We start from the raw sequence: 288,358 nt of genomic DNA, 5'->3' as shown, positions 1-288,358 counted from the left end.
TCGGCCATCACCGTTCCATGGCTCTTGTTCGGTCAGATCTCACAGTATAAGACTCAAAACACTTTGTAAAGGCTGGTGACATCTAGTGGAAGCAATAGGAAGTGCCAAAACATTCCTCAGCCCCTTTGTTTTTCAATGGCATAGGCTTAAAGTCAATTCAACACATCAGGTATCCACTTCCTGTCAGAATCTGTCTCAGGGTTTTGCCTGCCAAATGAGTTCTGTTATACTCACAGACACCATTCAAACAGTTTTAGAAACTTTAGGGTGTTTTCTATCCATATATAATAAGTATATGCATATTCTAGTTACTGGGTAGGATTAGTAACCAGATTAAATCGGGTACATTTTTTTATCCAGCCGTGAAAATACTGCCCCCTATACCCTAACAGGTTAACTTCTTGTTAATCCAACCGAGTTGTCAGATTTCAAAAAGGCTTTACAGAGAAAGTACCATGCGATTATCTGAGGACAGCGCCCCACATCAAAATACTTTTACAACCAGCACAGGCATCACAAAAATCTGAAATAGCGATAAAATAAATCACTTACCTTTGAAGATCTTCCTCTGTTTGCAATCTCAAGGGTCCCAGCTACACAATGAATGGTCCTTTTTTTAAAAAGTCCTTCTTTATATAAAAAAAAGTCAGTTTATTTGGCGCCATTGATTTCACTAATCCACTCATTCAACATGCATACAAACAAATCCAAAAATGTATCGGTAAAGTTTGTCCAAACAAGTCAAACGATGTTTCTAACGAATCCTCAGGTACTCTAATATCTAAATAAACAATAATATTTATAGTATGTTCAATAGGGAAGATAACGAAGAGCGCACACCTCATTCACAGGCGCAACAAGACTACTTTTCTAGTGAGGTACACCTTGGAAAAACTACAACTACTTGTTCATTTTTTTTTAAAACAAGCCTGAAACCTTTTACAAAGACTGCTGACATCCAGTGGAAGCCATAGATACTGCAATCTGGGTCTTTTTTTGGTTGGAAATTCAATAGGCCAACATAGGAATGGCCTGGGAACTCAAAAACAAAAATTCCTGATGGATTGTCCTCATTTTTTTGCCTGCCATATCAGTTCTGTTATAATCACAGACATTATTTTAGCAGTATTAGGAACTTCAGAGTGTTTTCTATCCAATGCTACCAAATATATGTGTATCCTAGCTTCTGGGCCTGAGTAACAGGCAGTTTACTTTGGGCATGTCAGTAATCCGAATTTCCGAACACTGCCCCCGGCCCTCATTACTCACCCTACCAGAGCTGGTTAGGCTGTTATGTTATCCAGAGCATTGTTATCTGCTGTCAGATTGTCCGTTCGTAAATTCAGAGTATTTCGCGTTCAGAGCACACACTGGATGCTCTGCCCAATAAGTAGGGTTGTTCCGAAAGCGCTGACCTCACAACGACAGTCAAGCACCCAAGCTAACATTGGGTAGGTCCTTCCAGACACATAATGAGAGGACACCCCACTCCGTCTGACCATTTTACTCCCCCTAGCAGAGCTGGTTAGGCAGTTGTCATGTTATCCAGAGCATTGCTGACTGTAACTGTGCTGCTGGCAAGAATTGACTTACACTTTGTTTCCGAAGTTTACTGACACCGGACTTATTCAAAGGGTGTTGCGCTTTCAAAAATGCATCAGTTATTCTGCACTCTGGCACACTAAGACAAGAGTTTTTTGTTAAGAAATGAAGCTGGATAGCTAGATACGTAAACAATTAATCCCAACACTATGACATAACGTTAGTTAGCGAGCCAGCCAGCGAACTTTAGCTAGTTAGCTAACAGTACACTTTAACTTGAAATGAAAATACTTTGCCAAATTAGAGTCGAGTCTTTTCTTAAACCTCTTACATCTACACGTTCCGCTAGCGGAACGTCTGCTCCAATATCCAATGATGGGCGGGGCGCGAAATTCAAACTCCTCTAAATCCGAAAACTTACACTTTTCAAACATATGACTATGTTACAGCTATTTAAAGACAAGACTCTCCTTTATCTAACCAAACTGTCCGATTTCAAAAAGGCTTTACAGCGAAAGCAAAACATTAGATTATGTCAGCAGAGTACCCAGCCAGGAATAATCACACAGCCATTTTTCAAGCTAGCATATCATGTCACATAAACCCAAACCATATCTAAATGCAGCACTAACCTTTGATGATCTTCATCAGATGACACACCTAGGACATTGTGTTATACAATACATGCATGTCTGTTCAATCAAGTTCATATTTATATCAAAAACCAGCTTTTTACATTAGCATGTGACGTTCAGAACTAGCATTCCCACCGAACACTTCCGGTGATTTTACTAAATTACTCACGATAAACGTTCACAAAAAGCATAACAATTATTTTAAGAATTATAGATACAGAACTCCTCTATGCACTCGATATGTCCGATTTTAAAATAGCTTTTCGGATGAAGCACATTTTGCAATAATGTAAGTACATAGCCCGGCGTTACAGGGCTAGCTATTTAGACACCCACCCAGTGTAGCCTTCACCAAAATCACATTTCCTATAAGAAAAATGTTCTTACCTTGCTTGTTCTTCATCAGAATACACTGCCAGGACTTCTACTTCAATAACAAATGTAGGTTTGGTCCCAAATAATCCATCGTTATATCCAAACAGCGACGTTTTGTTCGTGCGTTCTAGACACTATCCCAACGCTAAATCTCGGCCACGAGCATGACGCAAAATATGACAAAAAATTTCGAAATATTCCATTACCGTACTTCGAAGCATGTCAACCGCTGTTTAAAACCAATATTTATGCAATTTATCTCGTAGAGAAGCGATAATATTCCGACCGGGAATCTGCCTGTCTGTAAACTGAGGAAAAAACCGAAAGCCGGGGGCGGGGCGTGTCACGCGCCTAAGGCTTAGTCCATTGACTGACCACTCAGCATTTGCTCTCGTGTGCTTCAGCCAGGGCTTTGAATGACATCATTCCTGTTTTTCCCGGGCTGTGAGACTCCATTGTTGACGTGAGAAGTGTCACGTAAGAGCAGAGATCCTTTGTAAACGACAGAGATAATAAAGAAGGGCAAGAAATGTTCAGACAGGGTACTTCCTGAACAGAAGCATCTCAGGTTTTTGCCTGCCATAGGAGTTCTGTTATACTCACAGACACCATTCAAACAGTTTCAGAAACTTTGGAGTGTTTTCTCTCCAAAGCTAATAATTATATGCATATTCCAGTTTCTGGGCAGGACTAATAATCAGATTAAATCGGGTACGTTTTTTATCCAGCCGTGAAATTACTGCCCCCTAGATGTAACAGGTTAACTACCTTAGTCACTCTGTTTAGCACATGTGAATCCTTAAAGAGATGGGTGGGACTTAAGAGTGTGTGAACTATGCTGAATAGGTGTAAAAAAAAGAGGGTCTCTCCAGTAAGTTTGGGCTCCCGAGTGGCACAGCGGTCTAAGGCACTGCATCTCAGTGCTAGAGGCGTCACTATAGACCCTGGTTTGATTCCAGGCTGTATCATAACTGGCTGTGATAGGGAGTCCCATAGGGCGGCACACAATTGGCCCAGCGTCGTCCGGGTTAGGGTTTGGCAAGGGTAGGCTTTCATTGTAATAAGAATTTGTTCTTAACTGACTTGCCTAGTTAAATCAAATAAATAATCAAAGTTCATTTTCTCAAAAGTGGGGTAACAAGTTTATCAACTTACTTTCCCATTGTTCCTCAACTGCAGTGTATGATACAATTTTGTTGCTCTGAGTCTCTACTTTTATCAAATGTAAAATGACACCATTTCAAATTTTGCAACATACTGTAAGACCAAATTGACATGGTTGGTCACAAATGTGAAAAATGTGTGAATGTACCGTTTTGGAACGAAACTCTTCAATTCACTCCCTATAAAAAAAATCCTCCACCTCCAACTAGCTACAGTATAGGCTGTTACTGTAGCTAAATTCTACTTCAATGGCCGAGGTTCAGATGAAGCTATGTAGCTTTCAGGATACCAAAATTGTTTCTGTGAATGTTCCCAGAACATTCATTTGGTTGCAGCAAAAATTGTCCAGTTGTGCTGATGATTATACAATGTTTTTATGAAACATTCCCCTTATGTTGCAAGAACGTACCCAGAACTCTTTTTGTCTGTTTTCTTTAAAGGTTCCCAGAATGTTTCATTAGGTTTTGGGAACAGTCTGGTGGGAACACTGGGTCAAAACACAAACATTTTCGAACTGTGCGGATTATTTTACATTGTTTCTTTTACTGTGCAATAACATTCCCAGAACACATTTTTATGTTGTTTAAAAGTTCTTAACACATTTATTTAGGTTGTGGTAACATTGTGCGGACATGAAGAGATACAAATGTGATTCACATTTTCAAACAGTCCATTTAGATTTTCCAACGGGGCTATACATTTGGGTCATGTTTTTTTGTCACCTGAGTAGCCTCGTTTCACTGCCAAAAATAAAATTAAACCGTCTAGTGTTCAGCAAAATAACAACACAATGTTAAATACAGTCTAGTCAAATAATTAACATCCAATCACATTAACCATTACTCTCTCGTGGGAAACCTTCACTCTTGCGCAGACATTTAGAAACGAAACATGCCAATTTGAAAAATAAGCCACGGGAGTTTTTGAGCGAGAATTAAAAATACGTTTGAGTAGTAAAACATGTATAAAAGCTACATATACCATTAAAAAGAAGGGTTTAGAAGCATCTTATATGGTGAGCTACCAAGTGGCTAGGACAGGCAAGCCCCATACTATTGTGAAAGACTTCATTCTTCCTGCTGCAGTGGATATGGCTGGGACAATGCTGGGGAAAAGGCCAAAAAACTATACAGACAATGTCTTCATCAAACAACACTGTTTCACGACACACTTTCATGGCAGGAGATGTTATGAAACAATTACTGCTTCGCATACAAGCCAGAGAATTCTATGCGTTACAACTTGTTGACTTGTTTACGTACTGCTATGTGGTTTGTTGCTAACCTTACTTTGCTACCTGCCAACTTTACGATACATTTTTTCCCCTCGCTCTACTTTTTTCATTCAACTTTTTCACCACGGATGGTTTATCTGGACGTGGTTCGTCAGGACCTCCACCAGCCGAAGCTTAGTAGTAACATTAACAGTATGCCTTCTAATTGCAGTCACTGTACTCATAATATAAATGAGAACGATCGCCTTATGGCGAGGATAGATGTGCTGCAAGCCCAGCTTCAGACGCAATCGTTAGTCAAGGGTAATTTAAGTGTAGGAAAGGATGAAACCGTGTCTGTGCCACCAATAAGTACAGATAGTAGTATAAATCCCCCCGCACAGTCCCCGCAGCAGAACAATTTTCTCATGGCTTCTGGAAGGAAATGCTGTAGGAATACTCAACCGGTGTCACTCATTCAGCTGACAGAAACTTTCAACCGGTTCTTCCCATTAAGCAAAGGGTCGGAGTCAGAGACCGAGCCTTCTCTGGTCTATACTCCACCCTCTCTCCACTCCTCCCACAATTAGCTCTTACGAATTGAAAACCCTAGTCATTGGTGACTCCATTACCCACAGTATTAGACTTAAAAATGAATCTTTCAGTGATCATACACTGTTTACCAGGGGGCAGGGCTATTGACGTTAATGCTAATCTGAAGCTGGTGCTGGCTAAAGCTAAAACTGGCAAGTGTAGAGAGTATAGGGATATTGTTATCCACGTCGGCACCAACGATGTTAGGATGAAACAGTCAGAGGTCACCAAGCGCAACATAGCTTCAGCGTGTAAATCAGCTAGAAAGATGTGTCGGCATCGAGAAATTTTCTCTGGCCCCCTCCCAGTTAGGGGAAGTGATGAGCTCTACAGCGGAGTCTCACAACCGAATTGCTGGTTGAAAACTGTTTTCTGCCCCTCCCAAAAGATAGAATTTGTAGATAATTGGCCCTCTTTCTGGGACTCACCCACAAACAGGACCAAGCCTGGCCTGCTGAGGAGTGACGGACTCCATCCTAGTTGGAGGAGTGCTCTCGTCTTATCTACGAACATAGGGGAGTTAGAGCCCTATCTATCTCCACAATGAGATAGGGTGCAGGCCAGGCAGCAGGCTGTTAGCCAGCCTGCCAGCTTAGTGGAGTCTGCCACTAGCACAGTCAGTGTAGTCAGCTCAGCTATCCCCATTGAGACCATGTATGTGCCTCGATCTAGGTTCGGCAAAACTAAACATGGTGGTGTTCACCTTAGCAATCTCACTGGAGAAAAGACCTCCATTCCTGTCATTATTGAAAGAGATTGTGATATTGCACATTTCAAAAAAGGGCTATTTAATGTTAGATCCCTCACTTCCAAGGCAGTTATAGTCAATGAACTAATCACTGATCATAATATTGATGTGATTGGCCTGACTGAAACATGGCTTACGCCTGATGAATTTACTGTGTTAATTGAGGCCTCACCTCCTGGTTCCACTAATGACCATATCCCCCGTGCATCCTGCAAAGGCAGAGGTGTTGCTAACATTTACGATAGCAAATTTCAATTTACAAAAAAATGACTGCGTTTTCACTCAATCACTTTTTATAGCTACTGTTTACAGGCCTCCTGGGCCATATAGAGCGTTCCTCACTGAGTTCCCTGAATTGGATCTTGTAGTCATGGCAGATAATATTACACTTTTTGGTGACTTTAATATTCACATGGAAAAGTCCACAGACCCAGTCCAAAATGTTTCGGAGCCATCATCGGCTCAGTGGGTTTTGTCAAACATGTCTCCGGACCTTCTCACTGCCACAGTCATACTCTGGACCTAGTTTTGTCCCGTGGAATAAATGTTGTTGATCTTAATGTTTTTCTTTATAATCCTGTACAAAAAGATTGTGTTCATTAGAAAGCAAATTACGGACTCCTCTTTAAATCTGCATATTCCTCCAAAGCTCAGTTGTCCTGTGTCTGCACACCTCTGCCAGGACCTAGGATCAAGGGAGACACTCAAGTGTTTTAATACTACAGTGTATCTCTTGACACATTGATGAAAATAATCATGGCCTCTAAACCTTCAAGCTGCATACTGGACCCTACTCCAACTAAACTACTGAAAACGCTGCTTCCTGTGCTTGGCCCTCCTATGTTGAACATAATAAACATCTCTATATCCACTGGATATGTACCAAACTCACTAAAAGTGGCAGTAATAAAGCCTCTCTTGAAAAAGCCAAACCTTGACACAGAAAATCTAATCTCCCATTCCTCGCAATTGTTTTTGAAAAAGCTGCCTTCCTGAAGACAAACAATGTAAACAAAACGCTTCAGTCTGGATTTAGACCACATCATAGCACTGAGACTGCTCTTGTGAAGGTGGTAAATGACCTTTTAATGGCGTCAGACCAAGGCTCTGCATCTGTCCTCGTGCTCCTAGACCTTAGTTTTGCATTTGATAACATCAATCACCACATTATTTTGGAGAGATTGGAAACTCAAATTGGTCTACATGGACAAGTTCTGGCCTGGTTTAGATCTTATCTGTCGGAAAGATATCAGGTTGTCTCTGTAGATGGTTTGTCCTCAACTGTACATTTTGGTGTTCCTCAAGGCTATGTTTTAGGACCACTATTGTTTTCACTATATATTTTACTTCTTGTTGATGTCATTTGGAAACATAAAGTTAACTTTCACTGCTATGAGGATAACACACAGCTGTAAATTTCAATGAAACGTAGTGAAGCCCCAAAATTGCACACCCTGGAAGCCTGTGTTTCAGACATAAGGAAGTGGATTGCGGCAAGTGTTCTACTTTTAAAACCTGTTGGGGCTACCCCCCACTTCTCTTAATTTCCGCCTGAAGACATACCCAAATCTAACTGTCTGTAGCTCAGGCCCAGTAGCAAGGATATGCATTTTCTTGGTTTCATTTGAAAGGAAACACTCTGAAGTTTGTGGAAATGTGAATTGAATGTAGGAGAATATAACACAATAGATCTGGTAGAAGAAAATACAAGGAAACAAACATACCTTTTCTCTTTTTTTTATTGTTGCTGTATCATCTTTCAAATAAACAAAAACAGACAAACATACAGATGGGATGCTGGGGATGATTTGATTGAATAAAATAAGATGGCAACAATAGCTGAGCAAAGTTTCGGAAAATTAACTCCAAAAATGAGCGAGCCACATGCCATTCATCATGAAGTCACCCAGGTGTCCCACACCAATGTACCCAAATGTACCCAAGTGGCCAAATTGGTACAGTGATACATATTGAAAGAAACTATATACAAAATACAAATGTCATTCTAACACTCCCCCCCCCCCCCAAAAAAAGTAAAAAAATAACATTGGGAACTATTTACACATTTACAGTACAGAAGACCCTCAGTCCACAATATTGTGCTGATGGTGCCATGCCACATAGCAGTTTCTTTCTGCTGTAAAGCAGAGGCTTACTGCACAGGTGGTGCAGGTGATGGCACATTTTCTGTGACAAAGGGCACAGCGACGTCTCCCCACTGTGGCCTTTTTGCCCTGAGGCACATCCATGCCTTCAGAGATGTATCTGGGTAGGTGAACACCACAGTTTGGAGCAGAAGGGACAGAGGTAGAGGGGACAGAAGGTGCTTCAGTGTAGGCAGCAAGCTCCTGGATGAGCAGCTCTCTGAATGCAAGCTGTGAGATGGGGGGCTGTCCACAGCTCTTGGCCATTTCCTTCTGTAGTATGAAAGAATTGACCACACCAATGTCAATAAAATTATAAAAAAATGTTTTGTACCATTTCATGGTCTTGTGTAGCACATTGTAGTATCCTATCAGTCCATCTGACAGGTCTACACCCCCCATGCCCTTGTTGTAGTCCTTCACAGCTGCTGGAATGGGGACATTTTTGGTGTTCCATGCCCCGCTACCGTCCTTCATACGCCTGATGACGTGATCTCCACTGAAGGCCTTGTGGATAGTGGAGCACATGACCACCTCCCTGGTATCCATCCACTTCACAAACAGCAGGCCATCTTCACGGATCCATCGCATGGTACCCCGCTCAGCCCGCTTAGGCATGTCGTTTTCCTTGGTTTTCGGAAAGCCTATCCTGTTGGTCCGAATGGTGCCACAAGCCCAGACATCACGCTGCCTCAGGTCTCTGAACAGGGTAGGGCTTGTGTAGAAGTTGTCTACAAACAGTTTGTAGCCCTTCCCCAGCAGTTGAAAATCCAATAATTCCATAACGGAATCATAACTCAGTCCATTACCGGTTGCAAAACTGCTCTTCCCCTCATAAACAAAAAAATTACAGGTGTAGGCACACACAGAATCAGCCAAAACAAACAGTTTGTATCCCCACTTGGTCGGTTTGTTTCTCATGTATTGTTTGAGGCTGATTCTGGCCTTTGAGGCTACCATCCTCTCATCAATGGACAGGTTCTGGGCAGGCTGAAAATAGGTCTTGCAAGCCTCAACGATGTTGGGGTAGAGAGGTTTGATCTTGCATAGCCTATCAAACCTTGGTGTGCCTCTCTGCTTGTCATTCTCCCCATCAACGTCTGGGTCACTGATGTGAAGTGCCCGTGAGATAGTCAGAAACCTTTTGCAAGACATCACAGTCATGGGGAAAGGCAGTTGGTAGAGAGCTGACGTCTTCCAGTAGTTCTTCAGAGTTTTCAACTTCACCAGCCCCATGTAAATGACCAGTGAAAGAAAGCAGAAAAGGTCTGAAATGGAAATGGGCTTCCATGCCTCTTTCTTTCCTGCCTGCTTCCTTGCGCCATACTTGTTGGTGTTAGACACCAGGGAATCAACAACTGACGAGGTGAAAAACAGTTGGAAAAGTTGCATGGGGCTGTACTTTGCAGTCATGTCAAGTTGTGGGCCTGGCTGCCTTTTGGGTCTGAAAACTGGTGGAGTTGGTTCCACATCATCTTCTGACACAGAGTGCCAACGACCCTCTGGCCCTTTGTCTGAAGGTTTCTCTCTGCCCCACCTCCTTTTCTTTGTTACTGACTTCACACCTCTAGATGGCCGGGTAGGTGTGGAGCCAGAGACAGCAGGGGTCCGTCTGGATGAACCAGCTTCAGAGGGGGATGGGCACCTAGCCACTGGTGGTTCATAGTCAGAATCACTGCCACTGTGAATGAAAGACAAAACTCAGTAAGAATACTTTCACATATGAGCCCTGTATCAACATGTAAAATAAACATATGTGTATTATATAAAGAATACTTTCATATATGAGCCCTGTATCAACATGTAAAATAAACATATGTGTATTATATAAAGAATACTTTCATATATGAGCCCTGTATCAACATGTAAAATAAACATATGTGTATTATATAAAGAATACTTTCATATATGAGCCCTGTATCAACATGTAAAATAAACATATGTGTATTATATAAAGAATACTTTCATATATGAGCCCTGTATCAACATGTAAAATAAACATATGTGTATTATATAGAGTACAGGGAACATTATGGTGAAATGCTGTTCCATTCCACGTTTATGTAAATTCAATTTAAAAAATATATATAAACACACAGTACAGCCAATGTGTACTTTTCACATGTACATTTTAGTAATTTAGCAGACACACTTATCCAGAGCAACTTACAGTAGTGAATGTATACATTTCATGCATTTTTTTTTGTATTGGTCACCCGTGGGATTCGACCCCGTAGCCCTGGCATTATACACACCATGTGCTACCAACTGAGCCACAGGGAAGACATTGTGTTACTGATGGAATTTTTATATGTTGCAAATAAAATAAGAAAATCTCAATAAAAAAAAAATGATATTTCATATTATTCATTTCAAACAATAACATTAGCACTTACTTATCAAGCACGGCGTCCTCCACATGAAGAAACATTTCTTCAACTAAAGAGTCAAAGCTAGCTTCACTAAAAGAGGATTCCTCCAACACTTCCGTTTCGCTTTCTCTATCAATTTCCTCTAAAATCTTTGTTAAATCTGTATACCTAGACTTTGTTTTAGACTTTCCTGATTTATTCGCCATAATTTCACTATATAAACTTGCTGAAAATGCTTTCGATTATTTACCGCTATGCGTAACACTCCTGGCTCCGTCAAGTAGAATTTGCAATGGCGAGGGAACCTCTTTTACGCCAGAGTTTATGGCAAAGGCTGGTCTTCAAACGTATAACCATCACACATCGTCATTTACCTTTGCTCATTGGCTATCTTCCAAGCTAGATTTCAAGGTGATCAGTGGTCATTGGGCCAAAATACAGTCAATCAACGATAGACCGGTCCTACCATTGGTGCGTAAAGAGGTCATTGATCGCTGTCTTCAAATCGGTTTCTTTCGGTCAATAGGTCCCAGGAAAAAAGACATCAGGGTAGATGTGTCACTAACAATCAGAGGATTGCAATGAAGCCGACCTTGACTAGATACACGTTTGGTTTGTGAGTGTAATTACCACGAATGTCACGTCCAAAGTTGAAGGAGACGGAAATCACGACGCAAGTGGTTTACAAATGTTTCGTGTTAGGCTATAAAAATGGATTTTATCAAACATAATGGATATTCACTAAGTAGTTAGGACACTTGGCATTGCCACCAGACGAAGATCTTCAAAGGTAATTGATTATTTTATTGCTATTTCTGACTTTAGTGACGCTAATGCTTGGTTGGAAAATGCCAGGAATGCTTGTGTTTGCGGGAGCTGTCCTCAGATTATTATAATGTATGCTTTCGCCGCAAAACATTTTTGATATCTGACACACTGGCTGGATTAACAAGATGTTAAGCTTTTAAAAACTGTAACCTACATGTATTTACATAAATGTTTTAATATAATGATAGTGTATTTAGAATTTTGAAGCTATGCATTTTCACCGGATGTTAGCTAAGTGGGACGAATTCATCCCACCTAGCCCATAGAGGTTAAAATGTGATTGGACGAACTGGCAGAGAGAATAAAGGAGACGGCATCAGTCAAAATCGTGATTTATGACCCTATGCGTCTGATTTATGACCCTATGTCCGGCTGTTTCGTACATGCCCAAATAAGGGCATCCGGTCTGGACATCCTGGCGGGGAGGTGTCACGTGGTTAGGGTCATATAGTTTTATCCTGTTCTGTCACGTGTTAGAGTGTGTGTTATATCTATATTGCATCTCTTTGAAGTTGTCATGATGATTGACGTGTAGGGCCCTCATTGAACTGGGGGGTTGTGTTTGAACATTTCAAAGAGGATGACCCCACACCCCCCTATTTTATTGCTCTTAGGGTTGTTGTCTATGAATTAGGAATGTCCGGGGGGTTATGTGTTGGAGGCAGACGTCTTATAAATACGCCCCAGACACACATGCGGCCCCAGAACACTAAACAAGATTTTTAAAATAAACATGGATTTTGGTAAAGCAGTGATGACCGTAACAACGGAAGCAGGACCTCGGTTGAAACATAGAGAAAAGACCCAGTATAAAGCAACAATATACGACGCGCCAAAAAAGCGGTTTATATGTGTGTGTAGAACCCAAATACCGCCCGCAAATGCACTGAAAGATCAAGTGATGATGTCTAATGGACAGCACTGGGGGTATCAGTTTGATTACCCGGCCCGTAGAGTGAAACTCTATACTGTAGCCGAAGGTGGAGAATATACAGACCAGACTTTAGGAGTGGACTATGGGGTTGAAGACTGGGCGGTTTTTCGCAAGGTTTTGTGTCCCGAACTGAGAGTTATCACCAAGGGGTATAGCTTGTTCACGGGCTACGAGACCCGTTGGGAAGGTACCCCAGACTCCTCAGGAAGAGTATTTCACAGGGTGAAAATACAGAGAAAGAATGGACTTCCATGTGGCTGCGTGGAGTTCTATATCAGCACCGAGGAAACCCGCAACCAAAACATTCGTGATGGTGGCCTGACTGGGGATTTCAGGTTGCGCATGCTTATTCCTTTTAAAAGTTGGGAGCTAATGGAATTGAGCATGTTAGAGTTGTTGGACGTTCTTTTTGTACAGAGCCAACAGTGGCAGAGCATTGTTCGGCTAAGGAAGTGCATAATATATACGAATCCTGAGGATTATGATTCAAAGCAATCCCAAGAAGGCTCATCCTCAGAAGGGTCAGCCCCCGAAGAAAACTAAGTACGCGGCTGCGTTAACCACGCCCTGACCCCACCCAAAGGCCTGGTTCTACAATAAAAGGAGGTCCCTTAAAGCCTCCACTTCTTCATTTCAGCATATACCATGGATATTCCTACAACATACCTGGACTCTGATACGTCATGGGGGCCAGACCCTAAGGACTGTATGCCTCGCAGCCAACCATTCTTCTCCCCGCAGCCAAGACCCTCGACACCCCCTACATGTCCACAGCCTGAGGATGTGTTTGATGGGGTGGTCAGTACTATTTTTGTGGACACCATCAAGGCCTCTGTAGCCACCTGGGCTAATGTAGAGCGTGTGCTAAAAATGGAGCAAATCGTGAATCATGTACGACATACGGGCGAGAGTATGCAATGGACACAACTGGTCTCACGTCTTGTGGATGATTCAGAAGAACTAGAAACAAACTTGTCTAAGATTTTACTTTATTTGTTTGAAACACCGTTTAATTGTAACATGTATCACATTTGTTGTTTATATACTTATATATCTGATGTGTGTGTTTTAAAAATTCAGCGACAAAAGCCTATAAATCTAAACCAAATATACAGGGTGTTGCATGCTGGGATCATTGAGAAAACGGGGACAAGTATCCTGCAACGAATCCTAAATTGTCTGTATATGTAATACATGATGTTTGCAAAAATAAAAATACAAAAAAAAATAAAAAAATGAAATGTTGTCGTTATTTGAAAGTGGCTCATTAACGTTATTGTACCTCAGAGAGGCAGGAAGGATGGCGGAGCAGATGTTGAAAAAGGTGTATTACACCCCCTCTAACCCTGGGTCTTATGGGGGTAAGGAGCGTTTACAGAGAGCTTTGGCCGAGGGAACAGGTAGCCGGTTAGGCGTTGCTCAAGTGGATGATTGGTTAGCCGCGCAGGATGCTTATACTCTGCATAAACCTGTACGAAAACAATTTCCAAGAAAAAGAGTTTTTGCGACTCATGCCCTGTCCCAGTTTCAGGCGGATCTATGTGACATGCAGGCCCATGCAGATAAAAATGATGGAAATCGATACATGCTAACGGTTATAGATATTTTCTCTAAAATGGCCTTTGTAAGGGTCTTAAGAAATAAGAGTGGGGCAGAGGTGACCAGGGCCTTTGAATCTATCTTGAAGGAAGGAGGAGTCCCCAAGAAAGTGCAGACTGATGGCGGAAAATAATTTTTTAATAATACTTTTCAGAAACTCATGAAGAAGCATAATATAGTACATTTTGCTACAGGCTCGGATTTGAAAGCTTCAGTTGTCGAACGCTTTAACCACACTCTGAAGGAGCGGATGTGGAGATATTTTACAGCTCACAACACGCATAGATATATCGACATAGTTCAAGATTTAGTAAAGAGTTACAACTACAGCTACCATAAGAGTATAAGGATGAAGTCCGCAGAGGTCTCTTCTGAAAACTCTTTTCAAGTCTTTAAAAATCTGTATGGTTTGTTCCCCCTTCGCCGTAAGAAAAAAATTGATTTTAAATTCATAGTGGGGGACATGGTACGTATATCAAAGTTGAGGGGTGTTTTCGACAAGAAATATGAGCAAGGTTATAGTGACGAAGTGTTCACCGTTACCGAATGTCTACCTCGCATACCCCTGTCTACAAATTAAAAGATTATGACGGGGAGCTTATAGAGGGATCGTTTTACGAGAAGGAGCTACAGAAGGTACAGGTGGTTAAAGACAAAGTATTTCACGTGGAGGAAATTCTAGATCATAAGAGAGAAAGGGACAAAAAATGGGTCTTGGTCCGTTGGAAAAACTGGCCCCAAAAGTTTAACAGTTGGGTTTTAGAGCAAGATGTGGTGGAGGCAACGGGGGTTAACTTAAACCCTCAGGCATGATAAATACATCGTCATTCGCGTGTACACGGGAGTGCATCATGGAACATAGCGGCTTCTACCTGACCCTCCCCAGTAATGCGTCTGCACACATATATAGTAAGAACCAAAGTTCTAATTATACAACCAACTTTCCAAAGCCTATAGAGTTATCCGAGGCCTGGGAAGTAGGTCTCAGCGAGATTACATACCCCCACAGCTGGTATAATATCAAAGAGAAGGACCGGGATTTTTATTGCAAAAGGATATCGGAACCTGCGAAACTTATAAAGATTAAAAAAGGGTTCTATAGAACCGTCGACAGGATCGTCTCAGAGTTGAATGAACTCCTAACCCAGAACAATACGGAAATACTCTTGAGCTACAACCCTATTCATAAACGTGTACAAATCTCAGGGACTGCGGATAGGGGTATAAAGACCACCGGTAATTTAGCCTACATGTTGGGGCTGGTTCCCAATAAATGGACGTATGTGAAAGATAAAATAACCCCATTCCCTGCGGATATACATGCAGGGTTTTACAACATATTTGTGTATACCGACATCATATCATATCAGAGGGTAGGAGACAGTTGTGTGCCCCTCCTGAGAACAGTTCATATAGAGGGAAAGGATGGAGGGATAGTCACAGTCATCTACGACAAGCCACACTACGTACCTGTAAGCAAGAAATATATTGAGAACATTCTGGTTGAGCTTAAAACGGATCAGAACGAAAACATCGAATTTACTTATGGTAAAACGATTGTAAAACTCCACTTTAGGCCCTCCAAAGCCTCTCTACATATATAATATCTTATTAGTATTATATATTATTATTTTATATAGTTTTTTTTTATAAACATAATACAAAAGAAATTAAAAAATGGTTATGGAACAAAACCACCATCTCGACCCTAACCGCTACGTCTCATACTATGTTGATCAAGTGGGTAATGGGTTACCCGGCTATCATGGATCCCCGACCATGTACGGTTCGGGGATAGGCGGTATATTTCGTAACCTCTTTAGGATGGTTTTACCGTTTATGAAGAGAGGCCTCAGCATAGCCAAACCGCATTTAAAATCAGCGGCTAAAAATATAGTAAGTGAGGTTGTAGCCAATGCTATGACCCGAAGGGCGTCACCAGATGCCGAGCATCAAGAAGGCTCGGGGCTTATGATGTTGTCTCGAAGACCAAAAAAGAGACCTCCAGGTATAAGGCTCAGGTCTGCCCCTAAAAAGCAGAGGTTAACCGTTAAAAGAAACTCAGTAAGTCAAAGACGTGGTAAAGTGAGGAGGTCTGGACCTAAAACGACAAAAAGAATACTCGGAAGTATTTTCTAAAAGAACCAAGAAACATGGCTCTTTTACACCGCATGTCCTCTGAAGCTATAAAGACAGAGCTCGATCTTTTCACGGCCCCCTTAACCCAACATTCAATAGACAGGTCCTGTTATGTGGAGATAGCGCCACTCTCGGCCATTACCGACAACGGTCCTATAGAATTTTTCATACCAGGCCACGGTGACAACTATCTGGACCTCAACAACACCTTGGTGCATTTACGTCTAAAAGTGACCAAAAGAGATGGTACTAATATTGCAAACGATGCCAAAATGAGTCTCATTAATTACCCCTTGGCCACCATCTTCTCCCAAGTGGATGTGACTTTGGGTGAACGTCTAATCAGTCAAAGCAGTGCCACATACCCCTATAGGGCCATCATGGAGTGTTTACTCAACTACTCCGAAGACACTCTCAAGACACAATTCAGCGCCGGGCTGTTTAGCAAGGATACTGCAGGAGTCTCTATGGAATCGATAGACCCTTCCACCGGTGCAAACAAAGGCCTGGAGGCACGCGCTCGCTACTGTGTCGAATCTCGAGAGTTTCATCTGCTAGGGCCTATACACTCTGACATTTTCTTTCAAGAGCGTTTACTCTTAAATTCGGTTGATTTAAGACTCAAATTAACCAGGGCCAAGGATGAGTTTTGTCTGATGTCTGCCCAAGACGGTGACTTTAGTTTAAAAGTGTTGGGGGCAACGCTTTTTATTAAAAAAGTGTCTGTATCTCCGGCAGTTCGTCTGGGTCACACACAGGCTTTGATGAAAGGAAATGCCCTTTACCCTCTCCAAAGAATTACCATGAAAACCTTTAGCATACCTGTGGGCAGTAGAATCTGCAGTCAGGAAAACCTTTTTCTAGGCCCTTTACCCCGCTATGTGGTTATAGGTTTGGTTGATCACGCCTCTAATACGGGCAGCTTACATAAAAACCCATTTATTTTTCAACACTCCAATGCAGAGTATGTAGCTCTCTGTCAGGACGGACGTCAGGTCCCTGCTAAGGCTTTCCAACCGCAATTTAATAACAACATATCTGTGCGAGAATTTTACAATCTATTCCTGGCTACCGGGAGGCATCTAAAAGATCTCTCTTTACCTATTGACAGAAATGATTTTGCAGAGGGTTACACATTGTATGCTTTCAATTTATCCCCCGATGATGACACCTCAGGAAATCTGTCTGTGGTGTCCCAAGGCAACCTCAGGCTGGAAATGCGTTTCCGTACACCTTTAGCCTGTACAGTTAGCATGATTGTTTATGCGTGCTCTGATTCAATCTTGGAAGTGAATGCCCGAAGACAGGTCTTAGTGGATTATTATTAAGGACTGTTGAGCAAAGACATGAATACCCAAGAGTTGGAAGGGCTCATGACCCGCTTGATTGGAAAACAATTTTATGGAGTGTGGGCTTGTGATGAATTACCTATTGAGAAATGGCCTGAGCGGCCGGCCATGTTTATTGTCAATACCCATCCTAAACACATGCCAGGTGAACACTGGCTAGCTGTGACACTAGAAGATGAAGGAGGAAGAAAAATCACAACTTTTTTTGATTCCTACGGCTTTCCCCCTGGTTTTTCACATTTTCACAAATCTATTAAAGATTTTTTGACCAAAAACGGATCAAAGATCTACTACAGCATCAAACAAGTGCAAGATAACCTTTCCACTAAATGTGGTCAACACTGTGTATTCTACCTGTGCCAAAGAGCCCGTGGAGTTTCTTTTGAAGATGTGATGTCTCTTTATAATGATGATTTAAGAAGTAATGATAGCGTGGTAGATTGTTTTGTTAGAAAATATCAAAAATGTTCAAATATGTGTCCTTTAAGACCGTGTAATCAAGGCGTATGCTCACGTCAAATGTTTCAAGAATGCCACAAATGTTAAATTGCTTAATTTTTCTGATAAACTTTATTGAATTTAATCATAGTCGTTCAAAATTCATTCAAAGTCATTCAAAATTCATTCAAAAGTCTAACCATCCCGAGAGATCGGGATTAGGAAAAGGTTCGGAGGCGTTCATGGGGCTAAATGAGTCATCATCATCCCCTTCATAGGGGGGAGGGTTTGTTGGGACATCTTTAGGGGTGCTGTAGCTCGGTGAAGGGTTTTGTTTTAAGGCTTGAATCTGTTGGCAAAGCTTATGGTTAGGTACCCCCGAGAGGGGAATGTTGAGGATTGCCAGGGCCTTAAGAAACTGAGGCCACCCTGGTGGTCTTCGGTCATCAGCAACCTTGTGGGCTGCCGTGGTACTTTTAAGCAAGTCAAACATATGTGAACCCTTGACAACAGCGCCCTGAAGGATAAACTCTCCTTTGTCATTCCAAGTAGCGGTCCCCTTTGAGTCTTTTAGCTTGTTCATAATGTATCTAGCATTTTTCCTGTTACGTGCCGGAACATGTGTCAACATGTCATGCATAACATTATCTTCAACAGGCATATGATCTTCAGCCGGTAAGATCGCAGGTACATGCATTACCGGGGGATGGCTCTCTCTAAGCGCGTCATCTTTTAAAGGTTCAGGTAGGGAAAGCGTTAAATGGTTGGTATCTCTCTCACCTTGTTTTACCAAGGTCAAATACCTTTGCAAGAGGTTTGTGTATTTTTTAACCTTATCATAGGGGTTCAATTCTTTTCGGTTCAAAACATCCTTCATGGCCGTATCCAAATCATTTTCCGCTGTTTGTCTGATATTTTCAGGACCCTGCATTTGTTTTTTAAGTCTATCCAACTCTTGTTGAGGCACCAAGTGCATTTTATTTGCCATCACACTCTGTGTTCAACCCCCACGCCTGGCAGCAATAAGGCTGGTGATGAAGGGTACTGCTATAGTTAGCAACGGCAGAAGAAAACCCCCAGACTGTTGTAGGCTATGTCTTTTCTTTCGAAGACTGGCTCTTTTATTGGCAAAGAGTTTGATCGCGGTTTTTTGTCTCTTTAATTTTTTTAATTGGGTCAGGGTGAGTGGAATGCGCCCTTTGAGAAGATTCAAAGCAATCTCACATAGGGATAATATGAGATCTGAAGAACAGTGATCCAAGATGGCCTTCCGTTCTTTAGCTGTAGCCCCAACTAGGCTTCTCAAGAGGGGCAGGTTTCTTTTTAAATGCAGAGACATAGCGGTTACTTTTTAGGAATGTACACCGCCGGCCACTCCCACGGGAACAGGCCTGTTCGGAGCCTCAGGTGTTCTGGAGTATTTGCTTTAAATCCACGATTAAATAAGAAAATGGCTCTTTGGTAGCGTCCTCATAGCTATCCATAAAGTAGGATTTCCTTCCCGGGTACATCTGCTGAGCTAGAGTGTTAATTTGTAGTTTGTCTCTAGGGTTTTTGAACAAAACCATGTAATTGGCGTTCAAACTGATGGTACGGCTGTTTTTACCTTGGTGAAACACATTTTGCACCAAGTAAAGCACAGACAGGTTTCTATGATGAGTATATTGGGTAAATGCTCGTGCAATTTCAGGATGTTCGCTACCTGCAAATAGCATATCGTCCAAAACCAGCAGATTGTTTTTATGTGGAGGTAAAAGTTCATCATCAGACAGGGATTCAGGTATTCCTTCAACAAACTTGATTTTTATTTTCTTCAACAATTCATCATACATAGGTTGATAACATGAATAACACCACACAATATTGTCAGGCTTCTGTTGGGGGCAACGCTTTTTATTAAAAAAGTGTCTGTATCTCCGGCAGTTCGTCTGGGTCACACACAGGCTTTGATGAAAGGAAATGCCCTTTACCCTCTCCAAAGAATTACCATGAAAACCTTTAGCATACCTGTGGGCAGTAGAATCTGCAGTCAGGAAAACCTTTTTCTAGGCCCTTTACCCCGCTATGTGGTTATAGGTTTGGTTGATCACGCCTCTAATACGGGCAGCTTACATAAAAACCCATTTAATTTTCAACACTTCAATGCAGAGTATGTAGCTCTCTGTCAGGACGGACGTCAGGTCCCTGCTAAGGCTTTCCAACCGCAATTTAATAACAACATATCTGTGCGAGAATTTTACAATCTATTCCTGGCTACCGGGAGGCATCTAAAAGATCTCTCTTTACCTATTGACAGAAATGATTTTGCAGAGGGTTACACATTGTATGCTTTCAATTTATCCCCCGATGATGACACCTCAGGAAATCTGTCTGTGGTGTCCCAAGGCAACCTCAGGCTGGAAATGCGTTTCCGTACACCTTTAGCCTGTACAGTTAGCATGATTGTTTATGTGTGCTCTGATTCAATCTTTGAAGTATGGAACTTTTCCAGGAAATCAGACACTCTTTTTAAAGAGTACATCAAGACCTTCTTGAGATGCAAGCAGATGGCTTCAGGCTATCCTTCATCGGTCACAGATCAAGAGAGCAAAGACAAGTACATTCGAGACTATCATGACAGAGAAGGCATTCTTCTTGACCCTGACAGAATAGAGGTCAACAAGACCAAACGAAATGTGTCGAAATTGTACTTAAACTCGCTTTGGGGGAAGCTTTCGCAGAGATGCAATATGCTAACAACGTCGATCATTAAAGACCCCGAAGAATTTTTGGAATTTGTTTTTTCGGACCAATACGAAATTTCACACTTTTCATTCTTGAGTCAAGACATTGCCCTGGTGCAATGGAGACGTAACACAAAGTGCGTTCTAACCCCAGGTAATGTAAATGTGTTTCTTGCAGCATTTACCACGGCCTATGGCCGACTTGAATTGTACGCCCTCATGGAGCAGCTTCAGAGGAGGGTTCTTTACCACGACACAGACTCTGTGGTCTATGTAAGCAAACAGGGTGACTGGAGCCCCCCGCTTAGCAACTATCTGGGTGGTTTAACGAGTGAACTCAAAGGTGGCGACCATATCACAGAATGGTCCTCCTGTGGGCCCAAAAGCTATGCTTTTAGGACTAAAGACAATCACGTGGTGTTGAAAGCCAAAGGCGTGACTCAAAACTACGAAAATGCCCCGCGTGTAAACTTGGAATCAATCACACGCTTGGTCGAGGGGTTCATAAACGATCGGAATAGTGACTTGGAGATTTTGAGCTCCTACAAAAAAATTGTTAGGGATAAAAAGGGCTTCCATCTCAGGAATGCCCCACTTACTAAAAGATTCAGGGTAGTCTATGACAAGAGAATGCTTTTACCTAACGGGACCACACTGCCCTTTGGCTACTGACTTATGCTACAAGCCCCAGTGTGTCTTAAAGCTTAAGATATAATGGCTGCTGTAGAAGGTTTTGACCCCGGTTGCAACTACCATTTTCGGCCTTAATCGCAGGCCCCTCCAACAGTGGTAAAACTTGTTTTGTAAAAAGTATTTTAGAGAATTCTGAACATGTGTTATCTCAGAAGCCTGACAATATTGTGTGGTGTTATTCATGTTATCAACCTATGTATGATGAATTGTTGAAGAAAATAAAAATCAAGTTTGTTGAAGGAATACCTGAATCCCTGTCTGATGATGAACTTTTACCTCCACATAAAAACAATCTGCTGGTTTTGGACGATATGCTATTTGCAGGTAGCGAACATCCTGAAATTGCACGAGCATTTACCCAATATACTCATCATAGAAACCTGTCTGTGCTTTACTTGGTGCAAAATGTGTTTCACCAAGGTAAAAACAGCCGTACCATCAGTTTGAACGCCAATTACATGGTTTTGTTCAAAAACCCTAGAGACAAACTACAAATTAACACTCTAGCTCAGCAGATGTACCCGGGAAGGAAATCCTACTTTATGGATAGCTATGAGGACGCTACCAAAGAGCCATTTTCTTATTTAATCGTGGATTTAAAGCAAATACTCCAGAACACCTGAGGCTCCGAACAGGCCTGTTCCCGTGGGAGTGGCCGGCGGTGTACATTCCTAAAAAGTAACCGCTATGTCTCTGCATTTAAAAAGAAACCTGCCCCTCTTGAGAAGCCTAGTTGGGGCTACAGCTAAAGAACGGAAGGCCATCTTGGATCACTGTTCTTCAGATCTCATATTATCCCTATGTGAGATTGCTTTGAATCTTCTCAAAGGGCGCATTCCACTCACCCTGACCCAATTAAAAAAATTAAAGAGACAAAAAACCGCGATCAAACTCTTTGCCAATAAAAGAGCCAGTCTTCGAAAGAAAAGACATAGCCTACAACAGTCTGGGGGTTTTCTTCTGCCGTTGCTAACTATAGCAGTACCCTTCATCACCAGCCTTATTGCTGCCAGGCGTGGGGGTTGAACACAGAGTGTGATGGCAAATAAAATGCCATCACTTGGTGCCTCAACAAGAGTTGGATAGACTTAAAAAACAAATGCAGGGTCCTGAAAATATCAGACAAACAGCGGAAAATGATTTGGATACGGCCATGAAGGATGTTTTGAACCGAAAAGAATTGAACCCCTATGATAAGGTTAAAAAATACACAAACCTCTTGCAAAGGTATTTGACCTTGGTAAAACAAGGTGAGAGAGATACCAACCATTTAACGCTTTCCCTACCTGAACCTTTAAAAGATGACGCGCTTAGAGAGAGCCATCCCCCGGTAATGCATGTACCTGCGATCTTACCGGCTGAAGATCATATGCCTGTTGAAGATAATGTTATGCATGACATGTTGACACATGTTCCGGCACGTAACAGGAAAAATGCTAGATACATTATGAACAAGCTAAAAGACTCAAAGGGGACCGCTACTTGGAATGACAAAGGAGAGTTTATCCTTCAGGGCGCTGTTGTCAAGGGTTCACATATGTTTGACTTGCTTAAAAGTACCACGGCAGCCCACAAGGTTGCTGATGACCGAAGACCACCAGGGTGGCCTCAGTTTCTTAAGGCCCTGGCAATCCTCAACATTCCCCTCTCGGGGGTACCTAACCATAAGCTTCGCCAACAGATTCAAGCCTTAAAACAAAACCCTTCACCGAGCTACAGCACCCCTAAAGATGTCCCAACAAACCCTCCCCCCTATGAAGGGGATGATGATGACTCATTTAGCCCCATGAACGCCTCCGAACCTTTTCCTAATCCCGATCTCTCGGGATGGTTAGACTTTTGAATGAATTTTGAATGACTTTGAATGAATTTTGAACGACTATGATTAAATTCAATAAAGTTTATCAGAAAAATTAAGCAATTTAACATTTGTGGCATTCTTGAAACATTTGACGTGAGCATACGCCTTGATTACACGGTCTTAAAGGACACATATTTGAACATTTTTGATATTTTCTAACAAAACAATCTACCACGCTATCATTACTTCTTAAATCATCATTATAAAGAGACATCACATCTTCAAAAGAAACTCCACGGGCTCTTTGGCACAGGTAGAATACACAGTGTTGACCACATTTAGTGGAAAGGTTATCTTGCACTTGTTTGATGCTGTAGTAGATCTTTGATCCGTTTTTGGTCAAAAAATCTTTAATAGATTTGTGAAAATGTGAAAAACCAGGGGGAAAGCCGTAGGAATCAAAAAAAGTTGTGATTTTTCTTCCTCCTTCATCTTCTAGTGTCACAGCTAGCCAGTGTTCACCTGGCATGTGTTTAGGATGGGTATTGACAATAAACATGGCCGGCCGCTCAGGCCATTTCTCAATAGGTAATTCATCACAAGCCCACACTCCATAAAATTGTTTTCCAATCAAGCGGGTCATGAGCCCTTCCAACTCTTGGGTATTCATGTCTTTGCTCAACAGTCCTTAATAATAATCCACTAAGACCTGTCTTCGGGCATTCACTTCCAAGATTGAATCAGAGCACGCATAAACAATCATGCTAACTGTACAGGCTAAAGGTGTACGGAAACGCATTTCCAGCCTGAGGTTGCCTTGGGACACCACAGACAGATTTCCTGAGGTGTCATCATCGGGGGATAAATTGAAAGCATACAATGTGTAACCCTCTGCAAAATCATTTCTGTCAATAGGTAAAGAGAGATCTTTTAGATGCCTCCCGGTAGCCAGGAATAGATTGTAAAATTCTCGCACAGATATGTTGTTATTAAATTGCGGTTGGAAAGCCTTAGCAGGGACCTGACGTCCGTCCTGACAGAGAGCTACATACTCTGCATTGGAGTGTTGAAAAATAAATGGGTTTTTATGTAAGCTGCCCGTATTAGAGGCGTGATCAACCAAACCTATAACCACATAGCGGGGTAAAGGGCCTAGAAAAAGGTTTTCCTGACTGCAGATTCTACTGCCCACAGGTATGCTAAAGGTTTTCATGGTAATTCTTTGGAGAGGGTAAAGGGCATTTCCTTTCATCAAAGCCTGTGTGTGACCCAGACGAACTGCCGGAGATACAGACACTTTTTTAATAAAAAGCGTTGCCCCCAACACTTTTAAACTAAAGTCACCGTCTTGGGCAGACATCAGACAAAACTCATCCTTGGCCCTGGTTAATTTGAGTCTTAAATCAACCGAATTTAAGAGTAAACGCTCTTGAAAGAAAATGTCAGAGTGTATAGGCCCTAGCAGATGAAACTCTCGAGATTCGACACAGTAGCGAGCGCGTGCCTCCAGGCCTTTGTTTGCACCGGTGGAAGGGTCTATCGATTCCATAGAGACTCCTGCAGTATCCTTGCTAAACAGCCCGGCGCTGAATTGTGTCTTGAGAGTGTCTTCGGAGTAGTTGAGTAAACACTCCATGATGGCCCTATAGGGGTATGTGGCACTGCTTTGACTGATTAGACGTTCACCCAAAGTCACATCCACTTGGGAGAAGATGGTGGCCAAGGGGTAATTAATGAGACTCATTTTGGCATCGTTTGCAATATTAGTACCATCTCTTTTGGTCACTTTTAGACGTAAATGCACCAAGGTGTTGTTGAGGTCCAGATAGTTGTCACCGTGGCCTGGTATGAAAAATTCTATAGGACCGTTGTCGGTAATGGCCGAGAGTGGCGCTATCTCCACATAACAGGACCTGTCTATTGAATGTTGGGTTAAGGGGGCCGTGAAAAGATCGAGCTCTGTCTTTATAGCTTCAGAGGACATGCGGTGTAAAAGAGCCATGTTTCTTGGTTCTTTTAGAAAATACTTCCGAGTATTCTTTTTGTCGTTTTAGGTCCAGACCTCCTCACTTTACCACGTCTTTGACTTACTGAGTTTCTTTTAACGGTTAACCTCTGCTTTTTAGGGGCAGACCTGAGCCTTATACCTGGAGGTCTCTTTTTTGGTCTTCGAGACAACATCATAAGCCCCGAGCCTTCTTGATGCTCGGCATCTGGTGACGCCCTTCGGGTCATAGCATTGGCTACAACCTCACTTACTATATTTTTAGCCGCTGATTTTAAATGCGGTTTGGCTATGCTGAGGCCTCTCTTCATAAACGGTAAAACCATCCTAAAGAGGTTACGAAATATACCGCCTATCCCCGAACCGTACATGGTCGGGGATCCATGATAGCCGGGTAACCCATTACCCACTTGATCAACATAGTATGAGACGTAGCGGTTAGGGTCGAGATGGTGGTTTTGTTCCATAACCATTTTTTAATTTCTTTTGTATTATGTTTATAAAAAAAAACTATATAAAATAATAATATATAATACTAATAAGATATTATATATGTAGAGAGGCTTTGGAGGGCCTAAAGTGGAGTTTTACAATCGTTTTACCATAAGTAAATTCGATGTTTTCGTTCTGATCCGTTTTAAGCTCAACCAGAATGTTCTCAATATATTTCTTGCTTACAGGTACGTAGTGTGGCTTGTCGTAGATGACTGTGACTATCCCTCCATCCTTTCCCTCTATATGAACTGTTCTCAGGAGGGGCACACAACTGTCTCCTACCCTCTGATATGATATGATGTCGGTATACACAAATATGTTGTAAAACCCTGCATGTATATCCGCAGGGAATGGGGTTATTTTATCTTTCACATACGTCCATTTATTGGGAACCAGCCCCAACATGTAGGCTAAATTACCGGTGGTCTTTATACCCCTATCCGCAGTCCCTGAGATTTGTACACGTTTATGAATAGGGTTGTAGCTCAAGAGTATTTCCGTATTGTTCTGGGTTAGGAGTTCATTCAACTCTGAGACGATCCTGTCGACGGTTCTATAGAACCCTTTTTTAATCTTTATAAGTTTCGCAGGTTCCGATATCCTTTTGCAATAAAAATCCCGGTCCTTCTCTTTGATATTATACCAGCTGTGGGGGTATGTAATCTCGCTGAGACCTACTTCCCAGGCCTCGGATAACTCTATAGGCTTTGGAAAGTTGGTTGTATAATTAGAACTTTGGTTCTTACTATATATGTGTGCAGACGCATTACTGGGGAGGGTCAGGTAGAAGCCGCTATGTTCCATGATGCACTCCCGTGTACACGCGAATGACGATGTATTTATCATGCCTGAGGGTTTAAGTTAACCCCCGTTGCCTCCACCACATCTTGCTCTAAAACCCAACTGTTAAACTTTTGGGGCCAGTTTTTCCAACGGACCAAGACCCATTTTTTGTCCCTTTCTCTCTTATGATCTAGAATTTCCTCCACGTGAAATACTTTGTCTTTAACCACCTGTACCTTCTGTAGCTCCTTCTCGTAAAACGATCCCTCTATAAGCTCCCCGTCATAATCTTTTAATTTGTAGACAGGGGGTATGCGAGGTAGACATTCGGTAACGGTGAACACTTCGTCACTATAACCTTGCTCATATTTCTTGTCGAAAACACCCCTCAACTTTGATATACGTACCATGTCCCCCACTATGAATTTAAAATCAATTTTTTTCTTACGGCGAAGGGGGAACAAACCATACAGATTTTTAAAGACTTGAAAAGAGTTTTCAGAAGAGACCTCTGCGGACTTCATCCTTATACTCTTATGGTAGCTGTAGTTGTAACTCTTTACTAAATCTTGAACTATGTCGATATATCTATGCATGTTGTGAGCTGTAAAATATCTCCACATCCGCTCCTTCAGAGTGTGGTTAAAGCGTTCGACAACTGAAGCTTTCAAATCCGAGCCTGTAGCAAAATGTACTATATTATGCTTCTTCATGAGTTTCTGAAAAGTATTATTAAAAAATTATTTTCCGCCATCAGTCTGCACTTTCTTGGGGACTCCTCCTTCCTTCAAGATAGATTCAAAGGCCCTGGTCACCTCTGCCCCACTCTTATTTCTTAAGACCCTTACAAAGGCCATTTTAGAGAAAATATCTATAACCGTTAGCATGTATCGATTTCCATCATTTTTATCTGCATGGGCCTGCATGTCACATAGATCCGCCTGAAACTGGGACAGGGCATGAGTCGCAAAAACTCTTTTTCTTGGAAATTGTTTTCGTACAGGTTTATGCAGAGTATAAGCATCCTGCGCGGCTAACCAATCATCCACTTGAGCAACGCCTAACCGGCTACCTGTTCCCTCGGCCAAAGCTCTCTGTAAACGCTCCTTACCCCCATAAGACCCAGGGTTAGAGGGGGTGTAATACACCTTTTTCAACATCTGCTCCGCCATCCTTCCTGCCTCTCTGAGGTACAATAACGTTAATGAGCCACTTTCAAATAACGACAACATTTCATTTTTTATTTTTTTTTGTATTTTTATTTTTGTAAACATCATGTATTACATATACAGACAATTTAGGATTCGTTGCAGGATACTTGTCCCCGTTTTCTCAATGATCCCAGCATGCAACACCCTGTATATTTGGTTTAGATTTACAGGCTTTTGTCGCTGAATTTTTAAAACACACACATCAGATATATAAGTATATAAACAACAAATGTGATACATGTTACAATTAAACGGTGTTTCAAACAAATAAAGTAAAATCTTAGACAAGTTTGTTTCTAGTTCTTCTGAATCATCCACAAGACGTGAGACCAGTTGTGTCCATTGCATACTCTCGCCCGTATGTCGTACATGATTCACGATTTGCTCCATTTTTAGCACACGCTCTACATTAGCCCAGGTGGCTACAGAGGCCTTGATGGTGTCCACAAAAATAGTACTGACCACCCCATCAAACACATCCTCAGGCTGTGAACATGTAGGGGGTGTCGAGGGTCTTGGCTGGGGGGAGAAGAATGGTTGGCTGCGAGGCATACAGTCCTTAGGGTCTGGCCCCCATGACGTATCAGAGTCCAGGTATGTTGTAGGAATATCCATGGTATATGCTGAAATGAAGAAGTGGAGGCTTTAAGGGACCTCCTTTTATTGTAGAACCAGGCCTTTGGGTGGGGTCAGGGCGTGGTTAACGCAGCCGCGTACTTAGTTTTCTTCGGGGGCTGACCCTTCTGAGGATGAGCCTTCTTGGGATTGCTTTGAATCATAATCCTCAGGATTCGTATATATTATGCACTTCCTTAGCCGAACAATGCTCTGCCACTGTTGGCTCTGTACAAAAAGAACGTCCAACAACTCTAACATGCTCAATTCCATTAGCTCCCAACTTTTAAAAGGAATAAGCATGCGCAACCTGAAATCCCCAGTCAGGCCACCATCACGAATGTTTTGGTTGCGGGTTTCCTCGGTGCTGATATAGAACTCCACGCAGCCACATGGAAGTCCATTCTTTCTCTGTATTTTCACCCTGTGAAATACTCTTCCTGAGGAGTCTGGGGTACCTTCCCAACGGGTCTCGTAGCCCGTGAACAAGCTATACCCCTTGGTGATAACTCTCAGTTCGGGACACAAAACCTTGCGAAAAACCGCCCAGTCTTCAACCCCATAGTCCACTCCTAAAGTCTGGTCTGTATATTCTCCACCTTCGGCTACAGTATAGAGTTTCACTCTACGGGCCGGGTAATCAAACTGATACCCCCAGTGCTGTCCATTAGACATCATCACTTGATCTTTCAGTGCAGTTGCGGGCGGTATTTGGGTTCTACACACACATATAAATCGCTTTTTTGGCGCGTCGTATATTGTTGCTTTATACTGGGTCTTTTCTCTATGTTTCAACCGAGGTCCTGCTTCCGTTGTTACGGTCATCACTGCTTTACCAAAATCCATGTTTATTTTAAAAATCTTGTTTAGTGTTCTGGGGCCGCATGTGTGTCTGGGGCATATTTATAAGACGTCTGCCTCCAACACATAACCCCCCGGACATTCCTAATTCATAGACAACAACCCTAAGAGCAATAAAATAGGGGGGTGTGGGGTCATCCTCTTTGAAATGTTCAAAGACAACCCCCCCAGTTCAATGAGGGCCCTACACATCAATCATCATGACAACTTCAAAGAGATGCAATATAGATATAACACACACTCTAACACGTGACAGAACAGGATAAAACTATATGACCCTAACCACGTGACACCTTCCCGCCAGGATGTCCAGACCGGATGCCCTTATTTGGGCATGTACGAAACAGCCGGACATAGGGTCATAAATCAGACGCATAGGGTCATAAATCACGATTTTGACCGATGCTGTCTCCTTTATTCTCTCTACTGGCCATGACTGACCCAGCAGACTTGGACCAGCTCCGCAATGCCATTTGTTAGTAGTGTCTACCAATAGACACTAGGAGTTGCTTCGCGGTCTGATGGAAGGGTTCCAGGCCGTGGCAAGAGCAAGTCCGTGGCTTGTCTACTAAGCAGCCTACAAAGATGGTAACCTCCGTCATCCTGGTTTTCCGGGAACCCCACTTACCTCCTCCTTCGATGGAGAGTAATGCACCTGTCGGGCGTTTCTCGCTCAGTGTTCCCTCGTCATGGAGCTGTAGCCTTCCTCCTTCCCCTCGGGCCGCTCTAAGATAGCATACCTCATCACGCTGATGTCCGGGAGGGCCTTCGCCTGGGCTATGGACATTTGGGAACAACAGTCAGCCATATGCTTCAGTCTGTAGGGATTCGGGGTGGAGGTGAAAAAAGTTTGAGGCTCCGGTGTCTGGGAGAGTGTTACTCCAGCTTCGGCAGGACTCCCTCAGTGTGGCAGACTATGCGGTGGATTTCCGCACACTAGCAGCAGAGGGTGCCTGGAACCAGGATGCACTGTTCGACACGTTCCTCCACGGAATATCGGAGGAATAAAAGGATAAGCTTGCAGCCCGGGAACTACTGACGGACCACAACACCCTCATCACTTTAACCATCTGGATCGATGGTCGGCTATGGGAACGTAGGAGGGAGAAGAGGTCTGACTGCGGTCCCAATCGCTCACTTAATGATCCCACCTGATGAACTCCGGAAGTCCCCGGCATCTATGTCCCCAAAAGGATCTAAGCATACCCTAGTTTCTCCAAGAGACTCCGAAGACAACCGATTCACCTCTTCCTGAGCCAATGCAGCTTTTGCAGGTCTAGGCTGTCTCCAGCTGAGTGTGTACACAGACTTGACACCCAGAGTTGTCTGTATTGTGATACTGCCGGTCATTATGTGTCTACCTGTCCCTTCAAGTGACGTAGCTCATTCGTTGGAGTGAGTACTCTGGTGGGTCTTAAAGACAATTTTTCTTCTCCCCTTACTCGCTCCCCTCTCCATGCCATCCTGCTGTGGGGTGACCAGTCCAAGTCTCTCCAGGTACTCATCGACTCGAGGGCTGATGTGAGTCTTTTGGACGTTACCCTGGCGTCTGAGTTGAGCAACCCCACTCAACCCCTCTCCATTCCCATGGATGTTAGAGTGCTGGACGGGCCCTCTATAGGCCGGGTCACCCACCATACCACCCCCATCAATCTACGAGTGTCAGGGAATCACAGCGAGATTATCTGATTCCTGCTAGTTTAGTCTCTGCAGGTTCCCGTGGTATTGGGATTATCTTGGCTCCAGCTACACAATCCCTCTATTGACTGGGCTACTGGTGCCATCGTGGGCTGGAGCCCATTCTGCCTGCCCTGGGACATCTTCCTGTGGGCTTTCAAATTGCCCCGGACTTCTCCGGCAGCCCCGCGGAGTACAAGGACCTCCGGGAGGGGTTCAGTAAGGCCCGGGCCACTTTGCTTCCGCAGCACCGACCAGTATCCAAGAAGGTCAAGCCAGATGCGCTGGCATGCCACTATTGCCCCGCGGCTACAACACCGGAAGCCGAAAACTTTCACCCGCTCCCAAATCATTAGCCCCTCTGCTGTTCGTCCTCTGTTGCCCCTTACCCTCCGTACACTTCCTACCTTTCCTGTGTCCAGAGTTAAGACCATGTCTCACAGCTCATGTCTCACACCCTCTCTGGATTATTGACTACTGCCTGCTTTGACCTGTCATTTGCCTGCCCCTGTTTAACTTCTCAGGGCTACGTGGGACACCACCCTCCCACCCACGGGTCACACTATTCAACAGCCAGTGAAATATCAGGGCAGCAAATTCAAAACAACAAAATGTCATAATTCAAATTTCTCAAACACAACTATTTTACACCATTTTAAAGATACACCTCTCCATAATCCAACCACATTGTCTGATTTCAAAAAGGCTTTATGGTGAAAGCATAAAGTTAGATTATGTTAGGACAGTGCCAACACAAGAAAAAACCCAAAGCCATTTTCTAAGCAGGAGAGAGTTCACAAAAACCAGGAATACAGCTAAAATTTACCTCTCTAGGGTATGTGGGACGAAATCGTCCCACCTACTCAACAGCCAGTGGAATCCCGTGGCGCGTTATTCAAATACCTTAGAAATGCTATTACTTCAATTTCTCAAACATATGACTATTTTACACCATTTTAAAGATGAGAGTCTCGTTAATCTAACCACTCTGTCCGATTTCAAAAAGGCTTTACAACGAAAGCAAAACTTTAGATTGTCAGCAGAGTACCCAGCCAGAAATAATCAGACACCCATTTTTCAAGCTAGCATATAATGTCACATAAACCCAAACCACAGCTAAATGCAGCACTAACCTTTGATGATCTTCATCAGATGACACTCCTAGGACATTATGTTATACAATACATGCATGTTTTGTTCAATCAAGTTCATATTTATATCAAAAAACAGCTTTTTACATTAGCATGTGACGTTCAGAAGTAGTATACTTCCGGTGAATTTACTAAATGACTCACAATAAAGGTTCACATAAAACATAACAATTATTTTAAGAATTATAGATACAGAACTCCTTTATGCAATCGCTATGTCCGATTTTGCAATATTCCGAGTAGATAGCCCAGCCATCACGGGCTAGCTATTTTGACACCCACCAAGTTTGGCCCTCACCAAACTCCGATTTACTATTAGAAAAATTGGATTACCTTTGCTGTTCTTCGTCAGAATGCACTCCCAGGACTTCTACTTCAATAACAAATGTTGGTTTGGTTCAAAATAATCCATAGTTATGTTCAAATATCCTCTGTTTTGTTCGTGTGTGATAGATGTGCAGATGATTATGTGCAAGTAGAGATACTGGGGTGCAAAAGAGAAAGAGGATAAATAACAATATGGGGATGAGGTAGTTGGGTGTGCTATTTACAGATTCACTGTACTTGTACACAGCCATCGGTAAGTTGCTCTGACAGCTGATGCTTAAAGTTAGAGAGGGAAATATAAGACTCCAGCTTCAGTGATTTTTGCAATTCGTTCCAGTCATTGGCAACAGAGAACTGGAAGGAAAGGTGGCCAATGTAAGTTTTGGCTTTGGGTATGGCCAGTGAAATATACCTGCTGGAGCGTGTGCTATGAATGGGTGTTGCTATGGTGACCGGTGAGCTGAGATAAGCCGGGGCTTTACCTAGCAAAGACTCATAGATGACCTGGAGCCAGTGGGTGTAGCGACGAATATGTAGTAAGGGCCAGCCAACGAGAGCATACAGGTCGCAGTGGTGGGTAGTATATGGGGCTTTGGTGATAAAACGGAAGGCACTGTGATAGAATACATCCAGTTTGCTGAGTAGAGTGTTGGAGGCTATTTTGTAAATGACATCGCCAAAGTCAAGGATCGGTAGGATAGTCAGTTTTACGAGGGTATGTTTGGCAGCATGAGTGAAGGAGGCTTTGTTGTGAAATAGGAAGCCGATTCTAGATTCAACTTTGGATTGCAGATTCTTAATGTGAGTCTGAAAGGAGAATTTACAGTCTAGCCAGACACCTAGGTATTTGTAGTTGTCCACATGTTCTAAGTCAGAACCGTCCAGAGTAGTGATGCTAGTCGGGCAGGTGGGTCCGGGCAACAATCGGTTGAAGCATTTAGTTTTACTAGCATTTAAAAGCAGTTGGAGGCCACGGAAGGAGTGTTGAATGGCATTAAAGCTTGTTTGGAGGTTTGTTAACAGTGTCAAAAGAAGGGCCAGATGTATACAGAATGGTGTCATCTGCGTAGAGGTGGATCAGAGAATCACCAGCAGCAAGAGCGACATCATTGATATATACAGAGAAAAGAGTCGGTCCGAGAACTGAACCCTGTGGCACCCCCATTGAGACTGTTAGAGGTCCGGACAACAGGCCCTCCAATTTGACACACTGAACTCTATCTGAGAAGTAGTTGGTGAACCAGGTGAGGCAGTCATATGAGAAACCAAGGCTGTTGAGTCTGCCGATAAGAATGCGGTGATTGACAAAGTCGAAAGCCTTGGCCAGGTAGATGAAGACGGCTACACAGTACTGTCTTTTATCGATGGCAGTTATGATATAATTTGCACCTTGAGCGTGGCTGAGGTGCACCCATGACCAGCTCGGAAACCAGATTGCATAGTGAAGAACGTACGGTGGGATACGAAATGGTCAGTGATCTGTTTGTTAACTTGGCTTTCGAAGATTTTAGAAAGGCAGGGCAGGATGGATATAGGTCTATCACAGTTTGGGTCTAGAGTGTCTCCCCCTTTGAAGAGATGGAAGACCGCGGCAGCTTTTCAATCTTTGGGGATCTCAGACGATACGAAAGAGAGGTTGAACATGCTAGTAATAGCGATTGCAACAATTTCGGCTAATCATTTTAGAAAGAGAGGGTCCAGATTGTCTAGCCCAGCTGATTTGTAGGGATCCAGATTTTGCAGCTGTCTGGATTTGGGTGAAGGAGAAGTGGGGGGGGGCTTGGGCAAGTTGTTGCAGGGGGTGCTGAGCTGTTGGCCGGGGTAGGGGTAGCCAGATGTGGAAAGCATGGCCAGCCGTAGAAAAAATGCTTATTGAAATGATCGATTATCGGACATTTATCGGTAGTGACAGTGTTTCCTAGCATCAGTGCAGTGGGCAGCTGGGAGGGGTTGCTCTTATTCTCTATGGACTTTACAGTGTCCCAAAACATTTTGGAATTAGTCCTTCAGGATGCAAATTTCTGTTTGACAAAGCTAGCCTTAGCTTTCCTAACTTAGCTTTCCTAACTGAGTAAATTGGTGTCCTGTGTGAATTTAAGCATGCTCCCTCTAATTCTCTCCCTCTCCCTCCCCTCCTGGAGGACCTGAGGCCTAGGATCATGCCTCAGGACTACCTGGCCTGATGACTCCTGTCTGTCCCCAGTTCACATGGTTGTGCTGCTGCTGCAGTTTCAACTGTTCTGCCTGCGGCTAGGGAACCCTGACCCGCCGGATGTGCTACCTTGTCCCGGACATGCTGTTTTCAAATCTCTCTCTCTCTCTCTCTCTCTCTCTCTACCACACATGCTGTCTCAACCTCTGAATGCTTGGCTAAGAAAAGCCAACTGACATTTACTCCTGAGGTACTCACCTGTTGCACCCTCTACAACCACTGTGATTATTATTTGACCCTGCTGGTCATCTAGGAACGTTTGAACATCTTGAAGAACAATCTGGCCTTAAATGGCCATGTACTCTTATAATCTCCACCCGACGTAGCCAGAAGAAGACTGGCCACCCCTAAAAGCCTGATTCCTCTCTAGGTTTCTTCCTAGGTTCCTACCTTTCAAGGGAGTTTTTTCTAGCCACCATGCTTCTACATCTGCATTGCTTGCTGTTTATGGTTTTAGGCTGGGTTTCTGTATAGCACTTTGTAACATCTGCTGATGTAAATAGGGCTTTATAAATAATTACTCCCAATCAGTATCAGTGTTAGATGGTGATGATACAGTACATTAAAACTGTAATTAATAGCCCTGGCGTTTATTTGCTTCAATCACTGAACACAACAGGCACGTATTAGAGACATGCTTCTATTTGAGCCAGGCACACAGCTTTTTGTCAATAAAATGTCTAAAAGACTACCACACTGGTTATTGTGACCAGTATAACCAGTATAAACATTATAATAACAAATCCATCGCAGATCAGACTTGCAAAGACTAGGCTGCCAGCATAAACCCCTGATTTCGCACTTAAGCACCCATCTCTTACTCATTGCACCTTGTATCCCTTGTAGTTGAGCTGACCATGTAAAAGCACACTGCTGCCTCATCCATGGCAATGATGTTGCTCTTGTTTATCTTCTTTTGCGCAATCTTTATGGTACTCACTGAAGTTCACTCATAAACAATTCATTTAGAGACCGGCGTTTACTTGAAACAGACGTTTATTTGCTGAAATGTGTGCTGATGCTCGGCTATTAAAAGGGTCAGGTAGCTACGGGACATCCATGGACTTCAGGGGGCAGATGTTAACAGAAGGGAGAGGTTTGGAAACTCCCACATACGTCATGACTCCTGGGTCCCAAATGGCAACCTATTCCCTATTACAGTACTACGTTCGGAATAGGGTGCCATTTGGTAAGAATGCTTGGACCTCTGTCGCACTGCTGGTCTTCAAAAACCTCTGTAATAAAGCTGAAACTGAACTAAAACTCAACTAAAACACCTCCTTATTCATTCAATGAATGCAAACCAGGCTTGGCATAATCCTTTAATTTCAAGAGCTAAATAAGTTTGAATAGGCCACATTGCGATCTGTAGTATTAAAATAAAAATCCACCTCTCATACCAGATGCAGCACAGAGCTGTTCAGTACATAGACCAACTGTATTACCCCAAGGAAGTCGATACTAGCCTGGGATTTTTCAATCGAGCAAAGCACTTGAGTTGCTGAAATGCAGCTGGGGGAGAAAACATTTGTGCATTTCAAACCACACACACACACGCACACGCGCACACACACACACACACACACACACACACACACACACACACACACACCAACCAGGGAGCCCTGATTAATAAATATAGTCTGGGTGTTTCTTAGTGCAACTGCCTTCTTCTGTACTAAGTGGTGTTATTGTATTCTAGGGACTGATGGATGTGGAGGACATGTTCAGGACAGAGCTATGGCAAAGCAGAGCACAGCAAGACAGGGACAGTGTTAACTGAACTGACTGTCATGCCTGAGTCTGTAACTTGATTAATTCCATTATTTGCTGAGTTTCCTTTCTGTGGGAGAAGTTGGGAGAAACTGGAAGAGAATTATCACACATTGGAGTCTCGTGAAGATGTGATCGAAAGACAATTCGGATCCTTGGCATTCTGCAAATTAACATCTCTTCGTTTTGCTTATATTGATATGAACAGTGATGAATCACGCCGAAACAGAGCTCTATCCAGACTCTTGGAATTCAGCAAATTAACATTTTGCATTTATTGATGTACACAACTCAAACATGTTTATGATTAAAGAGAAACTACCCCTAAAAACCACCTTCTCCTTTTGAAAACAGCTTATGTGGCATCGATATGAGTCAGAAACATTTATTCTAGTGTCAAAATTTACTACAAATTGTAAATAGGATAATTTTGTCATAAAGTCAATCTTGTTCAAAACTGTTTTGTGAGTTTGTCACGACTGACTGAAGGTTTGGTTATGGATTACTTACCTGCCCAGTTTTGCCATTGATGCTCAATTTCTCAGAGACAACACGTGCAAATTTGTTGTCAAGTCTGCAACATATGCACATTTCGCTCGACAAATAAACTTCCATAAAGTTGGTGCAAACTTCCAATGCATTTTAACAATATTGCCAGATGGCCAAGAATGGATTACATTCGACACGTTCACTTCTGCTGCCTGTCAACCGTCAAACCACTGGTGTTGGTGAGTACAGTACATTAGCTAAGTAGATAGCTGGTACTAGCTAGCTAGTAGCTACTTTTGATTATAGAACATTATTCTAAACTGAACAAAAATATAAACGTAACATGTAAAGTGTTGGTCTCATGTTTCATGAGCTGAAATCAAATTTTTTGCACAAAGTTGATAATCCATCCACCTGACAGGTGTTGCATATTAAGATGCTGATTAAACAGCATGATCATTACACAAGTGCACCTTGTACTGGGGACAATAAAAGGGCACTTTAAAATGTGCAGTTTTGTCACACAACACAATGCCACAGATGTCTCAAGTTTTGAGGGAGTGCGCAATTGGCATGCTGACTGCAGGAATGTTCATTTCTCTACCATAAGCCGCCTCAAACGTCGTTTTAGAGAATTTAGTTGTACGTCCAACTGGCCTCACAACCGCAGACCATGTGTATGGCATTGTGTGGGCGAGCGCTATGCGGATGTCAACGTTGTGAACAGATTGCCCCATGGTGGCGGTGGGGTTATGAAATGGGCAGGCATAAGCTATGGACAAGAAACACAATTACATTTTATTGATGGCAATTTGAATGCACAGAGATACCATGATGAGATCCTGAGGCCCATTGTCGTGCCATTCATCTGCCGCTATCACCACATATTTCAGTAAGATAACACATAGATTAGGACCTAATTAACTTATTTCAATTGATTGATTTCCTTATATGAACTATAACTCAGTAAAATCCTTGCATGTTGCGTTGATATTTTTGTTCAGTATATAAAGTTATAGACCCATGATGCCACAAATGAAAGGGGAATGATGTGATACTGTAGCTAGCTAAATACATCAAGCTAATGAGTAATGTGATATAGCATGTCAGAGGAAGACGTGCATAGCTCACGTTAGTTAGCTACCTTGCTAACAACATGTAATTGTTGCCCATTTGCATTTAGGTTCAATACAGGGCAGGCACTTGGTTACTAGCTTGCTAACTGATCATAGGATGTAGCCAGCTTGCTTTCAATAATGTTTCAACCTGAACTGGCTAGCTAACGTTAGCTAGCTAGCCAACTCATTTAAATTCTGACAAAGATATTGATAACTAACCCGGATTTGCAAGTTATACAGAGCCTTCATCTGCTAACGCAAAACAAAATGCCTGTTCAAAATGCCTGTGTATTTTCTTGGGCAAAAATAAATGGAGGATGGTACTTGTCTACAAATATAGCTATGGCTCTAACAGCAAATAGCAAAACGTGTCAGTAAGCATTCAGCAATGTACACAGCTGGTTGCATAGTAACGGCATCAGTGTCACCGGCCTGAATCTATTCTGGAGTTACAGTCATTCTATTTAAATATACATTCCTTCCAAACTAGAAAACTTTATTTTATTGAGTGATAATATTTCATTGGATTTGTTGTTCAGCAGCATCGTGGGAATCCCCCTACCATATCAAGAGCTGTTACAGAAGGCTGAGGCAGTGGCCAGACACCATTCCCGCTTCACATTAATGGAGGACACTTGAATCAGGTTGGTCACATTTGATCTGGTCAATGGTCAAAATACTAACTGTCCTGGAATTCACTGTAATACTGTAGTCAGTGATGTGTGTATATGTGTGTCTTGTATGTTGTAAGGACGTGCCCTCTTCATCTGTGCCAATGGACTACTCTTTGGCCAAATTGAGTAATGCCAACCAGTAAGTGCCATGCTGGCATGTGTCCCTTGTGAATTAGCTTTGAATGAGGATATTTTAACCATGTATTTAGTGTTGGCTTTAATGACTGTATGATGACAGTGGTTCTCTCTCTCCCTCCTATGATATTGGAGCTGGGTCGGATATAAAATCAAATCAAAACATTTAATTCTGACAAAGATATTGATTATATTTGTCTTGCTCCTTCATGACAAATATCTGTGACGAGAGGGGCCTGGAGCTGATCTACGCTGCCACGCCCATCAGGTGTTGGCAAACACATGAGAAGGGACAAAAGGTGATTACTAAAAGACCGTCAGACCCGGCGCAAGTATAAAGTGAAATCTGTGAAGGGGCACAATATTGGGGGTTCCTGCATTGGAATTATATTGAATTATGCTTATATCACGCTATACCACAATAAACATACATTTAAAATGTCGAGACTCCAAGACCATCGATTGAGTGTTTTTTAAGTGACAGGTTGGTGAAAAATCTTTAGCATATCTCTGCTGCACTGTATCCCCACAATGGACAGGCCCAACACACTAAAGCAAGGCCGTTTTGGTAATGAATATAGGCTACAAGATGGATAGGGTAATTCATCTATTACAAACAGCTTATGTGAATGCAGCGGTACACACAGCTGTCTTAACCAAATAATGCAAACTAAATGCTGAAAGTAGTAGCCTAGTTATTCATGCATGCAAACAAAAACACAGAATAGCAGTTTGACTTAGAATACTGACACAACTGTGAATGCTAACGAATGAATGCGAACGGAACAAAACAGCAGTACCATGTACCACTGCTGTCTCTGGCTCCACACCCACCACACCCGACCATCTAAATTTGTGAAAGTTAGTGTATAAGCTAATAATTCATCATGTATGACGTTCCTAGGTGTGTGTAAACTTAAATGTTGTATTACCATAGTGTTTTTGTATGTTCTCTATAGTTATGTACTTAAAAATATATAAATTGACCAATTTGGCACATTTGGGCAGACTTGATACAAAATGTTGTGCATTAATGTAATTCTTCACTGGATCAGTCTGAAATGTTGCACAAACACTGCTGCCATCTGATGGCCAAAATCTACATTAGACCTAAAAATATATCATTTGAAAACACATTTTTTTGTTTGTATTATTTTCAATGACGGCCTAGGAACAGTGCCTTGTTCAGGGGCAGAACAACAGATGTTTACCTTGTCAGCTCGGGGATTCAGTCTTGCATCCTTTCTGTTACTAGTCCAACGCTCTAAACACTAGGGTACCTGCCACCCAATGTGACTCACCACCTGGATATGTGACTCACCACCTGGATTCGGTCTTATGTAGCAAACTTTGAAATCTTTTTTTTATGTTGGATAAAAGTAGAGACTCAGAGCTACAAAAATTTATATCATACACAGCATTCTTGAGGAACAATTGGAAAGTAATTATGCTTTCAAAGTTGATTCACTTGTAAACTCACTTTTGAGAAAAGGGCCTTTGAATGATTTGGTACCTACTGGAGAGCTCTCCTTTGCCTACATCCATTCAGCATTGTTCACACCCTCTTAAGTCAGCTCACCCATCTCTTTAAGGCTTCACATGAGGTCATGTGCTAAAACAGTGAGCAGTGTAGTAAAGACTAAGACGAAAAGTGGTAGTAGCCTACAAAAGGAAACATTTGCTTACCCAGACACACTTGGCTAAATTGATGGGTCATGTGAAACAAATGCTATAACCCCAGCCACATCCAGCGGTGGAAAAAGTACTAAATTGTTATGCTTGAGTAAAAGTAGAAAGCATTTCAAATTCCTTATATTAAACCAGAAAGGCACAATTTTTTTCTCTTTTTTATATTAAAGCCGGATAGCCAGGGGCATACTCCAACACACAGACAAAATGTACAAACGAAGCATTTGTGTTTAGAGAGTCTGCCAGATCAGATGCAGTAGGGATGTTCTCTTGATAAGTGTGTGAATTGGACAATTTTCCTGTCAAAATGTAACGAGTACTTTTGGGTGTCAGAGAAAAGGAGTAAAAAGTACATTATTTTCTTTCAGAATGTAGTGAAGTAAAAGTAAAAGTTGCCAAAAATATAAATAGTAAAGTAATATACAGATACCCCCCAAAAATACTTAAGTAGGTCTTAAAATTATTTTTACTTAAATACTTTTGACCACTGCCCAAATGCTTTCACACCAGTACATTAGCATAATTTATATACTGTTACACACAGTATATAAACATCACTAACATTACACACAATTCATACACGTAAATTAATAATAGCAAACTTTAACTTGGGGTCTTTTATTTAGACATGACACGTTAACGTTAGCTAGTTAAGAATTTAACCATATTCCCAATCCATAGAGTAACGTTTCTAGCAATACAAACCGATTGTCATAGCTAAATTTAACCAAATAAGTTAGGTTCAATGTTAATGTTAGCTAGCAAGCCAGCCATCTAACGTCAGCTAACGTTAGTTAGCTAACAGCAAGCTTTAACTTGGCTCTTTTGTTTAGGGATGTCACGTTAACGTTAGCTAGCTAAAAAATGAACAAAAATCCCAATCCATAGAGTAACGTTACTCACAATACAAACCAATTGTCATACAGTGCCTTGCAAAAGTATTCATCCCCCTTGGCGTTTTTCCTATTTTGTTGCATTACAACCTGTAATTTAAATGCATTTTTACTTGGATTTCATGTAATGGACATACACAAAATAGTCCAAATTTATGACGTGAAATAAAAAAATAAAAAAATAAAAAATAAAAACTGAAACTGGTACCTGCATATGTAGTAACCCCTTTGCTATGAAGCCCCTGAATAAGATCTGGTGACACCAATTACCTTCAGAAGTCACATAATTTGTTAAATAACGTCCACCTGTGTGTAATCTAAGTGTCACATGATACGTCACATGATCTCAGTATATATACACCTGTTCTGAAAGGCCCCAGAGTCGGCAACACCACTAAGCAAGCGGCACCACCAAACAAGCAGCACCATGAAGAGCAAGGAGCTCTCCAAACAGGTCAGGGACAAAGTTGTGGAGAAGTACAGATCAGGGTGGGGTTATAAAAAAATATCAGAAACTTTGAACATCCCACGGAACACCATTAAATCCATTATTAAAAAATGGAAAGAATATGGCACCCCAATAAACCTGCGAAGAGAGGGCCGCCCACCAAAACTCACAGACCAGGCAAGGAGGGCATTAATCAGAGAGGCAACAAAGAGACCAAAGATAACCCTGAAAGGAGCTGCAAAGCTCCAAAGCGGAGATTGGAGTATCTGTCCATAGAACCACTTTAAGCCGTACACTGCACAGAGCTGGGCTTTACAGATGAGTGGACAGAAAAAAAGCCATTGCTTAAAGACAAACATTATCAAACAGGTTTGGTGTTCGTTAAAAGGCATGTGGGAGACTGCCAAAACACTAGGTACTCTAGTCAGATGAGAATAAAATGTGGCTTTTTTTGGCCATCAAAGAAAACTCTATATCTGGAGCAAACCCAACACCTCTCATCACCCCGAGAAAACCATCCCCATCATGCTGTGGGATGTTTTCATCGGCAGAGGCTGGTAAACTGGTCAGAATTGAAGGAATGATGGATGGTGCTAAATACAGGGAAATTCTTGAGGGAAATCTTGTCAGAATTGAAGGAATGAGGGATGGTGCTAAATACAGGGAAATTCTTGAGGGAAACCTGTTTCAGTCTTCCAAAGATGTGAGACTGGGACGGAGGTTCACCTTCCAGCAAGACAATGACCCTAAGCATACTGCTAAAGCAACACTCAAGTGGTTTAAGGGGAAACAATTAAATGTCTTGAAATGGCCTCGTCAAAGCCCAGACATCAATCCAATTGAGAATCTGTGGTATGACTTACACCAGCGGAACCCATCCAATTTGAAGGAGCTGGAGCAGTTTTGCCTTGAAGAATGGGCAAAAATCCCATTGGCTAGATATGCCAAGCTTACAGAGACATACACCAAGAGACTTGCAGCTGTAATTGCTGTAAAAGGTGGCTCTACAAAGTATTGACTTTGGGTGGGTGAATAGTTATGCACGCTCAAGACTTCTGTTTTTTTGTCTTATTTTTTGTTTGTTTCACAATAAAACATATTTTGCATCTTCAAAGTAGTAGGCATGTTGTGTAAATCAAATGATACAACCCCCCCAAACCAATTTTAATTCCAGGTTGTAAGGCAAGAAAATAGTAAAAATGCCAAGGGGGTGAATACTTTTGCAAGCCACTGTAGCTAAAGTTAACCAAATAAGTTAAGCTCAATGTTAACATTATCTAGCAAGCCAGCCATCAAACTCCAGCTGGCTAGCTAACAGCAAGCCCTAACTTGCAATGAAAACAACTTTTTGCCAAAATTTAAATGTATAATATCTGAAAGTGTAGCTAGATTCTTACCCGTATATATGGATGAAAGCATCACGGCAGACTGCAAGCCCTTTCATTAAATAAGACGTTCTGTGTTGTTTCCATTTAGTTCCAACAGCTTATTTGGCCCATTGTGTTCAACTGATTTCAACACTCGGTCAACTTTTTCCAAGACAACAACACTGTCGATTGCCGTTTCTTCCCTATCACCATCATCAAAAGACTCTACAATGTCTTCTTCAATTAAAATGTTTTTACCTAAATCAGGGATTTCCTCATCGTCTGAATCATTTTCAGAGTCAGAGAATCAGCATGGCACAATCGTCCTCCAGAAAGTAGTCCATCACAACTTTTACCCACTGACCTTTGTCGATTGCGCCTGATAAATTCAGGGCAGCAATGTTATTGAAGGCAGCATCAATATATTTGCAGTTCTCCATGGTTAACGTTATATCTTTAGAAAGAATTGCAGTAGCAAGGATTATCTATGCATAATGAGCAGCTCATTTTATAGACACAATATGCTACACCGCAGAACAATCAAACTCATCTCTCAGCATGTCCAGCCCACTCATTATCTCAGCCAAACATGGCTAGCGGGAAGGTTCCTGACTTTTCTTTGGCTAAACCAAATAGGCTCTTAATTTAACAACTTTATTCATATTTACAGATTGCATAAAAAATCGTTATTAAGGCACATGAAAGTTCACATGTTCGAGAAGGCCTTTCTGACAAAAAAACGCATTTGATAAAAAAATATTTTTTACTTTCAAATGGCTCTCCTGTGAAGTACTGACTTGCGACGTATGCCTAGTTTCCTGAATTGGGTCACATATTTTCACTGCTATCTTTTACAGGAAAAGCTGAAGGTAAGCTAACTAAATTAACTAAATTACATGGGGGCTAACATACAATTTTTGTTGAAGGAGAAACAGAAAATTCGGATTAGGATGACAAATCATACAATCTAATTTAAAGTAAGAAACGCAGCATGTCCTTATTGGAAATCTATATGTTCTATGTACCGAGCTGTGAAATTGAAACCTAGCCACTCTCTCCTCTCCTACCAACAGTAGCTAGCTACACAAGTTTTTAGCTAGCTAGCTAACATTGTATCACAACAAAATTGACGGTCAATCGGTTTTTGTTCTCAGCCATATTAAAAATTATTTCAATTGTATTTGTTTTGTTAGTTGACGTTGTTTCGTCAGTTCTTAGCTAGCTAGCTAACTTGGTAGCCAGGTTCCCAGGTTCACGTCTCATCCGAGCAGCCCACTTATTCCACAAGTGTGCTAGCTGGCTAGTTAACTCATTGTACCTTGACAACATTGACCCCTATAATTTGAACTCTGTTGTACCAATCGGCATGAATTCATTCCAACTGGTATTTACGACTTCACAACACCTCCCACATTGTTACAAACACAGCATCAGAGTGGAAACTGGAGAGGCACGACATAATTTTCCTGGTCACAACAGGCAATACAAGGAACATTGTGAATGGCATTTTTTTCCCCCGGTGTAGCGAAACCAAACCGGGCCCCAGAAACCGCAATAAATACCAAAACCATGGGTTTGGTGAACAGTTACACCCTTAATCGCATTGTTCTGACTGTACCTCTCCCTGTTTCACAGGGGTTGCTTGGTCATGCTCAGAACGTGTATCCGAGTGCTGGAGTTGATGACGTCCACCATCTCAGTAGTTCCACTTACACTACTGAGAATGAGAGACTTCCAGTGTTGGCTATCTGCCCAATGTCTGTGTACATGACGTCACCTCAATCAAAAGATTATGGTATAACCTCAGAATGTCGCTTGGCTCTCTGTCACTGGAACAGCCCCTCAATCTTCATTTCTGGCACTCCCTTAGGGGCATTGTCAATGTGTAAGCTGGTGATGACAGAGGCGTCACTCAAAAGGTGGAGCGCAGTCTATGAGGGAAGAGCAGTAAACAGAGTGTGGTCCCAACAACTCCACTTCGCTCATATAAACTACCTCAAACTGCTGACAGTGTTTCTCTCACTCTCACTGAGGCACTTTCTGCTCTTCCTTCGGAATTGTCACATCCTGGTCAGGACAGACAATGCGACTGTGGGGCTACCAAGATGAGGGATACATCACACATATTATCAGAGAACTGGGGTTATGACAGTAACCCTACATTTTAAGTTGACAAAAAGTACTGATTTAAGTTCATAACACAAGAATGTAGATTAATACATAAAATACACTGTAGAATATATTTTAGAGTAATATACAATACAGTATACATACAGTAAACTTAACCACCATTTATCGTTATGCCATCTTGGGTACTGTCTCTGAAATGATAGTATGATTTTGCTCTTCACATTATCTGTATTTTTCACGCCATTCAATTTGATGTATCTTTTATTCTATTAATAATCGTTTTTGTCACTTCAATTTAACATGTGAGCTGTGAGTTAAAGACTCTGACAGCAGCAGTTTGTGTCATGCATTTTTAATGTATTTTAAAATACTCACTCTGTGGCCTTACATTGCAATCAAGTTGAATGGCATCTAGTCAAACAACTTTTCAAGGTGAGAGAGGACTTGTTTGGAATGACATACCTGTACATTTTACTTGATTCAATTTGAATTCACATTAGGCTTTTTATCATTTCATGGACCCGCATATTTGTACCCATATAATATTTCTCAATAAAAGCAGGTTTTATCTACATGCATATGGGACGATTCAAGCTCCCTTAATTTACAGCATTTCCCTCACTCAGACAACCAAAAATGTGTAACTTCTTATAGTGCGAGGTGCTCAAGTGCAGAATGGCTGTCAGTCAAAACCCATACAGCGCTGTGAAGCGCAGAGCTCTGATGTCATGTATAGCATGTTACTGTACAGCCACTGTGTTCCAATTGAGGTGTTTAACAGTGCTCAAATCTGCCATTTTCAACCCGTATACGGGTACGAGTGTAAAGGAATACAGAATAATTTAAATATCATTGTTTATTTCATTATAGTAGTATTTCACAGTTATGAGAAGATTCCAGAAGATCATCCAACATGATAGTACAACGGTAATGATTGTGTTTTTATTCAAGATGTGGGGCAATGTAAAGCAAATTCGTTTTGTAAAGGTGCATTTGAAGCTGGCTATGTCATTGTTTTTTAAATGTAAGAAGAAGTGGGAAAGGGACTTCCCATTTAGCCTGATGACTCACACAATTATTTCGCTGCTCTGTCATTAACGACATACTGTAGTCTGAGACTGCCATCATTAAAGTTGTTGGGTTGGGGAGGTACTCCGATCCAACTAATGTCTGTGGGCGTTTGATCCGGGTCTTGTCATCTCCTCTGCTGAGGGACCACATTGAGGGACCACTAGCTCTGTGGATGATATGGGAGTAGATAGGAGGAACGACCCATATAGGAACTAGACTTATTACAATCCCCATATGTCTCATGCAGAAACCAGTGATGAGGAATAATTTTGATCATAACAGGAAATTATGTGGACTATAAACTCCCTCCTGTTTGATCCCATCTGTTCCCACCTGGGATATGCAGGACATCCGCTCTATGAAAGCAATTACCCACTATGCAATAAGGAAACCGCTACAAGTAAATACTGATTATACGTAAGCAACTTTGTCCTTCATTGTGAAATATAATTACTTTTCAATGCCCGTTATCGTTGCCAAGTTTTTTGGTAAACACGTAAAGTGTGAGTTGACGAGACAGCCTATAGGGAGGAAGTCAGAGACTTGGCCATGTGCCAGGACATCAACCTATGCCTCAACGTGATCAAGACAAAGGAGATGATTGTGGACTACAGGAAAAGGAGGACCGAGCACGCCCCCATTCTCATCGACGGGGCTGTAGTGGAGCAGGTTGAGAGCTTCAAGTTCCTTGGTTTCCATACCACCAACAAACTAACATAGTCCAAGCAGACCAAGACTGTGTTGAAGAGGGCACGACAAAACATATTTCCCCTGAAAAGATTTGGCATAGGTCCTCAGATCCTCAAAAATTCTACAGCTGCCTGGTTGCATCACTGCCTGGTTATCTATGCATAGTTACTTTTAGAACTCTTCCTACATGTACATATTACCTCAATTACCTCAACTAACCGGTGCCCCCGGACATTGACTCACTCTGTACCGGTGCCCCCTGTATATAGCTTCACAATTGTTATTTTACTGCTGCTCTTTAATATTTTTTTTACTTTTGTTTCTTTTTTTGGGGAGCATTTTTCCTAAAACTGTGTTGTTGGTTAAGGGCTTGTAAGTAAGCATTTCACTGTTGTTTTCAGCACGTGACAAATATAATTTGATTTGATCTGTGTGGTAGCTAACTACGTGTTTTCCTCCTTGCACTGTTTCCGACGGTGCTCCTCACTGTGTATTAACCAAGCCCAGTGGTTTCAATGTGGTAATTTATTGAGGAGAGGTTTTGTCTTCCACACTGAGATCTGCAGATTACTAAAGTGAGAAGCGTCGTTCAAGAGAGCACTTAGGAACAGTAGCTGTGACAGCTTCATTTCCATATTCATAAATACTCTTGAATCATGCCCCTAGATGAGGTATAAAACTCTACTGTAAAATAACCAGAGTTGATTAAAAACACCTGTTTGATAATGGTAAATAGCTCTGAACAGCAGTGTGAATGGGTATACAGTATGACTCATAAGAGAAAAATAATGCATAGATTCTACAAAATGGAAGACAGTTACGAGTGAGTAGTCTTTGCCCACGTTATTGTCCTATATGGAAATTTGTATTGTGTTTTAAACATTTGAAGGTTTGATACACAGTGACAACACATCACTACTGGTCTCTCTTCTTGTATGACTCCAAAATTGAGAAAATCCTTGACCAAAAATGTATAGCCATCGTTAATTATGCACTGAACAGGAATGCTAGTTCTTTCGCTGTCCTACAAATGGTAGGAGGGTATTACCACTGCCAGATGGTGAAGCATGATTAATCACTCCAGAGATTGCATTTCTACTGCTCCAGAGTCCAATGGCAGCAAGCTTTACACCACTCCAGCCGACGCTTGACATTGCGTATGATGATCTTAGGCTTGTGGGCGGCCGCTCTGGAATTGAAACCCATTTCATGAAGCTCTCGATGAACACTTCTTGTGCTGATGTTGCATCCAGAGGCAGTTTGGGACTCGGTAGTGAGTGCTGTAACTGAGGATAGACAATTTTTACACGCTTCAGCACTCGGCGGTCTCGTTCTGTGAGCTTGTGTGGCCTACCATTTCTCGGCTGAGCCGTTGTTGCTCCTATACATTTCCACTTCACAGTAACAGCACTTCAAGTTGACCGGAGCAGCTCTAGCAGAGCAGACATTTCACAACGACTTGTTGGAAAGGTGGCATCCTATGACGGTGCCATGTTGAAAGACACTGAGCTGTCAGTAAGACCATTCTACTGGCAATGTTTGTCTATGGAGACTGCATGGCTGTGTGCTCGATTTTATACACCTGTCAGCAACGGGTGTAGCTGAAATAGCCGAATCCATCAATTTGAATGGGTGTCCACATACTTTTGTATATATAGTGTATCCTCCCATCACCCGTATTTGCTTTGTTTTCTCTTTATCAATTCAGTATCTGTCTGCTAGCTAGCTCTCTCTCATGTTTATGCAGGTTGGTGAGCCTCCCCTACTGCTGATGTCTGTATTTGATCTGTCTGCATCTGCTCAATGTCAGTAACAGGGTGACTCATTGCTGAAATGGCAGTGTTGTGATTTTCAGAAAGGCCACACTAGAGCATCGGGGTATACTGGTCCATTGCAACAGCCACAGAGATCAAACAATACATTCATAATGGCAGAAGCCAACTATTCAAAATTGATACAGAGCGAAGGGGGTGACTGTGTTTCATTAAACAAACACCCACAGTTACTACTTCATACTCTGGCCTCTGGGTATCAGCCTGGTAATATGGAAGGCTCCAAGCTTATAATGCTGTTCCAATTTCCATTCCATTGCTCCCCATTGTCAATATTGTCACCAAGATTCCTAGACGTTAGATCAGCTCACAGGCCCCGGACGGTATTACAGTAGACTGAGTCTATAGGGACCTTATTGAATCAAACCTGGTATTCTGTTTCTGGATAAGAATAATATTACATTTTCACACAAAGCCAAACCAGATTGAGAATGTTCTTTCCCAAAACCAAAACAAAATAGAACAAAACATAAATCAATGAAACATTGTTTTTATCAGTGGTGTTTATTTAAGAAAACAGTGTTTATTACATTGACTGAACTGCATGATCTTGGTTAGCCCTAAATACATTTTTACAAGTACAAGTCAATACACCTGACCTACATAACTGAAACTTTCATTTCCGTTTGGGCCATGGAATAATTACAAAATCCTCAAGTGTCTTCCCCCCCCAAAAAATATGTGTATGATTAAGCGATAAATAGATTGTAACGCCCTGGCCATAGAGAGGGGGTTTTTGTTCTTTATTTTGGTTAGGCCAGGATGTTACATTGGGTGGGTGTTCGTTTTCTAGGTTTTTTGTATTTCTTTGTTTTGGGCCGTGTGTGGCTCCCAATCAGGCACAGCTGAAGTTCGTTGTTGCTGATTGGGAGTCACACATAATGTTTTTCCTTTGGGTTTTGTGGGTAATTGTTTCTGAGTGTTTTGCACCTGACAGGACTGTTTGGCTGTCAGTTTTCTTGTTTTGTTTTGTATAGTGTTCTTTCTATTATTAAATGCAATGATGAACACTAACTCCGCTGCACCTTGGTGTACTCTCTCTCATGACAGCCGTTACATAGATAAATACGTTAACGAAGGAACCCCCCCCAAAAAACTCCATCACAATAAATAAATAATAAATAACATTCAAAATATCTTTGGCCAAACTTGGGCCACATAATTGTCCCATAACTTGTCCAACTGAGAGTAGTCTCAAACCCACATGCCTCTGTCTGCCAGTCAGCTTATGCTTGCGTGACCAGAGAGAGAGAGAGAGAGAGAGAGAGAAAAGAAAATATTGAGGCACTTATAAGGATATCAAAGAAGAAAATGCTTGCATTTTCTGTGTTTCTGTCTTTCTTCCCCTAGCAGTGAGAAAACAAAGTAGAATAAATAAGACATAAAACAACATTCACTATAAAAGTAGTTGAAAGGCTGTCTTTTTCATCTAGCTATCTATCCTCCTTTTATACATCTTTGTGATTGAGAATAAGAAAAACCCACAAGAAAAAAATTGACAAACAAATTCATTTGCTAAAATAGAAAACCCTGAAATAAAGGAAAAAAACTAAAATAATGGCATTTTATGTCCACTTTTGGATTCTATGAATAACATAATCAAAGTCTGTTTTCTGTTGTCGTTGTGTCTGACTGAGTGTCCGACTGCTCTCCAAATATTCCTGCCAGAGTCTTAAATCGAGGACCCCATTCGTTGAGGTAATCATAGTCCTCATTGGTATCTGCAACCAGAGACTCGATGGAGCTGAGCGACTCAGCTACAGAGCCCTCCCCTTCATAGGCGTAGGTAGCTAAAGAGTCATAGGGTGGGGCTGAGTTGTCCACATCGTTTTCTTTCAGTCGCTGATTGATGAAGTTGCAGATATCTGCACTGTCTTGGGAAACAGGCGGTTGGTTTATGCCGGTTTTCGTCTCGGGTTTGACGTCACGTCGGAAAAGGTCCCGGTTCTCTTTCAGGAGTTTCTCCTTGATGACTTTGGGGTTGCAGAGGGTTCCCATGTCGAAAGCGTGGGTGTCCTCTTCGCCCCCGCCCTCGTCGTCGTAGTGGATTACATTGTCACGGATGTCCTCCTTGGACGTCATCAGGGTCTCCTTATTCTTCTGTCGTCTCAGACCCACGTAGAGGACCACAATCACTGGAGAGAGATCATAGAGAGATTAAAACAGTGGTTTATGAAAACTATGAATCAATCGGAATGGTATTGGTAGTCTATATGGTGGTATATGGTGTTGGTTATAATATTGCTAATACAGCATAGTTTGTGAAAAATAGGCTAAGATATAATATACAGTGCTACTTGCATGGGGAAATGTAATAGAATGCATTTAATCAATTACCGCAAGGCAGCGATACCGGAGCGCCATGTTGAGGTCCAAAAGACTTCTTAAAGCATCTACCCCCAAGCCATAAGACTCCTGAACAGCTAATCAAAGGGCTACCCAAACCCCTCTTTTACGCTGCTGCTGCTCTCTGTTTATAATCTATGCATAGTCACTTTAACTCTATCTACATGTACATATTACCTCAGTTACTCTGTACCAGTACCCCCTGTATATAGCCTCGCTTGTTATTTTACTGCTGCTGTTTAATTATTTGTTACTTTTATTTTCAATTTTCAATTTTTTACTTATCTATTTTTTAATTAACACTTATTTTAATTTTAAAGCATTGCTGGCTTGTAAGTAAGCATTTCACACTGTTGTATTCGGCGCATGTGACAAATTCAATTTGATTTATGTTTTTGTTGGTGGCTTGAGATGGTATACATTTCCCTGGCATGCATGTTATGAGACAGGTCATGGTATTGTTTCCTGGCACAGCAATCAATTGACTTGCCAATGATGAAGTGACCAAATCTCCCACACATGTTGTGTACTGAGTACTGACCTGACAACAAACATTACATAGCCTACTGACAATGCATTGTAGTCAAGCAAAATACACTGATCTTTCCAGGGGGGTGAATGGGTATTCATAAGAATGTATGTCCACAGTGGCAACTGGCAAGTCATTTCCCTTAGCTTACAGATACCATTTTAAGCGTCAAACCCAATGGAATCTCTGCCTGGGGCTACCCATATCGAATTTACATCTCTCACACAAATTTTTTAAAGCAAGAGGAACAAAATATTATTCCACAATTTGTTCCTCCTCCCTGTGGTAATTCACAATAAACATTTTCCATATGGGTCTTCAATTGGAGTATTCACAGGGGAAAGCAATGCATGGTTCAATATTTATATATATATATATATATATATAGAACATATTCAATTGAAATGAAGAAAGGATAAGGGAAAAAATTTAATGAAAAGCATGGGTGCTGGAATGTCCTTCTTTGATATAACTCAAACAGTGCGTCACCATCCCCCTGTGGTCAAGGTCTGTATTTCAAGCACGGTCATTATTATTTGGACATATTTTTCTAGGGTGGTAGCTGTGTGTGATCTATTTGTGATGGGGAGCTGTGCTGATGCGAGGCAGGGCTCATATGGCCAGTTCAACAGACAGTTTAATTTTCCCATTATTTTCACACAGCTTGACAAATCCACCATAGAAAATAACTGTCTCTCCCCTCAAAAAAGTGTATTTCTTTAAGTTGTGTTACACGCATTTTCTCAGAGACAGCATGACTTGTTGGAATAACAGTTGTGCCAGCCAGGGCCTAAAGGCATATTGACTCTGAGCTCTGATAACACTTCTCACCATGTGGTCAACCCTTTCAACACTAACTCTACCTTCACAGAGAGGACGGTGGGTGAAGAGGGCCTTCTTCTTACTAACAAGGACTCATTCAACATGAAAAATATCTCCTCGCAGTTTGCTCAACTAATTTTACGATAAATTGACTTGGCAGGAGAAAAAGGAGACTTTAGGCCATGGTGTGGTCCAAGTAACACATTTATCCTCTACGGGATCAGCATACATATGCCGGGACAGTTGCTAATGTGAATAGAATGACGTTGTAAGTAACATCCAACTTTCCAGGACATAGACATGTCTTATATGTAGAAAGCATAAATTCTTGTTAATCTAACAGCACTGGCCAATTTACTGTAGCTGTTATAGTGAAAAAATGCCATGCTAATGTTTAAGGAGAGTGCACAACAACAAAAAACTTTTATCACAACACTTGGTTTGATACATTCACCTCTGAAGGTAAATAATGTACTTACATTCAGTAATATTGCTCTGATTTGTCATCCTGAGGGTCCCAGAGATAAAATGTAGTTTTGTTTGATATATTCAAATGTAGGAACTGGGTTTTAAAGTTTGATCCCTTGCTCTTTCTGCCCCCACATCCATCCCTCCCGGCCATCTAGATGTGTAAAGGTTAGTGTATTTTCTGTAGGGAAGCTAATTTTCCATCATGTATGACCTTTCTGGTAGTGTGTAAACGTACATTTTTTATTACCATATCAATTTGTATGTTCTCTGTACTTGAAAATATATCAATTGACCAATTCAGCACATTTGGGAAGACTTGATAAAAAAATGTGTGCAGTATTGCAATGCTTCACTGGATCAGTCTGAAACTTTGCACATACACCGCTCCCATCTAGTGGTCAAAATCTAAATTGCAGCTAAACTGCAATATTATATTATGGCCTTTCTCTTTTATTTCAAATATGATTAAAAATAAATAATTAAAACACATGTTTTTTTGTTTGTATTATCTTTTACCAGATCTAACGTGTTTTATTCTCCTACATTAATTTCACATTTTCATGAACTTCAAAGTGTTTCCTTTAAAATTTTATCAAGAATATGCATATCCTTGCTTCAGGTCCTGAGCTACAGGCAGTTAGATTTGGGTATGTCATTTTAGGTGAAAATGTAAAAAAAGGGTATGATACAGGTTTTAATACAGAATCATCCTGTGTACATGCATTCACATTCCACATGCAATATGTGAGAGCAAGTTACATCTTGGATGCAAGGACATAGTATTAACTGATGTGGCTAGTAGCAATAGCAGTTAATGGCAAATTATGTTTTCTGAATCGCAAGATTATATAGACATTTTTAATTACGTATGCATGCATCATAACAAATAGTGGTTGATATGAAACTGATAGATACACTTTCAGTTGAACAGTGAGAACAGTGAGACATCTAATGTTTTGTCATGTTGTCTGGTACAGAGAGTGATGTTTAGCAGTTTGTGCCAGTTCAAGGCCGTTTGCATATTTCTAAGCTAACATATGGAATTGTTTTAAGATGGTCATACCAAGGATTATTTCGCTATTTGATTTAGTATTTTAAGACCTCTAAGGTGTAAAAAAAATACAAATAATGATTGGATGAAACATTGAATTTGCCATTACTGCTATTAGCCAATATAATCCCGTAAATTAACAGATTTATTACATGGAACAACACAGTGCCCCAAAAAATCAAAAGGTAGTTTGTTCTGAAGTGTCTGTCCTATATCTGAGAGATATAAGAAAGATCAGGACACATTATTATTCATTTTTTTACTTGTACTGTATTTATCCCCTTATTTTAGGCATTAAACTATTTCCATGTATACTTCCATTCATTTTTATAAACTTGTACTGCGGACCTTCAGACGAGTCTTGCAGGGCTTGTGGGCGACCTAGAGCAAAACGGGGAACATGTCTTGCACTGCCAATTCGTTGAAGTAGAAATCTTCATCCAAATCGAGGTTAGTGATCACTGTTCCAGAATGATGTCCAGAATCTATTTTTGGTCATAGAAAACATTGGCGGAAACATTATGTACCAAAAAAGTTCAGATCAGCGCAAAAAACAGCAGATTTGTTCAGGAGCCCGTAAAACTGGTGCCATTCTCCATTCCAGTGCCATTCTTTCTGGTATACTTAATCTACTTAACCCTTAGCCTACAATTTCTGCGGCCCAGTGGAAATCTAATTAACATAATAAAAAAATCCCCATCAAAATCTCTAGTTTAAACTGATGGATATCTATTTCTTTGCATGGGTTCAATCCACCGCATCTGCCGATATTGCCCTTCCGTATCTGCGGTGAAAGGTTGTAGAGCTAGAGTGGTGTTTGAATTTTGGTCTTCTTACAGTAATGTCTGTAGCCTCCGAACGGTTTGGCCTACAAACTATGACCACAAACTAAGATGCAACTCTCACGAACAGGTTGGTGGTCACCTGAGACCAGGCCCTAATCCTGAAACTCCGAATAGAAAGAGACGGCACAAGAGAGGCTGATGTGCGGGCACCCTGACAAACCTATGTAGGTGAGTAGACAAACCACCTCTACCCTCCATTCTCTTGGCGAACGTACACTCACTGAAGAACAGACTGGACAAGCTCCATTTGAGACTATACAATCAACAGAACCTTACAAACTGTAATATCCTATGTTTCTCAGAGTCGTGGATGAACAAAGACATGGATAATATACACTGTGTATAAAACATAAACATCACCTGCTCTTTCCATGACAGACTGACCAGGTGAAAGCTATGATCCCTAATTGATGTCACTTGTTAAATCCACTTCAATCAGTGTAGATGAAGAGGAGGAGACAGGTTAAAGAAGGATTTTTAATTGAGAAATGGTGTGCCATTCAGAGCATGAATGGGCAAGACAATCTTGGTTTCATCAGACCAGAGAATCTTGTTTCTCATGGTCTGAGAGTCTTTAAGTGCCTTTTGGCAAATTTCAAGAGGGCTGTCATGTGCCTTTTTCTGAAGAGTGGCTTCTGTCTGGTCACTATAGCACAAAGGCCTACTTGGTGGAGTGTTGCAGAGATGGTTATCCTTCTGAAAGGTTCTCCTATCTCCACAGAGGAACTCTAGAGCTCTGTTAGTGAATTCTGCACAACGCATCACTGGGGGCAAACTACCTGCCCTCCAGAACACCTACACCACCCGATGTCACAGGAAGGCCAAAAAGATCATCAAGGACAACAACCACCCGAGCCACTGCCTGTTCACCCCGTTATCATCCAGAAGGCGAGGTCAGTACAGGTGCATCAAATGGGGACCGAGAGACTGAAAAACAGCTTCTATCTCAAGGCCATCAGACTGTTAAACAGCCATCACTAACCGTGAGTGGCTGCTGCCAACATACTGACTCAACTCTAGCCACTTTAATAATGGAAAAATTGATGTAATAAATGTATCACTAGCCACTTTAAACAATGCCACTTTATATAATGTTTACATACCCTACGTTACTCATCTCATATTTATATACTGTACTCTATACCATCTATGCATCTTGCCAATGCCGTTCAGCCATCACTCATTCATATATTTGTATGTACTTATTCTTATTCATTCCTTTACACTTGTGTGTATAAGGTAGTTGTTGTGAAATTGTTAGGTTAGATTACTTGTTAGTGTCACGTCCTGACCATAGTAAGATGTTATTTTCTATGGCAGAGTAGGTCAGTGTTTTTCAGTGTTTTTCTATGTTTTGTATTTCTATGTTCATGTTCTAGTTTTGTATTTCTATGTTGCTTTTGTTTGGGATGATCTCCAATTAGAGGCAGCTGGTCCTCCTTGTCTTTAATTGGAGATCATACTTAAGTAAGGGTTTGTTCCACCTGGGTTTGTGGGAGATATTTTTGAGTAGTGTTTGTTTCACCTCTGCGTCATGGTTTGTTGTTTTGTTTATTCAGTGTATTTATGTATTGCATAGTTTCATAGAGTAAATAAAATGTGGAATGACACACAAGCTGCACCTTGGTCCTCTCATTCCTATGACAGCCGTGACAGTTAGATATTACTGGATGGTCGGAACTAGAAGCACAAGCATTTCGCTACACTCGCATTATCATCTGCTAACCATGTGTATGTGACGAATAAAATTTGATTTGGCTGACCAGGCGGATACAGGAGTGCCATCTCAACTGGAAAGGCATATGAAGGGTGCACTGGATTAGGAATCCCAGTCGTCAAGTATGTGTGTGCAAGGATAGCTCAATGCTCCCATACACTAAACTATGCATGTGCAGGCTTTTTTTCACTGACCACCCGCTTGACTGAACTGCCTAATGGCATACATGAGCGGCTCATGACTCTTCGCATTCCGCTGATGAACAACTCCTCAGCCACAATCATCAGTGATGGAGGGGGTGAGGGTAATTTTAAAACCTTTTGACCACTCTGTATTGGTCACAGGCACAGCCATACTTGACCAACACTGCAAAATAATTACACATTTTTACGGCCGTTCATCACACACACACTCTGGAAACAAGCTGCTATGAATGCAGATGAGCTTCTCTTTAAGTGGGATGAGTTTAAGACAATACTCTAAAGACAAGTTTTACAGCCCTGACCTTTAGGGTTAAGTTAAAGCTTAAATCAGTCCGTGACCAAGGAGTAATGAGATAATGGGATTGGATGATGTTTTACGAGGTCAATCCAATCCGGGGGTGGAGGGGCTCAAGCTCAGCACCCTCATTCCCATCCATCAAGGCTCATATCTCAGCACTCCATTAATACTTGTTCTGTAATTAAATCCTAGCCCATGAATAAGACACAGGAAGTGGCACTTCATTCTGCTCCCAATTGTCACATTGACAAGTCTGTGAGGATATTCTCACAATACATTGTTAAATGGATAACAATGGTTTGGAGAGCAGATCAAATCAAATTCTTTGGTCACTTACTGCACACATATTTAGCAGATGTTATTGCGGGTGTAGCGAAATGCTTGTTTTCCTAGCTACAACAGTGCAGTAGTGTCTAACAATTCACAACTATACACATACATTTAAAAGTAAAAGAATGGAATTAAGAAATATATAAATATTAGATTGAGCAATGTCGGAGTGGCATTGACTAAAATGCAGTAGATTAGAATACAGTATATACATATGAGATGAGTAAAGCATTATGTAAACATGAATAAAATATTATTAAAGGTACTAGTGTTCCAGTATTAAAGTGGCCAGTGATTCCAAGTCTATGTATATAGGGCAGCAGCCTCTAAGGTGCAAGGTTGCGTAACCGGGTGGAAGCCGTCTAGTGAAGGCTATTTGACAGTCTGATGGTCTTGAGATCGAAGCTGTTTTTCAGTCTTTCGGTTCCAGTTTTGATGCACCTGTACTGACCGCGCCTTCTGTATGATAGCGGTGTGAACAGGCCGTGGTTTGGGTGGTTGATGTCCATGATGATCTTTTTGGCCTTCCTGTGACATTGGGTGCTGTAGATGTCCTGGAGGGCAGGTAGTTTTCCTCCGGTGATGTGTTGGGCAGACCGCACCCCCCTCTGGAGAACCCTGCAGGTGTGGGCGGTGCAGCTGTCATACCAGGCGGTGATACAGCCCAACAGGATGCTCTCAATTGTGCATCTGTAAAAGTGTGTGTGGGTTTAAGGGGATAATCCAAATTTATCCAGCCTCCTGAGGTTGAAGAGGCGCTGTTGCGCCTTCTTCACCACACTGTCTGTGTGGGTGGACTATTTCAGATTGTCAGTGATGTGTATGCCGAGTAACTTTAAGCTTTCCACCTTCTCCACTGCTGTCCTGTCGATGTGGATGGGGGTGTGCTGTTTCCTGAAGTCCACGATCAGCTCCTTTGTTTTGTTGACATTGAGTGAGAAGTTATTTTCCTGACACCACTATCCCAGGGCCCTCACATCCTCGCTGTAGGCTGTCTTGTCACTGTTGGTAATCAGGCCTACAACTGTTGTGTCGTCTACAAACGTGATGATTGAGTTGGAGGCGTGCGTAACCACACAGTCATGAGTGAACAGGGAATAAAAGAGGGGGCTGAGCATGCACCCTTGTGGGGCCCCTGTGTTGAGGATCAGAGAAGTGGCGGTATTGTTTCCTACCAAAGGAAGTCCAGGACCCAGTTGCACAGGGCGAGCTTAATGATGAGCTTGGAGTGTACTATGGTGTTGAATGCTAAGTTACAGTCAATGAACAGCATTTATTCATAGGTATTCCTCTTGTCCAGATGGGATAGGACAGTGTGCAGTGCGATGGCGATTGCATCGTCTGTGGATCTATTGGCGCGGTAAGCAAATTGAAGTGGGTCTAGGCTGTTAGGTAAGTTAGAGGTGATATGATCCTTATCTAGCCTCTTAAAGCACTTCATGATGACAGAAGTGAGTACTACGGGGTGATAGTCATTTAGTTCAGTTACCTTTGCTTTTTTTTGGGTACAGGAACAACGGCGATGTCCGTAAACTCTCCAGACAGCTGGTCTGCGCGTGCTCTGAGGACGCGGCTCGGGATGCTGTCTGAGCCGGCAGCCTTGTGAAGGTTAACACCCGTAAATGTCTTACATCGGCCACGGAGAAGGAGAGCCCACAGTCCTTGGTAGCAGGCCGAGTCAGTGGCACTGTCTTATCCTCAAAGCGGGCGAAGAAGGTGTTTAGCTCAGCCGGAAGCTAGACGTCGGTGTCCGCGATGTACCTGGTTTTCGTTTTGTAGTTCTTGATTGTCTGTAGACCCTGCCACATACGTCTCATGTCTGAGTCGTTTAATTGCGACTCCACTTTGTCTATGTACCGACGTTTTATCTGTTTGATTGCCAAACGGAGGGAATATCTACACCGTTTGTATTCTGCCAAATTCCCAGTAACCTTGCCATGGTTAAATGTGGTGGTTAGCGCTTTCAGTTTTGCGAGAATGCTGCCATCTATCCATGGTTTCTGGTTAGGGTAGGTTTTAATAGCCACAGTGTGTACAACATCTCCTTTACACTTCCTGATGAACTCACTCACCATATCCGTGTATTCGTCAATGTTATTCTCAGAGGCTACCCGGAACATATCCCAGTCCGCGTGATCAAAGCAATCTTGAAGCATGGGTTCCAATTGATCAGACCAGCATTGAATACCTTAGTACGGATACTTCCTGTTTGAGTTTCTGCCTATAGGAAGGGAGGAGCAAAATGGAGCCATGATCAGATTTGCCGAAGGTAGGGAGGGGGAGGGCCTTGAATGCATTTCGAAAAGTTGAGTAGCAGTGGTCCAATGTTTTTCCAAGGCGAGCGCTACGGTCATTGTGTTGGTAAGTCTTTGGTCGCATTTTCCTCAAATTTGCTTTGTTAAAATCCCCAGCTACAATAAATGTGGCCTAAGTGAGGTACTTTCCAGTTTGCATAAAGTCCAGTCAAATCAAATCAAAGTTTATTTGTCACGTACGCTGAATACAACAGGTGTAGACTTTACAGTGAAATGCTTACTAACCAATAGTGCGAAAAAAAGGTGTGTGTGTGTGTGTGGGGGGGGGGTAAGTAAAGAAATAAAACAACAGTAAAAAGACATTTGAAAATAACAGTAGCAAGGCTATATACAGACACTGGTTAGTCAGGCTTATTGAGGTATGTAGGTACGGTTAAAGTGACTATGGATATATGATGAACAGAGAGTAGCAGTAGCGTAAAAAGAGGGGTTGGCGGGTGGTGGGACACAATGCAGATGGAAGTCCAGGATCCAGTTGCAGAGGGAGGTGTTTAGTCACAGGTTCCTTAGCTTAGTGATGAGCTTTGAGGGTACTATGGTGTTGAACGCTGAGCTGTAATCAATGAATAGCATTCTCACATAGGTCTCCTTTTGTCCAGGTGGGAAAGGGCAGTGTGGAGTGCAATAGAGATTGCACCATCTGTGGATCTGTTTGGGCAGTATGCAAATTATAGTGTGTCTAGGGTTTCTGGGATAATGGTGTTGATGTGAGCCATTACCAACCTTTCAAAGCACTTCATGGCTACGGACGTGAGTGCTATGGGTCTGTAGTCATTTAGGCAGGTTGCCTTTGTGTTCTTGGGCACAGGGACTATGGTGGTCTGCTTGAAACATGTTGGTATTACAGACTCAATCAGGGACATGTTGAAAATGTCAGTGAAGACACCTGCCAGTTGGTCAGAACATGCCCGGAGCACACGTCCTGGTAATCTGTCTGGCCCCGCAGCCTTGTGTATGTTTACCTGTTTAAAGGTCTTACTCACGTCGGCTACGGAGAGTGTGATCACACAGTCGTCCGGAACAGCTGATGCTCTCATACATGCCTCAATGTTGCTTGCCTCGAAGCGAGCATAGAAGTGATTTAGCTCTTATGGTAGGCTCGTGTCACTGGGCAGCTCGCGGCTGTGCTTCCCTTTGTAGTCTGTAATAGTTTGCAAGCCCTGCCACATCCAACGAGCGTCGGAGCCGGTGTATTATGTTACAATCTAAGCCCTGTATTGACGCTTTGCCTCTTTGATGGTTTGTATCAGGGCATTGTGGGATTTCTTGTAAGCTTCCGGGTTATAGTCCCGCACCTTGAAAGCTGTAGCTCTACCCTTTAGCTCAGTGAGAATGTTGCCTGTAATCCATGGCTTCTGGTTAGGGTATGTACGTACAGTCATTGTGGGGACGACGTCCTTGATGCACTTATTGATAAAGCCAGTGACTGATGTGGTGTACTCCTCAATGTCATTGGAAGATTCCCGGAACATGTTCCAGTCTGTGATAGCAAAACAGTCCTGTAGTTTAGCATCTGCTTCATCTGACCACTTTTTTATAGACCGAGTCACTGGTGCTTCCTGCTTTAATTTTTGCTTGTAAGCAGGAATCAGGAGGATATAGTTGTGGTCGGATTTACCAAATGGAAGGCGAGGGAGAGCTTTGTATGCGTCTCTGTGTGTGGAGTACAGGTGATCTAGAATTTTTTTCCCTCTGGTTTCACATTTAACATGTTGGTAGAGATTTGGTAGAACTGATTTTAGTTTCCCTGCATTTAAGTCTCCGGCCACTAGGAGCCCCACCTCTGGGTGAGTAGTTTCCTGTTTGCTTATTTCCTTATACAGCTGACTGAGTGCAGTCTTAGTGCCAGCATCTGTTTGTGGTGGTAAATAAACAGCCACGAAAAGTATAGCTGAGAACTCTCTAGGCAAGTAGCGTGCCCTGCAATTTATCACAATATACTCTACTTCAGGCGAGCAAAATCTAGAGACTTCCTTAGATTTCGTGCACCAGCTGTTGTTTACAAATATGCACAGACCGCTCCCCCTCGTCTTACCGGAGTGTGCTGTTCTATCCTGCCGGTGCAGCATATATCCCGCTAGCTGAATATCCATGTCGTCATTCAGCCATGATTCCGTGAAACATAGTTTTTGATGTCCCGTTGGTAGGATATACGTCATCGTACCTCGTCTAATTTATTGTCCAATGATTGCACGTTGGCGAGTAATGTTGATGGTAATGGCAGCTCTCCTACTCGCCTTCTGCGGGTCCTGACGAGGCATACGGCTCTTCGTCCTCTGTACCTGCATCGCTTCCTCTTGTGAATAACTGGGATGTCGGCCTTGCCGGGTGTTTGGAGAATATCATGTGAGTCTTGCTTGTTGTTGAAAAAATCTTTGTCTAATCCGAGGTGAGTGATCGCTGTCCTGATACCCAGAAGCTCTTTTCTGCCGTAAGATACGGTTGCAGAAACATTATGTACAAAATAAGTTACAAATAACGCAAAAAAAACACATAATAGCACAATTGGTTGGGCGCCCATAAAACTGCTGTCATTTCTTCCAGCGCCATTATCAGATTTAGTTCTAGTGTAGTTCTTTGAGGGCCGTTGTGGTATTGGCTAGAGGGGGAAAATAACCGGCTGAGTGTAACGGTCTTCGTCGTCCTCGGATGAAGGGGAAGAGAAATCAGACCAAAATGCAGCGTGGTAAGTGTTCGTCATTTTAATGTTAAAACTGAACACTAATGCAACAAGCAAAACAAAAGAACAACCGAACAGTTCCGTCAGGTGCAAAACACTAAACAGAAAATAGCCACCCACAAAACTCAAAGGAAATCAGGCTGCCTAAGTATGGCTCCCAATTAGCAACAACAATATACAGCTGTCCCTGATTGAGAGCCATTCCCGGCAGAAACAAACAAATACCAAACATAGAAAAAAGGACATAGAATGCCCACCCCAACTCACGCCCTGACCAACCAAAATAGAGACATAAAAGGATCTCCAAGGTCAGGGCATGACACTGTGACTATAAGAATTCTCTTCGGAGGTAATACGGTCGGCATTTGATTGTGAGGTATTCTAGGTCGGGTGAACAAAAGAACTTGAGTTATCACAATCACACCATGAATAGGTAATCATGAAACATACATCCCCGCCTTTCTTCTTCTCTGAGAGTTCTTTATTCCTGTCTGCACAATATCCTGAGAACCCAGCTGGCTGTATGGATGGGGACAGTATATCCCGAGAGAGCCATGTTTCTGTGAAACAGTGTATGTTACAATCGTTGATGTCTCTCTGGAAGGAGATCCTTGCCCTGAGCTCATCTACTTTATTATCCAGAGACTGAACATTAGCGAGTAACATACTTGGAAGTGATGGATGGTGTGCACGCCGCCTGACAAAACGTCTACTCTGAATTCCTCTACTCCGCTGGCAGTGTTTTGGAGTAGCCACTGGATTAATTAAATTGCCCTGGATGGTGCGAACAAAGATTCCAATTCGTATTCCTGGTCGTAATGCTGGTGAATTACCGTCGCTCTGATATCCCCCAAAAATTTGCGGCTATATGTAATAACGCAGAAAAAATTCTAGGCTAATCATGTAAGAAATAACAGAAAAAAAGGAAATACTGCAAAGTTGATTATGAGCTAGAAGTTGAGCTGTCATATCTGTTGGCGCCATCTGTAAACTAAATAGCCAGTGTGAGCTAATCTATCGGGCAGTGGCATCAGCTTCCCTGAGAGCTAAATGATTTTTGCCACCGGCCAAGCCAACCAATACTATAGTTTTAGTAAGGCAAGCGGTTATGATTTGTCAGCTTGTAAGGTTAAGGGTTGCATTACAGCTAGGGTTAGGGCTAGCCTTCATAAGTGATGTTAATGTGGGTTTCTCTCCTGGGTTGTCCGTACAGGGACATACACAGATCTGTTACACAGTCATTACTGTAAATGACTCATCTAGTAGAATCCCTTAAGGCAAAACACATGAATTTCACATGTGAACTTGTGTGAAGTTAAAGTGATAACATGACAACATGTAAAACAACATGAAACTATACGTGACATGATAGCAAATTTTAAGTGCTCCAAAAACATGTTTTCACATGATTTCACATGTGAAATGTCATGTTAAAGCATGTGCTTTTTTGGTTTAGGGATAACGATGCACAGAAAAAGGGCTATCAGAGCCCCTGTACTATTCCCCACCAGGAGAAATTACACAGTCATAATTTAGTAGAACCTACCACAAGAGTAAATTACTCAATACTCACCCAGTAGAATGACAATACACTGACTATTGTGGTGGTTAGTCTAGTGGTTACGACACTGCTTTGTGGGTATGTTAGTGTTTTTGTGAACATTGGTTCATGCTCTGGGTGGGCCTTACAGGGATAAACAGCATAACACAGTCAATCCTGACTAGGAGGAGTGAATGAGGCATAAATGACTCACCTAGTAGAATGACAATGCACAGGAGGATGGCTATCAGAGCCCCTGTACTCAGCCCCACCGGGAGGAAGATGGCCTCTGCGCTGCAGGTGAGAAGTGATCCATCTGACTCGCAGCCACACACACGGATGGTCAGGATGCCTGTGCTGCTTTGGACGGGGTAGCCGCTGTCCTGGATTACAACGGGCAGGAAGTAGATCTTCTGGGAATGCCTTCGAAAACCGCTCTGCAGAGTCACTATCCCGGCTGTGTTATCTGGGACAGAAATAAACAAAACACCCATTGTTTAACTATGGATGAATAGTAATATAGTCTTATTAAGGATATGGTACAAAGAAACAGCCATTGTTAATAGTCTTATTTGGGATACACTAACCTATACAATGAGACAATGAACCTGTGTTTTCTTGTGCATGTGTGCATGTGTGCCTGTTGGAAATTACATCAGAAATGTTGTAAGTTGGTTGTTTTACTGTCCCATGTCATAAACAAGGCTGACCTGACATTACATCAGCCAGCATGTTGCCTCAGAAAACATTTAAACTGCCTACGGGACAACATGGCAGCCTTACCCCCTACAACTGAGTGCTCTGGGAAACTGTTTGGTTTTGTTCATTCAGCTAACATTGCCTGCAAAGGAGAGTAAGGGAAGCATGTACTCAGGAAGGGCTGGTGCTGCAGCAGGTGTGAAGTTGGTCAGAGGAATAGATCTGGACAGTGTTTCTCAGGAACGAGGCGATGTGTCAGCTTGGACCAGCCCCAAACCTGTCCACTGTATCTAGACTGTCTGACCCCTGTCAGGATTGGTTTGTTCATCTGACAAGGCCTGGGACTTTTTCCTGACAGGGGTTCAAGGTGTCAAAAAATACTTTACATTTTATGCACAGACTATGGACTCTGGTTAAAAGTAGTGCACTATAAAGGGGAACGGGTGCCATTTGGGATGACATCTGTATTTTTTCTCTTTTCTCCTGCTTTGCTAGACTTCGCCAGTGGTGATTTGAATGCCTTTTCCCTGCGTATCAGATCTCACCCCTGTATCTGGAGATTGTGTCTGTTGGCAAAAAGCTGTGAGACGCTGTGTCCAAAAAGTAAAACTGGATCAGAGGCTCAAGCCAGGTCTCTCTTCAAGGTTGAGAAATGCATTAGTTTCCACAGCTTCATACTGCAATAGGTCACACTCACACTCGTCTTTACCCTCCTTTGCATGTTAGACTTCCAAGGCTGTGTTTCACAATATCCCCATTGGAAATAGACACCATACCTTTCTGAGAATATACTATATGACAACATAAATTCTATAGAATTGACACAACAGTACACATTTTTCTACATTTATAATAATCACAAATCAGTTATATTACACAGTTGACTCCCAATGATGGTAATGGCCATGGCTCCTGCACAAAATGTCTAGAAATATATATTATTTTGCTTGGATATGTAAGATAACACTGTGTATCAGGTTCTCACAAAAACACAAGGTACTCACAACAACACAAGTCTAAAGGATAAAGCCTGTGACCTTGTTGCAGGTGTTATGATGGATGCAATGTATCACCTAGAGATATGTTAGATGCTGTCATCATACTTCTTCACTATCAGGACTACTTTTTCTTCCTCACTGGCATTGTGTCAGAAACATGGTCAAGATAACTCACTTCCAAAGTCGCGGATAGTGAAGTTCTTGTTGTTGATGTCCGTCACTGACGGTTTGAAGGAGAACTTATGACCATTTTGAGGCAGATCCTGGTCCTTTGCGCTGAAGGTTTGAATTACCTGAGAGAGAAATTTTTTTTACATTAAACTGGCACACTAACCCCCCCCCCCCCCCCCCCCCCCCCCCCCCCCCCTCCTTTTCTCACTCAGTTACAGTCTACATGTAGATAATGTGAGTATTTTTTTCCTGGTTGACTCGGCCAAATATGACTGAAAACAAAGCCGCTAATTAAAGGTTGGATAACAGGTGTGCTATAAGAATATACTTATGAATATTTTTTACTGATGATGATGATGATTCTTTGAAACATTCCGACAAATATTTAGGTAAATAGTTACCAACACATCAAATAATCTGTTTGCGATTGTCCTAGTTTCTGTGTATAAGAAACAGGGTTTAATTTACCTTAAATGTTCCTGAGGGAGAAATAATAATGATTTGTTCTCGGCTGTTGTAAAAAAAAATGCATTTGGAATTTTAATATACAGAGGTAGTTTTATATTTTTCTAGTTATTTTAGCATTGTTTATACACAATACACTCACACTGTTGGGACATTAGGTTATCCTTTAAGTTCTGTGACTCGGTAAAAGTTACATTAAGGAGTTTTTTTCTACATATTTCTTTGACTGGCAACAATATTAAAAACCTGCCCCCTGCAGCCTTTTCTCAGAGTGAACATACTGTATTCCCCTGACCACTCCCATGAATACATAATGAATCAGACTCACTATGCCCCATTCAACAGAAACAATTGAAATCAAATTATGAATGCAGTTTTTATTTATCTAAAAAAGACTTTATCAACAATAAAGTCTTGTTTTATTATCACTGTGTAATGGCCAAAACCTGGACACAAAGCGATTTATACATACGTGTGACCTGAACAGGGACATATCCGTAAGAGAAAATTAATTAAACATTGTTTCTAGATGACCATATCCTAATGATGTTGTGTTTTACTTGTCTTAGGGCAACAGGGGGTAATGGATTCCTGTCACAGTCGATCAATGCACAGGGCTATGATCTCAATGAGAGGTTGTTTAGCCTTGCCTCTTATCCTCTCTTCGCTTCTACTCGCCTCGCCTCGAAACACTCCTCTTCCCTAATCTACTCTGCTCTCCTCTGTGTGGCTTCAGTTTGGGATGATAGCCCCTTGCTTCACTAAACTCTACCCTCTTAATGTTAGAATGCATTCAAGTACATGTAATTGTGTTTTGATAATAGAGAGATTTCTTATTTTCTCTTTTTAATCCATTTCACTGAGAATACACAAATGGTGTGTTTGTCACAGTCCATTAGCTGTGAAGGAACAGAACCTGTATCCTGCATTGACTACACCTGACATTGTATGTCCTAAGGCAAACATCTCTGTTTAAAGAAGGCATACTGTATGCCTTCTGCGTAGCCTTCCTTGCTGCTTTCAAATGGAAATATGTATCTCTTGTTTTTCTCACCTGAATACATCCCTGGTTTACTGTTCAGGGGAGGTTGGCATTTTGGTATTTGGTATTTTGGTATTTGGTATTTTATTAGGATCCCCATTAGCTGTTGCAAAAGCAGCAGCTACTCTTCCTGGGGTCCACAAAAAACATGAAACATAATACAGAATGACATAATACAGAACATCAATAGACAAGAACAGCTCAAAGACAGAACTACATACATTGCTGCTACACAGTATGATTTGCTTCAGAATACCTGTACTGTACTGTAAGTGCTTTGTCTGTTCTTTGGCAGGCAATGTGAGGGGGGCTAATCATCAAATGGGCTCTTACAAGAGAAGACCTGCAATTCTTTATTACCAACCAGCTGTGAGTAACACCTGGTGGAATCTTGCTGTTAAAAGTACTAGTATGGAAAGCATGGAGCGGAACAGATATTCTTCTCTGAGGGAGAAGAAAGGCTACTGTAAGTTAATTGTACATCTTGGCGATGGTTAGTACTAGAGTTCCTGAAAATAGTTAGATCTAATGTTATAGGGTTAAGGTCAAGATTAGAAGTGGTGAAAAAAAAGAGGTAATCACTAGCTCTGAAAAATGTGTAACTAATATATCATAAAAATAAAGGTTCATTGAGCAAGGCATAACCCACTCGGCACACCACTTCATTATTTGGTTGAGACTTTGACCAATAAAATTCTAACCTATAGTCACCCACTCAAGAAGTTTGTTTCTGATTTCTGGCTTAGTTGTCACCCAAATGTCTATCACTGTACTTTAAAACATTTAAAAGCACAGCAAAGTTCAAATGGGAATACAATTTCAGATATGTTGTTTATTAATTTGTTATCACTGTGCTTCATCTAATAGTGGAACCAAATTACCTTGATTGCAGTTCAGAATACATTGAAAGTACGTGGTGCAAGTGATCAATGCAGTTTGAGATTCTGCACAGATTATTACCGCAAAGGTGAAGATCTACACAGACCTGCGACAACCTATGCATGCTATCTTGAATATGCACACTTTATATGATTAGCTACATAAGACGAAATGTATAATTACAGTAACCTCAAAATGTGTACTTGTTGACATTGCTTATTAAGGGTTCCAGGATAGCATCTCAAGAAAAATGGCCTCTACTGACCAATAAACATGGACATGGGCATGGTCTTGGTCATAAATACATATAACTCTGACACAGATATTTCTATTGTAACAAAACTTGATACACATGTACCAAACAAGACTCAACATATCTAAGCACATTCAGATCGACCATACTGTGGTGCTACACCAGGCACATGTTTATATCTCCTGATCTGTTAGACTCAGAGTAATGAAATTTGGCACATATGCTCAGGGATATGTGTCTAGCTAACCTGTAAAGTATGGCCACATGATGGCACTGCTTGACAGGTAAAAACATTAATGCAAGCTTATTGGCTTATAGTTGTCATATTGTGTTTTAAGATGTGCATATATAGATGCTATATACACTGCTCAAAAAAATAAAGGGAACACTTAAACAACACAATGTAACTCCAAGTCAATCACACTTCTGTGAAATCAAACTGTCCACTTAGGAAGCAACACTGATTGACAATACATTTCACATGCTGTTGTGCAAATGGAATAGACAACAGGTGGAAATTATAGGCAATTAGCAAGACACCCCCAATAAAGGAGTGGTTCTGCAGGTGGGGACCACAGACCACTTCTCAGTTCCTATGCTTCCTGGCTGATGTTTTGGTCACTTTTGAATGCTGGCGGTGCTTTCACTCTAGTGGTAGTATGAGACAGAGTCTACAACCCACACAAGTGGCTCAGGTAGTGCAGCTCATCCAGGATGGCACATCAATGCGAGCTGTGGCAAGAAGGTTTGCTGTGTCTGTCAGCGTAGTGTCCAGAGCATGGAGGCGCTACCAGGAGACAGGCCAGTACATCAGGAGACGTGGAGGAGGCCGTAGGAGGGCAACAACCCAGCAGCAGGACCGCTACCTCCGCCTTTGTGCAAGGAGGAGCAGGAGAAGCACTGCCAGAGCCCTGCAAAATGACCTCCAGCAGGCCCCAAATGTGCATGTGTCTGCTCAAACGGTCAGAAACAGACTCCATGAGGGTGGTATGAGGGCCCGACGTCCACAGGTGGGGGTTGTGCTTACAGCCCAACACCGTGCAGGACGTTTGGCATTTGCCAGAGAACACCAAGATTGGCAAATTCGCCACTGGCACTCTGTGCTCTTCACAGATGAAAGCAGGTTCACACTGAGCACATGTGACAGACATGACAGAGTCTGGAGATGTCGTGGAGAACATTCTGCTGCCTGCAACTTCCTACAGCATGACCGGTTTGGCGGTGGGTCAGTCATGGTTTGGTGTGGCATTTCTTTGGGGGTCCTTACAGCCCTCCATGTGCTCGCCAGAGGTATCCTGACTGCCATTAGGTACCGAGATGAGATCCTCAGACCCTCTGTGAGACCATATGCTGGTGCGGTTGGCCCTGGGTTCCTCCTAATGCAAGACAATGCTAGACCTCATGTGCCTGGAGTGTGTCAGCAGTTCCTGCAAGAGGAAGGCATTGATGCTATGGACTGGCCCGCCCATTCCCCAGACCTGAATCCAATTGAGCACATCTGGGACATCATGTCTCGCTCCATCCACCAACGCCACGTTGCACCACAGACTGTCCAGGAGTTGGCGGATGCTTTAGTCCAGGTCTGGGAGAAGATCCCTCAGGAGACCATCCGCCACCTCATCAGGAGCATGCCCAGGCGTTGTAGGAAGGTCATACAGGCACTTGGAGGCCACACACACTACTGAGCCTCATTTTGACTTGTTTTAAGGACATTACATCAAAGTTGGATCAGCCTGTAGTGTGGTTTTCGTGGACTCCAAATCCAGACCTCCATGGGTTGATAAATTGGATTTCCATTGATTATTTTTGTGTGATTTTGTTGTCAGTACATTCAACTATGTAAAGAAAAAAGTATTTAATAAGATTATTTCTTTCATTCAGATCTAGGATGTGTTGTTTAAGCGTTTCCTTTATTTTTTGGAGCAGTATACTACATTTGGTGCCGATCTGTCCAGCGGTTCTGTTTCAAAGTAGCCAACATCAAAAAAAAATTGTCCAAAATACAATAAATGATTATTGCATGATCTGTATGATTTTGAGTTCTGCTAATTGGTAATCAAGGTAAGGAATGCGTAAGTAGCTCATCCTAGGGCAATGTTTCCAATTTGTCTTGATGGTGTCAAAGTGGGTCCACAGCTTAAACCCCGGTAATGCTGCTTGCAGCTATATTATTGAATTGTGTTTAGTTAACAACTCAATGAAGTAGAAACATTTAAAGGAGATGTATCTACTGCTTGGATAGTTCCAGCTGAGCCACTGGCTTAATCCCATTCTTTAAACTTTTATTTTTGGTTGAGAGAGACATGGAGACATGAATCCAACATATAATTTGTTAACTTGTCGACAAGTTAATAGGCTATTTAGTGTAATTCAAAAATCATATAGAATTGTGTTTGGTTGTCAATGCAGCAAAATATCAACATTTGAAGGAAATGTGTCTTCTGTGTTGATAGTTCCATCTGTGCCACTGACTTAGCCTGCTTTAATTCCAGTCTGTCTACAAATTAATAATTGATTTGTTGGATTCATGTCTCCATCTCAACCAAAAATATAAGTTTAAAGAGTAGGACTAAATCAAATCAAATATTAAATGTATTAACAGTAATATGATTTAGCCCTATTCTTTAACTTTGATTTTTGGTTGAGATGGAGACGTGAATCCAACGTTTAATTTATTAATTTGTAGAAAAACTGGAATTATAGCCAGTGGCACAGATGGAACTATCCAAGCAGATGATACATCTCCCGCAAATGTTGAAATATGGTTGCGTTGACAAACAAACACAATTCAATATCACTAAATATCATTACATTTGAAACCCTAGGCCTATTGTATTATCTATTTTTAGGTTTAGGTTGAATTGAACCAATAGCTTTTGATGACATTGTTAATGCTATATTGGTCTAAATACTATTATTGATGATACATGAGTGATAAAGTATGGTCACATGGAATTTGCTCTGTTAAACCTACCCTTTGGAATGACTTAAATAGCAATAATGAATCTATTTAGTTTGTAAGTGATCTCTCAACAATCCTTCTCACTATAGCACATTGGTTAAAGTCAGTGATATCATAGCTAAACTGGGCTTGGTTAAATCCCTGGATGGGAGACCAAAGTGTAGCTGTAGATACATCAATTCTCCAGTAGGAGGTGCTGCCCAGCCTATTGTTAATTTTCTGATAGTGGATATAATGTTAAAGATCTGATGTTGTTCTAAAGGTACAAATTAAATATATTTCATACAAGGTTTTTCTATATTGAAATTTAGTTACCATGTTGACATAATACTGTGGTTGAAATTTTACCCTCAAAACACAGTGTTTTTTTAAAAATCCATATGTAATATCTAAGTAGATTCCACATCACAATTTGTTGACAAATTACTTTGAAACAACATTGATTCAACCAGTTTGTACCCAATGGGAAGTAAGGATAATGCATCTTTAGTGTGTGACGGAAAGTCTTTCTAGCTATTTGGTAAATCCCCAAAGGAGCTCTCTGTCGGCACACTAACTGCATGTAGATGTTTGCTAATATGCTAATTTGTAGGCACGGGTGGTTAACAATGTGCACATGCAGAGACTCCCCTGCATCCAAATAAGTCATCTGAATGTACACTTGCTTGCTGGTGAACAAAGCACGCCCTACCCCTCCATTAGCTGAAATAAAGCAGATGGTTTTAGCATTATGCAAAACTCTGATACAATGATACCAGTGATATGCATGGAAATGGGCTTTTGTTTTATATGATTTATTTGGTTTTAAATAAACATCTAAAGCATATTGTACAGCTGAATATTCATGTTTAATGGTTCTTTGTACCACAATGGGCCCTGATCAAAAGTAGTGCAGTACATAGGGAATATGGTGACATTTGGGAGATAGCCTTTGGGACTCATATACACACACTCACTTACCTGGCCTACTTTGGCATTTTCACACACAAAGCTCTCGTAAGGGATCGCTAGTTCAGGGGCAAATTCATTGACATCCAGTACATGAATGGTGACAGCCACTCTACTGGTCAGCACTGGGCTATCTGAGGAGTAAAATCACACAACAAACAACAATGAGCATAACAATTACAAATGCTTCTAGTTAATGAGTTTCATTGTGCTTGCCTATGGATTAGTTAGTGTAAGAAGAGGGAAAACGGTGTTAGATTATACAATTCCCTATTTATTATACAACCCTGACATCATGTGGTTGTATAATGCACTGCAGTCTTAGGATTCTCAGATGCCTGGTGTATTCCTCAATAGTGTCCATATATTGGAGAATAAATACAAAGTCAATACCTTTAAATAAATCTGTTCTTTGAGGATTATAAAAACAGAAGACTATATTCCATGAACAATAAACACAGTATGATTGAACGTTTATAGCTATACTTGGTTCTACCCATTCATTGTGTACAGATTGTGCAAACCATTCTCCCTCAGACTTCTGCTATGGGCTCCAGCTTAAACTGCTGTTGAAATGCAAGTCACATATTAATGACATTGTCAAAGCTCCCTAGAGGAGCAGTTACCGGAATCTCTGCTTTTGAAACAATATTTCTATACAGCTATGGCACAAGGGGGAAATGTCTTCTTTGTATTCAGAGGCAGAAATGAAGGTAAACTTTATGGATTTGAAGTGGGGGGATAGGCTATGCTTTGCAGTGCAGGCTTATAGGAAAGGGAGCGGTGGATAGCCCTCCTCCCCTCCACAGGGGAATTGAAGATGCAGCTAGGGCTCAGCCAGAGACCTGTGTGCGACCTTGATGGAAAAAGCAATCTTCCTCACATAAAAAAATGACACTGAGTATGGGATTTGCTGCTTTCCGCACTGATCGCCACCACTAACACTGATACTCCTCTGGCAGAAATGTTGAACATTGTGCATCTGTCTCTCTCTCTCCCCTCTCCCTCCCTGTGATATTTTATCTGAAGATCCTCTGGTTTTCTCTTGGCCCTCTGACGCAGAACAATGAGCAACTATTTTCTATGAAAGGTGCATTGTATCCTTTCAGGAAGCATGAGTTGTAGACCTATTATATTATAGACTGTTTAGAATCAAATAGAGGTCACTAAATGGTATTTCTCTCATTCATGAAACTGCAAGGGAAACCTCAACCTATCCAATGATTTATATACACTAGATGGTATATAGGGGGCACTGTATTGAAGCCACTGCGCCTCCATCTTGGTTACCCCCCAAAGGTGTAAAAAATATTTTGGAAGCTATAGAAATGCAGTTATTTATGTATACATTCGTTTTTAGCACGTTCAATTATATTATGTCAGCTTAACATAAAAAAAATTTTATATATAAAAATATTTTCCTTTTGGTGTCCTGGGATGCCAAGAGCGTGCAAAGCTGTCATCAAGGCAAAGGGTAGCTACTTTGAAGAATCTCAAGTATAAAATATATTAGCATTTGTTGAACACTTTTTTGGTTACTACATGATTCCATATGTTATTTCATAGTTTTGATGTTTTCACTATTATTCTACAATGTGGAAAATAGTAAAATAAAGAAAAACCCTTGAATGAGTAGGTGTGTCCAAACTTTTGACTGGTACTGTAATAATTTGTTATCACTGTTAGCCCCTTATGCATGTTTGGCCTCCGATCCGATTTTAATCCACAAAGTGGGAGCATAACAAAACATAGCACACACACAGACAGACACACATCTAAGAATATTCACACATGGCCCATACCGACCATTACAGTAGCCACTGTATAACGCTCTGTCAGGCTCTAAGGTCTCACAACTGATCTAAAGTCAAAAGTTTGGAGATACAAAACTGTAGTCCCAGAGAGAGCCCAGGTTTATCTATAATGGACGCCCCGTGTCCAGGCATTCTATAGCATCCAACACCGTTACGTTTCATATAAACACTGGACACAAGTGTATTCCTCTCACAACTAAACGGCCTCTCTAGGAATGTAGGCCCTCAGAGGGGAAAGCTAGGTGAATGTAGGTGTGTTATTGAGGGGAATAAAGGCGCCTGCATCTTCCCAGCCAAAACAGTTCGGACCTTAACTGGTACTGTATAATTAATCAATTTTGAATTCAGGTTCTAACACAACAAATTGTGGAATAAGTCAAGGGGTACGAATACTTCCTGAAGACACTGTATACCACTGCTAAGGGCTGTTCGTTTTGGACTTTGTTCGGGCAGACCATTTTTTTTAATCAAGGGAAGCCGAAGTCTACGCCCCTTTGTCCATGATTGGTCAACTGTAGGGGTGAGGCAAGTTTCTTCTTCTTGATTCCGCCTGAAACTCAGTGTGGATTTAAGATTATGAACGACAACTTTAAGCATTGATTGACGAGGAGGTACAGAAGTACCTACACCTCTACAATTCTAGCCATGCATTATATAAAGACCAGCATGCCAATTCATGGAGGGAGATTGTGGAGACTCTGCGGTCCGACCCAAATACTTCTTCGCAAAAGTGGGGAAGGGTTTACGGCAACATCGTCAAGGAAACAAAAACAAACAAGGACTGCAGTGGAGATGCCGGTGGAAAGGCTACTCCAGAAATGTTGTTGCAGCTTCCATGGCTTGTTCGGCACATGATGCATGGGATGACTGAAAGTAACATGCCGTCTTCACCAGGTATGTTGTTGTATTTTGAGTCTGACAGGCAAACGGGGAAAGAAGGATGGAGGGATGTGAGAGGTATGTGTGCAAAAAGGTGATCCCATGAGCCCCAATCGCTGATTCACATGTTGAGTATGATGGCTGAGCCCCTATCACCTCCACATCCCCCCACCCATATCCCTCCATCCATCCACCTCTCCATCACTCCACCCCCCACCACTCCATCCCTCCATCACTCCAATGACTCCAGAAACATAAATTAGAATTTCATCCCCACCCACCGCGTGACTAATGCCAGTTTCCAAGGCGATAAAAGCAGCTCAACTTTTAATGGCCCTTATTTCACAGTCCGTTCTAATGAATATACAGCGTGGGTAATTTTGATTGAGCACCAACCTGCCTCCCAGATAATGACTCTGATGGCTCTTAGCAGATTTGATGACTTGATGACGATGGATTTGCTTATTTGTCTGGAAATTTGCTCCACTTTTCTTCATAAAAAATATATAATTAGTCTGATAGCAGGTCTTAAATTTACAGTGAGTGTAAATTAACTCTTAAATCAACACTGCAGGGCTCTCCATCATGAATATATTTTACTCTACCTATTTTTTGTGATGTAACTGAAAACATAGACTTTCTTCATCATTGTCAACATAAGATCATTCAAGCAAGACCATTTTGATCTTAAAGACATGCTCTGGAACTTTGCCGACTAGTAAGTATTTTTTTAAACCTCCCGCTTTGGGCTGGATGTGTCAATGTGTAGTTCATTTATGCATAATCTATTAGCAGAATTAATGTTTTACCTTAATAAGCCACAACATCCCTAGTTTAAAAGAGACATTTTCTGGAAGCTGTACGGCACCATTTTCCCTCCATTTTCCCCAACGTGGACCAGCCCCCTAGCAATTACCCAAGCAATTCAAGTTCTAGCCAATGATCTTCAGCCCCTCGCCATTTGAGTGACATCTATCAAGATGCATACACAGCAGAGCGAGAGAGCAATGACGTGGTGCACATATCTGCACATACTGTATGTGACGTAGTACGCAATTTGTTGGTGACCATTTTTGGCTCGTAAGCTCTACTTTCACATCTACTGGCTAAAAAATATACAAAAGTACCAGAGAATCTCTTTAAAATATCATGAAAAAGAAACCTTGAATTGGAAGGCAGTTAAAAACATTTTTAATGTAGAGCATTAAAAAGGTAGAGTGGGTAAAGAATGAAGAGATGGACAGAGAGAGAGTTTCAGAGACAGTTAAAGTGGGTACGGCCAGAGGAAACAATGTCCTGATAAAACAAGCTCCGGGGGAGCCATCATACTTTACGGTTGCCAATAAACAACTCAAACAAAATGAGATTGACTATTGACTTGATTAAAACCACCTTAAATCCGTCACACAGATTTCAAAAGACAAAGGCGACAGTGACACCTGCATGAATCGTGATCGATCTGTTGTCACATACTTACTAAGTTTGGTGGCCACAATGGTGATATTGTGCTGGGCGATACTTTCTCTGTCCAGGAGTTCGTTTGTGGAAATCGTTCCCTCCACTGGATCAATGTCAAAGTAGCTGTCCAGGTCACTCTTCCAGTCGATGGAATACCTAATAAAACATTTGGTAAATTAGGCAATTTCCCACACAAGTGGGTAGCAAGGAATTGATTTCCCCCATTGGCAAATGTATAGAGTTAGGTGTAATACATTCAGCCAGGGGTTGCATCCCAAACTGCATCATATTCCCTATGTATCCCTATGGGCCCTGGTCAAATGTAATGCACTATATAAGGAATAGGGTTCCATTTGAGACGCAGAGAGGTAATATTTATTACTCATACACTGAGGGCATTTCCACAAAATGGACTGTGGTAAGCAGCATACATCACAATTGAGTAACGGTGGCGCATGTGTCTTGGTTATGCTGACTAAATATTTTTCTAGAGTGACACAAATGGAGCCAACAACATGCAGTCTTTTAAGAAACATTGCTCTAGACATGTACTTTCAATAAGGGTTAAGGACCACTGAAAGCAGCAGCATCATTAAGATGTAGGCTACACAACGTTACCACAAAGATGCAAGCTGATCAAGGTATCGTTTTCATACCAAAGAGGCATTTGTTGATTACTAAAGAGGCTTTTGTTAGTTATCGAAGAGGCATTTGTTCATTCCTAGAGGCATTTGTTATTGATGTTGCTGCATGGCAAAATGTATATGTTCAGCCAATGGTTTGTCTTCCGGTTATTGCAACGTGGTCGACTTGGGCCTAAACAATGTCTTTCTCTAATATTTTTTCTGTAAACTTGGTTCTCTATGTATGGCGCTATACTGTGCTTAGTAATGTTATATATTGGTAGCACAGCTCTCCAACAGCTTGTAAAATGGCAGTTTGGCCTGAATTTTCATGATATCTGTTTCTCATCATGTCTGATACGTGTAGAACCAGTTCTAACCAGATAACATGTTTCATGTTTTATAGTCAAACATCCAATTATCCTAGCCCTCTCTTTAACCCTGTTTAGTTGAAGGCCTTGAAGTAGACTTGATCTAGCCAGACCCGTTCAGTGTTAGGCCTACTTTCTTTGATGAATATTACACTAGAACTCTGATCACTGGTTCAAAAGGAAGAATGCCTGTAAATTCATCCTTAGGGCATGACCATATTTTTCTTGTTGAATCTCAACCCGTCTCATTTTTTTAAACAATCTCCCTTTTGAAATGCTACTTTTGAGATATCCTTTGTAATTATTAGTGTGCAAATATGGCATGACTTCAAAAGGAATATATATCATGTTTCCAAAAGACACCACAGGTCTTGAATTTGATAAGAATTTAATACTGCATTTTACAAGAAAAATATGCTATGGAAAAACGCTAATAATCGTTTGTTTTTATTTTTGATTTAACCTTTATTTAACTATTTATTATTTTTTTTTATTATTTTTTTATTTAGTTTATTTGTTAAATATTTCCTTAACTCTTCTTGAACTGCTCTGTTGGTTAAGGGCTTGTAAGTAAGCATTTCACGGGAAGGTCTACACGTGTTGGATTCGGCGCATGTGACAATTAAAGTTTGATTTGATTTGAACTAGGCAAGTCAGTTAAGAACAAAATCTTATTTTACAATGACAGCCTACCTCGGCCAAACCCTCTCCTAACACAGACGACACTGGGCCAATTGTGCTCCGACTTATGGGACTCCCAATCATGGCCGGTTGTGATACAGCCCAGGATCAAACCAGGGTCTGTAGTGACACCTCTAGCACTGAGATTGAGAGCATTAGACCGCTGTGCCACTTGGGAGCCATTATCCTCTAGTCCCATTTTAATAAAGAAAACCTTACCAATAAAAAACACACCAACAGCTTTCATAAATACTTCATTGTGAGTATCTAACATAAGTTTGTAGTCAGTCAATGGAACGACTTAGTGAACAAAAATAAGCAAAGCTGACAATTTCACTGCAATGAAAAGCCACTGATAGATTCCAGTGTGTCAGTCTACTTTTCAGGATCTGAACAGCTCAACTCACTATTGAGCACCATGGATAGCTCTAGACACTGTTCAGGACCATGGATAGCACATTTTATAGTTCTGCATCACACTGGTGGATTGAGAGTGATATAGCACTGAATTCAGCACATCTATGTAGTGTTCACTGTGAACTGCAAAACCTTCTCTGTTCAACCCATTGCCATTGATGTATGTCCTGAGCCTCAAACTAGAGCAGTTGGAAGGACAATGATTCACCACGCCTATTCTTCTACTCTTTCAAATGCAATGTAATACAATGTATGGAAGAAAAATAAAAATAAAAAATGTATGAAATGTATGTGTTCATTACTGTAAGTCGCTCTGGATAAGAGCGTCTGCTAAATGACTAAAATGTAATGTAAAAATGTAATGTATTTTCTGGCTCTCTTTTCTCAGAAAGAGAACTCAAAAGAGAACTCAAATTTGCCAATCATGACAATGGAACATGTTTACTTTCAATATTTCTCATAAATATGAATAGGCAGTACAGAAGCTTGCACATAAACTTAACACAACAATCTAAAATTATGTGGACAGTACAGTCAAGTATTTGTGTTGTGAATGGCACACACTTACGTTCTACTCCACAGCACAAACTAATGTTCGCCTCTATCAAGCCACTATTGAAAAAGCCATGAAGGCCTTTCTTGTGATAGAGTATGATGGAGGAGGCTGAGAGTTTACAGCCAAGGTGGGGGCACTGGATGCTGCACCACTTCCTTTCACAATGCTTTCAGATGTCCGTGATCTCTGGTCATGTCAGAAAAGGTTGCACAAATCCCTTAGAGTCATCTGAACTTTCAGTTGATGGTTGAAGTAATTGTAAAATGCAGTTTTCATGCTTGCTCTTCCCTTCAGTTAAAGATAACTTGGTGATGCACCATTGAATAGTGGGAGTTTGTGGAGGCAAAACTCTAAAAGTGTGATTCGCTATGCATGAAAAGTCATTGGTACTATTGTTTTGGAGTTATTTTCTGACGGCATGAAAATGAACAATGTCAACTTTGGAGTTTCTCAATAATTAAACACACTCAAGACAAAGTGAAAAATCAAAACAACTGAGAGCAAAGGCTTTTTGTTCTACAAATCTCTACCTCGCCCATTCTATTGTATTTTACGAGATTAAATATTCATATTAAAACAAATACTTTCTTGGATGCAACAGGCAATTTTTTCCATTTGTGTCTTGTGCAACCACTGAATAGTACATCCTTGAAATCATCACTGTAGAACTAAAAGCAATCTGTCTGAACAGAAATAATAGACTCCAAAGCAAAATACCCCTCATACATTTTTTAACAATGCACTCTGTTTCCATCTGTGCACGAGACACTCAATTGTCTTCTACTGTAGTCTCTGTGCTAAGATTTTATTTGAAATGTTATTTGCAAAAAACAGAGCGAGATAGAGAGAGAGAGAGTGTTGGGCTCATGGTTGGGGAGTAACAGATTGCATGTAACCTGTTATATGTATCTGATTAAAAAAATATATTTTAAAAAGTCACTGTAATCCTAATCCTTTTCAATGAAATTCAAAGCAGCATTGAAAAAAAGCACACGTTTATTATTCCGCCTGAAGGAATATGACCACAAGTCAAAGACACACCAAATGCATTTGATGGATCACGGGAAAAGAACAGGAATAGGCTTTTGTATAACACGGGTCGTATAAAGGGGACCAAGGCGCAGCGTATAGAGTGCTCCTTTCTTCACTTTAATGAAGACACTTAAACAAACAACAAAACGACAGCCAAAGTTCCGTCAGGTACACTTGACAAAATGGAAAACAACTACCCACAAAAACCCAGGAAGAAAAACCCCTACTTAAATATGATCTCCAATCAGAGGCAATGAGGACCAGCTGCCTCCAATTGGAGATCAACCCAAACAACATAGAAATAGAAAACATAGAAAAACACCCCCTGTCACTCCCTGACCTACTCGACTAAAGAAAATTACATCTTACTAGGGTCAGGACGTGACATTTTGTAAGCTACAGTCCAAGCCATTTCTTTCAATGGTGTGACTGCTGATGACATCCAAAGATGATCCAATTTCAACAAACACTTCGAGGTTAGGGCGATAGCATTGGTGTAGCCTATACGGGCGATACGGATTTGACTTATTATTAATATTTACATAGCTCATTGAATCACACTGCTGCTCTCAAATTTAGCTTTTTGCGCCTTACAGATTGATTGATTGTTGTGGATGGCTGTTCACAAATGTACACTACTGTTCAAAAGTTTGAGGTCACGTAGAAATGTATTTTTTTTTAAAGAAAAGCAAATTTTTTGTCCATTAAAATAACATCAAATTGATCAGAAATACAGTGTAGACATTGTTAATGGTGTAAATGAGTATTGTAGCTGGAAACGGCTGATTTTTAATGGAATATCTACACAGGCGTACAGAGGCCCATTATCAGCAACCATCACATCTGTGTTACAATGGCATGTTGTGTTAGCTAATCCAAGTTTATCAGTTTAAAAGGCTAATTGATCATTAGAAAACCCTTTCGCAATTATGTTAGCACAGCTGAAAACTGTTGTTCTGATTAAAGAAGCAATAAAATTGGCCTTCTTTAGACTAGTTGAGTATCTGGAGCATCAGCATTTGTGGGTTCGATTACAGGCTCAAAATGGCTATAAACAAAGCAATTTCTCTGAAACTTGTCAGTCTATTCTTGTTCTGAGAAATGAAGGCTATTCCATGCGAGAAATTGCAAAGAAACTGAAGATCTCTGTAAGGGTCCTATCTGTAGCTGGTGTAGACAGTCAGGCACAGGACAGCAGATATGCGTAATCAAAGTACTTTACTCAAAAAGACAAATATACAAAGTAATATCACAAGCCCACAAAGACGGACCGAATTACAACAAACAATCACTCACAAACACAACATGGGGAACAGAGGGTTAAATAATAAACAAGTAATTGGTTGAGTGAAGCCAGGTGTGTAAGACAAAGATAGAACAAATGGAAAATGAAAAGTGGATCGGCGGTGGCTAGAAAGCCGGTGACGTTGACCGCCGAAGCCGCCCGAACAAGGAGAGGGACCGACTTCGGTGGAAGTCGTGACAATCTCGTACAATGCTGTGTACTACTCCCTTCACAGAACAGCGTAAACTGTCTCTAACCAGAATAGAAAGAGGAGTGGGAGGCCCCGGTGCACAGCTGAGCAAGAGGGCAGGTACATTATAGTGTTTAGTTTGAGAAACAGACGCCATTACAAGTCCTCAACTGGCAGCTTCATTAAATAGTACACACAAAACACTAGTCTCAACGTCAACAGTGAAGAGGCGACTAAGGGATGCTTGCCTTCTAGGCAGAGTTGCAAAGAAAAAGCCATATCTCAGACTGGCCAATAAAAAGAAAAGATTAAGATGGGCAAAAGAACACAGACACAGGACAGAGAAATTCTGCCGAGAAGGCCAGCATCCCGGAGTCGCCTCTTCAACGTGCCATTGGAACACAGGAGTGATGGTTGGCCTCTGATAATAGCCCTCTGTACGCCTATGCAGATATTCCATTAAAAATCAGCCGTTTCCAGCTACAATAGTCATTTACAACATTAACAATGTCTACACTGTATTTCTGATCAATTTGATGTTATTTTAATGTACAAAAAAATTGCTTTTCTTTAAAAAGCAAGGACATTTCTATGTGACCACAAACTTTTGAATGGTAGTGTATATATGTATTTTAACCCAACAATGGTTGAATTGAAGAAGTTTAAGCTACCTATCAATCCTTGTTTTTGTGACCAGTGGACAGCCAGTTTAAAATGCGCTCTTGCAACAGCTGCATAGTGTGGATCGCAGCTATGGAGTTCCTCCCGTCTAAACTCTTCCGTGGTATTATGCTCCATACTGTAAAAAATGAGTTTATTTCAAGAAGACCACGAGTGCAGCTGAAAAAAATAAACATAAGCCTAACAAACACATGCTCAAACTCACACACTTTTTATAGACTTAAACAGCTGCAAATTATTGAGATATCAAAGTGTCACCAACAAGAACGTAGCCTAATTGTATTATCTGTAATAGAAAGCAATGGGTTACAAAAAACCTACATAACCAACCCATGAAGTAAAATTCAACCTCCATTTATTGCCAGCTATGTTAACTTCTAACATTGATTTATCCTGCAAAAGATGTTGATCAATTGGTAATATTCATTTTTGTGTTCTTCTAATGGCTCTTAAGGAGAAAGTAATCTAAAAGTAACTGAAAGTAATCATATTACATTACTGAGTTTTGGTAATCCAAAAGTTATGTTATTGATAGGTCACTAGTAAATGTAACAGATTGCAATTAGAAAGTAACCTACCCAGCCCTGTTTGGGCTTTATTGTTAGTTGAGTAGTTAAATCAGGTTAGTATTTTTCAGCTGGAACAAAAGTCTGTAAGTTTCAAAATGGGAGTCCCCCAGGCTGAGGAGTAATGAACAGAGTGTTACAGCACTACCCAAGGTCCTATAGTTACTCATCCTATTTCTTAAACCATAATAAAAGTTGTAACTTTACTTGACAGGACTGCTGCTAGAGATAAAGAGAGTTTGGGCTTTATTGTTGTTGAATCAGGTTAGTGTAGACCTGGAACAAAGATCTTACAGTGCCTCCCAAGGTCTTCTAGCTCCTCATGATATTCCCTAAACCATAATAAACGTTTTTACTTTACCTGACAGGGCTGTTGCTAGCATCCAGATCCTGGGCGGTGACTGCTCCAATGATGTCACCTACAGGTGAGTCCTCGTATACGTCCATCTCATAGGAGGGCTTAGTGAACACTGGAGGCTCATCTACATCCAGGATGTTAATCTTCACTGTGGCCGTGTCTTTAAAGGCCCCTAAGCTGTGGAACCGTGGGTCCAGGTGTGCGTTGGATGCATCTACCTTGAAGGTGTAGGCCTTCTTCGTTTCGTAGTCCAGCGGCTGATAGAAAGAAAATAAACGATTAGGTGTGTTGACTTCAACACCTTACACTCATGGATAGGGCCAAGTGTAGATGTTTCTTACAGAATAACTATACAAAGCATATGCATGACCATTGTAGCAGTTCAAAGAGAAAACTTTGGAAATCATGGGGTAATGATCAGACCAAAGGTGAGGACACAACATTTCACCTGACAGACTTAATCCAAACATCGCACTGATTATTTTATGTGCATTTTACATTTGCTGTAGACCTACTATTCACAGCAATTGTGAAAAACAAAATAAGAATATACTCCGGACACATTCTGTAACATAATAATAATATTAATAGACATTTTGGAGTAGGTGCAAGATAAGAAAACATTATTACAAGGGTTTGAGTGAGAGGTCCTAACTGGTGTCTCCAAGTGGTCACACACCTCTCCAAACTGTGCACAGTTCCTAAGTAATTTCAATGCACTTTTATGACTCAAGGAAAGAGCCTTCAACTATAAGGTGCCTTTTTTGAGCTCTCCTAGCTTTACCATTGTGGAACTGAAGCAAACACACTTTAGTAGTTTTGTTTGGAACACAGCCGTGCATCCCCACCATCACACAATTACTGTTTTTGTTTACGAAATCCAAAAACATTCCGTTATAAATCGCAATCTGAGTCAGGTGGGCATCATTTCAAAGTTTATTCTACTATCAACATGGCTAGCTATGTTATAAAATATAATCTTACAGTGTTAGGCTTTCAAACGGCACTTCAGATACATTTTGGTGTGCATAGAATGGAGTCATGAGTGCATTCAAGAGCGCGTTCCCCAGCTAACATTCTTCACAATACGACAAACATAGGCTCATTCTGTTTAGGACAACCCAGGGTATAAAGCATGTCATCCTTGTAACGGTGGATCAAACATGGCGATCATAAATGTTGATACTGTATATGACATGACTTTTCAAATATGGAAATGTTAAATGCACATTTGTACTCATGGGTGTGTGGTTTGCTTGTATGACATCAAAGTGGTATTTATTATAATCCTCTACGTCTCATCGTTCAGAACACATCTCTTCTCAATTTACAGCATTTCCCTCACTCAGACAACAACAAATGTGCAAAAGTAGCCCAATTTGCAAGAGGGATGGGCGCATCTTCTTGTCGCACGAGGTGCTCATGTTTATGACAGCTGTCAGTCAAAACCCATACAGTGCTGTGAAGTGGAGAACCTGAGCTCTGACATCATGTATGTATAGCATGTTACTGTACAGCCACTGCGTTCCAATTTAGGCGATTATCAATGACTAAATCTGACATTTCCAGCCCGTATATATAATGACAAGGGCTGTGAGTAGAAAGGGCTACCAAAGGTGAAATTGCAATAATGCATGTTTAGTTAGACCCACTCAATGTTTTCCACATCCTCAATGGATTTCACTCCATGCAATAAAGTCGAGCTGTGGTAGAATAGACCCTTCTACATGGTTCAAGAGCATTCACTGCTGCATGAAAGCTCTCTGAAACTGTCGGTTTACAGGTTAAAGTGCTGATTTAAAGTGTTCTCCCTCCTATGTCTGTGACATCTCTGATCGGGTCAATTAGCTAGAGCTCAGGGTTGCATCCGTAACCATCAGTAACCATGCTGTGTCTGCAGCTGCGATGTAAACATCCACTAGCGGTGACAACCATGTACGCACCACTACCTATCTCCTGGAATCTCATGTGTGACGGCCAGTCACTCACGTACACAAACATACATATAAGTACACAGAGATACGTACCAGCACACACACACACACACACACACACACACACACACACACACACACACACACACACACACACACACACTGTTGTTACCACAACAGCACTCACTCACAGCACTCACTCAGCACTCACTCACAGACAGAGCCTGGTGGTCAGACTCCACTAGTCTTGTGTCACGAGAGACATTTGTTTCTGTGTATTTCGAAATTACTAACACACAGTCACTATTGCACCAACACTGGCAACAAAATCCCCTTATTGTGCCAACAAGTAAAAACATCTGGTAATAGCTGAGAGAAAATGTGTGTGTTTGAAGAGGCCGCAAGCTGTGAATTTAACATGATACATTTTCTATGAGCAATCAAACACGGTGAATGTAGCAAGATAATGCAAAGACACAACCCCGGTAAATGACTACCAGCCATCTTCATGGTACTATAACTGCCTCGCCACGGTTTTGTCCCAAATGGCACCCTTTTCCTACATAGTGCCCATAGGGCTCTGGTCAAAGGTAGTGCACTACATAGGGAATAGGGAGCTATTTGGGACAAAACCAATATCTCCATGGTAGCCTACAGTAGCCTCAGAACTATTACAGGTGTCTGATAAAAATAAAATGCTGCTGTATGTGTGAACGGGAGCCAATTTGAGAGCAATCATTGACCATCATCCACTGTGACTGCTTTGATTACAGTGAGCCAGATGCAACTGACTGGGCTCAGTTCAGCAATAGCATCTCTCTAGACAGGAAATGCATTCTATTACTTTCAATCACTCTCAGCAATAAAGGAATACAGAGGAGCAGGGTGCCTATAGCTACAGTTTACACAACACTTGTAAAATTGAATGGCACGTAATACATTGAAATTGCCTCACAATCAGGCTCCTGATCATTGTAAATATGTTAAGGTAAATTAGTTGCTAGCTTTGAAAAGGTCACCTTAGAAACAAAGTACAGTATATGTCTATTTACATGCTTTTATCACACACAGGTATTTGTATGTTCTTCAGGTTGGGATCAATTGCATTCAAAGAAAGGCTGTTCCCTTACCTTATAGCTCATACACACACAACACACACACACACACCCACACACACACACACACACACACACACACACACACACACACACACACACACACACACACACACACACACACTACACTACACTACACTACACTACACTGCCTGCACTACACTGCAATGCATAGCTCAGCTGAAATACAGGCACAGGTGGAGGGAGGTTGAGAGGAGAGGTGGGCAGCAGAAGGTCTACAGTAGGCCTCATTAGACACACTCTCACTGGAGACCTGGAGCGATATGGCACTCCATCTCCACATATGCAGCACAAATACACAAACACCAATAACGCGAGCATGCACGGACACACACGCATGCGTGTACACTTATACACATGCACGAATATACGTGCGCACACAAATTCAAGGTTCTGCAGTTATACTCAAATCTTTCCAAATTTTTAGAAAGAGAACATTATTGACTCTTGCTAAAATTGAATTACGGTAGCTATCCCCAAGCCTGTAAAATTGTTTTATTGCTTGAACTTTTCCTTTGTCCTGTAACATTTTTATCAAGTCCTGTCCACAGTGTTATTTTTCAAGGTCAGGAACTTTGGCTTGTAGACGTTGTTGTAAAGTATAGTGTGCCAAGCAGTGAATTAAATTAAGATATTGTAACAGTAGAGTCAAAATGAGAATGAGGTTAGAGGAGGTAAACGCACTCTCGGCCAGCCACAGTTTTCTACTGCTATATGGAATTGTTTTAAGAAGATCATACCAAGCATCATTTTGCTATTTGATTTTTAATCATAAAAAATATATATACTGCTCAAAAATAAAGGAAACACTTAAACAACACATCCTAGATCTGAATGAAAGAAATAATCTTATTAAATACTTTTTTCTTTACATAGTTGAATGTGCTGAGAACAAAATCACACAAAAAAATCAATGGAAATCCAATTTATCAACCCATGGAGGTCTGGATTTGGAGTCACACTCAAAATTAAAGTGGAAAACCACACTACAGGCTGATCCAACTTTGATGTAATGTCCTTAAAACAAGTCAAAATGAGGCTCAATAGTGTGTGTGGCCTCCACGTGCCTGTATGACCTCCCTACAACGCCTGGGCATGCTCCTGATGAGGTGGCGGATGGTCCCCTGAGGGATCTCCTCCCAGACCTGGACTAAAGCATCCGCCAACTCCTGGACAGTCTGTGGTGCAACGTGGCGTTGGTGGATGGAGCGAGACATGATGTCCCAGATGTGCTCAATTGGATTCAGGTCTGGGGAACGGGCGGGCCAGTCCATAGCATCAATGCCTTCCTCTTGCATGAACTGCTGACACTCCAGCCACATGAGGTCTAGCATTGTCTTGCATTAGGAGGAACCCAGGGCCAACCGCACCAGCATATGGTCTCACAAGGGGTCTGAGGATCTCATCTCGGTACCTAATGGCAGTCAGGCTACCACTGGCGAGCACATGGAGGGCTGTGCGGCCCCCCAAAGAAATGCCACCCCACACCATGACTGACCCACCGCCAAACCGGTCATGCTGGAGAATGTTGCATGCAGCAGAACGTTCTCCACGGCGTCTCCAGACTCTGTCACGTCTGTCACGTGCTCAGTGTGAACCTGCTTTCATCTGTGAAGAGCACAGGGCGCCAGTGGCGAATTTGCCAATCTTGGTGTTCTCTGGCAAATGCCAAACGTCCTGCACGGTGTTGGGCGGTAAGCACAACCCCCACCTGTGGACGTCGGGCCCTCATACCACCCTCATGGAGTCTGTTTCTGACCGTTTGAGCAGACACATGCACATTTGTGGCCTGCTGGAGGTCATTTTGCAGGGCTCTGGCAGTGCTTCTCCTGCTCCTCCTTGCACAAAGGCGGCGGTAGCGGTCCTGCTGCTGGGTTGTTGCCCTCCTACGGCCTCCTCCACGTCTCTTGATGTACTGGCCTGTCTCCTGGTAGCGCCTCCATGCTCTGGACACTACGCTGACAGACAAAAGTTTGGACACACCTACTCATTCAAGGGTTTTTATTTATTTTTACTATTTTCTACACTGTTGAAAAATTGTGAAGACATGAAAGCTATAAAATACCACATATGGAATCATGTAGTAACCAAAAAAAGTGTTAAACAAATTAAAATATGTTATATTTGAGATTCTTCAAAGTAGCCACACCTTGCCTTGATGACAGCTTTGCACACTCTTGGCATTTTCTCAACCAGTTTCATGAGTTAGTCGCCTGTGCCTTGTTAAAAGTGTGCCTTGTTAAAAGTTAAATAAGCTTGAACAAATCAGTTGTGTTGTGACACGGTAGGGGTGCTATACAGAAGATAGCCATATTTGGTAAAAAATACCAAGTCCATATTATGGCAAGTACAGCTCAAATAAGCAAAGAGAAACAACAGTCCATCATTACTTTAAGACATTAAGGTCAGTCAAGTGAAATAAAAAAAAAACATCAAGCACCATGATGAAACTGGCCCTCATGAGGACTGCCACAGAAAAGGAAGACCAAGAGTTACCTCTGCTGCAGAGGATAAGTTCGTTAGAGTTAACTGCACCTCATATTGCAGCCCAAATAAACGCTTCACATATTTCAAGTAACAGACACATCTCAAATGCAACTGTTCAGTGGAGACTGTGTGAATCAGGCCTTCATGGTCGAATTGCTGCAAAGAAACCACTTTTTTATTTTTTTTTACCTTTTAACCTTTAACCTAACTAGGCAAGTCAGTTAAAAACTAATTCTTATTTTACAATGACAGCCTACCTTGGCCAAACCCTCCCCTAACCTAGACGATGCTGGACCAATTGTGCGTCGCCCTATGGGACTACTACAGGACACCAATAAGAATAAGAGACTTGCTTGGGCTTAGAAATAGGAGCAATGGACATTAGACCGGTGGAAATCTGTCCTTTGGTCTGATGAGTCAAAATATTAGGAGTAGGCAGAGTTGGTGAATAGATGATCTCCGCATGTGTGGTTCCCACCGTGAAGCATGGAGGAGGAGGTTTGATGGTGTGGGGGTGCTTTACTAGTGACACTGTCTGTGATTTATTTAGAATTCAAAGCACACTTATGCATTATGGCTACCACAGCATTCTACAGAAATACGTCATCCCATCTGGTTTGCACTTAGAGGGGCTATAATTTGTTTTTCAACAGGACAATGGCCCAACACACTTCCAGGCTGTGTAAGGGCTATTTGACTAAGAAGGAGAGTGATTGAGTGCTGCATTAGATGACCTGGCCTCCACAATCACCCAACCTCAACCCAGATGAGATGGTTTGGGATGAGTTGGACCACAGAGTGAAGGAAAAGCAGCCAACAAGTGCTCAGCATATGTGGGAACTCCTTCAAGACGGTTGGAAAAGCATTCCAGGTGAAGCTGGTTGAGAGAATGCCAAGAGTGTGCAAAGCTGTCATCAAGGCAAAGGAAGAATCTAAAATCCAAACTTTTGACTTGTACTGTATATATAACAAAATTATACGATGAAACATTTTATTTGGACTTACTGTTATTAGCCTGTACAAACACGTTGAATAACAGATTCACTGCATGGAACAACAGATAGTCAAAAAAATCTAAAGTAGGGACTGGTGAACTTCACAAAATAGATGGCATCATGACGGAGGAAAATTATATGGATATATTGAAGCAACATCTCAAGACATCAGTCAGGAAGTTAAAGCTTGGTCGCAAATGGGTCTTCCAAATGGACAATGACCCCAAGCATACTTCAAGGTATTGGAGTGGCCATCACAAAGCCCTGACCTCAATCCTATAGAAAATGTGTGGGCAGAACTGATAAAGCTTGTTTAAAAAGTAACAATATTTTTGCGATTATTTCATTTTTAAATAACAGAAAGTGAGCAGTTGTAATCTGAATAAAGGGGGAAAAAACATTCTTGAACTTGGGGTGAGACATTCTTACTATTTTACTAGAGAACCATTTTGGATTTAAGTATAACTTTTTTATGACTGATGCCTCTTGTGAGAGGTCTAATGCTTTAATATTTCGTCATTTCTGCACTGCAAATTCATATTCGTTATATAAATAGGCCCTTTTAATTTTGTCTGGCTTGCCATTCCAAATAAAATGGAATATTTTTTGTTCATTTAATTTAAAAAGAGACATCTGTTACAAAACACCAAAACGTGTAATGACTTTTGACGATTGTTATTAGGCCTACACTGTAGCCTGCAATAATGCGTCTTGCTTACAAATTTATATTTTTTGTAATGTTAAAAGTTGGGAGACCTGAAAAGGGGCTGAAATACGGGACGCAAATACAGCTGTGTCTGTCCTGAGCTGATCGGCGCAGGAAACTGTAGGGACCCAGTTAAAACAATGTTGCAATTTCGCTAGCAGGCTGAACCCAGTCAATACAGCAAATTTGCTAGCAAAAGCTAAAGAAAGACAGAGAGGCAGATAGGCGGAGTGGAGAAATTAATACAATGTGATTAAAAGAACCTGAACCAACTGTCACCGGTTTAATCCATGACAGAGTGTTTGGGGAGTTCGTTTTGTTTGGAATAATAGTTTATTTTCATATTTAACGCTGTATCACTACAACAATGCATTTAATAAAAATTGGTTAAACTATAGCTCCTGCATTTAAGGAAGCTCATGTCTCATTTTGGGAGATTGAGGGGGGGTCTCCCCCATAATTCACACACTGCTCTCACCTCCCTCTCTAGAACATGCCTCATGTATCCATGTCCATTTTCAGCTTTCCACATTCCTGGAGTGTTTCATAATGATAGGAATTGGTATGCAAGTTATTCTACGGTATTCTATGTTGCATCCCAAATGGCACACTATTCCCTCTGGGGTGCATGCACTGTTTGGACCAGAGCTCCATGGACCCTTGTATAGGAGGGTGCCATTTGAGACACAACCACAGAGAACGGTCTCTCTTCTCAACAGGGGAATGTGTAAAGAGGACAGACAGACAGACAGACTTCCTCTCATGTCAGTGTTACTGCTCTTCAGCATCACAACAGAGCACACTTTGAATTCTAGACGCGCTGGCCTAGCCCTTTGATATGTAAATGTGCACCTTCGTTGCACTGGCGGTGATACTGAATGAAGGAAACCCAAGGTTTTTCTATTGAACACTATTTATGATCCAAGGGGACTTTGTTAATTTTGAATTAATCAAGGCACCGTTGTCATAATCATTTAGGTAAACAAGCTTTGAAAATATGTTTTTAGTCCATGATAAAAATATGAATTTATAACACAGTACAAGGGACAACATTTGTTATACCAGCACTTAAAAAAACACCAGTACATACAGCATATTGTAAACTGTCAAATGCACTTTTTTTAATCTGTATTTATGGCTTTAACTTGGGGGCTGCTTTTGGCTTCTTATTCTGATCTACCTCCCTAAGTGCGTGAACGTGTTTTATGGAGGCATTTCTCAGCCTAGCTACTCCCTGGTGCTTTGTTTTGGAAGCAGAAGCAGGATGATACATTTTTAATAGGTTCTCCATTTGTTTGTTTTGAGTTCAATATTAAAATAACTGATCTTTCAACAACCCCCATTTTTTCCCTCTGTCTCCCTTTCTTCCTCCCTCCATTTTCCTCCTTCCTTCCTTCCCTCCCTCCCTCCCTCCCTCCCTCCCTCCCTCCCTCCCTCCCTCCCTCCTCCTCCCCCCACCCCTCTAACCATCTTACAGTATGCTAACACCTTGAGGTAAATACAGTATAAACCAGTTTTTCCACCAGACAAACAAACAACAAAACAAGCCGGAAGATGAAAGCAGGTATAAAATAGATCAATCCTTCCTGATAAATATTTCATTAGAGGCTGAGTCATAAATCCCATTTAGTATTATGTATGTACAATGTCACTCATGAATCATTAACTTCCCTTGTCTTCACATGACTTCATCCCGGTGAGAGAAAATCAAAGCCAAGCAGGGCAGTCAACACATCACAACACAATATTTAATTCCACTCACGTGCATTGTAGTGATTTTCATAAACAACAACAGAGGAAGGCAAAGGAAGTAGGGTATTTTCTGACTGCAGATCAGTGAAGACATTGTGTATAGTAAATGGCTCAGTGGTTGAGGGCCGGTCCAATAGCTCTGTTTGGAGCTACAGTATGGGGATGATTTTCACAGGGTCATCTCAACCCTGTGAAAATCACCCCCATACTGTAGCTCCAAACAGAGCTATTGGACCGGCCCTCAACCACTGAGCCATTTACTATACACAATGGCTTCACTGATCTGCAGTCAGCTCGACAAAGTTCTACCCATCATGGGGATGTCCAACTAGCATTAGCCCTCCATCTCCCCCCATGACATCATCGGTCAATTGAGCATGGAACACAATGAGGGGACCATCAGCATCATCTACGTCCCGGGAGAGTGCTGCATTGAATTTGGTGGCCTCACTGCGGAGATAGAGAAGAGCATGCTCACTTTATTGTCCTCCATCAGTCACACTGTTCAGTGTCCTTGACTCTCTCACTGCTCTGCCCCCCACACCGCTCTCTCAATTTAGTGTCTGTCTGAGACTGACTCCCTTTATAGTACACTGCTATTAACCACGACCCATAGGGCTCTGGTCAAAAGTAGTGCGTTGTATCAGGAATAGTGTGCCATTTGGGAAGCAGACATGTGGTGCTGGTCTGAGAGACCTGCAAGCCAGCTTGTAGCCTAACAGAAGTCCTGCCTAGCTGTCCACACTGCAGCGAGCTGAGCCTATAGTAGAGTGGAGTGACTCCTCACACTAGATACCTGGCACTCTAATAGGACAGGGTTTAGCCGCGAGATGAGCCCTGGCACACAGCTCTAATCTATTACCCCCCCACATCCACACGCCTCCAGGCCACCAGAGAGAAACCACAACTCCATCCTGAGTGGCTCTTAGTCCTCTTTATTTACCTTTTTAAATCTCTTTCTCTTCCTCTCTCTTTTCTCATAGAATTATTTCTATATACCTCTCTCTCTTTATTTGACTTTCCTTTCCCTCTCTTTGATACAAAAAACTAAAACACCACACACACACACACGTGTACACACACATACATGTGTATACACACACACACACACACACACACACACACACACACACACACACTTTCAAAGCGTGATGGTGTTTGTCTGCGTTGGGCCACCTGTTAATCCTGCTGATCTGTGGCATCGTCTTTGCCTTCCTCCTCCTCTTCCTCCATGGGTGCCTTGCACACCAGGGCCCAAAATAACTCCACTAACGTCCTAGTATAATATCCAGCTGAAACCACAGCTGTTTGTTGTAAGACTGTTTTCTCCATTTCAGCACGGTATGTGCTCTATCTAATAGGGTTACACTGTATCCAGACAGGAAGACTGCATTCAAATGAACAGAATAAATGCAAATTAGATGTTCATAACTTTGGAGTTTAGTTCATTTTGTACTTTCAAAGGACTTTAATCTTCATTAAATAAATATTGAAATGCTCACTGGAAACCATTGATTCTTAAGTGCCCAATGGGTGGCACTGTGTCCACTTATATCTAATACTTCCACTTACTTCAGCTTTTGTTTGACAAGCAGAAATCCAGGCTCAAACTTTTCACTCCTCCACTGAAGACGTTGCAGCTGTCTTTGCACTTAGCTCTCCTCAAACATCATCTGACCATTACCTTTTTCAGAGCCCAGTAATAACTCATCAGGACCAAAGAAGCGGTAATGGTTTAGAGGCTCTCCGATGATTTAATGTTCATACAGCCCACTAATGGAATTTGTGATAGAGAAATGAGACTGCTGACAGTGTCTGGCTTTGGCAAAATTAAGTGTTTAATTGATGACTACAGACTGGGATGAAAAGGTCCACTCGACTAGCTGAATACTGACAATGGTTCTGACTTTGAAAAGTAAAATTGTTAGAGAGGCAAGTTGGGGAGGAATAATTTCAGTTTGTCCTTCAATACTGCTGTTTGACTGTTCATTTTGGTTTGTGTTTTGTGATTGGAAATTGGGTTCCTTTTTTTATTGCATTGTAGCTAAATGCATCTCTCTTTGGTGCCGTAATGTTATTGTTATATTGTACATTTTGAATCTGTGATAATATTAAAGGAGATAAACTAGCACCTCACATTTTTTGTGACTATGGACACTACCGTATTTATCTGCTCCAAATATAAATCACATACAGTGCCTTTTAAAGTATTCATCCCCATTGGCGTTTTTCCTATTTAGTTGCATTACAACCAGTAATTTAAATGGAATTTTATTTGGATTTCACGTAATGGACATACACAAAATAGTCCAAATTGGTGAAGTGAAATGAAAAGAATAACATGTTTAAAAAAATGTAAAAATGGTGCGTGCATATGTATTCACCTCACCCCCTTTGCTATCAAGCCCCGAAATAAGATCTGGTGCAACCAATTACCTTCAGAAGTCACATAATTAGTTAAATAAAGACCACCTGTGTGCAATCTAAGTCTCACATGATCTGTCACATGATCTCAGTATATATACACCTGTTCTGAAAGGCCTTAGAGTCTGCAACTCCACTTAGCAAGGGGCACCACCAAGCAAGCGGCACCATGAAGACCAAGGAGCTCTCCAAACAGGTCATGGACAAAGTTGTGGAGAAGTGCAGATCAGGGTTGGGTTATAAAAAAATATCAGAAACTTTGAACATCCAATGGAGCACCATTAAATCCATGAAAATGGCACCACAACAAACCTGCCAAGAGAAGGCCGCCCACCAAAACTCACAGACCAGGCAAGGAGGGCATTAATCAGAGGCACCAAAGATAACCCTGAAGGAGCTGCAAAGTTCTGTTCGTAGGACCACTTTAAGCCGTACACTCTACAGAGCTGGGCTTTACTGAAGAGTGGCCAGAAAAAAAGCCATTGCTTAAAGAAAAAATAAGCAAACACATTTGGTGTTCGCCAAAAGGCATGTGGCAGACTCCCCAAACATATGGAAGAAGATACTCTGCTTTTTGGCCATGAAGGAAACCGCTATGTCTGGCGCAAACCCAACACCTCTCATTACCCCGAGAACAGCATCCCCACAGTGAAGCATGGTGGTGGCAGCATCATGATGTGGAGATGTTTTTCATCGCCAGGGACTGGGAAATTGGTCAGAATTGAAGGAATGATGGATGGCGCTAAATACAGGGAAATTCTTGAGGGAAACCTGTTTCAGCCTTCCAGAGATTTGAGACTGGGACGGAGGTTCACCTTCCAGCAAGACAATGACCCTAAGCATACTGCTAAAGCAACACTCGAGTGGTTTAAGGGGAAAAATGTAAATGTCTTGGAATGGCCTAGTCAAAGCCCAGACCTCAATCCAATTGAGAATATGTGGTATGACTTAAAGATTGATGTACAACAGCGGAACCCATCCAACTTGAAGAAGCTGAATAAGTTTTGGCTTGAAGAATGGGAGAAAATCCCAGTGGCTAGATGTGCCAAGCTTATAGTGACATACCCCAAGAGACTTGCAGCTGTAATTCATGCAAAAGGTGGGTCTACAAAGTATTGACTTTGGGGGCGTGAATAGTTATGCACACTCAAGTTCAGTTTTTCTGTCTTATTTCTTGTTTGTTTCACAATAAAAAATATTTTGCATCTTCAAAGTAGTAGGCATGTTGTGTAAATCAAATGATACAAACCACTCCAAAATCAATTTTAATTCCAGGTTGTAAGGCAACAAAATAGGAAAAATGCCAAGGGGGTGAATACTGTCGCAAGCCACTGTACAGTATGTCACACATTGCTTCTCATTGAGCTTTACTGGCTTGGTATTCGTCACATCATACTGTACTTCTGGTTGGCACGCAGGATAAAGAGTCTTTCTCAATGGTGAGACAAAATTAATCCTGTACAGTATTTAAATGGGTCCCCTGGACAGGAACCAACAAGGGTTATGCCAAACATTTTGCCACTAAACAATATCATTACTTTAGGCTTAGTACATATCAGCAGCCCAGTCATTTTTTAAAGGAAGACTAGAGGAAGCGATTAAACACACAAGCAGACAAATGCACCACAAACACATTTATTCTGACTAAAAGCCTCTTACAAGCACAAGCCCAGGATCTACTGTATGGGAAATGAGTTATTTCTCCCTCTGTTGTTCATTCTCAGTTTGGGCAAGTGTGTAACTTTGTTTGTATGTGTGCATGTGCGTGCGTGTGTCACTGCATGTGTGTGTGATTGTGCTCATGCATATTCAGGCAAGTGTGTGTGTCTCTCAGCATGTGCGTGTGCATGCCTCCCTTGGTAGGACTGAGGATTCCTCTACAGTGACCTCTGTTTATTGTCTCTGGTAATCTTTTCTTCTGCAAAGGGGATGACTAACCCCCAATGTGTACATCCCCATCCCTCCAAGCCTCGCTCTGCATGTTTCTGTATGGGCAGACTGGGCACCAGATGATTATCCCCTGAAGCCATTACCAAGCCTGATCCTCTTATCATTCAACAAACCTGAGTAGGGGTCTGCCAAACTGTGTGCAGAGCTGCTGCTGCTTCCTCCTGCCCTCTCCCCCTCTCACCACTGATGCTCAACGCAGGGGCGAGGAGAGAGGAAAGAGATAAAGAGAGCGGGATAGAGAGAGAGAGAGAGAAAGAGAGGGAGTAGATAGAGAGAAAGACAGAGAGAGAGCAAGAGAGAGAGAGGAAGAGATTGAAATAGGGGCCTGTTTGCACACACCACTCTAGAGACGGGCAGCGATCCATTCTGAGACTGTCTGTAGGTGGCTCAGCATTCTGAGAACACGGTCAAGAACTCATAATGACTCCATCTCCAACCGCCTACCTTTTCCCGTTTGACACCCCTCTACTCATACCCCACTGCGTCCTAGACATGGGTCGAAGAACATGTTGTTTAGAAAACTACACTGTGGGGGGATCCAGTGTGAGTGGCTCAAAGATCTTCCCCATGGACAAAGGCTTTGGGCAGTCACCTCCCAGCGAGGGGAATACATCACACTGTTCCATTGTTGTGATGGCACCATATCAAACACAGGAGGTAAAAAACTATAAAGGAGTGAAAGGATTGAAAGGCATCCCTGGCCCATCCATCTGCAGTATTTACGATGTAAACAAATAAATGTCCTCATTTACATCATAATCATAATCTGGGCCTGTCTTCTTTTCTAATCCATTGTTCACAACTGGAGAAGGTCAGATTTGATGATCTATAGCTATGATCCACTCGTAAGCAGATCATATGTATAAACACACACAAACGTACATACATACAAGCACACAAGCATACGCACAGCCAAGCACACATGGCACAGAATCCAAATATGTATTCTCTTCAGCCATATTTTCCTGCATAGTTCTAAGGATAAAAGGAGTACACGTACATTTGAATATGTGGGAGGATGGACTTTTTTTTTGTTCAACCAGAGAAACAATTGAAGAATGTATGATTCCCCAAAGTATCATATTCAGTCACTTTTTCATACATCCCCTGAAAGGCACAGAAACAGAACAGAAGAACCAATTAATGATACAATTTTGTCATGTCTGCACCGGTTTAGCTACTTTTATGCTTTTGGACTTGATTAAAAAAATCTGTATTTTTGGATATATTGTCCTTCAAACTATTTGCCTCAAAAGGTGCATTTTCACATTTATACATAAACAACCACTATTGTGCTACAAGGGAAATTCCTCTGAAATACAACAACAAGAGAGCTTCTGTGAATATGCACAGTGCTCAAATAAGAGCTTTGCCTGAAAATGGAGCAACTGCACATTTTAGTTCTTGAAAGCACCTGGTTGGGTGGCGTTGACGAATCTTGTTATATTTAACTCTGACACAAAGGTAGAAGATTTATGTAATTATTCTCTCTTTCGCTCATTCATGCATCATACTTTTTTAATCAAGGGAGGGAAACCATCTTTCCAGGAAAAACCTAAATAATCTATCTGAGCCATTAATATCCAACACCTGTCTTGAAAAGTAATGGATGCATCCCTATGTGACACCCTATTCCCCATAGGGCTCTGCTCAAAAGTAGTGTGATGTGTACGGAATAGAGTGCCATTTGGAACTCTATTCCGATGTCTACTTCTGACATTCATCTTTTTCTCCTTTGCATTTTGAAGATCCTCAAACATGTCGGCGTTGTATTATGCAAAGTTATCTTTTCTCTGGCAGTTTTATTCTGTTTCCCGTGTTATACTTCTCACCGCGCTGCCAACAAATAGCATTTAAAATCACTACTGGGGTTTTAACTGCCTCAAACACCACCACCTAAAACTTGCCTGGGGGGAACTCAAGAGTACTGTGCGTAGGGAATGCATGTGAGTCAGTGTGAGTGGGAAGTGGGAACATGTGCAGAAATTGATGGCTCTAAGCAAGTTCTTGTTTGTTTTGACGGGGGCTAATATAAGCCTAGTCAATGTGTACAAAAGTAAAATCAGGTTCAGTATCCAAAAGGTATTTGCCTATTCTGGCAAGTCAACATGCCTTGAGCATATTTATCCATTTTGCAAAGTGACCATATGACATTTTAAATTAATATTTCCATGGCAGGTTGAGAATATATATATATATATATAGCAGTGGCACTTAAGATTTCATCTCAGAGCAACTGTCCTTACAGTAATGGACAACACCAAAGCAATAAACTACCAGCAAATACTATAAACATGAATTTGTGAGTCTGTTTCCCAAATGGCACCATATCCCATATAGAATAAACTATTTTTAATCAGGGCCCATAGGGCTCTGGTTAAAATGTGTGTACTATATAAGGATTAGGGTGCCATTTCAGACAGAATAGGCTACACATTCGTCTGTAAAAAAATAAAATAAACAAGCTAGTCATATAGGTTCCATTTACCAATCCAGACTAATGGGCATATATGTTTTAGATTTAATTCACAGCAACAACAAAACAACTTAACAATAATGGTACTATATGAACTTGTTAGCCAAACACCTGGTACCATTTCTACAAAGCTTGAAATGACTAGTCAGCAGTATTGCTGACCTCATGAAAACATATGAGATCCTTAATCCAGTATATTGTCCTTAACAATGTCCTAATAAAGGCATTATGTGGATAGACTGTATAGCCAATCCCCTAGAGCAGGGGTCTCCAACCCTCTTCCTGGAGAGCTATCATCCTGTAGGTTTTCACTCCAACCCTTCTCTAGCACATCTGATTCTAATAATTAGCAGGTTGATATGCTTAACCAGGTTAGTTACAACTGGGGTTGGAGCGAAAACCTACTGGATGGCAGCTCTCCAGGAACAGGGTTGGAGACCCCTGCCCTAGAGGACTGATACTAAAAAGCTTATACAACTGAAGCAGTGGAGGCTGGTGAGGGGAGGACAGCTCATAATAATAGCTGGAATGGAATGAATGGAACGGTATCGATATGGAAAATTGTGTGTATGACATTGTTCCAATCATTCCGTTTCAGCCATTACTACTGTATGAGCCCGTACTCCAATTTAAAGTGCATCCAGATACTGATGAAGACGCTTACCCTTTTGAGAATGATGATTCCTTCCTGATTGTGTTCACTGGTGATGATGTCAAACATGTTGTCTCCATCCCCCGGTACGACGTTGTACTCTACCTCTGCGTTCTTCCCGATGTCCAAGTCATGAGCTTTGATCCTTCCCACAGCAAAACCCACCGCAGAGGACTCAGGGACTCTCAGGTGAAAGAAACCTTAAAGACAAAAACAATAAATAGATTAATCTAGACTAGTTCATTTTCAACTTCTGGCATTGTATTGGGCTTTTTTTCAGTGTGTCCCGAAATGGTTTGGAAGCGAGCAACAGGGCAACTGCATATGCTAATAGGCATTGTCATTATTTGTGCAATGCAGCAAGAGAGAGAGAGAGAGTGAGAGAAAGAGAGATAGAGAGAAAGATTAAGAGAAACTTAGAAAGAGAGAGGTACCATAGATAGAGAGAGAGAGGTACTGTAGAGAGAGAGAATGAGAGAGAGAGAGTAGACAGACAGACAGCAGCAGTAATAAATATCAAAACACACAAGTAAAAATAAGAAATAAGAACACGAGAAAGTAAGAAGCTATATACAGGGTAAGTTGGCAGACATATCAGTGTGGATGACGGATCACCACCTCAAGCTGAACATCGGCAAGACGGAGCTGCTCTTCCTCCCGGGGAAGGACTGCCCGTTCCATGATCTCGCCATCACGGTTGACAACTCCCTTGTGTCCTCCTCCCAGAGTGCTAAGAACCTTGGCGTGATCCTGGACAACACCCTGTCGTTCTCCACTAACATCAAGGCGGTGACCCGATCCTGTAGGTTCATGCTCTACAACATTCGCAGAGTACGACCCTGCCTCACACAGGAAGCGACGCAGGTCCTAATCCAGGCACTTGTCATCTCCCGTCTGGATTACTGCAACTCGCTGTTGGCTGGGCTCCCTGCCTGTGCCATTAAACCCCTACAACTCATCCAGAACGCCGCAGCCCGTCTGGTGTTCAACCTTCCCAAGTTCTCTCACGTCACCCCGCTCCTCCGCTCTCTCCACTGGCTTCCAGTTGAAGCTCGCATCCGCTACAAGACCATGGTGCTTGCCTACAGAGCTGTGAGGGGAACGGCACCTCCATACCTTCAGGCTCTGATCAGGCCCTACACCCAAACAAGGGCACTGCGTTCATCCACCTCTGGCCTGCTGGCCCCCCTACCTCTGAGGAAGCACGGTTCCCGCTCAGCCCAGTCCAAACTGTTCGCTGCTTTGGCACCCCAATGATGGAACAAGCTCCCTCACGACGCCAGGACAGCGGAGTCAATCACCACCTTCCGGAGACACCTGAAAACCCACCTCTTTGAGGAATACCTGGGATAGAATAAAGTAATCCTTCTAACCCCCCCCTTAAAAGATTTAGATGCACTATTGTAAAGTGGTTGTTCCACTGGATATCATAAGGTGAATGCACCAATTTGTAAGTCGCTCTGGATAAGAGCGTCTGCTAAATGACTTAAATGTAAATGTAAATGTAAGTTACAATATCATATTCACAATGTGCAGGGATATTGGAGTGAAAGAGGTAGATACAGTGCATTCGGAAAATCTTTAGATCCCTTGACTTTTTCCACATTTTGTTATGTTTCAGCCTTATAAAAATATACAGTGGCTTGCGAAAGTATTCACCCCCTTGGCATTTTTCCTATTTTGTTGTCTTACAACCTGGAATTAAAATAGGTTTTTTGGGTGTTTGTATCATTTGATTTACACAACATGCCTACCACTTTGAAGATGCAAAATATTTTTTATTGTGAAACAAATAAGAAATAAGACAAAAAACTGAAAACTTGAGTGTGCATAACTATTTACCCCCCCAAACTCAATACTTTGTAGAGCCACCTTTTGCAGCAATTACAGCTGCAAGTCTCTTGGGGTATGTCTCTATAAGCTTGGCACATCAAGCCACTGGGATTTTTGCCCATTCTTCAAGGCAAAACTGCTCCAGCTCCTTCAAGTTGGATGGGTTCCGCTGGTGTACGGCAATCTTTAAGTCATACCACAGATTCTCAATTGGATTGAGGTCTGGGCTTTGACTAGGCCATTCCAAGACATTTCAATGTTTCCCCTTAAAACTTTTTAGTGACGGGGGCAGTATTCGGAAATTCGGATGAATGACGTGCCCAAAGTAAACTGCCTGTTACTCAGGCCCAGAAGCTAGGATATGCATATAATTGGTAGATTTGGATAGAAACCACTCTACAATTTCCAGAACTGTTGAAATAATGTCTGTGAGTATAACAGAACTGATATGGCAGGCAAAAACCTGAGGAAAATCCATCCAGGAAGTGGGATTATTTTGATGTGGGTGGTTTCAATTGAATGCATATTGAGTATCTAATGGGTTAGGACCCAGATTGCAGTTCCTATGGCTTCCACTAGATGTCAACAGTCTTTAGACATTGTTTCAGGCTTGTTTTCTGAAAAATTAAGAAGAATGAGATCTTTCTGTCAGGGGACTGGGGAAGCATGCAGTGCATTTCTTTCTATTGAATATGCTATTGTCCGGTTGAAATGTTAACGATTATTAGACAATTGACAACCTGAGGATTAATTATAAACATCGTTTGACATGTTTTGCCGAAATATACTGGTACTATTAGGATGTATTTGTCTGCATGTTTTGAACGCCTTTGAGCCAGTGGATTACTGAACAAAACGCACCAACAAAATTGAGTTTTTGGGATATAAAGAGGGACTTTATCTTCAAAGGTAAGTGATTAATTTTATCACTATTTCTGACATTCGTGACTCCTCTACTTGGTTGGAAAATGTTTGTACGCTTTTGTAAGTGAGTGCTGTCCTCAGATAATAGCATGGTATGCTTTCGCCGTAAAGCCTTCATGAAATCTGACAAAGCAGCTGGAATAACAAGAAGTTAATCTTTAAACCGATGTATAACACTTGTATTTTTATGAATGTTTATTATGACTATTTCTGTATTTTGAATTTGGTGCTCTGCAATTTCACCGAATGTTGTCGAGGCAGAGGTTAAGCCTCTCGAGTGTTGCTTTAGCAGTATGCTTAGGGTCATTATCCTGCTGGAAGGTGAACCTCCGTCCCAGTCGTAAATCTCCTGAAGACTGAAACAGGTTTCCCTCAATAATTTCCCTGTATTTAGTGCCATCCATCATTCCTTCAATTCTGACAAGTTTCCCAGTCCCTGTCGATGAAAAACATCTCCACAGCATGATGCTGCCACCACCATGCTTCACTGTGGGGATGGCGTTCTCGGGGTGATGAGAGGTGTTGGGTTTGCACCAGACATAGCGGTTCCCTTGATGGCCAAAAAGCTCAATTTTAGTCTCATCTGACCAGAGTACCTTCTTCCATATGTTTGGGGAGTCTCCCACATGCCTTTTGGCAAACACCAAACATGTTTGCTTATTTTTCTGGCCACTCTTCCATAAAGCCCAGCTCTGTGGAATGTATGGCTTAAAGTGGTCCTATGGACAGATATTCCAGTCTCTGCTGTGGAGCTTTGTTGCTCCTTCAGGGTTATCTTTGGTCTCTTTGTTGCCTCTCTGATTAATGCCCTCCTTGCCTGGTCCGTGAGTTTTGATGGGCGGCCCTCTCTTGGAAGGTTTGTTGTGGTTCCATATTCTTAACATTTTTTAATAATGGATTTAATGGTGCTCTGTGTAATGTTCAAAGTTTCGGATATTTTTATATAACCCAACCCTGATCTGTACTTCTCCACAACTTTGTTCCTGACCTGTTTGGAGAGCTCCTTGCTCTTCATGGTGCCGCTTGCTTGGTGGTGCCCCTTGCTTAGTGGTGTTACAGACTCCGGGGCTTTTCAGAACAGGTGTATTTATATACTGAGATCATTGACAGATCACGTGAGACTTAGATTGCACACAGGTGGTCTTTATTTAACTAATTATGTGAGTTCTGAATGTAATTGGTTGCACCAGATCTTATTTAGGAGCTTCGTAGCAAAGGGGGTGAATCAATAGAAATGCAAACACACAAACTGAGTGTGGGGATGGTGGAAGAACATCACAGGGTCATATTTGAATATTTCCACGCACCGCTTTCTGTTCTTTTTTATTTTTTTATTTTTGGCATTGTATTGTTTTTGATTATCAATTTACACACAATACCCCATAATGACAAAGCAAAATCTGTTTTTTAGAAAGTATTCAGACCCTTTACTTAGTACTTTCTTGAAGAACTTTTGGAAGCGATCACAGCCTTGAGTATTCTTGGGTATAACGCTACAAGCTTGGCACACCTGTATTTGGGGAATTTCTCCCATTCTTATCTGCAGATCCTCTCATGCTCTGTCAGGTTGGATGGGGAGCGCTGTAGCTAATTTCCGGTCTCTCCAGAGATGTTCGATCGGGTTCAAGTCTGGGCTCTGGCTGGGACACTCAAGAACATTCAGGGACTTGTCCCGAAGCCAGTCCTGTTGTGTGCTTAGGGTTGTTGTCCTGTTGGAAGGTGAGCCTTCACCCCAGTCTGAGCGCTCTGGAGCAGGTAATAAAGGATCTCGGTGTACTTTGCTCTGTTCATCTTTCCCTCGATCCTGACTAAACACATCCCCACAGCATGATGCAGCCCCCAACATGCTTCACCCAAGGGATTGTGCCAGGTTTCCTCCAGTCCTTTAGATGACATTCCTCAGAGCGGGCTGTCATGTGCCTTTTAAAATCCAAGCGGGCTTCCGTCTGGCCACTTTACCATGTATGCCTGATCAGTGGAGTGCTGTAGAGATGGTTGTAATCTGAAAGGTTCTCCCATCTCCACAGAAGAACTCGGGAGCTCTGTCAGAGTGACCATCGGGTTCTTGGTCACCTCCCTGACGAAGGCCCTTCTCCCCCAATTGCTCAGTTTAGCTGGGCGGCGAGCTCTAGGAAGAGTCTTGGTGGTTCCAAACTTCTTCCATTGAAGAATGATGGAGACCACCGTGTTGTTAGGAACTTTCAATGCTGCAGATTTTTTTGGGTACCGTTCCCCAGATATGTGTCTCGACACAATCCTGTCTCGGAGCTCTACGGATAATTCCTTCGACCTCATGGCTTGGATTTTGCTCTAAAATGCACTGTCAACTCTCGAACCTTATATAGACAGATACAGTTGAAGTTGGAAGTTTACATACACCTTAGCCAAATACATTTAAACTCAGTTTTTCACAATTCCTGATATTTAATCCTAGTAACAATTCCCTGTCTTAGGTCAGTTAGGATCACCACTTTATTTTAAGAATGTGAAATGTCAGAATAATAGTGGAGAGAATGATACCTGTGGATGTATTTCAAGGCCTACCTTCAAACTCAGTGCCTCCTTGCTTGACATCATGGGAAAATGAAAAGAAATCAGCCAAGGTCTCAGAAAAAGTCTGGTTCATCCTTGGGAGCAATTTTCAAACACCTGAAGGTACCACGCTCATCTGTACAAGCAATAGTATGCAAGTAAAAACACCATGGGACCACGCAGCCGTCATTCCACTCAGGAAGAAGACGCGTTCTGTCTCCTAGAGATGAACGCACTTTGGTGCGAAAAGTGCAAATCAATCCCAGAACAACAACAAAGGACCTTGTGAAGATGCAGGAGGAAACAGGTACAAAAGTATCTATATCCACAGTATAACGAGTCCTATATAAACATAACCTGAAAGGCCGCTCAGCAACGAAGAAGCCACTGCCACAAAAAAGCCAGACTACGGTTTGCAACTGCACATGGGGACAAAAATTTTTCTTTTTGGAGAAATATCCTCTGGTCTGATGAAACAAAAATATAACTGTTTGGCCATAATGACTATCGTTATGTTTGGAGGTAAAAGGAGGAGACTTGCAAGCCGAAAACAACATTCCAACTGTGAAGCACGGGAGTGGCAGCATCATGTTGTGGGGGTGCTTAGCTGCCAGAGGGACTGGTGCACTTCACAAAATAGATGGCATCGTGAGGAAGGAACATTATGTGGATATATTGAATCAACATCTCAAGACATCAGTCAGGAAGTTAAAGCTTGGTCGCAAATGGGTCTTCCAAATGGACAATGACCCGAAGCATACTTCCAAAGTTGTGGAAAAATGGCTTAAGGACAACAAAATCAAGGTATTGGAGTGGCCATGACAAAGTCCTGACCTCAATCCCATAGAAAATGTGTGGGCAGAACTGAAAAAGTGTGTGCGAGCAAGGAGGCCTACAAACCTGACTCAGTTACACCAGCTCTGTCAGGAGGAATTGGCCAAAATTCACCCAACTTATTGTGGGAAGCTTGTGGGAGGCTACCTGAAACGTTTGACACATGTTAAACAATTTAAAGGCAATGCTACCAAATACTAATTGAGTGTATGTAAACTTCTGACCCACTGGGAATGTGATGAAAGAAATAAAAGCTGAATTAAATCATTCTCTCCACTATTATTCTGACATTTCACATTAAAATAAAGTGGTGATCCTAACTGACCTAAGACAGGGAATTGTTACTAGTATTAAATGTCAGGAATTGTGAAAGACTGAGTTTAAATGTATTTGGCTAAGGTGTATGTAAACTTCTGACTTCAACTCTATGTATGTATGTATGTATGTATGTATGTATGTATGTATGTATGTATGTATGTATGTATGTATGTATGTATGTATGTATGTATGTATGTATTTATGCATGTTGTTCAAACATGCTGACTTTAGATTTTCATAGATCAATAAATGAATAAAAATTCAAAATAACACAATCTGCATGTTTGGCCTGCCTCCAGTTTCTTGTGCACTGATTAACAATTTAATTTAAATGATTTGTTTGGAATCTTAAAGTATATACTTAATTACAGAAATGTTATTACAGGCATCAGCTCCCATGCTGACTCTGTCTTGAGTTAAACAGCACTGCAACTGAAAACAGAGAAATTCCCTTTAAATAATGGAGAACTAATTAATGGAAGGTACATTTCTAAGTATGTTTAATTGGATGTGGCAAGGTACTGAGCTATAAAATAAATAACATATAGTGAAGAAATATAAAGAACATAGCAATATGTCCTTTGGGTATCAGCATTATAATCAATTATTCAATCATGATATGAAACGGCAATAATAAAACCGATATTATGAATATGAAACCGAAATGTAAAAATGTAAAGCAAACTTCATACACACAACAGCAGCAACAAAATAACAAAGAGTTCCCTCCCTCCCTCCATTGAGTGGTGTGTGCAAACAGGACCCTATTTGAATCTCTTCCTCTCTCTCTCTCTCTCTCTTACTTTTGGAGAACCTTGGTGGGTTGTCGTTGACGTCGCTGAGGGTAATGTTGATGGTGGTGGTCCCGGCCAGACCTCCCAGCTGACCTCCCATGTCCTTGGCCTGGATAAGCACCTGGTACTGCTCCTTCACCTCGCGGTCCATGTTCGGCAAGGCCGTCCTTATTATACCTAACGACAACATGGTATCATCAGAACATGTCAAAATGGCTGATATCTAGGCATTTTACTTGTATGTCACATAAGCTGTGCAGTTTAAATAGGGGATAGGTGGAGACATTATAATAGAGATGTGACAAGGTGAGTGTTAAGGCGCTGCTGCTCGATGCCCCCTTTTTTCTGCTAGAGGGTTCAAATGTACAAATGACCTAGGTAGTAGCACCCCCCTTAGAAAGAGCCTACACTTAGAGGTGCATTAATGTACCTGAAGTCAAGGTGTGAATTAAGGGGGAGCCAGGGGTGCTCAGCTCCCTTGAATGAGAGGTTAGCTCCCCTAAATGCACCAAAAGTCAAACTTTGGGGGAGAGGGGGTCATTCTAAATATAGCTATTTTAACCATTCACTGTTTTCTTAAAATAGTGGTAAATATGTTTTACAGTGGTAAATATTAAAATTTAACAAACACCCCCACCTCTCTGTCATGGTTCAACTATTTATTTCTATGTGGCGGCGCTATCCACACAGAAGTGCTGAATTTCGGCCTCAGCTGAGCTCCTTTATGCATATATTTTCCTTCGTACTTGTCACGTCCTGACCAGTAAAGGGGCTGTTTGTTATTGTAGTTTGGTCAGGGCGTGGCAGGGGGTGTTTGTTTAGGGTGTTTCGGGGTTGTTTGGGTTATGTTCTATGTTAGTGCATTTCTATGTTATTTTCTAGTTGGTCTATTTCTATGTGGTGTTTATTGGGTTGACCTTCAATTGGAGGCAGCTGCTTCTCGTTGCCTCTGATTGAAGGTCCTATTTATAGGGGTGTTTGTTCTATGGGGGTTTGTGGGTAGTTATTTCCTGGTTTTGTGTTTGCTGCACCTGACGGGACTGTTTGGGGTCGTTTGTTTTTGTATACGTGTTTATTTTGTTTTCCTTCTTCAAATAAAAAAGAAGATGAGTATACATTTTCCCGCTGCGTTTTGGTCCACTCCTTACGACAATCGTGACAGTACTTCCTAATTTCCGTAATTTGTTTGCCATGCATCTGTAATAAAAATAGCTTATGCCTTTATTCCGATGCATTCGATTTATCCGTTGATTAATTATTTTTGCTTTTGTCAGTCAGCTGAATAGAGCGCTAATTGCTTTGTTTTTCAGGTGTTCTCCATGCCATCCGTGGCCAGAAGTAGTTTAATCTGCTTTATTATTTTCTATCGATATTTGTTTTCTTTCCTGGATATCACTAGACACCAATGTGCATCCAATCCATCCAACAAGTAGGCTATACGTTAATAACAGTAGGCCTGTTTTTATTTTTTTTATTTCACCTTTATTTAACCAGGTAGGCCAGTTGAGAAGAAGTTCTCATTTACAACTGCGACCTGGCCAAGATAAAGTAAGGCAGTGCGACACAAACAACAACACAGAGTTACACATGGACTAAACAAACATACAGTCAATAACACAATAGAAAAAAGGTCTATATACAGTGTGTGCAAATGGCGTGAGGAGGTAAGGCAATCAATAGGCCATAGTGGCAAAGTAATTACAATTTAGCAAATTAACACTGGAGTGATAGCTGTGCAGATGATGATGTGCAAGTAAAGATACTGGTGTGCAAAAGAGCAAAAAAGTAAATAAAAACAATATGGGGATGAGGTAGGTAGATTGGATGGGCTATTTAGAGATGGGCTGTGTACAGCTGCAGCGATCGGTTAGCTGCTAGGATAGCTGATGTTTAAAGTTAAAGTTATTGAGGGAGATATAAGTCTCCAACTTCTGTGATTTTTGTAATTCGTTCCAGTAATTGGCAGCAGAGAACTGGAAGGAAAGGTGGCCAAAGTAGGTGTTGGCTTTGGGGTTGACCAGTGAGATATATCTGCTGGGTGTTGTTATCATAACCAGTGAGCTGAGATAAGGCGGAGCTTTACCTAGCAAAGACGTATAGATGACCTGGAACCAGTGGGTCTGGCGACGAATATGTAGCAAGGGCCAGCCGACGAGAGCATACAGGTCGCAGTGGTGGGTGGTGTATGGGGCTTTGGTGACAAAACGGATTGCACTGTGATAGACTGACTATAAGGTGACTCTTTCTGTTAAAAGAGGTTAACTTTCGGTTATAATCATTCAATTTTGCAATGGCATAGGCCTACATTATTTTGGATTTGTGTGCCCATGAGAACTGCTTTCACAGCAAAATGTTTTACGTAGGCATAGTTACACTTACAGTGCATTTTTCAAGATCTCAAAGATCCATGGTTCATACCGGGTTTAAGTTAAATATTCAAATTAAATTGTTAAATGCTTAATAATTACAAATAACACTGTCGTAAATGTCATTAATGTAAGGAAAGAAAGGTAGTGTTTTATGTCACATGATCTGTGAGGACTCCAAGCATTAACTTGTGAATATGGACAACTCACGAGCTAGGGTGTGAAACATGTTTTGATTCAACTCATGTACTGTATTATATTGAATGTAGGCTACCTGTTCTGCATGTGTTCATGTGTGAAAAATTGTCTCGGTTGAGAGGACAGGCTACCGGCAGTGGTGTAGGCCTAGTGGAGGGTAAATGCAAGTAAACGCTGTTAACCCACCTTTTTTAGAAAAATGCATTAAAAGTATAGGGAGCATTACTTTTTTCACTTTAACCTGCAATCAGAGTTTACCCACCTATTTTTTTACCACTACATCACTGGCTACCGGTAGGCCTATTTGAAGTTCATGGTAATACACATTGTAGCCTGGTCTAGTAAGTTCACCATGTGTGTTAGGGTGACCATCCAATTTTTTTCCAGGACAGATTCAGCCCCATTTCAGGTGTCCCGACTTTTCAGTCTACAAAAAAGGTCAATTCGTCAGCAAGACGCATCAATGAATGTAGGCCTAATCAATGGCAATCGCTGAATGTCATTATGCACACTTTCTGGTGTTTTATAAACAGATGTCTATTTCCATTCATCAAATGGCGTGAGTGTACATGCAGTTTAGTTGATGGAATAATTTTGGAGTGGACGAACATGCACAGGTAGCCTACTTTGTGAAGTGATTTGTTTGGCTATCAGATTAAAATATATGACTGGTCATGTTCATGACACATTAAAAGGTAATTAATTTTTATCCTTTAAATGACATAAGTTCATGCACTTAATAGAACCCCCCCAAATGTCATGGTGTAATTCGCACTCTGATGAGATAGATAGAAATAGAGGTTTTCACCAAGTGGAGACACTTGACATTCAATACTGAACTTAGTGAGGCTTTGAGGGACCCTGAGATCAGAGCAAATATACAGCAGAGTAATGGCCAGGTCAGATTGGAAGATGTCAGCGTGATAGAAGATATGTAAAGGGGGCAAGATGTACATTGACTTTTCTTGTATTCCCCCATCACTCACATGAAAGGACAGATGTCACATTTGATCCTAAAATCCTGTGTTCTGCGTGTGCAACAATCAAAGGATGTTGTTTTTTGACAATCTTCTCATGTTTTTTGGATACAGGCTCTAGCAGGGAGGGAGGATGCTGTGAAGTGTATGGTGATTTAGGCATGTGATTCCTTCCCCCTCTTTTCTTTTCCCTCTCTCCTTCTTGTTTGTTCGGCTGCATTGATGTATGTTCGGCTGTAGAGGCAGGCTCAGCATGGCAAACATTTGTTTTAACAGTTTTTTCGCCATCAGATTGGAAATACAGTCACAGTGTGTGTTCTGTATACTCTCCAGGGTGGAAAGGCATGATCTGTGATAGATTCTCCTTATTCCCTTTCTCCCTGTGATATCACATTGGAAATGGTTAACGTGATCCATTTCCTTTTCTTCCCCCCCCTCTTCTTTTTTTTGCCCATTTGGAACTGTGTTATCATTGTGGACATTGTGCTAAAGGTTCTAATTTTTTCCATGGTAATCTCTGTTTGAGCATTAAAAGATAATCTGCTCTATGTTGTATCAGTGTAAAAAATACCATCTATTGCATTTTAACCATGGTATAGTATCTGTTTCGTTCCACGTGCAGAATACAGTTACTGGAATTATTTTTAGGTGTGCTTGTTGAAAGCAACAACTACTGAAATTCAACATACTTGTTATTATTAGATGTGCTTGCTGAAAGCGTTTAAGGGTCTACCGCTCTGGCTCAGCCAAATGCATCATGGGAAGAAGGCCAATGAGACGTCCCATGGTCCTTTGGAGCAATGGACTCTGGAGGGAAGTGCAGTCTTCATGTCATGGGTGTCAAACAAAGGATCTCCTTAAATCTAACAGGGTCAACAGTTTGACCTGGACATTTTTTTTATAACCCATTGCATCATTTGCTCAGAGCTCAGATTTAAAAAGCCAAGTGGCATATGAGGAGAAATAAGGAGAGTGTCAGTATTTGCTGTTGATCGGGAGTTTGAGAGAGCTGGTAGTAAACCATGAACTCTTCAGCCCGCCAGTTCCACACCATTATGCCTGCATTAACATTCTGAAGTGGCTCATGGGACTGCAGGGACACTGTCTCTCTTCACACTCCAGCTAACTTCCTTGGCAACCACGGCGATAGACACACACACACAAAAACAGACTTTCACACCACAGAACCACTTATCTGATTGAGTATCGCTGCAGGCCCTAAGGATTTCCAATATCAGGGGATAAGAATATGGCCATGTGAAACTGAGAGCAGAAATATGTCTATGTTCACTCAGAAGAGACAAACAATGACTAATAATAATCGGTTTCCATCTTGTTCCGACTGAGGGCGAGAGGAATCGAGAGGACAGAGGGAGGACAGAAAACAGCTGCAGCCCAGCTGTGTTAACCTTTGACTGCTATAGTAAAGTAAACATTTTCACAAAAAAACAAAAAACTTTTAATGAACCCGGCTGCATTGCATCACTCTAAACCTCGCTGCTATAAAACTCTCACTGTTTATAATGCCCCTCACCAAAACTTTCTGACTGGGATGCAGCTATTTTTCAGCGAAAAGCCTGAACTCTAAGACCAATAATGATATATTTTTCTTGAGAATTCTTTAAAAAGTATTTTATTACATACAGTAGTTCTTTGTTCCACCAGGAGTGGGATAAAAACATCTCGAACGCATCCCCACCCCCTGCTTATCGGATGTTGAACAGTAAACCAGTTCTTCTGAAACAACAAAGAGAGAACTTTTGAGAAAGAGAGCACTCCAGAGCAAAGTATTGGAAGAAGCACAAGTGCCATTCTTTAAAAGACTTGACCTGGCCCCCGGTCGTTTCAGTTTATGAAACCAATATGAATGTGGACCACATCAGTGTGCTGAAGTGTCTGCCTCCCATGGGGCAATCCTTTCTGATTCCTTTACCAACAAAAAAATCTGCTATTTTGGAGAAGGGGCGTTAAAAGCGGGAGATTCAAAAACTTTTTGCACAATAACAGATAGTTCAACCAAGACTCTTGAGGATACTGTTTTTCTCCAGTGACATACATACATTTTCTTTCAAATGATTTCAGATTAAAATACATAATTCAAAATCTAAATTATAACACAGACAATTTGACTTTTTGACACATTAATAGAAGTAGAAACTGTATCGAACAGTAGACTACAGCAAATACATATGGGTTAGAGTGTTGTAGGGCTCTTGACACTTAGCTATCTATTATAAGACTGATGCTCGCTGGCCCCAGTTGGCCCCTGGACACGCATGATGGGCAGGGTCAAAGAGGTGCTGATCCATTGACACTGGCATAGATCCAGACCCACTATCATTATGTTTGCAGTCACTACCACTACTATTTCACACCATAAATCCTTCAAGACAAGCAAGCACACACATTTTCTTCAGGAAATGCCCTTTTCTAGGTTAAATTTACATTTTACCAGAGGACAAAGCTGTGAGCACTGCACACATGTAATTAATTATATGACTATACTAGCTACAGAATTTAACTGCTGCCATATACTAACTGGCCTAAACCCAATTTCCTACTATTGAGGTGTGTGAAATGTAATTTGTAGGCGCTATTATTGATTGTTTTTCCTGCTTTAGCAAAGAAGTATAGCAATTGTAGAGAACTTTATCAGTCCACAGTAAAGAAATAGAAGTTATAACGTGTCACTGTTTCTAATCCATTGCCCTGTAATCACATCAAGATATTTTGCTCATTTGTTTATTCGGATCGATAATGTGTAATTAAGTTGAAAACAACACCTTGCCCATACTAATGTTAAAAAACATCTGCCCGCCTATTAGACTTTCACAGCTACAAAACTTGGCATTCTTCTTTTAACACGTGTTGTGTCTTTAGTATCATTAAAGGTGAAGACTGTTATTTTATCTAATAAATTCTCTGTAATAATTATTACGTGATTAAACTAATCATGTAACTGTAATTAACTAGGAACTCGGGGCACCACGGAAAATCTACAGATTACAAAGTTATATTTTTCAGAATAGAACTCCTCAGATATTTTAATATCTGATCAATTAGTCTTCTATTAACTAATTATTCTTTACCTTACGTCAGTCTCATTCCAAACGGCGTAAATTGTTGGTTATCTGCACGAACCCAGCCTAAACTATGAATCATTGTCACGTCCTGACCAGTATAAGGGTTATTTGTTATTGTAGTTTGGTCAGGACGTGGCAGAGGGTATTTTGTTTATGTGGTTCGGGGTGGTATTTTATGTAGTAGGGTGTTTGATTTATTATTTCCGGGGTTATGTTCTAGGTTTGTATTTCTATGTGGTCTCTAGTCTTTTGTATTTCTATGTCTAGTTTATTGGGGTTGGACTCTCAATTGGAGGCAGGTGTTTTCTAGTTGCCTCTGATTGAGAGTCCTATATAGGGGTATGTGTTTGGTTAAGTGTTTGTGGGAGATTGTTTCTTGCCTGTGTGAGCCTGACAAGACTGTTTTGTTGTTCGTGAGTTCTTTGTTATTTTGGTGTTCTCTTTATTTAAAATAAATATCAAGATGAGCATCCACATTCCTGCTGCGTTTTGGTCCTCTAATCCCGACGACAACTGTTACAATCATCCATACACCAATTTGCATAATCATTTATTTACTAACTAACTAAATGATCACAAAAATGCATAACAAACAAACAGTAGATATTGGTTACTAACAATGATAGGGAAGATCCCTTAGTGGGCTGAACCGATATGACGCCTTGGTATACAAAGAAAAGGGGGTGTAGACCGATAAAGGAGCGGAAAAGACAAAATGGATTACTACACACAGTGGAAAGTTATATTAATTGAAATGCTAATCCTTTGCACATGAAGGCTCGCTCATTCGGGAATAATTGCAATCAAAATATTTATGCCCATATGTCGTTGTTGTTGTCACGACTCCTACCGAAGGTGGCTCCTGCTCGGGTGGCGCTCGGCGGTCGTCGTCACCGGCCTACTAGCTGCCACTGATTCCCTTTTTGTTTTCCCCCTTTTCTTTATTAGGTGCACCTGTTCTTAGTTGGGCTGATTAGCGGGCTTTATTAGCCAGCAGGCCCACCTGCTCTTTGTGCGGAATTATTTTCATTGTATGCTGTGCGTGGTTACACACTGTTTGTTGCACATTTTTCAGTGGTGTGTATGTTTGCGCAAGCTGTGTTTTGTCCCTTGTGTTTGGGGCACTTTGTTTTGTAGTGCGCTGTTTGGGTTGGCTTGTCGTTTGGTCAGTGTGCCTATTAAAGCCATTACCCTGAATCGCTGTTTTCCTGCACTTGATTCCTCGTCAGCAAACACCCACGCCTTACTGTTGTCTTCTCTGTTGGAATCGTTGGTCCGTCTGCTGGAGAGTCAGTTCATCAGAGAGTCTTTGGTTACTCATGGTGGTAGCTCTATCGCCGGCTCCTGATAGTGTCTGTTGTAATGGATCCGTCAGGCGTCCATTGTTCTTAGAGTAGATGTTTCGGCGGTTGTCGGTATTCGCATTCCAGGTTTACATCATTTCTAGCTGCAGACTAGTAATTAGTATCTAAGATTTGCTCTTATTCTGTAGAGATCGATAGTCTCAGAGTTTAACCGTTTCCACCCGTGTAGCCAATGTGCCACGTGGTATGGTTTTCTAGTCTTGGTACTCAACCATTGCAACCACAGCTCACGCTGAGGGTTTGCTTAGTCTGAAGAGGATTTCCTCAGGAAATGTGTTTTATTCGTAACACTAGAAAAGGGCGGTTCCATGACGCCTGATCATGTCTGTACTCACGGGGTCCAATGACTTAGTTAAACTTTACAGGGAATATAATTTTCTCATTCTGAAGGTTAACGTCACATTACATCATTTCACAAATAGTTTCATCTTTACTCATTCATTTTATACAATAATTTGATGCAAACCCCACAATTAAGAAATGTATACATTCAGTGATATAGTTATGTGTTTCCTGTCCTGCATGAGGTCACCAAATGAAACCCACTCATCATACTCGTACCTTAAGTATCCACGGACCCTTCCCACATTCTCACAAGTGGACATATAGTTTAATTCTCCCATTTTGGGGATTTAGGAGTTCGGCCAAGTGAAATCTCTTGTTCTCTCTCCGTATTCTCTCTTTCTGCGTGGCCAGGGAGAGAGAGTCTCCGCCAGGAATTTATAACCTGAGATAACAGAACCTGGGTGTAGGAGAGAGAGAGAGGGGGGAAGCTACGATCTACACCCAGAAAGGGCCACGTCATGACACAAGTAAGCTATTGACATTGTTTACACAGACAGGTATCCCCCCCTTTTTGTTATTTCAAACGATCTATAAACATAACAGCATTCAACATTGAGAAAAAGTACCAAATTAGATACATTTTTGACTGATGTTGCCCATCTTATTTACCAGTCTTGGGATCCACAGAGAAGTATGGCTGGCCATGGAGGATGCTGTAGACCACTCTGGCACTGTTTCCATAGGTAGGGTCATCTGCATCTGTGGCTGTCACCTGCGTCACATAAGTCCCTGTGAAGCAAACACATACATTTGCATCATTCAGATGGAGTCAATTTTGAAGTTTTTTTTTCATACTATTTAGCGGCTTGTGCCACCATGAGTGCATCACAAATGGCATTCTATTCCCTAAAAAGTGCACTAATTTTGACCAGGCCTCAGGTCAAATGTAATGCCCTATGTAGGGAATAGGGAGCCATTTGGGACAGAGGCACAGAGACTAAGGTGTGAAGAGGATATGATAGAAGGTACGTGTGCAATATTGGAACGTTGAATTATTGACTATGTGAAATATACATTTGCAGAACTATGCAAGTGGATATTTAGCCAGAAGATACTCATTCATTAGACATTGCAAGCGTTAAGGAAACAAAGAGCCATCCACAGCAGGAATAGGAAACAAGATGGCAGCCATCCAAACTTCTTGCAGTATCAGGAACAGAGTTAATAACTGTAGCTTGAATCTAAAACAGCATTGCATTAATCCACTGACTCTAAAGAAGCAGGTAGATCTACAATTAAATTTGAAATTATTCTATCTACTAGCTCAATGAAATCACTACTGTGGCTAAACGAGATATGTATTTTTTAGTCCATATGTACAGGCTGGTACTGTACAGTATGCTAGGTGGACATCCAAGTGAAGCTAGATCCACAAATGGCCATTGACACATGTTAATCTCTTAGTTGGTTTTAGCAAGGCTTTATTAAACAGGATTTGCGCTGTGAGCAGATGATAACAATTGTATGAAAATATTAGTTGAGAGAGATTAGAGTGTTAATCCTTCCTAACAAAGCCCTGCACCACGTATCCAGGTATAATGGAGCTGAGATGCTGGTCATTTACACTTTAACTACTATAGGTAGTTACTTTGTACTGGTTTATCAGCACGTACTGTATTAATGCTTTTGCTTATGATTTTTAGTGATACAATCCTTTTATAAACAGCTCCAGTTCCATAAAACTTTTAAATACAAGTGCTTTGTTTAAAATGGGTTAATAATAGCTAAACAAACTATACACCTGTCACGCCCTGATCTGTTTCACCTGTCCTTGTGCTTGTCTCCACCCCCTCCAGGTGTCGCTTATTTTCCCTGTATTTATCCCTGTGTTTCCTGTCTCTTTGTGCCAGTTCGTCTTGTTTGTCAAGTCAACCAGCATTTTTGTTTCTCAGCTCCTGCTTTCCCAGTCTCTCTTTTCTCGCCCTCCTGGTTTTGACCTTTGCTTGTCCTGACTCTGAGCCCACCTGTCTGAACACCTGCCTGTCCTGACCACAAGCCTGTCTATCGCCTGGTACTGTTTGGACTCTGACCTGGTTTATGAACTCTCACCTGTACCCGACCTGCCTTTTGCCTACCCCTTTTGTCGTAATAAATATCGGAGCTCAACCATCTGCCTCCTGTGTCTGCATTTGGGTCTCGCCTTGTACCCTTATCACACCACTTAGCTTGGCTCATTCCAGTTCCTTAAAGTTCTTTGAAAATAAAAATACAGTACTCATCAAAATTGGTCTTTTGAATCCACACCCATTAGCCCAAGGAAGGGTTATCAGTTCCATACATTTTATTAATGTAATTAGAAGTGATTCATATTTTTCTCAGGTACACACTCCATCAATGCCGTATTGAACCATTTATCACACACACAAACTGCAGAATAATCTGAAAATAATCATCATTCCCAAAGCATACAGCCCTCCTGCTCAGTCCCTCATTTAAAGGAAACAGTATTTTCGCCGGCAGGTCCTACATTCCTGCCCCTGATTTGGAACACACACACACACAGCCTTCCAGCTCTGTTTACCTGCATGGAGTAGAAGACTGGGCCATGTTTTAGATCAGCTTGAAAGGGACCATGGTGATTTAAAAAGGTACACTCCACAAATGTTTTGTGTGGAGTGTGCATTGACTGTACCTTGCTCCATTCAGCGTTTGGAGAGATCTAATATGCTGTTCTCTTCGCCAGGGCTCCATTGCTATTCAGAAGAAGAGGAGCCAATCTGAGTGAATTACCTTGATCTGCCTTCCCTGAAGTAGAGAGCATAAAGACAAGCCTCGATCCGCAATGTACTCATGCACTTTGGGCATAACTGGCTCGCTTGCTGAAAAGTCCAAATCTGTGGATCTGTTTTCCTCCCTCTTGTTCTACCTGTGGCTATAACACTCCGTTTCTTATAATATATTTTTGTACTCTGTCTCGATCTAAAACTCTATGTGATAGATGCATTTCTCAGAATTTAAAAACTATTTTGTTATGTCAAGTTTGCAGGTAATTGAAGCATTTTGTGATTATGTCTGCATTCCAAATTGCACCCTATTCCTTACATAGTGCTCTACTTTTCTCTGGTCAAAGGTAGTGCACTATCAATCAATCAAATGTATTTATAAAGCCCTTTTTTACATCAGCCGATGTCAGAAAGTGCTATACAGAAACCCAGCCTAAAACCCCAAACAGCAAGCAATGCAGATGTAGAAACAGGACCAACAAAGTCTTTGGTGATATTTCTTCTTACCTACAGGTGACATCTCAGGGACACTGGCTATGTATGGCCCTTGTAGAAACTTTGGCTCATTGTCGTTGATGTCCTGGACCTTGATTACAAACTCTGATTCGGGCTCCAGGGGCCTGTTGGTGTCGATATCGACAGCCTGTGCACGGAGGGTGTAATAAGGCTTCACCTCCCTGTCAAGGCTTCTTAAGGCATGGATGTCCCCGGTCGTTGCGTCAATGGTGAAAATGGAGCCGGCCCCTTCTCCCATGAGAGTGTACTTCACCTCGCTCTCGCCCTTATCCAGATCAGTGTGAAGCTGCAAGACAAGAGGAAAAGGACAGGTTCAGTCAAAACAATGATACTGCTAATGATTCAATAAGACCACTGGGGGAGAACAGTTTCAAGTAACGGCAGTTCATGAAGCGAGTCGATGAGACTGACTGCACCTACAGAATACAAAGAAAAAACCCTACACAGTAGGATATATGCTGCTAAAACCACAAACAGTATATACAAAGCAGCATATTTTTTTGCCCCAGCTCTAGGGATAGGTACATCCAGCACACAGGTACCTTTTCTTCTAAATGTGTCTGCTCTAAGATGGTTGTATGCTCACATTATCAGTGTAATAATGCTCTCAATGCTCTGCTTTAGCATGTGCATGTTTTCCTTAAAGGGATAGCTTGCTGGCAGATACCCATAGACTTTCAGTCATTGCGCTAATGCTGATTAGCATTGGTTCGCAAAACTACAATACCTCTAACTTTGTTCATACTGGACACAGATTCATATCTGACCCTCGGTAAGTTTATAAAGGACCTCATTGCAACAACAAAAAAACTGAAGTATCGTAAAAAACTAAAACTCCATATCTGCAAAATCTGATTTAGTCTGACAGGTCAGCCTGGGGGCATATGAACTGGCTTGACCCAGTTCTTTCTCCACTTCACAGTGCAGCTTCTCTTTGTACAATTGCTATGGTTCCATCCCAATTAGCACCCTATTCCCAACATGAAGGGAATATGGTTCCATTTGGGACACAGAGTAGCACCATATCAGAAGGCTTTTCTTTGGCCACATGCGATATACCTGTTGGCATGGAAGTGTTTTTTCCTTGTACAGGACATCAAACCAACAATGTTAATGCAGAAATGATGGCCAATGTGACCCAACATGGATAGCATGTTTCCCTCAAGCAAGATGTACTGTAGTTCTCAAGAGCCAACAATAAGTCCCGCAAGAGTGATTTGTTTTTACCACACAGGTACTCACATTGAGTCCAACTCCACGCAAGCAGAAGCAGAGGCGTGTTGCCCAATACACATACCTGTTCCTCACACAATCTAAGAGTTGTGCCCTTCAATGGCTGAATATGTTCAACACAAACTAGGTAAGCCTTCCACCTGCCCCTCCCTCTCATTGTACCTGTATTTGTCCTAGTCTGCTGTACAGTGAAGTTTTTAATGCTATGCCCATAAGTAAATCAATTGATGTACCAAAGTGGAGACTGACTGGATTGTGATTCATTTAGAATAAGTAAGTATAGCTTATTATAGTTTATTCAATGCACATTCCAGCTTATCCAATACAGAAACCCCAGGAGTGACAGTCTTTTTTCAGACACTGCAAATTGATTCATAACTGCACAATTAAAGTTGAAAAATAAATACAACCCCCCAAAAAAATAATAGGCCCATTCCCCACATTAATTAGAAGCCAAATGTTAAATGATACAAATAAAAAATTCCATTAGGCAAAAAATGATAATCAATTATACAAAGACAGTCATTAATGAGGAGGCAGGCAAGTACACTTATTCAACATGCCATATACTCCACAGAGCCCAACAGACTAGAGGATAAAAGCTTTTAAGCACTGCAGAAAGATAGTTTTTTTGATTTGTTGTACAGTACAGTTAGAAAATAAGTTAAATGTATTTTGTAAGGAAGAACTCTCCAACCCAAACCACCCGGCACATGGGTCGTTTGATTAAAAAACAAACAAAAACAAGCTCAATGCACTTTAAAAGGTTTGAAACCAAATTGAAACTGTAGAAATGATAATGGACCTACATTTATACCATTACTTAACTGTGTCCATCTCGCTAATCATCACCTAAATTAAAGCCAGACGGTCAGGGAGCATTAGAAATTCCTATATTTATTTTACCGTTATTTAACTAGGCAAGTCAGTTAAGAACAAATTCTTATTTAAAATGACTGCCTAGGGACAGTGGGTTTACTGCCTTGTTCAAGGGCAGAACGATAGATTTTTTACCTTGTCAGCTCGGCTACCTGCCACCCCTATATACAGTGCATTTGGAAAGTAATCAGACCCCTTGACTTTTCACATTTTGTTACATTACAGCCTTATTCTAAAATGGATTAAAAAAAGATATATTGTGCAAATTTATAAAAAAGAAAAAACTGAAATACATGTATTTAAGTATTGAGACTGTTTACTCAATACTTTGTTGAAGCACCTTCGGCAGTGATTACAGCCTTCATTCTTCTTGGCACACCTTAAAACCTGTTGGGGATAGGGGGCAGTATTTGCACGGCCGGATAAAAAACGTACCCGATTTAATCTGGTTACTACTCCTGCCCAGTAACTAGAATATGCATATAATTATTGGCTTTGGATAGAAAACACCCTAAAGTTTATAAAACTGTTTGAATGGTGTCTGTGAGTATAACAGAACTCATTTGGCAGGCCAAAACCTGAGAAGATTCCAAACAGGAAGCGCTCTCTGACCATTTCATGGCCTTCTTGATCATCTCTAACCAAAACAGGGGATCTCTGGCATGACGTGACATTTTCTAACGCTCCCATAGGCTCTCAGAAGGCGCCAGAAAGATGAATGGTGGCTTTGCAGGCCCTGGCTGAAAAACATTAGCGCATTTTGTAAGTGGTCGATCTGAGAACAATGAGACTGGAGGCGCGTGCACGAGTCGACAACATGTTTACTTTCTCCCTCTTTGAACGAAAACAACGACTCCCGGTCGGAATATTATCGCTTTTTTACGAGAAAAATTGCATAAAAATGGATTTTAAACAGTGGTTGACATGCTTCGAAGTACGGTAATGGAATATTTTGGATTTTTTTGCCACGAAACACGTCGAGCGCGTCACCCTTCTTTACCCATCGGATAGTGTCTTGAACGCACGAACAAAACGCCGCTATTTGGATATAACTATGGATTATTTTGAACCAAACCAACATTTGTTATTGAAGTAGAAGTCCTGGGAGTGCATTCTGACGAAGACAGCAAAGGTAATCAAACTTTTCTAATAGTAAATCGGAGTTTGGTGAGTACCACACTTGGTGGGTGTCAAAATAGCTAGCCTGTGATGGCCGGGCTATCTACTCAGAATATTGCAAAATGTGCTTTCATCGAAAAGCTATTTTAAAATCGGACATAGAGTGCATAGAGGAGTTCTGTATCTATAATTCTTAAAATAATTGTTATGTTTTTTGTGAACGTTTATCGTAATTTAGTAAATTCACCGGAGGTTTGCGGGGGGTATGCTAGTTCTGAACGTCACATGCTAATGTAAAAAAGCTGGTTTTTGATATAAATATGAACTTGATTGAACAAAACATGCATGCATTGTATAACATAATGTCCTAGGGTTGTCATCTGATGAAGATCATCAAAGGTTAGTGCTGTATTTAGATGTCTTCTTGGTTTTTGTGACATTATATGCTAGCTTGAAAAATGGCTGTCTGATTATTTCTGGCTGGGTACTCTGCTGACATAATCTAATGTTTTGCTTTCGCTGTAAAGCCTTTTTGAAATCGGACAGTGTGGTTAGATTAACGAGAGTCTTGTCTTTAAAATGCTGTAAAATAGTCATATGTTTGAAAAATGGAAGTTTTCGGATTTTAGAGGAATTTGTATTTCGCGCCACGCCCATCATTGGATATTGGAGCAGGTGTTCCGCTAGCGAGCGTTTGACAGTGATGAGTGGAGGTCTTTTGACCGCTGACCCATTACGGATGCAGCCATTGAGGCAGTGATCGCTGAGATCTTGGTTGAAAACAGCAGAGGTATATTTAGAGGGCAAGTTGGTTAGGACGATATCTATGAGGGTGCAAGTGTTTACGGCTTTGGGGTGGTACCTGGTGGGTTCATTCATAATTTTTGTGAGATTGAGGGCATCAAGCTTGGATTGTAGGATGGCTGGGGTGTTAATAAGCATTAGCATCGAACAGCCACTACAATTGAGAATTTCAATAAGCATTGTTCTACGGCTGGCCATGCTTTCCGCCTGGCTACCCCTACTGCAGTCAACAGCACTGCGCCCCCCACAGCTACTCGCCCAAGCCTTCCCCATTTCTCCTTCTCCCAAATCCATTCAGCTGATGTTCTGAAAGAGCTGCAAAATCTGGAGCCCTACAAATCAGCCGGGCTAGACAATCTGGACCCTTTCTTAAAATAAATGCTGAAATTATTGCAACCCCTATTACTAGCCTGTTCAACCTCTCTTTCGTGTCATCTGAGATTCCCATAGATTGGAAAGCAGCTGCTGTCATCCCCCTCTTCAAAGGAGGGGACACACTTGACCTAAATTGCTACAGACCTATATCCATCCTACCATGCCTTTCTAAGGTCTTCAAAAGCCAAGTCAACAAACAGATTACCGACCATTTCGAATCCCACCGCACCTTCTCCGCTATGCAATCTGGTTTCAGAGCTGGTCATGGGTGCACCTCAGCCACGCTCAAGGTCCTAAACGATATCGTAACCGCCATCAATAAGAAACAATACTGTGGTGCCGTATTCATTGACCTGGCCAAAGCTTTCGACTCTGTCAATCACCACATCCTCATCGGCAGACTCAATAGCCTTGATTTCTCAAACGATTGCATCGCCTGGTTCACCATCTACTTCTCTGATAGAGTTCAGTGTGTCAAATCGGAGGGCCTGTTGTCCGGACCTCTGGCAGTCTCTATGGGGGTGCCACAGGGTTCAATTCTCGGGCCGACTCTTTTCTCTATATACATCAATGATGTTGCTCTCGCTGCTGGTGATTCTCTGATCCACCTCTACGCAGACAACACCATTCTGTATACTTCTGGCCCTTCTTTGGAGACTGTGCTAACAACCCTCCAGACGAGCTTCAATGCCATACAACTCTCCTTCCGTGGCCTCCAACAGCTCCTAAATACAAGTAACACTAAATGCATGCTCTTCAACCGATCGCTGCCTGCACCTGCCCGCCTGTCCAGCATCACTACTCTGGACGGTTCTGACTTAGAATATGTGGACAACTACAAATACCTAGGTTTCTGGTTAGACTGTAAACTCTCCTTCCAGACTCACATCAAACATCTCCAATCCAAAGTTAAATCTAGAATTGGCTTCCTATTTTGCAACAAAGCATCCTTCACTCATGCTGCCAAACATACCCTCGTAAAGCTTACCATCCTACCGATCCTCGACTTTGGCGATGTCATTTACAAAATAGCCTCCAATACCCTACTCAACAAACTGGATGCAGTCTATCACAGTGCCATCCGTTCTGTCACCAAAGCCCCATATACTACCCACCACTGCGACCTGTACGCTCTCGTTGGTTGGCCTTCGCTTCATAATCATTGCCAAACCCACTGGCTCCAGGTCATCTACAAGACCCTGCTAGGTAAAGTCCACCCTTATCTCCGCCACTGGTCACCATATCAGCACCCATCTGTAGCACGCGCTCCAACTTGTACATCTCTCTGGTCACCCCCAAAGCCAATTCCTCCTTTGGCCATCTCTCCTTCCAGTTCTCTGCTGCCAATGACTGGAACGAACTACAAAAATCTCTGAAACTGGAAACACTTATCTCCCTCACTAGCTTTAAGCACCAGCTGTCAGAGCAGCTCACATATCACTGCACCTGTACATAGCCCATCTATAATTTAGCCCAAACAACTACCGCTTCCCCTACTGTATTTATTTATTTTATTTATTTTGCTCCTTTGCACCCCATTATTTCTATTTCTACTTTGCACTTTTTTCTACTAAAAATCTACCATTCCAGTGTTTTACTTGCTATATTGTATTTACTTTGCCACCATGGCCGTTTTTTGCCTTTACCTCCCTTATCTCACGTCATTTGCTCACATTGTTTATAGACATATTTTTCTACTGTATTATTGACTGTATGTTTGTTTTACTCCATGTTTAACTCTGTGTTGTTGTATGTTGTCGAACTGTGTCACGTCCTGGCCAGTATAAGGGTTAATTGTTATTGTAGTTTGGTCCGGACGTGGCAGAGGGTATTTGGTTTATGTGGTTCGGGGTGGTGGTTTTTCTAAAAAGGGCATTTGATTTATGTATTCCGGGGTTTTTGGGCACTGTTCCTTGTTTATGTAATTCTATGTTTAGTCTAGGTAATCTGTTTCTATGTTGAGTTAATTGGGGTGGACTTCCAATTGAAGGCAGCTGTTTGGTGTTGCCTTTGATTGGAAGTCCTATATTAGTTGGGTGTGTTTGTCTGTGTATTTGTGGGAGATTGTTTCTTGTTTAGCGTGAGTGTGCCTAACAGGACTGTCTGTAAATCGTGAGTTTATTTTGTTATTTGTATGTTCGTTTTGAGTTTATTAAACGTTCAAAATGAACTATCTCAACTCTGCTGCATATTGGTCCTCTTTTTCCGATGATGATTTCGCAATATCGTCTGACGACGAAGAAATCCCTGACAAACTGCTTTGCTTTATCTTGGCCACGTCGCAATTGTAAATGAGAACTTGTTCTCAACTTGCCTACCTAAATGTGAAATAAAAATAAATACATTTAAAAAAATAGGTCCACAGACGATGCAATCACCATCACAATGCACACTGTCCTATCCCATAGGAATACCGATGTAAGAATGCTGTTCATTGACTATGGCTTAGCATTCAACACCATAGCACACTCCAAGCTCATCATTAAGCTTGAGGTCCTGTGTCTCAACCCTGTTCAATTGGGTCATGGACTTCCTGACGGGCCGCCTTCAGGTGGTGAAGGTAGGACACAACATCTCCACTTTGCTGATCCTCAACACTTGGTTGCAACAAAGGGTGCGTGCTCAGCCCCCTCCTGTACTCACTGTTCACCCATGACTGCGTGGCCATGCACGCCTCCAACTCAATAATCAAGTTTGCAAACGTCACAACAGTAGTAGGCTTGATTACCAACAACGACGAGACAGCCTACAGGGAGGAGGTGAGGGCACTAGGAGTGTGGTTTCAGGAAAACAAACTCTCACTCAACGTCAAAAAAACAAGGTGGAAAGTTTTATGTTCATCGGCGCACACATCATGGACAAACTGAAATGGTACACGCACACAGACAGTGTGGTGAAGAAGGTGCAACAGTGCCTCTAACCTCAGGAGGCTGAAGAAATGGGGCTTGTCACCTAAAACCCTCACACACTTTTACAGATGCACATTTGAGAGCATCCTGTCGGGCTGTATCACCGGCTGGTACGGCAAATGCACCGCCCACAACCGCAAGACTCTCCAGAGGGTGGTGTGGTCTGCACAACGCATCAACAGGGGCAAACTACTTGCCACCTACAGTGCCCAATGACACCTACAGCACCCAACGTCACAGAAAGGCCAAAAAGATCATCAAGGACAACAACCACCCGAGCCACTGCCTGTTCACTCCACTACCATCCAGAAGGTGAGGTGAGTACAAGCGCATCAAAGCTGGGACCAAGAGACCAAAAAACAGCTTCTATCTCAAGGCCATCTGACTGCTAAACAGCCATCACTAACACAGAAAGGCTGTTGCCAACATTTAGACTTGAAATCATTGGCCACTTTAATAAATGGATCACTAGTCACTTTAATAATGCCAATTTAACAATGTTTACATGTCTTGCATAACCCATCTCATATGTATATACTGTATTTTATACCATCTATTGCATCTTGCCTATGCCGCTATGTCATTGCTCATCCATATATGTATATATTCTTGTTCCATTCCTTTACTTAGATTTGTGTGTATTGGGAAGTTGTTGTGGAATTTTTAGATTACATGTTAGATATTGCTGCACTGTCAGAACTAGAAGCACAAGCATTTCACTACACTTGCAATAACATCTGCTAACCATGTGTATGTGACCAATACAATTTGATTTGGAAAGTATTTACATATTTTGTTACGTTACAACTATTCTAAAATTGATTACATTATTTTTTCCACTCAACAATCTACACACAGTACCCTTTAATGACACAGTGAAAACAGTTCTTTAATCATGAAACATACACCCCCGCCTTTCTTCTTCCAGGAGAGGTGTTTATTCCTGTCGGCGCAACGCACAAAGAATCCAGGTGGCTGTATCAACTCCGACAGCATATCCCGAGAGAGCCATGTTTGCGTGAAACAGAGTATGTTACAATCCCTGATGTCTCTCTGGAAAGCAACCCTTGCCCTAATTCTGTCTACCTTGTTATCTAGAGACTGGACATTAGTGAGAAATATACTCATAAGCGGTGGGTGGTGTGCACGCCTCTGAAGTCTGACCAGAAGACCTCTCTCTCTACCTATTCTCCAGTGTTGTTGTTTTGGGTCAGCCTCTGGAATCAGTTCAAATGCCCTGGGTGGTTCAGACAAAGGACCCGCTTTGGGAAAGTCGTATTCCTGGTCGTACTGCTGGTAAGTTTACGTCGCTCTGATATCCAATAGTTCTTCCTGGCTGTATGTAATAACACTTAAGATTTTCTGGGCTAAAAATGTAAGAAATAATACCTAAAAAAACAAAATACTGCAAAGTTTCCTAAGGAGTAGAAGCGAAGCTGCCATCTCTGTCGGCGCCATCTTGTGAATCCGAATGCACTGTATTGCTAATTTTGACAATGAAGAAATATTTAAAAAAATCTATGCAGCCCTCCGGACCTTGTGGGAGAGTGAATGCGGGCCCTGGGGAAAAATGAGTTTGACACCAATGATCTACCGGTTCTGCCTCAGTGCATTTTTTTCCAAGTTTTAACACACTAATCAATAAAATGCAGACCTATGCACGCTGCGTTCAATTTATCACATTAGTAAATTCCATTTGTACACTTCTGTTTGCCTTTTTGGGATTTACACAATGTTATCATTTTGTAAATCCCAAAAAGGCAATAAACTATTAAAATTAAGAAAGTCACACACTCCATATATAAACTCCCAGAAATGTAATATGTATTTACCAACGTTTCGGCATCACTGTGCCTTCCCCCCGAAAAGGCAAACAGAAATCGGGTTAACAAAATCAAAACATTCACAGAGAGAGAAGCGATAATATACATGAGCGATGAAGCAGCCCTATCTGAAGGGGTTTTATGGTTTGCTGAGGGGTAGTTTAGACAGACAGTGAGACTACGTCCCAAATGGCACCATATTCCCTATATAGTGCACTACTTTTGAATAGAGGCCCTGGTCCAAAGTAGTGCACTATAAAGGCAAAGGAGTGCCATTTGGTAAGCAACCTATGGAACTATGCCAAGATTTAATGCCATACATAAACATATTCTAGATACCTGAGATACATGTTTGGAATATACAACATGACTAGCTAAGCGAATAATACTGTTTTTTAACTTGATCAGAGATAATCCATATTGAGTTGGTGCATTGCAGGGTATCAGACAGATATTAGCCCCTTGATGCTACACACTTTCTTCCTCACTATAGGTACAATTAGCGAGATGCTCTGCTCTTGTTGACACCATGCAGCTATAATAACAAACATGTAGTCAGAATAATAATTATAATCATATCGTCAAATGTTTATTTTAAGAGATTAATACAATTTTAGCTTGTTATAATGATAATGTTTGATTGCTCACCGTCGACAAGTGCAGTCAGAGGGCAAAGTAGGAGTATGTATTCGAAATATGCCAGCAGTATAACATGACAAAATGCACAGTAAACATATAATTGACCCATCTTGTCATGTTCGTCGTAAAGATGGGACCAAAATGCAGCGGGAATGTGTATGCTCATCTTCTTCTTTATTTAAAGAAAGAACGTGATACAAAACACTGAAACAAAACAACGACAAAAAAACTGTCTCGTAAGGACAAAATGACTATACAGAGAAACAACTACCCACAAATCCCATGGACAAAACACCCCTATTAAAAAGGACCTTCAATTAGAGGCAACGAGAAACAGCTGCCTCCAATTGAAGGTCAAACCAATGAACTAACATAGAAATACACAAACAGAACATTAACCAAAAAAACCTTAACACCCTAAACAAACACCCCCTGCCACACCCTGACCAAACTATAATAACAAACAACCCCTTTTACTGGTCAGGACATGACACATCTAGTCTGTTTTAGACATGAAAATACAGTATTACCATGTGAGGCTGGCTTATACAGTTAAGAAGAGATTCTGAAGGGCCATTTTAATAATGCCCTGTGTGAATAGTGTGTTACAGTGCATGCATATTGTTTTACTGATGATGCTGTAATACTACAGTTAATCACAAATGGCACCCTATAGACCCCTTTTGGCTCTGATCAAAAGTAGTACACTAGGGAGTAAGGTGCCATTTGGGAAGCATATATTCAACTCTGCTGTGGGGCTTGTTCTGTTCATGGTTGTGAGCAGCCTGCCTGGGTCTCTCCTGCAGGATTTTCAACAGAGGCTGCTGCTCTGCTCCCTCATTTATTGGTCATGCAGTAGAGCCGCATATTGATTGATTCCAGTGATTAAAGTGGTAAATTTAACCAACCTCTGTAGAAAACGCAATAATTGGATTGCCAAAACCGGGATTATACGGAGGCATCATCTCATGTGACATGGCTTCAGCTGAGAGCAATATGAACAAGGCTTAAATACTGCAGTGGAGGAGCTCAGAAGGTAGCAAGCTAGTACACTGTAGGACTCAGAGAGTAGCTGGGTCGTTCCACCAACTCGGTGCCTTTTGAGAAGTGTAACTTTGTCTGATTTCACCTAATATTAACATTCTGTCATAAAAAGCACATGTTGAACTTCTTTAAAAACACCCCCCCACCAAAAAAAAGAAAATATTAAGTGCCAAATAAAGTAACAGGGTTGACCATAACAGGGTTGACAACTTCATTTAAAAGGAAAAGTCCACCCAAAATATATGTTTGGTATTTGTCTCATTAGTCCATAGTTGACATAGCCCTAAAACGTTTTGCTTGTCACCAATCAAGTTTTCAAGATATGTAACCTTCAAAATACAGAAATCCTCCATGTATGATGCATTTTGCATCATATGATGCTGCATTTCACATGTTCTATCTATGGTCACAGGTTTTACGTGTTATGCTCGAACCCGTCAGTTTTCCAATACAAAATACCAGAAAAGTGCCAAAAAGAGTACAACTAGCTCACCTGCTTTTACACTATGATTAGATTATCAGATGAATAGTTTCACCATATTAAAATGATAGTTCAATTCATGTACAGTGCCTTGCAAAAGTATTCATCCCACTTGGCATTTGACCTATTTTGTTGCATTACAACCTGCAATTTAAATTGAATTGTTTTTGGATTTCATGTAATGGACATACACAAAATAGTCCAATTGGTGAAGTGAAATGAAAAAAATTACTTTTTCCAAAGAATTCTAAAAATGGAAAAGTGGTGCGTGCATACATAATCATCCCCTTTGCTATAAAGCCCCTAAATAAGATCTGGTGCAACCGATTACATTCAGAAGTCACATAATTAGTTAAATCAAGTCGACCTGTGTGCAATCTAAGTGTCACATGATCTCAGTATTTATACACCTGTTCTGAATGGCCCCAGAGTCCGCAACACCACTAAGCAAGGGGCACCACCAAGCAAGCGGTACCATGAAGACCAAGGAGCTCTCCAAACACATCATGGACAAAGTTGTGGAGAAGTACAGATCAGGGTTGGGTTAAAAAAAAATATATCAGAAATGTTGAACATCCAACGGAGCACCATTAAATCCATTATTACAAAATTGAAAGAATATGGCACCCCAACAAACCTGCCAAGAGACGGCCACCCACCAAAACTCACAGACCAGGCAAGGAGGGCATTAAGTAGAGGCGCAACAAAGAGACCAAAGATAACCCTGAAGGAGCTCCAAAGCTCCAAAGCGGAGATGGAGTTTCTGTCCATAGGACCACTTTAAGCCGTACACTCCACAGAGCTGGGCTTTACGGAAGAGTGGCCAGAAAATAAAAAAATAAGCAAACACGTTTTTTGTTCGCCAAAAGGCATGTGGAAGACTCCCCAAAAATATGGAAGAAGGTATTCTGGTACGATGAGACAAATATAGCTTTTTGGCCATCAAGGAAAACGCTATATCTGGCTCAAACCCAACATCTCTCATCACCCCAAGAACACCATCTCCACAGTGAAGCATGGTGGTGGCAGCATCATGCTGTGGGGATGTTTTTCATTGGCAGGGACTGGGAAACTGGTCAGAATTGAAGGAATGATGGATGGCGCTAAATATAGGGAAATTCTTGAGGGAAACCTGTTTCAGTCTTCCAGAGATTTGTGATTGGGACATGTCTACTTTCCAGCAGGATAATGACCCTAAGCATACTGCTAAAGCAACACTCAAGAGGCTTAACCTCTCTGGCACAGGCGTGCCTCGACAACATCCGGTGAAATTGCAGAGCACCAAATTCAAAATATAGAAATGACCCTAGGCATACTGCTAAAGCAACACTCGAGTAGTTTATTAAGGGGAAACATTTAAATGTCTTGGAATGGCCTAGTCAAAGCCCAGACCTCAATCCAATTGAGAATCTGTGGTATGACTAAAATATTGCTGTAAACCAGCGGAACCCATCCAACTTGAAGGAGCTGGAGCAGTTTTGCCTTGAAGAATGGGCAAAAATCTCAGCGGCTAGATGTGCCAAGCTTATAGAGACATACCCCAAGAGACGTGCAGCTTTAATTGCTGTAAAAGGTGGCTCTACAAAGTATTGACTTTTGATGGGTGAATAGTTATTCACGCTCAAGTTCAGTTTTTTTGTCTTATTTCGTTTGTTTCACAAGAAAAAATATTTTGCATCTATCTTCAAAGTGGTAGGCATGTTGTATAAATCAAATGATACAAACCCCCAAAAATCTATTTTAATTCCAGGTTGTAAGGCAACAAAATAGGAAAAATGCCAAGGGGAGTGAATTCTCTCTCAAGACACTATATTACTGGTGTAGGAAGCCAATGGCTAAGACATGACAGTTTAGGACGTAGATATAGGCTCTGCGCTAATTTGTGCTCTCTGTCACCTCTGGCAGCATGGCAAATGGTCCAACAAAAGACGAAGGACAGGAGCCAGTATGCCCTTTCCCCCTGTGAGGGGCCAAAATGTCTCTCTCTCTCTCACTCTCAAATTCAATTTAAATTTAAGGGGCATTGTTGTCATGGGGGAAATATGTTTACATTGCCAAATCAAGTGAAAGAGACAATAAACAAAAGTGGAATAAACAATAAAAATTGTACAGTAAACATTACAATTGTAAATGTTCCAAAAGAATAAAGACATTTCAAATGTCATTCTGTATATATACATTGTTGTAATGACGTGCAAATAGTTAAATAAATAAACATAAATATAAGTTGTATTTTCAATGGTGATTGTTCTTCACTGGTTGCGCTTTTCTTTTGGCAACAGGTCACAAATCTTACTGCTGTGATTGCACACTTGTGGTATTTCAACCAATAGGTATGGGAGTTTATCAAAATTGGATTTGTTTTCAAATTATTTGTGGGTCTGTGTAATCTGAGGGAAATATGTGTCTCTGTTAAAGTCATACATTTGGCAGGAGATTAGGAAGTGCAGCTCAGTTTCCACCTCCTTTTGTGGGCAGTGTACACATAGGCCGTCTTCTCTTGAGAGCCAGGTCTGCCTTCGGCGTCCATTCTTAATAGCGAGGCTATGCTCACTGAGTCTGTACATAGTCAAAGATTTCCTTAATTTTGGGTCAGTCACAGTGGACAGGTATTCTGCCACTGTGTACTGTCTGTTTAAGGCCAAATAGCATTATTGTTTGCTTAGTTTTTTGTAAATTCTTTGTAATTATATTTTTGTTTTCTCATGATTTGGTTGGGTCTAATTGTGTTGCTGTCCTGGGGCTCTGTGGGGTCTGTTTGTGAACAGAGCTGCAGGACCAGCTTGCTAAGGAGGTTCTTCTGCAGGTTAATTTCTCTGTAGGTGATGGCTTTGTTATGGAAGGTTTAGGAATTCGCTTCCTTTTAGGTGGTTGTAGAATTTTACCGGCTCTATTCTGGATTTGGATAATTAGTGGGTATCGGCCTAATTCTGCTCTGCATGCATTATTTGGTGTTTTACGTTGTATATTTTTTGCAGAATTCTGCATGTGGAGTCTCAATTTGGTGTTTGTCCCATTTTGTGAATTCTTGGTTGGTTTTGCAGACCCCAGACCTCACAACCATAAAGGGCAATGGGTTCTTTAACTGATTCAAGTATTTTTAGCCAGATCCTAATTGGTTTCCTTTCAATGGTATAGAAGGCCCTTCTTGCCTTGTCTCTCAGATCGTTCACAGCTTTGTGGAAGTTACCTGTGGCGCTGATGTTTAGGCCGAGGTACGTATAGTTTTTTGTGTGCTTTATGGCAATGATGTCTAGGTGGAATTTGTATTCGTGGTCCTGGTAACTGGACTTGTTTTGAAACACCATTATTTTTGTCTTACTGAGAATTACTGTCAGTGCCCAGGTCTGACAGAAGCTGTGCAGTAGATTTAGGTGCTGATGTAGGTCCTCCTTGGTTGGGGAGAGAAGCACCAGAACATCAGAAAACAGTAGACATTTTACTTCAGATTCTAGTAGGGTGAGGCCGGGTGCTGCAGACCCTTCTAATGCACTCGCCAATTCTTTGATATATACTTTGAAGAGGGTGGGGCTTAAGCTGCATCCCTGTCTCACCCCCCAGCCCTGTGGAAGAAAATGTGTGGTTTTTGCCAATTTTAACCACACTTTTGTTGTTTGTATACATGGATTTTATAACGTTGCATATTTTTCCCCCAACACCACTTTCCATAAATTTGTATAGCAGGCCCTCATGCCAAATTGAGTCTAAAGCTTTTTTGAAATCAACAAAGCATGACAATACTTTGCCTTTGTTTTGATTTGTTTGTCAAGGGTGTGCAGGGTGAATATGTGGTCTGTCGTACAGTAATTTGGTTTCAAGCCAATTTGACAGTTGCTCAGTACATTGTTTTCACTGAGGAAATGTACAAGTCTACTGTTAATGATAATGAAGAGGATTTTACCAAAGGTTGCTGTTTACGCACATCCCCCGGTAGTTATTGGGGTCAAATTTGTCTCCACTTTTGTGGATTTGGGTGATCAGTCCTTGGTTCCAAATATTGGGGAAGATGCCAGAGCTGAGGATGATGTTAAGTATAGCTAATTGGAATTTGTCTGTATATTTTAAAATTTCATTTAGGATACTGTCACGTATTCTCCCTCTCCAGCCTCCAGGTCATGAGGCTGCTGATTATCCCGCACACCTGTCACCATCGTCTCGCGCACCTGCACATGACACTCACCTGGAGTCCATCACCTCCTTAATTATCTTCCCTATATCTGTCACTCCCCTTTGTTCTTTCCTCAGGTGTTATTGACTCTGTTTGTCGGTGCATTTGTGTTTCGTGTTCATTGTTTCTTTTATTTATTAAAACACTCACTCCCTGAACTTGCTTCCCCACTCTCTGCACACTTGTTACTGATACCAGGCCTTTTTGTGTTGGAGGGTTTGTATTTTGTCCTGTCGTTCATTCAATGTAATTGGATAATCCAGTGATTCCTGGTGGTCTTTAATAGTTGATTCTTGGATTTGTATTTGATCATGTATATGTTTTTGCTGTTTGTTTTTTGTTATAGAGCCAAAAAGATTGGAGAAGTGGTTTATCCATACATCTCATTTTTTTGGATAGATAACTCTTATTTGTTTTGAGTTTTCCAGAGGTGGTTAGATTCTATGGATTCTTTAATTACATTGAGCTGATTTATGATGTGCTGTTCCGTCTTTTTCCATAGTGTATTTCTGTATTGTTTTAGTGATTCACCATAGTGAAGGCGTAGGCTCAGGTTTTCTGGATCTCTGTTTTTGGTTGGATAGGTTACTCAATGTCTTAGGTTTTTGCATTCTTCATCAAACCATTTGTCATTGTTAACTTTCTTCGGATGTCTGCTTGCAATTTTTTTATTTGAATAGGAAAGCTGAGAGGTCAAATACAGTATTTTGGTTTTCTACTCCCAAGTTTACACCTTCACTATTACAGTGAAAGATTCTGTCCAGTGAATTGTTTAGAAGGGATTCAATTTGTTGTTGCCTAATTGTTTATTTTTTGGTGGATTTCCATACTACTTTCCATCTATAGCTTTTCTTAATATTATTCAGTTCCTTTGGCTTGATGTGCCTAACGATTGAGCAAAGCTCTCTTCATGTAGAGTGTAATTTAGCTGTGATCTGATAGGGATGTCAGTGGACTGACTGTGAACGCTCTAAGAGACTCTGGGTTGAGGTCAGTGATAAAGTAGTATACAGTACTACTGCCAAGAGATGAGCTATAGGTGTAGCTACCATAGGAGTCCCTCAAAGACTACCATTGACTATGTACATACCCAGCGTCCGACAGAGCTGCAGGAGTTGTGACCCGCATTTCACTACACTCGGAATAACATCTGCATGTGACCAATAACATTTTATGTGATTTTATTAGATTTCTTTGGTTATGTTGTAGTTGTGTCTAGTGGGGCATATGGGGGAGGGAATGCTGTCGCCTCCAGATAGGTGTTTGTCCCCCTATGTGCTGAGGGTTTCAGGTTTGTGTCCAGCTCTGGCATTTAGGTCGCCACAGACTAGTACATGTCCCTGGGCCTGGAAATTGTTGATCTCCCCCACTCTAGGATGGAGAAGCTGTCATCGTTAAAGTATGGGGATTCTACTAGGGGGATATAGGTAGCACACGAGGACATTGTTCTCTTAAGATCATTTCCTCATTAATTTCTAGCCAGTTCTAAAATGTTCTTGTTTTGACTAATTTAGAGTGGGTTAGGTCTGCTCTATACCAAATTAGCATACCCCCTGAGTTTCTGGGGTGTCCGATGTTCTGTTGCTCCTGTGTGAGGTGCTAGGGCAACGGTTGAGGGTGATGTCTTTCAGGGTCCGAGCAAATGTTGGGATTGCTGCTTTGTAGAGGTGGACCTGGTCGTAAAGGCTGTTCAAGTCCAGGGTGGAGGGGTGGGCCAGGTAGACATTAGGTTTTGATGCACAGTGTCACAAAATGCTTGCATTCACCTGCTGTATGGTGGCAGGGTGACAGTCTTTTTGTGGCAGCAGGGTGGAGATAACCACTTGTGTGTTGGGGAAAGTGGAAGAAGCTTTTTCAATTGAGTGCTGTGGCCACCCTTTCCTGCTGGGTCCTCAGGTCATTTTTGCCCATGTGAATTATGATGTGGTTGGGGGACCCTAGTCTGTCCTCTGACAACTGCTTCAGGGCATGCCTAGTGTTTGGGCACCAGAGATTAGCCACTTTGTGTTTGGGAAAAAGTTTGGGAAAATGCAATGAAAAGCCTTTGTTCTGCCTCTGCTCATGTATTTTGCCCATGGAATAAGGTTGTATAAAACATGTATTGTATACTACCTAGACCCATGGCCTGAGTTGGTCTGAAAAGTTAATCCTTTGTATTGTTAACCTTAGTTAATGCTTGTTAATCCGTTGTAATTTAAGTTTATGCCTTGTATAGTGTGTTCATTTTACAATGTAATTCAATATATTTGCCTTTAGTATTCCATTCTCAGACCTTTCTTGAGGGCCTATTACTGCAAATCAACAATAGTCTCTTGCATATTGCAAAATCATCTTTATGGAGTCAGATATTCAGTTTAATAGGCTTTGTTCATATTAATTGCATAGTCTTATTATGGGTCGCATGTGAGGTATGTATATTACATATGATAAATGTTACCCCACTACACAGTCATTGTGATATTATTAATCTTAGTTCAGGTACCAGTAAGTGATACTGATCGTAACACTAACCATTTAGAAATATGTTCCAAAGCCGATTCAAGCAGAAATCCCATTATTAAAGTGGACAAAAATATATGAAAATGTATTATATTGGCAGGGCTAGATGAATGACATCATTATCTTTCATTTTAGCTCCTCTCCTTTCACAGAGCCTTGCTATATTCATCATCAACATACATTACAATTGTAAATGCCATAAGCTCCTTAACACATTGTAATGAGCAGCGGAATTATTGGCAGACCTGATGTGTAATTCTAGGTACCGTAATCTGTTCAAATTACTTCACGTCTACATCCATGCATTTTGTTGGCATTGAGTTTTTGAGCCAAACACTGGAATGAGATAAGTGTTTTTTTTGTTTGTTTATGAGGGCAACATTGCAGTTAGGAGTCTAATCCACATTCATTGTGAGACTTCAACCCTGCTTTCAAATATGTTTCCAATATTCAGAATATATCACAAGTCATGTAATTGAATTATCTAATTGCTACATACAGGCACACAAGCATGCATGAACGCAGGCGTGTTCGCGCGCACACACACACACACTATACACAATCTGACATTCAGAGTGAGCAGCCAAAGTTTTGTGCTCAATTCACCCTCTGTGGTTTGATGTCTGTATTATGCCAGACATCAAGTTTGTGCTTTAGGCATGCTTCATGGTTAGATCAACATGATAATTGTCAACTACTTTTCTGTGTCTCTATGCATGGCAACCTTGATTATTTTCTAGGTCATGGAACATACTTCTCCATGATACTGCATGGTGCAGGACATGCAAGCTATGGAGTCTGTGGTTCTAGATTAGTAGTTAATTAAACATTGGCTGTCAACCATTAACTGATCCAATTGAGCTATTTTACTATAGTGGCCACCATAATAGTGGTTAGGGAGATAGGCTGTTTACCCATGCGATGTCTTTACACACTTATGCAAAGTAGGTGACTCCCATGCTACTGTTCTAGGCTAACTATTATCATTGTTTGCTATGCCTAACACAGTGGGATCATAATTAAGTGCCTAAATCTCAAACAGTCCGGCATTGAAAATGTAATTTTGTTGTTGGGGGATGCGGTGATCAATCAACAGATAAAACTTATTGGAAATATTTTTACGACTTAATGATATGTTCTTACTGAAATGGCCAAATGTTAGAAGGAACTGGTCAGGGAAAAGCCAAAACGACTGCCCTTTCCCCAAAAATATTTGATTGACTCATATTCAAATGAGAGACCTTTACAATATAAGTGGTAAAGAATAAAATGTGGTATAGGACCATACTGTCATGTAAGTATTGACCCTTTTTCTAAGATTTATTGCATATTCGTACAATGTTTGTCCTCAGATTAGAGGTGATATTCCACTGTAATCAATTCTCTACACTGTACATTGTGGCCACTTTAAAAGTAGGGGAGACTGGGGATGGTTGTAACATGGGTAAGTTGTAACACTTGCAATTACTCCAATCAGGAGCAAGGTAGAATCATGTGATTCACTGTGCACAAGCTCAGTTTTGTCCTGAAGCCTCGTGTGAAAAAGCAAGTCGCAAATTTGTTTTTGTGATGGTATCAACTGATGTGTAGTTCCATTCACCAACCTTATATCAGGTTTATAACCAATCTGTGTAGAGATATTTGATGCAAATTAGCAATGCTAAAGTTTTAACATTTACAGTAGTTAAAATAGAAGCTAGCTAATGGCTGCAAGGGTTAGGGTTAGTTGTAACAACTTGTGAGAAAATGTTACAACACACCCAGAGTAAAGATGAATGTTTTTGGTACATGTTTTCTTTTACTTTCAGCATGAATAGATCATGGAAAAGAAAGACAGACAGGTGAGTACCTTTGCACACTTTGAACTTAGCGTCAAATGATGTAGCAGAGATGGGGAAGTCAATCAGATCAGTTGCAAAGTTGCATGGCATATGTTATGTGACGCTGTCCAGATTCTGCAAAGAGATAAAGAAGCTACTGGAGAAGGGGTCAAGAGAGCTTCCTCATGTAGGCTACCATAGTGGAAACAGGGTCTTCGTGTATGAGCAGGAGCAAACGTTGTAAGAGTATCTCTTGAGGGTAGCTGATTTATGACCACTGTGCCCACTGCTATCCAACCCACCTCTCCAGCTGCTTCCCAGGTCACCTCTCCAGCTGCCTCCCAGGTCACCTCTGCAGCTGCCTCCCAGGCCACCTCTCCGTCTGCCTCCCAGGCCGCCTCTCCGACTGCCTCCCAGGCCACCTCTCCGACTGCCTCCCAGGCCGCCTCTCCGACTGCCTCCCAGGCCGCCTCTCCAACTGCCTTCCAGGCCAACTCCAACTGCCTTCCAGGCCAACTCCAACTGCCTTCCAGGCCAACTCCAACTGCCATCCATGCCCCCTCTCCAGCCACTTCACAGGGCACCTCTCCAGCCACTTCACAGGGTACCTCCCCACATGGAAACACCTGATTACTCTTCAGATTTCAACCCAGTTGATGCACGCCCCTTCCTAAAAGCAGGGCCCAAGAAATTACAACAAGGAGTAGGAAGAGGAGAAAGACTGCGATTTTGACAGATACACCCGTCAAGCAGGCATTGGAAGAAGATCATTAAAAGTCAAGCACTCAAAAGGCAAAAATAAAAATGGCCCTGCCTTAAAATGCTGGAAAGAAGCAAGTCAAGACAAACCACACTAAACAAGAACAAAAAAGTGTCCTGCCTAAGAAAAAAGACAAAACAAAGCACATTGAACCAGACGATTCACATTCCTCCAACGAGGAACACTTCTGCATTGTGTGCATGGAGCACTTAACAATTCCAAGTCCAAGAAGGTCTGGTTGGTCCTGGGAATGCAAATTATGGGTGCACAAGCCTGCACCATAGGACAGCCATACCACTGTCAAAACTGTGACTCTGATTAATTGAACATGTCCAACATTCAGACACACACACACACACGCATGCACACTCACACAGACACACACACAACACAAAAATGTAGGTGTTTCGTTTAGCCTAGTTGTTGTTTGGTCGAGAAATATCATTTAGTGGAGGGTAAAATAATAAACATTTTATTATTTGTTATTTCTGCCAAACAAAATGTTAAACATGGCAATGCTGCTCTCATGATCTCAATAAAGGCATTCAATAATTATGCATTTTTCTATTCTGTTACAATTCACCTCAAGCATTGTTACAACTAACCCAGACCATGGGGTAAATTGTAACACTTCACTCATTGAATTTAAGACAACACCATGCTTTTGCAGTTTGATTTACATATATAATAAAAACACCAATTTGTAAAGGACAGATGGAGGTCGTTTGTATCAAGTTTTGAATACACTACCATAAACAATCTCTGAGAAACAGTGAAAAGTGTTACAACCATTCTCGGTCTCCCCAATGAGGTCATTTCTAAACCTTACCCTTGCCATGGGGAGTTTTTAATGATTTAGTTTAGTATACGGCAGTGTATGGTTCTTTAGAAAGCCTTAGCAACTGGCCCCCTCTCGTGACATTCCCATGAAAAGGACATGGGTCTGCAGTGTGGTTCTTTCAGGACAACCATCACAGTGGTGACCCACTGAGCCACAGCCTTTGTAAATACACCATAAGCCCATAAACCATTCCAGCTTTATGTGGGTCTTTATGTGGGTCCAATGAAACCCATATCAAAGTGGGTTGGGTGTATAGGGGGTGGATGTGATCTTGAACAAAGGCTGTGTGTGATTTCCTGTGACAGAAGTGGCAACACACAAACATCAGACACATACACACGAGCACACAGAGATCGAGAAAGAGAGAGAGAGAGAGAGAGAGGTTTTCTTTGCTTCCATTTAAAATGTAATAAATTATATCCTATATTCCATTATGATGTTACAGGAACATTGCTGCCTTTTTCAAATATTGAAAGTCGCATAAATTGCTCAACATCATAACCCAAATACACTGTATATCTGCTTTGGTTCTCCCACTTATGGAGAGCTGGGAAAGTAGCATGCTGTAGTGTTTTCAGTTGTTATTTATGTACTTCTTCTCCCAAGGTCAAGCTGTAGTATACACTTCCCAGTCAACCGTTGTCAAGGAAATACTGTGACACACTTTTTATGTTCATCACAGAAACTCTCCAAAACCACAACTTTTGTGTTAGTCATTCATAGCTATTAAAGTGAGGTCTGCCATGATGAGAGAGAGGATGCTGCTGCTGAGCTCAGCGAGGAGGGTTTATTAGTGATTGAGAGGAAGGAGCGGGACTTGATTTATGGCTCATCAACTGGTAGCAGTTATTCTTGCAGATAACAATTGCTCAGCATTGGGATTGTGTTGAGCAGGACAAGTCTTGCCTTCATTATCCCCAAAGGCTCTCTGGGCTTTTATTTCCGTGTAATAAAAAGGTACATTGCTATGTAGCCGATGGAAGATATTTTAAGTTGGTAACGCATTGCATGCACCTATAAATCAGTATTTGCATAGCATACAGTTGAGCAGACGTGTTTTAGGATTTCCACAAATGGCGAAAACATTTTGCTGGGTGGGGAAAGTAATGGGCCTTTTATAAACACATTTCATACATCAATTAAATTATTATTATTTTTTAATACCACACAAAATACAGGCTACAGTGCAACTCGCTATTCCGGTAGGATCCATTTTTAAAAATATTTATTTATAATAATAATTTATTTTATCATTATTATTATTGTATATAATTCTTATTATTTTAAACCTATTTATTAATCTAAACCAGTTATTTAAATAGCCTACGCAAAACATGTTTTGTTTAATTCTGTTGAGACATTTTTGTTGGTTAAATTAAGTTAGATCTGTCTTTTGAATTGTGTGTTCCGTATTTAAGATACTGTGGGTTTTAAGTAGGCCTGTTGTAAAATCAATATCATTAGCATATTTGGGTATGGTAGGCACTAGTGGTTTCGTGGTAATTGCTGCAATATAGCCTGTTCAAAACTTTTGTGAAGGTTTAAACCAGTTCACAAGTGTTTTGATTCATTATTTTTCAGTAATTTTCTTTGGCCAAATACAGTTCCAACTGTAATGTTGTGTTTGCCATGATATAATATCCTGCGAGTATTTTCCCTTTAAACAATGGTTTGACTTACTTTTGATATTACCTACATGAAGTTTAAAATCCTTTTTGAAGGTTAACTGTGGTGTGGCTATTAGCCTATTATACTGCAGGCCTACAATATGAAGGCAGCACACACTGGCACTCCAACTGACTCCTACAGTTGCACTCACAACTTAGCAAGTGCATACATTTACATATTGGTTTGTACTGTTACACAAAGGGGAATCAAACCCACAACCCTGGTGTTACAAGTGACATGCTCCACCAACTGAGCTACTCGGGACCACAGGTTTTGCACTCAATGGATAAGATACATTTCTCAAATATCCGATGAATTGAAATCCTCCCGGTTATCTGTCTGGCACAGGGTTTCTGTTAGCCTGTTTGCTTTTGGCAAAAATAAACACATTTGAAGATGATAAATAATATTAGCACCAGCCAATTGTCCTGGAGAAGAAAAATATATATTTTGCAAAATAATTATTTTTAGCCTATTCATTGATGAAAATAGCAGTCAATGGAAATACATTTGACAGGTCAAGCTTATCAGTCTATGGGTTAATTGGCAGAATTGAGGTGGAATTATTGGCATGCATATATTCGTTATGTATCTTATTGATCACAAGAACACAGCATACAGCTATAGGGCCTTTGAGCCGAAAATTTGTCAGACAGCGCTTTTATAAACCCAATCATTGCGCAACAATTCTAAATACAATTGTGTGTTAAAAATAGCTTTGATGTCCACGATTAAAAAGCGATACTATTTTTAGGCGTATTTCTCATGGTAGCCAAATTGAAGCGCACTTCCCATTCGCTATTCAAATGCATAGGCAGGAAGGCAGACTTCATCAGCGCATCACACACCATTTTGCAATGAGCTCGAGGCGGTATGCATTTTTAAAATATGTATTCATTGTTTGAAACCTGAACTCTTTTACCTCCTATTATGAGGCATGTTTTACCTTGCTTCAAAGAAGCTTAGACAAAGTCCGACCATATCCGTGGAGGCAATTATTTTATAGACTTCCATATTTCATTGAAACCAGTAGCCTATTTCTATCATGTTCTATTGGTTTTACATTTTCTTTCATTGTCCAGTTGCCAAAGGCACAATCCTAGTCATATTAGCAACCCATAGTTGCATCTTTAGACTTTCAAAATTTGAAAAATATATTTTAATCTATGTAACTTTGACTACAGTGTTTAACGCTAATTGTATTGTGAAACAAACATTTGCGCATAACCTATGGCCTTGTCAACATTGCCGAGTTTATAATGTGAAGAAATAATAGTTTATCAACATTTTAAGCTAAACTTTCTGATCTGTTGCATCAGACTCATTGCTTTTTAACTTTTTTTTATGAAGCCTAAGCCTACTTGTTGTATGAATTTGGGATCTATCATACCACAACTGTCCCATAGTATGTTTGGAATAGGCTATTTATTTCTGAACAAGCTGTCCAATAGAATAGGTACACCTTTCTACTACAGGGGATCGTAGATTGACATAGGCTAATGATTTTGCTGTTCGTTACTTGTCTTGTTGGCTGAGGAAAAGTACATGTGGACATTTATTCTATCTTCAAAATGCATATCAGAATTCGGTAAGAAGGATGCACTTTGCTGCATGTTCTGTTAAGATGAATTACCATAATCTAAATGTGATTTACAGTGCATTCGGAAAGTATTCAGACCTTTTGACTTTTTCCACATTTTGTTTCGTTACAGACTTTTTCTGAAATGGACTAAATCATTTTTTAAAACCAATATACACACTTCCCCATAATGATGAAGTGAAAACAGGTTTTTAGATTTTTTTGTAAATATATTAAAGGACGGTTTATGATTGGACACATTTAATGTATCAAGTGAATGCATAACAGATTGTCTCTATAAAGTGCTGTGTGAAGGGCATCATGTGCATTATCTACCAGCATACTTAACCATTCTTGTTTTACTGTTTTGAATATCTTGAGAGAAATGGAACATGGCCGAAATTAGGATTTTGGGTTTTACGAGTACTCAAAGTAAAACTATGCAATGCCCACAAATTATATTTACTTTTGCCTTAGGAAAGTTGAATGCATGCAAGTCATTATTCTTGTATTGTGTTCATTCCTTTGAAACATTGAAAATGCAAAAGTAGCATTTTCCTCCTCTTGTGTGTCACAGAAGAAAACAAACATTGCTTTGTTTGCATTCATTAATGCAAAACAGACGATTAGGCAGTTCTTTAAGAAGTCTTGAAAATCTTTTCAGAATTCCCTTAACTCCATGCAGGTTGACGTTTATTGTCATGAGTCTTGTCCTGTGGCAGAACTGAGCAATTGCCCTTACATATACCAGCTGCAAAAGTCACAATTGGCTATATTGTAACAATTCATGAAAACTTAAATTAGCTATTTGTTCTTAATATAGGGTTAACATTAGGCATTACAGTTAGCTGTGTGGTTAAGGTTAGGGTTAAGTTTAGGGTTAGGTTTAAAATCAGATGTTATGACTTTATGGCTGTGCCAGTTAGTGACCACTCTGAAGAGTTGCCTCCAGAAAAAGATTCATGATGAAAATCGCTAACCTTCTTCCTCCATCTTCCCTTCCTCCTTCCACTAACTAATTACTGCAGCACACAGTTGTTACATTTAAGCACCACCGTCGCCAAGTCCTGATTCGTCCAAGTAATCGGTGACAAAAACCGCAGCCATTCTATTACAGCCCTGACAGATGCTCTGTTTACATGCAGAATCTTCCCACTAAATATTAACGTCTAGTGTAAGTTTGAAAGCAGAACCCTTTCTGTGAATGTATTTTAATCTTTGGAATGAATCACTGCAGCTCTGAATTTTGCTCATGAGGCCTCCCCAAGTTGTGAATTCATGACAAATACGGTTTGAAGTCATATGAGATTCTCAGCAGGGCAAGATAACACAAAACCTATTCATCATACTTCATTTGGAGTGAACATGTACAAGAGTCCATCCTCAACCTAACCCATGGAGCATACTCACATAATGTAATCATCTCCATCTCAGCAGGAGACTAACCACAAGTCCCTTTAAAGAGATGATTTAGCACAACAAACTCCTAATCATTGCCCAAGGATCTGCTTTTTTCTCTACAGCTTGTTTATGCCCTTCGTCTAGCTACTTGTACTAACAGACACAGGGGTGAGAAGCAGACAGGAGACCTGGCCTGTGTCCCAAATGGCACCCCATTCCATATTTAGTGCACTACATTTTACCAAAGCCCTGTGGGTCCTGGTCAAAAGTAGCACACTATATAAGGAATAGGGTGCCGTTTGTGACGCAGACCTGGTCAACAGATCTCACTCTACTGAATTATTCACTGTCTAATAACTCTACTACTTTAATCTCTTCTACTAATGAGGAAAATCTAATGATAGCCCTTATGATTCCCAGCCTAATAATAGTGTATGTTTTCTGTAGATGCCATGGTCTCTATGGCCTGGAAATCATCTAGGCCATAGAGGGGCCACAGTTGCTCATGAGGGGCCACAGTTGCTCGTGAGTCTGTGTACCCACATCCATTTCCTGCAATTCTACACATTTTGTCATGGGGCGTAGAGAAAATTTTGCAGTTTTAAAGCTAATTTCCTGCCGTTCTACACATTTTGCCATAAGATGGAGAGAAAAGTTTGCATGTTTTAATATGATATCTGAGTGAGACTGACTAACAAAATCAATGGGGGCCCGTTTAGAAAGCTGGCCACTAGACAAAAAAAATGTTTTGCTCACATGGGCTAATTGACTATCAGTGACTGACATTACAAGAAAAATGGCTTATGCACAACCAAATGTCAAAATTGCACCTTGTGCATTGTACTATTCAAACTCGCAACAGTAAGTTGATCTGAGGGCCTTGAAAAGGAGGGCCGCCAGTAGCTCATCCCTGATCTAGGCCTATCACTGAAAATGTGCCCCACATTTATGGCCTCTGCATTCGTACAAACAATAACAAACAGACATAAGATGTTAGCTATATCATGTTGGTTGTTGGTAAACTCTATGTACTGTACTTTATGTAATGCATAGTAAGTAAAGTGTGTTTGCATTCTGGTGTGAATGTATTGCTGCAATTAAAGTCTTGATGTATTATAGACATTCATTCCACACAACATTACAGCCCACTCTAGTCAATTACGATATTGAAAATAAAACTGTAAAACAATAAAACCATACGGCTACAATATGTATACCAAGAATGTGCTTGATCTAAATCCCTACAATAAATGCTGTCTGACATCCAGCCCATGCAGTGTTCCATTGTCCAGGTAGCCTATGATCTATTAGGTCTCATCCTGTGACACTGTATTTTGGTCGCAACAGCTTTTCTCTCTTTAAGATTGTCTTAAGCGAAGTCCAGGGACTTGATCTCCAAATGCCTTTCATATGGCAGATAATCAGTCAATTATTTTTGAAGCTGTGCAGCGGCCTGGGATTAAGTGATTTAGGAGTGCAGCAGACAGACAGCACCCTTGATGCTTTAGTCTGGGAGACTTCCACAAAGAATGCTGCACATCAGGGCTGATTGAAGTGGCACCTGGGCAGATAAGCTAGTATAACTATTATCCTGCCTAAACTAGGGTGGCCAAATTACAACTTCAGCCGTAGAATCCCTCTGAGTTTAGTTAAGGATGTCTTAACCCAAAGCAAGGATAAAAAACATATTCTGTTAGGGGAAAAGACAGCCTGGCGTCTGTGATGCGAGAAGTGGTGGTGAGGTGATGTGTTAGTGGCTTGCAGTGCAGTTCAGACTTATTTCAATTCAGTATTATAAGGCTATAAGGTGCATGTCCTCTGTCTTTTATTGCTGTCAGCATGATCCCTCCATCGTAACAATGATATTCTGACAGCTTTAGAAATGCCACCATTTAAATTAATTTCTGCTGGGGCATTGATCCACTCACCACACGAATGCTGCTTGTGGCTGCTATGGAAATGTACATCTGACATATCCTAAGACACTCATGAATAAATATGTTTCACTAACACAACCCATTATGATATTAAAATGGTGAAACATAGTCCGTACGAGTGAAGCTAACTAAAAGAGTGTCAATTGGCAATAGCAGGCTGATTTCAAGGGATGGAGAACTTTAACAGAGCTCAAGAGATGGATAGCTGCTGTCTTATGGGCTCTTGACCAATTCTACTATTACATTTCTTCACGCTGATCTAAAAAAAACTGCACATACTATTTCTGACATTTTCTATGACCAAAAACAGCTTCTGGTCATCAGAACACTACTGCTCATCCCAGACCAGGCCCTAATCCCCGGGACTCGAAAGAGAAAGAGACGGCACAAAAGAGAGAAACGAGAGGATTCCCTGATGAGACTACATTGACAAGAAAATAAATTGCCTCTACTGTACACTCAGTTCTATTAACGAGCGTACAATCAGTAGAGAACAAACTGGATGAGCTCCGTTCGAGACTATCCTATCAACGGAACCCGAAGAACTGTAATATCCTAAGTTGTGACTGAACAAGGACCTGGATAATATAAATCTAGCAGTTTTTTGTATGCATTGTCAAGACTGAAACGGCAGCTTTGGGTTAAGGAGGGAGGTGTGTGTGTGTGTGTCTTTGTTAACAACAGCTGGTCAAATCAATTCAAATTTATTGGTCACATACACATGGGTAGCAGATGTAAATGTGAGTGTAGCGAAATGCTTGTGCTTTTAGTCCAATACCCTACTCAATAAACTGGATGCAGTCTATTATAGTGCCATCCGTTTTGTCACTAAAGCCCCATATACTACCCACCACTGCGACCTGTACGCTCTCGTTGGCTGGCCCTCGCTTCATACTCGTCGCCAAACCCACTGGCTCCAGGTCATCTACAAGACCCTGCTAGGTAAAGTCCCCCTTTATCTCAGCTCACTAGTCACCGTAGCAGCACCCACATGTAGCACGTGCTCCAGCAGGTATATCTCTCTGGTCACCCCCAAAGCCAATTCCTCCTTTGGCCATCTCTCCTTCCAGTTCTCTGCTGCCAATGACTGGAACGAACTACAAAAATCTCTGAAACTGGAAACACTTATCTCCCTCACTAGCTTTAAGCACCAACTGTCAGAGCAGCTCACAGATCACTGCACCTGTACATAGCCCATCTATTATTTAGCCCAAACAACTACCGCTTCCCCTACTGTATTTATTTATTTATTTTGCTCCTTTGCACCCCATTATTTCTATTTCTACTTTGCACTTTCTTCCACTACAAATCTACCATTCCAGTGTTTTACTTGCTATATTGTATTTACTTTGCCACCATGGCCTTTTTTGCCTTTACCACCCTTATCTCACGTCATTTGCTCACATTGTATATAGACTTATTTTTCTACTGTATTTTTGACTGTATGTTTGTTTTACTCCATGTGTAACTCTGTGTTGTTGTATGTGTCGAACTGCTTTGCTTTATCTTGGCCAGGTCGCAATTGTAAATGAGAACTTGTTCTCAGCTTGCCTACCTGGTTAAATGAAGGTGAAATAAATACAAATAAATAAATAGTTCTGACTATGAAGTAACATCTAACAAGCAATCTAACAAATTCACAACAACTACCTTATACACACAAATACACATAAATGTAAAGGGATCAATAGAATATGTACATATAAATATATGGATGAGCGATGGCATGCGGCATAGGCAGCCTCTCTATGTTAGCGATGGCTGTTTAACAGTCTAATGGTCTTGAGATAGAAGCAGTTTTTCAGTCTCTCGGTCCCAGCTTTGATGCACCTGTACTGACCTCGCCTTCTGGATGATAGCGGGTTGAACAGACAGTGGCTCGGGTGGTTGTTGTCCTTGATGATCTTTTTGGCCTTCCTGTGACATCGGGTGCTGTAGGTGTCCTGGAGGGAAGGTAGTTTGCCCCCGGTGATGCATTGTGCAGACCGCATTACCCTCTGGAGATCCTTGCGATTGAGGGCGGTGCAATTGTCAATGTGGATGGGGGTGCTTCCTCTGCTGTTTCCTGTAGTCCATGATCATGTCCTTTGTTTTGTTGACATTGAGTGAGCGGTTATTTTCCTGAAACCACACTCCAGGGCCCTCACCTCCTCCCTGTATGTCATCTCGTTGTTGTTGGTAATCAGGCCTACCACTGTAGTGTCGTCTGCAAACTTGATGATTGAGTTGGAAGCTTGCATGGCCACGCAGTCATGGGTGAACAGGGAGTACAGGAGAGGGCTGAGAACGCACCCTTTTGTGGGGCCCCAGTGTTGAGGATCAGCAGGGTGGAGATATTGTTTCCTACCTTCACCACCTGAGGACGGCCCGTCAGAAAGTCCAGGACACAGTTACACAAGGTGGGGTCGAGAACCAGGGTCTCTAGCTTAATGACGAGTTTGGAGGGTACTATGGTGTTAAATGCTGAGCTGTAGTCAATGAACAGCATTCTTACATAGGTATTCCTCTTGTCCAGGTGGGACAGGGCAGTGTGCAGCGTGATAGCGATTGCATCGTCAGTGGACCTATTGGGGTTGGGGCGGTAAGCAAATTGGAGTGGGTTTAGGTTATCAGGTAGGGTGGAGGTGATATGATCCTTGACTAGTCTCTCAAAGCACTTCATGATGACAGAAGTGAGTGCAATGGGGTGATAGTCATTTACTTCAGTTACCTTAGCTTTCTTGGGAACATGGAACAATTGTGGGAGTCTTGTCTTTAAAATGCTGTAAAATAGTCATATGTTTGAGAAATTGAAGTAATAGCATTTCTAAGGTATTTGAATAATGCGCCACGGGATTCAACTGGCTGTTCAGTAGCCCAGAGAGGTTAAAGACAAGACTCTCTTTAATCTAACCACACTGTCCGATTTCAAAAAGGCTTTACAACGAAAGCAAAACATTAGATTATGTCAGCAGAGTACCCAGCCAGAAATAATCAGACACCCATTTTCAAAGCAAGCATACATGTCACAAAAACCAAAACCACAGCTAAATGCAGCACTAACCTTTGATGATCTTCATCAGATGACACTCCTAGGACATTATGTTATACAATACATGCATGTTTTGTTCAATCAAGTTCATATTTATATCAAAAACCAGCTTTTTACATTAGCATGTGTTGTTCAGTACTAGCATACCCACCGAAAACTTCCGGTGAATTTACTAAATTACTCCTGATTAACGTTCACAAAATACATAACAATTATTTTAAGAATTATAGATACAGAACCCCTTTATGCAATCGCGGTGTCAGATTTTAAAATAGCTTTTCGTCAAAAGCACATTTTCCAATATTCTGAGTACATAGCCCGGCAATCACGGCTAGCTATTTTGACACCCACCAAGTTTGACCCTCACCAAACTTAGATTTACTATTAGAAAAATTGGATTACCTTTGCTGTTCTTCGTCAGAATGCACTCCCAGGACTTCTACTCAACAACAAATGTTGTTTTGGTTCCAAATAATCCATAGTTGTATACAAATACCTCCATTTTGTTCGTGGGTTCAGGTCACTATCCGAAGGGTGACGCGCGAGGGCATTTCGTGCCAAAAAACTTCAAAATATTCCATTACCGTACTTCGAAGCATGTCAAACGCTGTTTAAAATCAATTTTTATGCAATTTTTCTCGTAAAATAGCGATAATATTCCAACCGGGCAAAGTTGTATTCATTCAAAGGCTGAAAGAAAAAAATGGAGAATTCTCATGAACGCGCATCTCCAGTGTCACTGTTCCCAGGCTGACTACTCACAAATTCTCCTGCTGTTTTTCGCCCATAGACAGCAGACACCCCATTACACTTTCTGGCGCCTTCTGAGAGCCAATGGAAGCCTTAGAAAATGTCACGTTACAGCAGAGATACTGTATTTTCGATAGAGATGCAACTGAAGGACAACAAATTGTCAGACAGGGCACTTCCTGTATGGAATCTTCTCAGGTTTTGGCCTGCCATATGAGTTCTGTTATACTCACAGACAACATTCAAACAGTTTTAGAAACTTTAGAGTGTTTTCTATCAAATCTACTAATTATATGCATATTCTCATTTCTGGGCAAGAGTAGTAATCAGTTTAAATCGGGTACGTTTTTTTATTCGGCCGTGTAAATACTGCCCCCTAGCCCCTACAGGTTAAAATAATGTCTGTGATATTAACTGAACTGATATGGCAGGCGAATACCTGAGGAAAATCCATCCAGGAAATTGTATATTTTTGGGTACTTTTCAATTGAATACCTATACAGCATCTAAATGGTTATGACCCAGATTGCAGTTCCTATGGCTTCCACTAGATGTCAACAGTCTTGTATTCTGAAAAATTAGGAAAATGAGACCATTCTTTCAGTGGACTCTAGAATGAACCAGAGCTAGTTTGTGCGCGTGTCCGTTTGCTCGCTGTTCGTTGTTTTTCCTTTCTATTGAAGACGCTATTGTCCGGTTTAAATATTATCGATTGTTTAGACAATTGACAATCTGAGAATTAATTATAAACATCGTTTGACATGTTTCCACGAATTTTACTGCTACTATTAGGATGTATTCGTCTGCATGTCGTGACCGCTTTTGAGCCAGTAGATTACAGAACAAAACGCGCCAACAAAACAGAGTTTTTGGGACATAAAGAGGGACTTTATCGAACAAAACGAACAGCTATTGTGTAACAGGGACTATTGTGACTGCAACCATATGAAGATCATCAAAGGTAAGTGATTAATTTTATCGCTATTTCTGACTTTTGTAATTCCTTTACTTGGTTGTAAAATGTTATATGCTTTTGTAAGCGAGGCGCTGTCCTCAGATAATCGCATGGTATGCTTTCGCCGTAAAGCCTTTTTGAAATCTGACACAGCGGCTGGATTAACAGGAAGTTAATCTTTAAGCCGATGAATAACACTTGTATTTTTATGAATGTTTAATTTGACTATTTCTCTATTTTGATTTTGGCACTCTGCAACTTCACCAGATGTTGGCCAGGTGGGACGCTACCGTCCCACCTGCCCATAAGACGTTTTAAGGTAGTCTCAAAGTTTTGCTCGCCTGAGTTGAACATCCTCATGATAAACAGCAGACCAAGAGAGTTTTTATCTATATTTTTCGTAGTTGTCTATTTAACACCACAAACCGATGCTGGCACTAAGACCACACTCAACGAGCTGTATAGGGCCATAAGCAAACAATAAAATGCACATCCAGAGGCGGTGCTCCTGGTAGCCAGTGATTTTAATGCAGGGAAACTGAAATCTGTCATCCCTCATTATTACCAGCATGTCACCTGTGCAAATGGTGGCAAAAAAACTCTAGATCACCTTTACTCAACACACAGAAACACATATAAAGCTCTACCTCGCACTCCATTTTGGCAAATCTGACCATAAATCTATCCTCCTGATTCCTGTTTACAAGCAAAAATTCAAACTTGAAATACCAGTGACCCTCTCAAAATGGAAGTGGTCCGATTAAGGGGATGCTACACGACAGGACTGTTTGGCTAGCACAGACTAGAATATGTTACAGGATCCCTTTGATTACATTAAGGTGTTAACCACGTCGGTCACCGGCTTCATTACTAAGTGCACCAACGACGTCGTCCCCACAGTGACAGTACGTACATATCCCAACCAGAAGCCATGAATTACTGGCAATATCTCCATTGAGCTAAAGGCTAAAGCTGCCACTTTCAAGGAGGGGGACACTAATCCGGACACTTATTAGAAATCCCACTACTACCTCCGATGAGCCATCCAACAGTCAAAACGTCAATACAGGACTAAGATCGAATCCAACTACGCTGGTTCTGATGCTCATCGGATGTTGCAGGGCTTGCAAACTATCACAGATGACAAAGGGAAACCCAGCCGCGAGCTTCCCAGTGACACAAGCCTACCAGACAAGCTAAATTCCTTCTATGCTCACTTCGAGGCAAGCAACATTGAACCATGCATGAGAGCACCAGCTGTTTCGGGTGACTGTGTGATCTGGCTACCCGTAGCCGATGTGAGTAAAAACAGTTTAACAGGGACAGCCAGATTACAAGGACGTGTACTCAGAGCATGTGCTGACCAGCTAGCAAGTGTCTTCACTGATATTTTCACCTCTCATTGCTGCAGTCTATAATACCTACAGTACATGTTTTAAGCAAACCACCATAGTCCCTGTGCCCAAGAACGCCAAGGTAACCTGTCTAAATGACAGGTTTATAGCCATGAAATGCTTTGAAAGGCTAATCATGGCTCACATCAACACCATCATCCCAGACACCCTGGACCACTCCAATTGACACACTGTTTCTACAGATGTTTCTACAATCTCTATTGGACTCCACACTTCCCTCTCCCACCTGGACAAGAGTAACACCTATGTGAGAATGTTGTTCATTGACTATAGCTCAGCATTCAACACCATAGCGCCCTCCAAGCTCATCACTAGCTCAAGACCCTGGGACTGAACACCTCCCTCCCAGCGCAACTGGCTCCTGTACATGCTGATGGTATTTTGGTATTTGGTATTTTATTAGGATCCCCATTAGCTGTTGCAAAAGCAGCAGCTACTCTTCCTGGGGTCCACACAAAACATGAAACATTACATAATGAAAGATGAGATAATAAAGAACATTAATAGAAAACAGCTCAAGGACGAAAGGCACACGTAGCCTACTATCAATACATACACACAAACTATCTAGGTCAAATAAGGGAGAGGTGTTGTGCCGTAAGGTGTTGCTTTATCTGTTTTTGAAACCAGGTTTGCTGTTCACTTGAGCAATATGAGATAGAACGGAGTTCCATGCAATAATTGCTCTATATAATACTGCACGCTTTCTTGAATTTGTCCTAGATTTGGGGACTGAGAAAGACCCCTGGTGGCATGTCTGGTGGGGTAAGTGTGTTTGTCAGAGCTGTGTGTAAGTTGACTATGCAAACATATTGGGATTTTCAACACATTAATGTTTTTTGGGACGCCCACAGGTGGTGAGGGTAGGCAACAACACATCCACCACGCTGACCCTTAACACGCTGACCCTCAACACTTACACTGCCGTTGAAAAGTTTGAGGTCACTTAGAAATTTATTTTTTTAAGAAAAATAAACTAATGTTTTGTCCATTAAAATAACATCAAATTGATCAGAAATACAGTGTTGTAAATGACAATTGTAGCTGGAAACGGCAGATATTTTATGGAATATCTACATAGGCGTACATAGGTCCATTATGAGCAACCATCACTCCTATGTTCCAATGGCACGTTGTGTTAGCTAATCCAAGTTTATCATTTTAAAAGGCCAATCGGTTATTAGAAAACCCTTTTGCAATTATGTTAGCACAGCTGGAAACCGTTGGTCTGATTAAAGAGGCAATGAAACTGGCCTTCTTTAGACTAGTTGAGTATCTGGAGCGTCAGCATTTGTGGGTTTGATTACAGGCTCAAAATGTCCAGAAACAAAGAACTTTCTTCTGAAATTCCAGTCTATTCTTGTTCTCAGAAATTAAGGCTATTCCATGCAAGAAATTGCCAAGAAACTGAAGATCTCGTACAACGCAGTGTACTACTCCCTTCACAGAACAGCGCAAACTGGCTCTAACCAGAATAGAAAGAAGAGTGGGAGGCCCCGGTGCACAACTGAGCAAGAGGACATGTACATTAACAATGTATACACTGTATTTCTGATCTATTTGATGTTATTTTAATGAACAAATGTTTTATTTTCTTTCAAAAACAAGGACATTTCTAAGTGACACCAACATTTTGAATGGCAGTGTAGTTCCCTCCTGTACTCCCTGTTCACCCATGACTGCATGGCCATGCACGACTCCACACGACCATTAAGTTTGCTGACGATACAATGGTGGTTGGCCTTGATGATGATGAGAGCCTATAGGGAGGAGGTCAGTGGTCTTGCAGTGTGGTGCCAGGTCAACAACCTCTCCCTCAACGTCAACAAGAAAAAGGAGCTGATCATGGACTATAGGAAATGGAGGGCCGAGCACGCCCCCATTCAACAGTGTCCACATCACTAAGGAATTATTAACATGGTCCCCACACACCAACACAGTCGTGAAGAAGGCACTACAACTCCTTTTCTCCCTCAAGAGGCTGAAAAGATTTGGCATGGGCCCTCAGATCTTCAAAAGGTTCTACAGGTGCATCATTGAGAGCATCGTGGCTGGCTTCATCACAGCTTTGTATTGCAGTTGCTTGGCATGCGACCTCAAGGCGCTACAGAAGGTAGTGCGTACAGCCCAGTGCATCGATGAGGCCAAGCTCCCTGCCACCTAGCACCTCTCTACTAGGTGGTGTCAGAGGAAGGACCTAAAAATTGTCAAAGACTCCAGCCACCCAAGTCATATACTGTTCTCTCTGCTACTGCACAGCAAGCTGTACCGATGAACCAAGTCTGGAACCAATAGGACCCTGAACAGCTTCTACCCCTCATGTGCCACTGCTACTGTTTATTATCTATCCTGTTGCCTAGTCACTTTATCCCTACCTATATGCACTGCCATGACTCTCTCTTTGCTGAGGATCTACGGCCTTGGATCAGCTTGGAAAATAGCTGACAGATAGCCAGACCCCCTCACCCTCTCTCCCACAGGAAAGGAGAGGGGGAATTTGGGCCGGTTTTGACACCTTAACACCTGATCATAAATTGTCAGCTGCAAAAGGGTCTTTTCACCTTCTAGTATTGAGACCAGAATGTGCTTTGTGTAGAGAGAGACTTTTTTCTCCAAAAAGTAAACATTGTAACATTATTTCTGACATCCGAATGTTAAGAATGGTCAGTGGGGATCTAATGAATAATCATGTCATATTGTTTATTATTTTGTGATATCATCAACTTCGTATGGGCAGGTGGGACGGTAGCGTCCCATGTGGCCAACATCCGATGAAATTGCAGAGCGCGAAATACAAACTACAGAATTATAAATATTTAACTTTCATAAAGTCACAAGTGTAACACATCAAAATAAAGCTTAACTTCTTGTTAATCCAGCTGCTGTGTCAGATTTCAAAAAGGCTTTACGGCGAAAGCACACCATGCGATTATCTGAGGACAGCGCCCCGCATAAAAAAAAACATGAAAAACATATTTCAACCAGGCAGGTGCGACACGAAAGTCAGAAATAGCGATATAATAAATGCCTTAACCTTGATGATCTTCTTCTGTTGGCACTCCAAAAGGTCCCAGTTACATCACAAATGGTCCTTTTGTTCGATAATGTCCTTCTTTATATCCATAAAAACTCAGTTTCGCTGGCGTGCTTCAGTCAATAATCCACGCAAGTTTCCCTCAATCAAAATGTATACAAAATGAATCCCAAACGTTCCTAATAAACTTTTCCAAACAAGTCAAACAACGTTTATAATCAAACCTTAGGTACCCTAATACATAAATAAACAATAATATATTAATAATATAATATTATCTTTACCGGAGAAAAATACCAAAGAACGCACTCTCATTCATGCTCTTGGAAACACTGCAGCCAAAATGGGAGCCACCTAGAAAAACTTCAATTTCTGGCTCATTTTTCCAAAAACCAGCCTGAACCTCTTTCTAAAGACTGTTGACATCTAGTGGAAGCCATAGAAACTGCAATCTGGGAGGACTTCGCCTTATAATAAAAGTGACAGGCATTGAAAATAGTGGTAGGCTGAATTTCTTTGGGGGGGGGGTGGTTTGTCCTTGCCTTGTTTTGCCTGCCAGTTCTGTTATACTCACAGACATTATTTTAACAGTTTTGGAAACGTTACAGTGTTTTCTATCCAAATCTACCAATTATATGCATATCCTAGCTTCTGGGCCTGAGTAACAGGCAGTTTACTTTAGGCACGCTTTTCATCCAGATGTGAAAATACTGCCCCCTACCCAAGAGAGGTTAAGGATGGTATAATGAAATAACCAACTCGGAAAGTGTACATAAGTTTACATCTATGATTAAGTATGAGAGTATTTTGGTGAGGATAGGAATGTGATTTTCGTCTTCTGATGAGAATTGTTTGTCATATAATCTTTTTGCTAGTAAGTAACTATGCACCAAAGGAGCACAGACATTGTGTCGGCGTGATAGAACGCCCCTTTTTACCTGAGGATAAAAAGCCTTGCTAACGAAATTTACAATCAAACCAGAAAACGTGAGAAGGTAGTCCACATGTTTGAAATGGTGAGACCAGCAGACAGTGTGAGCTGAACATTACAAAATGGTTGGAAACTCTGAAACCCAATATGAGGTGAGAAGATAACCTCCTCTACGAGACCAGAAACATTCACATCTTACAGCTTTGCATGTAAAAGTGGTCCTAGAACTTTGACTAAAGACACAAGATGGGAAGGAAGAAATCCCATCTCAGACAATCACTGGTGCATATTAGCCTGTTCTATCTGAAATCTCCACTATCAGAGAAGCTCAACTAAGAAGGACATTGTGACCTCTGGTGGACAAGCCAAGCCTTACACCGAAGCATGAACTACAACCACCCTGTCCCCATAGAAGGGTTGATTTGTTCAACAGAGAGAGGAGAAAAAAAGACATCTACACGTAAATAAACTCAGCAAAAAAAAGAAAGGTCATCTCACTGTCAACAGCGTTCCTTTTTAGCAAACTTAACATGTGTAAATATTTGTATGAACATAAGATTCAACAACTGAAACATAAACTGAACAAGTTACAGACATGTGACTAACAGAAATGGAGTAATGTGTCCCTGAACAAAGGGGGGGTCAAAAGTAACAGTCAGTATTTGGTGTGGCCACCAGCTGCATTAAGTACTGCAGTGTATCTCATCATTGACTGCACCAGATTTGCCAGTTCTTGCTGTGAGATGTTACCCCACTCTTCCACCAACGCACCTGCAAGTTCCTGGACATTTCTGGGGGGAATGGCTCTAGCCCTTACCCTCCGATCCAACAGGTCCCAGTCGTGTTCAATGTGATTGAGATCCGGGCTTTTCGCTGGCCATGGCAGAACACTGACATTCCTGTCTTGCAGGAAATCACGCACAGAATGAGCAGTATGGCTGGTGGCATTGTCATGCTGAAGGGTCATGTCAGGATGAGCCTGTAGGAAGGATACCACATGAGGGAGGAGGATGTCTTCCCTATAATGCACAGCGTTGAGATTGCCTGCAATGACAACAAGCTCAGTCCGATGATGCTGTGACACACCGCCCCAGACCATGACGGACCCACCACCTCCAAATCGATCCCGCTCTAGAGTACCGGCCTCGGTGTAACGCTCATTCCCTCGACGATAAACGCGAATCCGACCATCACCCCTGGCGAGCCAAAATTCTAACTCGTCAGTGAAAAGCACTTTTTGACATTCCTGTCTGGTCCAGCGACGGTGGGTTTGTGCCCATAGGCGACGTTGTTACCGGTGATGTCCGGTGAGGACCTGCCTTACAACAGGCCTATAAGCCCTCAGTCTGGCCTATCTCAGCCTATTGCGGACAGCCTGAGCACTGATGGAGGGATTGTGCATTCCTGGTGTAACTTGGGCAGTTGTTGTTGCCATTCTGTACCTGTCCCACAGGTGTGATGTTTGGATGTACAGATCCTGTGCAGGTGTTGTTACACGTGGTCTGCCACTGCAAGGATGATCAGCTGTCCTTCCTGTCTCCCTGTTGCGCTGTCCTAGGCGTCTCACAGTATGGACATTGCAATTTATTGCCCTGGCCACATCTGCAGTCCTCATGCCTCCTTGCAGCATGCCTAAGGCACGTTCACGCAGATGAGCAGGGACCCTGGGCATCTTTCTTTTGGTGTTTTTCAGACGCAGTAGAAAGGCCTCTTTAGTGTCCTAAGTTTTCATAACTGTGACCTTTATTGCCTACCATCTGTAAGCTGTTAGTGTCTTAACAACCATTCCACAGGTGCGTGTTCATTAATTGTTTATGGTTCATTGAACAAACATGGGAAACAGAGTTTAAACCCTTTACAATGAAGATCTGTGAAGTTATTTCGATTTTTACAAATTATATCTGAAAGACGGTCCTGAAAAAGGGATGTTTCTTTTTTTGCTGAGTTTATATACGTTGCATTTCTTGTCCGAATGGGCGGTGGTTAGGGTGCTAATTATTCTGATTTCTGTGAGCGTAGTTTCGAAATGTATCCAAGTGTTATCTATCTTTGTTTCTCCCTCTCTTTATCTTTCCCCACTCCCTTTCCATTGTGTAACAAGCCGTCATATCGTGTCAGTCCACTAGGAACTTTTATCTCATGTAAGTGTGTATGTGTATTCTGTGTTAATATTTGTTGATTCAAGAGGTCAGCAACATTCAGAATGAGACTGATTTGAGGTAATGATTAATGAGTGACTGTTATTGATGTCAGATAAATCTATATATCTTTAGAGTTTTATTTGGGAGATGGTAACTCATTAAACAAATTTTCCTGTGGTGTCCATAAATTCCTAATGAGTTATTTGTTTCATGATTAATTTCATTGAGTGACAATTAAACATAGTTAGTTGATAAGATAAATAACAGTCATCACATTAATGCAAGTCACGTCACGACAGTACATACATTGCCTTTGGAAAGTATTCAGACGCCTTGACTTTTCCACATTTTGTTAAGTTATAGCCTTATTCTAAATGGGATTACATAAACTCAAATCCTCAGAAATCTACACACAATACCCCATAATGACAAAGCGAACACAGGTTTTTAGAATTTTCTGAAAATATATATATATAAAAAATATATAAAAAAGTATTCAGACCCTTTGGTATGAGCCTCAAAATTGAGCACAGTTGCTTCCAGCTTCCATTCTACAACTTAATTTGAGACAACCTGTGGTAAATTCAATTGATTGGACATGACTTGGAAAGGCAAACACCTGTCTATATCCATCTGTCAGAGCAAAAACTAAGCCATGAGGTCAAAATAATTGTACGTAGAACTCCGAGACAGGATTGTGTTGAGGCATAGATTTGGGGAAGGGTACCAAAATATGTCTGCAGCATTGAAAGTCCTCAAGAACACAGTGGCCTCCATCATTCTTAAATGGAAGAAGTTTGGAAGCACCAAGACTCTTCCTTGAGCTGGCTGCCCAGCCAAACTGAGCAATCGGGGGAGATGGGTCTTGGTCAGGGAGGTTACCAAGAACCTAATGGTCACTCTGCCAGAGCTCTAGAGTTCCTCTGTGGAGATGGGAGAACCTTCCAGAAGGACAAGCATCTCTGCAGCACTCCACCAATCAGGCCTTTATGGTAGAGTGGCCAGACAGAAGCCACTCCTCATTAAAAGGTACATGAAAGCCCGCTTGGATTTAGCCAAAAAGGCACATAAAGACTCTCAGACCATGTGACACAAGATTCTCTGGTCTGACGAAACCAATATTGAACTCTATGGCCTGAATGTCTAGCGTCACGTCTGGAGGAAACCTGGCACCATTCTTATGGTGAAGCATGGTGGTGGCAGCATCATGCTAAGGAGATGTTTTTCAGCGGCAGGAACTGGACACTAGTCAGGATCGAGGGAAAGATGAACGGAACACAGTACAGAGAGATCCTTGATGAAAACCTGCTCCAGAGCACTCAGGATGTCAGACTGGTGCAAAGGTTCACCTTCCAACAGGACAACGAACCTAAGCACACAGCCAAGACAACGCAGTAGTGGCTTCGGGACAAGTCTCCGAATGTCCTTGAGTGGCCCAGCTATAACCTAACAAAATGTGGAACATGTCAAGGGGTCTGAATACTTTACAAAGGCACTGTATCTACCTCAATTACCTCATACTCCTGCACATCTGCACATCAATTCGGTATTGGTTATCTTTGTATATACAGTGGCTTGCGCAGGTATTCACCCCCTTTGGAATGTTTCCTATTTTGTTGCCTAACAACCTGGAAATAAAATATATTTTGGGGGGGTTGTATCATTTGATTTAAATAACATGTCTACCACTTAGAAGATTCAAAATATGTTTTATTGTGAAACAAACAAGAAATAAGACCAAAAAACTGAACACTTGAGCATGCAAAACTATTCACCCCGCCAAAGTCACCTTTTACAGCAATTACAGCTGCAAGTCTCTTGGGTTATGTCTCTATAAGCTTGGCACATCTAGCCACTGGGATTTTTGCCCATTCTTCAAGGCAAAACTGCTCCAGCCCCTTCAAGTTGGATGGGTTCCGCTGGTGTACAGCAATCTTTAAGTGTTTCCCCTTAAACTACTTGAGTGTTGCTTCAGCAGTAAGCTTAGGGTCATTGTCCTGCTGGAAGCTGAACCTCCATCCCAGTCTCAAATCTCTGGAAAACTGAAACAGGTTTCCCTCAAGAATTTCCCTGTATTTAGCGCCATCCATCATTCTTTCATTCCTTCAATTCTGACCAGTTTCCCAGTCCTCCCTCTCTTTGCGTTCTCTTCTTCCTCGCTCTCATCATATTTCTACTTCTCCCTCCATTTAACACTGGTTCAATTCCTCCTAACCTGCTAGCTACATGATTTATGAAACACTCCCATGATATAAATAACACAAAGTATAACATCCTTACCTTGCCCACATACTGTGGGTCTGACCCCATGTACTCCTCCAGCACAAAGAACTGGTTCCACACCCATCCCCTCTTGACTCTCTGAAACCCAGATGCCCCATTCCTCATCGAGCCCGCCAGGCTCCTTGGATTCTCCTTTCCCAGTCTGCTCCTGCTCAGTGGTGGACCTGGCGGGCGTACTAAAGACAGGGAACCTTTGTCGAAGACAAACCAAAGGAACAGCAGCAGGCAGTTCCTTGTAAGCATTGGCGGTCTGTGAGGTTGAGGTCTCCAAGGTAAAGTCCCACAGACGGAAAGCCAGATCAACAACTGTAAGAACCAGAGAGTTGAATCCGTGTAGGGGAGAGTGGACTGGATGCAGCCAAGATGAGGAGCCTCTGGCCTGGTTAGTTTGCCTGTCACGCTCAACGATTAATGGAGCTCATCACCTGGAAGAGAGAAATCAGAAAGAAACATTAAATCCTTTCTGTATCCTATATTTCAATGATTCACCTGTTGAATAATGGGAGTGGATACCATTTACACAACACTGGACTCCATTTACACAAAACACAGAAAACAATGCTTGAGTATAAAAGAGAAACTCATTTTTAAATAGTAATTTTTGTATGTTTGGCACCGTCAAAATGTCACCTTGAGTATCACAGAGTATGGAAATAAATGACTACGGATGATCTTATAATCATGCCATAACAATTCACATTCATATTCCCCAGAATACATCAAAACAAGTAATCTACAGAGGCAACCTTGTATTGCATCTCCAATGACATGCATGATGGATAGAGACAGATAGAGAGAGTTTTCAAATCAGTGTCTGGACTGCCCATACAAAACACTATGGTCCAAACGATCCCTTCAAGCCCAGATCTCTTTCTTCCCTTCACCCACTCTCATGCTGCATATATAGTCTACTACTTTTGACCAGGGCCCATAGGGGTCTGATGAAAAGTAGTGCATAATTTAGGGAACAGGGTGCCTTTTGGAACGCAGTCACACAGCTACTGTAGATCTCCAGAGATCAGAGTTCTCTTCAGCTTTGACAACCAGCTGCCACAGAAGATTGTTCCCCTTGCTGCAGACCGTAATTTGACAGCTTTCACCCCTTAGAATGAAAACCTCCAGAGGTTAAGAACAAATAATCCAGCTCCTGTGCAATTTAATATTTAATTTGTCCCAATATGATATTATCTAGATACTGTATGTCTGTATTTTATTGTTTCCAGTGTATTTTCATTTAAATGTCATTTGAGCTATTGGTGATGGTTTAGAATTCCAAGTGTGGTGAAGTGCTTATCTGGTTGTAGGAGATTCAATTTGATCTTGCATGCCTGAATGTGTCTATTTTACTCTCATTTCTGCTTTATCCAGGATATTTTTTTACATAACAAAGTGCCTAGCAGGAGTTTGCTTTTCAGCAAGCATCACTGTATACATGTTGCCTCCTGATATAGTCTCAAAAGCTCTTGATAATTGCCTGTTAAAGGAAACATGCCAAGGTACAACCTTTTCATGTTTTCTGGTTTGCGTGCACTACACTGTAGGCTATGTAGCAGGTGGCTATTACCTCTGATGGAATAGAGAAACTATACCTTAAAAAGATTGTGACATAATTTATAAAACGAGAAGTAGATTTCACCTCTTTTTTCATAAAAGGGAGATCACAATTTAGTTGAGGAGGCCTCTTTTTGATTTAGCAGAGTGCCACATGAAAACAGCTTGATGAATAGATGCCATTACCTGTCCCACTACATTCCCAATCATTCCAATTACACAATGGAATACAATCTTGTATTGCGCATCCAAATGACACCCTATTCCCTACAAAGTGCACTACTTTTGACCAGCGCCCCGTGGGCACTATCTTGGAAATAGGGTGTAGTTGTAGCCTTCTTCCTAAAAAAACAAAAAACAAAATGAAATTCAGTAAAAAAAAAATGCAACTTCTATAAAGCTAGACTTTTTCGTAGCAGGTTAGGATAATTAACATAGCAGGTTAGGAGAATTAGGTTAAGGTTAGGGAAAGGGTTAGGAGCGAAAATGCTCTCTTAATCGGCTACGAAAAGTCACTTGTATCGAAGTGGCTTGTTTTTAGGAAGTCCCAAACAGGTCCGTCAGATGAGCTATTTGCTGTTCTGTGATCTTAACAGGATGTGTACAATTGAATGCGGGCTTAGTAAACCGTGGCATATCAGACCAGTGTCAACCACAACCAGTGTCAACCACAACAACACAAAACATATCAAACCAGTGTCAACAGAGAGTTTGTCTCCCATTTCTCCAATTATCACAGTCCGATATTCACATCAACTAATGCATGAAACACAGTCTAACCCTGCTTTTATATCATCCACGATAAGAGATGCTTTACAGTGTTGATCCATTCATGGGCTAGTAGTAGCACAGTATAATTTAATTTAGTTATCGTGATATGTTTATACAATGTACAATAGTGCATTGAAATAACCTTGAATAGCCAACCCATGTTTTCTTCTGAATTCAGATAGAATGTATCAATGACACAACTTCAACCACTCACAACTGCCAAAGTCAAAATCTAGAGTACTGAAGATATTCCTGTATTAGCTCAGAACCCTTCACAGACAAACAGTACATTTCCGTTGAACTTAACACACTTCAGCATAAGTGCTCTACATTATCCAATTGAGTCCACTCCAACAGCACCTGAATGCCTCAGGCAGTTAAGAATATAAGACCATTTGGGCTATTTAGGCCCAATCATTGACCCAGTTAAGCAATTCAAATATTGGATTCAACAAAACCCAGTAAAATACTATTGTTCTTTTAGGCTCCTTTCCAAATAAATTAGAGATCGGCAAATCCTTTTAACCAAACTTTGGCAATATATTAACTAATTTAGAGTGAACAATGGATTCTATCACAGAGCCATACAAATGGGAATCACCTGAATGTGTTCAATGCCAATCATAAATTGAGCAATCATTTATATAATTTACACCTGAATTACCCTTGTGCTCCCTCTCCAAAGGTGGTGACCCCTTGGACATAAATAATTATTGCCCGATCTCTAAACTGTGTTACCCAGCGTCATTTTTTACGTTGTTAATAAACACTCAGCTTAGATATTTTCTAGCTTCATAATGTATTCTAAGTGTTCATCATTATGTTTTCAGGTCAGGTCACAGCACTTTCTCTGCTGCTTCTTTTGTGTTGAATTACATTGTAAATTGCATGGACAGAAGGCAGCAATGTGCTGCCCTTTTAATAGACCTGTAGAAGGCTTTCAACACTGTTGACCACTCATTATTAATTCATAGACTGTCTGAAATTGGCCTGGGTCTGGCAGCCTGCTTTTGGTTTGAAAACTACCTGACAGACAGGATACAATGTGTATCTTCTAATAGTGTCAAGTAAGGTTTCATTGATATTACTAAAGGTGTCCCACAAGGGTCGATTTGGGCCCTGTACTTTTTTTATATCTTTATAAACAATTATTATTTTGTCTGTAAGAATTTGTAATCTCCACTTGTATGCGGACGATACTGTTGTGAAGGCTCTTTCAGAACAACAATCTGGCTTTTTTGATTTATAGAAAGATTTTGTTGAACTGAAATTGGTACCTAACGCAATTAAAACGAAGTAAATGTTATTTTCCAAAAAGTGTGAAATGTATCTGATGATTTATGCATATGTACATTGGATGGTGCCCACATTGATCATGTCACCCCTTATACATATCTGGGCATCTGGACTGATGAAAAGCTATTTTTCAAAAAGTTGAGAATCAAAACGGACTTCCTTTATAGGAATAGGGCATGCTTTTAATTAACTAGCAGAAAACATATCATTCAGTTGACATTTGTTCGGCTTTAGACTATGGTGATATCGTCTGTATTAATGCAGCTGCCACTGTATTTATTGAAGCCATTGGACTGTCAGGTGCGTCGTAAAAGCTAGACCAAGGCACAGCGGGTATCATGCTCATCTTCTTTATTTATTATAAGAGAACACTTAAACAAAATATAAACTAACGCCAAACAACAGTTCCGTAAGGACACAAGCACTGTACGAAAAACAACCACCCACAAAACCCAAAGGAAAACAGGCTGCCTAAGTATGGCTTCCAATCAGAGACAACGAAAGACACCGGCCTCTGATTGGAAACCACACTCGGCCAAACCTGGAAAACAGAACATAGAAAATGAAAACTAGAATCAAAATCCCCTAGACAGAAAACCCCAAAACACAAAACAAACACCCCCTGCCACGCCCTGACCATACTACAATGACAAAAAACCCCTTTACTGGTCAGGACGTGACATGGACGCAGTTTATCATAGCACACTATGCTTTATTACGGGTGACAGGTTCAGTACACATCACTGCATTCTGTATCAGACCGTAGGCTGGCCCTCTCTTAAAGCTTGTAGTTAAATGCACCGCTCTCTTTTTGTTTATAATGCCCTCTTGTGCAAACTTCTGCCATTACCTTACTTCATTGTTAATTAAATTACAGACATATGAGTCACCAGACCCGATCACAGGGATGGTTAACTCTGGAGATCCCTTCGGTCTCCACTGATTTAGGTAGATCTGCATTTAGTTTTTTTGTACCTTACTTGTGGAATAATCTCCAGAACTCTCTAAGGTTGGAGGTTTTGGTACGGATAGGGCAGTTCAGACTACTGGTTGATTACTTTTTCACCGAGGAAAGTGTTTGATTTTCATGATTGTGTTTTGTAAGTTACTTTTCTTAAATTGCATGTTTTATTGAGTTAAAATTGTAAATATTGTGAATTTATACGGTTGTGTGCAGGGCTTGCTTGAAAGACGCTTTGGTCTAAATGGGATTCCCTGTTTAAAACCATTTGAATAAAATGTTTCTTTAAGAAATAATACGCCAGAAGTAAGAGGAGTAAAACTCTAGGAAATATACTACGAATTGTCCATCAACCGTGGAGACAACTTAGTTTAGGATGATTCAACACCTGGCAAACACTCACTCTTTTGTCCCTTCCTAATGTAGTTATGAGTGACATAATAACATACGCACCGAGGCTCTAATTTCAAAACCACAGCCCTCATTGACACCATTGTCTTTGATTAATTTAATAGATTTGGAACACTGGTGTCAGAGGGAGGATATTCTACCAAGGTTACATCCCCATACACCCAGATTCATTTAAGTTGATACGGTCACTAAAGTAATCTGCGAAGTTCCCCTTGCAGAATCAGGAGGAACTATCTCGACATGAGGTCAGTCCGTTGATCAGACAGGTCACTCCTCATTTCACGAAGACCTAATAGGAAATGACTGTTCCCATAATTCCTGAAAATCGTGTCTATGCTCCACAGTTAGTTCCTGGAAGGTATTTGATTTGATGCATATTTAATAAGATAAGTTCATTACCATGTGTCGGCCCTCTGTGCTGAGCCTTGACCTACTGTGTCTGCCTCAGATAACACCACACAGCCGGCTGACAGCATTCTTACACATCGCCTCCCATAATCAAAGAACATATGGCTCACCGAGCTGCCGGCGCAGATTAGGAACCATAAGAGACTCTCTCGGAAAGTTATTAGTTGTGAAGGCGGTCGTGAACATAATAATCAGATAAACAGTATATATTTAATTTTTATGATAGATACAGTGCATTCGGAAAGTATTCAGACCACTAAAACGGATATAAAAAAATATCTTCCTCAATCTACACACAATACCTCATAATAACAAAGCAAAAACAGGTTTTTAGAATGTTTGGCACATTTATTAAAAATATAACATTTACGAAAGTATTTACAACCTTTACTCAGTACTTTGTTAAAGTTCCTTTGGCAGCGATTACAGACTCAAGTCTTCTTGGGTATGACGCTACAAACTTGGCACACATGCATTTGGAGAGATTCTTCCATTGTTCTATGCAGATCCTCTCAAGCTCTGTCAGGTTGGATGGGGAGCGTCACTGCACAGGTATTTTCAGGTCTCTCCAGTGATGTTCGATTGGGTTCAAGTCTGGGCTCTGGCTGGGCCACTCAAGGACATGTCCCGAAGCCACTCCTTCGTTGTCTTGGCTGTGTGCTTAGCGTCATTGTCCATGTTGTAAGGTGAACCTTCGCCCCAGTCGGAGGTCCTGAGAGCTCTGGAGTATGTTTTCATCAAGGATCTCTCTGTACTTTGCTCAGTTCATCTTTCCCTTGATCCTGACTAGTCTCCCAGTCCCTGCCTCTTAAACACTTCCCCACGGCATGATGCTGCCAACAACATGCTTCACCGTAGGTCTGGTGCCAGGTTTCCTCCAGACGTGACGCTTCACATTCAGGGCAAAGGGTTCAATCTTGGTTTCATCAGACCAGAAACCTTGTTTCTCAGCCTTTAGGTGCCTTTTGGAAAACTCCAACCGGGCTGTCATGTGCCTTTTACTGAGGAGTGGCTTCCGTCTTGCCACTCTACCATAAAGGCCTGATTGGTGGAGTGCTACAGAGATGGTTGTCCTTCTGGAAGGATCTCCCTTCTCCACAGAGGAACTCTGGAGCTCTATCAGAGTGACCATTGGGTTCGACCAAGGTCCTTCTCTTCCGATTGCTCAGTTTGACCGGGCAGGCAGCTTTAGGAAGAGTCTTGGTGGTTCCAAACTTCTTCAATTTAAAAATGATGGAGGCCACTGTATTCAATGCTGCAGAAATGTTTTGGTACACTTCCCGAGATCTGTGCCTCGACACAATCCTGTCTTGGAGCTCTACGGACAATTCCTTTGTCCTCATGGCTTGGTTTTAGTTCTGACATGCACTGTCAACTGTGGGACCTTATATAGACAGGTGTGTGTCTTTCCAAATCATGTCCATTCAATTGAATTTACCACAGGTGGAATCCAATCAAATTGTAGAAACATCTCAAGGATGATCAATGGAAACAGGATGCACCTGAGCTCAATTTCGAGCCTCATAGCAAAGGGTCTGAATACTTATGTAAATAGGGCATTTTTTTAATTTATTTTTATACATTTGCAACATTTTCTAAAAACCTGTTTTCGCTTTGTCATTATGGAGTGTAGATTGATGAGGAAAAAAAATATTTAATCCATTTTAGAATAAGGCTGAAATGTAATAAAATGTAGAATAAGTCAACGGTTCTGAATACTTTCCGAATGCACTGTATGTGAAGGGTGATATTTTAATTGTGTCACCACCACGTGTGTTGCTTGGTGACAGGAGTGTCGTCCTGAGGTGCAGATAAGTCAACGTTGTTTTAATAAGATTAAGAACACATCTGGACCAGATTAAACAGTAAAACATATATATGATTCAGATTTCTTGATATTTCACAAAATGTATATTACAAAGATTGGCTGGGACAGGTGTCAAAGGCTTTGCGGAGTCTAGACTCACCATATGGTGGTCTACCTACCATAGCTCAATCCACACGGTCATATTTGTATAACAAATGTGGTAGTGGATTAGTCTGTTCTATGTAATTAAGAATATTAATTAAGTTGTTCTCTCAGGATAAATCCCAGAGGAAATATAATTGGGTAGAGAAAGATAAACCAACATTTACAAATCCAACAGTTGTCAATCCAAAGTAAATTATTTTCTTGATGCTTTGATTCAAACATCTGCATGTTTGGCTAGCTGAAGAATTAATAAGCCATCATATCATGTTAACATTTTATAAAAAAAATATTGGGGGGGGGGCTCAGCTTTAATATTGCAGATATATTGTGGGTTCTATCAATGTAATTGTCTGCATCATTTCCAATTTATATTTTTTTTCTTTTTTTTCTCTTTATTATTTTACCCTAATCATACCACCCTCCCCTAATTGGAGTAAAATAATGGACAACAATACTTAGGCTTCTACTGTTCACTTACTTGAGTCTCTTCCTCTCTCTCTCCCCCTCTCTCTCTGTATGAAAGTTTATACAGATTTTGTGTCAGTCTGAGCTTGTTCATGTCAGCGCCACATAATCATCTTGCTGAAGAAACACAATGCCGCTTTACAGCTGATTTAGGGGCTTTGTCTGCACTGAAAACTCATCTGGTAATGACAAGAGATGTTTCAGGGTTCGGCAAACTCAGCATAATGCTCAAGGCACAGGGAAAATAACTGGAGTGAAACTGTGGCTGGCTGGCACGATCCATACTGAATATGTATGTACAGGCACTGAGAGAGACAACCCACAGAAGGAGAAAACACCTTTATCATCAGTGGAGCGTGCAGCCAGTGCAGTCATAGAGATGATTCATAGTAAACTCCAAACTTGCAGTCGTGTTTACGTCGGCCAGACTAAAGCAGGCCTTAATATGCCTGGGAGTCTAAGGGACTAGAGTAGGAGGAGGAGGAGGAGAACAGTGTCGGAGGAAAGGGAAAGAAGACTGTAAAGGAAAGGTAGTCAAAGACAGGTTATAAAAAGGGACTAACAAACACTGTGCCAGGCTAAATAAATAATCAGGGAGTAAAGCTTATGAATAAGTGATGGTGACTCTAAAGTTGCTGATATCGACTGTAGCAAGGCAGGGTCCCAGCAGGGTAAACCTCGAAATGGTTCCCTATTCCCTATATAGTGCACTGTTTTTGACCATAATTCAAAGGGTTCTGGTACAAAATAGTGCACTATATAGGGAAAAGTGTACTATTTGTAACATAGCCCCCATCACATATACACACTTAGTGGAGCTCAAAACAGCCAGAGCTGGGCAGCACCCACTGCAGCAGCTTGACTATCACGGTAGGGTACCACCCCATGGTAACTTTCTCTTCATGAGTACAAAACAACTCCGTACAGACTCTCATGTCTGCACATTGCAGGGGTCCGGTAGATAAGGAAGGCTGAGTGAGTTATTTGTTGTGCTTTGGCATTTCAAGGGGCACATTCACTCCCTAAGTCCGGATGTTCAAAGACAGTGTGTTGCTCTACAGTCCCTCTAATTTGATTAAGATAAATCAAAGCCTTTCTATTATTTTTTCACAAAAGCAGTTCAGAATACCGTAGAGTATGTTAAATAAGTACTTAGAGTGCAATGAGTCAGTGAGAGAGTGAGAGATGCTAGCTTAAAAGGCAAGCTGTTAATAGTGCATGAGGCCACTTGTTCTTATTGCTATAACTATTGAAGTAATAATTGCTCTTTGATGTTCAGAGAAATGCACCGTCTACAGTACAGGGATGCAAATGGAAAAATGCCTCTTCTGAGTCTGTTGGGTATTGATTTACACAGTATGCTACTATAGCAAATAGTTATCAAACTATTGTGTTGATTCTGGGTAACAAAACAGCTATCAGAAGACATGGAGAAACACAGAATAGCCTTGACCTGAGGTATACGTTTTTTGCCATGTTAGCTTGTTCACCTACCTTTTATTCTGACATCTATCTAGTGACAGATGCAGATATTAATCTGTGAGCGCGTTAGACACGGGTGATGTCATTGTATTTCAGTCAGAAACCAACAGCAGACAGATACAAACAGATATATTTCTATGACTTGCTGCCTGAAGCCCCTTCAGGCAGCTGAAAGCCGTCAGTTAGTGAGAAACTGAGCATGCAATTGGTATCCTAGGTAGCAGACAGGCAGATGCCGGACCACATGGAGCTGCGACTCTATTTTCACCCCAACCCCAAGCCCCGTGCATATGGTAACACTGCCTGAAACACTCCACTGGTGGCCACTTTTCTGGGTGAAAGAGTAACAGTCCGCTACTGAAAGCGTTCAGAGCTGTTGAACTCCCAGACCTTTGGAAAGGGGGAAGAGAGGGTAGGGAGAAGAGGGTGAAATGCATGCTGGAGGCTTGGGCCTGAGTCTATGGATGGTCTTAAGCTGCTAGGGATGTGGGGTTTGACCGGATTAAATACCAATCATGTCAATTATTGCTTGGGCCTGCTAAATCTCTGTGCTTTCCTGTGGACTCTATCCCGATCAATTGACAAGTGATGTGTCTTTCAGCCCTCAAACACTACAGGAAAACAACGTGGTTACATTTGTAAAATTAGCTCAGGCTTTAATGCAAATTCACCCCTCATGGATTTGAGTATGCAAACTCAGAGTGCTGGCATATGACCTAAAATATTATTATCAGCAAAAATTAATGAGATGCATGTCCTACTGAACGAAGGTTGCCTCTCTGTGAGAAACTGAACTCTTCCCCCTGACAATATGGAAAGCTTTACTGTACAGACAGAAATGGCCGGAGGCGAAAAGAACCAACACACTGAGTCATGGTTCCCCTTTGTGAGGTCTATCTATGATGCAACAGATATACTGTAGCTCCAAATGAAAGCTCCTCTACAATTAAAATAATATGACAGACCAAAACGCTCACAGGGTCTGAATTATTTATCTTCTCCCAGCCTCTCTGATGTCAAAAGCTACCATGACATACGGTGTATAGAAAATGAAGCAGTGTACTTGATCACATCATGGGGCTTCCTGTATCCTTCAAAAGTGACATGTGGTCCATGTTTGGGTCAGAGCTGCTGTTAGATACTCCAAACTTCACAAACTAGATATATCAGGACAAAGGCCTTGGATGGAGAAATCTGTCAGAACATGAGTTACTGTGAAGCACAGGACAGATTGACAGGAAAAGAAACATGACTATCCACCTCTTTATAGTTTGAGTTATCACACTGGAGGAATTGACAGACAATTCCTTGCTTAGTTTCAGTGCTTTTTGAGTTAGCTAACAAAGGGGAAGTTATAAGGTTACACCCTTGAATTTTCGTTGTCTCTGTTTTTTGTTGTTGAGGTATATGATGTTATGCATCATTAAATTGAGCTGTTGGGGATGCACAGAGAGTAGAGGGAGATAAGGTAGAAGAAATGTGTTATAATAAGACAGCTACCGTTGAGAGTAGATATTTATGCACCTGTGCTGGACGGAACAAGAGAATAATAAAATGCTGTGTCGAAAAACCAGGGATAACCAAAAAAACATTCATAACATGAAAGAGTGTTGCATCGCCTGAATCAGTTCCCTGATTTCTTGCCAACTCAATTCAAACACCCTGTTGTGAACATTGCAGTTTCTCCTTTGTGAGCAAATTTTCAAATCTTTGAAATAGTGCAAGCTGCAAAGAGGTATACAGTCATATGAAAAAGCAAGTACACCTCCTGGAAAGTTTTCTTTTTTCTTTTCTTTTTTTTTTTACATATTTGGACAGATAAAGGTAACCTAATTTTACAAATGACACTCAAATGATCTACGGAAATGCAATTCCATAGTGAAGAAAAAATAAGTACAACCCTAGCTTCAATAGCTGGTGTTGGCCCCTTTGGCTGAAATAACTTAATGTAGCCATTTCTTGTAACTGCCTATTAGTCTCTTACATCGACTGGATTGAGCATTTCGACAGGACTGAGATCTGGGCTTTGACTCTGTCAAATAAAAAAAATTACTTGTTTAAGAAATTCAAAAAAAATTCTAAACGGAAAAGTGGTGCGTGCATATATATTCACCCTCTTTGCTATGAAGCCACTAAATAAGATCTTGTGCAACCAATTACCTTCAGAAGTCACTTAATTAGTTAAATAAAGTCCACCTGTGTGCAATCTAAGTGTCACATGATCTGTCACATAATCACCTTAGCCAAATACATTTAAACTCTGTTTTTCACAATTCCTGACATTTAATCCTAGTAAAAATTCCCTGAGAGAATGATTTATTTCAGCTTTCATTTCTTTCATCACATTCCCAGTGGATCATAAGTTTACATACACTCAATTAGTATTTGGTAGCATTGCCTTTAAATTCTTTAACTTGGGTCAAACGTTTCAGGGAAGCCTTCCACAAGCTTCCCATGAAAAATTGGGTGAATTTTGGCCCATTCCTCCTGACGATGCTGGTGTAACTGAGTCAGGTTTGTAGGCCTCCTTGCTCGCACATGCTTTTTCAGTTCTGCCCACACATTTTCTATAGGATTGAGGTCAGGGCTTTCTGATGGCTACTCCAATACCTTGACTTTGTTGTCCTGAAGCCATTTTGCCAAAACTTTGGAAGTGTGCTTGAGGTCATTGTCCATTTGGATGACCCATTTGCGACCGAGCTTTAACTTCCTGACTGATGTCTTGAGTTACTTCAATATATCCACATAATGTTCCTTCCTCATAATGCCATCTATTTTGTGAAGTGCACCAGTCCCTCCTGCAGCAAAGCACCCCCACAACATGATGCTGCCACCCACCTGCTTCACGGTTGGAATGGTGTTCTTCAGCTTGCAAGCCACCCCCTTTTTCCTCCAAACATAATGATGGTCATTATGGCCAAACAGTTATATTTTTGTTTCATCAGACCAGAGGAAATTTCTACAAAAAGTACAATATTTTTTCCCATGTGCAGTTGCAAACCGTAGTCTGGCTTTTTTATGGAGGTTTTGGAGCAGTGGCTTCTTCCTTGCTGAGTGGCCTTTCAGGTTATGTCGATATAGGACTCGTTTTACTGTGGATATAGATATTTTTGTACCTGTTTCCTCCAGCATCTTCACACGGGCCTTTGCTTTTGTTCTGGGATTGATTTGCACTTTTCACACCAAAGTACGTTCATCTCTAGGAGACAGAACGTGTCTCCTTCCTGAGCGGTATGACGGCTGCATGGTCCCATGGTGTTTAAACTTGCGTACTATTGTTTCTACAGATGAACGTGGTACCTTCAGGCATTTGGAAAATGCTCCCAAGGATGAACCAGACTTTTTTTCTGAGGTCTTGGCTGATTTCTTTTGATTTCCCATGATGTCAAGCAAAGAGGCACTGTATTTGAAGGTAGGAATTGAAATACATCCACAGGTACACCTCCAATTGACTCAAATTATGTCAATTAGCCGATCAGAAGCTTCTAAAACCATAACATTATTTCTGGAATTTTTCAAGCACAGTCAACTTAGTGTATGTACTCTTCTGACCCACTGGAATTGTGATGCAGTGAATTCTAAGTGAAATAATCTGTCTGCGAACAATTGTTGGAAAAATTACTGCACAAAGTAGATGTCCTAACCGACGGGCCGAAACTATAGTTTGTTAAGACATTTGTGGAGTGGTTGAAAAACGAGTTTTAATGTCTCCAACCTAAGCGTATGTAAACTTCCAACTTCAACTGTATGTAAATGTGATTTTTTTTAAATATTTTTTAAATATAAATTAGCAAAAAATTCAAAGAACCTGATTTTGCTTTGTCATTATGGGGTATTGTGTGTAAATTAATGAGGGGAAAAAACGATTTAATACATTTTTGAGTAAGGCTGTAACGTAACAAAACTTTGGAATAGTCAAGGGGTCTGAATACTTTCCGAAGGCACATTATGTGATGAATCAAGCCAAAATTAGCCTATGTTCTATGGTGTATGGCCAATACAATACCGAAAGTACAATACAGTACAGTGCAGTCATTGTACCTACAGTGGGGAGAACAACTATTTGATACACTGCTGATTTTGCAGGTTTTCCTACTTACAAAGCATGTAGAGGTCTGTAATTTTTATCATGGGTACACTTCAACTGTGAGAGACGGAATCTAAAACAAAAATCCAGAAAATCACATTGTATGATTTTTAAGTAATTAATTTGCATTTTATTGCATGACATAAGCATTTGATCACCTACCAACCAGTAAGAATTCCGGCTCTCACAGACCTGTTAGTTTTTCTTTAAACCTCTTACATCTACACGTTCCGCTAGCGGAACGTCTGCTCCAATATCCAATGATGGGCGGGGCGCGAAATTCAAACTCCTCTAAATCCGAAAACTTACACTTTTCAAACATATGACTATGTTACAGCTATTTAAAGACAAGACTCTCCTTTATCTAACCAAACTGTCCGATTTCAAAAAGGCTTTACAGCGAAAGCAAAACATTAGATTATGTCAGCAGAGTACCCAGCCAGGAATAATCACACAGCCATTTTTCAAGCTAGCATATCATGTCACATAAACCCAAACCATATCTAAATGCAGCACTAACCTTTGATGATCTTCATCAGATGACACACCTAGGACATTGTGTTATACAATACATGCATGTCTGTTCAATCAAGTTCATATTTATATCAAAAACTAGCTTTTTACATTAGCATGTGACGTTCAGAACTAGCATTCCCACCGAACACTTCCGGTGATTTTACTAAATTACTCACGATAAACGTTCACAAAAAGCATAACAATTATTTTAAGAATTATAGATACAGAACTCCTCTATGCACTCGATATGTCCGATTTTAAAATAGCTTTTCGGATGAAGCACATTTTGCAATAATGTAAGTACATAGCCCGGCGTTACAGGGCTAGCTATTTAGACACCCACCCAGTGTAGCCTTCACCAAAATCACATTTCCTATAAGAAAAATGTTCTTACCTTGCTTGTTCTTCATCAGAATACACTGCCAGGACTTCTACTTCAATAACAAATGTAGGTTTGGTCCCAAATAATCCATCGTTATATCCAAACAGCGACGTTTTGTTCGTGCGTTCTAGACACTATCCCAACGCTAAATCTCGGCCACGAGCATGACGCAAAATATGACAAAAAATTTCTAAATATTCCATTACCGTACTTCGAAGCATGTCAACCGCTGTTTAAAACCAATATTTATGCAATTTATCTCGTAGAGAAGCGATAATATTCCGACCGGGAATCTGCCTGTCTGTAAACTGAGGAAAAAACCGAAAGCCGGGGGCGGGGCGTGTCACGCGCCTAAGGCTTAGTCCATTGACTGACCACTCAGCTTTTGCTCTCGTGTGCTTCAGCCAGGGCTTTGAATTACATCATTCCTGTTTTTCCCGGGCTGTGAGACTCCATTGTTGACGTGAGAAGTGTCACGTAAGAGCAGAGATCCTTTGTAAACGATAGAGATAATCAAGAAGGGCAAGAAATGTTCAGACAGGGTACTTCCTGAACAGAAGCATCTCAGGTTTTTGCCTGCCATAGGAGTTCTGTTATACTCACAGACACCATTCAAACAGTTTCAGAAACTTTGGAGTGTTTTCTCTCCAAAGCTAATAATTATATGCATATTCCAGTTTCTGGGCAGGACTAATAATCAGATTAAATCGGGTACGTTTTTTATCCAGCCGTGAAATTACTGCCCCCTAGATGTAAGAGGTTAAGAAGCCCTCCTGTTCTCCACTCATTACCTGTATTAACTGCACCTGTTTGAACACGTTACCTGTATAAAAGACACCTGTCCACACACTCAATCAAACAGACTCCAACCTCTCCACAATGGCCAAGACCAAAGAGCTGTGTAAGGACATCAGGGATAAAATTGTAGACCTTCACAAGGCTGGGATGGGCTACAGGACAATAGGCAAGCAGCTTGGTGAGAAGGCAACAACTGTTGGTGCAATTATTAGAAAATGGAAGAAGTTCAAGATGACAGTCAATCACCCTCGGTCTGGGGCTCCATGCAAGATCTCACCTCGTGGGGCATCAATGATCATGAGGAAGGTGAGGGATCAGCCCAGAACTACACGGCAGGACCTGGTCAATGACCTGAAGAGAGCTGGGACCACAGTCTCAAAGAAAACCATTAGTAACACACTACGCCGTCATGGATTAAAATCCTGCAGCGCACGCAAGGTCCCCCTGCTCAAGCCAGCACATGTCCAGGCCCGTCTGAAGTTTGCCAATGATCATCTGGATGATCCAGAGGAGGAATGGGAGAAGGTCATGTGGTCTGATGAGACAAAAATAGAGCTTTTTGGTCTAAACTCCACTCGCCGTGTTTGGAGAAAGAAGAAGGATGAGTACAAACCCAAGAACACCATCCCAACCGTAAAGCATGGAGGTGGAAACATCATTCTTTGGGGATGCTTTTCTGCAAAGGGGACAGGACAACTGCACCGTATTGAGGGGAGGATGGATGGGGTCATGTATCGCGAGATCTTGGCCAACAACCTCCTTCCCTCAGTAAGAGCATTGAAGATGGGTCGTGGCTGGGTCTTCCAGCATGACAACGACCCGAAACACACAGCCAGGGCAACTAAGGAGTGGCTCCGTAAGAAGCATCTCAAGGTCCTGGAGTGGCATAGCCAGTCTCCAGACCTGAACCCAATAGAAAATCTTTGGAGGGAGCTGAAAGTCCGTATTGCCCAGCGACAGCCCCGAAACCTGAAGGATCTGGAGAAGGTCTGTATGGAGGAGTGGGACAAAATCCCTGCTGCAGTGTGTGCAAACCAAGCCAAGAACTACAGGAAACGTATGATCTCTGTAATTGCAAACAAAGGTTTCTGTACCAAATATTAAGTTCTGCTTTTCTGATGTATCAAATACTTATGTCATGCAATAAAATGCAAATTAATTACTTAAAAATCATACAATGTGATTTTCTGGATTTTTGTCCGTCTCTCACAGTTGAAGTGTACCTTTGATAAAAATTACAGACCTCTACATGCCTTGTAAGTAGGAAAACCGGCAAAATTGGCAGTGTGTCAAATACTTGTTCTCCCCACTGTACATGTATTCACTCGGAGAAGAAAACCTACCTCAAGCCTAAGAAACAACATTTCTCTTAACAAGTGATGATTTTCATATTATTTTTCAATATTCTTGCGAATACCGAGATGGTCAAATTATTTCCCAGCCTTCCCTCTTCTCTAATCAGTGAAATCTAGTTCCTCAGTATGTGAGGTACTTCATTAACAACTGCACCATCCTCTACAAGGACACACAATTTAAAAGTAAACAAATAAAGTTGGGATCTTTCCACCCCTTTCAGTGTTATATTTTTTAATGCAGATAACAAACGAAGGCACAATGATGGGCATAAAGAATTGGGGAGGAGAGCACCCTTCAGTGTTTACCTTTTTTCATGCTGTAAATCAAGTCAGAATAGACTCCCTGCCTGCTGGCATGGCCTTGAGTAACCACTAGGCACTAAGCGATTGAGTGAAAACTGTATGTGTCCCAAATGGCACCTTATTCATTTTATAAATAGGGTGCCATAGGGCTCTGGTCAAAAGTAGAGCGCGATATAGAGCATAGGGTGTAATTTGGGATGTAGCCTCCGTCTGTGTATGGGGGGTGAGGTGGAGTGAATCTGGGCGATGGCGAATAATTTCTCAGCAGGAAGTGGAGGCTGACCTGTTGCGCAACAGAAAGTCTGTAAATGGCAATCAATTAACTGTCAGACGCCATCAGCATTTAGTCAACTGTAGAGATGACGACGTTGCCCCTACTTAAGTTTCAGAGGATAACAACACCGAGACGACCAAGACATTAGCTCACTATTCATATTTTCGAATCTCTAAACTGCTAAGAAATTAAGGTCTGGGTGACTATTCACCGGGAGTCATGTTATGTAGAATTAAATCTACTTCATATACTGTACATAGACAGAGTGAGGCATCATTGTAGGGAGCAATTTTATTTATCTGATTACGGCATAAAGTGCAACAGAGCAGTTTCTGTTGAATGATTTGAGGTTTCGATTGTGACATCACTTCCAACTCAGAATGTTCATGCTATCAATGGAAAAAAATAGGTCTACATATTTAAATATTTATCATTAGACCCGTGTGAGTGCTTTTTACCCACTTTGCTGGTGAGCAAGTAGAAAGGTAGTGGACCCTTGCTTCTGTACATAGGAATTATTTTTTTCTTCATCCTGGTTCTACCTTTGTTGATTTGAATAGAGAAACACCAAAAGCAATCATAGCAGGGGTCCTTTGTGGCCACCATAATGGCAGGAATTGTGTATGGACCAGTGACTCCGCTCCTATTGTTGTCTCTTTTTCTTTCCCTCTCTGTTATATAATTAATTGCCATCTGCTACAGCGGGGTGTAAGTCTGAACACAGACTGAATTGCTCACCCAAGCTTTATATGTTAACATTTGGCAATGTCTAATTAAGTGAAAAACCGGGATGTATTGGCTGGAAAATGGTTGCCGCCTGACAATGACAGTCATAATAGTTTGGGATTTGTCTGTCACGCAATGCAAATTAACTTATTAGATCAGGGTAATTAGTGCAAGACAACAGCTGTAATTGACAGAGCTGCTCAGACATGATTAAAGAGGAGCAATCTGATCTCAAGGCAAAATATATTTAGGAAAATATGTAAGCTTGTTAAGAATTGGGAAAGCAGTCTTACTGTAGACTATGTAACTAAGACAACACCAAGCATCAACAGGAAGATACTAATTGAAAAGCATTATAACTTCATCAATATGTATGAGAAGTATCCAGCCTACTTACCTGTCCTGTTCAGAAGTAGCTCAAGTAATGGACTTATTATTTCCATACTAGATGAATCACAGCCTTTGAGTTAATTATCACGACTCAATTTAAGAACCAGATGCAGACACAGAAGGCGGATAGTAGGAGTCTCAGAGTTTATTATAGTACAAGGGGCAGGCAAAAGGTAATTCAAGGCAGGCAAAGAGTCGTAATCCAAATCAGAGTCAGACAGGTACAGGACGGCAGGTAGGATCAGGGTCAGGCAGAAAGGTCAGAACTGGGAAGACTAAGAGAACTGGGAAGACTAAGAAAAATAAAAACTAGAGAAAAGGAAACACGGGAACATGCTGGGAGGACTTGATGGGACAAGACAAACAGGCAACAGGTGGTGCTGGCGTCCCTCCTGGGCTCAAACCTGGTTGACCGGGGTGCTGGCGGCAGAACTCAGTGATGAGGGCTGGGTCCAGGATGTTCCTAGCGGGAACCCAGCACCTTTCCTCTGGGCCATAACCCTCCCAGTCAACCAGGTACTGGAATCCCCTGCCCCGAGGTCGAACACTCAGGAGGCATCTCACCGTGTATGCCAGATGGCCGCTGATGAGAAGGGGGAGAGGGGTAGGCCTGGAAACAGGGCACAAAGGACTGTGAGACAAGGGTTTAATTCTAGATAGATGGATACCACTATACCATGGGTACATGAGGAGACTCCAGGAGCAGAAACTGCATAGACTCACTGTAGTTGCCTGACACTCACAGGGTACAGGGTAGCATAGAGTGGGTTACGAGAAGTGAGAGATTGAAAACTCCCCACACGGCTCACCAGTGTACTCGTACCTACTGATGAGCCTGGTCTTTTAATGGGCAGGCAGATAAGAAATGTCCCGTAGCTCCACAATACAGACAGCTCTTGGTGTTTAGTCTGCGTAAGTGCTCAGCAAGAGTAAATCTAGCCCTGCCCAATTGCATGGGCTCCGGAGGAGATGAGTCGACAGCCCTCAGTGATTTCCGAGAGAACTCGGGTGACATCGGAAATGTAGACTTCAGGGATTTCTGGGATTCCTCAGAGGCTAGGTGCAAATCGAGGATGACAGGGAACAGACTACCACTCCCTACTACCTTCCCGTAGTCGCCCATCGATCCGGATGGTCAAGGCTATGAGGGAGACGAGGTCCATGGGCAGCTCCCGGGCTTTAATCACCTCCGATAATCTGTGAATGTTCCAGACACTCTCAGCCGCCAATGTGCGAAAATCCACTGTGTAGTCACCACATTACGGGAGCCCAAGAAATTCTATGGATATATTGAAGCAACATCTCAAGACATCAGTCAGGAAGTTAAAGCTTGGTCGCAAATGGGTCTTCCAAATGGACAATAACCCCAAGCATACTTCAAGGTATTGGAGTGGCCATCACAAAGCCCCGACCTCAATCCTATAGAACATTTGTGGGCAGAACTGAAAAAGTGTGTGCGAGCAAGGAGGCCTACAAACCTGACTCAGTTACACCACAGTTACAGAGCTGTCAGGTGGAATGGGACAAAATTCACCCAACTTATTGTGGGAAGCATGTGGAAGGCTACCCTGAAACGTTTGACCAAAGTTAAACAATTTAAAGGCAATTCTACCCAATACTAATTGAGTGAGTGTATGTAAACTTCTGACCCACTGGGAATGTGATGAAAGAAATAAAAGCTAAAATAAATCATTCTCCCTACTATTATTCTGACATGTCACATTCTTAAAATAAAGTGGTGATCTTAACTGACCTAAGACAGGTAATTGTTACTAGGGTTGATTTCAAGAATTGTGAAAAGCTGAGTTTAAATGTATTTGTCTAAGGTATGTAAACTTCCGACTTCAACTGTAAGAATTCAGACCCTTTTCTCAGGTACTCTAGTCTTTTAGGGCGCCAGGTAGCCTAGCGGTTAGAGAATTGGGCCAGTAACCAAAAGGTTGCTGGATCGAATCCCTTAGCTGACAAGGTAAACATCTGTTGTGCTACCCCTGAAGAAGGCAGTTAACCCAATGTTCCCCGGTAGGCCGGCATTGTAAATACAAATTTCATCTTAACTGACTTGCCTAGTTAAATAAAGTTTACATTTTTAAAATGTAAAAAGTATTTGTTGAAGCACCTTTGGCAGTGATTACAGCATTGAGCCTTCTTGGGTAGTATGATACAAACTTGGCACACATGTATTTGGGGAGTTTCTCCCATTCTTCTCTTAATATGCTCTGTCAGGTTGGATGGGGAGTGTCGTTGCGCAGCTATTTTCAGGTCTCTCCAGAGATGTTCGATCGGGTTCAAGTCTGGGCTCTGGCTAGGCCGCTCAAGGACATTCAGAGACTTGTCCCGAAGCCAATCCTGCATTGTCTTCGCTGTGTGCTTAGGGTCGTTGTCCTGTTGGAAGGTAAACCTTCGCCCCAGTCTGAGGTCTTGAGCAGGTTTTCATCAAGGATCTTTTTGTACTTTTCTCTGTTTATCTTTCCCTCAATCCTGACTAGTCTCTCAGTCCCGGCTGCTGAAAAACATCCCCACAGCATGATGATGCCACGACCATGCTTCACCATAGGGATGGTGCCAGGTTTCGTCCATACATGACGCTTGGGATTCAGGCCAAAGAGTTCAATCTTGGTTTCATCAAACCAGACAATCTTGTTTCTAATGGTCTGAGAGTCTTTAGGTGCCTTTTGGCAAACTCCAAGCGGGCTGTCATGTGCCTTTTACTGAAAAGTGGCTTCAGTCTGTCTGGCCACTCCACAATAAAGGCCTAATTGGTGGAGTGCTGCAGAGATGGATGTCCTTCTGGAAGGTTCTCCCATCTCCACAGGGGAACTCTGGAACTCTGTCAGAGTGACCATTGGGTTCTTGGTCACCTCCCTGACCAAGGCCCTTCTCCACCAATTGCTCAATTTGGCCAGGCAGCCAGTTCTAGGAAGAGTCTTGGTGGTTCCAAACTTCTTCATTTAAGAATGATGGAGGCCACTGTGTTCTTGGGGAACTTCAATGCTGCAGAAATGTTTTGGTACCTTTCCCCAGATCTATGCCTAGACACAATCCTGTCTCGCAGGCCTACGGACAATTCCTTCGACCTCATGGCTTGGTTTTTGCTCTGACATTCACTGTCAACTGTGGGACCTTATATAGACAGGTGTGTGCCTTTCCAAATCATGTCCTATCGATTGAATATACCACTGGTGGACTCCAAGTTGTAGAAACATCTCATGGATGATCAATGGGAACAGGATGCAACTGAGCTCAATTTCTAGTCTCATCGCAAAGGGTCTGACTACTTAAGTTAATAAGGTCTATGTTTTTGTTTGCAAAAATTCTATAAACCTATTTTCATTTTGTCGTCATGGGGTATTGTGTGTAGATTGTTGAGGAATTGTTCTTATTTAATCCATTTTAGAAAAAGGGTGTAACGTAACAAAATGTGGAAAAAGTCAATGGGCATTCTTTCCGAATGCACTGTATATGTAATACACATGTCCCTTACCCCTCATGTTGACATAATTGTCCTCCTTTGCTATTTGTATCATACCACAAATCCATTATCACAAACTCTTATTAATGTGTTTTGTTTGTGGAATTATTTGCTACAATGCCTGGTTTCTCATAAACTGCATGTATTATCAACCGAGTTTAATAGATTGATTATGATGATTCAGTTTTCACAGCAATTCATACCAATTTTCCTTGAGTGTTTAAGTTGTACATTTTTATTCGGAATACAAGCACATTAGATTCTTCTTCACAACGAGATTCATCGCCACAGTGTTCTATTACCACAGTAATCTAAATGCAAATGCAAAACTGTCCTTTTTTCCACCAGGATGATGCTATGGCACAGGATATTCTAAACTAGAATTGAGATGTGCTTTCCTCCCTCCCCATTCTCTATGTGTTTCTTTAAGAATTAAATAAAGAATGAGAACGATAAGGCTGATTGAGTTGGCTAACATGATGTAAGATGATGCTCAGAAATGCCAGGGTTTCTAGTCAGGTCCCATGCACCACCCTGCAGGTCCCCTAGTCTTAGAAACACGTAGGCTGGAGTAATTGAGCTAAATGGACACAGTTTCAAAAACGCTTGGTGCAGAGTATCAATTACTGTATATGATCCACAGGGATACTGGTCGGTGGTGGGGTTGTGTTGGATGGTGTTTTAATATTACATAGAGGAAACTAAAAACAGTTACAACTAATGCCAGAGAAAATCAATTGAGGATTCATGGCTGGCGTAGCACTGTGCTTTGGGTGGTGCTAGGACTTTATGGTTAGCAAAAAAAAAAGTAGCCTTATCGAAATCCAGCCAAGATCTGTTTTTGTTGTGATATAAAGTTTATGTAAGTAAGCTGTTGTGGATATGCTGTAGTTGCCACCTGGACATACATAAAAAAAGAGTCTTTAGCCCTTCCCTTTCATTTCCTTTCCTCTTTGAGTTGTCAGTTCGCTTAGCTTTGCTCTGCGGAGTAGAAAAACCACTGTGTTCCCATACAGTTATGGCTCCAGCCTACCTGGATGCACTGATATGGTTTGGAGGCAGTGAAATGCTTAATCTTTCCTGCATTCCCTTCTGCTCCCGCCATCAATCTTGCCTTGCATAGGTGGAGTCCTGAGTGACACAGAGCTGAGTTGCTCTCCCCTATCTCCCCTTCCTGTTCCTCCGTAAATGCATCCATAATGCACCAGTTGAACCTGCCTGTCCATTAGGTGAAGCTTTAACACGTGCTGGTGGTCTGATACCAATAATCTCCCTCCTGCACGTTGTCGCTTCAGCTTTGCCACTCTATTTCAGTCTGTATCGGAGCAGTGAATTATTACATGTTCATAAAACCAGGGGCACTCATTATGGTTGCCCTGTCACCTCCCATTCATTTGAGACCCGGAGGGCTGCAAAATACCTACATCCACATCACTAATTCAATTGTTTAATACTTTTTTCCCCTGAGTCAGAGAAAAATGTAGAGAGAAGAGGGCAATTAAAATGAGGTGCTCTGAGGTTTATGTGGTATCTACACTGCCACTGGGTCTTATCTATCTTGTTTTCTGGGGACCGTAGCCTAATTGCACTTTTGATAAGTAGCAACTGAATGTAAAAACGCTACTTGCTCCATTGCTTACCCTGATCAAGTAATTAAATCATGCATCATCTGCTCTGCTGATTACGTCCCCCCTGTCTGTCTGCCTGCCTGACTCAGATGTAGAATTTTTATTTGATCACCCTGTCAAATGAGAACTTTCCTGCAATGCAGGACATTTTGAACTTTTACATTATTTGAGGATTAAAAAGGCTTCTGAAGTTTGTAATTTCCACTTTTAAATTTCAGACTTGATTTTCCCTTATGAAAAATGTATTAACCCCTAAAAATAATTATCAATAGGTATCCATTCAAATACCTTTTGTGAGTCACCCAGCTCACATAACGATGTGAAATCTATTCTAATTTCAAATTCAATTATAAATCATGTTCAGATCCATAATCAATTATACAGTATATTGAATGCCCAGCACTTCTTCCATTACCATTTTTACTCTTATTTATGATAGGAACGTTGTATACAAACGTTCCTACACACACACATACTTAAAGGAGGCCAGGATTGAATGTGAGCAACTAAACCTAGCACTGTGGATAACACATTAAATAAAGGGTGAGCATGCATTGCATTCCAGTATTTACACAGTGTAATGAGTTTTGTGATTGCAAAGAAAGTTGAAAATGCAGCATAAGCAAAATAGAACAACAACGTGTTAGGTTAATTCAGTCAAACATGGAGAAACTGTGTTGTGTTGAGATGTGTATCTCTACCTCACAAGGCCTCTATTGTTTAGTGAAAAATTGCTGAAGCGTTTTCAACATACAAGTAGATACATGCATAATGACAACAATGAACATGACATCCTTACCCAAGGTACTGCGTTGAATGTGCAACAGTCAAGACTTCCCTGTTTTTGACCTCATGGTCTCCAAAGATGAACATTGACAGAGTAGCACAGCAAGCTACCTACCATACCGTTGTCTGTACATTATACCTTGAAGCTATTTTATCGCCCCCAGAAACCTGCTCCTTTTACTCTCTGTTCTGGACGTCCTAGACGACCAATTCTCATAGCGTTTAGCCGTACCCTTATCATACTCCTCCTCTGTTCCTCTGGCGATGTAGAGGTGAATCCAGGCCTTGCAGTGCCTAGCTCCACTCCTATTCCCCAGGTGCTCTCTTTTAAGGACTTCTGTAACCGTAATAGCCTTGGTTTCATGCATGTTAACATTAGAAGCCTCCTCCCTAAGTTTGTTTTATTCACTGCTTTAGCACACTCTGCCAACCCGGATGTCCTAGCCGTGTCTGAATCCTGGCTTAGGAAGACCACCAAAAACTCTGAAATCTCCAATCCTAACTACAACATTTTCAGACAAGATAGAACAGCCAAAGGGGGCGGTGTTGCAATCTACTGCAGAGATAGCCTGCAGATTTCTGTCCTACTATCCAGGTCTGTGCCCAAACAATTTGAACTTCAACAAAGCATCCTTCACTCATGCTGCCAAACATACCCTCGTAAAACTGACCATCCTACCGATCCTCGACTTCGGCGATGTCATTTACAAAATAGCCTCCAATACCCTACTCAATAAATTGGATGCAGTCTATCACAGTGCCATCCGTTTTGTCACCAAAGCCCCATATACTACCCACCACTGCGACCTGTACGCTCTCGTTGGCTGGCCCTCGCTTCATACTCGTCGCCAAACCGACTGGCTACAGGTCATCTACAAGACCCTGCTAGGTAAAGTCCCCCCTTATCTCAGCTCGCTGGTCACCATAGCAGCACCCACCTGTAGCACGCGCTCCAGCAGGTATATCTCACTGGTCACCCCCAAAGCCAATTCCTCCTTCGGCCGCCTCTCCTTCCAGTTCTCTGCTGCCAATGACTGGAACGAACTACAAAAATCTCTGAAACTGGAAACACTTATCTCCCTCACTAGCTTTATAAGCACCAGCTGTCAGAGCAGCTCACAGATTACTGCACCTGTACATAGCCCATCTATAATTTAGCCCAAACTACTACCTCTTCCCCTACTGTATTTATTTATTTATTTATTTTGCTCCTTTGCACAGTCCCGTGTGGCTCAGTTGGTGGAGCATGGTGTTTGCAATGCCATGGTTGTGGGTTCGATTCCCACGGGGGATCAGTACGGGATTTTTTTTTTGTTGAAATGTATGCACTCACTACTTTAAGTTGCTCTGGATAAGCGTCTGCTAAATGACTAAAATGTAAAATATAATTATTTATATTTCTACTTTGCACTTTCTTCCACTGCAAATCTTCCGTTCGAGTGTATTACTTGCTATATTATATGTACTTCGCCACCATGGCATTTTTTTGCCTTTACCTCCCTTATCTCACCTCATTTGCTCACATTGTAGATAGACTTATTTTTCTACTGTATTATTGACTGTATGTTTGTTTTACTCCATGTGTAACTCTGTGTTGTATGTGTCAAACTGATTTGCTTTATCTTGGCCAGGTCGCAATTGTAAATGAGAACTTCTTCTCAACTTGCCTACCTGGTTAAATAAAGGTGAAAAAAATATGTATATATAAAAGCTGGCATGCTATGTCACTTTATGATAAGGATACACTCTTGAACTATCATTTGCCTGTTCACCATTGCATGCCACTTGTGATTTGTGCTCCAAAGCTAAACTAACAAGATGAGGGAATAGTAGAGCATAGCTGTATAACATATCATATGATTGATTTGTAATTGAAAATCATTTACGTTCGTTATCACACCAGTACATGTGTCCCTAGTCCAAATGACAGAAGAGGTGATGTTAATGTTTGTTGGTGTTTGCGACCTACATTTTGTTAATGCTTATTGAATATTTACATCGATTTTAGATTATGTCTTGAGAGAACATTGGTAGTTAAACAAATGACTCTCAAGACTTATATTGGCATGTTGAGTTGCGGTAGCTATAGAAGTTGTAAAGGTAGGAAAGGGTGTTTTACATGTTGTATTCCAGTATTTATTTGACCAATTCAATTGAATTGCATTATTTATTTCTGTAAATTACCATGGTAACTTGGATACTATTTAAACTATTCAGACATTGTGTTTTGACTCTCAATTGTATCATTGGTAAGAAATGCAAGTATAACATTTTGTATACACCAAACTAAGGAACTGTGATAACAATAATTATTTTACCTTAGTTATACTTGCATGACGTAGAACACCTGTGGAAGAGTGGTTGGTAGGACAAATTGTAATTTCAGTGCAGGTTGTTTGTGTGTGAAAAAGTCTGTGTTAACTGAGTAAAACAGGAGGAAGATAAATGTTCCATGTTAATTGGTTCGTTTTTCTTTCGCTCTGCACTTTATCTTGTCCAATTATTAAACATCTTATCTACAATTATAATGAGACCAAACGATCTTCTTAAGTACTGAATTCTACCTTGTTTACCTCATTCATCTGTTAGGAGTGTTTTCCGCAATCTAGTAGACAGAGGTAAGTTTGCTGACTTGAGTGCGACTAATGTAAAATGCACTCTCTTTTGTGATAGTGATGCCATTTAAATGATTAGAGGTAACAAACTAAGATATTTCAGCTACGCCAAATAATTGTTTTATTTTCAAACTATTTTAATATGTTATTTTTTGTACATGGTACAATGCTATCTGTGGAAGGGGATTTCTCCTTGTATAGACCTGTGATTCACCAGAGGTAGCACCTCTGCGCCTAATTCCATTAAACAGTAGATTTTGCCAACTCAGTGAACCTACAATGATGCATTTGACCTTGGTCTCAGCAGGCAGCTAGGAAGAGGTGAATGCTGAATCAGCACGTTTTATCTGGTTATTAGAAATGCACATGTGACCAAACAGAGATAACTAAGAGATGGTTTGCTGTTACTGCTAGCCCCTCTTGCTCACTTCAACTCCTTTCTCTTTCCCACCCACACACACACACACACTTTTCTCTTTTTTCACCCCTTCATTTTCTGCTGAACCGCAATTCAATATGAAAAAATAATATTTTTCTAACACATTATGGATTATTAGTCACACAGGGCTTGATTTTGAGATGACTGACTGACAGTGAAAAACAAATGAAGAGACCAAGACAACCGCTATACAGTATGATCACAGCTTATGCTAATAGTTTCCAGCATCGTTGTGTGTGTGTGTGTGTGTGTGTGTGTGTGTGTGTGTGTGTGTGTGTGTGTGTGTGTGTGTGTGTGTGTGTGTGTGTGTGTGTGTGTGTGTGTGTGTGTAACGAATAAACATTTGACTGTGTGTGTGCGTGTGCCTGTGTGTGTGTGTGTGTGCATACAGTCATGAGTCATGTTCACATCACAGGATGTTGAAGGAAGGAGATTGTCAGACTAAGGAGAGGGAGTCAACACTTCCTCATAGCCTTTAACAGTACATTGACTCTCCTCAGACTCAGAGTTAAGGATGGATTCAGTGGCCCAATCTCATCATCATTTTGAACTAATCTCATCATCTTGGGGAATAAAAAAAAACATCATACACATTGTAAATTATTACAATAATTATCTAATTGAATTAAATGAAAGCAGATGAAAGGAATGCAAGCGGATTAGAATGTGTTTGGAATTTCTGCCTTATGGCAGCTTTCTGACCATATATACATGTTCAAACAGCATGAAATCTGAACATACTCTGCTCAATGGACAATCTATTAGCCTATGTTAAAATGTTCTGTGCTGTATGTTAAAATGCTTTTTATTATCATGGGTCTACAATTGACAACAACATGTAAACAAACATCATCCTTATTGACCTCCAAATGCATAAGGAAGCTGTTAAAAAGGGGGTGAGAAACTATATGAAAATGTATGGGAAATCTTTAGAGCTTCAGTACGATGCGGTGGTGGTGAATGTGGAGGTGCTGCTGTGTTGTTGTCATCTGGCCCTAAATACTGAAAACAATCCCTGGCACAGAGAGGTGACAGGGAGCATTAGGGATGCAGAAGGTGATTTGTTTTCAATTAAACAGGAAGTCCGTCTTTATATTCCCCTGCATTAAAGTCTTCCAATCAGATCGACTGGCTCTCTAGAAAACCCTAATGTTCTGCTGAAATTGAGGATTCCATGAGGGCCCTGGCTTTTTCATTTATTTCTCTGATAACCAGTCTCCTTAGAGAGGCTTACTGGTTCCTGGCGCTAACACTCCATACCATTTTTGCATCCAAAATAGCACCCTATTCCATATGTAGTGCACTACGGGTCAAAAATAGTGCACTACATAGGGAATATGGGGGATGTATCCCATAGCTGTCTTTCCCTTTTTACTATGCCGAAGCCTCAGTCTCAGGTCACAAGATAATCTAACGAACACTCCACTAGGCCTCACCCTTACACTGGAGTGGTCTGGGCCCACTACCGCATTTGTAGAGCTACATAAATATTTGTGCTCTGAACACTTAACTGGAGTGACACAGGCAGTACTTTCAGAGCATTTAATGAAAGTAGTCTTGACTTGAAAGGGTAAGAATCCTCCTCTTGACAGTGTGACCAGTCCACTTATGTTAACATTAAGGAGGCTGGCTTTACTAAGAGTCAATACAGATATTATTACTGTTAGGTTAGATTAATAGCACAAGGTGAATGCTAAATCGCTAATAGGCAGCTGCGATGCTCGTGTGGTAATTTATCATGTAGTGCTGCTGTCCACAAAGTTTATTAGCATTCAACAAACATACATTATAAAAAGTCAGCCCGGGGACCAATATTTAGAGGAAGTTTGGGTATTAGAATTATTTTAAGCTGTTTCAGTTCATTCATTGACCGGTGTTCATTGAATAAATAACTTTTGGGAAAATTCAAGTCCACTTTGCCACTCACTGAAGGCCTCTTAGCATAGAAATCAAGCACAGAACCTTCATTCTTCATATTAGCCCCTCTAGTGTGGTAGCCTTAAATACTAGGTAGATATTAACGGTGGCCTATTTCAGGCACTCAAGTGTCATAACTGCCTTAATCAAACAGTTATTATTTTTTGTTAAAATATATATATATATATTTAACCTTTATGTAACTAGGCAAGTATAATTAAGAAAAAAATGGTATTTACAAGGACGGCCTACCCTGGCCAAACTCTAAACCGGACGACGCTGGGCCAATTGTGCGCCACCCTATGAGACTCTCACTCACAGCCAGTTGTGATACAGCCTGGAATCAAACCAGGATCTGTGGTGATGCCTCTAGCACTGAAATGCAGTGCCTTAGATGGCTGCGCCAGTCGGGAGGGCACAGGGAGGCGGAGTAATACAAGTGCAATAGCCTGGATGAACAATCAACAGTCAGTCTGTCTCTGCCGTGATGGTGTTGACACACTGAGTCAATCAGTTAGTTCAGTACAGCTTACTGTTTAATAGGTGATCAATTGTATGTAAATTGCTCTTCCCGGGTGTCATGGTTAGTGAAGGTGATTTGTGCCTAACACCTCAGCCTACATCCCTTCATTGGTATTGACAAGCTAAAAACTAGAAGTAGGAACTCATAGTCCCATATAGAGAGAATTGGCACAACTCACAATGCATCACTGTAAAACTAAGCCAACTCTTTCCTCCCTGATTTGAATAACCTGTGTGATCTTAGCAATTGGCTAGAGGCTGTTCCTTGGGTGGTTAGTCTTTAGTTACATCCAAAAGGTTCCCTATGTTGTGCACTACTTTTGACCAGAGCACTTGTACATTACATAGAGATTGCACTGTAAATCAAGGTCAGTTGAAAACATAGCGTTCGAGAAACGCTTCAACGTTTGGATGGTGCCAGGTTTCCTCCAGACTTGACGCTCGAATACAGGGACGCTTGGAAAAAAAGGGAAAGTGGTGAGTGCACGTGTATTCACCCCCTTTAATACGAAGCACCTAAATAAGATCTTGTGCAACCAATTACCTTCAGAAGTCACATAATTTGTTAAATAAAGTCCACCTGTGTGCAATCTGTGTCACATGATCTGTCACATGATCTCAGTATATATACAACTGTTCTGAAAAGCCCCATAGTCTGCAACAACACTAAGCAAACGGCACCACCAAGCAAGCGGCACTATGAAGACCAAGGAGCTCTCCAAACAGGTCAGGGACAAAGTTGTGGAGAAGTACAGCGCAGGGTTAGATTATAAAAAAATATCTGGAACTTTAAACATCCCATGGAGCATCATTAAATCCATTATTAAAAAATGGAATGAATATGGCACCACAACAAACCTGCCAAAAGAGGCCCGCCACCAAAACTCATGGACCAGGCATGGAGGGCATTAATCAGAGAGGCAACAAAGACACCAAAGATAACCCTGAAGGAGCTGCAAAGCTCCACAGTGGAGATTGGCGTATCTGTCCATAGGACCACTTTCCATAGGACCACACTCCACAGAGCTGGGCTTTTCTGAAGAGTGTCCAGAAAAAAAGCCATTGCTTAAAGAAAAAATGTAAGCGAACACGTTTGGTGCTCGCCAAAAGGCATGTGGGAGACTCAACAAACATATGGAAGAAGGTACTATGGTCAGATGAGACTAAAGTGTAGCTTTTTGGCCATCAAGGAAAACGCTATGTCTGGCGCAAACCCAACACTTCTCATTAGTCAGAGAACAGCGTCCCCACAGTGAAGCATGGTAGTGGCAGCATCATGCTGTGGAGATGTTTTTTATTGGCAGGGACTGGGAAACTGGTCAGAATTGAAGGAATGATAGACGGTGCTAAATACAGGGAAATTCTTGAGGGAAACCTGTTTGTCTTCCAGAGATTTGAGACAAGGAGGTTTACCTTCCAGCAGGACAATGACCCTAAGAATACTGCTAAAGCAACACTCGAGTGGTTTAACGAGAAAATGTAAATGCCTTGGAATGGCCTAGTCAAAGCCCAGACCTCAATCCAATTGAGAATCTGTGGTATGACTTAAAGATTGCTGTACACCAGCAGAACCCATCCAACTTGAAGGAGCTGGAGCAGTTATGCCTTGAAGAATGGGCAAAAATCGCAGTGGCTAGATGTGCCAAGCTTATAGAGACATACCCCAAGAGACTTGCAGCTTTAATTGCTGCAAAAGGTGTATCTACAAAGTATTGACTTTGGGGGGGTGAATAGTTATGCACGCTCAAGTTTTCAGTTTTTTTTGTCTTATTTCTTGTTTGTTTCACAATTCAAAATATTTTGCATCTTCAAAGTGGTAGGCATGTTGTGTAAATCAAATGAAACAAACCCCCTAAAAAATCAATTTTAATTCCAGGTTGTAAGTCAACAAAATATAAAAAATGCCAAGAGGGGTGAATACTTTCACAAAAAAGTGAAATATGACATTTACATACGTTTTCAAACCGCTTACTCAGGACTTTGTTGAAGTACCTCTGGGAGCGAGTACAGCTTAAAGTCATCTTGGATACGACACTACAAGCTTGGCACACCTGTAGTTGGGGAGTTCCTCCATTCTTCTCTGCATATCCTCTCAAGCTCTGTCAGGTTGGATGGGGAGAGTTGCTGCACAGCTATTTTCAGGTCTCTCCAGAGATGTTCGATCGGGTTCAAGTCCAGGATCTGGCTGGGCCACTCAAGGACATTCAGAGACTTGACCCGAAGCCACTCCTGCGTTGTCTTGGCTGTGTGTTTAGGGTTGTTGTCCTGTTGGAAGGTGAATCTTTGCCCCAGGCTAAGGTCCTGAGCGCTCTGGAGCAGGTTTTCATTAAGGATCTCTCTGTACTTTACTCCATTCATCTTTCCCTCGATCCTGACTTGTCTCCCTGTCACTGAAAACATCCCCACAGCATGCTGCTGCCACCACCATGCTTCAACGTTTGGATGGTGCCAGGTTTCCTCCAGACTTGACGCTCGAAGTTCAGGCCAAAGTGTTCAATCTCGGTTTCATCAGACCAGAGAATCTTGTTTCTCATGGTATGAGAGTCCATTAGGTGCATTTGGCAAACTCAAAGTGGGCTGTCATGTGCCTTTCAATGAGCGACTTTCTTCTGGTCACTATACCATAAAGGCCTGATTGGTGGAGTGTTGCAGAGAAGTTTGTCTTTCTGGAAGATTCTCCCATCTCCACAGAGGAATTATGTAGCTCACTCAGAGTGACCATCGGGTTCTTGGTCACTTCCCTGAGCAAGGCCATTCTCCACCGATTGCTCAGTTTGGCCAGGCGGCCAGCTCCAGGAACAGTCTTGGTGGTTCCAAACTTTTTCCATTTAAGAATGATGGAGGCCACTGTGTTCTTGGGGACCTTCAATGCTGCAGTCATTTTTTGGTTCCATTCACCTGATCTGTGCCTCAATAAAATCGACATCATGGCTTGGTTTTTGCTCTGACATGCACTGTCAACTGTGGGATGTAAGGTCCCAGGGTTGACAGTGCATGTGTGTGCCTTTCCAAATCATGTCCAATCAATTGAATTTACCACAGGTGGACTCCAACCAAGTTGCAGAAAAATATCTGTCACATGGAGCAGAACAGGTGAACCCAAGAGCAGACTCAGACTAGGAGACTGGGATGAGGTAACCAAGGTATTTATTGAAACACGAGGGGAAGATTGAGGGCAGGCCAGGGGAAGCTTGGGCGGGTAGCTGGAAACCAGGTGCGGAGGCTGAGGCTGGAGCAAGTGGTGTGAGGACAGGATAAGCAGGTTCAGAGGGGAATTCTAGGGAGCGTAGAGTGGGGAATCCAGGACAGAGTAGCAGGACTGACGAGAAGTTGGACTGGAGACAGGGACCAGAGTCAGAGCGGGCAGAACTGTTGCGGACATGTTAACAGCGTCAGGCAAGGGAAAACAAGCACAACAGGAACAAACAGCCAGAAACATGGACTGACTGGGCAGAGATTACGATCTGGATGTGTGGAAGTGGCAGGACTGAGTATTTGTAGAGGTCTTGATTATGGGAGAGGTTGCAGCTGGTGGGGATCTGCTCTGACTCCAGCACACCTTTCTCCACCCACACAATCACACACACACAGAGAGAGAGGGAAAGCGCACTGGGGGAGTGGCAGCAGGTCAAGGAGACACCGGATGAGCACTAGAGGGTGTGGCAGGAGCAGATGTGACAATCTTACGGATGATCAATGGCAACAGGACGCACTTGAGCTCAATTTCAAGTCTCATAGCAAAGGGTCTAAATGCTCATGTAAATAAGCATATTTTTGTAAATATGTAAATATCTATTTTTCATTTTTAATACATTTGCAAAGAATTCTAAAGACCTGTTTTTGCTTTGTCATTATGGGGTGTTGTGTGTAGATTGATGAGGATTTTTTTATATTTAATAGATTTTATAATAAGGCTGCTTAACGTAACACAATGTGGAAATATTCAAGGGGTCTGAATACTTTCTGAATAAATTTTTTTTAAATCTTATGTTACACAAAGATAAGACATACACATTTTTCTAAATTCATCCAATCTGTAAGTGGTTGAATTTATAGCAACCCTTAGTGAGATAGTTGTTCCAGTTTACATGGTTTAGGTAATCTTCCTATACTGTATTTTCTTCGCTCAAATAGTGATAGGAAGTTTGGCTCTTTTTACCAAGTTTTTACTGACTCCTTTAGTCAAAAGAACAAATCTATCAACTCATTTCGTTCATTTGAGTCAGTAATGTCCAGAGCACACAGGATCCCTTACTGACAAACTAAAACTCGAAAGAGTCTACGAGCATCTCGTTCACATGTTGTTCACCATTTATGACTGAGACTTGTAAAATTGTGCTTTAAACAATGTACATTTGTTGACTTCTAGGCATACAAATACAATTATTTATTGATACATTTGTAACAAGGTCTAGCTGTGGCTGCTACTGGACTAGATTGTGAATGACTCTTGGTGGAATGCATTGCTTGATTGCCATGAGAGTGATAAGCACAGTCGTTCGCAAACTGCAGCCCCCCAAATTATTTGTTTTTGAGTTTGTTGAGCAGAGGCTGTGTATTTATTGGTTCTACAAAGCTGTGTGATTCATAACAATAAATAAATTATTTTACCATACGATCAATTATCAGTTCTAAACATTCTTCACTATGCTCATGATTTATTTTCCTGCACGCATATGACAGACAGTTGGTGGTCAGAGCACGTATCTGGAGCCGCTGAGCAGCAGGAGCGTGTATTAATCCTGCTGTAAGACTCATTTGTGGCCAGCACTAGCAGGTCAAATTAATTACTAAAATGAACGAGTAACTCAGAAAAACAAATCGTGACTCTTGAGTCAGTAAAAAGATTTGTTAAAAAATAACTTATCATTCACGAACTACACATCACTACCCTCACATTAAATCATTTTTTTGGTCACATTTTTTGTAAACACCAGGTGTACACCAGGTGTACACCAGTGGCGGTCGGTGCCAATTAAGATGAGGGAGGACACTTATTTTTTTCATGAGCATGGCCTTCTTTCTATCACAGCATATTGGATGACTGTCATTCATATTCCATTCACCCAGTTCAATGTAACAGCGATAGGTTTAGACTACTACATGATATTCAAATTTTCCATATACCCATCAGGAGGTTGCTACAACCTAGCCTATGAATTAAAGTTTGCAACGTAGGTGCACACAGGTCGAGATACCATTTTTAGGCGACAGACAGTGACACATTCAATACTGCCTTGCACACTCTTGCCTGCATCTAGCTGATCTAGGGTCAGTGGTGATTTTGCCGTGTAAATCTTGGTGGGGAAACCCCCCCCCCCAAAAAAAAAATTTTTGGAGACATGCTAGCAAAGCTACTACACAACAATACATTACTTGCACTATAACGGTGACAAACGGTGCCCACAAACTGCTAGGTCCTACATAAAGCTATCCCAACAGCAGAGTGCCAACAGCATTCCCAACACCTCACCACTGCTGGACCTGGCTATCAGCGGAGCCAGCGGAGCCTAGCAGCGAAACAGTTCATCCAGCCTCATTTAATGGCTTTTAAAAAAACATAGCTGATATTGCTGACTTGCTTAAACAAATGTGGTTTCTACTGACAATTGAGATGTACTGTATAAACTATGACATAAGGGGACAACGAGCAGATAAGAGGAAATCGGTAATTTCAATGAAGACATTCATTGAAATGTACTGTGACAGAATTCAGAACATGGGCCGTTCTTACAGTATTCTTCCTGTACACTAAGTCAGAACGCTGGGATAAATAAAGGAGGCACATAAGCAGACAATAAAAGCTCTTACAATAGTCGATGATGACATTTCTCTAAAACAGGCTATAGGCTAAATGTGCACCACCAAGTCAGAACAGTAGGCTAAGTTATGAGTGGGAAAAGGGAGCAAATTATTAGGGTGAGGCACTTGGGCTACTAACAGCTTACTACACAACATACACTTCGTACTACTTTCTTAGCTAAAGTATACATATCTCACTGGCATATTACATAATTTATGCAGCAGCATACAATACATTTTTGGACTAAAATGTTCACTTGAACAGGAAGGTTGCGCGGTGATCCTTTGTGGCAGAAAAAACTTTGTCATCAAAGTCTGGCATTCTCTGGATTCATGGTGCTTTCAAGACAACGGTGGACTCTGAGAAAAATAAGGTTGAATCATGACGTCAGTGATCTTCAGGTCGGAGCTCTAGAAAGAGGCCCGAGATCCCAACTTGGAATTCTGAGTTGGGTGACCATTCAAAACATATTTTCCCAAGAGGTTGTTTTTCTCGGAGTTCCCAGTTGTCTTGAAATCACTGAAGTCTGAGATTTCCCATTTCTGAGGTTCTAGTTGTTTTGAACGTGGAAAAAGTCATGCTGGATTGACAGCATGGCCAATGCTGAATGTTTATCCTTTTAAGCTTGGAAAAGAGACACATAAACCCAGAGTGGGACCACACACCCACTCCACTGAATAGCGGGCTAGTGATTGTTTTGCAATGCTTGCAGTTAGCAACGGAATTTGTTATTTCAATCTTCTTGTGTAATGTTTATGTCCAATGGCCAATGAGCACCAATGTTTTATCTATAATTTCTCTTCACAATTTTTCTTCATATGACAAGGGTTGAAAGGGATTTGCAAGTACATTGTCGACTTGATTCATGATAATCACTACTAGCTTGCTAGCTAAGATTTTGAAAGTATGATGTCGACATGATCAGTCCAATCAAAGCTAAAGCTATGGTACATATAACGTGATTTGACATCAGTTTATCTCTGGCCAATGACCTTGAGCCTTCTTGGATGGGCACTTATAATGTAACTCTATGGCACCACACGAAGGGCTTGAATTTTCGAGCTCTCCCCATAGATTATGAGGGGATGTAGTATCCCCAAGAGTGACAGAACACTGAGCAACTAAAGAACATTACCAACCCCTGAGCTCCGTATTATTTTTTATCTGAGCTAGGCTGAAACACCTGCATTTTGGAGCTGCCTTACTCAAGAAAACAAATAATAGACCATATTTGTATGCAACTTTGTTAACTAAATTATTTGTATTTATTACATTGTTTGCAAACTGAAATGTGACACGTATTAATGTCAAATTAACATGCAAAACAGGCCAAAAATGACTGCCATGAATGATGGGTCACCACTGTCTAAGGTGTAACCATTAGTCCAACAGTTGCAAACAAGAGTTTCTATTTGACAAATTCAGGTATTATTTATCCTTGTTTCGTTCAATTTGCTTCCGTTTTAAGAAACGTTTTTCAACAGAATCGGCAGAATGAATAGACCCGTGATCACGAGTAAACACAGTTCACTATCATAGCTGTCACGTTGTATTCCCTCTTGCATCTTTGCGCACTCCTCTCATCTTTTCCCTTCGCTTATGGACTTCAATGCATAACACATCAGCTGTATGTGAGTAGGCAAAAAAACCTTTCCAAGCCAAACCATATCATAACCGCTACATACAGCCTACATCATTGTCACCATAACTAAAGTAATGTCATAGTCAACATAGCTAATAGAACTAACGTGTTAGTAAACCCGCTACAATCATGCAGTGACATTGTAGTGTACAGTCAGTAAGCAGTTTAGCACTTACACCGGTGGGCCCTGGTGGCAATAAATTAGTAAAACCAAAAGCTTGCCTTGACTTGGAAGAGTTCCAGTGTTGTGTTGGATAGTCATAGCCAGCTAGATAACATAGCATCCTTCTGTTTGAATAGGCTAAACTAGCTAGCTGCATTTGCTAGCTAAGTAAGTGAAACTGAAAGTAAAATATCTCTCTGTAACGCCCTGGCCATAGAGAGGTTTTTTTTTGTTCTTTATTTTGGTTAGGCCAGGGTGTTACATTGGGTGGGCGTTCTATGTTTTTGTATTTCTTTGTTTTGGGCCGTGGCTCCCAATCAGGCACAGCTGAAGTTTGTTGTTGTTGATTGGGAGTCACACATAAGGAGCATGTGTATTCTTTGGGTTTTGTGGGGGATTGTTTCACCTGACAGGACTGTTTGGCTGTCAGTTTCTTGTTTTGTTTGTATAGTGTTCTTTCTTAATTAAATATGATGAACACTAACTCCGCTGCGTTTTGGTCCACTCTCTCTCACGGCAGTCGTTACACTCTCTCTTGCTTCTCCTTCATTTTGGAAGAAATGAATTTGTTCAAAACTGTTCAACTATTGTCTTTCTCCCTCTTTGAGTCAGCTATTCAGCAAATGTTATGCACTGCAGTGCTAGCTAGCTGTAGCTTATGCTTCCAGTACTAGAGTCATTCTCTGATCCCTTGATTGGGTGGACAACCTGTTAGTTCATGCTGCAAGAGCTCTGATAGGTTGTAGGACATCCTCCGGAAGTTGTCATAATTACAGTGTAAGTCTATGGAAGGGGGTAAGAGGAGGATGGAAGCTAGCTGTTCTCCGACTACACAAGAGTGCTGAAGAGGATCTCATAGACCTTCACTGCAAAATATTGTATTTTAAATCAATTATTTGGTGATCTGAATACATTTTGTATAGTTTTATCTAGGATAACTTTTTTATGTTTTACAATTTTTATTTTATGAAATTCACTGAGAAGGATGGTCCTCCCCTTCCTCCTCTGAGGAGCCTCCACTGGTGTACACTAACAGTGAAATGCTTACCTATGGGCCCTTCCCAATAACAAAAGTAAAATACGTAATAATAAAAGTCATAATAAATACACTGTGACTAACAATAACTTGGGGCACCAGTATCGAGTCAATGTGCAGTTGTACTAGGTAATTGAGGTATATATGTATATATAACTAGGAATAAAGTGACAAATAATAAACAGTAGCAGCAGCTTAAGACAGAACAGTTAATGCAAAAAGGGCCAATGCAGATAGTCCGGATACCTATTTGGTTAATTACTTAAATAACTAACTGTCTCATGACTTGGGGGTAGAACCTGTTCAGGGTCCTGTTGGTTCCAGACTTGCCGTGTGGTAGCAGAGAGAACAGTCTATGACAGTGTTTCTTAGTCCTGGTCCTGGGGACCCAAAGTGGAGCACTGAATAGTTCGCCTTTGCAATACACACCTAATTTAAATCATTAAAGCTTCATGATGAGTTGGTCATTTGAATTGGCTGTGTAGTACTGGGGCAGTGTTACTCACTATTTTTTGCAAGGGGACCACTTTGGGTTGAGACAATCATTCAGAGGGCTGCACAGAAAAAATAAATGTATCAATTGAGAGAAAATTCAGAGCTATAGGGCACATGCAATTGATTTGATGTATAGCACATCACAAATATATACACACACATCAAATAGGCTACATCACATGTATAAGACCCATTAAGAGTTACCTCAGTAGTTGGATGAGCGAAAATATCCCTTCTGCTCCGTGACTGAATTTATTCTACATTTATAGTCTGTTGTTGCTATCCTTGTGAGGCAATCCAGGTGTGCATTGGTCAGTCTGTTTCTCCATTTTTGTTTTACAATGTTCATTGTTGAGTCCCTTCTCCTTCCCTCTCATGTTTGGGGAGCCGTAAGTGCACACAGATGCCAGATTTGACCAGTCAATATTAAAAAAATGTAACAAGGGCTTTCAGAATATCCTCTCCTCGTGTTTGTCCCTGAAGGGGCAGTAAACATAAAAGTTCCTCTCTGAACGACTTGTTTGAGGGAAGCAGACCCAAAACACATAATCGGGCAATGTCACTTACATCAGTGCTTTCGTCAATTGCAATACTAAAACACGCGCAACGGATATGTCAGTAATCAGTTGCTTACCAATGTCCTCGCCGATGTTTTCTATGGGTCTTGTTATGGTCGAGTCTGAGAGTTGCAGTCCCTTAATTTGCTTTAAAATAGCTCCCTTGCTTTGAGGCAAATATGTTTTGTCAAAGTGGCATGGTGGGACTGGAAATGTCGCTCTAAATTGGCTCATTTAAAACAAATGACTGTCTTCTGGCAAATAAGTCCCATTATGCAGTACAAAAAAATACTTGCTTGTCCATTTCTCTTGGAACTTACTGTGTTCTTCTTGAACCGACCATATCCTTCTCTTAGCCACCGGAGCCACATTAGCCACATTAGCTACATTAGCTAGCTGTCTTTTCCCATGGCCATCTTCCTGATTTTCCTGGTTTTCCGGTGGTTGCTCGCTCATAGCTGTCATGTTGTTCTCTAGCTCTTCCTTGTCGAGATTTCAGTTTATTTTTTACAATAAATCGATCCATGTCTAGCAGACTACAAAATTAGCTAGTAGCAAACTGATATGTGTTGGTCGCTGTAGCTGAGCAGGTACATTCTTTTTCGGCCTGTTTGTTCAACAGCTGCGCTATACTGCCATCTATCTGACGTCCAGGGAAGATATAGACATATTCAATGAAGTGATTCAGGCCCTCATTAAACAAATATAATTGAAACTGTATCATTGTTGTGTATTAAAAATGGGAAATAGGAAAATCATTGCAAGCCGCATAAACACAAATGTGAAAAAACACAAATGTGCACAATCCTTTAGGTCTCCAGGAACAGAATTAACCTGTTAGGGTATAGGGGGCAGTATTTTCACGGCTGGATAAAAAAATGTACCCGATTTAATCTGGTTACTAATCCTACCCAGTAACTACAATATGCATATACTTATTATATATGGATAGAAAACACCCTAAAGTTTCTAAAACTGTTTGAATGGTGTCTGTGAGTATAACAGAACTCATTTGGCAGGCAAAACCCTGAGACAGATTCTGACAGGAAGTGGATACCTGATGTGTTGAATTGATTTTAAGCCTTTACCATTGAAAAACAAAGGGGCTGAGGAATGTTTTGGCACTTCCTATTGCTTCCACAAGATGTCCCCAGCCTTTACAAAGTGTTTTGAGTCTTCTACAGTGAGATCTGACCGAAGAAGAGCCTTGGAACGGTGATGGCCCATTAGACACCTGGCGCCCGAGTTCATGTTGGGTACTCTCATTCCGAAACGTTTTAAAAGAGAACCCAATGGTCCGCCTTGAATTTTATTCATGTTCTGGTTAAAAAAGGCCCTAATGATTTATGCGATACAACGTTTGACATGTTTGAACGAACGTAAATATATTTTTTCAGTTCGTGAAGTGAAGTGAAGTCCGGCTGGCTTAGATCATGTGCTAACAACACGGAGCTTTTTGGACATAAATGATAAGCTTTTTTGAACAAAACTACATTCGTTATGGAACTGGGATTCTTTGGGAGTGACATCTGATGAAGAGAATCAAAGGTAATGGATTATTTACATAGTATTTTTTATTTTAGATCTCTCCAACATGGCGGTTAGTCTGTATCGCAATGCGTATTTTTCTGGGCGCAGTGCTCAGATTATTGCAAAGTGTGATTTCCCAGTAAGGTTCATTTTAAATCTGGCAAGTCGATTGCGTTCAAGAGATGTAAATCTATAATTCTTTGAATGACAATATAATATTTTACCAATGTTTTCTAATATTAATTAATTATTTTGTTGTCATGACTTGACTGCCGGTATTGGAGGGAAACGATTTCCTGAACATCAACGCCATAGTAAAACGCTGTTTTTAGATATAAATATGAACTTGATAGAACTAAAAATGCATGCATTGTCTAACATAATGTCCTAGGAGTGTCATCTGATGGAGATTGTAAAAGGTTAGTGCATAATTTTAGCTGATTTTATGGTTTTGGTGACGCCTGTCTTTGAATCGACAATACATTACACACAGCTATTGTCAATGTACTCTCCTAACATAACTTTATGCTTTCCCCGTAAAACCTTTTTGAAATCGGACAACGTGGTTAGATTAAGGAGATGTTTATCTTTCAAAGGCTGTAAGTTAGTTGTATGTTTGAGAAATTTGAATTTTGACATTTATTTGGTTTCAAATTTGCCGCTCTTGAAATGCACCTGCTGTTGATAGGGTGCGCCACGGGTGGCACGCTAACGTCCCACATAGCCCCAAGAAGTTAAGAAACACTGGTCTATGACTTGGGTGGCTGGAGTCTGAAAATGTGTAGGGCCTTTCTCTGAAAAAGCAGTGTAAAGAGGATGGATGGCAGGTAGCTCGGCCATAGTGATGTATTGGGCTGTACGCGCTACCCTCTGTAGCGCCTTGCAGTCGGATGCCAAGCAGTTGCCATACCAACCTGTGATGCAGCCAGTCAAGGTGCTTTCAATGGTGTAGCTGTATAACATTTTGAGGATCTGAGGGCCCATGCTAAATGTTTTCAGCGTCCTGAGGGGGAAGAGGCGATGTCGTGCCCTCTTCATGACTGTGTTGGTGTGTGTGGACCATGATAGATCCTTAGTGATGTCGACACCGAGGAACTTGAAGTGTTTCACCCACTCCACTACAGCCCCGTTGATGTGTTTGAAGGCATGCTCATCCCTCTGTTTCTTGTAGTCCACGATCAGCTCCTTTGTCTTGCTGACGTTGAGGTAGAGGTTGTTGTTCTTGCACCACACTGCCAGGTCTCTGACCTCCTCCCTATAGGTTTTCTCATCGTAGTCGGTGATCAGGCCTACCACCGCCGTGTCGTCGGCAAACTTGATGGTGTTTGAGTCATGCACGGCCATGCAGTCATTGGATGAACAAGGAGTACAGGAGCAGACTAAGCACGCACCCCTGAGTGGCCCCGTGTTGAGGGTCAGCTTGGGAGATCTGTTGTTGCCTACCCTCACCACCTGGTGGCGGTACGTCAGGAAGTCTAGGATCCCTGCTCTGACAGGCATTCTAAATGCATGTTGTGAGTGATGTAAATGTAAAGACCCATGCCGGAGATGAGAAGCAGGTACAGGCAGTCAAACATTTAATCAGGAACGGACATGAAACAGTGTAATGTTGGGAAGCCTGGTGCCTTCGAGCACCAGGGAGGGGGAGCGGGAGTAGGTGTGACAGTAAAAGTGCTGGATACCTTCTAACAGAGATTGTATATTACATTGCACCCCAATGTAACACATTAAGAATTATTCAAATAAGGTTTTACACCGTTATAACTCAAAGAAGATGAATATACACTGCTGTAGTTGATTGTTAATTCAAAACAACACAGACAAGTGTAAAATGGCAAGGGAGTGGATTAAAACCAACACTGAAAATCGTAAAATGGCAATCAGAGCAAAATTTACGCAACTCTCTGAGAGTTGGATATTTACTCCATTTAGTGTCATTTTAACTCCAAAAATATGTCACTGTTGTCGTAGGGTAAAGACCAAGACGCAGCGGGAAAATATATACTCATCTTTTTATTTGGTGAAGAAGGGAAACACAATAAACGTATACAAAACACAAACGAACTGGACAGTCTTGTCAGGCACACAGCTAAACAAGCACAATCTCCCACAAAACCCCATGACAAACAAACTCCTAATTATAGGACCTTCAATCAGAGGCAACGATAACCAGCTGCCTCCAATTGAAGGTCCAACCCCAATAAACTAAACATAGAACTACAATAGACTAGATAGAACATAGAAAAACGAACATAGAACAGACTAACAAACCCCGAACCACATAAACCAAACACCCCTCTTCCTAAATACATAGCCCAAACCACATAAAACAAACACCCCCTGCCACGTCCTGACCAAACTATAATAACAAATAACCCCTATTACTGGTCAGGACGTGACAAAATATCAATACCATGACCAGATTAGTTTTAACACAAAATGGGGGAGGGACCATATAAACCCCAACAGTGTTACATTTGACTCCATAGGAGTTGAATGAACTCTTGCGATTTTACTCTGTAGAGTGCCATTTGGGACACAACCTGTGTCTCAGTCTGGAATCACGGTTAAAATGATGATGTGTGTTCTACTGATCAAATTATTGTAAATGTAATGGAAAGGATAACATACACTGTATTCACATACTACACTGCTCAAAAAAATAAAGGGAACCCTTAAACAACACAATGTAATTCCAAGTCAATCACACTTCTGTGAAATCAAACTGTCCACTTAGGAAGCAACACTGATTGACAATACATTTCACATGCTGTTGTGCAAATGGAATAGACAACAGGTGGAAATTATAGGCAATTAGCAAGACACCCCCAATAAAGGAGTGGTTCTGCGGGTGGGGACCACAGACCACTTCTCAGTTCCTATGCTTTCTGGCTGATGTTTTGGTCACTTTTGAATGCTGGCGGTGCTTTCACTCTAGTGGTAGCATGAGACGGAGTCTACAACCCACACAAGTGGCTCAGGTAGTGCAGCTCATCCAGGATGGCACATCAATGCGAGCTGTGGCAAGAAGGTTTGCTGTGTCTGTCAGCGTAGTGTCCAGAGCATGGAGGCGCTACCAGGAGACAGGCCAGTACATCAGGAGATGTGGAGGAGGCCGTAGGAGGGCAACAATCCAGCAGCAGGACCGCTACCTCCGCCTTTGTGCAAGGAGGAGCAGGAGGAGCACTGCCAGAGCCCTGCAAAATGACCTCCAGCAGGCCACAAATGTGCATGTGTCTGCTCAAACAGTCAGAAACAGACTCCATGAGGGTGGTATGAGGGCCCCGTGGGAATCAAACCCACAACCCTGGCATTGCAAACACCATGCTCTACCAACTGAGCCACAGGGAAGGCAGGTGAGATGATACACTGCTCAGTGTGATATAAGGACATTACATCACCGTTCCCCAGACCTGAATCCAATTGAGCACATCTGGGACATCATGTCTCGCTCCATCCACCAACGCCACGTTGCACCACAGACTGTCCAGGAGTTGGCGGTTGCTTTAGTCCAGGTCTGGGAGGAGATCCCTCAGGAGACCATCCGCCACCTCATCAGGAGCATGCCCCGGCGTTGTAGGGAGGTCATACAGGCACGTGGAGGCCACACACACTATTGAGCCTCATTTTGACTTGTTTTAAGGACATTACATCAAAGTTGGATCAGCCTGTAGTGTGGTTTTCCACATAAATTTTGAGTGTGATTCCAAATCCAGACCTCTATGGGTTGATACATTGGATTTCCATTGATTATTTTAGTATGATTTTGTTGTCAGCACATTCAACTATGTAAAGAAAAAAGTATTTAATAATATTATTTCATTCATTCAGATCTAGGATGTGTTATTTTAGTGTTCCCTTTATTTTTTTGAGCAGTGTATATTCTGGGTTGTATGTAGCACACAAATGGGAAAGTCTTCCTCCCCAGAGATTACTTTCACTTGCAATGACTGTTTTGTGGTTTGTCTGGCACCTACAGTATATTGGCCTTAAATCCCAAAGAGAGGAACATTTTACATTTTCTCTCCTTTCCCTCTTCACAAGCTCTATTGAAATATTGAAAAGCAGAGTCTAATGCTGGCAATAGCTATAAAAGGCTTATGAACAACTTTATTTACAATGTTTTTCTTCTACTGCAGATTTTTGTTTTATATTATTCAGTTCCAGGTTTAGCTCTGACTGACTCATCTTGGAAAATATTTATAGGAGCCATTCAAAGGTATTTTCACAGGTGCAGGTCGGTGTGAATTGTTAAAAAGTAAAAATGGTATATAAATTGGCAACTTCTCCTGGGTAATTTTACACAATATAAAGCAGGTTATTGACCATAACTATTTAATGGAATGGTTAAAACTCAACTCTTATTTAATATGAGCAAACTACTGTGATAAGTAGTCCACTTTGAAAATCCCATTATTTCATTTTCATTGTGAAATGTATCAATGTATCAATAAGATACTGAATAGGAAAAAAGGAGTACATAAAAAAGGGAAAACACAGAGAGTGAGACATAATCAATCAAATAAAACAGTGACAGGCTTGACTTACTCATTAGGTTAGTAGCTACTACTATACCATGTGACCAAATTAATCGAAAGAATTAGTATAAAATTATAAAGTATTGATTCCGAGGAGATGAGAAGTGTCGGAGAGAGGCTTCTTCACTAATCTGAAGATACTAGCTAAGAAACTTGTCACTTCCCTTCCTTCAACCCTCCAGCTTCTAGGCTCAACCATGATTTCCCCAGTGCAGTTATTAATGATGTATTTCACGCATCCATGTATTTTCTCAGAGGGTGAAAAACTTAAAATGTTCTTATCGCTGTTGGTGACATTCCTGTGTATTCTCACTCCATTATCATTCTCTTTCCAGTACTTTAAGCATCACCCTGTAATACCCATGCAAAACATTCTCACAAATGTTATTAATGTTAGCAGATAATATATACGTTTTGATTAGCATTAACTCTACAAATCAGCCATGTCTAACTGGAAAAAGACATTCTCTGTTTTGCATTTTAGTCATGTGTCTTTCTATTATTGACAGTAATTATCAGCAGGGCACCATGAACACCAACTACAGCAAAATCCTAACGCCTAAAAGAGCATTTATTTTCTCAAAACACATCAGAAAAACTAAAGTGAAAATATTATGTCTTGGCCCTCTGCATAATTGTGCAAGATTACATTATAGGCACCACTAACTTCATAGGTATTTGGAAATTACAGTAGGAGCCGCATGTGCATACCTAAAGGTGCATGGGGAGTGACAGAACTGTGGTTATATGTAGAAACCAGACCAAAAAATTTAAATCAAGCCTCTAAAATCGATAAATCAACATATCCCCAAGCAACTGGGAGAGTGTGAGCGATCAGTTATGTACAACAGCGAACCAATCAGTTTGTAAAGTGGTGTGGCAACATAAATCCAACAAGCTATGGCTTACCCCAGAGGAAAAGACAAGGAGTAACTCGGAGACGCAAACAAGAGTAATGAACAGTAAAATGCTATGCAGGAAAACATAGCTAAAATGCTCTCAATGCACACCGAACAAACACACTGCTACAATCTGTTATTACAGAAGTAGATTTGCTCGAATAGAATGCACATGAATGAACAAGATAACAAAATTAGCCTTTTGGAAACAAAGTTGCAAACTTTAGAAGATTAATTGGACCAGCATGAAAACAGAATGAGGCAAAACATCATGAGAATATTGACATTACCGGATGACAAGGAAGGGGCCCTTTCCAGCTACAGTACGTGGTCAAACTTGACGTGGATATATCACCACAAGATCTGGAACAATGCCATAGAATCGGTGTGAAACAGAATAATCCTAAATACCCATGCATGGCAATCTTCAAACTGTGGAACTACAGTGGTTGCTCAATTAAAAGTTTTGAGATTATGTTGCAGGATTTAGAGGTAATTTGTTGTTTAGTATGGTACCCTGCATCACTGCTTCATTGCTCCAGACCACCGCAAAGGGGAGTTAGAGCATTGATTATGCTTTTGGATCCCAAGGTGGAGAGCCATATAGATTGCAAAATAGTTGGGAAGAGATTTTGATGGCACATGGTTTATGAATTGACACGCAATTTTCCGTTCCTCCTGAACAACAGTGTAAGAATTGCTATTCCTCTGTCCTGCATGCACACCCCAAAAAAATACACTTATTTTTTTGTTTATACTTGATCAGAACAAGCTGTAACTGGACTGTAGCATATTACTTACTAAAACTGTTTTTATTCTAAGAGAAACGAAAATGACCTGGACCTGGATGCCATGTACAGTATTATAGTCTCTAAAAGGAAAAATATTACCACAGTCTCTTGCACATGTCATTTTCCTTTAATAATGCATCCTTATTTACAAAGTGATTATTATTATTATTATTAGATATTCTCACAGCACACATTTTTAAATCCCAAACTCTAGGTAGATACAAATGATTTGTGACATTGTGGTTACAATAAAGTATGTAAACAAGATGTAAACAAGATGCTGTGTTTTATTTACAGTAGTGATGGACAGCCGGAGGAATTTTGAAAACAGGTTTTCAAACACTTATTTTTCACACGGGTACTGTAGTACTGTAGTACTGTAGCAGGTGTAGCCCATCATGCAAACAATGTTTGCTATTAGCAGGACAATAGACTATTCACAGCCCGGCTACTGTAGGTGTGAAAATCCCCCAATTTGCAATGTATTTTATGCATCCTAAAGTGTTACATTTCTAACTTAAGACCTCATGCAACCACAAAATATAGATTGCAAAAATAGTTGGGAAGAGATTCCATGGCACATGGTTTATGAATTGACATACAGCCCAGCTGCTGTAGGTGTGAAAATCCCACAATTTGGCCCTAACAGTTCTTCATCAACATCTTTATGATTTCATTAATAAAATAAGGAAAAGTAATTCAAAATGCAGATGTTTATTTAAACTACATTTTAGTTGCACTTCCCCCCAGCTCCAAGACCATGGGTAAAACCTTGCTGAGATGATCAATGTATTTGTTACATTGTTGTATCGTCAATTTCTCCAGCCAAAATGTCTTGATGGCCTTCACCAGTTAAATTTTGTTTGTAAGCTTGAGTTACGGATGTAGGATTTCAGTTGATGCCAAACAAGTTCGATCAGGTTTAAATCAGGAGACCTATACATGATGAGATAAAAACGATATTTTTAGATATACTGTAGGCCAACCGTAGGTGTTGTAGGTCTTTTACTTATTTGTTTATATTTATTTTACTATATAAAGGTCTACATACTCTGCTGGCGTCTTGACCCAGTTTATGCCCTCAATTGCAATGCAAATGCGGGCGGCAGTGTAATTTGGGTCATTGTCTGCATTTGGAGAAGAACATTTTTGCCTAACAGCCAACATTCGGTACAATACCATAAATATACATTTAATAGGCCTAAACATGACAAAATATTGCTATAATCCTACCTTGAAAGAAACGAGGTGGTCCTAGAAACACCTCTCTGACATAGGGTCCAACATATCTCTTGATGATTTCTTTCTCAAAATCTCAAGCCATGATACCTTTAAAAGGGGGCTATAGTGAATTATTGTCGAACACATAGCAGTCTGTGGGGTGTAGGCTACAATATTTGATGTACCTTTTGCTTGTGTAAATAGCTAAACTTAACATCAAATAGGGCCTTTGTCCCTAGCGAGAAATTGCCCCACACACAGAGTTTGAGGGGATGTTTGGGACTCGGCTTGCTTGATCTTCTTCCTTTTTTTCCCTGTAGCAACTTTGAGCAAATTGAGCAAAGGCCAACGTTAATTCGTCTGCGAAGATGGCGTCATTGAATGTCTCGCCAGCTTTGATCCATGCCTGAGCCAGCAGGACGCAAAGTTCTTTGTTTGTCAGACGAATCATTGGGTCGAAACTACAGAGCAGTACAAAACAAGAGAACACACAAATAAATATATATATACACACACAGATGAAGTTGGAAGTTAACATACACCTTAGCCAAAAACATTTAAACTCAGTTTTAATAACTCCTGACCTTTAATCCTAGTAAAAATTCCCTGTGTCAGGTCAGTTAGGATCACCAGTTTATTTTAAGAATGTAAAATGTCAGAATAATAGTTGAGAATTATTTATTTCAGCAGTGGGTCAGAAGTTTACATACAATCAATTAGTATTTGGTAGCATTGCCTTTAAGTTGCTTAACTTGGGTCAAACACTTCGGGTAGCCTTCCACAAGCTTCCCACAATAAGTTGGGTGGATTTTGGCCAATTCCTCCTGACATACCTGGTGTAACAGAGTCAGGTTTGTAGGCCTCCTTGCTTGCACACACTTTTTCAGTTCTGCCCACAAATGTTCTATAGAATTGAGGTCAGGGCTTTGTGACGGCCACTCCAATACCTTGACTTTGTTGTCCTTAAGCCATTTTGCCACAACTTTGGAAGTATGCTTAGGGTCATTGTCCATTTGGAAGACCCATTTGTGACCAAGCTTCAACTTCTTGACTGATGTCTTGAGATGTTGCTTCAATATATCCACATCATTTCCCTCCCTCATGATGCCATCTATTTTGTGAAGTGCACCAGTCCCTCCTGTAGCAAAGCACCCCCACAACATCATGCTGCCACCCCCGTGCTTCACGGTTGGGATGGTGTTCTTCGGCTTGCAAGCATCCCCCTTTTTCCTCCAAACATAACGATGGTCATTATGGCCAAAAAGTTATATTTTTGTTTCATCAGACCAGAGGACATTTCTCCAAAAAGTACGATCTTTGTCCCCATGTGCAGTTGCAAATCGTAGTCTGGCTTTTTTATGGAGCTTTTTGGAGCATTGGCTTCTTTGATGCTGAGCGGCCTTTCAGGTTATGTCGATATAGGACTCGTTTTACTGTGGATATAGATACCTTTGTACCTGTTTCCTCTAGCATCGTCACAAGGTCGTTTGCTGTTGTTCTGGGATTGATTTGCAATTTTCGCACCAAAGTACGTTCATCTCTAGGAGACAGAACGCGTCTCCTTCCTGAGCGGTATGACGGCTGCGTGATCCCATGGTGTTTATACTTGCGTGCTATTGTTTGTACAGATGAACGTGGTAACTTCAGGCGTTTTGAAATTGCTACCAACGATGAACCAGACTTGTGGAGGTCTAAAAAAAATTATTCTGATGTCTTGACTGATTTCTTTTGACTTTCCTATGATGTCAAGCAGGAGGCACTGAGTTTGAAGGTAGGCCTTGAAATACATCCACAGGTACACCTCCAATTGACTCAAATGATGTCAATTAGCCTATCAGAAGCTTCTATAGCCATGACATCATTTTCTGGAATTTTCCAATTTTAAAGGCACAGTCAACTTATTGTATATTCACTTCTGACCCACTGGAATTGTGATGCAGTGAATTATAAGTGAAATAATCTGTTTGTAAACAGTTGTTGGAAAAATTATTTTTGTCATGCACAAAGTAGATGTCCTAACCAACTTGCCAAAACTATAGTTTGTTAACAAGAAATTTGTGGAGTGGTTGAAAAACGAGTTTTAATGAATCCAACCTAAGTGTACGTAAACGTCCGACGACAACTGTATACACATTTATATAAAATGTCTTACAGAGCCTTTCCATAAAACCACGCAAGTTTCTTCAACTGTCTTCTGACTGTGATTAGAGCGATGTAGATGTTGTGCCGTGATGCCAGCAGATTACAGATGGCCTTTGCCGAGCGCTCATCATCTTCGTCCATTAGTGAGACGATAGCTTGAATAGTCTTGCTGGAAATGGATACAATGTAAAAATGTGCAGCATAGAGTAAAGACCAGCAGTCGATTTATTTAAGCATTAATTTTAGCATTATTTGGCCTACTTTACAGTATTGTAGCCTACTGTACCTGTTCATTTTCTTTGGCTTTCGCGTTCAGCATAACACAGGCATCTGATGCCTGATGTCAGTGTTTGCGAATAGCACTGTCCATAACCAAAATCCTCAAGTTTACTGGTATTTTTGTAATGTCTCCAGTAGATTTTCCGTTCCTCCTAAAAGCCCTAATCTGCTCACTTAAATTAATAGAGATACTGATCTTGGTGCTACAGTATGTTGTTACAGCATAATCAAAGTGAGGACAATCGGCCATCTGCTGTGTACGTGTGGCCTATTGTAAGCGAGAAAGTCCCACCTTTCCAGCACTCCTCACCCCGCCCCAAACTCCACCCATAACTTCTTGAGGCTACCTGGGACGTTAGCGTGCCACCTGTGGCGCACCCTATCAACAGCAGGTGCATTTCAAGAGCGGCAAATTTGAAACCAAATAAATGTACAAATTCAAATTTCTCAAACATACAACTAACTTACAGCCTTTGAAAGATAAACATCTTCTTAATCTAACCACGTTTACCGATTTCAAAAAGGTTTTACGGGGAAAGCATAAAGTTAGGTTATGTTAGGAGAGTACATTGACAATAGCTGTGTGCAATGCATTGTCGATTCAAAGACATGCCTCACCAAAACCATACAATCAGCTAAAATTATGCACTAACCTTTTACAATCTCCATCAGATGACACTCCTAGGACATTTTGTTAGACAATGCATGCATTTTTAGTTCTATCAAGTTCATATTTATATCTAAAAACAGTGTTTTACTATGGCGTTGATGTTCAGGAAATCGTTTCCCTCCAATACCGGCAGTCAAGTCATGACGACAAAATAATTAATTAATATTAGAAAACATTGCTAAAATATTATATTGTCATTCAAAGAATTATAGATTTACATCTCTTGAACGCAATGGACTTGTCAGATTTTAAATTAACCTTACTGGGAGATCACACTTTGCAATAATCTGAGCACTGCGCCAGACAAATACGCATCGCGATACAGACTAACCGCCATGTTGGAGGAATCTAAAATCGAAAATACTATATAAATAATCCATTACCTTTGATTCTCTTCATCAGATGTCACTTCCAAAGAGTCCCAGGTCCATAACGAATGTATTTTTGTTCAAAAAAGCTCATCATTTATGTCGAAAAACCTCCGTGTTGTAGCGCATGATCTAAGCCAGCCGGACTTCACTTCACTTCAAGAACGGAAAAAATATATTTCCGTTCGTTCAAACATGTCAAACGTTGTATCGCATAAATCATTAGGGCCTTTTTTAACCAGAACATGAATAAAATTCAAGGCGGACCATTGGGTTTTCTTTTAAAACGTTTCGGAATGAGAGTACCCACCATCAAATCGCGCGCCAGGGTGAATGATGGACCATCACGTTCCATGGCTCTTATTCGGTCAGATCTCACTGTAGAACACTCAAAACACTTTGTAAAGGCTGGGGACATCTTGTGGAAGCAATAGGAAGTGCCAGAATATAATTCACCCCCTTTGTTTTTCAATGGCATAGGCTCAAAGTCAATTCAACACATCAGGTATCCACTTCCTGTCAGAATCTGTCTCAGGGTTTTGCCTGCCAAATGAGTTCTGTTATACTCACAGACACCATTCAAACAGTTTTTGAAACTTTAGGGTGTTTTCTATCCATATATAATAAGTATATGCATATTGTAGTTACTGGGTAGGTGTAGGAGGCATTTAAAAATGGGCACATCTTTTTTCAAAAAATTCTCAATACTGCCCCCTATACCCTAACAGGTTAACACAGTTACCATTCAAAAATGAACTGTTGATAAAAAAAAATACGAAATGGATATTGTTTTCATCAAGCCAGCTTATTTCTACGGTGCTACCCAATCGATCACTTTCGGTTATTTGAAAACGAAATCATCTCCAAAATATCGTTATTTTTTAAACAAGCCATAGAACGTTGGTTGCAATTTCAGTTTAATCCACCAGAAAAGACAGAACAAATAATACAACAAATATTGTAGTTAAACACAAATATACTAGTTGATAAAAAAAAATGTATCAATTGGAACCTTTAACAAGTGGAAGGGGGAAGAAATATTATTATTGTTATTAACCCTGCTTTATAATTATATAAAAGCCTCTTAGATATTCTGTGTTTTTATTTACAGTAGTGATGGTCAGCTGGAGGCATTTTCCAGGCTGTGATTTCTGGCTGTGAGTTCTGCAAACAACGTTTCTAGGATGGGCTGTTAGCAGGACAATATATATTGGTGATATTGGTTTTGGCTCCCAAGTGGCACAGTGGTCTAAGGCACTGCATCTCAATGCAAGAGGCATCACTACAATCCCTGGTTCTAATAGCCCACTGCCCTCATATGGCATGTCTACTAAAATGTTTTATCTGATTATTCAATGATAGACAGAACAAACAAGGTTAACTTTGATTTTATACAAGTAAAGACCAACAAAATCAAATGTATTGCATGGAATGTGCACCGGCTCCATGCACAAATATTGGCACAAGATGGAGGGAATGTTGGAACATAACTAATGAAATTATACTTAACTAAAATGAATGATTAATCCAGTATAAACAAATGCACAGAATTTATTATACAAGTGACAAAATTCACAGATTCTACAGCACAACGGCAGAGTCATGTCTTAAGTGTAAAACTAACAATGACTCAATAATCCATGCCTTCTGGGAATGCTAAAAAGTCCAAAAGTTATGGGCAGAGTTAGAAAGTTGTCTGTCAAAGTATTACAATGTAAATTTACTTTTAATCCGTCTGGCTGCATACTTCAAAACATGGTATATGAGGGTGCAGTAAGATACCCGATAGGTTGGATGATACTTTTCTCGTCAATCATCTTAAAATCTATGTTTAAAAACTGGACATCAACCAATCCTCCATCATCAACACAATGGAAAGGTCAAATGCTTAATTATCTAAATGTTGAAAGTGCGTGGGCGATGGATAGCCCCTACTTTCTTGAACTTGCGAGACATAGCAAGCCAAGAAATTCTGAGCTAGAGCATTGTGAGATACTGCTTTTGATTTTCAATGCACGGTTCTGACTTAGGAGTTGAGGAGTCAATTCCTAATAGAATCCAAGCTTGACACTCAGAAAGGTGAGTCAACGCCAGGATTCAATGGGCAAGGTGCTGAGGAATCGATTGTTTTAGAGTCTACTCTCCACCACCACTACTCAGACAAGCTCGCGTTTGAAGCACATGTAAGCCATATGTATACAGTACATTTGGAAAGCATTAGACCCCTTCCCTTTTTCCACATTTTGTTAGGTTGATTAAATTAAATGTTTTCCTCATCAATCTACACACAATACCCAATAATGAACAAGCAAAAAAAGGTTTTAAGAATTCTTTGCAAACAGAAATATCTTATTTACATAAGTATTCAGATCCTTTACTCTGAGACACAAAATTGAGCTCAGGTGCATCCTGTTTCCATTGATCACCCTTGAGCTGTTTCTACAACTTGATTGGAGTCCATCTGTGGTAAATTCAATTGATTGGACATGATTTGGAAAGGCACACACCTGTCTATATAAGGTCCCACAATTGACAGTGCATGTCAGAGCAAAAACCAAGTCATGAGCTCGAAGGAATTGTCCAGAACAAAGTGGCCTCCATCATTCTTAAATGGAAGAGGTTTGGAACCACCAAGACTCTTTCTAGAGCTGGCCGCCCGGCCAAACTGAGCAATCGGGGGAGAGGTGACCAAGAACCCGATGGTCACTCTAACAAAGCTCCAGAGTTCCTCTGGGGAGATGGGAGAACCTTCTAGAAGGACAACCATCTCTGCAGCACTCCACCAATCAGGCCTTTATGGTAGAGTGGCCACACGGAAACCACTCCTCAGTAAAAGGCACAAGACAGCCCACTTGGAGTTTGCTAAAAGGCACCTAAAGACCATAAGAAACAAGACTAGCTGGTCTGATGAAACCAAGATTGATCTCTTTGGCCTGAATGCCAATGCCACATCTGGAGGAAACCTGGCACCATCCCTATGGTGAATTATGGCGGTGGCAGCATCATGCTGTGGGGAGGTTTTCAGTAGCAGGGACTGGGAGACTCGTCAGGATCAAGGAATAGATGACCTAAGCAAAGCACAGAGAGATCCTTAATGAAAACCTGCTACAGAATGCTCAGGACTTCATACTGGGGCGGAGGTTCACCTTCCAACAGGACAACGACCTTAAGCACACAGTCAAGACAAAGCAGGAGTGGCTTCGAGACAATTCGAGACAAGCCAGAGCCCGGACTTGAACCCAAACGAACATCTCTGGAGGGACCTGAAAATAGCTGTGCAGTGACGCTCCCCATCCACCCTGAAAGAGCTTGAGGATCTGCAGAGAAGAATGTGAGGAACTCCCAAAATACAGGTGTGCCAAGCTTGTAGCGTCATAACCAAGAAGATTCAAGTCTTTAATTGCTGCCAAATGTGCTTCAACAAAGTACTTAGTAAACGGTCAAAATTCTTAGGACACATACTCATTCAAGGGTTTTTCTTTATTTTTACTATTTTCTACATTTTAGAATAATAGTGAAGACATCAAAACTATGAAATAACACATATGGAATCACGTAGTGACAAAAAAGGTGTTGAAAAAAATCCAAATATATTTTATATTTGAGATTCTTCAAATAGCCACCCTTTGCCTTGACAGCTTTGCACACTTATTGGCATTCTCTCAACCAGCTTCATGAGGTAGTCACCTGGAATGCATTTCAATTAGCAGGTTTGCCTTCTTAAAAGTGAATTTGTGGAATTTATTTCATTCTTTATGCATTTGAGCCAGTCAGTTGTGTTGTTACAAGGTGGGGGGGGTTAAACAGAAGATACCGTAACCCGATTTGGTAAAAGAACAAGTCCATATTATGGCAAGAACAGCTGAAATAAGCAAAGAGAAACAAAAGTTCATCATTACTTTAAGACATGAAGGTCAGTCAATACGGAACATTTCAAGAACTTTGAAAGTGCAGTCGCAAAATCCATCAAGCGCTATGATGAAACTGGCTCTCATGAGGACCACCACAAGATTGGAAGACCCAGAGTTACCTCTGCTGCAGAGGATACAGAATCACAGAATCCTCTAGAATGTCATTTTATGTTGTAGAGTTAAGATTTCACTTCACTGGAACTAAGGTGCCTAGCCCGAACCATGTAAAACAGCCCCGGACCATTGTTCCTGTGTTTCTAACTTTGTGGCAACAGTTTGGGGAAGGCCCTTTCCTGTTTCAGCATGACAATGTCCCTGTGCACAAAGCAAGGTCCATACAGAAATGGTTTGCAGAGATTGGTGTGGAAGAACTTGACTGGCTTGCACTGATCCCTGACCTCAACCCCTTCGGACATCTTTGGGATGAATTGGAATGCTGATTGCGAGCCAGGCCTAATTGCCCAACATCAGTGCCCAACCTCACTAATGCTCTTGTGGCTGAATTGAAGCAAGTCCCCGCAGCAATGTTCCAACATCTTGTGGAACTTAACAGTTGGCACGATGCATTCGGGCAATTAGCGTTCTCCTGGCATCCGCCAAACCCAGATTTGTCCATCAGACTATCCAATGGCAGCAAGCTTTACTCCCCTCCAGCAACTCTTGGCATTGCACATTGTGAACTTTGTCTTGTGTGTGGCTGCTAGGTCATGAAAACCCATTTCATGAAGCTCCCAACAAGAACTAATGTTAATGTTAATGTTGCTTCCTGAGGCAGTTTGGAACTCTGTAGCGAGTGTTGCAACCGAGGACAGACTATTATTATGCGCTACACGCTGAAGCACTCGGCAGACCCGTTCTGTGAGCTTGTGTGGCCTACCACTTCGCGGCTGAGACATTTTTGACTCTTAGATGTTTCCACTTGACAATAGCAGCACTTACAGTTGACCGAGAAGCTCTAGCAGGGCAGAAATTAGGATGAACTGATGATGTTGCTCTTGCTGCTGGTGAATCTCTGATCAACCTCTACGCAGACGACACCATTCTGAATACTTCTGGCCCTGCTTTGGAGACTGTGTTAACTAACCTCCAGACGAGCTTCAATGCCATACAACTCTCCTTCCGTTGCCTCCAACTGCTCTTAAATGCAAGTTAAACTAAATGCATGCTCTTCAACCAATCGCTGCCCACACCTGTTCGCCTGTCAAGCATCACTACTCTGGACGGTTCCTACTTAGAATATGCGGACAACTACAAATACCTAGATGCCTGTTTAGACTGTAAACTCTCCTTCCAGACTCACATTAAGCATCTCCAATCCAAAATTAAATCTAGAATCGGCTTCCTATTTTGCAACAAATCATCCTTCACTCATGCTGCCAAACATACCCTCGTAAAACTGACCATCCTACCAATCCTCGACTTTGGCATTGTCATTTACAAAATAGCCTCCAACACTCTACTCAATAAATTGGATGCAGTCTATCACAGTGCCATCCGTTTTGTCACCAAAGCCCCATACACTACCCACCATTGCGACCTGAATACTCGCGTTGGCTGGCCCTCGCTTCATACTCGTCGCCAAATCCACTGGCTCCAGGTCATCTATAAGTCTCTGCTAGGTAAAGCCCTGCCTTATCTCAGCTCACTGGTCACCATAGCAGCACCCACCCATAGCACGCACTCCAGCAGGTATATCTCACTAGTCACCCCCAAAGCCAATTTCTCCTTTGGCCGCCAGCAGTTCTCTGCTGTCAATGACTGGAACGAACTGCAAAAATCACTGAAGCTTGAGACTCATATCTCCCTCACTAGCTTTAAGCACCAGCTGTCAGAGCAGCTCACAGATCACTGCACCTGTACATAGCCCATCTGTTAATAGCCCATCCAACTACCTCATCCCCATACTGTATTTATTTATTTATTTATCTTGCTCCTTTGCACTCCAGTATCTCTACTTGCACATTCATCGTCTGCACATCAATCACTCCACTGTTTAATTGGTATATTATAATTTAAATGCCACCATGGCCTATTTATTGCCTTATCTTACCTCATTTGCACACACTGTATATAGACTTTATTCTACTGTATTATTGACTGTATGTTTGTTTATTCCATGTGTAACTTTGTATGTGTCGAACTGCTTTGCTTTATCCTTGGTCGCAGTTGTAAATGAGGACTTGTTCTCAACTAGCCTACCTGGTTAAATAAAGGTGAAATACAAAAATAAAATAAAACTCCCATCTGATGTCAACATCAGTAAACAATTTGAGGGCACTAATTAACTCATTGACTGTATGTTGACAGTGAATTCAAAGCCATTCAGTGGCTATCAAACACTACAAACATAATTTTACCAGGTTCTTGTGAAGCATATTGTAGTGACAGTCCACCACAACATACCTGAGAGTTTCCTGATTAGCAAGGGGTAGTAAGGGGAATTGGGCTTCCTGGGAAAATGTTGTCCGAGGTTGCAACAGTAACCAAGGGGGGTTAGGCGTAGCGAAGTGTCAATTATGTCGCCTCCACCCTTAAGTTCTGGTCTAATAAAGAGAGCAGAAACAACATGTGGGACTGGTCTAGTCACAATGTCCACTTCGGCCTGACTACTGCAGGATACATCCATGTAGCAATGCCGATATAAAAAAACAGGGATACTGATGTGAGTACATGACTGACTTTATTGAAGAGAGACCTTTAACCCTACTATACATTAACAAAATACATATACCTTAACATGTAGCAACATGGGTAATCTTCCGAGAATATAAATTGTGTTTCTTATTTAATTCCCTACATGAGATTACAAGTGTTTATTTCTCTCCGAACCGAGTGTGATAAAAATTTAAGAGGTATTCTGCTCTAGCTGCTTCTTTAAGCTTTCACACAGCTGAGATGCACAACTCTCTGCTGCCTCCACTTATAACTAAACATAATGCATTAACCCCCGTGAATCTGCCCGTGTGATACCTCCCACGCTCTACACACACACGCACACAGACACACACATACACACACACACACACACACACGTCTCCCCTCAGCTCCATCCAAATTCATCATGGGCAGTCTGTGCTGGTTGAGGAAAGTATGTCCAAGCCGACCTTGAGGAAGTCCTGCTCGCAAGAAGACTCACCCACGCCAAGAAGTAGGGTCTGTCAAGATGATTTCTTATTCCATTTAATGGAAGAAGTGCAATGCTTTATCACTCCCGGGGTTCATGGTTTATATAAAGCACGAGGGCCAACCCCACTTGAAATGGTAAGCTGTTTAGTCAAAGCACTGTACGCTAAAAAAATGTCCTTTCCAGTCACAATGATTTAGGGGCAGGAGTGGTGGACTGTGGGAAATTTTACGTTAAATCAGCAGTCTTCTGAATAGTAAAATAAGAAGCAGATGACAATTCCCTCCTATCTTCTCAATGGCATTTTATGTGTCATTTGAAGAGATAAGAGTGACAGAATATTGCTGAAACAATGCCCTTGTCCTTGTGGCCTCAATTTCAACCACAGGGAACTGGAATGCTTTGCTCTATCTCCAACACAACACACACACGGTTTGATGACAACTTCTATTGATATATTTCTCCAGAGATTGGTGTACGACCAACTAAAGATTTCATGGAATGTTCAATGCTGACAATCAGACAGTATATTAAGATACTGTCAGAATAATATAAGCATTATTCCATAAACTATTTCTGAAAAATGTATTCTGATAAATTCTAAATAAATTCTATTTAATTGCCACTAAAATTCCATGAAAAACGATAGAATGACATACCAAATAAATATGTATAGCAGCTTAGAGGTTTTGTAAATGGGGGTCTCTTCCCTGTCTTCTCTCTGGCGATGGCGAGAATGATGAAGAACTATAGGCTGTGTGTGTGCACTGCGGAGGCCCGTCAGAGGCTTGATCACTTTGGCCAATCAGAACGACTGACATTGATGTTCATAAAGCTCTCCCTCTTGCTGCAGCCCTGCTTGGGATATTTAGCCTACATTGACTATTGGTTGAGACACAGGGCCCATTCTAGCTTGGAATGTCAGAGTGGGCAATTAGAGATGTAAATTGGGCCGATGTCATGCTCTGACCTAAGAGAGCTGTTTTTCTCTGTTTAGTTAGGTCAGGGTGTGATATGGGTGGACATTCTGTTTTTTGTTTCTGTTTAGTTCTTGTTTTTCTATTTCTATGTTGGAGTTTTGGGATGATCTCCAATTAGAGGCAGCTGGTTCGCGTTGTCTCTAATTGGAGATCATATTTAAGTTGTTTTTTTCTATTGTGTTTTGTGGGTAGTTGTTTTCCGTTTTGTTGTCTGCTGCCTGACGGAACTGTTTGCTGTCGTTTTGTTTCTTTGTAAAAGTGTTTAGTTTTCATTAAAAGAATAATCATGAGCACTCAACACGCCGCAGCTTGGTCCCCTCTATACGATGTACGTTACAGCCAAGTTGGAGGTAATAATGCTTTTAGGTTATAGTTTATTGAGATGCATGAGTACACCACACCAAAAGCTTGATTTAATGACTATTTAAAAAAATAAATCAGGCAATTCTATGTAGTAAAAATTGTGAAGCAACACAAACATAGGCACAGACACATGCATACACACAGACACGATAACATGCACACTATACACACACGTACACATGGATTTTGTGCTGTAGATATGTGGTAGTGGTGGAGTAGGGGCCTGAGGACCCACAGTGTGTTGTGAAATCTGTGAATGCATAGTTATGTTTTTAAAATTGTATGAACTGCCTAAATGTTGTTGGACCCCAGGAAGCTGCTGCCTTGGCAGAGTAATGAGCTATGTTCACTACTTGGTAAATTGTTTTGATAGCATGTTTAATCTATGCAAATACATTATATGAATTAATCAAATCAAAGTTTATTTATGATTCAGCGTGTAAGCTACATGATACAACGAAATGCCTACTCTTAATAAAGCTCTCCTCACAAACAGTGAAATATTAAAATATATTTATTTGTATTTACATTAGGCTATAGCCTTCAAAGTGATATATCACATAGTCATTTGGGCTATTAAGCTATAGGCCTACTGCAAATTATTGTTTGTTCCTGAACTGGCCAAAAGGCAGAGCAATCCTTCAGCTAACGTTGAGCAACACAAGTTGGTTCAACTTCTTTAACTTCAGTGCCTGATCCTGGCGCTGTCCTTTCAGCACCATGAACGGAGCTTCAATCGCTTAAAATTATATCTCATCAAGATCTGTTGCCTTCGCTGAATAGTCATACTCAATTACTTTTTATTTTTACTATTACAAAAAGAAGAATCACTTCTAATAATAGCGCTTGTTTAGTAAAGTTAGATCAAAGCTGAATCAATGTTTTGCAAAATAACAGAACCAATTATAATACCACAGCATAGTAGGCCTATAGCACTATTGTCACACCCAAAAAATATTTCTAATGAGATTTTAGGATGGTTAGCTGAAGCTGAATGGACACTTTTTTTCAGGAGCCAAAACTCAGCAGAGAGCACCACCAGGCAGGATATACTGTAAGCTTTGATTAAAACAAAATACATTGCCTTGCAAAGGTATACTCCCCTTGGCATTTTTCATATTTTGTTGCATTACAACCTGTAATTTAAATTGATTAATATTTGGATTTCATGTAATGGACATACACAAAATAGACCAAATTGGTGAAATGAATTGAAAAAATTAAATGTTTCAAAAAATGCAACACATTTTTTTTCACGGAAAAGTGGTGAATGCATATGTTTTCACCCCCTTTGCTATGGAGCCCCTAAATAAGATCTGGTGGAACCAGAAGTCACATAATTAGTTAAATGAAGTCCACCTGTGTGTCACATGATCTGTCACATGATTTCAATATACATACACCTGTTCTGAAAGGCCCCAGAGTATGCAACAACACTAAGCAAGGGGCACCAACAAGCAAGCGGCACCATGAAGACCAAGGAGCTCTCCAAACAGGTCATGGAAAAAGTTGTGGAGAAGTAGAGATCAGGGTTGGGTTACAAATAGGATGCCATTTGGGATGCACAGAAGGACTTCTCCACTCCACTTGGCCATGATGCGGAACATAAGACATTGTCTCCCCTTCACCCCTGGAAGATTGAAGAGGAAACATGAGATTTGAAATTAGATCTTAATGTGATGAGAAAAACGGAGATGACATTCATCACTCTTGGGAGAAGGTTACTGAGGCATTAGCATTTAGCATGTCTAATCCACATCACAGTAGGATTGTCTTGAGGATGAGCAGTATTTTACTGCTTGAGAACATCCACTCAACAGCCTGACTAACTGAATTTGGAGATTTGTAAAACTGTTTCTGCACCTCCCATCTTTGGCATTGTGGAATTCAAGGAAAGCTCCACTTTTGATTGAATAGTTTGTGACCGTTTGTACCCTTACAGAAAAAACACATGAATTTGAAGTGAACAAATGTTAAGTGTTCTAAAAAGCTCGTTTTCATGTGCTCATATGTGAAGTTAATTTAATAACATCAGACAACATGTAAAGCAACATGTGATAACATGAAACTACACATGTGAAAACATGTGAAGTGTCCCAGAAACACATGTTTTCACAGGATTTCACATATGGAAATTCATGTGAAATCATGTGTTTTTTCTGTAGACTAAATGGCATAATCACACATTGCGGTGTATGCTTTTCCAGGTAAGATTCATTTTGGTAATCAAAAACATTGTGTCTGCTTTGGTTATACAACCTTTTGGAGATAGGGGGCAGTATTTGCACGGCCGGATAAAAAACGTATCCGATTTAATCTGGTTACTACTCCTGCCCAGTAACTAGAATATGCATATAATCATTTGATTTGGATAGAAAACACCCTAAAGTTTCTAAAACTGTTTGAATGGTGTCTGTGAGTATAACAGAACTCATTTGGCAGGCCAAAACCTGAGAAGATTCCAAACAGGAAGCGCTCTCTCTGACTTTTTCTTGGCCTTCTTGATCATCTCTAACCAAAACAGGGGATCTCTGGCATGACGTGACATTTTCTAACGCTCCCATAGGCTCTCAGAAGGCGCCAGAACGATGAATGGTGGCTTTGCAGGCCCTGGCTGAAAAACATTAGCGCATTTTGTAGTGGTCGATCTGAGGACAATGAGACTGGAGGCGCATGCACGAGCCGACACCATGTTTACTTTCTCTCTCTTTGAATGAAAACAACGACTCCCGGTCGCAATATTATCGCTTTTTACGAGAAAAATAGCATAAAAATGTATTTAAAACAGCGTTTAACATGCTTCGAAGTACGGTAATGGAATATTTTGAATTTTTTTGTCACGAAACGCGTCGGGCGCGTCACCCTTCTTTACCCTTCGGATAGTGTCTTGAAAGCACGAACAAAACGCCGCTGTTTGGATATAACTATGGATTATTTGGAACCAAACCAACATTTGTTATTGAAGTAGAAGTCCTGGGAGTGCATTCTGACGAAGAACAGGAAAGGTAATAACATTTTTCTTATAGAAAATTTGATTTTGGTGAAGGCTAAACTTGCCGGGTGTCTAAATAGCTAGCCCGTGATGGCTGGGCTATGTACTTAGAATATTGCAAAATGTGCTTCATCCGAAAAGCTATTTTAAAATCGGACATATCGAGTGCATAGAGGAGTTCTGTATCTATAATTCTTAAAATAATTGTTATGCTTTTTGTGAACGTTTATCGTGAGTAATTTAGTAAATTGTTAGTAAATTCCCCGGAAGTTTGCGGGGGTATGCTAGTTCTGAACGTCACATGCTAATGTAAAAAGCTGTTTTTTTATATAAATATGAACTTGATTGAACAAAACATGCATGTATTGTATAACATAATGTCCTAGGTGTGTCATCTGATGAAGATCATCAAAGGTTAGTGCTACATTTAGCTGTCTTCTGGGATTTTGTGACATTATATGCTAGCTTGAAAAATGGGTGTCTGATTATTTCTGGCTGGGTACTCTGCTGACATAATCTAATGTTTTGCTTTCGTTGTAACCTAGCCCTGAGATGTTAACAGGAAGCCAGTGTAGGGAGGCTAGCACTGGAGTAATATGATCAAATTTTTTGGTTCTAGTCAGGATTCTAGCAGCCGTATTTAGCACTAACTAAAGTTTGACTCCTTGTTGTCCCCAGTCCACCTGGCCATGCTGCTGCTCCAGTTTCAACTGTTCTGCCTGCGGCTATGGAACCCTGACCTGTTCACCGGACGTGCTTGTTGCACCCTCGACAACTACTATGATTATTATTATTTGACCATGCTGGTGATTTATGAACATTTTAATATCTTGACCATGTTCTGTTATAATATCCACCCGGCACAGCCAGAAGAGGACTGGCCACCCCTCATAGCCTGGTTCCTCTCTAGGTTTCTTCCTAGGTTTTTGGCCTTTCTAGGGAGTTTTTCCGAGGGAGTTTTTCCTAGCCACCGTGCTTCTTTCACATGCATTGCTTGCTGTTTGGGGTTTTAGGCTCGGTTTCTGTACAGCACTTTGAGATTTCAGCTGATGTACGAAGGGCTATATAAATAAATTTGATTTGATTTGATTTGAGATGAGACTAAAATGTAGCTTTTTGGCCTTAAAGGAAAACCCTATCTCTGGAGCAAACCCAACACCTGTTATCATCCCGAGCACATCATCCCCATAATGAAGCATGGTGATGGCAGCATCATGCTGTGGGGATGTTTTTTATTGGCAGGTACTGGGAAACTGGTCAGAATTGAAGGAATTATGGATGGCACTAAATACAGGGAAATTCTTATAGGAAACCTGTTTCAGTCTTCCAGAGATTTGAGACTGGGACGCAGGTGCACCTTTCAGCAGGACAATGACCATAAGCATACTGCTAAAGCAACACTCGAGTGGTTTAAGGGGAAACATTTAAATGTCTTGGAATGGCCTAGTCAAAGCCCAGACCTCAATCCAATTGAGAATCTGTGGTATGACTTAAAGATTGCTGTACACCAGTGGAACCCATCCAACTTGAAGGAGCTGGAGCAGTTTTGCTTTGAAGATTGGACAAAAATCCCAGTAGCTAGAATTGTCAAGCTGATAGAGACATACCCCAAGAGACTTGCAGCTGTAATCGCTGCAAAAGGTGGCTCTACAAAGTAGAAGAAGGATTGGGGTCTGCGCCCGTGTATTGACTATCAAGATATCAATCAGATCACTGTGAGGTACAGCTACCCGCTGCCTCTCATTGCCAGTGCGATTGAGTCAATGTACGGGGCGCGCTTCTTCACAAAATTGGATCTCAGGAGTGCTTACAATCTGGTGCGTATCCGGGAGGGGGACGAGTGGAAGACGGCATTTAGTACCACCTCAGGGCACTATGAGTACCTCGTCATGCGGTACGGGTTGATGAATGCTCCATCAGTCTTCCAGGCCTTTGTTGACGAGAGTTTCCGGGACCTGCACGGGCAGGGTGTAGTGGTGTATATCGCCGAAATTCTGATATACTCCGCTACAGGCGCTGAGCATGTGTCCCCGGTGTGCAGGGTGCATGACCTGTACCTCAAGGCTGAGAAATGTCTGTTCTTCCAACAGTCCGTCTCCTTCCTAGGGTACCGCATTTCCACGTCAGGGGTGGAGATGGAGAGTGACTGCATTTCAGCTGTGCGTAATTGGCCGACTCCCACCACGGTAAAGGAAGTGCAGCAGTTCCTATGGTTTGCCAACTACTACCGGAGGTTTATCCTGGGTTTTGGTCAGTTAGCAGCTCCCATTACCTCACTGCTGAAGTGGGGACCGGTGCGGCTGCAGTGGTCGGCTAAGGCGGACAGGGCTTTTGGTCACCTGAAGGCTCTCTTTACCTCGGCTCCCGTGCTGGCTCATCCGAATCCCTCTTTGGCGTTCATAGTGGAGGTGGACGCATCCGAGGATGGGATAGGAGCCGTACTCTCTCAGCGCTCGGGCACGCCACCAAAGCTCCGCCTCTGTGCTTTCCTTTCGAAGAAGCTCAGACCAGCGGAGCGAAACTATGATGTGGGGGACCGGGAGCTGTTGGCTGTTGTCAAGACTCTGAAGGCGTGGAGACATTGACCTGAGGGGGCTAAACACCCTTTTCTCATCTGGACTGACCACCGCAATCTGGAGTACATCCGGGCGGCGAGGACACTGAACCCTCACCAGGCAAGGTGGGCTATGTTCTTTACCCATTTTGTTTTCACTCTATCCTACAGACCAGGTTCCCAGAACACTAAGGCAGACGCACTGTCCCGGATGTATGACACAGAAGAGCGGTCCATGGATCACACTCCCATACTTCCAGCCTCTTGCCTGGTGGCACCGGTGGTGTAGGAGGTGGACGCAGACATTGAGTGGGCATTACGCACAGAGCCCACTCCCCCCCAGTGTCCAGCTGTGCACCTGTACGTTCCGTCTGCTGTCCGCGATCGTTTGATCTATTGGACCGATACATCACCCTCCTCTGGTCATCCTGGTATCGGTCGGACGGTGCGTTGCCTTAGTGGGAAGTACTGGTGGCCCACCTTGGCCAAGGACGTGAGGGTTTATGTTTCCTCCTGCTCGGTGTGCGCCCAGTGCAAGGCCCCCAGGCACCTGCCCAGAGGGAAATTACTACCCCTACCCGTTCCACAACGGCCGTGGTTGCACCTGTCGCTGGACTTCCTGACGGATCTTCCTCCCTCACAGGGCAACAACACGATCCTGGTCATTGTGGATCGGTTTTCTAAGTCCTGCCGTCTCCTCCCTTTGCCCTGTCTCCCTACGGCCCTACAGACTGCGGAGGCCCTGTTCACACACATCTTCCGGTACTACGTGGTGCCTGAGGACATAGTTTCTGATAGGGGTCCCCAGTTCACGCCCAGGGTCTAGAGAGAGTTCATGGAACGTCTGGGGATCTCAGTCAGCCTCACCTCGGGTTTTCACCCCGAGAGTAACGGGCAGGTGGAGAGAGTAAATCAGGATGTGGGTAGGTTTCTGCTGTCATATTGCCAGGACCGGCAGGGGGAGTGGGCGACGTTCATCCCCTGGGCAGAGATGGCCCAAATCTCAGTCCACCACTCCTCCACTAACCTATCTCCTTTCCAGTGTGTACTGGGGTATCAGCCGGTTCTGGCACCATGGCATCAGAGCCAGATCGAAGCTCCTGCGGTGGACGAATGGTTCAAGCGCTCGGAGGAGACTTGGTACGCCGCCCATGTGCACCTACAATGGGCCGTGAGGCAGCAAAAAGCGAGCGCCGACCGCCACCGCAGCGAGGACCGGGTCTGGCTCTCGACCCGAAACCTGCTCCTCCGCCTGCCCTGCCGGAAGCTGGGTCCACGGTTTGTGGGGCCATTTAAAGTCCTGAGGAGACTGAACGAGGTATGATACAGGTTACAGCTTCCCCCAGATTATCGCATTAATCCCTCGTTCCATGTGTCTCTCCTCAGGCTGGTGGTGGCTGGTCCACTCCAGGAAGCTGAGGTGCGGGAGGTTCCTCCGCCCCCTCTGGACATCGAGGGGTCCCCGGCGTATGCTGTTAGAGCCATCCTGGACTCGAGGCGTCGGGCGAGGGGCCTTCAGTACCTCGTGGAGTGGGAGGGGTACGGTCCGGAGGAGAGATGCTGGGTGCCGGTGGAGGACTTCCTGGACCCTTTGCTGCTGCGGGATTTCCACCGTCTCCATCTGGATCGCCCTGCGCCTCATCCTCCTGGTCATCCCCGAGGTCGGTGTCGGCAGCTGCACGTCAAGGGGGGTACTGTCACAACTTCCGCTGAATTCTGTCCCTCTCCTTGTTCGGGCGGCATTCAGCGGTCGACGTCTCTGACTTTCTAGCCACCGCTGATCCACTTTTCATTTTCCATTTGTTCTGTCTTTGTCTTATCACACCTGGCTTCACTCAACCAATTAGTTGTTTATTATTTAACCCTCAGTTCCCCATGTTGTATTTGAGAGTGATTGTTTATTGTTACATGGATATTTGTCAGGTGCTGCACTTTTGTTTTAGACTGTGTGATTGGCTCTTTTATGTGTTAGTTGCTGTCATATGTTAACCGGTACTAAAGTGTGCCTGTTTATTATACTCCGCTCTCCTGCACTTGACATCGCCTCCCATATACACGCCTTACAAAAGTATTGACTTCTGGGGGGGTGATAGTGATGAATGCTCAAGTTTTCTGTTTTTGGTCTTATTTCTTGTTTGTTTCACAATAAAAAATATTTTGCATCTTCAACGTGGCAGGCATGTTGTGTAAATCAAATGATACAAACCCCCCAAAAATCCATGTTAATTCTAGGTTTTAAGGCAACAAAATAGGAAAAATGCCAAGGGTGGTGAATACTTTCGCAAACCACTGTACAAGGCTAATAGTTTGTTAACACCATCTGCTCTAACCTCTTGTTGGTCGCCTAGGATAGGGGGCGCTACAGCAATTTTTGAAAAAAATGTGTGCCCATTTTAAACGGCCTCCTACTCAAACTCAGAAGCTAGGATATGCATATAATTAATACTTGTGGATAGAAAACACCCTAAAGTTTCTAAAACTGTTTGAATGGTGTCTGTGAGTTTAACAGAACTCATATGGCAGTCAAAACCCCAAGACCGATCGTAACAGGAAGTGGAATTCTGAATTGCGGACTCAACTTCATCACTTTGCCTATAAATCACACCGTGAGCAATGGTTCACTGAGCACTTCCTATTGCTTCCACTAGATGTCCACAGTCTTTACAAAGTGGTTTGAGTCTCCTACTGTGAAAACTGACAGAATGAGACGCTGTGGAAAGTGGTCACATGGAGAAGGCCATCACCGTTATGACGCCGGCACCCCTGGCTACCCTCCCCTTTCGAAACGTTTAGAAAGACAATGCAATCGTCCCCCTTGAATCTTATTGGAGCTCTGGTTGAAAAAGGCCCTAAAGATTTATGTTATACAACATTTGACATGTTTGAACGAACCTAAATAAAAAAAAGCATTTTATTGAAAGAGGAGTCCCGCGTCCGACAGAACTTTTGGAGCAGCCTTCAGAACGCGCTAACAAGAACAAGCTATTGGGACGTAAAGGATGAACTTTTTCGAACGAAAATACATTTGTTGTGGACCTGGGATTCCTGGAAGTGCTTTCTGATGAAGATAATCAAAAGGTAAGGGATTATTGACAATAGTATACAAGAGTAGATTTGATATGCGATTGTTCCAAGATGGCGCTGACCTGTAACGGTAGCCTATTTTTCTGAGTATCGCATCCCCTTTTATCGCAAAGTGTGATTACCCAGTAAAGTTATTTTTAAATCTGGCATTACAGGTGCTTTCGAGATATTCATCTATAAATCTTAGAATGACAATATTACATTTTAAAAATGTTTTCGAATAGTAATTTAGTAAATTGTAGCGCTGTTTCACCGGATGCATTTGAGGGAAAATAGTTAGTCAACGTCACACACCGTTGGAAAATGCTGTTTTTTTATATAAATATGAACTTTATCGAACAAAAGAATGCATGTATTGTGTAACATGATGTCCTAGGAGTGTCATCTGATGAAGATTGTCAAAGGTTAGTGCTGCATTTAGCTGTTTTTTGTTTTTTTGTCGGCTGGATGTCTGTCCCGCATACGGGACGAGCCCGACAAGAGGCTAATTCACTCAGGTAATAGTAATTCAAAAAGATCTAAATTCATTGCTCAAAAAAATAAAGGGAACACTAAAATAACACATCCTAGATCTGAATGAATGAAATAATCTTATTAAATACTTTTTTCTTTACATAGTTGAATGTGCTGACAACAAAATCACACAAAATAAATCAATGGAAATCCAATTTATAAACCCATGGAGGTGTGGATTTGGAGTCACACTCAAAATTAAAGTGGAAAACCACACTACAGGCTGATCCAACTTTGATGTAATGTCCTTAAAACAAGTCAAAATGAGGCTCAGTTGTGTGTGTGGCCTCCACGTGCCTGTATGACCTCCCTACAACGCCTGGGCATGCTCCTGATGAGGTGGCGGATGGTCTCCTGAGGGATCTCCTCCCAGACCTGGACTAAAGCATCCGCCAATTCCTGGACAGTCTGTGGTGCAACGTGGCGTGGAGCGAGACATGATGTCCCAGATGTGCTCAATTGGATTCAGGTCTGGGGAACGGGCGGGCCAGTCCATAGCATCAATGCCTTCCTCTTGCAGGAACTGCTGACACACTCCAGCCACATGAGGTCTAGCATTGTCTTGCATTAGGAGGAACCCAGGGCCAACCGCACCAGCATATGGTCTCACAAGGGGTCTGAGGATCTCATCTCGGTACCTAATGGCAGTCAGACTACCTCTGGCAAGCACATGGAGCGCTGTGCCGCCCCCCAAAGAAATGCCACTCCACACCATGACTGACCCACCGCCAAACCGGTCATGCTGGAGGATGTTGCAGGCAGCAGAATGTTCTCCACGGCGTCTCCAGACTCTGTCACGTCTGTCACATGTGCTCAGTGTGAACCTGCTTTCATCTGTGAAGAGCACAGGGCGCCAGTGGCGAATTTGCCAATCTTGGTGTTCTCTGGCAAATTCCAAACGTCCTGCACGGTGTTGGGCTGTAAGCACAACCCCACCTGTGGACGTCGGGCCCTCATACCACCCTCATGGAGTCTGTTTCTGACCATTTGAGCAGACACATGCACATTTGTGGCCTGCTGGAGGTCATTTTGTAGGGCTCTGGCAGTGCTCCTCCTGCTCCTCCTTGCACAAAGGCGGAGGTAGCGGTCTTGCTGCTGGGTTGTAGCCCTCCTACGGCCTCCTTCACGTCTCCTGATGTACTGGCCTGTCTCCTGGTAGCGCCTCCATGCTCTGGACACTACGCTGACAGACACAGCAAACCTTATTGCCACAGCTCGCATTAATGTGCCATCCTGGATGAGCTGCACTACCTGAGCCACTTGTGTGGGTTGTAGACTCCGTCTCATGCTACCACTAGAGTGAAAGCACCGCCAGCATTCAAAAGTGACCAAAACATCAGCCAGGAAGCATAGGAACTGAGAAGTGGTCTGTGCTTACCACCTGCAGAACCACTCCTTTATTGGGGGTGTCTTGCTAATTGCCTATAATTTCCACCTGTTGTCTATTCCATTTGCACAACAGCATGTGCAATTTATTGTCAATCAGTGTGGCTTCCTAAGTGGACAGTTTCATTTCACAGAAGTGTGATTGACTTGGAGTTACATTGTGTTGTTTAAGTGTTCCCTTTATTTTTTTGAGCAGTGTACATTTTTCCCATGAAATGGATTGAGATCAATCTAAATGATTGGCATGAAGATGCCATTTGGACGATTCACTAGTAAAGCGTGAAGAACAATTCATGATTGACAGTGATGATGGTCTATTTTGAAATTAGGTAGCCTATGCCTAACTTTGTGTTGGAAAATGTTACAGATGGAGTATGCATTTAATGCATGTTCTATAATGATAGGCTATTCAATTGTCTACATCTGTTGGCATAAACTTTGAGTGAGGAAATTATTAGGTCATTAAGTTTATTTTGGAGCTCCTCAACTAAAATAATTGCACTACACCTCTGGTGTCCTCTTTTCAAATATATCTCAGTATATCAGGGTGGATAAACAGAAAGTATATAATTGAATTGTTATGAACTGTGGAGAAATCATAGCATCAGATTTGTGGAACATTGATTAAGCCAAATTTCAGGAGACAAAACTAATAGTGCTGATAGTGTTGGTGTGTATCTTAGATTCCCAGAGGAAGAGAGTGATTTATGAAAAAATATTTTGTTTGCTTTGGGATATCACTGGTGCAGGAAACTGATGCACAATCCGGAACTACAAAAAGAGTATGGCTTTGGGTTGATTGAACTTCAGCCTCAATGGTCTACAATAAAAATGTTGCAGTCTTTTTATTAACAACAATCCCTTTGGCTCCCGAGTGGGGCAGCGGTTTAAGGCACTATATCTCAGTGCAAGAGGCCTCACTATGGTACCTGGTTCAAATCCAGGCTATTCAACATCTGGTTTGATTGGGAGTCCCATAGGGTGGCGCACAATTGGCCCAGTGTCATCTGGATTTGGCCGGAGTAGGCCGTCATTGTAAATAAGAATTTGTTCTTAACTGACTTGCCTAGTTAAGTAAAAAAACAAATACATGAGCGGTGTTTACATTTCCTTCTTAGCTGCTTTGTAGTTCCCGAACATCTCCTGGCTTGCATTATCCTCGTGATATCAAACAAGTGCTCCTGTTTATATTTTGCTGGCTCAGGAGAGCTGCTTCTGCCTCTATCTTCCACCTTAAATTTATGATGTAATTTACATTGTGTCATGATAAGCATGACAAGGGGGGAAATGGAGTGAGGTAATCAGGAAGGATAGATGATCTGAATCCAACCCCAAATTAAAAAAATGCTAAGTCGCACGCTAGCCAAATCAGAATCAATACACAGTCCAATGCTGATACAATCAAAATACAAAGTATTTATATCCAAAGTCTATGCTCCACAGTTTTAAGCGGCCGTGAGCTGTTGTGAACGGTTATACAAATGTTATAATTCTCTATGGATATGAGAGGAGTAAACACAAAATGTTTCAAAAAAGAATTACCAAAATCCTTTTTTATTTTTATTTTTTACAAAAAATATAAATTAAAATAAAATTGGGAAAAGTTCCACTTTGAAATCCAAATGTGAAATATGAATTTTCCATTAGGTGTTTCACAGAGATATGATGTCCACTGCCTTAATGAGAGATGGTACTGTAGCATTTAAGGCAGTGTTTCCCAAACTCGGTCTGGGGACCGCAATGTGTGCACATTTAGTTTTTTGCCCTAGCCACTACACAGCTGATTCAAATAATCAAAGCTTGATGATTAGTCCATTTTTTTAATCAGCTGTGAAGTGTTAGGGCAAAAATCCCCTCCCCCCCACGTGCATCAGTTTCCTGAATATTAACGGGGTAAGCTGATTTAAGGGAAAACTTTTATCTGTAATGAAATGAAGATGAGTTTTGACATGGATGAATATAACTCAAAATTATATGTGACATCCGTTTAAGAAAAAAAATGTTAATTGCGGTGGAGTAATAGGATAAAAACTGACAAGACAAAGAAATATTGTGAGAATTCTCACATATGGCTGACACAAAATTGTGCTAAAGCATTAATGTTTTATCCATTAGATAGCCTATCTTCTTGGATGAGTGTTTTTTTGTCCCCCATAAACATTCAAAGATGAATTCATATTTATTTGATCGAAGTAATAGTGTATACCTTTATATTTAGCACCTTTCACTGCGTAATCTCTCTGCAGAACCATGATAAAAGCTCATAAATTCTTCAAAACATCCTTTTTGCAGAGGGTATTCAAAGGTTTTGATGATTCTCCCTTGATGTTCATAACCAAGGCACTAAATTCACAATGATGCCTATTGAATGGCAGAGAGAGATACATTATGAAGTTTAGTAATTACAGATGCCCATGTATGATTCTCTCTCAGAATGAATCATGGATTGCCCACACACAGTGTTTCAATACCGATTGAAGTGTACAGTTACATCCAAACACCAGAAGATAATTAATATTTGTATGAATGATATTGACCTCACACTCAAAGCCATCATCTTTGAAAGGGTATGCTTATGTCTTCGAGTCACCTGAAAGATTTTGTGAATTCACCAGGAATGCGGTATTCCTATCTATTTTTGTCTCACATCTACAGCCCTATCCCCCAACAAAGATATGCCACTAGTAATTCAGCCTCTCAAAATTAAAAAGGGCCCCTAGCTAGCTTCCTTCTCTGGAAATCATTACAATCTCCCTCTACCTCTAGGGTAAGCTAATAGTCATTCACCTGTGTGACAGAAAATATTTTCAGTGTTGCCAATGGGGGCCAAGAAGGCTATGTTTAAGGTTATGGACTCCAACCAGACCCACACATCATCACATCGTTTTTTTTCTTCGTTTTATTACCCCCCAACAACCAAGCCCCATCCAGATGATGCCAGACCAAAGAAGGTATTGGCTATTGATCTGTGTATTTGTGTCTGTCTACCTGCATGCCTGCCAGTCAAACCATTTACCTGTGCAAGTGGACTATAACAACAAATACACCTCAGAAATGCACTATAACACATTGCTGTAATGCAACAGTCTCCATCAAGGCTTTGCTTATGCATGGCCTCTAGTGAATTCATAACCACCTCAGTCAATCCTGTCGACTGAATCGTGTGGTGAATTTCTCACAGGCATGGAACAACATTTATTCAAAGGCACAAAAACCTTAGGGTTTTCTCTGCTGTGACTGCTATTTTTAAGACATAATGCTGTGGTATTCAAAAACAGAACTTGAAGGCTATTAGCTAATGCTTTAATGTAATTATTTGACAGTCAAAAAATTATTCACCAGTCAAAAGTGTTTGAAGAAGACCAATATGAACTTGACTGAACGACAATGGATCGGATTCTGTCTCCACATTTCAATGCACACATTCAGTAGCTGATACTTATATATCTGCCTAGACTTCACCCAGAAACAGTTTTGAATGGAACAGAATGAACATAATAAAATGGAATACAATACCATAGAACAGAATATAAAAGATCAGTTTGAACAGGGTGCAATGTCAATAACATTCTGTCTGAAAGGGGAAGGCTTTCTCTCTCCCTTCGCCTCTGTCCCCTGTGCCAGGACCATGCGGTGACGGTGTGGGAGAGAGGCGTCTGTGGTGGCTGTACTCTGATACGGCCACACAATAATCTCTGTCCTGCAGAGTCGGCACATCTCCCAGCCAGCCGGGTCCTTCGAGGACTAGGCTTGGCCATGTCTGCTGGGCCTGCTAGCTTGCCATCCAGCTAGCTACCACACTGCACCACACTCTTACAACCTACAGTTTACATTGTAAACAGACAGACACACATGCAACTTTATGTCTGTTCTTCTTTCATATTATGTAACTAAACCCCCAGGGCATCAGAAAGCTGCAACGTTACAGTTGATTTTTAAACTAAACCAATGTCATGTGAATTAAGAGTGGTTTCCAAAATATTTTGGAAAATATTAGGGGAGGTTTTCCTTTCCTCCTCTCTAAAGAGGTTCCAGCACACGGCAGAAGATGTACCACCTCCAGAAACCTGACAAAGTAATGGAGACAAATCTATATAAATAATTGCAAAGTGCAGCAGAGGAGTAGTGCCCATCATTCAGGGGGAAACGGGGAGCAATATCTCCTGGAGACAGAGGGTCATCCATCATGGCAGGACCTTAATTTGAGATATTTAGACTCATGCAGTTGATTGTCTGAGCCTTGTCTTAAAGGTCTGCAGGTTCTGGTCAAAAGAAGTGCACTATGTATCGAATAAGGTGCCATTTGGAACTCAGAAGCTAGGGTCTCTGCCAAGCTCTGAATAGCCAAGACATCGCCTCTTTGCCTGTGTCTTTTTAATGCTAGACATTGTAAAAGCAGAACATCATACACAATATAAATAAAAACAAACATGCTCACTTAAGCAAAATCAATTAACCAAATCTGAAGCTACACAGGCAGAAAGATTTGTTATGACAGAATCAACTGGTTTTGTTGATTAGCATCGTCATGGCAGCACAAAAAAAAACGTTGTCACATCACCGTAACGTCTCCGTAACGTGAGCCACTTGTTAACAACTATTGGTGATTTTTGAGACATGCTATACTGCACCTAAAGCTGCATGTCTGCGAAGCGAGGCTCGCTTGGAGCAGCATAGTTTACGCTTCAAGTCTATTTTCCTCACAGCGAGAGCATTGTAGAGATGTAGATCCACAAAAATAAGCACATTATATCTAATTTCATTTCATAAGTATTCTCAATATTCCTAAAACTAAGTAAGAAAATTGCAAAAATCCCCTACGACACAATGAAAGGTTTGGTAGCTCATTTTAGGCTTGTATTAAAAAAAGCAAAACATTTTGACACAATTGTTGATACAACTACTTCAAATTATTTAAATTCCAAGAAACATGCTAATTTGTTTCTGAGGTTGAAATGACTTCCTCCCATTATGAAGTGTGGCAGAAATTTCAGATAGCATCCCATTATGAAATAAAGCCTAGTTTTATCCACAGTGCAGCACCCTGAAAACCAAGTTGATGAAGGTATGACAGTACGCTCTCGTCACAATGTTAGTATATTTTTGCTGTAATGGTTTATACAAACAACATATACTGCTCAAAAAAATAAAGGGAACACTTAAACAGCACAATGTAACTCCAAGTCAATCACACTTCTGTGAAATCAAACTGTCCACTTAGGAAGCAACACTGATTGACAATACATTTCACATGCTGTTGTGCAAAAGGAATAGACAACAGGTGGAAATTATAGGCAATTAGCAAGACACCCCCAATAAAGGAGTGGTTCTGCAGGTGGTAAGCACAGACCACTTCTCAGTTCCTATGCTTCCTGGCTGATGTTTTGGTCACTTTTGAATGCTGGCGGTGCTTTCACTCTAGTGGAAGCATGAGACAGAGTCTACAACACACACAAGTGGCTCAGGTAGTGCAGCTCATCCAGGATGGCACATCAATGCGAGCTGTGGCAAGAAGGTTTGCTGTGTCTGTCAGCGTAGTGTCTAGAGCATGGAGGCGCTACCAGGAGACAGGCCAGTACATCAGGAGACGTGGAGGAGGCCGTAGGAGGGCAACAACCCAGCAGCAGGACCGCTACCTCCGCCTTTGTACAAGGAGGAGCAGGAGGAGCACTGCCAGAGCCCTGCAAAATGACCTCCAGCAGGCCACAAATGTGCATGTGTCTGCTCAAACGGTCAAAAACAGACTCCATGAGAATGGTATGAGGGCCCGACGTCCACAGGTGGGGGTTGTGCTTACAGCCCAACACCGTGCAGGACGTTTGGCATTTGACAGAGAACACCAAGATTGGCAAATTCGCCACTGGCGCCCTGTGCTCTTCACAGATGAAAGCAGGTTCACACTGAGCACATGTGACAGACGTGACATTCTGGAGACGCCGTGGAGAACATTCTGCTGCCTGCAACATCCTCCAGCATGAACGGTTTGGCGGTGGGTCAGTCATGGTGTGGGGTGTCATTTCTTTGGGGGGCCGCACAGCCCTCCATGTGCTCGCCAGAGGTAGCCTGACTGCCATTAGGTACCGAGATGAGATCCTCAGACCCCTTGTGAGACCATATGCTGGTGCGGTTGGCCCTGGGTTCCTCCTAATGCAAGACAATGCTAGACCTCATGTGGCTGGAGTGTGTCAGCAGTTCCTGCAAGAGGAAGGCATTGATGCTATGGACTGGCCCGCCCGTTCCCCAGACCTGAATCCAATTGAGCACATCTGGGACATCATGTCTCGCTCCATCCACCAACGCCACGTTGCACCACAGACTGTCCAGGAGTTGGCAGATGCTTTAGTCCAGGTCTGGGAGGAGATCATTCAAGAGACCATCCGCCACCTCATCAGGAGCATGCCCAGGCGTTGTAGGGAGGTCATACAGGCACGTGGATGCCACAGACACTACTGAGCCTCATTTTGACTTGTTTTAAGGACATTACGTCAAAGTTGGATCAGCCTGTAGTGTGGTTTTCCACTTTAAATTTGAGTGTGACTCCAAATCCAGATCTCCATGGGTTGATAAATTGGATTTCCATTGATTATTTTTGTGTGATTTTGTTGTCAGCACCTTCAACTATGTAAAGAAAAAAGTATTTAATAAGATTATTTCATTCATTCAGATCTAGGATGTGTTGTTTTGGTGTTCCCTTTATTTTTTGAGCAGTGTATTTCAATCAGTGAAGAGTTAATATTGAAAAAATTACCATACCACAGGTATAGTCCTCCCCCTCTAAGAAGTACTGTAGTACAGAGTGTTCAAGGTATAAAGGAGACCATAATGCCTACAGTCTAACAAATGGCAGTGAGGGGAACACACACACACACACACACACTCCCCCTACTCATTCACAAACCCACACACATAATTTAGCACAGTACAATGTCAAGATGAGCCCATTGCATGAGGGCGAAGATTGAATAGCCCAAGGAGCAGAGTCTAGAGACTCCAAATGATCTGAAGTATTGATCCCATTTAAGCTCAAGGCTCTTGGCAGACACATTCAGCAGAATGTGGTGATAGGTGGCATATCCAGGTGACTGATGGTCTCTGCTCTGCTTATGTTAATGGATAAAGGACACACATCCATAAACACCCTCCTTTTCTCGCTGTATCCCAAATAGCACACTATTCCCTATATAGTTCACTACTTTTGACCAGAGTCCTAAATTACTTCACTATAAAGGGAACAAGGTGCCATTTGTGATGCAGACCCTTCTTTTTCCCCCAGTCCAACAGTGCTGTTGATGATTTAATATGGTAACAGTGAGGGCTTTGCGGACGTGCTTTTTTTTGTAGAACCACTCAATCTTCCATGGAGTGCAGCGAGAGCGGATAGAACCATGAGGAGCTGTTGACACTGGTTGAGTCCCAAATGGGACCCTATTCCCTTAATAGTGCACTCCCTTTGGGCTCTGGTCAAAAGTATTATACTATGTAGAGCAGGGCTGCCCAACCCTCTTCCTGGAGAACTACTGTCCTGTAGGTTTTCAGTCCAACCCTAATTTAGCATATCTGATTCAGCTAGTTAAGGTCTTGTTGAGCAGCTAATTAGTAGAATCAAGGTGTGTTAAATTAGGGTTGGACTGAACCCACACAACAGTGAATCTCCAGGAAGAGGGTTGGACAGCCCTGATGTAGAGAATATGGTGCCATTTGGGAATCAGAACTGCATTGGAGGGTTCATAGGGGATTTTCACGACTCGGCTGCATGTATCTGCTGCTCTCTTGTTGTGGGAGATGCATGCCTGTCATGCCTGTCATACAATAATAAGTGCAGTGGATTATTCAAAGATAATTGGATAGCTATGCGGTTTACAGTACAGTTGCAGTTTGTTTTAATGTACAGTTTAACAGTTAACAAATCTAATAGCCTTACGGAAAAACCACATGAAGATCCCGTGAAAACATGTAAAGCAACATGAGATCCTTTGAGACTAGACATGCGACAACATGGAAACATGATCTCATGTGAAATAAACCTAAAAAGTCATAAAATAGATAATGCTGCAGACTTATTAGCAATAATACACTGCTCAAAAAAATAAAGGGAACACTTAAACAACACAATGTAAATCCAAGTCAATCACACTTCTGTGAAATCAAACTGTCCACTTAGGAAGCAACACTGATTGACAATAAATGTCACATGTTGTTGTGCAAATGGAATAGACAACAGGTGGAAATTATAGGCAATTAGCAAGACACCCCCAATAAAGGAGTGGTTCTGCAGGTGGGGACCACTGACCACTTCTCAGTTCCTATGCTTCCTGGCTGATGTTTTGGTCACTTTTGAATGCTGGCAGTGCTTTCACTCTAGTGGTAGCATGAGACGGAGTCTAAAACCCACACAAGTGGCTCAGGTAGTGCAGCTCATCCAGGATGGCACATCAATGCGAGCTGTGGCAATAAGGTTTGCTGTGTCTGTCAGCGTAGTGTCCAGAGCATGGAGGCGCTACCAGCAGACAGGCCAGTACATCAGGAGACGTTGAGGAGGCCGTAGGAGGGCAACAACCCAGCAGCAGGACCGCTACCTCCGCCTTTGTGCAAGGAGGAGCAGGAGAAGCACTGCCAGAGCCCTGCAAAATGACCTCCAGCAGGCCACAAATGTGCATGTGTCTGCTCAAACGGTCAGAAACAGACTCCGTGAGGGTGGGGGTTGTGCTTACAGCCCAACACCGTGCAGGACATTTGGAATTTGCCAGAGCACACCAAGATTGGCAAATTCACCACTGGCACCCTGTGTTCTTTACAGATGAAAGCAGGTTCACACTGAGCACATGTGACAGACGTGACAGAGTCTGGAGACGCCGTGGAGAACGTTCTGCTGCCTGCAACATCCTCCAGCATGAACGGTTTGGCGGTGGGTCAGTCATGGTGTGGGGTGTCATTTCTTTGGGGGGCCGCACAGCCCTCCATGTGCTCGCCAGAGGTAGCCTGACTGCCATTAGGTACCGAGATGAGATCCTCAGACCCCTTGTGAGACCATATGCTGGTGCGGTTGGCCCTGGGTTCCTCCTAATGCAAGACAATGCTAGACCTCATGTGGCTGGAGTGTGTCAGCAGTTCCTGCAAGAGGAAGGCATTGATGCTATGGACTGGCCCGCCCGTTCCCCAGACCTGAATCCAATTGAGCACATCTGGGACATCATGTCTCGCTCCATCCACCAACGCCACGTTGCACCACAGACTGTCCAGGAGTTGGCAGATGCTTTAGTCCAGGTCTGGGAGGAGATCATTCAAGAGACCATCCGCCACCTCATCAGGAGCATGCCCAGGCGTTGTAGGGAGGTCATACAGGCACGTGGAGGCCACACACACTACTGAGCCTCATTTTGACTTGTTTTAAGGACATTACATCAAAGTTGGATCAGCCTGTAGTGTGGTTTTCCACTTTAATTTTGAGTGTGACTCCAAATCCAGACCTCCATGGGTTTATAAATTGGATTTCCATTGATTCTTTTTTGTGTGATTTTGTTGTCAGCACATTCAACTATGTAAAGAAAAAAGTATTTAATAAGATTATTTCTTTCATTCTGATCTAGAATGTGTTGTTTAAGTGTTCCCTTTTTTTTGAGCAGTATATATTTCTGCACTTTGCTAAAAGCTTAAAACTGCCCACAATCAAGTAAATTGTTCAATTAACACCACCAACATAACATCAATGTTAAATTAGCAGTGCTCAAGGACACTTGACAGAGTATATATGAATGCTTTGGGGATTTTAACTTGCAACCTCTCAGTTGAGTGCATCGATGTTTCTGTAGTGCCACCAGGTTCATTCTTACTGCTTGGAATATGTTTTTACAAACTCAAAAAATAAATGTATGGTTAGGGTACAGTGATGTTCCCTTGGGTGCAGAAAAGTCCAAGGTACACTTCACAGGTATACATATGAACTCACATGGTACAGTTTGGTACCTTGTAGGTATAATGGGAAATGTTTCTACCCAATATTTTGAATAGAGCCCCACAGTGGAGGTGTCATAATACACATAAAACCTAGCGCTCAAACAGGGAAATGCTTCCAATCGCTTTTTCACCATTCATTTTTCCAATAAAGGATTTTTGAAATACTTAAAATAAGGGCTCTGTTTTGTGTTAGCTTACCCTGGCGTGATGTTTTGATACCATGTAAATCTCTCTCGGAAAAGGGTACTTGAATCAATATTTTTGGCACTATTTACTCTCAGATTCGAAAATGCTAATGCTAATGCAACAAAGTAGACATGCAAGCCTACAAATCCCGTCTCTAGCTGACACCTTGGCTAACAGGTATTGTGTCAATTAAACATTTGCACAAGACAGTTCATAGAATTCACAATTTAAAGAAATGTAGCTAATTTACTCATTGCTAACATTAGATAGTTAATCCAGAGATTCTTACCTTTGCCTTGATTCGGCAGTCTCATCCAGATCATCATGGCATTTGTAGTTCTTTATTATAGCCACATTAGCAGGTAATTAGAATTTTGTTTGGGGGGGGGTAAATACAGGTGAAAATATTGCTAAAAGTCACCTTGTCCTAGAAAGATTCACTCCAGGGTAAGCCTACATGGAACACAGCCCTTCCCTATGGGAAAATTAATAGTGGAAAAATTATTGGAACCATTTCCCTTTTTGACCACGAGGTTTTATGGGTATTATGACACATTCTGTGGTACTGTATATAATATATAAGGTATGATCATCACTGCACTTTGTGAAATGGAGCCAACAGATATAGCAGCTCTGTTTGTAGCTCCTAACCAACTGCACTATTTTGTTTTTTTTGTGTTATTTCTTACATTATTGGCCCAGACATTGTTTTGTGTTATTACATAAAGCCAGAAATAACTTTTGGATATCAGAGAGTTGGTAACTCACCAGCATTATGACCAGGAATACAACTTTCCCAAATCAGATCCTTTGTTCGTACCCCCAGGGCAATATAACTTATTCCAGAGACTGCTCCAAAACACTGCCACCGGAGAAGAGGTATTCGGAGTGGACTTCTGGTCCGACTCAAGAGACGTGCACACCATCCAGCAATTCCAAAGCATATTACTCGCTATTGTTCAGTATCTGGATAATAAAGTAGACAAGCTCAGGGCGAGGATCTCCTTCCAGAGAGACATTAAGGATTTTAACATACTCAGTTTCACAGAAACATGGCTCTCTCGGGATATACTGTCCCTGTCCATACAGCCAGTTGGGTTCTCAGTGCAAACAGGAATAAAGAACTCTCCGGGAAGAAGAAAGGCGGGGGTGTATGTTTGATGATTAACTACTCATGGTGTTATTGTGATAACATACAGAAGCTCAAGTCCTAACGTTCACCCTACCTGGAATACCTCACAATCAAATGCAGAACTTCGTAAATGCTACTGAAGTTCTACCAACACATTGACTGTAATACTCACTCTGGAAAAACATTGGACCACTGCTACTCAACTTTTCGAAATGCCTACAAGGCCCTCCCCCGACCTCCCTTCGGCAAATCTGATCACGACTCCATATTGCTCCTCCCTTCCTATAGGCAGAAACTCAAACAGGAAGTACCCGTACTAAGGTCTATTCAACGCTGGTCTGACCAATTGGAAACCATGCTTCAAGATTGTTTTGATCACGCGGACTGGGATAGATTCCAGGTAACCTCTGAGAATAACCTGGACAAATACACGGATACAGTGACTGAGTTCATCAGAAAGTGTACAGGATATATTGTACCCACTGTGACTATTAAAACCTACCCAAACCAGGACTGTGGGTTCTCCTTCTCTGTGGACGACGTGAGTAAGACATTTACGCATGTTAAACCTCGCAAGGCTGCCAGCCTAGATGGCATACCGAGCCGCGTCCTCAGAGCAGCTGGCTGGTGTGTTTACGGACATATTCAATCTCTCCCTTTACCAGTCTGCTGTCCCCACTTGCTTCAAGATGACCACCATTGTTCCTGCATCCAAGAAAGCAAAGGGAAATTAACTAAATGACTATTGCCCCGTAGCACTCACTTCTGTCATCATGAGGTGCTTTGAGAGGTTAGTTAAGGATCATATCACCTCTACCTTACCTGACACCCTAGACCCACTTCAATTTGCTTACCGCCCCAATAGATCCACAGATGATGTAATTCCCATCGCACTGCACACTGCCCTATCCCATCTGGACAAGAGGAATACCTGTGTAAGAATGCTGTTCATTGACTATACCTCAACATTCAACACCATAGTACCCTACAAGCTCATCATTAAGCTCGGGGCCCTGGGTCTGAACCCCGCCCTGTGCAACTGGGTCCTGGACATCTTGACGGCCACCGCCAGGTGGTGAAGGTAGGAAACAACACCTCCACTTCGCTGATCCTCAACACAGAGGCCCTACAAGGGTGTGTGCTCAGCCCCCTCCTGTACTCCTTGTTCACCCATGACTGTGTGGCCACCAATGCCTCCAACTCAAATATCAAGTTTGCAGACGACACAACAGTAGTAGGTCTGATTACCAACAATCACGAGACAGCTACAGGAAGGGAGGTGAGGGCCCTGGGAGAGGGGTGCAACTGACGATCTGAAATGATACACCCACACAGTGTGGTGAAGAAGGTGCAACAGCGCCTCTTTGACCTCAGGAGGCTGATAAATTCGGTTTGGTCCCTGAAAACCTCACAAACTTTAACAGATGCACAATTGAAAGAATCCTGTCGGGCTGTATTCCGCCTGGTACTGCAACTGCACCGCCCGCAACCGCAGGGCTCTCCAGAGGGTGCTGTGGTCTGCCCAACGCATCATCAGGGGCAATCTACCTGCCCATCAGGACACCTACAGCACCTGATGTCACAGGAAGGCCAAAAGGATCATCAAGGACATCAACCACCCGAGCCACGGCCTGTTCACCCCGCTATCATCCAGAAGGCGAGGTCAGTACAGGTACATCAAAGCTGGGACCAAGAGACTGAAAAATAGCTTCGATCTCAAGGCCATCAGACTGTTAAATAGCCATCACTAGCCGGCTTCCACCCGGTTATGTTACCCTACACCTTTGAAGCTGCTGCCCTATAGACTTGGAATCACTAGTCACTTTAATAATGTTTACATACTGCTTTACTCATCTCATATATATATACTGTATTCTATTCCACTCCGGCATTTCTCCATCTGATATTTGTACTGTATATTTCTTAATTTCATTTTTTTAATTTGGGATTTTTGTGTATTTTTGTGAATTGTTAAGATACTACTGCACTGATGGAGCTGGGAACACAAGCACTTCACTACACCCGCAACAACAACTGCATGTGAACAATAAAATGTGATTTGATTTAGGTAGGGGCAATGTACTGGTGAGGTGCATTAACATGTTTGGGGCCGTGGTCAAATATATATATATTTGTGCCAACCATCAGTGGACGTGTTGTAGCAGTTTAAGCATTTCATGGTAGTGCTGAGTAGCGGCACTCTTTGTTCTGTAAAGGTTGTAAGAGTATGTGTTTCAAATCTGCTGCACTTTAAAGAGGTTTTTGTGCAAATTCCAGTAACTTAATGGCAACTTTTTGCTGGATATTCTCTTACCTAATTTAAATAACTACCACATTGTAATCAACGGAGAAGGCGTGTTTGTAGAGGGGTGTGGATAATATAGCTATATAGATTGGTGACACATTTGGACTGTAGGGTGTCAGCAAATATGTGACTCACCACCTGGATTCGGTCTTATGTAGCAAAATTTGAAAATGTTTTTTTTTTTTACATTGGACAAAAGTAGAGACTCAATAGCTACAAAATGGTATATCATACAAGCATTTTTGAGGAACAATGGAAAAGTAATTCTGTTTTGGAAGTTGATACACTTGTAAACTCACTTTTGAAAAAAGGGCCTTTGAATATTTTGGTACCTACTGGAGAGCTCTCCTTTGTCTACACCCATTCAGCATTGCTCACGCCCTCTTAAGCCAGCCCCACCATTCTCTTTAAGGATTCACATGAGGTCATGGGCTAAACAGTGAGCAGTGTAGTGAAGATTAAGACTAAAAGTGGTAGTAGCCTACAATAAGGAAAAAGTCCATGTAAACATATACTGTCAAGATAAAAAATATTTTATGAATATTAGTTGACGCTTACCCAGACACACTTGTCTAAATTGATGGGTCATGTGAAAGAAATGCTATAACCTCCAGCCACATCCAGTGGTGGAAAAAGTACTAAATTGTAATTCTTGAGTAAAAGTATAAATCATTTCAAATTCCTTATATTAAACCACAAATTCCTTATATTAAACCACAAATTCCTTATATTAAACCACAAATTCCTTATATTAAACCTTATATTTTTTTATTGACGGATAGCCAGGGGCACACTCCAAAACTCAGACATAATTGACAAACAAAGCATTGTGTTCAGTGAGTCTGCCAGATCAGATGCAGTAGGGATGTTCTCTTATGTGGATATCTTAAGGTGAATGCACCAATTTGTAAGTCGCTCTGGATAAGAGCGTCTGCTAAATGACTTAAATGTAAATGTAAATGTTATGTGAATTGGACAATTTGTGGTGTCAAGGAAAATGTATGGAGTAAAAAGTACATTACTTTCTATCGGAATGTAGTGAAGTAAAAGTAAAAGTTGTCAAAAAAAGAAATCGTAAAGTAATGTACAGATACCCAAAACATTTTTAAGTAAAAATACTTTAAAGTACTACCGAAGTACTTTTGACCACTGCCCAAATGCCTTCACACCGGTACATTAGCATACTGTTACACACACACATAGTATTCCATACATACGTTAAGGCCATGCCACCTGAATTGAAACCCAAGTGAGGTGCACATGTACAGAACATAAACAGATGCATGCGCCATATATTTATGTGGATGCACTCTATATATATATTATGTGGTGGTCACATGATATTGTTGTGGTATGTCACAAAATCATGTTACGACCACACATATTATTCATTTTATATAACAATATTTTGCTAAGTCTTGCTAAGTGGATGGGTCTCTACAGAAAGTGTAAATGGTACAGCCAAATTATTACTTGCATAGTAGAAATATCAGAAATAGATAGTATCAAAATAAAATACACAGAATGTACAAGAACAATATCAATAATGATATCAATGATAGACGAGGTAGTTATATGCATACAATCAGGGGTAAAGTGGCTGAGCAGGGGGATAAAAAAATAGTAGCAGCAACGTATGGCATGTGTGTTAGGAGAGAGGATTTGAATAGAGGCACTGCAGATAGTGCTGATGACTGGTCCGTCCGAACCACGCATGAACAAGGGAATCTATATCGGAGAGCCTGTTTCTGTCCTGCCCTTGACTTTGGTGCAGGGCATGTTATGTCCATTGCCTCCTTTGTCGCAAAACTCCCTGATCTCCAAAAGATAAGTTTGTCTAGCTGTGTCCAGTCCAGGTGATGCTTGTACAGGCAGACTATCTACGGGAGGAAGGATGTCAGCGTTGCGCAGCAGCTGAAACCTGGTCCCGACAGTCCGAACGCTCCTTGGCGACAACACCAGGCTCCAGAGCATCGAAGCTGTAAAACAGGGAATAACAAAAAAAAATTGAAGACATTACAACCTGCACAACCTGCTCAAAATCAATTCACCTCCCAAGTTTAGCTAAGAAAAATAACATTTAAATTTTAGCAGACGCTCTTATCCAGAGCGACTTATAGTGCATTTTCATACATTTCATTTTTCCCGTACTGGTCCCCCGTGGGAATTGAACTCACAACCCTGGCATTGCAAACACCATGCTCTACCAACTGAGCCACACGGGAGCCACACAGGACTTTTTTAACCTCATGTAATGCAATGAAAAGGATTTTCACCTGAAGTGCTGGTACTGCTTGATCTGTGGCAGTGGCCTGAAGTACGGAGTCAGGTGTTGTTGCCAGCCATAGCTTCCACCAGCACTGTACCATCCTCCAGTCCAACCACCTGTGGGATGTTGACCCCTGTCACAGTGCTGTCATTCACAACAACCTCAGACAAAGTGTCCACTCTGGTCTTTCTGAAGGGCTGTTTGATGAGGCCAGACCACAAACTTGTTCTTGTTTTGGCCACCGCAGTTATCACAATTCAGGTCCACACGTGTTTCCCCACCTCTGTAGATGAAGAAATGGTGCATGTAGTTGATGACTGCACTGCTGCCTTTGTTTGCTTGGGCCACCTCTCTTTTTGATAGGAGGCATTAGACCATTCTCCTGGTATGACTGGTGGAGGAGAGTCAGGCATGTTCTACTGATGCTGAAAGGCAAATTCCAGATACAAATATTTTTGCATTATTATTCAATAGATGCGAAATGGCATTCTGAGATATCACTACACACGTAATGTTAGCTAGCTAGACAGCCATCTAACGTCAGCTGGCTAGTTAACAGCAAGCTTTAATTAGCACTACTAACCGATTGTCATAGATATCTAGAGTTAACCAAATATGTTCGATGTTAGCTAGCTAACATTAGGCTATAACTAGCAATGTGAAATGGCATTCTGAGAAAACATCACTAACGTTACACACAATTCATACACATAAATGAATGTTAGCTAGCGAAGCAGCTATCTAACCTCAGCTAATGTTAGCTAGCTAATAGCAAGCTTTAACTTGGGGTCTTTTGTTTAGATGTGTCACATTAACATTAGATAGCTAAAATAATAACTATAATCCCAATCCATAGAGTAACGTTACTCACAATACAAACCGATTGTCATAGCTACAGTTAACCAAATAAATTAGGTTCAACGTTAGCTAGCAAGCCAGCCAACGAGCTCCAGCTGGCTAACTTACAGCAAGCCTTAACTTGCAATGAAAACAACAACTTTGACAAAATTAGAAATGTATAATATCTGAAACTATAGTTAGATTCTTACCCGTATACATGAATGAAAGATTCACGGCAGACTGCAACCCCTTTCATCAAATAAGACGTCCTTTGTTGTTTCCATTTAGTTTGCACAGCTTGTTTGGCCAGTTGTGTTCCACTGATTTCAAAGCTCGGTCAATTTCTTCTGTGACAACAACACTGTTGATCTCTGTTTCTTCCCCATCACCGTCATCATAAGACTCTACAGTGTTTTCGTCAATGAAGATGTTTTTACCTAAATCAGGGATTTCCTCATCGTCTGATTAATTTTCAGAGTCAGAGAGAGTCAGCATGGAACGATCATCCTCCAGAAAGTAATCCATCACAACTGTTTCCCACTGACCTTTGTCAATAGCGCCTGATAAATTCAGGGCAGCAATGTTATTGAGAGCAGTAGCAACATATTTGCAGTTCTCCATGGCTAACGTTATATCTTTAGAAAAAACTGCAGTAGATAGGATTATCGACGCATAATGAGCAGCTCATTTTATAGACACAAGATGAAACTCATCACTCGGCATGTCCAGCCCACTCATTATCTTAGCCAATCATGGTTCGCCGGAAGATATCTGACTTTTTCTTTGGCTAAACCAACTAGGCTCTTAATTTAACAACTTTATTCATATTTACAGATGGCATAAACATTTTTATTAAGGCACCTACCTGAAAGTTCACATTTTCGAGAAGGCATTTCTTGCAAAAAACGCATTTTGATAAAAAAAGATTTTGTAATTTCAAACGGCTCTCCTGTGACTTGCAACATATACCTAGTTTCCTGAATTGTGTCACATATATTTAAAAATGTACACTATTAGTCTATGGCAAATATACTTACATTTCTCCTCTTTCATCTGTGTCTGGTGTTCGCTAGTTACTGGCTAGCTAGGTCTTCAGCCAGCATAGAACAAAAGGGGGGAAGGCTCATAAAAAAATCACGAAAGGCCTGAGAAACATCAATTTGACGGTAATCTTTCTAAATGTCGACATAACCAAATACGCTAGACAAGGTGGGATATTTTTGTGTCTGTAAAATTAATTATGTGAGAAATGGCAGTGTAAAAACTTTTATGAGTAAATATAAATATGATAACCATCATATTGAAGTAAACCTGAAGTCACTCGATGACATGTTGTGTGGTCCTCCCACTACGTCTCTGGAGAGCATACAGTTTATTAGGCTACAGATTAAATACATTATGATGAACTTCACAGGGTGGTGAAAGTGCAAGGTGATGAGCTTGATGCTTTTCCAATAAATATAGAGGGTCTTATTATTCTGGTGACATGATGATCGATGCTTGGCTGTCGTTTGACAACTAAAAATGATCTTACTCTTTTGTCCATAATAATCTCATCATGTAGGCTATACCCGCACTGTATGTACCAGCTGTTGGCTAGATCACACAAGCCAATACCAGAGTGGGCACATTAGCTTTAACGCATCATTTTTTTTGTGACAGAATCATTGAGATAAATGCAATGGACACCCATTTAACTCAAAAAAAATTTATTTTAACAGTTGAAGTTATTTTTGTGTGTGTTTCATCAAGCACAGACTTTTATCTGCAACAAGTCAATTTGATGGAAACAAACCTCTGGTGAAAGAAAATCTATTTTATTTATGCAGATTTTAGAATATTTGCATTCATATCTGTCACCAGTTGAGTGGAAACCTAGCTATTGATGCAATTTCAATATTTTTGGAGTTGCTTTGTGTATCATCAAATTAGCTTGAGATTATTTTACTGCAACACTGCATCCAAGTTTCTTGACATAGGCGTTTCAAAGAGCTGTCAGTTAAGTGTGCTCATTAATATGAAATCTAAAATTTCACATGTGAAACATGTTCTTGGAATGGCTCCCGAGGGGCGCAGAGGTCTAAGACACTGCATCTCAGTGCAAGAGGTGTCACTACAGTCCCTAGTTTGATTCCAGGCTGTATGACATCCAGCTGTGATTGGGAGTCCCATAGGGCGGTGCACAATTTGGCCCAGCATCATCCGGGTTTGGCTGGAGTAGGCTGTCATTGTAAATAAGAATTTAACTTGCCTAGTTACATTTAAAAAAATGCTTTGCATGTGACATTTCACATGTGAAAACATGTGTTTTTGGAACACTTCACACTTCCTTCCTATCAGCTGCTGGATAGGAAGGAAACTGTTCAGGGAATTCACCATGAGGCCAATGGTGACATTAAAACAGTTACTGTGACTGTAATAGGAGAAAACTGAAGATGGATCAACAACATTTGTTACTCCACAATACTAACCTAAGTGACAGAGTGAAAAAAAGAAGCCTGTAAAGAATAAAACAATTCCAAAACATGCATCCTGTTTGCAACAAGGCACTAAAGTAATTCTGCAAAAAAATGTGACAAAGTAATTAACTTTAAATGTCCTGAATTCAATGTGTTATGTTTGTGGCAAATCCAATTCAATACATTATGGACTAGCATAGTGTGGGCTGCATCATGTCATGGGTATGCTTGTAATCATTAAGGACTGGAGAGTTTTTTTTTTTTTTATTAAAAATAAAAGGAATGGAGCTAAGCACTGGGAAAACCTGGTTCAGTTTGCTTTCCACCAGACACTGGGAGATTAATTTACCTTTCAGCAGGACAATAACTTAAAACAAGGCCCAACTACACTGGAGTTGCTTACCAAAAAAGACAGTGAATGTTCCTGAGTGGCTGAGTTACACTTTTGACTTAAATTTGATTGAAAATATTTGGCAAGACTTGAAAATGGTTGTCTAGCAATGATCATCAACCAATTTGACAGTGCTTGAAGAATTTAGAAAAAAAACTATGGGCAAATATTGTACAATCCAGGTGTGCAAAGCTCTTAGAGACTTACCCAGAAAGACTCACAGCTGTAATTGCTGCCAAAGGTGATTCTAACACGTATTGACTTAGGGCTGTGAATACATATGTAAATTAGATATTTCTGTATTTCATAAAAGCAAAAACAAAATGTTTTCACTTTGTCATTAAAGGGTATTGTGTGTAGATTGTTGATACATTATTATTATTTTTATTCAGGTTGTAACATAAAGTGTGGAATAAGTTAAGGGGTATGAATACTTTCTAAAGGCACGCACTGTATCTCCCCACATGTAAACCCTACCGGTATGGGTGGTGTAGCAGTGTAGCTCTTTAATATGTTGTCCTCATCTCACCTTCTACAGCTCATCTGAGTAAGCATCTGCTACTGTAGAATGAACAGGGACAGGGTGCATCTGTGGTCCCATATTCCAAATGCAGCATATCAGATAGTGTGTGTTGCAGGGCTCGAATCGAATTAAAATAAGTAATTTAACTAAACTAAAATCCCAATTCAATAATCAAAAAAAGGACACTTATTTTCAATGACTTCTCCATAAATTGAAAAGTAGAAGGTATTTATTTAACAAATGTGATCATTTGTGAACTTTAAATTCAAATCGCTTCCTGAATTGACTTCCTTCAATACGAATTGAGTCCAACCCTAGTGTGTTTCCTTTTTCATATCCACTCAGTTTGTTGGTACTAATCTCCATGGATACCACAATAAATACTTTTATCCATTAAGTAGATTTATAAATGTACGTATGTAAACACGGGCTATAATATGCTTTATAGCATGTCATACCTGCGATGTGAGCATTCCAAAGCAGGCTGTGTTGTGTTTTGATTGAAAAGTGCAAATTAAAAACTCACACCTTTATGTTTATTGTTAATATTGCAGTTATTATTACAGTTATTTGTACTATCGAAGCGATTGGAACTTAAGTGGAACTCAGATTTTCCATAAAGGGAATCTCTAACAACAATTACCTTACAAAATACACTGATGCAATTTGTTGTTTTCATCTCATTACAAGAGTGTTAAACAGCGTTGTGAAACTGAACCACATGCAATCCCCCCAAAATTGGCATTTGCTTTTTGGTATCCCTCAAGTCAGTGTTGAAATCAGCCCCTTGACGTTGACCAAACCATTTGACAGGCTATAGTTTGATAACCAATGTTTGAACACTTTCCAACACCAACTTGAAAAGCAATATTACCTTTTAAATGCAAATGAACCGAAATGACTCACTATGACTTATAAAACGGGAGCATCACACAGCCCCAGTGAGTGGTGTTTTGTTGCATGTGTTGCCAATCTGCGTTCACTGACATCTCCTGTGTCATCTATGAATGAATCAATAGGTTCGCCTTGATCCAAAGACCATAAAGACATGCCTGAAAGACATTCTTCAATATGACTGACCCTGCACTCCGAACAGAACAGAGCACAACACAAGCCTCCTGTCTCCATCAAACTCTTTCTGATAAAACTGTTTCAAGGACACCCGCTGCTTCTGCTTCCACCATATGCACTTCCAAATAACATGTGGGGATAACATCTAATAATGTATTGACTTGGCTGGAGGGGGAATAAAACACAAGTCAAACATTTATAGCTTCAAAAAATCTTTGGCATCAAGGAGGCTTTGAAAGCCATTTGCAGCAGCTGCAGCAGCGGGGTGACAGAAATGACCATGAGTTTCTGGCACTATAACTCAGTTTGTTCATTATTGACTTGGAGGGGGAATATACCCAATATCAACCTAGCCTACATAAAAAACAATATTTAAAAAACACTCCAAATAAGAGGTAAGTAAACAGCACACATACCTTGATTGATTCACACTGTTTCAAAGCCAGCTTAATCCAAGCAGTCAAACTGTCCTCCAAGCTTATTTTCCCTGTGTAGAATACAAGACAAGCTTCTTCTCTCTTCTCCTTTTTGCCTCCTCTCTATGATTCCCTCTTTTCTCATTTACCTCTACCTCTGTCTTTGGTATCTTTCTTTCATGATCCTTTTCTGTGCAAAGCCTATTGCCCACGCCAGAGTTGATGCCGGAGTGCGTGCCGCTAGAGGTACAAAACAGGGAGAGAGAATGTAGGAGTCTCCCTGTGGTTTTAAAATGACGAGTGAGAGAGCAAGAGAGAGAGAGGGGAGAGAGAAAGTGTGGCAGAGCAGTGTGAAAGAGAGCAAGCTGTGTGAGTGTGTGAGAGCGAGCGGGAGAGAGAATGAGCGAGGGTTTGTGAGCACTGGCTGGCTCACTGACTGGCTCAGTGGCGAAGGGATTGCGTTTACGCTGGGAGCTGGGGCAGCCGTGATTGGTGTGAGGCAGACCCCTGTCAGGTCCCCGGAGCACTGGGATCTTCATCAAGCAGATTATAGGGATCTGGAGAGCCCTCCCTTCTGCATAGAGAGTGTCAGTGATGTGTATTGTGGTCACTGGGGGATATTCTAATCAGAGAGACAGTAGTGCCACTTGGGGATGGTGTCTCTTCCAAGCTCATGTGTACACAGATAATACTGCCGAAATTGGGGAGTACTGTAGTAGTGTGGTGAGAAAGGAGACAGAGCAGGGAGAGAGAGAACAAGAGAGAGAAAGAGAGAGAGGGAGGAAGGGAATAATTGTGTGTGTGAGTGTATGTATTGCCTGTGTGTGTGTGTGAATGCATGTGCGTGTTTGTGTGTGTGCACGATCGCCCGTGCATGCATGTGTATGTTGGCAACAAAGACAATAATGTGTGAGGAAGGGGATGGGGTTTGTTTACCATTAGGGCTTAACTCTTATTAGTCAAGGACATCAGCTGGCTTCACTAATACGCCCTCATGATCCCTCACACTGAATACAAACAATACAACAAGCCCTTTACCTTTCCTATACCCCTGCAGTAAAGCAAAGACTTGATCTAAAAATCGAAACAAACTTCCTGGTCCCTCTGAAGTCTGTCGGTTGTCGTTAACGTGTGACCTACATTCTCATATTTCCATGTCTTGCATGATTAAATGCATTGCTAGTTTTCCTCGACTTGGAGGAGGAGTACTCCTCAGTTGTGTCCAATATGGCACTCTATATCCTATACAGTGCACTTTTGAAAAGAGCCTTATGGGCCCTGGTTAAAAGTAGTGAACTATATATGGAATAGGATGCCGTTTGGGATGCACAGAAGGACTTCTCCACTCCACTTGGCCATGATGCGGAACATCAGACATTGTCTCCCCTTCACCTCTGGAAGATTGAAGAGGAAACATGAGATTTAACCTTTGAAATGAGATCTTAATGTGATGAGAAAAATGGAGATGACATACATCACTCTTGGGAGAAGGTTACTGAGGCATTAGCATTTAGCATGTCTAATCCACATCACAGTAGGATTGTCTTGAGGATGAGCAGTATTTTACTGCTTAAGAACATCCACTCAACAGCCTGACTAACTGAATTTGGAGATTGTAAAACTGCTTCTGCACCTCCCATCTTTGGCATTGTGGAATTCAAGGAATGCTCCACTTTTGATTGAATAGTTTGTGACTGTTTGTACCCTTACAGAAAAAACATGAATTTGAAGTGAACAAATGTTAAGTGTTTGAAAAAGCACGTTTTCATGTGATCATATGTGAAGTTAATGTAATAACATCAGACAACATGTAAAGCAACATGTGATAACATGAAACTACACATGTGAAAACATATGATGAAATGTGAAGCGTCCCAAAAACACATGTTTTCACAGGATTTCACATATGGAAATTCATGTGAAATCATGTGGTTTTTCTGTAAGGGTACTATAGACTAAATGGCATAATGACACATTGCGGTGTATGCTTTTCCAGGTAAGATTCATTTTGGTAATCAAAAACATGGTGTCTGCTTTGGATATATAACTACAAAAAGCATTCACAGAGAATCTAAAAAAAACACAGAACATCCTCTTGGACGGACTGGAGGAGAGTAAAATAACAAACCACGATCTTCGAATAGGACAGGCAAAACCTTTCTTTCTATATCTCCTTCCTATCTTTGGTGCTGTGGAATTCATGGAAAGCTCCACCTTTGATTCAGTTATTTGTGCCTTTGGATTGTCATATTGTACTGTAGACTAAATGGCACATTTAGTCCTGGCAAGATTCATTGTGGTAACTTAAAACATTGAATCTGGTTTGGTTATATAACACAAAAAGCATTCACATAGAAAATAATAAAAAACACAAAACATTGTCATCTTGGAAATGGGCCTGTTGGAGATGGAATGACTCGAGGAGTGGAAAATAATAAACTATAACCTTCGAATAGGATCGAGAAAACCTTTCTTTGTCTGTCATACCACATTGTTCATATTTTGTTGTGGTCTTTATAATGTGCATCGGAAGTCTCCCAATTAAGGTTAGTATCCCAGCGTTGAAGTGGCCAGGTCTGTAGTCATTATGTTTTTCCATACAGGACAGAACCATTTCCGGACACAGTATTTCACTTTAACCTCCACCACATTAATGTAAACCTTAGCAGCCCTTTCCTGCAGCACCCTGTCCGGTCTCATAGGTGGAATATTTTTACAAATTTCATAATTAATAAAGATTTTACAATTTTTTTACAACACAAATCCAGGGTTTCTATGTCAAACAGTGTTGTTATATTTTGGTCTTCTGTGATGTATATAAAGTGTAATATTGGGATGCAAACTCAAATTTCACTCTGTGTATCCCTGATTTAGGCCAATGTAGTTAAGGGTTAATTAACCTTACCCATGACTCCAAACTTAAGTCTTAATTTAACCTCTTAACCAGTCTAAACCAGCCTGAAGCCAAAGAATGGCAAAATTAGGTCCCATATGAGACAGAAAAACATGACTTATTTAAAAAATATATATACTGCTCAAAAAAATAAAGGGAACACTTAAACAACACATCCTAGATCTGAATGAAAGAAATAATCCTATTAAATACTTTTTTCTTTACATAGTTGAATGTGCTGACAACAAAATCACACAAAAATCATCAATGGAAATCCAATTTATCAACCCATGGAGGTCTGGATTTGGAGTCAGACTCAAAATTAAAGTGGAAAACCACACTACAGGCGGATCCAACTTTGATGTAATGTCCTTAAAACAAGTGAAAATGAGGCTCAGTAGTGTGTGTGGCCTCCACGTGCCTGTATGACCTCCCTACAACGCCTGGGAATGCTCCTGATGAGGTGGCGGATGGTCTCCTGAGGGATCTCCTCCCAGACCTGGACTAAAGCATCCGCCAACTCCTGGACAGTCTGTGATGCAATGTGGCGTTGGTGGATGGAGCGAGACATGATGTCCCAGATGTGCTCAATTGGATTCAAGTCTGGGGAACGGGCGGGCCAGTCCATAGCATCAATGCCTTCCTCTTGCAGGAACTGCTGACACACTCCAGCCACATGAGGTCTAGCATTGTCTTGCATTAGCAGGAACCCAGGGCCAACCGCACCAGCATATGGTCTCACAAGGGGTCTGGGGATCTCATCTTGGTACCTAATGGCAGTCAGGCTACCTCTGGCGATCACATGGAGGGCTGTGCGGCCCCCCAAAGAAATTCCACCCCACACCATGACTGACCCACAGCCAAACCGGTCATGCTGGACGATGTTGCAGGCAGCAGAACGTTCTCCACGGCGTCTCCAGACTCTGTCACGTCTGTCACATGTGCTCAGTGTGAACCTGCTTTCATCTGTGAAGAGCACAGGGCGCCAGTGGTGAATTTGCCAATCTTGGTGTTCTCTGGCAAATGCCAAACGTCCTGCACGGTGTTGGGCTGTAAGCACAACCCCCACCTGTGGACGTCGGGCCCTCATACCACCCTCATGGAGTCTGTTTCTGACCGTTTGAGCAGACACATGCACATTTGTGGCCTGCTGGAGGTCATTTTGCAGGGCTCTGGAAGTACTCCTCCTGCTCCTCCTTGCACAAAGGCGGAGGTTGCGGTCCTGCTGCTGGGTTGTTGCCCTCCTACGGCCTCCTCCACATCTCCTGATGTACTGGCCTGTCTCCTGGTAGCGCCTCCATGCTCTGGACACTACGCTGACAGACACAGCAAACCTTCTTGCCACAGCTCGCATTGATGTGCCATCCTGGATGAGCTGCACTACCTGAGCCACTTGTGTGGGTTGTAGACTCCATCTCATGCTACCACTAGAGTGAAAGCACCGCCAGCATTCAAAAGTGACCAAAACATCAGCCAGGAAGCATAGGAACTGAGAAGTGGTCTGTGGTCCCCACCTGCAGAACCACTCCTTTATTGGGGGTGTCTTGCTAATTGCCTATAATTTCCACCTGTTGTCTATTCCATTTGCACAACAGCATATGAAATTTATTGTCAATCAGTGTTGCTTCCTAAGTGGACAGTTTGATTTCACAGAAGTGTGCTTGACTTGGAGTTACATTGTGTTGTTTAAGTGTTCCCTTTATTTTTTTGAGCAGTGTATATAAAACAGTGGACTTGACAAATGAACCTGGTTTATTGATGAAAACACTATCTCAGCACCTTAGTAGTTATAGTACTATATATATATATATATACACATACATACATACATACATACATACATACATACATACATACATACATACATATATATATACAGTGCCTTGCAAAGTATTTATCCACCTTTAAGTTTTTCCTATTTTAGTCTAATTTGTGGACATACACAAAATAGACCAAATTGGTGAAGTGAAATGGAAAAACAGAAAAGTGGTGCGTGCATATGTATTCACTCCCTTTGCTATGAAGCCCCTAAATACGATCTTGTGCAACCAATTACCTTCAAAAGTCACAAATTAGTTAAATGAAGTCCACCTGTGTGCAATCTAAGTGTCACATGATCTGTCACATGATCTCATTATATATACACCTGTCATGAAAGGCCCCAGAGTCTGCAACACCACTATGCAAGGAGCTCCTCCAAGTAAGCGGCACCATGAAGACCAAGGAGCTCTCCAAACAGGTCAGGGACAAAGTTGTGGAAATGTACAGATCAGGGTTGAGTTATAAATAAATATCAAACTTTGAACATCCCACGGAGCACCATTAAATCCATTATAAAGTGTTTTAAAGAATATGGCATCACAACAAACCTGCCAAGAGAGGGCCGCCCATCAAAACTCAGACCAGACATATTACATTTTAGTCATTTAGTAGACACTCTTATCCAGAGCAACTTACAGTAGTGAATGCATACATTTCATACAATTTCATACATATCATACATTTTTTTTCTGTGCTGGCCCCCCGTGGGAATTGAACCCACAATCCTGGTGTTGCAAACACCATGCTCTACCAACAGAGCTACAGGGAAGGCTAGGAGGGCGTTAATCAGAGAGGCAATAAAGAGACCAAAGATAAGCCTGAAGGAGTTGCAAAGCTCCACAGCGGAGATGGGAGTATCTGTCCATAGGACCACTTTAAGCCGTACACTCGACAGAGCTGGGCTTAATGGAAGAGTGGCCAGAAAAAGCTAATGCTTAAAACTTCTTAAGGCTAGGGGCACTATTTTGAAGTCCAGATGAAAAGTGTGCCTAAGGTAAACTGCCTGTTACTCAGGCCCAGAAGCTAGGATATGCATATAATTGGTAGATTTGTATAGAAAATACTCCAAAGTTTCGAAAACTGTTAAAATTATGTCTGTGAGTATAGCAGAACTTATTTGGCAGGCAAAACCCAGAGGACAAACCATCCAGGATTTTTGTTGTTGTTGAGGTGACAGTGTTTTCAATGTGTTTTCAATGTGTATGTATATTTATAAGGCACCTGCTTGCAGTTCCTATCTCTTCCACTGGATGTCAACAGTCGTTAGAAATTGGTTGATGTTTTTCTTTAGAGAAATTAAAAAGTACGGCAGTTCAGAATGAGGGTCCAGCCTAGAGCACTCTAATGTTTTGATGCGCAATCAGGTCATGCGCTTCACGTTTTTTTTATCCGGTATTGAACACCGTTTATCCCGTCTTAAATATTATGGATTATTTACGTAAAAAAATAACAAAAGTTGTATTAGGAAAGTTGTTTCAAATGTTTGGACAGCGTTTACAGGTAATTTATTAGATATTTTGAAGTCATGCTGGGCGAGTTGGAAACGGTGTTTTTCTGAATCAAACGCGCCAAATAAATGGATATTGGAGATATAACGACTGAATGAATCGAACAAAAGGACCATTTGTGATGTTTATGGGACATATTGGAGTGCCAACAGAAGAAGTTCTTCAAAGGTAAGGCATGAATTAAATCGTTATTTCTGACTTTTGTGTTGCGCCTGGCGGGTTGAAATCTGATTTTCATGTGTTGGTATGCTGGGCGCTGTCCTAAGATAATTGCATGGTTTGCTTTCGCCGTAAAGACTTTTTGAAATCTGACATGGTGGTTAGATCAACGAGAAGTTAAGCTTTAATTTGGTGTGTTGCACTTGTGAATGTATGAAAGGTAAATATTTTTAAGAATTTATTTTAATTTGGCGCTCTGCCATTTCACCGGATGTTGTCAAATCGATCCCGTTAACGGGAGTTGAGCCCAAAGAAGTTAAGTGCCTTTGAATGGGGTATGGTCGTAGGTGTCAGCTGCACCGGTTTGTGACAAGAACTGCAATGCTGCTGGATTTTCCACGTTCAACAGTTTCCCGTGTGTATTAAAGAGGTCTCGAGGTATTGCTTACCTTATGATAAGCTGTAGACCACACTATCTAGCAAGAGAGTTCTCATCTATATTATTCGTAGCCGTCTATTTACCACCACAAACCAGTGCTGGCACTAAAACCACACTCAACCAGCTGTATAAGGCCATAAGCAAACAAGAAAATGCTCATCCAGAAGCGGTGCTCCTAGTGGCCAGGGACTTTAATGCAGGCAAACTTAAATCCGTTTTGTCTCATTTCTACCAACATGTGCAACCAGAGAGAAAAAAAAAACTCTAGACCAACTTTACTCCACACACAGAGATACATACAAAACTCTACCCTGCCCTCCATTTGGCAAATCTGACCATAATTCTATCCTCCTGATTCCTGCTTACAAGCTAAAACTAAAGCAGGACATACCAGCGACTCACTCAATACGGAAGTGGTCAGATGATGCGGATGCTACGCTACAGGACTGTTTTGCTAGCACAGACTGGAATATGTTCCGGGATTCATCAAATGGCAATGAGGAGTATACCACCTCAGTCATCGGCTTCATCAATAAGTGCATCGACGATGTCGTCCCCATGTACATATCCCAACCAGAAGCCATGGATTACAGTCAACATCCGCTTCAAGCTAAACGCTAGAGCTGCCATTTCCAAGGAGCGGGACAATAATCCGGATGCTTATAGGAAATCCCGCTATGCCCTCAGACAAACCATCAAAACAAGCAAAGCGTCAATACAGGATTAATATTAAATCCTACTACACCGGCTCTGATGCTCGTAGGATGTGGTAGGGCTTGAAAACTATTACGGACTACAAAGGGAAAACCAGCCGCGAGCTGCCCAGTGACGCGAGCCTACCAGACGAGCTAAATGCCTTTTATGCTCGCTTCGAAGCAAGCAACACTGAAGCATACATGAGAGCACCAGCTGTTCTGGACGACTGTGTGATAACGCTCTCGGTAGCCAATGTGAGCAAGACCTTTAAACTGGTCAACATTCACAAAGCCATAGGGCCAGACAGATTACCAGAACATGTGCTCATAGCATGTGCAGACCAACTTGCAAGTGTCTTCACTGACATTTTCAACCTCTCCCTGACCGATTCTGTAATACCTACATGTTTCAAGCAGACCGCCATAGTCCCTGTGATCAAGGAAGCGAAGGTAACCTGCCTAAATGATTTCCGCCCCGTAGCACTCACATCGGTACACATGAAGTGCTTTGAAAGGCTGGTCATCTCCCCAACAGATGACGCAATCTCAATCGCACATCACACTGCCTTTCCCCACCTGGACAAAAGGAACACCTATGTGAGAATGCTGTTCATTGACTACAGCTCAGCGTTCAACACCATAGTGCTCTCAAAGCTCATCACTAAGCTAAGGACCCTGGGACTAAACACCTCCCTCTAAAACTGGATCCTGGACTTCCGGATGGGCCGCCTCCAGGTGGCAAAGGTAGGCAACCACAAGTCTGCTACGCTGATCCTCAACACTGGGGCCCCTCAGGGGTGTGTGCTTAGTCCCCTCCTGTACTCCCTGTTCCCCCACGACTGTGTGGCCAAACACAACTCCATGACCATCATTAAGTTTGCTGACGATACAACAGTGGTAGGCTTGATCACCAACAAAAATGAGACCTGGCAGTGTGGTACCAGGACAACAACCTCTCCCTCAATGTCAGCAAGACAAAGGAGCTGATTGTGGACTAAGGGAAAAGACTACAAAAAAGGCCCCCTTTAAAATTGACGGGGCTGTAGTGGAGCGGGTCGAGAGTTTCATGTTCCTTGGTGTCCACATCACCAATTAACTATCATGGTCCAAACACACCAAGACAGTCATGAAGAGGGCACAACAACACCTTTCCCCCCTAGGAGACTGAAAAGATTTGGCATGGGTTCCCCTGATCCTCAAAAAGTTCTACAGCTGCACCATCGAGAGCATCTTGAACAGTTGTATCACAGCCAGGTATGGTAACTGCTCGGCCTCTGATCGTAAGGCGCTACAGAGGGTAGTGCGTTTGGCCCAGTACATCACTGGGGCCAAGCTTCCTGCCATCCAGGACCTATTTACTAGGCAGTGTCAGAGGAAAGCCCCCAAAAATGTCAAAGACCCCAGTCACCCAAGTCCTAGACTGTTTTCTCTGCTACCGCACGACAAGTGGTACCAGAGCGTCAAATGTAGGACCAAAAGGCTCCTTAACAATTTCTTTCCCATGCCATAACACTGCTGAACAATCAACCAAATGGCCACTGGATTATTTACATTGGAGGGGGGGAAGGTGTCATTTGTTTTTTCCACTGCTGCTACTCGCTGTTTATTAGCGATGCATAGTCACTTCACCTTACCTACGTGTACAAATTACCTTGACTAATCTGTACCCCCGCTCATTGACTTGGTACCGGTACCCCCTGTATATAGCCTCGTTATTGTTATTTTATTGTGTTACTTTTTATAATTGTTTACTTTAGTTTATTTGGTAAATATTTTCTTAAGGGCTTGTAAGTAAGAATTTCATGGTAAGGTCTACACATGTTGTATTCGGCGCATGTGACAAATAAAGCTTGATTAGACTTTGATTTGTATAGCCCTATATGTCCTGGTCAAAAGTAGTGCAGTATAAAGGAAATAGGCAGCCATTTGCGCTCCTGGCCTGATCTGTTTGTCCAGACGCAAATCAGAAGGCGTCAGCCTGCGTGGTGTTCAAACTGTAGTTATGCAGCATTTTGAACACTCTGCCTGCAGCCCTGACGTCCCACCCTCCTCCACTACCCCTCCCTCTCGGATCAACCCCTGTCCAGATGGCATGTTGCCGCCCCTAGAGGACGTCATCTTTAATCCTCTTGGCACATGCTTCACTGAGCAAGAGAGAGGAGGAACGGATGCTCCAAATCAGGTCCAATAAAGTCACTCTGTGGATGCCAAATTGCAACCTTTCCTCGATGTAGTGCACTACTTTTGACCAGAGCCCTATCAAAAGTTGCACATGAAATAGGGAATAGGTTGCAATTTGGGACAAGGCACACAGCCCAACCATCCACAACCAATATCCACAGAAGACGGCAAGGGCATTCCCCTACTCTACACCTGTGAGGCCTCTAGTTGGTTAAAGAGGGGCCTTGACTCCTGTAGGACAAAAATTAAAAGGTTGTATAACCACAGTATGTAGGATCCATATATCCAGTACTGAGTTTGAAAACAGCCTTTGTGCTATACTAAAAGCCATGGTTTTCAACGCTGAAATGTCCTTTGATGAATGCCCTTATTTGTCAAGGCACTGACGACAAAGCACTGACACAGTCAGAGTTTGGCAAAAATATGTTGAGTTTGTACACTCAATATATATTTTTTGAAGAGATTAAATCAATGTTGCCATTTTTAAATAGAAATCTTAGTGTTCTATAATATTCAAATGCTAATAGTATTATGATAGTTAATAATAAGTAGAATGCTATTATTGTAAGGTTCTGCTTTTCTGTTCTTAGTCAACCTTGTGTTCTTTTTCTTTGTGTTCTTGAGCATAGCCCTGTTTCTTTGTGTTCTGGAACGTAGCCCTGCCTTTCATTTTTGTTTATTGATTTCACCTGTGTTCATTTCTCACCTGGTATCATCAGCTCCCGATTTTAGTTCAGTTCTTTCTGTTTGTATGGTTGTGAGGTATTGTTTGTTTTTGACTGCCTACATGTGTTTGACCATTGCCTGCCTGCCTTAGGCTTAATAAACATCTGCTGCACTCTGTGTGTGAATCTACACCTTTTTCTTCCTGAGTATTCATTACAATTATGCTAATAATATCATGCCATTAAGCAGATCATTTTATCCAAAGCGACTTAGTCATGTGTGCATAGACTTTACCTGTTTTTTTAATAGCCAAACAGTAGAGGAGTACTCAATCATTTATTTCATAGATGAGAGATTAATTTTGATTTTGAATAAACTGAGATGTAACATAATGTATGACAGAGACTCAGTCAATGAGAGAAAAAGACCTAGCTGTCTTCAAACTTAACTTGTTTAATTTTTTCCTCCAGTGGCAATGTGTCAAGTTTTGTTTATTTCTTCAGTCTTCCCTCTGTGTGGCTGGGGGGTTGGAGGCGACCCAGCCAGACAATGAGGACCCAGGTGTGGTTCTCATTAGTGTGTGTGCTAATCGAATGGCCCGTCTGCCTTTCTTTCTCCAGACCACAAGGCCAGCCTGTCCCGGGGGAGCCCAGGCCTAGTGGAGGGCAGCTGCACTGTCTGCTCTGTCTTTGCTCTTTGGCAGACACTGCCAACATATCCCCACCACAACACATGAGGACCAGGGTCTGGTGTGGAGCGAGGAGCACCTTGTGTGACTGACGGTGATTGGTCTCAAAGGGAATAGCTGTGTTTGCATTTAGGGCAGGGGTTGGCAAATGATGCCCCCCCCTAAAGTTTTTTTTACAACATTAGTAAAAATGTGATCAATACATGTGATCTTGTTCCTGTTGTGTTTGTAGATACCCTGGTAGGCTGATTCATAACCTGAACCAGATTATAGGCACTGCTTACAGTGGGAACGTCCTCTTAAGTGGACAGCTTTATGAAAACCAGTCAATATTCAGGTCCCTAAGAAAGTAGACCTCTTTGCTTACATCACGTACACTATCATGCATTTCACAAATATTATTTAGATACTGTTAGCACTTGGTGGCCTATAGCAACACCCCAAAATAATAGGCTTTAGAACCTGCAGCCACAGTACTTCAATAACACTTCACATGATCTTCTCCATGCATTACTGGGATATGGATATGAATATATATATCCAGTGAGGGGAAAAAGTATTTGATCCCCTGCTGATTTGGTACGTTTGCCCACTGACAAAGAAATGATCAGTCTATAATTTTAATGGTAGGTTTATTTCAACAGTGAGAGACAGAATAAAAAATTTAAAAAAAACACGTCAAAAATGTTATAAATTGATTTGCATTTTAATGAGGGAAAAAAGTATTTGACCCCTCTTCAAAACATGACTTAGTACTTGGTGGCAAAACCCTTGTTGGCAATCACAGAGGTCAGATGTTTCTTGTAGTTGGCCACCAGGTTTGCACACATCTCAGGAGGGATTTTGTCCCACTCCTCTTTGCAGATCTTCTCCAAGTCATTAAGGTTTCGAGGCTGACGTTTGGCAACTCGAACCTTCAGCTCCCTCCACAGGTTATCTATGGGATTAAGGTCTGGAGACTGGCTAGGCCACTCCAGGACCTTAATGTGCTTCTTCTTGAGCCACTCCTTTGTTGCCTTGGCCGTGTGTTTTGGGTCATTGTCATGCTGGAATATCCATCCATGACCCATTTTCAATGCCCTGGCTGAGGGAAGGAGGTTCTCACCCAAGATTTGATGGTACATGGCCCTGCCCATCGTCCCTTTGATGCGGTGAAGTTGTCCTGTCCCCTTAGCAGAAAAACACCCCCAAAGCATAATGTTTCCAACTCCATGCTTGACGGTGGGGATGGTGTTCTTGGGGTCATAGGCAGCATTCCTCCTCCTCCAAACACGGCGAGTTGAGTTGATGCCAAAGAGCTCCATTTTGGTCTCATCTGACCACAACACTTTCACCAGTTGTCCTCTGAATCATTCAGATGTTCACTGGCAAACTTCAGACGGGCATGAATATGTGCTTTCTTGAGCAGGGGGACCTTGCGGGCGCTGCAGGATTCAGTCCTTCACGGCGTAGTGTGTTACCAATTGTTTTCTGGGTGACTGTGGTCCCATCTGCCTTGAGATCATTGACAAGATCCTCCCGTGTAGTTCTGGGCTGATTCCTCACCGTTCTCATGAGCATTGCAACTCCACGAGGTGAGATCTTGCATGGAGCCCCAGGCCGAGGGAGATTGACAGTTCTTTTGTGATTCTTCCATTTGCGAATAATCGCACCAACTGTTGTCACCTTCTCACCAAGCTGCTTGGCGATGGTCTTGTAGCCCATTCCAGCCTTTTGTAGGTCTACAGTCTTGTCCCTGACATCCTTGGAGAGCTCTTTGGTCTTGGCCATGGTGGAGAGTTTGAAATCTGATTGATTTATTGCTTCTGTGGACAGGTGTCTTTTATACAGGTAACAAGCTGAGATTAGGAGCACTCCCTTTAACCTGTTGGGGATAGGGGGCAGTATTTGCATGGCCGGATAAAAAACGTACCCGATTTAATCTGGTTACTACTCCTGCCCAGTAACTAGAATATGCATATAATTATTGGCTTTGGATAGAAAACACCCTAAAGTTTCTAAAACTGTTTGAATGGTGTCTGTGAGTATAACAGAACTCATATGGCAGGCAAAAACCTGAGAAGATTCCTTACAGGAAGTGGCCTGTCTGACCATTTCTTTCCCTCCTTGCTCATCTCTATCCAAAACAGGGGATCTCTGCTGTTACATGACACTTCCTACGGCTCCCATAGGCTCTCATAAGGCGGGAAAATCTGATGATGTAATTCCCGCCCAAAGGCTGAAACACATTAGTGCTTTTGGCAAGTGCTCTATCAGAGGGCCATCAGACTGAGGCTCGTGCATGAGGGGATCCCATGCTTTTACTTTCGCTCTCTTTGTATTAAAAAACGATTTCCCGGTCGGAATATTATCGCTTTTTTACGAGAAAAATGGCATAAATTGATTTTAAACAGCGGTTGACATGCTTCGAAGTACGGTAATGGAATATTTAGAAATTTTGTCACGAAATGCGTCGTGCTCGTCACCCTTATTTACCCTTTCGGATAGTGTCTTGAACGCACGAACAAAACGCCACTATTTGGATATAACAATGGATTATTTGGGACCAAACCAACATTTGTTATTGAAGTAGAAGTCCTGGGAGTGCATTCTGACGAATAACAGCAAAGGTAATAACATTTTTCTTATAGTAAATCTGACTTTGGTGAGTGCTAAACTTGCTGGGTGTCTAAATAGCTAGCCCTGTGATGCCGGGCTATCTACTTAGAATATTGCAAAATGTGCTTTCACCGAAAAGCAATTTTAAAATCGGACATAGCGAGTGCATATAGGAGTTCTGTATCTATAATTCTTAAAATAATTGTTATGTTTTTTGTGAACGTTTATCGTGAGTAATTTAGTAAATTCACCGGAAGTGTTCGGTGGGAATGCTAGTCACATGCTAGTCACCTGCTAATGTAAAAAGCTGGTTTTTGATATAAATATGAACTTGATTGAACAGACATGCATGTATTGTATAACATAATGTCCTAAGATTGTCATCTGATGAAGATCATCAAAGGTTAGTGCTGCATTTAGCTGTGGTTTGGGTTTATGTGACATTATATGCTAGCTTGAAAAATGGGTGTCTGATTATTTATGGCTGGGTACTCTGCTGACATAATCTAATGTTTTGCTTTCGTTGTAAAGCCTTTTTGAAATCGGACAGTGTGGTTAGAAACCTGTTGAGGCCAGGGGGCAGGATCTTATCCCGGTATTGGGATTCATTGTCATGTGACCATGGCGGGGAATTCAAAACTGCAAGAGTAATCATTTCAAATAATCAAATAATCAACTATTTTCCTCCATTTGAAAGATATATCTCCTAAATCTAACCACGCTGTCCGATTTTCAGAGGCTTTACGGAGAATGCATAAAGTTAGGTTATGTGAGGAGAGTACATTGACAATAGCTGCGTGTAATGTTTAGCCAATTCAAAGAAGGGCATCAACAGACAGAAAACTAGCTAGAATTATGCACTTACCTTTGACAATCTGCATCAGATGACACTCATAGGACATTATGTTAGACAATACATGCATTTTTAGTTCCATCAAGTTCATATTTATATCCAAAAACAGCATTTACAGTCGCGGTGAAATTCAGAATTTTTTTCGGCTCGAATGCTCCCAGTGAATCCAGCATTACAAATCACGGAATTACTATTAGAAAACTTTGGTAAATTATAATATTGTCATTCAAAGAATAATATATTATCATCTCGTAATTGCTACCGAATGGCCAGATCTCAAAATAACTTTACTGGGAAATCACATTTTGCTATAAACTGGGTACTATGCTAACAACATAAGCTAAGCTATAAGCTAAGCTAAGCTAAACCGTTAGCATTAGCATCATCTAATATCGATAATAACATTCTAAATATCCCCTTACCTTTGATTATCTCCATCAGAAGGCGCTGCCAGCGATCCCAGGTCCAGAACAAATGTGGTTTCTTTTGACAAAGTTCATAATTTATGTCCAAATAGTTAGCGTTCAGAAGGCTCCCACAAAATGAGGTGGGCAGTGTAAAGTCACGCCGAAAAGCTAAAAAAAACCTAGTAAATAATCTATTTATGTTTGTTCAAACATGTCAAACGTTGTTTAGCATTAATCTTTTGGTCCATTTTTAACGTGAAACATCAGTAAACATCAGTAATATTTTCACACAACCTATCAAGTGTCTAGAATAAACGATTATGACAAAGACACTCTTCTCAGATTCATGCGCAGGCGCAAAAAATGAAGTGATGACGTGTCAACTTGTAAGCTTTCTAATTCGGTCTGTATTCATGACAGATGCTTCCAACAACTTTCTAAAGATCGTTGACATCTAGTGGAAGCAGTAGGAGTTGCGAACTGAATCCTTTCTCACTGTGGTATCTGTAAAACAATGACACTAAATAGTACAGTCACAAAATTCTCATTTTTTTAATCTATTTTTCACAGGTTTTTGCCTGCAATATGAGTTTTGTTATACTTACAGACACCATTCAAACTGTTTTAGAAAATTCAGAGTGTTTTCTATCCGAATGTGTTAATAATATGCATATCCTAGCTTCTGAGTTGGTGTAGGAGGCAGTTAAAAATGGGCACATATTTTTTTCAAAATTCTCAATACTGCCCCCGTGGCCCGTAGAGGTTAACGAGAGTCTTGTCTTTAAAATGCTGTAAAACAGTCATATGTTTGAGAAATTGAAGTAATAGCATTTCTAAGGCATTTGAATAACGCGCCACGGGATTCAACTGGCTGTTGAGTAGAGAGGTTAAGAGTGTGCTCCTAATCTCATCTCGTTACCTGTATATAAGACACCTGGGAGCCAAAAATCTTTCTGATTGAGAGGGGGTCAAATACTTATTTCCCTCATTAAAAGGCAAATCAATTTATAATATTTTTGACATGTTTTTATTTTATTTTTTGTTGTTGTTATTCTGTCTCTCGCTGTTCAAATAAACCTACCATTAAAATTATAGACTGATCATTTCTTTGTCAGTGGGGAAACGTACAAAATCAGCAGGGGATCAAATACTTTTTTCCCCCACTGTATATACAGTATATAACAACACCTCGCCCAGAAGCAGTCCTGTCTCTTTTATAAATGTTATATCCTTGTATTGCTACTGCTATATCATCAAAGGAATTATCTAAGTGAGTCTCAGAAATGGCTAATATATTAATGTTCTCTGATGTTAGTAAGTTATTAATTTCATAAACCTTATATCTAAGGCTACAAATTAATATGGGCTATTTTCAGCCATTTCCTGGGTAGCTTCTCAGAGATAGACATAATATGGAAGAAAACAAACAAAGCAAGAAAAAATAAACATACATTTAGCAGTCCATGAATCAGTTTGTGTGTACGTGTACTGTGGGATTAAAGCTGTGAGCACATAGGTTTGGCTCTCTCGTCCCTTTCAGTCTTTTGGGAGGGAGGGTGGACAATGAGCCTGTCATATCGGACGTAAGCAATGTCCCCACGCGCTCTGGCAGTTTTCATGGCCGGGATATGTTATTTTCTCTTCTGTTGGACAGCACATGGTCCCGTGTGGCTCAGTTGGTAGAGCATGGTGTGTGCAACGCCAGGTTTGTAGGTTTGATTCCCACGGGGGACTAGTACAAAAAAAGAAAAAGAAATAACGAAATGTATGCATTCACTACTGTATGTCGCTCTGGATAAGAGCGTCTGCTAAATGACTAAAATGTAAAAACATGTAAAATGATAGTCTTCTTTGAGGAAGATCTACATTCCCCTCAAGTTCTTGGCTCTTTCCAGAACCGCTACCTTGTCCTTGAACCTCAGGAATTTGATGACTATCAGCCTGGGCCTGTCACCTGGGCTGGTGGTGTGTTTTCTATTCCAGTGGGTGCACTCCAACACAATGTTTCTGTGGTCCATCTTACGTTTCTCCAAGATAATTTCCTTAACTTAGTCCTCAGACTCCATCCAGGTCTCATGTGGAGATTCTGCAATTCCGTTTACAACAATGTTGTTTCACATTGATTGTCCCTCGATAATCTGATTTCTCTGTTGTTATCATGGATTCACATACAGAACTAATGTCCTCCCTTAATAACTTACAGATTGTTGTCATTTGGCCATTTTCCTGTTTAAACTCATCGAGCTGACCTTGGGTGAACTGGAAACTGTTCTTCAGGTCTTGGACCTCTCTGGTCAGATCGTCCATTATTTTATTAGTTGAATCCACCAGTATTTGTACACAACACTTGAAGCTATTTTCTTGTTATAACAACTGCTTGTAGAACTCTGTTCAGAAGATCTGTAACCTGTGATAGAGAGACACCACTGTACTCAATGGTACTCCCATCGGCTTTGGTCTTTGTCATGGTTGCAAGGTAGGCTACGCTATTACTCTCTGCAATTCCAGATAGGGCAGGTTGCAGGGAAGATGGAAACAGCAACAAACAGTAGGGCTCTAGACAGCAGGATAAGGGCTGATGCTTGGTGTGGGCCAGATAAACAGAGTGGCAACAGGAGCAATGCATAGTCAAATGGCACCTTATTCCCTATTAAGTGCACTACTTTTGACCAGGACCAATATGGATCTGGTCAAAAGTAGTGCAATAGTGAATAGGATGCCATTTGAAAGACAGTCAGTCTGTGTTACTAGGTTTCCATTCAAGGATGTCAGGGGTAGTTAATGGTCAACCAACTAGATTGTGTTTGTCTTCTTTACTGCATGCGACAGTGCTTGTTAGGCCTGACTGTTTAATGCTACATAATATATACACAAGGGTTGACTTCCAAAGGAACATAAGGCTCCCAGCTGTGTATTGGCTTCTTTGGAGCAATGTCAGTTTCTATTATGGAAAAAATTGTCAGAGTTGCACACAGTTAGAAACCTAATTTTCTCATATTGAGATAGTTTGGGATGAGTTGGACCGCAGAGTGAAGGAAAAGCAGCCAACAAGTGCTCAGGATATGTGGGAACTCCTTCAAGACTGTTGGAAAAGCATTTCTCATGAAGCTGGTTGAGAGAATGCCAAGAGTGTAAAAAGCTGTCATCAAGGCAAAGGGTGGCTATTTTGGTAACTACATAATTCCACATGTGTAATTTCATAGTTTTGATATCTTCAATATTATTCTACAATGTAGAAAATAGTAAATGAGTAGGTGTGTCCAAACTTTTGACTGGTACTGTATGTGATCAGTTTCCTGCAATCAAGACAATGATACAAAAAGACATGCAGTGCCTTCGTAAAGTACTGACTTTTTCCACATTTTGTTAACTTACAGCCTTATTCTAAAATGGATGAAATACTTTTTTTACTAAGCAATACCCTATAATGACAAAGCGAAAACAGTTAATTTTTTTGTGCAAATTTATTACAAATAAAAAACTGATACCTATATTTACATATTAGACTCGAAATTCATCTCAGGTGCATCTTGCTTTCATTGATCATCCTTGAGTTGTTTCTACAACTTGATTGGTGTCCACTTATGGTAAATTCAATTGATTGGACATGAGTTGGAAAGGCACACACCTGTCTAATATAAGGTCCCACTGTTGACAATGCATGTCAGAGCAAAAACCAAGCCATGAGGTCAAAGGAGTTGTCTGTAGTGCTCGAGACAGGATTGTGTCTAGGCACAGATCTGGGGAAAGGTACCAAATCATTTCTGCAGCATTGAAGTTCCCCAAGAACACAGTGGCCTCCATCATTCTTAAATGGAAGAAATTTGGAAACACCAAAACTCTTCCTAGAGCTGGCTGCCCAGGCCAAACTGAGCCTTCGGGGAAAAGGGCCTTGGTCAAGGAGGTGACGAAGAACCCGATGGTCACTGACAGAGCTCTAGAGTTCTCTGCAGCACTCCACCAATCAAGCCTTTATGGTAGATTGGCCAGACGGAAGCCACTCCTCAGTAAAAGGCACATGACAGCCTGCTTTTAGTTTGCCAAAAGGCACCTAAAGACTCCAGACCGCGAGAAAAAATATTATCTAGTCTTATGAAACTAAGATTGAACGCTTTGGCCTGAATGCCAAATGTCACATCTGGAGGAAGCCTGGCGGTGGCAGCATCATGCTGTGGGGATGTTTTTCAGCGGGAGAGACTGGGAGACTAGTCATGATTGAGGCAAAGATGAATGGAGCAAAGTAGAGAGATCCTTGAAAACTTGCTCAGGACCTCAGACTGGGGCGAAGGTTCATCTTACAAAAGTACAACAACCCTAAGCACACAGCCAAGACAATGCAGGAGTGACTTCAGGACAAGTCTCTGATTGTGCTTGAGTTGCCCAGCCGGAGCCCGGACTTGAACCCGATCTAACATCTCTGGAGAGACCTGAAAGTAGCTGTGCAGCAACGCTCCCCATCCAACCTGACAGAGCTTGAGTGGAGTGAGAGAAACTCCCCAAATACATGTGTGTCAAGCTTGTAGCGTCATACCCAGGAAGACTTGAGGCTGTAATCGCTGCCAAGGGTGCTTCAACAAAGTACGGAGTAAAGGATCTGAATACTTATGTAAATAGAATATTTCATTATTATAATTTTTTTTAGATTTGGAAACTTTTCTTAAAACCTGTTTTTCTTTGTCGTTATGGGTTATTGTGTGTAGATTGATGAGGGAAAAAATATTTAATCCATTTTAGAGTAAGGTTGTAACGTAACAAAACATGGAAAAAGTCAAGGGGTCTGAATACTTTCCGAAATCACTGTGCTATTGTTAGGAATAATTCCTGACCCTCCCAACTGTCATTACCCCCTAAATCAGGAGAAGGCAACTGGATTCAGCCGTGGGATGATTTTTGTCGGAACGGATGGTTGGGGGGCCGGAACATGATTATAATAATTAGTACACTGCAAATTGACCAAAACTTGTATTTAAAAATAACAATAATTTCATATCTTGATTACGTTTTGTATTTTATATTTTATTTGGATCCCCAATAGCTGTTGTGAAAGTTGCAGCTATTCTTCCAGGGGTTCACACAGAACATGAAACATGGGATAATACAGAACATTAATAGACAAGAACAGCTCAGGGACAGAACTAAACACATTTCAAAGCACCTACATATCAATACATACACTAAATATCTAGGTCAAATAGGGGAGAGGTGTTGTGTCGTGAGGTGTTGCTTTGTTTGGTTTTGAAACCAGGTTTGGCATTCATTTGAGTAATATGAGACGGAAGGGAGTTCCATGCAATAATGGCTCTATATAATACTATACATATATTTTGGGGGGATTTTTGTTTTTTGGTAAAAAAAAGACTGTAAAAGAACCATCAATTCAGTAGTTTAGTTTAGGAAAATCTATTTGCAAGTATAGCCTCAAATAAATAAAGAGACGTGATCATGTCTCATTGAAGGCAGCCCGCAACGCGGTTAGCCCTTGTGGCTGGGACTGCGGATTGTCCAGGGCTTGTGGCTGCTTGTCCCAGACATGGTTAAACCATGGCTGAAGAATCTGGGATTACCCTCCAGACAATCATGTCCCTCACAATGAAAAACAGTGGAATGTAAACAGTAGTACATACTGATCCGAGCATGAACACCAAACAATATGCATTGCATCGATCGGCTGAAGTGATACTACAATTAAAACAACTATGTGTTGCAACTGAGCTACTTTGCAGAGAGTGAGTTCCTTGCATTGGGCTTGACAATAGACCTAGTTATTACAGGACAATACAAGTTGCATTAACGACAATCACTGCAGGCACTCGGAATGACAGACATCTATTCAGTCACTCAGAACCATAATGCAGACCTACTGAAAGAGATTAAACACGCTTATTTTAGCTTGTCCAGCCTGAGAGTGTCTTAATGTATCCCTGATGTGTGTGTGTCCCAAAAGGCACCCTATTCCCTTTATAGTGCACTATATACTGTTGGGAATAGGATGCCATTTGGGACATAGATTTTCTCTCTTTTCAACATTCTTAGAAATATTGGTGACTCGAGGAACTCTAAAGATCCTCAAGGATCCCCTGGAGAGCCTCAAGGAACCATTGCTAGTCAATGGTTCATATTTGCACCTTTGGTTAGTTGAGGGGTTCTTGGAGGAACTTTTAATGTTCAATGTAGCAAATGGTTCGTGGAGGAACTCTGGACTGGTTTAGTAGAAGCATGGCTTTCAGATAGATCTTTGTTGGCCTACTGTTAGAGTAAATGTCATTCCTATTAATCTGTTCTGTTGTATTGTCATGTTGAACACTGACAGTTTTGTAGCTTGAGGCTTATTAGCAGTGTGTGAGATTCCCAAAAGCCCATGCAAAGTTAGAATAATTATTACTCAACAATGTGAATATTACATTAGAATATGTAATATGCATAAGCACTCAAGAAAAATGTCTACAAACTTAAAATGATGAACAGGAATGGGTGCCAAAAAAACTAGCCTCGCCAATAAGCCATGCCTCCAATCTTCTGATAGGTTGTCACCAATACTATTAAAAAGGTTCAAAACCCCTCCCATCACAAAGAGGTTCCGGTTTGAACTTTTACACAGGGAACCACTTTTACACTGAGAACCCTTTTCAGAGGGGTTCCTCAAGGAAACTTTTAGACCTGGAAGGTTCTGCCAGTGTGCCAACCCAAAAGGTTCTTCCAGGCACCTTTACCTCTAAGAGTGAAGGAGATAAAAACAATGGTAATGATCTTATTTAGGCATGGAATAATATTTCGAAATAATTGAAAGTAAAGCGAACATTTTATATGACATCCAATTTCTTTGATACCCGTATGCAATCTGATTTAGCGAGCAATGTGCTTGACTGAATAAATAACCATTATGCTATGTAATACAATAAGGCCATTGGTCAGGAGGTGGGAGGTGATCTGAGCGTCTCTCTTCCTCATGTGAAATCAGGCCTTTAAGTCCAGAATATTCTGGCCGCAACAGTCCTCCTCCTTCTGCAAAACGACTCCATTCTATTGGTCCACTGTAAGGGGTGGTGGAGCTGAGTTAAATCGTCCTGCTCTAACGGGTGTGGGGGCTGGAGATTTGGTGGACGATTCTGAGTGGGTTCAGGGGGGAGAAAACACATCAGACAGTGTGCAGTGAGAGTTGAGATGAAGGCACAATGCCGGTGTGGGATCCAGCCTGCAGTGGTGAAAGTATATTGAGTGAACAGAACAGTCCACAGCTGAAGTGAGCCGGGAGGGAGGAAGAGTTATTAACGGCACACTCTGAATTGTGCTCTGCAGCTACATTATATGACTTTCTCCAGCATGGTATTTCACTGGCTGCATACTAGTTTGAACTTTTCCTTTAAGACATCAGATGTTATTTGCCCTTGAAATTTGTAATGTGTTTTTCTCTAGCTGTATGAGTAGAATTTGTCAACAATAGCATGGTTGTAATAACATAAAGGGGAAAAGGAATAAGAATCACACATTCTCCTGTCCAATTTTTATGATTAACTGTCAATCTATTAATAAAGCCACAATCTGAAGCCCTTATTTTAACCAACGGCGCCCCACCCCTTGATTTGAAACAGAAAAAAATGTTATGGAACATGTATCCACTGTGAAATTAATATTTAGACATTTGAATTCAAAACTGACAGTCCATGAGATTGGCATCATAGAGTTAATCATATTGTGTATGTTTATGTCAAGATGTTATGTTTTTGCCTCAATTCTCCAGTGGCCCTTGACACATTATAATTTTGCCACAAAGAATCGTTGTCCCTCAGTTTAAAAAGGAAGTGGTAGGGCAGAGTTATCAAATTGAGTTCACTTGTTTCATCATTTTCTACCTTCACGCCTCCACTTCTGGTTTTATTTCATTTAATTATTTACCTTTTGTTCACTGTGCCCTCCCTTCTACCAGAGTAGAAGTTTTCGCTCATCATGTGTACTTGCAAAGTGGTTCGCCACTGACAGACAGAAGGGCCTACTACACATTTAACCAGATGCAGCGCTAACATCAGGCATAGTAACACAGCTGTTCTCTTGTGATGGTTGTTCCAGCACATGAAAGCACATGCATCTTTCATGTCATGGCTCATGTAAATTGGTTCCAGAAGCAACCAAATCAATATCACTTCAAGCCCCCGTTGAGGTTTGGGGCAAGGTGTTGGAATGTGTATCAGAGGCACAGTTTATTCCAGTTCAGAGGTTCATGAAGTGCTGTGCATTTTGCAGGTATACAGTGGCTTGCAAAAGTTTTAACCCCCTTGGCATTTTTCCTATTTTGTTGCCTTACAACCTGGAATTAAAATTGATTTTTGGGGGGTTTGTATCATTTGATTTACACAGCATGCCTACCACTTTGAAGATGCACATTTTTTTTAATTGTGAAACAAACAAGACAAAAAAACAGAACTTGAGCGTGCAAAGCTATTCACCCCCCCAAAGTAAATACTTTGTAGAGCCACCTTTTGCAGCAATTAAAGCTGCAAGTCTCTTGGGGTATGTCTCTATAAGCTTGGCACATCTAGCCACTGCGATTGTTGCCCATTCTTCAAGGCAAAACTGCTCCAGCTACTTCAAGTTAGATGGGTTCCACTGGTGTACAGCAATCTTTAAGTCATACCACAGATTCTCAATTGGATTGAGGTCTGGGCTTTGACTAGGCCATTCCAAGACATTTAAATGTTTCCCCTTAAACCACTCAAGTATTGCTTTAGCAGTATGCTTAGGGTCATTGTCCTGAAGGAAGGTGAACTTCCGTCCCAGTCTCAAATCTCTGGAAGACTGAAACAGGTTTCCCTCAATAATTTCCCTGTATTTAGCATCATCCATCATTCCTTTAATTCTGACCAGTTTCCCAGTCCCTGCCAATGAAAAACATCCCCACAGCATGGTGCTGCCACCACCATGCTTCACTGTGGGGATGCTGTTCTTGGGGTGATCAATCAAATTTATTTATAAAGCCCTTCAGCTGATGTCACAAAGTGCTGTACAGAAACCCATCCTAAAACCCCAAACAGCAAGCAATGCAGGTGTAGAAGCCCGGTGGCTAGGAAAAACTCCCTAGAAAGGCCAGAACATAGGAAGAAACCTAGAGAGGAACCAGGCTATGAGGGATGGCCAGTCCTGATCTGGCTGTGCCGGGTGGGGATTAAAACAGAACATGGCCAAGATGTTCAAATGTTCATAGATGACCTGCAGGGTCAAATAATAATAATCACAGTGGTTGTAGAGGGTGCAACAGGTCAGCACCTCAGGAATAAATGTCAGATGGCTTTCAATAGCTGATCATTCAGAGTATCTCTACCGCTCCTGCTGCCTCTAGAGAGTTGAAAACAGCAGGTCTGGGACAGGTAGCACATCGGGTGAACAGGTCAGGGTTCCATAGCCGCAGGCAGAACATTTGAAACTGGAGCAGCAGCACGACCAAGTGGACTGAGGACAGCAAGGAGTCATCAGTCAGGTAGTCCTTAGGCATGGTCCTAGGGCTCAGGTCCTCCGAGAGAGAGAAAGAAAGAGGTGTTGATGAGAGGTGTTGGATTTGCCCCAGATAGAGTTTTCCTTGATGGGCAAAAAGTTACATTTTGTTCTCATCTGACCAGAATGCCTTCTTCCATATGTTTTGGGAGTCTCCAACAAGCCTTTCGGCGAACAACAAACATGTTTGATTATTTTTTTTCTATAACCTTTTCATGCGTGAGTTCCAAAAATCTCTAACGGTCGCCCCAGCTTGAGTTTTTTTTATCCACGTGATGTTAGAACGTTCCCTCCATTCCAGAATGTGATTGTTACGCAACAGTACATTTAATCCCCTCTGCCCTCAAACCAAAGCAAGCAGCCTGTTTTTATTTATAGGCTGTTTTCAACTTGTCAATTTCAAATTATTTTCTAACAAGATTTTTTTATTTTCTAAGAACAGTTTGAGTTGAGGTCTGTTCCGCCTCATTCATTCATATAAAATTTGTAATTTTTACTTTTGCGGACCAATTCTTTTTTAGATGATATTTCTGACCCGGACAAAATTCCCCAAGCACTTCCCAATTGTTTGTGATGTTCAAGTGTGCAGACATTTGCTCATCTCCCGTCCTGCACACACGTGTTCACATTCTCCGTCTGTTGCCTGCATCGCAGTCATAGTTGTTTTCGTTACCAATAATAACTTTGAAAATGTGTGCGTTTCTTTCAAAGTAAGTGCCTTATTACGTTATAATAGTTTCTGCATGTCGTGTCGTTTCTACTGTAGCATAATATTTTTGTTTATATTCCTTATAACCGCGGACATGCGAGGTATCGTTACTCATTTCATAACCTTAATGGTGTTATACTCAATGCTTAGGTAGCTAGCTACAATATTCTATTAGCTCTGGAAAACAATGCTAATTGCGTCAGAATTATTAGCATGTAATGTATTTTGAAGCTACCCTGCCTTATGACTCCCAAGTGGTGCAGCTGTCTAAGGCACAGCATCTCAGTGCTAGAGGCATTACTACAGACACCCAGATTCAAATCCAAACTGCGTTTTTATTGAAGTAAGTGCCTTAGTTTCTGTATGTCGTGTTATACCGTTTGTACTGCAGCTCACTGTATGTATGGAGCATAACAGTTTCGTGTATATTCCTCATAACCGTGGACATGTGAGGTAACGTTTCTCATTTCATAACCTTTATGGTGTTATATTCAATCGTGCTTATGTAGCTAGCTACATTCTTCTATTAGCTCTGGAAAACAATGCTCATTGCGTCAGAGAAGTATTAGCATGTGATGTATTTTGAAGCTACCCTGGCCTTATGACTCCCAAGTGGTGCAGCGGTTTAAGGCACAGCATCTCAGTGCTAGAGGCATCACTACAGACACCCTGGTTCAAATCCAGGCTGCGTTTCTATCAAAGTAAGTGCCTTACTAAGTTAATAGTTTCTGCATGTCCAATTACCGTAATTTCCGGACTATTGAGCGCACCTGAATATAAGCTGCACCCACTGAATTTAAAAAATATATATTATTTTGAACATAAATAAGCCGCACATGTCTATAAGCCGCAGGTGCCTACCGGTACATTGAAACAAATTAACTTTACACAGGCTTTAACGAAACACGGCTTGTAACAAAAATAAATAGGCTTTAATGAAACACGGCTTGTAACAAAAAAGAAACAATTTGCAGTAAACAGTAGCCTACCAGAAAGTCATTGTTCACTATCTTCCTCCTCCTGTGCAATGAAACCACTGAAGTCATCTCCTTCGGTGTCAGAGTTGAATAGCCTCAGAATTGCTTCATCCGACATTGGATCGTTTTCATTGTCGCTCTCGTCACTGTTTGACCTTAACCCGTTCGGCAATTTCATTGGTCTAATGAAAGCTTCATGCCGCCAAAAAACTGAGCATGTCACAGAATGTGTTTTTTTTTTTTTGAAAACAATTTGAAAGCGGGAAAAATCCATATTGTTTAAGCTGCGAAGTTCAAAGCGTGGGAAAAAAGTTGCGGCTTGTAGTCCGGAATTTATGGTACAACAAATATCCCTTGTGCAGGAACCATCTCACCTGTTAGTTGGAGGTGAAATATGTGGCCATTGAGGGCTGTGTTGGGCAGATGGAAGAATATGTTCTTATACCACTTGGTCATTTCCTGAGTGCATTCCACAAAGCTGTTTATCATGTCCGCCTTATCCACTGGCCCCATTTTGAGGTTATAGTCAAGCACGCAGTCTGGTTTGAATTTTCTCTCTCCCGTCAGGTGGTCCACCTTCCCTGTTGCTGACATGGTTGCTGTATGGACAGTGGAGAGGACATGGACATCTCGTTTGTCATGGTCATGTTGACCGTTCTCCTTGAACTCCGCCTCCCCTCTCTGTATCTTCCTGCATCCGAATGCCGGTATCCCCTTCATGTTTGACCTGACTGTGCCACAGGCCCCTGAGCTGTTGGAGAGCAGATGCTGGAAGAGTGTGGGACTGCTGTAACAATTGTCCACATACAAAGTGTGTCCCTAGCTGAGATGAGGAGCCAGCATGGTCATCACCATGGACCCGGACACCCCAAGCCCCTCATACTCATCAATGCATAGGTCCTTGTATGGCACAAATACTCAACCAAATGCTATTGTCAGGCTGGTAAGAACATTTCTTATTTTGTATATCGGGTCATTTAGGATAGCAGTAGCATTGTTGACGAAATGTAGTCATTGCAGCAGAACTAGGAAGCAGTCTTGGGAAAAGAGGGTGGCAAAGAAGGGAGTTGGAAACATAGGATCTGTGCTCCAGTATTCTCTTAGGGAGTTCTACTTTTCAATCCCCATGAGAAGGACTGTCATCAGGAAGGTATACATTTCACTAATTGTGGTTGTCCCCCCACTCCTGGCTCTCTCTTCTCCTGTAGCTCCAAGGCATAGCGATTGGTCTCTACTGTCTCCTACCAGCTCCTCTGTCAGAAACAACTTGAAGCACTCTGCCTCAGATGGAAATGGCAAGGAGCATTGCACTCCAGACTGGGACTCATCAAAGCAAACAGCAGTGCCAGGAGGGGTGAAATGGCTGGCATCCTTCCAACTGCCACAGAACTCATGTACTTCATCCACTGTCGGTCTGCCTCCATCACCACCAGCATCTTCAAAGGGAACTGGGACTTTGTCAGTGGACAAGGGGTCCTCAGATTTAGGGTTCTCAATGGCTGGGGGGCAGCTCCTCACTGTCAGAATCTGATTCTGACTTTGACTCATTGTCAGAATTTTTTAAAATCTCCAGAATTTCCACATTTGTGAGTTGTCTCCTTTTGAAAGACATTGCTAATGCTACAGCTTAGCTCACTAGCTACATACATAAACAACAACACTGAATGTCTCAGAGTGGGAGTGAGAGGTTACGTGATTGACTGCCGGCACGTGACATTTGTATCGATAAATCACTATCAGAAAATGTTTTGTGTGGTAATTATTGATATATTTACAATTTCATTCCCATGTTTTCAAGTACCGGATGATAAATCATGCATTCCAATGGGCACATATGTGTGTAAAATACTTTAAGGTACTGATTATGATGAGCTAAGCTCATGTGGAGCCATGTTTGTTGACATACAATGCATTCTGGGTTTCACGTAATCGTCTGTCAGACCAAAGATGCTATAACAAAATGAGGTGAGTTAGTTTTCACTCATTTTTTGAGAACTTCAGGAAGTGGATGGTGTGATGTGAACAATGGTAGACAACACATCCTTACAACATGCATACTAAAAACAGACCAAAATCATCTTGTCTTATTATCTTTGGTTTCTGTGAGGAAAAAAGGCATGGCAGCGCGCTGACACTAATCATCGGATTTCTTTAAATTTCTAGAAAGTGTTTTACTCAATTATTTAGATCAATGGTGAGCTCACCGTGATGTGATTAATTATAAATTGTAATTGCTATTAGCTATTTCATACTGTAGTTTGTCAGCTGAGAGTTATAAAAATATGACTGCTTGTGTTGTGTCAATCTTTCCTCAGTTAGCGCAAGGACAAATGTAGCCTACATTTTTCCAGTTGGATGATTGTGTTATGGTATAGATACTTCTGTGAATATCTGAACATTGCATCCAAAAATAAACTGCTCACATTCTGGACAGAACTTTGTATGGACTGTTTGTGTAAATAGTTTCTGAAAAAAGTATTGCCAGCTCAAATGCTGATGTTGCGTCACTTGAAACTGGCTGTTCTAAATGCGTTCTAATCACACAAATGTGATTGTACGCTTCAGGGACAACTGTAGAACGATCACACCTGTGTGATGGTATGCGTGAAAAGTTAAGCAATGTATTTTTTCTGGCCACTCTTCCGTAAAGCCCAGCTCTGTGGAAAGGGGTCCTACGGACAGACACTCCAATCTCTGCTGTGGAGCTTTGCAGGTCCTTCAGGGTTATTTTTGGTGTCTGTTGCCTCTGATTAATGCCCTCCTTGCCGGGTCTGTGAGTTTTGGTGGGCGGCCCTCTGTTGGCAGGTTTGTTGGGGTGCCATATTCTTTCCATTTTTTAATAATGGATTTAATGGTGCTCCGTGGGATGTTCAAAGTTTGATCTTTTTTTATAACCCAACCCTGATTTGTACTTCTCCACAACTTTGTCCCTGACATGTTTGGAGAGCTCCTTGGTCTTCATGGTGCCATTTGCTTAGTGGTGTTGCAGACTCTGGGGCCTTTCAGAACAGGTGTATATATACTGAGATCATGTGACAGATCATGTGACACTTAGATTGCACAAAGGTGGACATTATTTAACAAATTATGTGACTTCTGAAGGTAATTGGTTGCACCAGATCTTATTTAGGGGCTTCATAGCATAGGGGATGAATACATCTGCACGTACTACATTTCCGTATTTATTTATTTTTACATTTTTTTGAAACCTTTTATTTTTTTCATTTCACTTCACCAATTTGGACTATGTTATGTATGTCCATTACATGAAATCCAAATAAAAATCCATGTAAATTACAGGTTGTAATGCAACAAAATAGGAAAAATGCCAAGGGGGATGAATACTTTTGCAAGGCACTGTAAATTGCAGTTTGCAAGGACTACAGAGGCAGTAACTGTGGTAGTACCAGTGTCAAGCAGGGATGCTTTTTAAGCATCAGGCGACTTGGAAGTGAAACTGAGAAATCTAGGGGCTTGGCATTGTAAATCTGAGAGCAAAGCTACTGTTAATTTCTTAAATTGTAGCTGTAAAAAAATGCCTGATTATTCATCACATTTTTTACATGGAACTTTGCATTGTACTGTGAAACTGCTTGAGATGTTTAAATCTCATGTGACAACCCGCCTTTTGTCACAAAAGTAGCCGTGTTGAAGAGACGACCAAGGCGCAGCGGGTATGTGGATACTCATTCTTTTAATGAAAAAAACACAAAGCATCCACAGGAAAAACCAAACAATAAACGATACTCACGACCAACCAGTGTGGCAGGCTAAACAAGCAGTGCTCACAAACAATTACCCACAAACACACAGACAAACACACCCTACTAATATAGGACTCCCAATCAAAGGCAACTCAAAACACCTGCCTTCAATTGGGAGTCCAATCCCAATTAACTCTACATAGAAAACAAACATAGAACCTATACCCACAACTAACTAACTAAACCTAGAAATACATAAACACAGAGCAGTACCCAAAACCCCCGGAATACATAAATAAAACAACCTACTACCTACACCACCACCCCAACCATATAAAACAAATACCCTCTGCCACATCCTGACCAAACTACAACAACACATAACCCTTAACTGGTCAGGACGTGACACCTTTTCAGCTTGGCCTTTAATCAATGAGGCTTTTGTGTTTTATATTTCTTTATTAATCTCTCATCTCTTTTTGTTGATCTTTTTAATTATTCTTGAGTTTGTGTTGCTATTTTAAAAGCATTTCAAATAAAATTGAAGTTTGATTTGATATTGCATCTTTTATTGGATCCCTATCATTCTTATTAACATGTTTTTAAAATATATGAATTCCATAGGCTGGTGATAGGCCTACTAAATAAGTATTTGGAGTAGACTGACTGCTGAGCTGAAATGGGTGATGATAACAGGTCAATGGACAAGGTGTTAAAGCTATTAGCATGTAAAGATCCATGTCCTTCCAGAGCTGACTGATCAAGACTGGTAAAGCTCTGTTTTTATCATGACTGGTCAATACTGAGCTTTTTATCATTAAAGACATTCTGACATGCATTTACATACTCCGAAGCAGGCCATTTTACTCAGTGCGTGTTTTAGGTCAAGCAACTATTGAGGTCTTTCCTCTCACTGGTGGGATGCCAACTTGGATGTTGCTACGTTGTACAGAAACATGTAATCTGCAAGTGGAGCATTGTGCCAGGAAAACGGCTTTCCTCCTGTCCACTGGGCAGACTTAGGCCCCTCTGTCCCACTGATAGGCTGCTAAAGTCACAGGGTTATTACTCTCTCAGTGCGTCCCAAATTGTGCCCTTTTCCCTATTTAGTGCGTTACTTTTGACCATTGCCCTATGTGCACTATATAGGGAATAGGGTGCCATTTGGGATGTAGATCCTGGGTTCCCATGCTGTGGTCAATCAACAATGCATTAAAACAGCATTTGTCCTGTCTCACAGCAAGCCTCTTTATGAAACGCTGATGTTACTGGAAGGAAGATGTCACATTGGTTATGATAGCCTCTATGTATTGTTAACACACATGTTTGCAGCAGACTGACATTGGGAGAATACATGTTGTACATTTGTAAAAAAAAAAAAAAAAAAAGCCATTAGGGGTGAGTTGGATGTAATATATTGTTGTTTTTCAGCTCGCATCATGGGAAGAGACACCACCATTTCCAATGAAAGTATTGTGCAACTTGAAAAACACATGCTCACTGTTGTGATTCATGAACTGTATGCATTGTGATTTTGATTAAACTACAAGACAAAACTTTTACAGTTGTCTTTCAAATACTCGTTTCGGTATCTCACATATGGAATAAACCCCTTCAGGGAGGGGACAACAGGAAGCTCCAATCACATAACATCTGTTAAAAACAGACAGAAACGTGTCTACTATTGGGGGACCCCACTCTTTATCGGGCTTTCTCATTTTCTTCCTTACAGAGATCAAAAGCTCTCTCTAAGCTCTCCTCAGCGCGACTTGAATGACTGCTTTCCTACTTGTGTTTGCAAGTAATGCGCTAGGACCAGTGGTGTAAAGTACTTTAGTAAAAATACTTTAAAATAGTACTTAAGTAGTTTTTTTGGGTATCTGTACTTCACTTTAATACTATTCACTTCCAGTCATTGTCACCTGCTTGGGACTAGAGCATGCTCAGGCAGCTCTCGCTAACCCTGAGTCCTGTGAGCATTGCAAGGAGTTGCCAAAGTTCAGCCTCAAGCAAAGGGTGCACAGAGCAGTCCCCCCATGAGGTTCCTCTTCCTCACAGCCTTTGGGCGAAGAGGAAACCCAACCCATGCTTCGTAAACAGCAGGTGTAGACTAACCGTGAAATGCTTCGTTCAAATCAAATGTTACTTTTTTAACCTTTATTTAACTAGGCAAGTCAGTTAAGAACAAATTATTATTTTAAATGATGGCCTAGGAACAATGGGTTAACCTGTTGGGGGTAGGGGGCAGTATTTGCACGGCCGGATAAAAAACGTACCCGATTTAATCTGGTTATTACTACTGCCCAGAAACTAGAATATGCATATAATTATTGGCTTTGGATAGAAAACACCCTAAAGTTTCTAAAACTGTTTGAATGGTGTCTGTGAGTATAACAGAACTCATATGGCAGGCAAAAACCTGAGAAGATTCCTTACAGGAAGTGGCCTGTCTGACTATTTCTTGGGCTCTTTATTCAAAACTGAGGATCTCTGCTGTAACGTAACACTTCCTACGGCTCCCATAGGCTCTCAGAAGGCGGGAAAAAGCTGAATGGTGGCTTTGCAGGCCCTGGCTGAAAAACATTAGCGCCTTTGGATAGTGGTCGGTCAGAGTACAATGAGACTGAGGCGCGTGCACGAGGCGACCCCATGTTTTTATTTTCTCTCTCTTTGAACGAAAACAACAACTCCCGGTCAGAATATTATCACTTTTTTACGAGAAAAATGGCATGAAAATGTATTTTAAACAGCGGTTGACATGCTTCGAAATACGGTAATGGAATATTTAGAATTTTTTTGTCACAAACGCGTCGGGCGCGTCACCCTTGTTTACCCTTCGGATAGTGTCTTGAACGCACAAACAAAACAGAGGATATTTGAACATAACTATGGATTATTTTGAACCAAACCAACATTTGTTATTGAAGTAGAAGTCCTGGGAGTGCATTCTGACGAAGAACAGCAAAGGTAATAACATTTTTCTTATAGTAAATCTGACTTTGGTGAGGGCTAAACTTGGTGGGTGTCTAAATAGCTAGCCCGTGATGGCTGGGCTATCTACTCAGAATATTGCAAAATGTGCTTTAACCGAAAAGCTATTTTAAAATCGGACATAGCGAGTGCATAAAGGAGTTCTGTATCTATAATTCTTAAAATAATTGTTATGTTTTTTGTGAACGTTTATCGTGAGTAATTTAGTAAATTCACCGGAAGTTTGCGGTGGGTATGCTAGTTCTGAACGTCACATGCTAATGTAAAAAGCTGGTTTTTGATATAAATATGAACTTGATTGAACAAAACGTGCATGTATTGTATAACATAATGTCCTAGGATTGTCATCTGATGAAGATCATCAAAGGTTAGTGCTGCATTTAGCTGTGGTTTGGGTTTATGTGACATTATATGCTAGCTTGAAAAATGGGTGTCTGATTATTTCTGGCTGGGTACTCTGCTGACATAATCTAATGTTTTGCTTTCGTTGTAAAGCCTTTTTGAAATCGGACAGTGTGGTTAGATTAACGAGAGTCTTGTCTTTAAAATGCTGTAAAATAGTCATATGTTTGAGAAATTGAAGTAACAGAATTTCTAAGGTATTTGAATAACGCGCCACGGGATTCCACTAGCCCAGAGAGGTTAACTGCTTTGTTCAGGGTCAGAACAACAGATTTGTACCTTGTCAGCTCGCAGATTCGATCTTGCAACCTTTCAGTTACTAGTCCAATGCTCTAACCACTAGGCTACACTGCTGCCCTATCATGTGCTTCATAAACAGCAGGTATAGACTGAAATGCTTACTTATACAGGCCCTTCCCAACAATGCAGAGAAAGAAAATAGAGAAATAATACAAAAGTAACACAAAATACAAGTAAAATAAATACACAATGGTTATATACACAGGGTACCAGTACCAAGTCAATATGCAAGGGTATGAGGTAATTGATGTAGATACGTACATATAACTAGGAATAAAGTAACAGATAATAAACAGTAGCAGTAGCGTATGTGATGAAACAAAAAAAGGTTTGTGCAAAAAAGGGTCAATGCAGATATTCCGTGTAACTGTCTATCAGGTAGAATTGCGCCGGAGCGGATGGCTGACGTTTTACGTGCTCCTCAAAAACTGTGCTATTTTGTACGTTTTTTCACGTTGTTTGTAACTTATTTTTTGTAACTTATGTTGCTGCTACCATCTCTTATGACAGAAAATAATTCTGGACATCAGAACACCTCGAACTGAAAGAATATTATTTTCTTTATCGAGTCCGACGCGAAGGATATACTGCTTTCTCGGGAATGAGCCCAAATCCCCGTCATTTGCGCGACTAAAATACGTAGAAAAAGGGGGCGGAGGTCAGGCTGAAAAGGTCCCATTAACATTGATGGTGCTGTAGTGGATCAGGTCAACAGTTTCAAATTCCTTGGTGTCCACATCACCAACAAACTATCATGGTCCAAACACACCAAGACAGTCGTGAAGAGGCCACGAACACACCTTTATCCCCTCAAAAGACTGAAAAGATTTGTCATGGGTCCCCAGATCCTCAAAAAGTTCTATAGCTGCACCATCAAGAGCATCCTGACTGCCTGGAATGGTAACTGCTCGGCATCTGACCGTAAGGCGCTACAGAGGGTAGTGCGTACGGCCCAGTACATCACTGGGGCCAAGCTACCTGCCATCCAGGATCTACATATATACAGTGGGGGAAAAAAGTATTTGATCCCCGGCTGATTTTGTACGTTTGCCCACTGATAAAGAAAAGATTAGTCTATAATTTTAATGGTAGGTTTATTTGAACAGTGAGAGACAGAATAACAACAAAAATATCCAGAAAAACGCATGTCAAAAATGTTATAAATTGTATTCACCTCGTGGGGTTGCAATGATCATGAGAACGGTGAGGAATCAGCCCAGAACTACACGGGAGGATCTTGTCAATGATCTCAAGGCAGCTGGGACCACAGTCACCAAGAAAACAATTGGTAACACACTACGCCGTGAAGGACTGAAATCCTGCAGCGCCCGCAAGGTCCCCCCGTCTGAAGTTTGCCAATGAACATCTGAATGATTCAGAGGACAACTGGTGAAAGTGTTGTGGTCAGATGAGACCAAAATGGAGCTCTTTGACATCAACTCAACTCGCTGTGTTTGGAGGAGGAGGAATGCTGCCTATGACCCCAAGAACACCATCTCCACCGTCAGACATGGAGGTGG

General features: G+C 41.5%; 1 protein-coding gene across 1 annotated transcript; it reads right to left on the bottom strand.

The window, feature by feature from the left end:
• Positions 1–49,910: 49,910 nt before the first annotated feature.
• On the bottom strand, positions 49,911–253,873 carry LOC115195871 (cadherin-12-like). The gene is made up of 12 exons (XM_029756192.1): positions 253,365–253,873; positions 161,248–161,675; positions 118,723–119,017; positions 116,102–116,221; positions 107,169–107,336; positions 99,937–100,124; positions 83,416–83,669; positions 76,672–76,808; positions 72,514–72,635; positions 65,957–66,074; positions 64,299–64,550; positions 49,911–51,072 (listed from the first exon to the last, which is right to left on the bottom strand). The coding sequence occupies exons 2-12, from the start codon at positions 161,491–161,493 to the stop codon at positions 50,537–50,539; spliced, it is 2,436 nt and encodes an 811-aa protein (XP_029612052.1). The 5' UTR covers positions 161,494–161,675; positions 253,365–253,873; the 3' UTR covers positions 49,911–50,536.
• Positions 253,874–288,358: the final 34,485 nt, after the last annotated feature.

Source organism: Salmo trutta, chromosome 6 (genome assembly GCF_901001165.1).
Source record: "Salmo trutta chromosome 6, fSalTru1.1, whole genome shotgun sequence".
Classification (NCBI taxonomy): Eukaryota; Metazoa; Chordata; class Actinopteri; order Salmoniformes; family Salmonidae; genus Salmo; species Salmo trutta.
This window is presented reverse-complemented; position numbering and strand designations above follow the sequence as displayed.

Coding starts and splice junctions, on each gene's coding strand:
- LOC115195871 (XM_029756192.1), bottom strand. CDS start 161,493: ATGCTTACAAGGAACTGCCTGCTGCTGTTCCTTTGGTTTGTCTTCGAC. Junction 66,075..72,513: donor AAAATGCCAAAGTAGGCCAG/GTAAGTGAGTGT, acceptor TTTCTCTCTCAG/GTAATTCAAACCTTCAGCGC. Junction 64,551..65,956: donor CACTATCCGCGACTTTGGAA/GTGAGTTATCTT, acceptor TTTCTGTCCCAG/ATAACACAGCCGGGATAGTG.